The 288358-nt window shown below is 38.9% G+C and overlaps 1 protein-coding gene and 1 pseudogene across 2 annotated transcripts; one reads left to right on the top strand and one right to left on the bottom strand.

Annotated features, from left to right (window-relative positions):
- The first annotated feature begins 13086 nt into the window (after nucleotides 1-13086).
- On the top strand, nucleotides 13087-198941 carry MSRB3 (methionine sulfoxide reductase B3). Of its 2 annotated transcripts, XM_049883786.1 has the most exons (7): nucleotides 13087-13177; nucleotides 68340-68466; nucleotides 89106-89214; nucleotides 90843-90920; nucleotides 121647-121675; nucleotides 185745-185842; nucleotides 195846-198940. In XM_049883786.1, the coding sequence occupies exons 2-7, from the start codon at nucleotides 68391-68393 to the stop codon at nucleotides 196008-196010; spliced, it is 555 nt and encodes a 184-aa protein (XP_049739743.1). In that variant the 5' UTR covers nucleotides 13087-13177; nucleotides 68340-68390; the 3' UTR covers nucleotides 196011-198940. The 2 variants fall into 2 exon arrangements, with proteins under 2 accessions (XP_049739743.1, XP_049739742.1); XM_049883785.1 differs by lacking the exons at nucleotides 13087-13177; nucleotides 68340-68466 and having other exon boundaries at nucleotides 80942-89214; nucleotides 195846-198941.
- A 31105-nt stretch (nucleotides 198942-230046) lies between these two features.
- On the bottom strand, nucleotides 230047-230574 carry LOC126076455 (tumor necrosis factor receptor superfamily member 13C-like; annotated as a pseudogene).
- Between the last annotated feature and the right edge of the window lie 57784 nt (nucleotides 230575-288358).

A 288358-nucleotide genomic window follows, 5' to 3' on the forward strand; every position in this document is an offset into this window, starting at 1 on the left:
AGTGCCATAAAGTCAAAAAAAAAAAAGGTTGGGAAACACTTGTTCTAATTAGCTAGGAACAATGAGAGTATGAATAATATCATTATTCAAACAGGGAGTCATTTAGTTTAGGGAGCATCTCAGCAGAGAATGAGTGAGGGGTCAGATTAGACATTTCCTCTGACTGAATTAACTCCAATTCTATTTTAATATTAGATATCAACATGATATTAGTCTTTGACTTTTATTTGTTAATACTCCTTTATTTGTTAGTACTCTTCTTTTTGTCCGTTAATATGCCTCGATAAATTCCAGGTGGAATAAAGACTTGAGAAATAAAGCCATAAAATATAACTAAAAGAAAAATCAGAAAACTTATGTGATATATGGCTGAGCACAAAAAGAAACCACAAAATGAAAATGTTACATGTTTAGTTATATTGAAGTATGTAAGGAAATTCTGAGAACAAATTGAAAGACAAAGAAATGGAAAAATAATGGTAGCATATATTATTTGCAATAATCTAAAAATAAAAATTATTCTAACAAAAGGAGACTAGGACCCAATTTAAAAAAATAGTCAAATGACATCAGGAAATGATTCACAAAGAGCTGCAAATGGAAAACAAATATATGAAACATTCAGCCATAAAAATAAATGAAAATCAGCAATTGAGAAATTACTTTTACATATAAAGTTTGATAGATTTGGCTTGAGTTTGGGGAAAACAGACCACTTACATAATGCTGGTTTTTTGTGCAAAATGATGAGCATTTCTGCACCTCGATTTCATAACAAAAATTCAATGTTCATATCCTTTGATCTAACGTTTTAAGTTTTAGGAGTTTATTCTGAAGAAATTTTAAGAGGTGATATCAAGATACATGAACATGATGTTCATCACAGCTTTATGCTGTGATAAAAAGTAAAACCAACCCAAATCTATAAATACTTAAACTGTGAAAAAAAATTATAAGTAGCCTAAATCTATAAATATGAGAATATATAAATTATGGATTATCATATAATGGAATCCTTAACAATCATTAAAATGAACTCTTTGAGGATATGAACACACATTTCACCAAAGAAGATATTCAGGCAGCCAACAGATACATGAGAAAATGCTCTCGATCATTAGCCATTAGAGAAATGCAAATTAAAACTACGATGAGATTCCATCTTACACCAACGAGGCTGGCGTTAATCCAAAAAACACAAAATAATAAATGTTGGAGAGGCTGCGGAGAGATTGGAACTCTTATACACTGCTGGTGGGAATGTAAAATGGTACAACCACTTTGGAAATCTATCTGGCATTATCTTAAACAGTTAGAAATAGAACTACCATACAACCCAGAAATCCCACTCCTCGGAATATATCCTAGAGAAACAAGAGCCTTCACGCAAACAGATATATGCACACTCATGTTTATTGCAGCTCTGTTTACAATAGCAAAAAGCTGAAAGCAACCAAGGTGTCCATCAACGGATGAATGGGTAAATAAATTGTGGTATATTCACACAATGGAATACTACGCATCGATAAAGAACAGTGACAAATCTGTGAAACATTTCATAACATGGAGGAACCTGGAAGGCATTATGCTGAGTGAAATTAGTCAGAGGCAAAAGGACAAATATTGTATAAGACCACTATTACAAGATCTTGAGAAATAGTATAAACTGAGAAGAACACATACTTTTGTGGTTACAAGGGGGGCAGGGAGGGAGGGAGGGAGGGAGAGGGTTTTTTATTGATTAATCAGTAGATAAGAACTGCTTTAGGTGAAGGGAAGGACAACACTCAATACATGGAAGGTCAGCTCAATAGGACTGGACCAAAAGCAAAGAAGTTTCCGGGATAAAATGAATGCTTCAAAGGTCAGCGGAGCAAGGGCGGGGGTCTGGGGACCATGGTTTGAGGGGACTTCTAAGTCAATTGGCAAAATAATTCTATTATGAAAACATTCTGTATCCCACTTTGAAATGTGGCGTCTGGGGTCTTAAATGCTAACAAGCGGCCATCTAAGATGCATCAATTGGTCTCAACCCACCTGGATCAAAGGAGAATGAAGAACACCAAGGACACACGATAACTAAGAGCCCAAGAGACAGAAAGGGCCACGTGAACCAGAGACCTACATCATCCTGAGACCAGAAGAACTAGTTGGTGCCCGGCCACAATCGATGACTGCCCTGACAGGGAGCACGACAGAGAACCCCTGAGGCAGCAGGAGATCAATGGGATGCAGACCCCAAATTCTCATAAAAAGACCATACTTAATGGTCTGACTGAGACTAGAGGAATCCTGGCGGCCATGGTCCCCAGACCTTCTGTTGGCACAGGACAGGAACCATCCCCGAAGACAACTCATCAAACATGAAAGGGACCAGTCAGTGGGTGGGAGAGAGAGGCTGATGAAGAGTGAGCTAATTATATCAGGTGGACACTTGAGATTGTGTTGGCATCTCTTGTCTGGTGGGGGGATGGGAGGATAGAGAGAGAGGGAAGCTGGCAAAATTGTCACGAAAGGAGAGACTGGAAGGGCTGACTGAATAGGGCGAGAGCAAGTGGGAGTACGGAGTAAGATGTATGTAAACTTATATGTGACAGACTGATTGGATTTGTAAACGTTCACTTGAAGCTTAATAAAAGTTAATAAAAAATAAATGCTTTGTCAACTGTGAAGAGCCTTACAAATATATAGAGATGTTTATGACTCAAGGGGCAACTTTTCAGTCAAACCAAAAACAGATTTTTCTGCGAGAGAAACTGTGTTCCTGTGAAAGGCAACAAAGAGAAGTGCTTGCTCTCTTGTCTGTTCTCTTTGACTACTCACGATTAATGATTCCTTTCACACAGATGCCAAATAAAACGTTTCTGCTGATCAAAAAAAAAAAAATGAAGTCTTTGAGAAATATTTAAAGATGTGGAAAATATGTACTGTTAGATTGCTCATTATCTCAAACACACTGTATGTTTCATATTAGACTATTGGTTGGAAGAGGCACCATTATTTTTTCTCTGGCACTGAAAGAAAGAAAAACAAAACACCAAGATGAAGACCCTAATAGAAGACGGTGGCATAAAGCTAGGACAACCTAAGAGTCAAGGTAAATGAGAAATAGACCTGTCTCTGGAAAGCAACAGCAAAGAAATCAGCTGGTGTTCACTGGGTTGTAGTCTCAATTCCCAGTATCAGCCTGATCCAAAATGCTTCAAAGCAGAGAAGGAATTCAAAGCGGAGTTCGTAGTTCTCTCAGGAAGAAACAAATGTCAATTCCTTGCCAGAAATGGACCTTAATCAGGTAGACAGCATTTTTTTTTTTTTTTGTAACTTTGATGGTTATTTTAAGCCACCATTGATTCTAAAATATAGTTCTATATCGGAGTTATTAACTGGTGAAAAATCGTGTGTCTAGGATTGTTCAGGTGTCGTCAAGTCGGTTCTGATTCATAGCAACCCTGTGTACAACAGAGTGAAACACTGCCCAGTCCTGTGCCATCCTCAGAACAGTTGTTATGCTTGATCCTATTGTTGCAGCTACAGTGTTAATCCATCTCATTGGGGGTCTTCGTCTTTTTTGCTGACCCTCTACTTTACCAAGCATGATGTCCGCCTCCAGGGACTGATCCCTCCTTATAAGTGTCCTAAGTATGTGGGATGAAGTCTCACCATCCTCGCTTCCAAGGAACATTCCAGCTGTACTTTCAAGACAGGTCAGTTTGTTCTTCTGGCAGTCCATGGTATATTCGATATTCTTTGCCAACACCATAATTCAAAGGTGCCAATTCTTCAGTCTTCCTTATTCATTGTCCAGCTTGTGCATGCATATGAGGTGATTGAAAATACCATCCTTAAGTCAGATGCACCTTAGTCCTTAAAGAGACATGTTTGCTTTTTTAACAATTTAAAGAGGTCTTTTGCAGCGGATTTGCCCAAAGCAATACTTTCCTTGATTTCTTGGCTGCTGCTTCTATGGGCATTGATTGTGCATCCAAGTAAAATGAACTCCTTGACAACTTCAATCTTTTCTCCATTTATCGTAACGTTGCTTATTGAGGATTTTTGTTTTCTTTATATTGAGGTTCAGTCCATACTGAAGGCTGTAGTTTTTGATCTTCATCGGTGAGTGCTTCAAGTCCTCTGCACTTTCAATGAGCAAAGTTGTGTCACTTGCATATCAGAGGTTGTTAATGAGTCTTCCTCTAATCCTGATGCTGAGTTCTTCTTCGTGTAGTCCAGTTTCTTGTATTATTTGCTCAGCAGACAGATGGAATAAGTATGGTGAAAGGATACAACCCTGATGCATACCTTTCTTGACTTTAAACCATTCAGTGTTCTGTTGGAATGACTGCCTCTTGATCTATGTACAGGTTCTTCATTAGCACAATTAAGTGTTCTGGAATCCCCATTCTTTGCAATTTTATCCATAATTTGTTATGATCCATACAGTGAAATGCCTTTGGATAGTCAATAAAACACAGGTAAACATCTTTCTGATATTCTTTGCTTTCAGCCAGGATCCGTCTGACATCAGCAATGATATTCCTCATTCCACATCCTCTACTGAATCCGACTTGGATTTCTGCCAGTTCCCTGTAAATGTACTGCTGCAACCACTTTTGAATGATTTTTCAGCATGCTTTTACTTGTGTGTGATATTAATGACTTGTTCGATTATTTCCACATTTTGTTGGATCACCTTTCTTTGGAATGAGCACAAACATGGATCTCTTCCCGTCATTTGGACAGGCAGCCATCCTCCAAATTTCTTAGCATGGACGAGTGAGCACTTCCAGCACTGCATGTTTGTTGAAACATCTCAATTGGTATTCCATTAATTCCTAGATACTTGTTTTTTGCCAATGCCTTCGGTGCAGTTTGGACTTCTTCCTTCAGTACCATTGGTTCTTGATTATATGCTACCTCCGGAAATGGTTGAACGTCAAACAATTCTTTTGGTATAGTGATTCTGTATTCTTTAGATGTTTCCTGTGTCTTAGTATTTTCCCTGTAGAATCCTTCAGTATTCCAACTGAAGTTTGATTTTTTTTCTTCAGTTCTTTCAGCTTGAGAAATGCTGAGCATGTTCTTCCCTTTCGGTTTTCTATCTCCATGTCTTTGCACATGTCATTATAATATTTTACTTTGTCTTTTCCAGCTGCCTTTGAAGTCTTCTATTCAGCTCTATTACTTCATCATTTCTTCCTTTCACTTTAGCTACTTGACGTTCAAGAGCAAGTTTCAGAGTCTCTTCTGACATCCATTTTGGTCTTTTTTTTCTTTCCTGTCTTTTTAATTACCTCTTGCTTTCTTTCATGTATGATGTCCTTGATATCATTCCACAACTAGTCTGCTTTAAGACTAATTGAAATTAATTTCATGTGATGTATACTTTATAACAATGTTATAAATTTTTAATTTAAGATTTAAGTCTTAAATGCTCCCTGGGAGTGTGGGCTGTGGGCCTTTCATGACCTCTGGCTTCACTGTGGGCCGTTGTTAGGTACTGAAACCCCAACTCATTGCCGTCAAGTCGATTTCAACTCATAGCAACCCTACAGGACAGAATACAAGTGCTCCATAGGGTTTCCAAGGAGTGGCTGGTAGATTCAACCTGCCAACCTTTTGGTTAGCAGCTGATCTCTTAACCATGGCACCACCAGGGTACTAACGATCATCAGTTGTGAATATAGTTTACTCCTATGCCCAGAAGAAGAGGGGGGTTAAACTAGACCCTTTCTCCTTGCTGCCCTGACATTTCAGTCTCCACAAAATGAGACTCCAGGGTCTGGTGAAGGCAATTTCAGAATGGAATTACAAAGTAAGAGAGACAAAGGTTAAATTTTTCTCTATCTTGGATTTTCCCTTTCATCACCCAAGGAAAGTCCCCAAGAATCTTAAGCTTTCAGATTCATCTCCTTGTTTGACTCTTTCAACCATAATATTCCTCTGCTAAAAGGGGCCTCCTAATTTCAACCTTTCTTCCTCCATGCTCATACCGTACACTGTCCAGTCAAGTGAGGCAACAGGCTTGGACTGCATGGAATACATAGGGAAAAGCGTCACAGTCTGTTGCATGTATGCGTGTAGGTGGAAGATGGGTGAAGTGACTGTGGACTCTCCAGTTCATACTTCCTACTCAATATTTTCTCCAGTGGAAACTGAAGGCCAGTGGTTCCTTTCCTGATTATCCTGTACATTAGACATGCACACAAACACATATACATAAGGATTGTATACCAACCTGTGCCCTTTTCTCTTTTACCTAAAGTGATGATCTTCTACAGGGCAAGCATGTTCCTACCTTTTGCGGGGCCTTTTCTCCTACTGTTCCTCTTCTCCCAGATCTCTGTATGGCTTGCTTAATTCCTCGGTCTTTACCTAAAACACACTTCCTTAGTGAGTCCTACCTGACCACACTGTCTAAAATTGCAGTCTACCCCTCCAACAACATTTTTCGCCACCTTCCCTGCCTTATTTCTCTTTTTAGTAGTTATACCTGTCTAAACAGGTAGTCCCCAACTTATGATGTGGTTCCGTTCCAAAGACTCTGTCTTACGTCAGTTTTGATGTAAGTCAAATAACCTCATTTTTTTTTAGTTGTCATTATTTTTGCCTTTTATTATCAGTATCTTTATAAATCCAGCAGCATTTTGAATAGTAAATCATAAAACTGAATGTCTGTGAGTGAACATCTGAGAATAACATCAGCAAATTATGTGCTGCAACATATTACTAAAAATAAGATGTACAAGAAAAAAAAAAAAAACAGACTGTGGTAAGTGCTGTTTGCCATAACTTGAATAAGTCATAAGTTGGGGACTACCTGTATTTAACATCAAAACGGACTGATTTATATTATTTATTGTCCACCTGGAGCTCTGGTGGCGAAGTGGTTAAGAGTCTGGCTGCTAACCAAGGTCGGCAGTTTGAATCCACCAGCTGTTCCTTGGAAATCCCAAGGGGCAGTCCTACTCTGTTCTGTAAATTTGCTATGAGTCAGAATGGCAATGGGTTTGGTTTTGGGACTGTCCATCTAGCACATAGTAAGCATTCAGTAAATACTCATTTGAACACAAAGATTATTTTCCTTTGTTGAAAATATTTTAAAAGTTGCATCTTATATTTTGATTGCAATTCTAAAAGCAGTTTCCACAAAATAGTTTGAATTATTCAAATATATGTGTAGGTTTCTCATATGATAACTTTTAAAACATATTTAAAAACATAATTACTACTAGTATCCTTGAGTATAAATACAAAAAGTAATTTTGAAGAAACTATGTGTTGAAAGGATAACTAAATCTGAACAGACTTCCTTAAAAGGAGCTTATGAATACAAATGTAGGACTCTGAGCTATGAAGAGAAACTATGAATCATTTCAGACAGAGGAAATCATATCAGATAAAACTTAAAGGCAAAGAGTAAGTTTATGGTGATTGACAGTTGATAAGCAATGATAATAGTTAATAACATCAGTACTGTAATGATACTAAGGACTAATCATGTGCTAGCATGGGCTAAGTGCTAGGTACCATGTGTGGTAGTACATTTATTTTTCCCATTATACAGAAAGAATATCAAGGCTTAGTAAATCATGTCACTTGCCTATTGTGCCACAGCTTTAATCCAGAGGCCACGCTGGAATCCAGGTCTCTCTGATGCCAAAGCCCAAGTCCCTGACTCCTGAGTGGAGCTGCATCTTCCATGAGGGTTAGGCTCTAACAGCAGATTGCAGGGTGAAAGTTGCTGTTGTTGGGAGCCGACAAGTTGATTCAAAGCTAGGCGGAAGTAAAACTGATTGCAAATTCTATATGGAGGCACTGTTAAAGTCCTAAATTTTGGGGTGCTTGATGGTGAAGACTGCTAGCCCAGACTTACCATCAATAACTTACTGCTTTTGTTAATTTGTAGCCTTTATACAGACTTAATCTTGTAACTAAAGAAATGTTTTCTTTGAAACCAAACTAAGAATGTTGTCAGCTTGTTACCAAGGAGCCTTGATACAAAGTGTCTCTAACCTCTAAGTTTCCAGAAAGGAATATATTGCAAGCCACCCAGCAACCAAAAAAAAAAAAAAAAAAAGCCTGTGCAGTCACTAAATAGTAACTAATCAACAAAGACTCTTTAAACCAATCACGTTAAGAGCTCTGCTTCAAGGTGTCCCACTTTCCACCAACTTACCTCACCAAACACCAATCAGAATATTGTAACCTAAGTTCCTGGTGTAACCCTTTAACTATCCCCAAGTAATTGTTGCTCTCCTAGGCTCTGACTTTCACTTTGTGGGAGTAAGTGTATCCCCAGCTGGAGCTGCCTTTTTTCTCAATGAGTCTCTTGGTTTTATTTCAAATAGAGTTACGCTACGACAGACACCACTTGGGAGAGCAACATAGCCCCACACAGCCAGAGTTTCCTCTACTACTGGATCAGGTTGCAGCCATTCTGGGTAAATGACAGATGAAGGATCTGGCTTGCAGTTAGTGGCACTTTGTGTGAAAAATACACACCTTTAAACACTGGAAATGCACACAGTGGGGCTAGATGCTCTTAGTACAAGAAGCACTGAGGGAAGAGGAAAATCAAATCTCCCATCAGAATTTCCTGTAGCATTTACAATGTTAATTCTCTCTTTCTCATTCTGTGTATGCGTAGTTGAGTTTGCATATACTACTCTATATCATAAAACCTTGCCAAAAACCAAGCAGCTTTGTGGCCTAGAGTTGTTGAAAATTCCATGGCTCGGGTCAGGTGCATCTTAGTCCTCAAGGTGACATCTTTTTTTTTTTTTTTTAACACTTTAAAGAGGTCTAGATGACTTTTTTTTTTTTTTTTAGATGACTAGGAGCTGGAAAGGTGTCATGGCAGGAGAAATCCTTTTTCAGAATCTGAGAGGGGCTGTCTGGTTTCTCCCTTAGCCAGTCAGCATTGGTTTCATTTCCCTCATGTTGTTGAGACAGTTCATCCCAATCCTTTTCCCAACCCAGCACATTGAGGCATAAGGCATGCTTCCATCAGTAAAAAAACAGCATTCTCAGCAGGGGTGGGTTTGAGCGTGGTTTGAAAAACCTCTCTCTGGAGAGTCTGTTACATCTCCCTAAGAAATATTACCCTCATTCTCCTACTGATTCTTGGTTTAGAACAATGGCAACCGGTAAGTATTAGCCAAATTTAAATACTAACTTAGGGTGTCTTACCTTGGCTGGGGGCTTTTGAACAGTATCCAGTCCTAATTGTCCACTCTTTTATCTGTAGTTGGTATCCTCACAAGATGTTCATTGGGGTATGTGGAGTAAAGGCTGCCCCAAAGATTTGTGCATTGGCTAAGGGGATTTTATTATAGAGCTGAGAATAGTATCTCAGCGAGGCGATAGCTTGAATGCTTGTTATGTATACAGACTCCTTTTAAAACAGACTGCCCAACCATAGGCCGCCGAAAAGGTAGCAGCATAGGCTGTTTCTTTTGTATAGTTAGCCATGCCCTGTGTAATGCGACCCTTCCATCCTAGCCACAGCTAAAGAACTAGGAGAGAGTTCCTGGCCCAGAAGTATCCAATCTATAGGCTGCTCAGCGGCTTATGTGATCGACTTGTACAAGAACTTCCTCCCAGAGGGATGATGCTTATAGAATCAGACTCTCCTCCCTGGGACATTTGATTATGAGGTATGTGGAGTGAGCTGGCAGCTGGTAGTTGGAGCAGAAGTGGAAAGACAGGCAGGAGAGACAAAGGGAGTTGCTGAGGCATATTAATGGCAGAATATGAGAACAGACATCAGCAAACATGAGATTTTCAGGGACTAAGTACTAAAATTCTTGTCATTAGAGCTGTGGTTGTGCAACTAGAGTAATTGCTATGTTTTGCAGACATTCCATGAGGAGCTGCTGCAGTGATATGCTGGAGCTGGCTCTTACCAGCCCTGAAAGATGGTTGTGTGCATCTCTTCCCAACTCTGTCTTCAGAGACATCTGGTTGGTGGGAGTGTTGACGCCACATAAATTAGTAAGTCCTGCAAATCAGGGTTCCCCCCTCCAGATCTGGTTATTAAACATTTACCACACCACTGGCTTGGGGGAGGGATGTTGTTACAGATTGAATTGTGTGCCCCAGAAATATGTGGTTAATTCCTAACCTCTACGCCTGTGGTTATAATCCCATTTGGGAATGGGGTTGTCTTATGTTAATGAGGCAGGTTTAGTGTAGGGTGTATCTTGAGTCAATCTCTTTTGAGATACAAAAGAGATTAAACAAGCAAGCTAAGATGCAGAGATAGGGGAAGAGAGATGCCAAGCCACATGAAGATTGCCCAGGAGCAGAAGCTCAGAAAAGACAAGGACTTTTTTCCAGAGCTAACAGAAAGAGAAGGACTTCTCCTAGAGCCAATGTTCTGGACTTGGACTTCTAACGTTCTAAACTATGAGAAAATAAATTTCTGTTTGTTGAAGCCATCCACGTGTGGTATTTCTGTTATAGCAGCACTAGATAACTAAGACAGATGGTATACATGAAGCAGGGGCCAAAGCTACCACCTCTCGACCCTTTGCCTTAAAAACAAATAATTTTTAAGGCAATATATTAGCATGATTGTTATTAACACTGTAATAGAAAAGACATTAGAGAAAGCAGAGTGAAATACATGATTAAAAAAATGAGTGGTAAGACTATAAAACTTGCAGGAATGTGATCAGAGGGTGGTACCTTTCCTGTTCGGCACCTCCACAGGGACAGCCTCCACCCTCAGGCCCACAAGGGGTGACCTGACAAGCCGGTTAAGCCTCTGGTCTTATTTCCACATGTATCCTTTACCCCTAATACTTGAGGTAACCTGAGTGCACACCTGTTACATAAAACCACAAGAGCCCAGTGAATACAGTTGTTGAATGCCTTTTTTCTTTTTAATGTAGAGAAAATAGGGCAGATCAGTATAGCAAAAAGAGTACATATGGACTTTGGAATAAGTTTTGAATTCCAATACTACTTAACTCATGGTAGTTTAATATAACTTATCTATGCCTCAGTCTCCTTAGCTGTAAAATAGGGATAAAAATAATAAGCTCAGAGACATTTGTAAGGGTTAAATGAGATACAGTATGTTTACCACGCACTCAGTAACTTTAGTTCTTTTCTCCCCTCTTGAACACACATATTGAAGCTTTTAGAACAGCTGCTGGTATTACTGACAGTAAAGTCAGCCAAGTCAACCCAATGAATTAAATCTCCACTTACATTAACATGAATTAGTTTGTAATGACATTTCATCTTTATAATTTTAAGTTTTTGTACTTAAGTTCATTTGACTAAAATATTTCAAATATAACCATAATTACTACAATCCTTTGAAACCAGCTTTTCTCAGATGACTATGCTCGTTTTGTTTTTAACCACACATTTACACTATGGGCAAAGAATATGCTAGGTGTTGTGGGGGAAGTAAGAAACACAGATGCTTATATAATACAAAGTTAAAAAACGGAAAAGGGAGGGAATACTTAAAGAGTTTCTGGAGCATTCCCTCCCAACCACACAGCTTCTGAGTAACTAATTGAATATTAATGTTATATGTCTTTTAAATCCCTTATTTACTGTATCACTGTTCATTTATCCAGGTCCTCTGCCCTCAGCCCCATTATCACTGACAGAATATTAAGTGTGAAATCTGCTCATTTGTCAGGCATAATTCATGAGATGTGGTATTTTTAGTACCAGATGTTTTGAGGGGAGCCATTTACAAATGGACTGGGTTTTGGCTTTTGGGCTTTAATGCTACGCCAGAATTGAATTTGTTTTGAAATAAAGTTTCTGATTTTCAAATACAGTACTTTCAGACAAATAGTGTGATGTACAAATTACCATCAGTTTAGTTCATTTTAGAATAATCCACACTCTAAATCTGTTTGACATTCATCCCTTAAATATTTTACTTCAATAAATCATTTTTGTAGTATCTTAGAATGTTCAGAAGTAATTATATAACATCCTACATCTCCAGGGCCTGTTCCATTAATTTGAGTAAAAAAAGTAAATTATAGTAATTAGGACATAATTATGTTGTCTGAAAAACTAAGGGTCATTTGGACTCGATGACCCGAGGAGTTATCAGTGCCAAAGAAAAGTCAGGGAACTACTTGGCTTGGGCCTGTAATTAAACATCTGGGCCTGACATTTTTTGTCTTCAGAGAGAGCACCTTTTGACTAAACTTCAACTTTTGCACTTTAAACAAGCTACCATAAATATGAAGCTAGTGTAGGGGATGAATGGAGGTTGGAGGTGGAAAGACCCGTCTAAACATCTGCATTTAACTAGTGTGAACACCATACATGGTGTTCAAAAATAAGTTTGGAAAGAACCCCTTTGTAATTTTGGCTAAGATAAACAAATAAATAAATACACACACACACACGCATGTAACACCCTCCTCCCCTCCCCCGCACCTGGTGCAGACGGCCCACTAGACCTGGAATGCAGGGAGGTGGTACTATGTATTATAATGCCTGCTAGTTACCTATACAATGGCTCATGCGACTCTGTGTATGACCTGACAGTGCTGCTCCATCCTCACTCTCCCACATTACGGAAATATTAGCCAGAACTTTTTATCACTTCGCCACGAAAGCTCTCGAGAGATTAGAGGCAGCACAAGTCTCTTCCCACGGTCCCTGTCTGGCTGTCCGGTCCCCTCATGATGGGACCTACCCCTTCAGGGGTCTCAGGTGGGTCTGTGGGTGGGATGCTGGGCTCTGCTCTCGCGTCTCATCGTTGGAAAGGGTTGCCCCACGGCAGCGGGATTCCGTCTCTAGATCGCGCTCGGCGCGCGGTCAACAGCTTTAGCGTTGCTGTTCACGACGAGGAAGAGGACGAGGAGGGAGTTGGCGGCCGCCGAGGCCCGGGCAGTGGGCCGCGTCCGCGGCCGACGCGCTCCCCGGTCCTCCCTCGCTCGTCTCCTATGCTCATATTTGGACTCGGCTGCCCGTGCCCAGGAATTTCCCGTCATGCCTCCCGCCGCCCCGTCCGTCGCCCGGAGCCGGGGAGGGAGGAGGGAGGGAGGGAGGCTCGGACAGCGGCGGCGGCGGTGGCAGCGGCTGGGTCTCCCGGGTCTTTCCATGAGCCAGCAGCCGACCCTGCCGCGCCCCCTCTCGCTCTGCCTCTGCCTCTGCCTGTTCGCGGCGCTCGGAGCCGCGCAGTCGGGTAAGTTCGGGCTTCCTCCCCGCATCGCCTCACCGCTCCCACCCCTACACTGCCAAGTTGGGGGTGTGGGCGGGAGTGTGACCCCGACCCAGGGTCCCCTCCGAGCTCCGCCTGAGTCCCCCTGCCTCCTGGGGGGACACTCCCTTTCCCGAGCCGAGGAGCGGCGCACAGGGGTTGCACCCTGCACCGGGCGGTGAGGGGCCGAGGCGAAGGAGGTCAGGGCTGGCTTCGACCCCGCCGACGGGAGGCGTCTGGCCGCCTCGCTGACACCTTATCCGGTCTCCGGAACGAACCTGAGCCGGCGGGAGGCGCTCGCCCGGCTCGGGCCCCAGGGAGGGGCCTGGCGCGGCAGCCCACGGGAGGCAGGGGAGGGGGCGCCGCCCGGCTCGGGAGGGCGCGGGGCCCACGGCAGGGGGCCGCCCCGGAGCCGCCTGCTCCGCGCCAGCCAGCCTTGCTAGGGTTGCTGCTCAAGTAACGGGCCCGGGGCGTGGGAGTGCGCCGGCCAGGCCCGCACCTCTGGCGGCGCGTCCCGGAGGGGCGTGGGGCGCCGAGCGGCCAGGGGCCAGCGCCGCGCGCGACGGGGAGGGGCGCACTCAGGCTCGGCCGGCTCACCGGACCGCCCTCGCGTCTCCGGCGCCGCTGGCTCAGGCCCCCCCCCCCCGCCCCCCGCACGGTTGGCATTTAATAGGCCACAATCGAACAACCCCCAAGCTTGCCAGGTACTAATTTTGTGTTGGTTTTAAGCAGAAAAAGGCATTCAAGTCCGTTTTGAAAGAGTTTCACACGGGACTATTTCAAGTCAAACTGTTTGAAGGAAAGGTGCTATTCCTGCCCTTATTTAGTTTAGGACTCTTACGCGATTAAGTGGTAGTTCTGCAGTCACAACTGTATAATCTTTAAAGATTGTTTTTTCACAATCATGTGAGGAATTTTTTAAATATGGGATTATTATAAAAGTAATTACTTGAAAGTGCAAATGTAAGGTTTAAGATAAATGTGAAATTGCATGAACCTTTATGTTTTTTTTTTAATTTTTTTTTTTATGTTTGTGATGTATCTAGTCATCAGTTTTGGGTTCGTAATTTTATCAGAAAAGGAAGAACAGAAATTATAATTCCTCAGTTTTGAGATTATTTCTGAGATTTTAGTTTGCTTTTGTTTTGCCACTAATAAACTATCAAAATAAAATTTGGTTAACGAACCCGTAACCCGTTGCAGTCAAGTCGATTCCGACTTACAGAGTACAACTGCCCCATAGGGGTTTCCAGAGAGCCCTGGTGAATTCAAACTGCGGACCTTTGGGTTAGCAGCCATAGCTCTTAACCACTACACCTCCAGGGTTTCCTGGTTAACAATTAGGATTTATAAAACACTTGAAAACTGATCTATTAAATGTAGATTCTATTCAGCCCTCTCTCGTATATCTCTTCATATTTTCATTTGCTGCATTGGTGGCAAAGTAGATTTTAAAAGATAGTTTGTATGTAAAAAACTCTTCAGGATTCAGGTAATTCATAAAATCATCAATTCAGATTAATGGCAGTTTTCTTTTTAAACAATATTTAACTTTATTAAAGGTGTGGTTTATAAGTATTAATTTAAGCAGTGATATTTGTTTCACGTATGATTCTGAGTAATTTTGTTTTTGAAGAAGGCGTACATTTTTTTGGAACATTTTATCGTGCCTTGGGTGAAAGTTTCCGGAGCATATTTGTTTCCCGTTCAACAGTTTATACACATTTTGTTTTGTGACATTAGTTGCAATCCCCTCAACATGACAGCACTCTACCCACTTCCTCCCTGGGTTCCCCATTTCCATTCGCCCAGCTTTCCTTCTTGCCTTCTGAACTTTGTTTTTTGGCAAATGCTGCCCTTTTGGTCTTGTATGGTTGATTGTTCAGAGGAGCACATTCCTTATGGGTGTTACTGTTCCCTTTATAGGCCTGTCTATTGTTTGGCTGAAAGGTGATCTCCGGGAGTGGGTTTAGTTCCAGGTTTGAAGGGTGTCTAAGGGCCACAGTCTTGGGGGTTCCACCAATCTCTCTCAGACCAGTAAGTCTGGTCTTTTTTTTTTTTTTTTTTTTTTTTTGAATTTTAGTTTCATTTTACATCTTTCCCCACTTGGTCCAGAACTTAGCTATTGTGATCCCTCTCAGAGTGTTCGGTAGTGGTAGCCAGGCACCATCTAGTTCTTCTGGTCCCAGGCTAATGAAGGCTGTGGTTTGTGTGGTCCATTAGTCCTTTGGACTAATTGTTTCCTTGAGTCTTTAATTTTCTTCACTCTTCTTTGTTCTGGACGGGAAGAGACCAATAGTTGTATCTTAGGTGGGTGCTCGAAAGCTTGTAAGACCCCAGTTGCTGCTCATCAAAGTAGGATGTAGAACCTTATCTTTATGGACTAGTTATGCCAATCCAATTGACTTAATGTTCCCCGAGACTATGTCCCTAACCCCTCAAGCCCAGTGACTCAGTTCCTCGAGGTGTTTGGTTATGGCTAAGAAGTTTTCATAATTTTGCCCTATGTGCTCTACTGTATACATGGATATGTTTGCAGTAAGTACCAATACGTATGTATAAATATTCTCTGCCAAACCTACATATGCTTGTGGGTGTACTCTCACACACCATTCAAGACCTGTTCAGCTTACATATATACCTATGAATCCACTTGTAAATTATTGTTTGTTATTACAGGATTGTGTTCGTAATCATATTTACCATTGTTGCCTTTTACTCTCGTGTACTTCCCAGTGCCTTCCTTTGCCTTGGTCATGTTGTGCTGACATCCCGCTTATTATATATTGCCTAAGCATTCAGATGCTAACCAAAAAGTCAGCAGTTCAAATCCATCAGTTGCTCCTTGGAAACCCTATGGGATGGTTCTACTCTGTCCTTCTTATAGGGTTGCTATAGTTGGACTTGACTTGATGGCAGTGGATTTTTTTTTCCACCCAAATTAATATGTATCTACTATCTACTTAGTGACTTTCCCTCCCTCCCCCTCCCATCCCTGGTGACCATCAAAGAGTGCTTCTTTCTGTGTGTAAACCTTTTCTTGACTTTTTATGATAGTGGTCTTGTATAGTATTTGTCCTTTTGTGATTGACTTATTTCACTCAGTGTAATGTCCTCCAGGTTACTCCATGTTGTGAGGTGTTTCGTGGATTCATCGTTATTCTAATGTTGCATAGTATTCCATTGTGTGTATGTACCATAGTTTGTTTCCCATTCATCCATTATGGGAACTTAGGTTCCTTCCATCCTTTTGCTATTGTGAATAATTCTTCAATGAACATGGGTGTGTGTATATCTATCTGTGTCATGGCTCTTATTTCTCTGGGATATGCATCTAGTAGTTGGATTGCTGGATGATATAAAAAAAACCCGAGCCCGTTGCCGTCGAGTCGATTCCGACTCATAGCGACCCTATAGGACATAGTAGAACTGCCCTATCCAGTTTCCAAGGAACGCCTGGTGGATTCGAACTATTTCTACATTTTAAGGAAATGCCATACCATTTTCCATTGTTTTACAATCCCACCAGCAGTGTATGAGTGTTCCAATCTCCCCATGCCATCGCCAGCATTTGTTGTGTTCTGTTTTTTCTTTTTCTTTTTAATCATTACCATTATTGCTGGGGTGAGGTGATATCTCATTGTTGTTTTGATTTGCATCTTTGTAGTGGCTAATGATTGTGAGCCTCTCTTCACGTATTTGGTAGCTGCCTGAATGTCTTCTTTGGTGAAGAAGTATCTCTTCATGTCCTTTGCCCATTTTTTAATTGAATTGTCTTTTTTTGTTGCGGTGTTGAAGATTTTTTATAAATTTTAGAGATTAGTCCTTTGTCAAATATGTCATTGCCAAAATTTTCTTTCCAGGATTAAGTTCTCTTTTTACTTTTTTGGAGAAGTCTTTTGATGAGCATAAGTGTTTAACTTTTAGGAGGTCCCAGTTGTCTAGTTTATCTTCTGCTGTTTGTTCATTTTTAGTTATATTTGGCGTAATCTATTTATGCCATAAATTAGGGTTTCCTAGGTTTGCCCCTGTTTTTTATTCCATGATCTTTATAATTTCAGGTTTTGCATTTAGGCCTTTGATCCATCTTGGGTTAGTTTTTGTATTTGGTGTGAGGTATGGATCCCGTTTTTCATTTTTCTGCAAATGGATATTCAGTTTTGCCAGCACCATTTGTTAAACAGACTATCTCTTCCTCCTTTAATGGATTTCGGCCCTTTGTGAAAGATCTCTTGTCCATAGGTGGATGGATTTACTTCTGGATTCTCAACTCTGTTCCATTGGCCCATTTGTCATTGTACCAGTACTAGGCTGTTTGGACTACAGTGGCTGTATAGTAGGTTCTGAGATCGGCAAGTGTGAGGCCTCTTACTTTGTTCTTTTTCAGTAGCGCTTTGCTTATTCGGGATCTCTTTCCAGATAAAGTTGGTGATTGTTTTTTTTTATCTCTTTAAAGAATGTTGATGGAATCTGGATCAGAATTGCATTATATCTATAGATTTCTTTGGGTAGTACCGACATTTTCACGGTGTTAAATCTTATCAGTGAACATGGTATGTGCTTCCACTTATGTAGGTTTCTTGCAGCAGTGTTTTGTAGTTTTCTTTGTGTAAGACTTTTACATCCCTGGTCAGGTTTATTCCTAAGTATTTTATCTTTTGGGTGGCTGTTATATGTGGTATTGTTTTCCTAATTTACTTTTCAGTTCTTTTTGTTAGTGTAGAGGAATCTGACTGATTTTTTTGTGTTGATATTGTACCCTGCCACTTTACTGAATCCTTCTATTAGTTGCAGTAGCTTTCTTGTAGCATCTTTGGGATTTTCTATGTACGGGATCATATTATCTGCAAATAGGGATAGTTTTACTTGTTCCTTATCGATTTTATTTCCCTTTCTTACCTTATTGCTCTGGCTATGACTTCCAGTACAATATTGAATAAGAGTGGTTATAAAGGGCTTTCTTGTCTGGCTCCCATTCTCAAGGGGAATGCTTTCAGTCTCACTCCGTTGAAAATAATGTTGGCTTTTGGTTTTGTGTATACACTCTTAATTATGCTGAGAAATTTCCCTTCTATTCTTATTTGGCTGAGAGTTTTTTTTTTAAACCAGGAAGGGGTGTTAGAATTTACCAAATGCCTTTTCTGCGTCAGTTGATAAGATCATGTGGTTCTTTTCCTTAGTTTTATTTATGTGGTGGATTATGTTGACTGATTTTCTAATGTTGAACCATTCTTGCATACCTGGTATGAATCCTACTTGGTCATGGTATACTATTTTTTTGATATGGTGTTGGATTCTGTTGACTAGGATTTTTTTTTTTTTTTATATTGACTTTTATTGAGCTTCAAGTGAACGTTTACAAATCAAGTCAGTCTGCCACATATAAGTTAATATACATCTTACTCCTTACTCCCACTTGCTCTCCCCCTAATGAGTCAGCCCTTCCAGTCTCTGCTTCCGTGAAAACTTTGCCAGCCTCCAACTTTCTCTATCCTCCCATCCCCCCTCCAGACAGGAGATGCCAACACAGTCTCAAGTGTCCACCTGATATAATTAGCTCACTCTTCATCAGCGTCTCTCTCCCACCCACTGTCCAGTCCCTTTCATTTCTGATGAGTTGTCTTCGGGGATGGTTCCTGTCCTGTGCCAACAGAAGGTTTGGGGACCATGACCGCCGGGATTCTTCTAGTCACAGCCAGACCCTTAAGTATGGTCTTTTTATGAGAATTTGGGGTCTGCATCCCACTGATCTCCTGCTCCCTCAGGGGTTCTCTGTTGTGCTCCCTGTGAGGGCCTGTTGACTAGGATTTTGTTGCTTCTGTATTCATAAGGGATATTCATCTATAATTTTCTTTTTTTTAGTGGTGTCTTTGCCTGTCTTTGGTATCAGGGTTGTGCTTGCTTCCTAGAAGGAATTTGGGAGTATTCTGTTATTTTCCATGTTCTGGAATAGTTTGAGTAGAACTAGTGTCAGATCTTTTCTGAATATCTGGTAGAATTCTCTGGTGAAGCTATCTGGGCCAGGGTTTTTTTGTTGTTGTTGTTGAGATTTTCTTTCTTTCTTTTTTCTTTTAATGACCTCTTCAGTTTTTTCTTTTGTTATGGGTCTGTTTACATTTTCTACCTCAGTTTGAGTTAGTTTAGATAGCTAGTGTGTTTCTAGAAATTTGTCCATTTCCTCTAGGTTTTCAAATTTGTTGGAGTACATTTCTTCATAGTATTGTATTATTATCCTTTTTATTTCAGTTGGTTCTGTTGTACCATCACCCATCTCATTTCTTATTTGTGTTATTTGCATCTTCTCCTTCTTTTCCTTTGTCACTTTGGTCACTGGTTTGTCAATTTTATTAATCCGTTCAAAGAACCAGCTTCTCGTCTCGATTCTTTCTATTGTTTTTCAGTTTTCTGTATCATATATTTCTGCTCTAATCTTTATTATTTCCCTTCCTCTGATGACTGTGGGCTTTTTGCTGTTCTTTTTCTGTTTGCTAGAGTTATAGGGTTAAGGTACAGATTTTGACTCTTTCTTTTTTTTTTTGATGTGTGCATTTATTGAGCTCTGAGCACTGCTTTTGCAGCATCCGAAAGGTTTTGGTATGTTGTGTTTTCATTCTCCTTTGATTCTAGGAATTTTTTTTTTTTTTTTTTTTTTGCTTTTTCTTTCTTCTGTTACTCAGTGGTTTTTAAGCAGGGTGTCATTCAATGTCCATGTATTTAATTTTTTTTCCTTATTCTTCCTGTCATTGATTTCCAGTTTTATAGCACTGTGATACAAAAAGCTGTTTTGTATTATTTTGATGGTTTTGAATTTATTGAGGCTTGCTTTGTGCCCTAACATATGGTCTATTCTGGTGAATGATCCATGTGCGCTGGAAGAGAATATGTACTTTGTAGTTGTTAAGTGGAGTGTTCCGTGTGTCTCTGAGATTAAATTGGTTGATTGTGTTGTTTAGATCTTCTGTATCTTTGTTGACTTTCTAATTGTTCTGTCCTTTATCAAAAGTGATGTGTTAAAGTCTATAATTATTGTGGAGTTGTCTATTTTTCTTTTCAATTCTGTTAAAGTTTGTTTTATGTATTTAGTTAACTCTTTCATTGGGTGCGTAGATATTTATTATAGTTACGTACTCTTGTTGGATTGACCCTTTAATCATTATATAATGCCCTTCCTTGTCTTTTATGCTTTTTTTTTTTTCTTTAAAGTCTATTATCAGAGATTAATATTGCCGTACCTGCTCTTTTTTGGTTGCCATTTGCTTGATATATTTTTTTCTATCCTATGATTTTTAGCTTGTTTTTATACTTGCATTTAAGGTGTGTCTCTTTTAGGCAACATATTGATGGGTCATGTTTTCTTATTCATTCTGCCATTCTTTGTCTTTTGACTGTTGCATTTAATCCATTTATATTCAGTGTAAATACTGCTAGGTATGAATTAACTGCTGTCATTTTGTTGTGCTTTTTTTGTGGTGCTTATAATTTCTTTATTTTGTATACATTTCAGTGCTGAGTTCTTTTTGTTTATGGATTTTCTTTTCATTTCCTTTGTTGCTGTTGACTTTCTTCTTTTTTATTTTAGCGAGAAGGTTTATTAATTTTCTTTGTGGTTACCCTGAAATTTGCTTTTATCTTCCTGAGTTTAAAACAGTCTGCTCTATCTTGATATTGCTTTGACTTCCTCTCCATATGGAAGTTCTGTAACTACACCATTTATTCCCTCTTTTTGTTTTGAAGTTATTGTCATTTACAGATTGATGTCCTTGGTTCCTTATTTTCAGTCTTGTAGCTTTATTTTATTTTTCAAAATTTTTTATCTGGGTTGGTTTCTGGGTGATGTTGTCATGTGTCTTAATCTTTGATTGTTGTCTGATGTTGTTGGTTCTCTGTGCAAAGGACTCCTTTTAGTATTTCTCATAAGGTTGATCTGGTTTTGACAAATTCCCTTAACTTCTGTTTACCTGGAAATGTCCTGATTTCACCCTCATGTTTAAGGGAAAATTTTGCTGAGTATATAATTCTTGGTTCACAATTTTTTTTTTCTTTCAGGGTTTTAATATATGTCATCCCATTGCACTCTTGCCTGCAGAGTTTCTGCAGAGAAATGAGAGCTTAGTCATATTGGTTCCACTTTGTAGGTAACATTTTGTTTTTCCCAAGCTACTCTCAGGATTCTTTGTTTTTGGTTTTGGAAAGTTTGATTATAATATGTCTAGCTGATTTTCTTTTGAAGTCTATCCTATTTGGGATTTGTTGAGCTTCTTGGATGGATATCTTCTCTTTCATATTAGGGAAATTTTCTGCCAGCAAATCTTTGAAAAATTTCTCTGTGCTTTTTTTTTTTGTCTTGTCCTGTTCTAGAATTCCAATCACACATTAATTATTCCTTTTGATAGTGTCCCATATAACTCTTAGGCTTTCTTCATTTTTTCTGATTGTTCTTCTGACAGATTGGTATCAATGGATTTGTTCTCTGTTTCGCTGATTGTGTCTTCCATTGATTCAATTCCACTTCTTTGTCCTTCCATTACATTATCTATTTCTGAAATTTTAATGTTGATCTTCTGGATTACTAGTTGCTGTTTTTGTATGCTTTCTAATTGTCTGTGTATTTTGTCATTTTGTACTTGTTTCCCTGAATTCTTCTAGAGTTTTGTCTGTGTTTTCCTTGATCTCTTGGATGGCCCTATATATAAGTCTTTTGAATTCCTTAGCAAGTAGTTCCATTACCATTTCTTCCTCACAGAGGTTTCCTGGTTCTTTATTTTGGTCACTTGCTGGTGCCATCTTGTCCCGCTTCTTTAGGTGATTTGGTATTATCTGTTATTTCTGAGGCATTAAGGTATTATTATATTTATTTATTTATTGTATATTTGTTTGCTGCTTCCTCATTTTTTGTTAGGTTTGCTTTAATATGTCCGGGCAGGCGAGACATGCGTGCTACTCTGATTGCTAGTCTGGCTGCACTGCAGCACTTGCCACCTGTCTCCAGGTGGGAGGGGTAGTGGTTGGGTGTGTGAGCATGGGTTTCTGTGTGCTAGTCTTGCTGGGTGGTTAAGAGTGGGTTGGGCAGGCATTGACTGCTGTCTGTTGTTTGTCCAGTGGTGCAGGAGTAAGCGGTGGCACTCTCCAAGTAGGTGGGGCAGCAGGTGTGGTGGGTGTGGCTTGCTGGTGGGGGTGCAGTCGCCGCCTGCCACTGGATGGGGTGATGAGTGGTGGGTGGGTGCATGCGTGGTTGTCCTTCCACTGCCTTTCGTACGGTGAGGGGGGAGGGCATGGCAGGCAGGCCTGTGCTTGGTTGTTGCCCCTGATGGGTAGGTGGTGGGTTGGGCGAGTGGTGGGCAGGTGGGTGCATGGTTGCACCTCCTTTGCCTCTTGCTGGATGTGGGGAGGAGGGAGGGAGCGATGAGCGAGTGTGCACTCCTGCTGCCTCTTGGTGGGTGAGAAGAGGGGTAGGGAGCTCAGCTGGGTTGGTGGGCGGGAGAGGAGAGGTGAGTGGCTCTTGGTTGTGTTGGGGTGTCCTGCTACTGCTAGGCTGATTCTGTGGGTGGGAGGTGTGGGGCAAGTGCTGACACTGTGCCTGATTGGCCTGCCACCTCTAGGCAGGGTTGGTAGGTGGGAGGGGCAGGGTGAGTGGCCATTGCCACACCGGAGTGGCCTGCCATTCCTAGACAGGGTTGTCGGGTGGGGGGGGTGGGATGGTGGTCAGGGTAGGGGGGAGGGTGGTAGTAGGGGCTAGGTGGTGGGAAAAAGGGGAAGCTCATACCTTGGTCCCCAGCAATTAGGGCTGCAGTGATGCAGGGCTTGTGCCGCTACCTGTCAGGAGGGTGGGGGGAGAAGGAGCATGTTCCTCTGGTCACCAACTGAGAGTGCCTGGGCTCTTCCTGTTGGCTGCAGCCAGCAGTCAGGACCTTATTTCACTCTGGGTATGTCTACACAGTTCCTCTGTGTCCTGCTGGGAGTTCTGTGAAGTTGGTTTCTGTGCTCCTCACCCGGGATTTCTATTATCCTTGCCTCAAGATGGCCATGCTGTGCTGGGCCAGCTGGCAGGGCCCCACTGCTCTGTCCGTTTTCAGTCACTTCCTTCTTCCAGTTAGTGTTTGATCTAGTTCTTTATCCTTTCATTTGATGCCCAGGGTTCCAGGATTGTCTTCTGTATCTGTTTCACTTGGTTTTTTGGGTCTTTGCTGTAGAGAAATGGCGTGGTGTGTTTGACTAAGCCGCCATTTTGGTCAGTGTCCAAGACCTACTTTTTATGGGCTTATATATTTAGGAGTAACTTTAATAGCACTTCTTGGGAAATACAACAAGTTCTAACTTCAGATTTTACCAATGGAGTTCTAAAAAATACTGTGCTGAACCATAAAGAGTGGATTGTACTGCTAGGGAATATATATATAGGCCTTTTTTCCCCCCTCAGTGATGTTGACTTACCTAAGACTTGTGGTAAAGACCAAAATCCACTGTACTGTGGCCTCTTGCCAGTAATTTTGAATAGCAACTTTATATTTAGACCCTTTAAGCATTTATTCTTTTAATTTTAGTCCCAGCTGACACATCAGTCTAGTTTCTGGTGACTTTTTTTAGGGCCCTTATGTGAATGTCTGGAATATTTTTATATTAAATAAGTAGTTCTGTGCCATTTAGAATTTTGTCACACTGCCTAACCTGCCTGACTGCCAAGGTTGCAAGCATACAACATCATTTAGGTTTTGCATCAGCACAGGATTTTTATCTTTTTTCTTTTTGCTTTTAAAGGAGCTTTTTCCAATATCTTAACAAAAATTTTAACCCATTAGGTCAGAAATCCTTACTGTTTTGTTAAAATCAAATAACGAGAATATCCAAAGAATATTATGACAATAGGATTCATAGATTTTTTTCTGATACATTTGTCATTTATTAATTGAAAATAAATTTTTAACCATTAAAGAGTTATTTTAGGAAATAATGCTTTTGGCTCTATCCTAATTTCTTTATAGTCCTTTTGATTTTATCCTCACCTGTGTTGTGTGTTATAGTTAGGGAGTTGGTTGATGATTTTGGTTCAGATATATATCTTCCTTCTCTGTAAAATGACAGAACTGTGCATTGTTTCCGTGTCCTTTCTAACTCCAGGATTTCATAATATGGTTTTTATTTATATAATCCTGCCACACACTACATCCAGTTGTGACTCCTGATTGTCAACCTCTGACTTGCTGTGCATGTTAAACTGGTGTACTTGTAGTCAGAACTAGCATCAGTGTCCCAGGTATAAAGATCCTCACTTTTCACACATTCTGAAACATAAATTTTATGGCATCCTGCTTGCCTCTACTGCCTCCTTTGTTAGACACTGGAGCTAAGTCATGCTGCTCTTTTTTCTCAGTCCTTGATTATTTTCCAAGTTTTACAGGCTTTTCCAACAGTATTCTAATTCCCTGTGTGAGAATCAAATGTACAGAGTGATAGACTGTTTTCCTGTAGACTGAGATAACACAGGGAAAGAGAGAATAGCAAGCTCATGTGGAAGGGAATCAATTTTTGTTGAGCACCCACTATTTACCAGATATAGAGAGGGCAGGCATAGAAAAAAAAAATGCAGCATATATGAAGTGAAATAGTGGAAAGATAAAGTATAAAGATGGAAAATTAAGTTTGGCGTAGAACATAGAAGGCTTCTGATAGTAGGCTGGGGAATTTGGACCATGTTAGTAAGCTCTGAGAAGCCACTGAAGTTTTTTTGGTCCTTGAAATATTATAATCAGAGTTGAATTATAAGATATATTATCTAATAGTTTAGAGGATGAATTTAATTGGGAAAAAAAAAAAACGCATTGGGCCAATAAGAAAGTATTGTTTAAGAGTTTTTGTAAGGGAAAGAAACCTGAGCTAAGGTAGTGTCAGTGGGATTGGAGAGGTTTTGCTAATGTGGATTGGACAGAAATAAATAATTAATGGAATATGGGGAGAGAGGGGGGTGAGTTAAAGGTGACTGTAGGATGTCAAGTTTGGGAGATTGAGAGAATATGAACTCAGAGCAGGTGTTATGGATTGAATTGTGTCCTCCCAAAATGTCTATCACCTTGGCTAGGCCATGATTCCCAGTAATGTGTGGTTGTCTACTATTCTGTGATCTGATGTGATTATTCTATGTGTTGTAAATCCTAACCTCTATAATGTTAATGAGGCAGGATTAGAGGCAGCTGTGTTAATAAGGCAGGACTCAATTCCAGGATTAGGTTGTATTTTGAGCTAAACAATTTTGAGATATAAAAAAGAGAATCAAGCAGAAAGGAGAGGGAACTCATTCCACCAAGAAAGAAGTGTTGGGAGTGGAGTGTGTCCTTTGGACCTGGGGTCTCTGTGCTAGGAAGCTCCTAGACCAGCAGGAGATTGATGACAAGGACCTTCCCCCAGAGATGACAAAAAAAGAAAGCATTTCCTGGGAACGGGTACCCTGAATTCAGACTTCTAGCCTCCTAGACCATGAGAGAATAAATTTCTCTTTGTTAAAGCCATCCACTTATGGTATTTCTGTTATAGCAGCACTAGGTAACTGAGACATCAGGTTAGTGGGTAGAGGTAAAAAAAGTTTTGTCTTAGAGCTATGAGTTTAAGGTATTGATAGGACTTTCATGTGGAGATGTGTGATAGATTCAGAAATATGAGACTGAAACTGAGAACAGGGCTGGAGATAAAACATGTATGAATAAGTAAGGTAAAAATAAAGGCTTAAAGGAAGCTCAGGGGGAGAAGAGAGCATTTGTTGACTGGAGAAAGAGGAAAAGCAAAAGAAAAGCATCGTAATGAAGATAAAATTTGATCTGGCTTTGAAAGATGCCCAGTCAGTACATGGCATTCTGTCCATGAGCTTTCCTAGTTCAGGGGATTTTACCTTTACTAACATTTATGTGAGAAACATTGAACAAAGGACACTGCAGCCAGAGTGACCTTTCTAAACTGCAGAATTGTTGCCGCTACTTCCTTGCTTAACCTCCCTCAGTGGATTTTCATATTTCTTAAGATAAAGGACTAGCTCCTTAAATGTCTTGTAGAGAGCCTTAATCATCAAAACTTGTTTTCCTCTGTACTCTGGACTTCCTACAAGTTGTTCAGTTGGCCCTGAACACATTCTGTCTCAGTCTCCTCCCACGTCCTCCCTTCACCTTCCCCAAGAATGAATAGAATGTGAAGAAGATGTGATTTCCACCAGATAGGGTACTCTTTGGCCTTTTTTTTTTTTTTCCTTCCTCTTTATGGGCACATTTTATGCCATAGTTAGATTCTTATCCATAAAATAATTATTGACAGTTTCCTAATCTATAATAAATAGAATGATTTGTAATAAGTCATGTCCCTCCCTTTTTCTTACAGAATGCCTTGCTTCCCTTATTTCTTCAAGGGTCACCCACAAGGTTCCTATACTCTTGAGTCTACTGCCTTGGCCAACTGCATATGACTTCTGACACTGGGCCATGGTTAACAGCATTGTTACATGACATTTGTATGACTGGGTTTCCTAACTGCCCCTCATATAACTTTATGACGTACAAATTGTGATGATAAGGAAACTTCAGGACAATTTTTTGATATTTGGCTTCCTGAAGGAAAGCTGAGTGAATTTACTTCATGAGAGGGTTTATTTAATCCTATGTAGAGTTTTATAAACACGGAGATGAGTATGGGTGAAACAGAAAGAATGCTGGTATAGGAAGTATGTTCTTAGGGCCTAGCTTCAGGACCAACCAGTATGTCTTCATTCTAAGTTTCTAAATATAGTACATTGTTCATAATATTCATCTAAAGTGACACATTTATGTATAGCATACAGTGTTAAGAAGGAGCCTAGTGGAGCAGTGGTTATAGCACCCGGCTGCTAACCAAAAGGTTGATGGTTTGAACCCACCAGCTGCCCCACGGGAGAAAGATGTGGCAGTCTGCTTCAGTGAAGACTACCCAGAAAATCCCAAACCCACTGCCGAAGACTTTACAGCCTTGGAAACACTATGGGGCAGTTCTACCCTGTCCTATAGGGTTGCTATGAGTCGGAATCAACTCAACGGCAATGTACAGTATTAAGAGTAATTTCTCCCTCTTTCAATTAAAAAATTGGGAACTCTCCCATGTGCTAGTAGTTGTACTTTTGATAGCTGTTGGCTGAGAAAATACATAATAACCCAAAACCGCTATAAAACTTTGAAATGAGCTTTTTTTAAAAAAAAAAAAGTTTTCGTATGTTTGGAAAATACACAGATGTGGAAATTATGACTTATAGGGTCTGTAGGCAGCACTTGATTTCTTGCTTTATGGATATTCTCAGGGAGGTTCTTGCCTCAATTTTCAGCCGCTCAGTGTTGTCTCATATTAGATTGTGGGCAAGACTTTTATTTGAAGATTTGGACCTTAGCTGAAATTTTAGGGTGACAGGAAAACTCCTTCTTAACTTCCTCTTACAATAGCAAATGCCTGGCTTATGCCAGGCAATGATAATGCTGGTAAGATAAGGCAAGGGTTAAAAGTCAAATATGTATACTTTTTAAAAGAATATGAATACTTAAAAAAAAACTGCATTTTCAAGTATATGAGTATGATTTTTAGGGCTATAATGCTATTTCTAAGAAGGAATTTAGTAGATGATATACATACATATACATACCTACAACAGCCTCTGTTGTGGTCATCACATAATTATCTTCTATCGCTATAAATTATACAACAGATGTTTATGGTTCCTTGAGTCAATTATCTTATTTAAAGGCTTAAGTAAATAAACAGACAAATAAATAAATAAATCCATCCCTCAGTACATATGTTAAACCTAAGGCAATATTGAAAATAAGCCTGTGGTACGTGTTAGAGCCTATAAAAAATCAGCACAGCCCTTGCATGAATCAGAGAGCCCTAAATTTTACATTCTTTCTTTCATTTCTCTTTTTTTTTTTTTTTTTACTGTGTTTTGCTGCCAGAGAATCTGGGTTTGGTTGGGGTAGGGTGACAACTATAGTGCCTGTTATAAACCAGAAAACCAAACCAGTTGCCAATGAATTGATCAGTGCCTTTTATTATAGGTAGATGCCTATTTTTTTTTAGATTAGATATGCACTTATAGTACTTGTTTCTGACTTCTTGATGTGTGAATATGCTATCTAGTCAGATAGGCATGAGAGGAGGGGAGGAGGATGAATTGGGAGTGGAAGATGTTTACCTACATGCAAAGTCGGTTGAAAAATTGTAGACATGGTATATTTTCATCCTTGGGTATGTGTACATGTTGCCAGGGATGCAGTAAGATGAAAGATGATGGTTGTTATAAGTTGAATTGTGTTTCCCCAAAATGTGTGTCAACTTGGCTAGGACATGGTTCCCAGTATTGTGTGATTGTCCACCATTTTGTGGTCTGATGTGATTTTCCTATGTGTTGTAAATCCTACCTCTATGATGTTAATGAGGCAGGATTAAAGGCAGTTGTATTAATGAGGCAGAACTCAGACTACAAGATTAGGTTTTGTCTTACATCAGTCTCTTTTGAGATATAAAAGAGAAAAGCAAGCAGAGAGACAGGGCACCTTTTACCACCAAGAAAGTAGAGCCAGGAGTGTGCGTCCTTTGGACCCAGGGTCCCTGTGCTGAGAAGCTCCTACAGCAGGGGAAGATTGATGACAATGGCCTTCCCCCAGAGCTGACAGAAAGAGAAAGGCTTCCCCTGGAGCTGGCACACTGAATTTGGACTTCCAGCCTCTTAGACTATGTGAGAATACATTTCTCTTTGTTAAAGCCATCCACTTGTGGTGTTTCTGTTACAGCAGCACTAGATAATTAAGACAATGGTGAATTGGAAGACTGGGTTTTCCTAGTCCTGTTCTTGCTAAGTCATTTAAACTATGTGTGCCTCAGTTTTCATGTAAAATGAATGTATTGAACTGAATGATACCTGGTGTTGCTTTTGCTTTAAGATTCTGTAATGTATGTGTTGTCTAAACATCTCTAAGTAGCTTGCATAATTTTTAATGGAAATAATATGATTAATAAATTATGCAAAGTTAAAGTTGGCTATTTTGTGGAACTAAATATGCCATTTTGTGTCTAAGATCTTACGTTTGAACTATGTAGCCTAGTGTACCCAGAATTTGATCCATAAGCCAAGTTTTATAACCTTTTTAAGGATTTGGTATTTATTTAGAGGATAGATTAAAATGTATTAGAAGCATCATATTAAATGTTCCATCTGAAGTAATGGCATTAAAGCACTAGAAATTATGTCTGCTGTTCTAATTGTACAGCTATGAATTGCTTAATTATGCTTGGAATATATCTCAGATGGGAAAATTTCTCTTTTTAGCAGAGTACCCTACCAATAGAATTTACCTCTAGCCATCCTAGAAATATATTTAACTCTTAAAACTAGTTAACCATGGCCTTGTCATTAAAAAAAAAAAAAAAAGAACAACAACAAAAAACATTTGCCATTGAGCCTTGTAGTAATAACTCTAAGAATCAGCATCAAGCTGTTTCCTATTATGCAGCAGTCACATATAACCCCATTCTCCAATTTCTCCACCATTTTTGGTACTAGTCATTTCCCTGACAGCGCTCTCTCTTTCGGGTTCGATGATTCACAGGAACAATCACGGAGAACTCATGGAAACAACATAACTGCAATAACAACTTTAACAACAGACTCCAGTGCCCTCGAGTCGATTCCGACTCATAGCGACCCTATAGGACGGAGTAGAACTGCCCAATAGAGTTTCCAAGGAGCGCCTGGTGGATTCGAACTGCCAACCCTTTGGTTAGCAGCCGTAGCACTTAACGCTACGCCACCAGGGCGTATAACAGAGAAGGATATAAACAAAAATGAAGATATGCAAAGAATGAGGTTCAGGAGGGGGTCTCAGCGCTCACCTCAATGTCTAAAAGGGGACTTGCTAGCCCTTCCCGATAACCAGTGTTCATTCTTACCCATCAGGAAACTTTCAAACAGGAAACTCAGTGACCTCACTTGGTGGGCTTGGCTTTTGGTCACTCTTCTCAGTTCCTGGCCGAAGTTTGGTCTTTACACTCTGCTGCCATTATCTGGAGGTGCCCTGGTGGCACAGCAGTTAAAGTGCTCAGCTGTTAACCCAAAGATCAGAGGTTTGAACTCACAAGCTGCTCTGGCAGAAAGATGTGGCAGTCTCCATCTGTAAAAGATTATAGCCTTGGAAGCCCTATGGGCAGTCATCTCTTACAGGTTGGCTTTCAGTTGGAATCCACACCATGGCAAGGGGTTTGGTTTGATTTGGCCACTGGGTCTGCTCCTTGCCTCTGCTTTTTCTGGTACCATCGCAGCTGCTGGCCACTGTCACCCTTCACAGATTTACTGCATTTGGGAGGGCCGTGGGGGAGGGTCGTAGCACCTGTGTGTAAAGGATGGCTCCTCTCTGGGCTCTCAGCCAGGAAGCCCAATCTGAGGCTCCCTCTTCTAGGGTTTTTATAGGCTAGTCCTTGTTAATTACAAGTTAGCCTCCTTAGCCAATCCAAGTTAAGGTCAGACTGGGGGAGGAGTCCCAGCCAATCCCAGTAAAGGTAACTATAGGTCATTAAACCAGCCAATCCCTTGCAAGCTGCCTTTGCTGATAGTAAACAGATCATTCACTTGCAAGATTGCAGCGGGACCAATCATTTTGGGAGAATTACAAACTCAGGACCAGAAAGGCCATATAAAGAAACCCATTGCACTGCTGGCTTTTATGAAACCTCCTTCCTCCACCCCACCCCCGCCAAAAAAGCCCTGCTAATTTGACAGATAAAAAAAGAGTAATTTTTTTCCCTTAAAATTTATTAGTAAGTTTTTGTCTTTTTTTTTATTATAGAATATTTCACACAGAGAAAATAACGTATAACATCTATGTAAGGTATAAAGGTTGATTTAAAAAAGCTGGGTTGCCCCACCCAGCTTCATAAGTGGAATGTTGAATGTTACCTGTGTAACCCCTGCTAGTCACATTTCCTTCCCTCTGCTCAGAGGTACTCACTGTCCTACATTTTTGTTTATCACTCCCTTACTCTCTGTATAGTTTTACCACAGATAAATAACACTTTACCATATATAAATAGTTTTACCATAAAACCAAAACCCTTTGCTGTCGAGCAGATTCCAACTCATAGCAACCCTATAGGACAGGGTAGAACTGCTTCATGGGGTTTCCAAGGAGCAGCTGGTGGATTCGAACTGTCGACCTTTTGGTTAGCAGCTGTAGCTCTTAACCACTGTGCCACCAGGGCTCCAGTTTTACCATAGCGGCTCTAAATATTATATTGTTTAGTTTTGCATATTTTAGAACCTTATATAAATGGTATCAAATGCTTTGTATCTTATGTGACTTGCTTTTTTGTGTGTGTTATTCATATTGATGTGTGTAACTAATTAAAAAAATTAGCATTTCCTTTATTATTCATATATATTATTTTACTTTGTAATTATTTATTTATGTTCCTTGCACACTCATCCACACGATTCTTGTGCTTTTCTATTAAGCCAAATATTTTTATTTTCTCCCATTGCTTTTAAGCTTCATTACCCACATATCAGATAATAATGTTAAAAATAATTGTAGTGATGATAATAATAATAGTAAATGCATACCGATGTCACTATGTGCCAGGCACTATTGTGAGTTCTTTACATATATTAAGTCATTTAATGCTCAAGGCAGCTTTATCAAGGAGGTTTAATATTATCATGTTAATTCATGTATTCAGATTAGGGACAGAGACAAAGGGGCACTTAATTTGCATAACTATAATTTGAATCTAGGCATTCCAACTCCAGAGTCCATGGTCTTAATCATTGCACTCTTCTGATTCCTACATGGTCTTTTCATTATATTTTTTCCCATTTAGTTTTTTAAGGTATTAAAAAGTTTCTGTGACATTCAAATGAGAATGACCCTAGAGGGATGTTCAAATGGGTTCTCCTGTACAGCACCAGCTGCTCAAAATCCTGCCACAGTTTAATTTACTTTGTGATTAGATCATGACTTTTCTTATACATTTTATAATTACTCGGGATTTGTTTATTTTTCTAATCAGAAGGAAAAATTATGCTTTCTTCACTATCCTTCGAAAATCTTTCAGTTTTTTACTTTCGGTTTGTGGTTTGGAATTGATTCCATTGACTTCCTGTGCTAACTTGGACCAGTTTCTTCATATTTGGACAATGACATCCTCTTTAAAAAAATATTTTTGTGACCTTACATGAGTCACTTAATCTTCCTGAGCTTCAGATTTCCCAAATAACTTGCATTTGTTGAGTAATAATTATTTTGTTAATCAAACACATGTAACTGCTAGTCAGAACTTCCTTTCAGGGTGAAATAACCGGTGGAGATTATGAAGGAAAATAATTAAATAAAAGGAAGTTCTTGGTAGTGAAAGGATTGGAAACTATTGATTTTATCCAAACCTCTCAAATTACAGATGAGAAAACCTTGGCTTAGAGTAATAAAATCCCTTCATACAGTAACTTTCTTGTAGTGCTTTATTTTTTTTTTCTAAAGTAGCTATTTCATTCTCTTTTTCCCTTACATTCTGTGACTTTATGATGTCTTCAGGTTTCCCCAAACTCTTGGATATTCTACTAATATTTCTTATTTAAACATGCCGAAACTTCTCTCATCTTAAAAATAAACAAAAAAGCCTGCTTAACCGCACATCTCCTGTGACCAAATTATTTAAAAAGTTGTTTACATTCTTGCTGACTGTCTTCATCTGCCATCCTTCCAAAATATATATTAAGCCCCTCTTACATGCCCGGCACTAACTCTTTTAATCTTTGAGGATTAGAACAGAGAGACACAGGCCTGGTTTTGAGAGGCTTCCATTCGTAAATTGGAACCAGCTTGGCCTGTTGTAGAGAGAGAAGACCATTTTGTGGTAGGAGCAGGAGACAGAATGGTTGGAATTGAAGATAAGGAGGAGGGCTGGATCATGTGGGGCTTTTAGACCATTATGAACAGCTAAGGTATTATTCTATGTGGTAGAAAACCAAGGGGTTTTTTAGGCAGGCAGTGACAAGAGCTGATTTGCATTTTAAAATAATCATTCTGGCTGCTGGGGGAGAATGAATTGTAGAGGCCAAGTGTGGAAGTAGGTAAACCATTTAGAGCTATTTCAGCGGTTCAAGTAAGAGTTGACAAAGGTTTGGACAAGAGTAGTGGCGGCAGAACTGAGGCCTTGCTGATAGATTGGATATAGGGTATTAAAAAAAAAAGGAAGAGCTATGCACGCTATTCCAACTGAAACTGCTTTGATTGAAGCCACCCATGGTGTCCATATCATTAAACCCCGTGGACTTACTTTGGTCCTGTCTTCCTGGCATCATGAAGGACACTTGATACGCTGACCACTCTTCTAAAGATAGTCTTTTCTCTTGGTTTCAGATTCTTTTATTGTTAGATATGTAATCTTAGGCAAGTTAATTAAATTATTTGTGCCTCAGTTTCATCATTTGTAGAATAGGGATAATCTTATACCCACCACATAGTTGTAGTCATTAAATGAGATAATATACGTGAATTATTTAGCACACTGCCTTCCACAGAATTAATCCACAGTAAGTGTTAGTAGCTAGCAACAGCATCATAATTTTAGTCATCATTATCATTGCCATCCTGGGACAGCACTGTCCTTGACCTCTACTGTCTCTGGCTGCTGCTCCTTCTGGGTCTTCTTTGCCAGCTCTTTTTCCTCTAAATATTCACCTCCAAATGTTGAAGTTCCTCAGGGATCTGACATCTTTTCTCATTGCGCACATTTTCTTGGGGAATTTCATTTACTCCCTGGCTTCAGTTCCATCCGTATACATTTAACTTCCGCAGTTCTACCCATCAGCACAATTCTCTTTCCTGAGCCCCAGTACTATATATCCACTTGCTTCTATGTCATCTTCATTTGGATGGCTGTGTCCCAGGCACATTCAATGTGTCAAAAACTAAACTTCTCTTTTTTCCCAATCTTAAGCCTCCCTACTTGTTCCCTATCTTAGTAAATGGTACTACTGTTTGCTCAGTTGCTTGAGCCAGGAGTAGCGTCCTCCTAAATTTCTTTCTCTGCCTCGGGCCCTATATCAGTCTTTTGCCTAGATTTCTGCACTCATCTCCTAATTAGCTTCACTACTTCTGGTCTTATGACACCCCCATTCATTCTCTACATTTCAGTTGTTGATAGGTGCCATCGAGTTGGTTCCAACTCAGAGCAACCCTATAGAACTGTCCCATAGGGTTTCCAAGGAATGCTGGTGGATTTGAACTGCTGACCTTTTGGTTAGCAGCTGAGCTCTTAACCACCAGGGCTCCATTTTAGTAATCTTAAATTGGCAGGTCTTATGTTGTTCTCCTTCAGTTACTTCCCATTCCTTCTAGAATGAAGATTCAAATTCTTATAATGAATGGCTTCCAAGATTTGCTTCTGCACACTTCTTTAGCCTCATCATCTCCCCCCAGCTGCATTACTCTTCTTTCATAACCTTCAATGTGCTGCACTCTTATCTCAGGGCCACTGCTCATACTGTTTTCTCTGTCTGGAACACTCCTTTCCTTGTTCTTAATTTGGATAATGCAGTCTTATCCTTTAATTAAAATGTTACTCTATCCAGGAAATCTTCCTCATACTCCAAACCAGACTACTTCCCTCTGTTATGCAGGATTTTATTTCTTCTTTGCCCTGCTGTAATCCTTATTGCACTTTGTTTAATAATATCTTTCTTTCTCACCAGTATGTGACTTTCATGGCTGTAGGGACCATGGTATCTTATTTCTCACTTTGTCACCAGCATCTATTTGTTAAGTAGAGTAGGGAATGAATGCAGCCTGTGCTTGCCCAGATGGGGAATGAGAGCTCTTCTATTAGAGTTTGGCTTATTTTTGTCATAATCCTATAGTGTATAACTTTCAGGGTAGGGAGGAGGGAAGCAACATCAGAGTTGGTAGTGACTATAGCAAGGAGGGTTGAAGTTTCCTTTTTCTGATAAGAGCGACATCCAGAATTACCAGGGCAGTGTCCTCAATATTTCCAAGGTTTAACTGTCTTTTTCAAAAGTCAGCCATGGCGATGCTTCCCCAATCATTTATAAGCTAGGCATGAGCATTATCACGGGCCCCTGGCTAAGAGGTGGCTTTCAGTGTCAGAAGTGCTTGCCAGAGCTACCTGTTTGATCCAGATATATCCTGTGCTGGTCATTAAGCTCTCAATACTTTATGACCTACCTGCTCTCTGGCCTTTATTCCTCCTATGTAGAATCCTAGTGGGATTCTGTTGGATTCCCTTTCACTAACTTGCAGGAACAATGCTTCTATGTAAGATGAGTTGGGAGTTGGCCTTTTCTTCAATACATCCTCTCTGTATCTAGCAGAAGGTTTTTCAAAGTTGGTTTGTCTTCCTTTAGTGTCCAGTGCTGACATAGGTTTTCTTCTATTTTTATATTCTTTTTATCATTTTAAAGGGAAGTGGTGGGAATCTGGTTGAGGGAGAACATGAATGAGTACTCTTTTGAAAGATATTTGTATTGCCACATTACCATCTTGTATGTGTATGTGTGTGTGCACAGGTACACATATGTTCACTTTTCTGTCTCTCTGTACTTCTATTTTTTAAACCCTCTCTGCCATTTCTTTGTTTTGGAACTCTGATGAGTCATTATTTTTTAATAGGTATATTTAAGTCATTTATATTTTATGTCATGGATGTATTTGATGATATTCCTTGTCATCTTATTTTCTGCCCTTTTTTGATTTTTCCCCTTGGTTTTCAGTATTTTGCCATGTGATTTCCAAGTTTTATTTGCTTTTATCTTTCATAGGAATTTGAAAGGTTGACATCTCAGTTTGGGTTCTGTGACCTTAAAAACGTAATTAAAAACATCCTTGAGCCTGAACTAATCAAATTATTAGGTTAAAAACAAATGATATGACAGTGTTTGACTGTTGTCTGCAGGAGAAATTTAGGATTCTTTTACCTTTTTTCTGCTCTGGCTTTATTAACTAAAGTGGGGTCTGTAGATCCACATGATTATTATTGAATTATTATTATTATTTTGTATTATATACTCTTCCTTTAAAACTTTTTATTTTTGTAAAAATATAGATAAGGCAGCATTTGCCAGTTCAGCATTTTTTGTGTGTACAGTTCAGTGAGACCAATTACATCAGTCATATTGTACAGCCATCACCAGTATCTGCTGCCCAATTTTCCATCGCCATAAACAAGATTCAGTGCTTCCCAAACGTGATTTCCCTCTTTTCCCCTCCCTCTCACCCTGGCAACCACTCTTAAACTCTGATCCTTATACATTTGCCTATTTTAGATATTTCATATTAGTGAGATAACACAATGTTTATACTTTTGTGATTGATTTATTTCACTTGGCACGTTTTCAAGGTTAATCCATGTTATGGCTTGTATCAGGACTTCCTCTCTATTTACAGCAGAGTGATAGTCCGTTGTTTGTGTATACCACATGTGTTCTCCCTTTTAAGGATTATTTTTATCTTTTGCTTCTAATTATATAACAATAATCAGTGGTTACCACCACTCCTTTTATATTATGACTTCATTATTCTTAAGGATGTTTTGGTTCATATGTCGTTTGACTAAAGTCCACCCTCAAGTTGATTTTTTCTGGGGGGGGAAGGTGTGGTGAAGGATGTATGCATATGTGTTTCCTAAGCCCTCCCATTATCTGAGGGAATTAAAGCATATTGTATAATATGTTAACTCTATCTTGCAAAACAGCAGTTAGTTGATAAGAAGAATTGTAAAAAATATAATAATAATAATGGGGCTAAAAAATGCCTAAAGAATAATCTGAATGCAAATAATAGTATAATTATGGAATGTAAAAAGTTGCATGCATTCTGTATGGAAGAAGAACCTAGGAACAGTGGAATTTACTGATATTTGGATGGCAAATTAATATCAGTCACAACCTTACTGCTGTAATGTTGTAGATAATTCTCAGAGTCATGATACAGAAAAGTCTTAGAACAGTTTTATATTTAAATGATTGGTGTTGACAGTTTTTAGTTGAATGGAAACAATATCTTGTAACTCCTATTGGGCTGTTCAAATTGAAGTTGACCAGAAGTTCACTTTGTCAAATTCCTTTTTTATCAGTGCATTTTTCCTCATGCATGCATTAGATCACTGTATATGATTGATTGACTGAAATAGTTGATTGCAAAACTTGAAAATTTTCTTTTTGTTAAATATAATGATTTTTTTATCAGTCAATAAATGAAACATAATTGCTGAAATGGAAAAGTTACTGTTAGCCAAGTTGTCTGTTAGACAATCACGTCAAACGTACGTGTCCAAAACTGAGCTCATTAAACCCTCTCCCTTCCCAGCACAACACACACACACACACACACACACACTCTTTCTCTTTCAAACCTCCTCTTACTTTTCCTTCTTAGTAAGGGACGTTAAACTCACTGAGCACTCTGCTAGATACTTCCAAGAACATTATTTCATTTAATCTCTCTAAAACTAAACGAAGTAGGTGTTATCACCCACATCATGCAATTAAAGAAACTGAGGATCAGAGAGAATAACTAAGTTGCTCAAGGTTTATCAGCTGGTTAAGTAAGGGGGGCAGAATTTGAACTGAGGTCTACTCTCTCCTGCATACCGTACTGCCTAGATAGCAATACAGGACTCTAGTCCTATGGGAGCTAGAACATTATGCAAATAGATGGGGAAAACAAAGGAATTGCCATTTGAGTTCAGTTCTATTAAAACACTTACTGAGCTTTTTAAAAAAAATTTTACAGAGATGAAAAACCATTGACTACTCTCAAGGAGTTTATAGGAGAGGCAGACATATAAAAATAAAATTCTAACATGAAATAATAGGTATAATAACAGAGGTACCAACGTACAGAGGGAAGAATTGATTCATTTTCTAATGGAAGGTATAGGGAGAAGGAAGTGGGGAGCAGCTGTGAGGGAAAGTTTTCCAGAGGAGGTGACTCATAAACTGGATTTTGAAGATTAAAAAATAAGTTTACTCTTCATATAATATGGAGGGAAGAAAGGACTGGTAATATACTTCTGAAAATCAGCCAGTGAAAACCCTATGAATCACAATGGTCAGATCTGCAACTGATCATGATGATGGCTCAGGACCAAGGCAGTGTTTAGTTCCATTGTGTATGGGGCTGCCTTGAGTTGGGGCCGACCCAATGGCATCTAACAACAACATAATGTGGAGGATATAGGTGGTATGGTGAGGATAAAAAAGATGTGTGGGGAACTAGAAATAGTTGGCTGTCGTAAGAACATAATATTTATTTATTCAACAAATACTGGTGCAGCAGTTAAGCACTTGGCCGCTAACTGAAAGGTTGGCGGTTCAAACCCACCCAGTGCTGCATGGGAAAAAGACCTGGCAATCTGCTTCAGTGAAGATTACAGCCAAGAAAACCCTATGGGGCAGCTCTGCTCTGTCACACTGGGTTGCTGTGAGTTGGAATTAACTCATCAGCGCCCAGCAACAACAATAACACTAAAGCTTAGGTACTTTGTGATAACCTAGAAACAACGTAAAAGACAAGAGTTAAAGCAATGTTGAACCTTAATTTCTGCTGGAACAAAAATTCTCAAATCTCAGTAGTTGGAAACAATGCAAGTTTATTTCTTGCCTATACTGCGTGTTCGCTGTGGGCCATATGGGATCATTTCTCCATGTCTACTTACTCCAGGATCATGGTTATGTAGCAGCTACGATCTGATTATAGAACGTTGCTGGTTACTGTTGCAGAGGGAAAGAAAGTGCTCTGGCTTGAAAGTGACAGATATCATTTTTGTGTACAACTTATTGCCCAGAAGTAGTCACCTGGTCCCATCTAAACACAAGGTAGTCAGGAAGTGCAATCTTAACCATGTGCCTAGAAAAAAAAAAAAAGAAAGAAAATAGAGAACCAAAAATACTGAATAGCACTAATGTCCACCATACAAAGTAATGCCTACCTCAGGGTTGACATCAGAATTAAATGAGATCTCTTTCTCTCACATACACACACACACCCCACGTCACTTTGTACGGGGGTTCAGGAGATGACTGTTGTTAATAATATTATATTAAGCTGCGTATGTGCAAAATATGTAAATAACAAAGTGGGACTAAAGACGCCTTCTTTTTAGGCTGTAAGGCTACAGCATAATGTATACGAGAATGCATTTTTAATTATAACATACTGTACAAATGCAAGGAGGCCCTGGTGGCACAGTAGTTAAGCACCTGGCTGCTAATCGAAAGGTCGGCTATTAGAACCTTCCAGCCTCTCCGAGGGAGAAAGATGTGACAGCTTGCTTCTCTAAAGATTTGTAGCCTTGGAAACTCTATGGGGCAGTTCTGCTCTGTCCTGTAGGGTCACCATGAGTTGAAATTCGACTTGATGGCAATGGGTTTGGTTTGTTTTTCTGGTGCAAATGCAAGTTGATATTATTATCCAGTAGGTATTAGAAGATACAGCATTAGAGCTTGGTTCGAGATTGGGGCTAGATCTTTGTAGTTACCTATCAAGAAATGACAGTTAAAGTTGTAAGAATGGGTGAGATTGACAAGAAAGAGATCAAGAAAAATTAAGGGTGTGGAGGGAGTAGCTGTGGAGCATAATTACAGTTTGGAAATCAGAAAGAAATATCATGAGATAGAGAAGTGATATCCATAAAGAGAGGAAGAAAATGGTATTGTGTCGTAGAGAAGTCCAAAGAGTAATGTTTTCAGTGAGGAATATCAACCATATAAAAGGTCGCTAAGAGACATGGAACTTCAGTCTTGAGTTTCCAAAGCTCAGAGTAAAACTGGCCAAATGAAATCTCACTAGTCAGTGAATGAGTTTGAATTTGAACCCAAGTACTAGAAAAGCAAACTGTACTACATAAAAAACAACAAAAAGAAATAATAAAAAACATAAAAAATGCCAAAGGTACTTTTTAGGTAAAAAAATGATTTGTGTATGTGATTTTACATTCTTGTCACTGGCACTTTTTAAATATTAAGAACAACTTTATAGATGAAACACATATAATGTAGAACCTATTAACTACAAAATCAGTGTGCATTTTCGAAGAAAAAGACTTATACTGATGGCAGAAGAGAAAGTTTTAAGATATTAATGTGAGAATGAATAAATTTCTGTATTTGACTAGATCCTTTACTAAACAGGAGTTCTGAAAAAAAAAGATAGCATTTAATAGAGTTATAATTGGCATAAGAAGAAGATGGACTTCTGCTTATAACTCTAATTATACCATTGGTGTACTTTCTTAATGGACATGGTGTAACTCTTGCATTGTCAATATTAGATACAATTTTTTTAATGTCTTTTCTTTTTACATGAACAGTATAATAAAGATGTACTGTAGACGCTGCAACATATAGACAATAGGGATTCTGGTCTAATATTTCCTTCAACTGGTTGTTTGACTTTTGATACGTCTCTTTATCTCTGTTTTGCTGTTTGCAAAACGAGAAGCTTGGACCAATTCATTGTTTCTCCCACTTTTTTTTTTTTGTTTTGTTTTGCTGCTGAGAGATGCAGATGGATGACATTTCATGAGCAACATTCTCACGTAGTCATACCCAGTTTATGATTATAGGCTGTGGAACCGGAATGGATGAGCTAGGCTGCATATTATACTCAGTTTCTGGTGCTAGTTCTGACTCCACTGTTATCTCTCACACTTAAAAAAACAAGTGACTGAAGGTGATATTATCAAAGATACAATTCTAAATTCATCCTAATTATTTTTCTCTTTTAATTGTGGGGAAAATAGATAGCGCAGAACATTCACCAGTTCAACAGTTTCTACGTGTATAATTTGGTGTCATTGCTTGACTATGTTATGCAACCATTATTGCTGTCCTTTTCCGAATTATTCCACCATCATTAACATAAACTCCATGCACCCTAAGCAATAACTCCCTCTTCTGATTGCTTTTTTTAAACCTCATTCTCAAGCTTCAGCATTTAAAGGCAAATTTTGACAAATTGCATGTGAGCTATCTCATGACTAATGTTTTACAATGAGTGGGTGGTGACTTCACGTTCAAAAACTGTGTAACTAGATAATCTCCAAGATTTTTTCTAGTTCTAAACTTACTTAATGATGCAATTCTGCCACCTTAAAGCATTTCTAAAAAGATTAATTCTTTGGTTATTCTACAAGCAGGTTTTTATTGGTAGGCATTGCATGAATTAATAATACCATGTGCATGATATGGGTTCAATAAACATTGAGTGAATTTATCAGAGAAATAATTATCCTTTCATAGAAAAAAAAAACAACCCAGTGCCGTCGCAGAGATAGCAGTAATTCAGAATTTTTTTCCTCATCCTTGCAGTACATATGTTTTTGTAATTTTCTAAGAGCCTTACAGGGAAAACTGGGTTGTAGTATTCTGGTTGTTACTTTTAGAAATCTGTGGTAACTAGCCCCCTCACTTTGATAATAGCTCAAAACGTTACATTTGTCCACAGACTAGATGAAATAGGAAGCTTACTAATTACTTCTAGAAGTGGTAGGAGGTGTAAAGATTACTGATATTTTTTAGCAACCTGTTGTCGCCTAAATATGATGGGATAAATTGTAAATGCATTCCTCTGTTCATTTGTTCAGCAAATATTTATTAATACACTTACTGTGTGCCAAGCAAAGTGCCAGACCAAAGAACCAGACCAGGTTCTCAGAGTGTGGATTGTGGACCCCTTGATGTCTCCCAGGCCCTTTCAAGCGTTCCTGAGATCAATACTATTTTCATAATACTAAGACATTTGCCTTTTTCACTGTGTTGACATTTACATTAATGATGTGAAACCAATAATGGGTAAAACTGCTGATGTATTGGTATGAACAAAGGTAGTGGCAAAAAAATTTATTAGTAGTCATTCGGTTTTTCACCAATATATGCACAAAGGCAAAAAAAAAAAAAAAAAAGCTAGTTTCTCAGGAATGTCCTTGATGAAATTGTAAACTTTATATTAACTTTATTAAATCTTGACACTGGAGTGCATATCTTTTTTGTATTCTATGTGAAGAAATAATGAGTACGCTTTTGTAAAGTGCATCTGCCTATCAAAGTAAAACGGTTGTCTCCAGGGCCAGCGTTTGTGTTATTGTTTGGAACATCATTTTTACTTGAAAGAATCATCAACAGACAAACTATGCTTATTTAGATTTGGCAAACATTTTCTCAAAAATGAACCAACTTAAAGTGGTTGTTGTCAGTGATAAGATTAGGGCTTTCAAGTTAAAAAATAAAATTTTAGAAAACTTTTATCTGCCACTGTGAGCTTGACAGCTCTCAAGATTTGAAGACTTTTCTGATGAAATCAATGGTGATATTAACAAATATTATATTTTGATACTGTATGATGAAGTGTGCCAATAAATGGAAGAACTGCTTAACTCAGTGAAACAGTATTTTCCAAGTGAACAGTGCGTGATGTTACCAAATCATACATGGTTAAAAGACCCAGTCAGGATGCAAGGTGGACCAATGAGTTTCAATGTAACAAAGTATGAAAAGTTCATTGATTTGGCTCTGGATTACTGTTTGTTGAAGTTTTGGTGTAGTATCAAAGAAGAATATCTACAATTGTCTGCAAAGGTTGTTAATGCTCCGTTTTCCACCTGCTTATCTGCATGAGGCTACATTTTCTTCATATACATTCTTTAACCAAAATAGCATATCACAACAGATTGAATGTAGAAGCAGATATGAGAATCCAGCTGTCTTCTGTTAATCCAGATATTAAAGAAATTAAAAAAAATGTAAAACTCTTCCCGTTACATTTATGTTTTGGATAGCATAGTTATTTTTCACTAAAAATGTCATTTTCTTTTATCCTGTATTATTATTATTTTTAATTGATTACAACAAACAAACAAAAAAACCAAAGAACCAAACCCAATTCCGACTCATAGCAACCCTGTAGGACAGAGTAGAACTGCCTCATAAGGTTACCAAGGAGTGGCTGGTGGATTCAAACTGCCAACCTTTTGGTTAGCAGCCAAGTTCTTAACCACTGTGCCACCAAGGCTCCAGACATTTACATTAAACCAAAAAAAACCCAAACCCGTTGCCACTGAGTCGATTCCGACTTATAGCAACCCTATAGGACAGAGCACTGGGACTGGGTTAGGACAGAGTAGAATGGCCCCATAGGGTTTCCGAGGAGCAACTGGTGGATTCGAATTGCCGACCTTTTGGTTAGAAGCTGAAAGCTTAACCACTGTACCACCAGGGCTCCAACATTTGTCTTAGTAGTTCCCAAATGCTGACACATGATGTTTCTTCTACTCATAATAAAATGAGAGAAAAAAATAACAATGAAACTCCTTCCTCCCTCAAAAAACCAAAAAACTAAGTATATTCTACTTAAAAAAATGCTTGTTATCTTGAGATTGCTTTCCTAGATCTTGGTGTTAACATTTTCTGATATTATGGTGAGATTAAGAGTTTAGTTTTTCTTTTTGTTTTTTAAATGCCCTTACTGACAGAATTCAAATTTGTCAATCTTCAGCCCTCTGTTGTTCGCTGCTGTTTTGTGGGGGACATTTTACTAGCTTGTGAAAAACCACTGATGTAGACATTCCTTTGGCATTTATCGGAAAGGGATGTGACCTTTAGGTTTGACACTTTAAATCCACTAGTGCAATCAGCTCGTTTAGTCTGGACCTAATTATCAACTTTGTGAGTTCCCTGGATTCTGTGTTCATACCATGTCTCTTAGTCTGCTGTTCAAATGCAAGAAAAAAAAAAAAAAGTAAAAGACAGAAAAATAAACCCAAACCAAAAAACTAACAAAACTACTTTTAGTAAAAATTTTGAATATTAGAATTTGGGAGGAGGGGGCATGGAGAAGAAGTAGAAATTTTGTGACCAAAATACGGCATTTGAGTTATCTTTGGGTCTTATGTCAGGTTACATATTCAACTTTCTACCCCTTTTTAAACCCAACCCAGTGCCATCGCTACCTCTTCTTAGGGACTGCTAAAAAATGTACAAGCAACTGGTTTAAAATCAAATTATTAGTCTTAAGCACCGTTAGAAGTGGAGATGGCAGAGGCAGCCGAGTGGGAAATGATGATCCTGAACAATCAGTTCCCTAGCCATTCTTTCACTCAATACATTGATCACTATTATGTGCCAGGTATGGGATAAAAGATGAAAGAGGTACCATTCCTGTCCTTTTGTGGTTTATGATCTGGAAGAGGGAGATAGAGATGTAAGCAAATTAAATTAGTGCCCTGGAAATCGTTGATGCGTTAGCATGTTCGACACTACAATGGGAACCAGAAAAAAAGAGTTTAGGAAAGGCTTCATAAGGGCATGGATGCTTGGGCTGAGTTATGGAAGTAGAGGGCTTCAGGAGTGGTGGCACAAGGAGTAAGGATAAGGAATGAAGGCAAGCATGGAGGAGGCGGAAGTGGGAAATGGCTGGATCTATTTGGGGGAAATTACAGGTATGTTGGTATGGCAGGAGCCTGGGGTGTGGTGGGGTGTGAAAGCGTGGCAAGAGAAGAGGCGAAGAGTTAGGCAGCAGCTAGATGTAGAACTTGAGATGCTTTGTTTACGAATATGGACTTAATCCAGAGTGTTGTCACATGCCAGAATATGTTCTGTGGGATGGTGATAGGAAAGAAAGTGATTTTGTATGGGTAAAAACTTTGGAGAGGCACCAATTCTGATAAAGTTAAGCAGCTCTCTCAAATCCTTTCAATACTGGGTAGCATTTCCACAACTATGGCTGTTGAACCCATCTGAAGGGCTATCTAGTGTTTCTCAGAGCATGGTTTGGTTTGGGAAGCACTGCAATATGTGATATGGTATCATCAAAAAGGATTAAAGAGGAGGAGATCATAGACAATTGTATAATCTAATTCTATTCTCAACACATAGTCTGATACTGCTTATTAGGCATTGTTCAACCAGTACTTTTCTTTTTAATTTTTATTGTGCTTTAAGTGAAAGCTTATAGATCAAGTCAGTCTCTCATACAAAAATTTATACACACCTCGCTATATACTCCTAATTGCTCTCGCCCTAATGAGACAGCACACTCCTTCCCTCCACTCTCTTTTCATGTCCGTTCGGCCAGTTTCTGACCCCCTCTGCCCTCTCATCTCCCCTCCAGACAGGAGATGCCAACATAGTCTCATGTGTCTACCTGATCCAAGAAGCTCACTCTTCACCAGTATCATTTTCTATCCCATTGTCCAGTCCAATCCCTGTCTGAAGAGTTGGCTTTGGGAATGGTTCCTATCTTGGGCTAACAGAATGTCTGGGGGCCATGACCACTGAGGTCCTTCTAGTCTCAGTCAGACCATTAAGTCTGGTCTTTTAACAAAAACTTGGGGTCTGCATCCCACTGCTCTCCTGCTCCCTCAGGGGTTCTCTGTTGTGTTCCCTGTCAGGGCAGTCATCGATTGTAGCCAGGCACCATCTTGTTCTTCTGGTCTCAGGCTGATGTAGTCTCTGGTTTACGTGGTCCTTTTTGTCTCTTGGGCTCATAATTACTTTATGTCTTTGGTGCTCTTCATTCTACTTTGCTCCAGGTGGGTTGAGACAAATTGATGCATCTTAGATGGCCGCTTGCTAGTGTTTAAGGCCCCAGATGCCACTCTCCAAAGTGGGATGCGGAATGTTATCTTAATAGATTTTATTATGCCAGTTGACTTAGATGTCCCCTGAAACCATGGTCCCCAACCCCCCACGCATGCTACTCTGGCCTTCAAAGCACTTAGTTTATTTAGGAGACTTCTTTGCTTTTCGTTTAGTCCAGTTGTGCTGACGTCTCCTGTATTGTGTTCAACCACTATTTTTTTTTAACACCTAGTATTTTCAGTCATGTTCTGGGTATTCTGGGAGATTAGAAAAATGCATAAATCATGGTTTCTGACTTTCAAAAAAATGTCGATTATCCGTAAATGTTATTCATCTTTGCAATTATTTGAGAAAAAGACAATACAAAGTAAGGAAATTGAGAGTGACCTTGGAAAGCTATGAATTTCCTGGGTGGTCCTTGCTTAGTGCCAATTTCTACATGGTGTTTAGTGCTAATTCTTCTCACATAGGTTGTCACCACTCAGACACATGTGCTTATTTTTATGTCTTTTTTGGAAAAGGATTTTTTTTCTGACTAGGGCCTTCACCCAGGCTGCTCAGAGAGTGCAGTGGGAAGAAAGCTGCCAAGCTGAAACGTGAAAAATTTTGGAGGGGGCTAACTGTTGGTTTGTTTGGATCTCAAATGTAACATATGATCACCATATTAAAGCTCTGGTAGATGAAAGCTGAGTCAGTTCTAGGCATCTTCAGGATACATCCTAACGGTATGTCCGAGGAGTTTAGAGAAAACACTTGAAGGTGAAAGAGAAGGGGAAATCCTATCTGGTGGAACAGAAAGATCAACCCAGAAATCCGAGGATGTCTTAGATTTTTCACCTCCTTAGCTCCCTAATTTTTCTCTCCGTGTCAAGGGAGAGAATCTTCAAATAATCCTCTTAAATTAATTTTTCTTATTGTAAGCATATTACCTAGTAGGTAAATATAGAATTAGAGTATCTAAAGTGGGTTGGTGGCAGTCTTTTGAACAGAACAAGGGATACTGCGTGGTTTAAAGTCAGGAAAGGTGTGTGTCAGGGTTGTATCCTTTCACCGTATCTATTCAATCTGTATGCTGAGCAAATAATCTGAGAAGCTGAACTATATGAAGAAGAGCGGGGCATCAGGATTGGAGGAAAACTTGTTAACAACCTGCGATATGCAGATGACACAACCTTGCTTGCTGAAAGTGAAGAGGTCTTGAAGCACTTACTGATGGAGATCAAAAACCACAGCCTTCAGTATAGGTTGCACCTCAAGATAAAACAAAAAATCCTCGCAAATGGACCAATAAGCAACATCATGATAAACAGGGAAAAGACTGAAGTTGTTAAGGATTTCATTTTACTTGGAGCCACAATCAACACCCATGGAAGCAGCAGTCAAGAAATCAAAAGACGCATTGCATTGGGCAAATCTGCAAAAGACCTCTTTAAAGTGTTGAAAAGCAAAGATTTTACCTTGCAGACTAAGGTGCCTGGCTCAAGGCATGGTGTTTTCAATCGCCTCCTCTGTGAAAGCTGGATGATGAATAAGGAAGACTGAAGAAGAATTTACGCCTTTGAATTGTGGTATTGGAGAAAAATATTGAATATACCATGGACTGCCAGAAGAATGAACAAATCTGTCTTGGAAGAAGTACAACCAGAATGCTCCTTAGAAGCAAGGATGGTGTGACTAGATGTAAAGTGCTTATGATAGTGCCTATCACATGCCAAGTGCTTCATTAACTTATTATCTTTAGGATAATTCACTGTGGAAATCCATCAAAAAGTAGTAAGTTTTCTGGCCTAAATAGGATTCTGTCTTTGGAGAGTGGCCTGCTAACTCTAATAGAGTTAACGCTAATTAGAATTTTCTAATTCATATAATTTTAAAACACAGCAAATAGCACATTTAAATAACAATAGTTACCATTTGTTGGGTACATATTATGTGCCAGAAGTTGTTCCAAGTACTTTCTATCAGTTAACGTCTTCTTCTTTTTTTTTTTTTTTTAATATTTTATTGAGTTTTTGGTAAAAGTTTCCCCAGCAAGTTAGGTTCCCATTTGATAATTTCCACAGAAATTGTTCAGTGATATTAGTTATATTTATTACAGTGTGTCAATGTTCTCTTTAATTGTGTTCTATTTGTCCCACTTCTAGTACTCTAGTTTCCCTGCACCCTTATCTTCTCATCTTTGCTTGAGTAATTATTGACCTTTTGATCTCATACTGATGGTTTTTAAGTAGAGCACCGATCTTAGGGGCAATATCCTTTATTTTCTGTGCCACTCTGCCATTTTACTAAAAGGTGATCTCAGGGGATAGGCTCAATTCTAGGTTTAAAGAATGTCTCAGGGCAATAGTCTCAGGGAGTCCTCTGTTCTATACTGTTCCAGTTTGTCTAAATTTTTATTTTTTAAATAAGAATTTGAGTTCTGCTCTACATTTTTCTCCCATTCTTTCTGGGACTATCTATCGTGACTCCGGTCAGAACGGTCAGTGGTGGTAGCCAGGCACCATCTAGTTCTGGTCTCAGGGCAGATGAGGTTGTGGCTCAAGTAGACTTGTTTCTTCTCTGAGGTTTTGGTTACCTTCTTACTGTTTCACTCCTGGCAAGTAGAGACCTTTAGTTGTGCCTTAGATGGCTGCTCGCAAGCTTTTAAGACCCTAGATGCTACTCACTTCACTAGGATGCAGATCATGATTTTTGTGAACTATATTATGCCAGTTGACTGAATTGTCCCAGGAGACTATAGTCTTAAGCTTTCAAACCCAGACGACCTATCTTGGAAGGTATTTGGTTATGTCTGTGGAGTATCTGTATTTGTGTCTTCAGTGCATGGATGTGCCAGCATCAACATATATGTATTTATAGATACTTCTGGAGCCCCGGTGGTGCAGTGGTTAAAAGCTAACGCTACTAACTAAAAGGTTGGCGGTTCAAGCCCACCAGCTGCTCCTTGGAAATCCTATGGAGTGGCTCTACGCTGTCCTGTAGGGTCACTGTGAGTTGGAATCGACAGCAGTGGGTTATAGATACTTCTGTCTGTTCTCATCTATGTGCACTCCTGTACCACTCCTGTACCTACCCATATACCAATATGTCTATACTCATCCATAGGTGTTCAAACACTCGTTTTTACTTTAGTTGTGCTGTGCTCACTACACGCACGTTCGGTGCCACTTTTCCCATCGTCAACATGAATAGATAAATAACAGGTCTCTACGATCTAAAGCGTGCTTTCCCCTCCCCTGTCCTCTTTCTGATAACTACCAATAAACATTGGTCTCTCTTTATATATTTATTCTTGTCTTCTTATAAAAGAGGGACCATACAATATTTGTCCTTATATACTTGACTTATTTCACTTTAACAATATGTTCTCCAGGTCCATCCATATTATAATATGTTTCATGGACTCATCATTGTTCTTTGTGGTTACATAGTTTTCCATTCTATGTATGTACCATAATTGGCTTATCAGTTCATCCCTTGATGGGCACTTCAGTTGTTTCCATTTATTTACTATTGTGAATAAAGCAGCAATGAACATAGGTGTGCATATGTCTGTGTCATTATTTTTAGGTCTAGGGATATACCAGAGCCTTGGTGGTGCAGTGGTTAAGAGCTCGGCTGGCTAACTAAATTGCCAGCAGTTTAAATCCACCAGCCACTCCTTGGAAACCCTGTGGGGGCAGTTCTACTCTGTCCTATAGGGTTGCTGTGAGTCAGAATAGACTTGATGGCATTGGATATGGTATATACTTATAAGTAGGATCATAGGCTAGTTCTATTTCTAGTTTTTGAAAAAAATGCCATACTGTTTTCCATAGTGGTTGTACCATTTTACAGTCATACCAGCAATGGGTAAGGCTTCCAATCTTCCCACATCCTCATTAACATTTGTTATCTTTTTTTTTTTTTATCAGTGCCATTTTAGCTGGGGTAAGATGATATTTCATTATAGCTTTGATTTGCATCTCTCTAATGGCTAATGATTGTGAATATCTTTTTTTATGGTCGTTGGCTGCTTGGATGTCTTCTTTGGTGGAGGTTCTGTTCATGTCCTTTGCCCTTTTTTATGATTGGGTTGTTTGTCTTTTTGTTGTTGAATTGTTGCAGTTTTCTATAGGTTTTAGAGATTAGACCCTTATCAGGTGAGTCATTTCCAAAGATTTTTCCTCCAGTTTGTAGGTTGTCTGTTTACTCTTTTAGTAGTCTTTTGATGAGCGTAAATTTTTAATTTTTATGAGGTCCCATACATTTTGTCTTCTTCTATTTGTGCATTTGTTGTAATGTTTGTTATCCTATTTTTACAAAAGATTAGGTCCCATAGTTTTCTCCCAGGAATTTTATGGTTTTAGGTTTAAAATTTAGGTCTTTGGAGCATTTTGAGTTAGTTTTTGTTTATAGTATGAGATATAGGTCCAGTTTCATTTTTCTGCAGGTGAGTATCCAGTTTTGCCAGGACCATTTATTAAAAAGACTGTTTCTGTCCCACTGAATGAACTTTGACTCCTTGTCAAAAATCAGTTGTCCATAGATGGCTGGGTTTAATCCTGAGTTCTGAATTCTATTCCACAGGTCTGTATGTCTGTCATTGAACGAATACCAGGCTGTTTTGATTACAATGGCTGTATAGTATGTTTTGATATTGGGGAGTGTGATGCCTCCTGCTTTGCTCTTTTTCTTCAGTGTTGCTTTGGCTATTTGGGGTTTCTTTTCTTTCCAAAGGAAGTCATTAGTTTTTCCATTTTAATAAAGAATATTGCTGGGATTTTTATTGGGATTGCATTGTATCTGTACATCACTTTAGGTAGAATTAACATTTACACTATATTAAGTCTTCCAATCCATGAGTACGGAATGTCTTTCCATTTTTGTAGGTCTCTTTTAGTCTCTTATAGTAGTGTTTTATAATTTTCATTGTATAAGTCTTTTATGTTCCTGGTTATGTTAATTCCTAGGTGTTTTATTGATTCGGGGGCTATTATAAATGGTCTTGTTTTCTTGATTTCTTTTTTGGAGTAGTCTGTGTTAGTGTAGAGGAACCCAACTGATTTTTTTTTTTTTTAATAACTTTTATTGAGCTTTAAGTGAACGTTTACAAATCAAGTCAGCCTGTCACATATAAGCTTATATACACCTTACTCCATACTCCCACTTACTCTCCCCCTAATGAGTCAGCCCTTCCAGTCTCTCCTTTCATGACAATTTTGCCAGTTTCTAACCCTCTCTACCCTCCTATCTCCCCTCCAGACAGGAGATGCCAATACAGTCTCAAGTGTCCACCTGATACAAGTAGCTCACTCTTCATCAGCATCTCTCTCCAACCCATTGTCCAGTCCCTTCCATGTCTGATGAGTTGGCTTCGGGAATGGTTCCTGTCCTGGGCCAACAGAAGGTTTGGGGACCATGACCACCGGGATTCCTCTAGTCTCAGTCAGACCATTAAGTCTGGTCTTTTTATGAGAATTTGGGGTCTGTATCCCACTGTTCTCCTGCTCCCTCAGGGGTTCTCTGTTGTGCTCCCTGTCAGGGCGGTCGTCGGTTGTGGCCGGGCACCATCTAGTTCTTCTGGTCTCAGGATGATGTAAGTCTCTGGTTCATGTGGCCCTTTCTGTCTCTTGAGCTCCTAGTTATCGTGTGACCTTGGTGTTCTTCATTCTCCTTTGATCCAGGTGGGTTGAGACCAATTGATGCCTCATAGATGGCCGCTTGTTAGCATTTAAGACCCCAGACGCCATATTTCAAAGTGGGATGCAGAATGTTTTCATAATAGAATTATTTTGCCAATTGACTTAGAAGTCCCCTTAAGCCATAGTCCCCAAAACCCCGCCCTTGCTCTGCTGACCTTTGAAGCATTCATTTTATCCCGGAAACTTCTTTGCTTTTGGTGCAGTCCAGTTGAGCTGACCTTCCATGTATTGAGTGTTGTCCTTCCCTTCACCTAAAGTAGTTCTTATCTACTAACTAATCAGTAAATAACCCTCTCCCACCCTCCCTCCCTCCCCTCCTCGTAACCACAAAAGTATGTGTTCTTCTCAGTTTATACTATTTCTCAAGATCTTGTAATAGTGGTCTTATACAATATTTGTCCTTTTGCCTCTGACTAATTTCACTCAGCATAATGCCTTCCAGGTTCCTCCATGTTATGAAATGTTTCACAGATTCATCACTGTTCTTTATCGATGCGTAGTATTCCACTGTGTGAATATACCACAATTTATTTACCCATTCATCCATTGATGGACACCTTGGTTGCTTCCAGCTTTTTGCTATTGTAAACAGAGCTGCAATAAACATGGGTGTGCATATATCTGTTCGTGTGAAGGCTCTCATTTCTCTAGGGTATATTCCAAGGAGTGGGATTTCTGGGCTGTATGGTAGTTCTATTTCTAACTTTTTAAGAAAATGCCAGATAGATTTCCAAAGTGGTTGTACCATTTTACATTCCCACCAGCAGTGTATAAGCCAACTGATTTTTGTGTATTGATTTTGTACCCTGCACCATTGCTAAATTCTTCTGTTGGTTCCAGCAGTTTTCTTGTGGAATCATTAGGGTTTTCTGTGTATACGATGGAGCCCTGGTGGCACATTGCTTAAGAGCTATGGCTGCTAACCAGAAGGTCGGCAGTTCGAATACACCAGCTGCTCCTTGGGAGCCCTATGGGGCAGTTCTACTCTATCCTATGGAGTCACCATGAGTCAGAATCGACTAGACAGCAATGGGTTTGGTTGGTTTTTATGTATAGGATCATGTCATCTGCAAATAGAGGTAGTTTTACTTACTCTTTTCCGATTTGGATACCTTTTATTTCTCTTTCCTGTCTTATTGCTCTGGCTAGGACTTGCAGTACAATGTTGAATAAGAGTGGTGATAATGGGCGTCCTTGTCTCATTACCATTCTCAAAGGGAAGGCTCTCAGCTCTTCTCTGTTGAGTATAATGTTAGCTGATGTTTTTGCAAATACGCCCTTAATTATGTTGAGAAATTTCCCTTCTATTCTTATTTTTTTTTAATTTTTATTGTGCTTTAAGTGAAAGCTTACAAATCAAGTCAGTCTCTCATACAAAAACTTATATACACCTTGCTACATATTCCCAATTGCTCTCCCCCTAATGAGACAACCTGCTCCCTCCCTCCACTCTCTCTTTTCGTGTCCATTTTGCCAGCTTCTTTTTTTTAACCCCCTCTACCCTCTCATCTCCCCTCCAGGAAGGAGATGCCAACATAGTCTCAAGTGTCCACCTAATCTAAGAAGCTCACTCCTCAGCAGCATCCCTCTCCAACCCATTGTCCAGTCCAATCCATGTCTGAAGAGTTGCCTTTGGGAATGGTTCCTGTCCTGGGCCAACAGAAAGTCTGGGGGCCATGACCACTGGGGTCCTTCTAGTCTCAGTCAAACCACTAAATCTGGTCTTTTTACGAGAATTTGGGGTCTGCATCCCACTGCTCTCCTGCTACCTCAGGAGTTCTCTGTTGTGTACCCTGTCAGGGCAGTTATCGGTTGTAGCCGGGCACAATCTAGCTTTTCTGCTCTCAGGCTGATGTAGTCTCTGGTTCATGTGGCCCTTTCTGTCTCTTGGGCTAGTAATTACCTTGTGTCCTTGGTGTTCTTCATTTTCCTTTGCTCCAGGTGGGTTGAGACCAATTGATGCATCTTAGTGGCCACTTGCTAGCGCTTAAGACCCCAAACACCTCTCTCCAAGGTGGGATGCAGAATGTTTTCTTAATAGATTTTATTATGCCCAATTGACTTAGATGTCCCCTGAAACCATGGTCCCCAAACCCCCGCCCCTGCTACTCTGGCCTTCAAAGAATTCAGTTTATTCTGGTAACTTCTTTGCTTTTCGTTTAGTCCAGTTGTGCTGACCTCGCCTGTATTGTGTGTTGTCTTTCTCGTCACCTAAAGTAGTTCTTAACTATTATCTAATTAGTGAATACCCCTCTGCCGCCCTCCCCCCTCCTTGTAACCATCAAAGAATATTTTCTTCTCTGTTTAAACTATTTCTTGAGTTCTTATAATAGTGGTCTTATACAATATTTGTCCTTTTGCAACTGACGAATTTTACTCACCATAATGCCTTTCAGGTTCCTCCATGTTATGAAATGTTTCACAGATTCATCAGTGTTCTTTTTCGATGCGTAGTATTCCATTTTGTGAATATACCATAGTTTTTTTATCCATTCATCTGTTGATGGACACCTGGGTTGCTTCCATCTTTTTGCTCTTGTAAACAGTGCTTCAGTGAAGATGGGTGTGCATATATCTGTTCATGTAAAGGCTCTTGTTTCTCTAGGATATATTCCAAGGAATGGGATTGCTGGATCGTATGGTAATTCTATTTCTAGCTTTTTAAGGAAGTGCCGAATCGATTTCCAAAGTGGTTGTACCATTTTACATTCCCACCAGCAGTGTATAAGTGTTCCAGTCTCTCCACAGCCTCTCCAACATTTCTTGTTTTGTGTTTTTTGGATTAATGCCAGCCTTGTTGGAGTGAGATGGAATATCATTGTAGTTTTGATCTGCATTTCTCTAATGGCTAATGATCGTGAGCATTTCCTCATGTATCTGTTAGCTACCTGAATGTCTTCTTTAGTGAAGTGTCTGTTCATATCTTTTGCCCATTTTTTAATTGGGTTGTCTTTTTGCAGTATCATGTAGATTTTAGAGATCAGGCTTCTATTCTTATTTTGGTAAGAGTTTTTTTCAGGAAAGGGTGTTGAATTTTACAGAATGCCTTTTTTGCGTCAATTGATATGATCATATGGTTCTTTTCCTTTGTTTTATTTATGTGATGGATCCCATTGATTGATTTTCTAATGTTGAACCACCCTTGTAATCCTGGCATGAATCCATCTTGATCATGGTGCATGCTTTTTTAAATATGTTGCTGAAGTCTGTTGGCTAAAATTTTGTTGAAAATTTTTGCCTCTGTGTTCATAAGGGATATTGGTCTGTAATTTTTCTTTTTTTGTGATGCTTTGCCTGGTTTAGGTATCAGGATTATGCTGGTTTCATGGAAAGATTTCAGTAGTGTTCCTTTCTTTTCTGTGTTTTTGAAGAGATTGAGTAAGATTGGTGTCAGTTCTTCTCTGAATGTTTAGTAGAATTCTCCAGTGTAGGCATCTAGTCCTGGGCTTTTTTGTTGTTGTTTTTGTTGGCATCTTCCATCTTTTCTTTTGTAGTGAGTCTGTTTAAATTTTCTACCTTTGTTTGTGTTAGTTTGGGTAGGTAATGTGTTTCTAGGAATTTGTCCATTTCATCTGTGTTTTCAAATTTGTTGGAGTACAGTTTTTCTTAGTAATCTGTTATGATCTTCTTTATCTCTGTTGAACCAGTTGTAATGTCACCAATTTCATTTCTTTATTTGGTTATTTGCCTCTTCTGGTTTTTTTCTTTTGTTAATCTAGCCAGTGGTTTGTCTATTTTATTGATCCTTTTGAAGAACCAACTTCTGGTTTTGTTGATTCTTTCCATTGTTTTTATGTTTTCTGTTTTTTTTTTTCCTGCCCTGATCTTTATTATTTCATTTTTTTCTGGTAGCTTTTGGCTTCTTTTGCTCTTTTTCCGTTTGCTCAGGTTGTCAGTATAAGTTAATGATTTTGGATCTTTCAATTTTTTTTTTTAATGTAGGCATTTATTGCTATAAATTTCCCTCCGAGTACTGCTTTTGCTGTGTCCCAAAGGTTTTGATATGTTGTGTTTTCATTTTTGTTTGATTCGAGGAATTTTTTCATTTCACTTTTGATTTTTTCTATGACCAAATTGTTTTTTAGTAGTATATTATTTAGTTTCCATGTGTGTCTTTTTCCTCTCCTCATTTTTCCTGTTGTTGATTTCTAGCTTTATACCATTATGGCCAGAGAAGATGCTTTGTATGATTTCAGCATTTTTAAATTTATTGAGACTTGTTTTGTGTCCTAGCATATGGACTATTCTGGAAAATGATCCTTGTGTGCTAGAGAAGAATGTGTATTGTTCTGATGCTGGGTGGAGTGTTCTATATATGTCCATTAGGTCCGAATGGCTTATTGTTTTATTTAAGTTCTCAAGTGTCCTTAGTGATCTTTTTTTAAGATGGCCTGTCTGTTATTGAAAGTAGCATGTTGAAGTCCCTTGGCATTATTGTGGAGTTGTCTGTTTCTCCTTTCAAGTTAGTCAGTATTTGTTTTCATGTATTTTGGTGCATTGCTATTAGGTGTGTGTGTATTTATAATTGTTATGTCTTCTTCCTGGATTGACTATTATTATTATGCAATGTCCTTCTTTATCTCTTGTAATAAATTTTTTAAAAATTGTGCTTTAGGCGAAAGTTCATGGCTCAAGCTAATTTCTCATCCAAAAATTTATACACATATTGTTATGTGACCCTAGTTGCAATCCCTGTGATGTGACAGCACACTCCACCTTTTCACTCTGGGCTTCCTGTGTCCATTCAACCAGCTTCTGTGTCTTTCTGCCTTCTCATCCTGTCTCTGGACAGGAGCTGCCCATTTAGTCTCGTGTTTCTACTTGAACTGAGAAGCACACTCTTCGTGAATATTATTTTATGAGCTGGCCTCAGGAATGGTTTTAATTCTGAGTTAACAGAGAGTCTGGGGGTATGTCTTCTGGGGTTCCTCTAGTCTCAGTCAGACCATTAAGTCTGGTCTTTTTACGTGAATTTGTGTTCTGTATCACACTTTTATCCTGCTCTGTCAGGGACTCTCTGTTGTGTTCCCTGTCAAGGCAGTCGTTGGTGGTAGCCAGACACCATCTAATTCTTCTGGCCTCAAGCTGATGGAGTCCCTGGTTTATGTGAGCCTTTTGTCTCTTGGGCTAGTATTTGCCTTGTGTCTTGGGTGTTCTTCATTCTCCCTTGCTGCCAGTAGGTTGAGACCAATTGATGCATCTTAGATGGCCACTCACAAACTCTTTAAGACTTCAGACGTCACTCACCAAAGTGGGACGTAGAACATTTTCTTAAAAAGCTTTATTATACCAATTGACCTAATGTCCCCTGAAACCATGGTCCCCAGGCCTCTACCCCTGCTACTCCGTCCCTCGAAGTGTTCGGCTGTATTCAGGAAACTTCTTAGCTTTTGGTTTAGTACAGTTGTGCTGACTTCTCCTGTATTGTCTGTTGTCTTTCCCTTCACCTAAGATAATTCTTGCCTACTATCTAGTTAGTTAGTGAATTCCCTTCTCACTTCCTTGCTACCCATAACCATCAAAGAATGTTTTCTTCTGTGTTTAAATCTTATCTTGAGTTCTTATAATAGTGGTCTCATACAATATTTGTCTTTTTGCAACTGACTAATTTCACTCAGCATATTGCTTTCCAGATTCATCCATGTTGTGAGATGTTTCTTGGATTCATCTTTGTTCTTTATTGTTGCGTAGTATTCCATTCTGTGAATATACCATAATTTGTTTATCCATTTGTCTGTTGATTGGCACCTAGGTTGTTTCCATCTTTTTGCTATTGTGAACAGTGCTGCAGTGAACATGGGTGTGCACATATCTATTTGTGTGAGAGCTCTTATTTCTCTAGGATATATTCCGAGGAGTGGGATTGCTGGATTGTATGGTACTTCTATTTCTAGTTTTTTAAGGAAGTGCCAGATTGAATTCCAAAGTAGTTGTACCATTTTACATTCCCACCAGCAGTGTATAAGTGTTTCAGTCTCTTCACAACCTCTCCAACATTTATTATTTTCTGTTTTTTAGACTAATGCTAGCCCCTATAGTTTTCATTTGCATTTCTGTAATGGCTAACAATCTTGAGCATTTCCTCATGCATCTTTTAGCTGTTTGAATGTCTGCTTTGGTGAATTGCCTGTTCATATCTTTGCCCATTTTTTAATTGGGTTATTTGACTTTTCGTTGTTGAGGTTTTTGCACTGTCTTGTAGATTTTAGAGATTAGGCCCTTATCAGATATGTTGTAGTCAAAATTTTTTCCTAGTCTGTAGGTTGCCTTTTTAGTCTTTTGGTAAAGTCTTCTGACGAGTATAAGTGTTTCATGTTTAGGAGCTCCCAGTTTTCTAGTTTCTCTTCTGGTGTTAGTGTATTGTTAGTAATGCCTTGTATTCTGTTTATGCCATGTTAGGGCACCTAGCATTGTCCCTATTTTTTCTTCCATGCCTATATCATTTTAGATTTTATATTTAGGTCTTTGATCCATTTTTAGTTAGTTTTTGTATATGGTGTGAGGTATGCATCTTGTTTTGCTTTTTTGCAGGTGAATATCCAGTTATGCTAACACCATTTGTTAAAGAGACTGTCTTTTCCCCATTTAACAGGCTTTGGGTCTTTGTCAAATATCAGCTGCTCATAGGTGGATGAATTTTCATCTGGATTCTCAATTCTGTTCTGTTGGTCGATGTATCTGTTATACCAGTACCAGCCTGTTTTGACTACTGTGGCGGTATAATATGTTCTAGAATCAGGTAATGTGAGGCCTCCTACTTTGTTCTTCTTCTTCAGTAATGCATTACTTATCTGAGCCATCTTCCCTTTCCATATAAAGTTGGTGATTTTTTTCTCCATCTTATTAAAAATGTTCTTGGAATTTGGATAGTGATTGTATTGTATCTGTAGATCACTTTGGGTAGAATTGAAATTTTCACAACGTTGAGTCTTCCTATCCATAAGCAAGGCCTGTTTTTCCACTTTTGGTTTCTTACAATAGTGTCTTGTAGTTTTCTTTGTATAGGCCTTTTACGTCCCTGGTTAGATTTATCTGTAAGTATTTTATCTTCTTGGGGGCAATGGTAAATGGTATTGATTTGGTGATTTCCTCTTCAAAGTTCTTTTTGTTGGTGTAGAGGAATCCAACTAATGTTTGTATGTTTATCTTGTATCCTGATACTTTGCTGTAATCTGTTCATTTCAGTAGTTTTCTTGTGGATTCTTTGGGGCTTTCTGTGTATAAAATCGTATCATCTGCAGATAGGGATACTTTTACTTCTTCCTTACCGATTTGGATGCCCTTTATTTATTTTTCTTGCCTTACTGTTCTGGCTAGGACCTCCAGCACAATGTTGAATAAGAGTGGTGATAAAGCGCATGCTTGTCTGGTTCCCATTCTCAAGGGGAATGCTTTCAGACTCTCTCCATTTAGAATGATTTTGGGTGTTGGCTTTGTATAAATGCCCTTTATTATGTTGAGGAATTTCCCTTCTATTTATATTTTGCTGAGAGTTTTTTTTATCATGAATGGGTATTGGACTTTGTCAAATGCTTTTTCTCTATCAATTGATAAGATCATATGGTTCTTATCTTTTGTTTTATTTATGTGATGAATGACATTGACTGTTTTTCTAATGTTGAACCACCCTGCATATCTGTTATGAATCCCACTTGATCATGGCAAATTATTTTTTTTTGTATATTGTTGAATTCTATTGGCTAGAATTTTGTTGTTTGTGTCTATGTTCCTGAGGGATATGGGTCTATAATTTTCTTTTTTTGTGATGTCTTTACCTGGTTTCGGTATCAGGGTTATACTGGCTTCATAGAATGAGTTTGGGAGTATTCCATCCTTTTCTGTGCTCTGAAATACCTTCAATAGTAGTGGTGTTAACTCTTCTCTGAAAGTTTGGTAGAATTCTTCAGTGAAGCTGTCAGGGCTAGCCTTTGTTGTTGTTGTTGTTGTTGTTGGGAGTTTTTAATTACCTCTTCAATCTCTTCTTTTGTTACGGGTTTATTCAGTTGTTCTACCTCTGTTTGTGTTAGTTTAGGTAGGTAGTGTGTTTCTAGAAAATTGTTCATTTCCTCTAGGTTTTCAAATTCATTGGAGTACAGTTTTTCATAGTATTCTATTGTGATTCTTTTAATTTCAGCTGGGCCTGTTATAATATTGCCTGTCTCACGTGTTTCCTTTGCTTCGTCTCCTGTTTTTCTTGTCATTTTGGGCAGTGGTTTATTGATTTTGCTGATATTTTCAAAGAACCAGCTTTTGGTCTTAACTCTTTCAGTTGTTTTTCTATTCTCTATTTTGTTTATTTCTGCTCTAATTTGTATTATTTCCTTTTTTCTAGTGCCTGTGGGCTTCTTTTGCTGCTCCATTTCTATTTGTTAGAGTTGTAGTGTTAATGTTTTGATTTTGGCCCTTTCTTCTTTTTGTATGTGTGCATTTATTGCTATAAATTGAGCGCAGCTTAAAAAAAAAATTTTTTTTTTTTTTTTGCTGTGTCCCAAAGGGTCTGATAGGATGTGTTTTCATTCTTATTTGATACTGTGAGTTTCTTTATTCCGTCCTTGTTTTTTTCTATAACCCAGTAGTTTCTGAGCAAGGTGTTCAGTTTCCATGTATTTGATTTTTTTTTTCTGTTATTGATTTCTACTTTTATGGCTTTATGGTCAGAAATGATGCTTTGCGATATTTTGATATTTTGGATTCTGTTAAGGCTTGCTTTGTGGCCTAATTTGTGGTCTATTCTGGAGAATGTTCCATGTGTGTTGGAAAAGAAAGCATTCTTGGCTGCTGTTGGGTGGAGTGTTCTGTGTAAGTCTATGAGGTCGTGTTGGTTGATTGTGGCATTTAAATCTCCCATGTCTTTATTGAGCTTCTTTCTGGTGCCCTTCACCAAAAGTGGTGTGTTGAAGTCTCCTACTATTATTGTGGAGCTATCTATCTCACTTCTCAATGCTGTTAGAGTTTGTTTTATGTATCTTGGAGCCTTGCCGTTGGGTGCGTAAATATTTATTATGGTTATGTCCTCCTGGTATTCTTCCTTATCCTTTGTGGTGGATTTTGCTTTAAAGTCTATTTTGTCAGAGATTAATATTGCCACTCCTGCTCTTTTTTAATTGTTGTTTTCTTGATATATTTTTTTCCATCCTTTGTGTTTTAGTATGTTTGTCTTTGAGTTTAAGTTGCGTCTCTTGTAGGCAAATACAGACAGACCGTGTTTTTTTATCCATTCAGCCACTCTTTGTCTATTTATTGGTGTATTTAGTCCATTAACATTCAGTGTAATTATTGGTAGGTATGAGTTTAGTGCTGTCATTTTGATGTATTTTTTTTTTTGAGTGTGTGTTGTTGACAGTTTCTTTTTTTCCACTTAATTTTCTGTGCTGAGTTGTTTTTGTTTACGTATTTTCCTTTCATCCTTTCCATTATTGTTGATGTTGTTTTTGCTGAGTATGTTTTTCTTCTTCTATATTTGGATGTGCACAACTATTAGTTTCATTTGTGGTTACCTTAATATATACTTTTATTTTTCTAAGTTTAAACCAATCTTTTCTTTTTTGATATCACCTTGACTTCCTTTCCATGTGAAAGTTCTGTAACTACATTATTTAGTCCTTCTTTATTGTTTTAGTGTTGACATCTTTTAAATATTGATGTCTCTGTTTCACTATTTCCAATGTTTTAACTTTGATTTATTTTTGTGATTTCCCTATCTGGGCTAATGGTTGTTCTGTCCTGTGTTTTAGTCCTGGGTTGTTATTTGATGTTATTGATTTTCTAACTGGAGGATTCCTGTTAGTATTTCTTGTAATTTTCGTTTGGTTTTTACAAATTCCCTTAACTTCTTTTTGTCTGAAAATGCCCTAGTTTTGCCATTATATTTGAGAGGCAGTTTTGCTGGACATGTAATTCTTGGCTGGCAGTTTTTTTTCCTTCAAGGCCTTGTATATGTTGTTGCATTGCCTTCTTGCCTGTATGGTTTCTGCTGAGTACTCAGAGCTTAGTCTTATTGACTCTCCTTTATAGATAACTTTTCATTTATCCCTAGCTGCTCTTAAAATTCTGTATCTTTGGTTTTGGCAAGTTTGATTATAACGTCTTGGTGACTTTCTTTTGGGATCTACCCTATATGGGGTTTGATGAGCTTCTTGGATAGATATCTTCTCATCTTTGATAATATCAGGAAAATTTTCTGCCAACAAATCTTCAACAATTCTCTCTGTATTTTCTGTTATTCCCCCCCACAACCCCGTTCTGGTACTCCAATCACTCATAGGTTATTCCTCTTGATAGAGTCCCACATAATTCTTAGGGTTTCTTCTTTTTTTTTTTTAATTATTTTTTTCTGATTTTTCCTCAGATAGATTGACATCATGTGCTTTATCTTCAATCTCACTAATTCTGACTTCCATTGCCTCAATTTCTGCTCTTATGACTTTCTATTGAGTTGTCTAATTCTGAAATTTTATTGTTAATCTTCTGGATTTCTGTTTGCTGTCTGTGGATTCTTGGAGCCTGTTAAATTTATCATCATGCTGTTGCATAACCTACTGAAGTTCCTCTATTGTTTTGTCTGTGTGTTCCTTGGCTTGTTCTATGTTTTACCTCATCTCCTTCCTGATCTCTTGAAGAGCTCCATATATTGATCTTTTGAATTCTATCTCCAGGAACTCCAAGACCTTTTTTTCCTTGGGGCTGAAGCCATCATGGCACGCCTCTTTATGTGATTTTATATTGACCGTTGTCTCCAAGCCATCAGTAAGTTACTACATTTATTTTATGTTTGCTGATTTTGTCCTAGCTTCTTGTTTTGTTTTGACATGCCTAAGTAGGTGGGTCATGTGAGCTACTTTGATTATTGATATCTTTGAAGCTCTCATATCCTTTCATCAGGTGGTTAGAGCTGTTACTGGGTATGTGAGCCCAGGAGACTATTTACTTTTCTTGTGTGGATTCTGCTTAGGTGTCCAGGTTGTTGGTCACCAAGCATGTGGTGCAGGCTCTCACCTATAGTCCTAGACAGGCAGGGCTACGTAGGGGTGATTGGAGTCGGCACAGGTATCTGGCTGCAGTAGGGGATTATGTGCTGAGTAAGGTAGGGGGCTTATGGCTGCCCCTGAGCGCCTAAGTGGAAGGCACGTCCTTGTTCCCTAGAGCGTGAGGGTGGGTGGGTTTTGCAGCTGGATTCTGGGCATCCAATGCTGTTTGCTGTAAGGGCCTTTTGTGGGTGACTAGGTAGAGTGGGTGGAGCCACCAGTCCTCAGACCCTGATGTAGGTATGTAAGGACCCTGCTTAATGGGCAAGGTGGTATCAAATGTCATGAATCTGCCACTCCCACTTAGCTGTTGCAGTTGAAAATAGGCTCCAGGTATATACTCTATTGTACTGTGCTAATGAGGACCTATGCTGTTGAAATGGGCCCACACAGGTGTAGGCAGGGTGGAAGGCATTCAAAGTCCATGGACCCCTTATGCCCATGCCTAGGCAAAGGGGCTGTGCCTGCCCTGAGTTCCCACTTTAGGGGAGTTGGCAGATTATTTTTTCCTGTTTGTTAACTTGTTTCCTCTCCAAAGTTGGGAGAATGGCCCAGGGGGCACGGCAGTAACTGAAACCAGACTGGAATTGGAGCAGAGCAGGGAGGGGGCTGGTAAATGAGAGAGAGTTACTTCCCAGAGGGGGGAAAGATTTTTTTGATTCTGCACGGTAGGTTAGCCACTTGCACTGAACTTTTGCAGATGCACTCCTGCTTCTCCCTGGTTTTGTAGGCTTGAGCAGACTTTGTGCTGCTGGGTTTCTCCTGGTGTGGAAAATGTTTTCTGAGCACTATGACTTTGCTCAGCCCTCATGCTGGCTGATCCAGCCTGCAGGGTGCTGGCCAGTTCAGGTCTGGCAAATCCTTGCTGCTTCCAAACTGTCTCTCCTTCCCCCCACCCCACCCCGCCCCAGCTCAGTTTGACTTCTCAGCTTTGTCTTTGATGTTCAGGGCTCCTAGATTGTCATATGTAGTTGATTCACTTGTGTTTTTGGGTCTTTGTTGTAAGAGCAGAGATTTCAATGTTTACTTTGTGCTCATTTGTTGTAAACTTGATGTATCATTTGCAGAGTTTAATTATTGACTTTATTCCCTGAAAATATCATATACTTGGTCCTTATGATTGCCTGTGTTGTTGCATCTTTTTTGAGATCCCTCTCTCTTATTTATTTTTCCTGTGTGTAAACCAAAAAAAAAACATTAAAAAAAATTTTTTTTTTTTCCTGTGTGTTGGTACGAGTATTTCTTTAATGCCCTTCTCTTTCCATTTGAAGTATGCCCTTGAGTAATATTTGCAAAGGTAGTCTGGTAGTGGCAAATTGCCAGAGCTTCTATTTGTTTGGGAATATCTTAATTTCCTCCTCATATTCAAATGACACCTTTGCTGGGTAAAGAATTCTTGGTTGGCAATTGTTTTTGTTCAGTATTTTATATATGTTGCTCCATTGTCTTCTTGCCTGTAGAGCTTCTGGGGAGAAATCCACACTGATTCTATGAAAGACCCTTATTGTGTTTTTCTCTTGCTGCTTTCAAAATTCTTTTCCTATCTTTGGTTTTCAAGAATTTTGTTAGTATATGGCACAGAGTTGATCTTTTCGTGTCTCTTCTGATTGGGGTTTATGTAGCTCCCTGTATTTGCAGACTTGTTTCTTTGTTCACTTCTGGGAAATTCTCTCTGATTAGCTCTTAGAAAATTGTTTCTGTGCTTTTAGTTTGTGATGCTGCTCTGGGACTCCAGCAATTTCAGTGTTAAATTTCTTAATAGAATCTCTTATTTCCTTTTGGGTTTGTTTGCTTTTCTTTTGTTCTTTTTTTATTCTCTTGAGACTTGATAATTTGTTGTTTTGTCTTCTTGTTCATTTATTCTTTCTTCTGTGTGTTTGACTTTATTGTTGAATGTTTCTTTTGCTTTTTCTCATTCAGTTACTTTATTTTTCAGTTCCAGTAGTTCTCTTTGGTTATTTTATTTATTTATGTTTTCATTTTTCTTGTTGAGCCTCTCATTTTGGTCCTCCACTTGTTTCCTGATCTCTGCCAGTTTGTTTTCTGTGTGCTTTTTGCTTTCTTTAAACATATTTTGCAGTTTAGTCTGAAAATTATCAATTCTTTGTGTTAGTCTGGCCTCCATAGAAGAAATTACCGCTCCCTCATGTTTTGCTTTAGACTGGTCATTCTCTTGTGATTTTGTATGTTTTAGTGAATGTGGGCTATTTGTTATCTTTTTTATTTTTTACTTTAAGTTTCATATTCTGGTTTTTGTGGGAAAATTTTCTGATGGGGTGCCTGGTGGATCAGAGGGCCAGGCACCTGGCTACCAACTGAAGGGCTGGAACCCACACCCACCAGCCACTCCATGGAGGAAAGTTGTGGCAGCCTTCCTCTGCAAAGGCTTATAGCCCTGTGAATCCCACGAGGCAGCTCCATTTAGCCCCACAGGGTCTCTATGAGTCAGAATTGATTCAGCAGCATTAGGCGTGGTATCTTCTCATGAGAACCACTAGAGGGCACTTTATCCTTAGTTTTTTTTCAGTGCTGATTCAGGAGTTCTGGATGCTTGATCTCTGGGATTCAACACACATGCGCAGGAAGGGAGGGTTTTTGCTGGTTGCAGATGCTGATGTATGTGATGGTCCTCAACTCTCCTGTGGTGAAGGTGGAGGACTGTCTATGTCTTTCCCTCACAGGCACCCCTGCACACGTTCTCCCACGGTGTTCTGCTGTGGGCAGGGAGTCATCCATTTCCCTCTGTGTCTCCTGTCAGTCTAAAGTATTCTCCTCACCCTGTTGCCCTTGTAGTTCCTCCTGGTCCTAGCATCCATCTTGGGCCTCAACAAGATTCAGCAGCACTATCTTTGTCCCCTCTCAATTGTGCGGCTATGAACTCCCATGGCTGATTTGCACTGCCTTAAAAAATCATGCTACAGCTTCCTCAGATTAGCCCCCTTTCTTTGCTCCCTGTTTGGGGTGCTGCTCAACCCCATCCCAAAATGGCTGTATGAGTGCATGCTCCTGATGTTAGCAGGTAGTTTCTCCCAGCCTCTATACCATCCTTACTGCTCCTCTCCCCCACTTCTGGATTCACCCCAACTCTCCAAGACCTTCACTGCCATCTGGAGCTCTGAAATCTCAGTCTGTGCTTGCTTTTATTTGTTGTTCAGTGGGTTAGTTCCTGGGGGAGTAAATGGGAGCATTCGCTCACTTCATCATCTTGCTCTGCCCCTCTATCAGTTGACTTCTAATCATTATTTTAGAGTTGAGGAGGCTGAGGCACAGAGAGGGTAAGCAGCTGGCCCAAGGTCACACAACTAGTTAAGGGGAGAGCCAGATTCAACTCAGACAATCTGACTCCATAGCTCACACCTATCTATCATATTTTTCGTGTAAATACACTGTATTTTAGATCTACTTGTTAAAGTGATTTATTTCATTGACAGCAAACATGAGTTAGGTGGAAAGCACTAGCTAAAAATTAATTTTGCTAAAAGATTTCTACAAAAAACATTGCTTTTTCTGTTCTGGAGAGGAGTTGATCCTGGTGTCACGTCAGAGCCCCATTCACTGTGATTCTTTTGTCTGGTGGAAGTATAGGATTATGAATTTGACTTACCAAGGCATCCAGATGCAAGAAGACATTCTTTAGAGATGTTTTTCACTTTACACTACAGTTACATGTTTTCAGGGTAGTGTGTGAGTGATGTCACTTTGCATGTGTTTTGCAAAATTAGTTGCTTTGTCTATTAACCTTGCAAACATTAAAACAATTAGGGTTACAGCAAATCCTAACTTATGAAACACATGCTTTGTAGGATTTGAACATGGTGAACATTGCGACAAATCATGCTTTCGACACTCTTCAGTATAAAAAAGACTAGATTGCACTAAAATTAATCATCTTAATTGTCCCACATTATGGTGTAAATGTAGCACTTTCTGGGCTTGCTATTAAAAAAAAAAAAGTGGGCAAAACTAATTTGCCACTAGATGGAGCCCTGGTTATTTGGGTAGAAATAAATGCAAAACAGTCTGAACATTAAATCACAAAGTCATATCATGCTGAAGGGCCCCCAGTATTTGAGGCCCTCAGCTTTTAATTGTAGAATGCATCTTTGTTCTTTGCCTGACCTGCAGAGTGACATCACTGCCTTTCTTCCTGCGCGCTGGCTTTGACACAAGCCAGATGGCCATGGCGATTGGTAGGCGCGCAGGCCGCCTGGTATAGCAGTTGATGAAACAGAATAGGAAGACATTTTATGGTCAGCTGTGGGAGCACAATGAGGCTACAGCTTTGCTAAGCAATTACATTTCGTGTGCACACTTTATTCCTTTGCTAAGTAATTACATTTACTGTGCACACTTTTATAGGTCACAAGGAAGAAAATACATTTTTATTTGTAGTGTTGTGAGGTATAGACCCTTGATCTTTTATTAGTCAGTAGTCTGCTCCAAAGGAATGCTCTCTTTTCCCTGCTCTACAGTCATTTGTGAAAATGACATGTTTATTTATGTTTAATGGTTCTTTTCAGACTGTGCATTGTGATCCTTACCTTCCTTCTTCCTCCCTTTTGTTTCCAGTTAGTGACACAAAAAATGTTTTAGTTTTGTAGTGAGTTTAGTTTGGAGAAGTCAGAGTTCAGGCATGTTAATACAAGCAGATTTCTGTCAGATATACTCCAGAGTGATTTGGTAAAATATATTAATGTTTATTATGTGTTTGTTCTTCAAGGAGTCAGAAGAGACCAGGAACAGACTTTTATTTTTTTCATGGGGAGGGTAGGAAATTAACAAGACATTAATTTGGCATCCATTTTTGGACACTTAGTAAACCACTTATAATGCTGATTTTCAATAAAATATTAGATATTAATATTAATCTAGTATTTTCCATTTTCATTTGAAGTTTATCTTTACCAGTTGAAAGAGTGTATAAAACCCTTTTAAAAATTCTAAAATCTGAACTTTTCCTTAATGTTTAACACTCACATAATTTTGAGATTCTTCCACATCGTTCATTTTCAAAACATTTAAAAATACATTTACACTTCTTAATGCTAGGCCATGAGTATTATTCACAGGATTGATCTAGAAATTATAAATCATAAATTTGAATGAAAATTTATATTTGCTGTACTTTCTTCAAACTTAACACTGATTTTAAAATGAAATCTCCTAGTTGACCCTAGGTTATTTGGCTTTTTATTAAAAAAAAAAAATTCCAACAAAAGAAATATCTTAATCTTAAATATTTTACAATCTTCCCCAGGGAGAGAGATTTGCAGATAACTGCTGGAAGAAGCCAGCATGGTGTAAGGGAAGAACACGTCTTTGCAATCAGATATAACAGGGTTTCCTAATCCTTTTCCCACTGGTTGTTTGCTTTGTGCCCTTGGACCTTTGAGCCTTGGTTTCCTCACAAATATATGGGGGGATAAAACCTACCTCCTAGGTTTATTGTAAGAATAAACAACACAATGTGTATAATGGGCCCAAGACTGTGCCTGTCACATGGTAGGAGCTCAGTAAATGCTAACTCCTTTCAACTGTTTTAAACCTCGTCTCCTTTGTCAACCTCTTGCAAATTGTGTTCACAGATTATACTGCTATTATGTAATGTGTATTTTATTCATAAGATATAAATAAGCCTAGGTTGAAAGTAAGCTTACCATCTGAAAAGTGGGCATTTAAAACATATTAGCACTGTGTGTATGTGTGCAGTTCCAGATAAAACCATAGCTGTCAACTGTGCAATGAATGTGTTTAACATTGTGATGTTTTAATTTGTTTTTGTTTTCTTTTTTTCTCCTACTCAGCTCTTGCCCCTGTTCTTTGCCTCTCGTTTTGTTGGTGAAGATATCACAGTGATGTCCGCATTCAACCTGCTGCATTTGGTGACAAAGAGCCAGCCAGTAGCCCTACGAGCCTGTGGGCTTCCCTCAGGTTGCTGCTTGTTGTACCGTACATAGTGAGGGCACTGGTAGGAGTGGGTGTTTCTGCTGCAGGAAATGATACAACATAATGCTTTGCTAAATTTCGTTTTCTTTTACTTGGGCCCTAATTTGAAGGCGGAAATTGGTTATAAATCACCACTGTACCTTGAGTAACATTCATTTCCACAATCCGTACAACCCTGGGAAACATTGTCCAGTTTCCTTGCCTAGAATATAATTGTCAGTAATATTTCATGATATCTTTTTGTTTTTTAATACATATTACACATCTGAAAGTCATATGTTCATAACAGGCTGGAAATCTTGATAAGAAACTGCCTCATATCACATAATATTGGATATTTATCTTGTTAAAGAATAGTGAAAATGCTTTTCATTTCACATCTAGCCATTCTTCTAGGAAAAAAAAAAATTAAAATGAACAACCTTAGCATAATTGTTATTTTTTTGTAGCTAAAAATAAAACATGTTCAATTAATAATGCCCAAATAAACAGAACTAATATCACATGTCAGTTTTTCCTTAAATTAGAATGACCACACTTTTTAAAAATGTGATTTTAAGCCTTTAAACAAGTGAGATGTGAAAGCCCAAGATTTAATCATGTGCGCTTCGATCATAACTTTAATATTTTAATTTTATGAAAATCACATTGGTCAGATATTTCTGTGAACGTTATAATCAATATTATTTATATTTTCTATTAACGTACATGTCTCTGCTACCATATTACCAAAACCAAAAACCAAACCTGTTGCTGTCAAGTCGATTCTAACCCATAGCAAACCTAGAGGACAGAGTAGAACTGCCCCATAGGGTTTCCGAGGAGCAGCTGGAGGATTTGAACTGCTGACCTTTTGGTTAGCAACTGTATCACTTAACCATTGTGCCACCAGGGCTATTACCGCATTAGAGAGAATTTAATTCCAAATCATTAAACATTTGTTGAATATCAACTATGAGTGCCAGGCATTGTATTAAGCAGTGAGGATACAAAGATAGACAAGATAAAACTGCTTTCTTCAAGAAGTACAAGATGGAGATTAGAGCTGTGCAAGGACCCTTGCACCATATGGTGATAAGTCTAGACTACAGGTATTTATGCCTGGGCTTTGATGGGACACCAGGTGAGGACAGTCCTAGCTCTTTGCTTAGGGGATGACAGGATGACAGTTTGGAGGGGAGAGAAGGTCTCTGAACTTTAAGGAGGTTCCATAGAGAATGTCTTGCTCGAGCTGAATCCCAGACTATGAGCAGCATTTAGCCATGGGTCTAAGAAGTGGGAAAACATTCCTAACATATGGAGTAGTGTGGGCAAAACATGAAGGGCTGTAAGGGCCAAGTGTGTTCAGAGAAATGCAGATTATGAAATATGGCTAGCTTGGGTGGGTGAGGGTAAGAGAAGTGGTGAGGAAGGAAGTTAGCCAAATCATGAAATGCCTTTTATGATATTCAAAGGAATTTAAATCTTGGAAAGGGGATGAAGGAGGGTAGCATGAGTTGATTTGCATTTTATGAAGATTGTGTTAGTATGGTGGAGAAGCTAATTCCAGAATGTTTCTATGGAAGGGGTGGGATAGGAACCTGATTAGAAAGGGGAATAGGACATTTGTCTTGAACTTCTATTTGTATAGCATACACAGTATTTTTTATAGATTTTATGTCTATTTGTGGTAACTTGAGGGGCTAATGAAGTTTAATGCATGGGGTCGTTAGCCATTCTTCTCAACACCCCTCACTTCCCCCCACCACAAGCTATGCCCCTGCACTGACCTCATTGAACATACATTGGTGAAGTTTGAGGCTAGACGGTGGCTGTTGCAGTAGGTTTGGAAAGAAGGGGATGGATTAGAGAGAGATTCAGGCAGTAGAACTGACAAGGTTTATCTGTTAAATTGTATATGAGCTTGAAGGAGAACCGAAACCAATATAGTCCCTGTGCCATGTTGAACGGTTTCATAGCTATATACTACATGTAAACAACTGGAGTATGCAGGTTACTTAGTTTATACATAACCATGTTTTCCACTGGAAAAAACCCCACTGTGTGAAAACACCCAGAATAGTACTTGTAACATGGCTTACTATGGGTTGCATAGTTTTTGTAACACGCTACACACCAAGGAGGCTGAGGATTTACAGAAACAATTTATTAATTAACAGTTTATTCCTCGAGATATGACAGTCTTAGAATTAAAGGGCCTCATAATGAAATTGTTTTAATTTAAAAATAAATATCTTTAACATTGTGATTATCAAAATGATTAAAAGATAAATTTGACAACGCTTATAATTTAATAAGAAGTAACCCTTATAGTACAGTTCTTATGCACACAGATTCCAGACTGGCTGCGTATGAATTCTGGCTTTGTCACTTATTACACCCTGGTGGTAAAGTGGCTAAGAGCTCGGCTGCCAGCCAAAAGGTGGGCAGTTCAAATCCACCAGGCGCTCCTTGGAAACTCTATGGGGCAGTTTTACTCTGTCCTATAGGGTTGCTGTGAGTCGGAACCAGCTTCACGACACCTAATAACAACAACAAAGCTGTGCGCCCTGTCTTCCTTGTATGTAAAGTGGGGATAATAATAGTACTCACTGGAAAGGGTTGCTGTGAGAATTCAATAGATTAGGACATGAAAAGTACTTAGAACAGTGACTGGCATATAGTAAGCCACTGTATCTGTATATCTATTTTTTTTGTATTTTTCTAATACCGTGGACTTATTTTTTTAACGGTTCACCTGCTTGATTAGCAGCCTCAGGGAGAGCAGGACCGGGGTGTTGCAGCAAATTCCTGTCCGCTCTCCAAGGAGATAGATGACAATAGACTTTTTTTTTTTTTATTTAGATAAGTTTTCATCTTTCATTTAACTATTTTAACTTTAACAGGATCCATAAATGCACTTTATGTTTCAGAAATAACCATCTCAATCTGTTGTTTAGATCTCTTTATTATACTTACACATCCTGTTGAACTAGAATTCAAGTCCTAAAAATATACATCACATTTATTTTTACTACCCAGTACTGATGCAAGTCCAGAGAAACTCTTTCTTTCTTTTTAAAAATAATATTTTATTGTTTTTGGCTGAGAGTTTACATAACAAATTGTTCAGTGACATTGGTTACATTTTTTACGATGTATCAGCGTTCTCATTAATTCCGTTCTGGTTGTTCCATTTCCAGTGATCTAGTTTCCCTGCACCCTTACCTTCTTATCTTTGCTTTACGGTAATTGTTGACCATTGGTACTTTCTAGCTTTGTTACCTTGGGGATTGTAAACCTATTTTATTTTGATAAATGGATATTGGATAGAACCAAAAAAAAAAAAAAAACCTGTTGCTGTTGAGTCGATTTCGACTCATAGCAACCCTATAGAACAGAGTAGAACTGCCCCATAGTTTCCAAGGAGTGTCTGGTGGATTTGAACTGCCGACCTCTTGGTTAGCAGCCATAGTAGCACTTAAGCACTACGCCACCAGGGTTTCTGGATTGGATAGAACAATATTAAATAATTTCTTAACCATTCAAGCAGTGTTTACTTTTTAAAGTGTTGTGAAAGCCAGTCTTCCAGTGTCTACATGTTTTCAAACTTGAATATTAGCAAAATCTTTTTATCCATCTCTTGAACAAAATTTTACTCTTAAACATATAGGACTGTTGAAGAAATTGTTACCTTTAATAATAATGAAACTACATTTTGAAGAATAAAAATGAAATTCAAGTGGGAATTCTGCTCCCTATTACTTTGTGCAAGTAAGGAAGGAAAAGGCCAAAATTAGAGATTTAGGAAATTAGATAAAAGTTTGAGGTTTGCTTTAATTTACTGTTCCATGGTTAAAATTCATCACAACAAAAATTTCTGTAAATCAAAAAGATTTCTGCTCCCTAGCCACTATTCTAATTTCAAGTATTATTCAATACAGAATAATTCCAGAACCAAAAAAATAATTGGAATGGGCTCTTAAAGTTGATTATAACCGGAATGACCTGGATGAAGGCCATATCCCAGAAGAGTGATCTATCATTTTTTAGCTTTGACTTCCTTTGCTTCTTATTTTTTAATAAAATGAATTTTTAATTTAGAGCTTATTAAGTACATCAGAGTTATGGTTCACTTATATTTGTAATTAAAGCTATTTTTCCCTGTCTCTCAGAATATCTTCTTAACTTCCTGTAATAGTTTCTTGTGTATATTAAAAAGAGCACTGGATTAGGAGTCAAAACTAACCACACTTCTGTCATTAACTTGTGTGACCTTGAACAAGTCAGTAAACCTCTTAGACCTCAGTCTCTTCATCTTTAAAATTAGGAATTTAAATTAGATAATCTATTCAATTCTGAAATTCTGTAATCTTATAGACTTCCGTTTGTTTTTACTTTTGGCTGTTTGTTAATCAAATCTTAAAATTCAGTATTAATTAATGACTGGGAATTTGCAGAAAAATCTGCTAGGTTGTGGTGGAAGGACATAAATATTTTCCATGTTTGAACATTAGAATTCCTTCCCTCTAAAACAAGACTGAAGCATTATCTGAGGAGGGATTAGGAAGCATAATTTTATACATAGTTTTAATGGTAGATAAAAATTAGGTCTAATTATAGCTTAAACTAGATATCATGGTATCTTTCAGGCAAGTAAGGGTGTTTGTCTAAATAGTACTAATTATAGTGATAAATTATACTTTTCTCTAACATCTTACACATAATATATGGTTGTGACTCTTCTTTGACTTTAGTGGCGTATTTAAGTCTCCTGCGAACTGAAGAGCCACATGGCCGTTATGCAGTTTGTAAAGATATTGTATCATAGTATTCTGATGTAGAAATTCGAAATCCTTAAGAAAGATATTTAGCAAATGTTTGAAAGCACTTAGGATATCCTCTGTATAACTAGAACTCTGTGACAGGGCTTGTGGCTCCAGAGCTTTGCACAGTGCCTGGTACTTAATAAATATTTGTTAAACGAATGAATAAACATTTGGAAAGTTTACATGTAGGTGAAGTGATAGCTATGACAGAGAGTGCAAATTTATTTGAGAATTCTTTACGTGGGAAGATTAAAAGTTCACAGTTTGTCTTTTGAATATTGGTAAAGCCAATTTCTCTTTTCTCACTTTATTGTATTAATACAACAGTGACTGTCTTAGGTATAAATCACATTGCTGCTAAATAAATAGCAAAAAATGGTTACACAGATTCAGTGTATATATTCCAGAATTGCATTTACTTTTTCACTCAAGCAAATACAGTTTAGGTGATTATACTTACCATGAAGATTAAGAACTTTGGCTCTTTTGATCATTTCCTTAGAGCAAATTAATGTTATTTGTTATAGTTTAAATCCCTCGTTTGTAAAGAGGAATACTGCTGACATGCATTAAAGTAACACATACAATTTACTATTCAAGTCTGAGTCGGCGATAGTTCGTTAATAGTAACCGATGTTATATTTCCTTATAAAATTATGTGTATATATATATATAAAACTAAACCTGTTGCCTTCGTGTCGATTCCAACTCATAGTGACCCTATAGGACAGAGTAGAACCACCCCAAAGAGTTTCCAAGGAGTGCCTGGTGGATTCGAACTGCAGACCACTTGGTTAGTAGCAGTAGCACTTAATCACTATGCAACCAGGGTTTCCATATGTATGTGTGTGTATTTATGAAATCATTAGTGGAGTGTTCATCAATTGAATAGATTAACTTTCTATGTTAATTTTTTAAGCTTTTTTTTTTAAGTCTTGAAAAGGTGGACCTTCTGCATAATTAACTGATGAAAGCTATGACCTTCTTCCCCAGAAAATACATATGTGCACAATTTTTCACATAATTTCAAAGGATATTTTTTAGATCTTCTGAGAGTCTTCAGGGAGGGCTCTTTGACCCAGGTTCAGAGCCTCTGTTCTACAAGATACACATGAAACAAATATAAAAACTCCAATCAGAACATAGCACCTGTATTTCTGATTTTTGTATTGGTGTCACCAATGGGGCTTCTTCCCACTTGTTCAGATTAATACCTTCTGTCCTGCATTTTCTCCGTTCTTACGTGTTCATCTTTTGTAAACATTTTTGATTACATAAAAATGCTCCTGAAGAGATTTTTTTTTTAAAGATTTTGTTTTTAATAGATATAAAACTTCAACTCTTTATCATAATTCACGTAATAATTTGCAGTTGATCGAATGATATCCAGTTTTTCCAATAGATGGCACTAGTTTTATATTCTTTCACAGCATGAACAAGGCCTGAAATCGGCACAGAGGTGCATTGTGAAAACTTAAACAAAAGTATGTAAAGAATATCCAGTTAAGAACATATGGATTTACAAACCACAAGTTTTTCTGCTTATATTATGTTCAAACAATATTTGTAGAGTGCAAAACCTTTTTCCATTTTCAATAGGATTCCAACTCCCTTATGCTTGGAGATCTCATCGAAATTGTCTTTCATGTGTAGACTTTCTATAAACTAAAACAAGTTTTCATAAATTAACTTATCTTGTATCCAAATAGCTGATTTAACAGTAATTTATAGTTTTATATGCAGCTAAATTTTCTTCAGCAGACCACCCAAGATTTAAAGAAAATTTCACATTTTGTTTTGCTGTGTTTTGAATTTTTATAGAATCTTGAAAATGTTATTAGTTTAACATGTTGACTGTTAAGCACGAATCACTTTTTGCATGAATCAAAATATTTTAGGAACATGAGGAAAATTATATTTAAAATGTTGACTAATGAATACTTGGATACAGCTATATTTTTTTTTTCTAAAACAAAATGTTTTAGTAGTTCAGTGATATAATAGAGTTTTAGTTAATGTGGAAAAGTTGCTGTGCAGTATCTAATTACCAGATCAGTTTTAAAAATAATTTGTGAACAATGTGTATTAGTCAAAGCTAAATTGTTATAGAACAGTACATCTGTATGAATAAGATGTTGGGCATATGGTTTGTTAAATATGGATTTTTTGTTAAATATAGAATAAATTCTTTAAAATTTATTATTACATATCAATGATAATATATTATTATATATTAATAATAATAAAATACATAGCAGCATCTAGTAGCAACAAAACTAAAATGGGCATGAACAAAAAAACAAATTTTAGTTTTGATTGAGAAATTCACTGATTAACAATGACTGTGAAGAATATAAAATGTTATTATGAGTTCCAAAAACAAATTCTAATTCTATGTTATTAGATTATTTAAACCTTATGGACTTTGGGGGAATCATATATGTATAGTTATTAGGTGTTTATCTAAACATGCTCACAATGATATAATCTAACAGTAAAAGGATTTATTTAAAAAAGCAGCCTCTGGCTCTCAACAAACACATGTTTAATGGAAGAATGAGGTATGAATGATTAGTTCACAAAGACTCACTAATGTTGAAAAAAAAAAAATGTTGAGGGTAGATAAAAACAAAACCAAATTTGTTGCCATCAAGTCGATTCCGACTCATAGCAACCCTGTAGGACAGAGTAGAACTGCCCCATAGAGTTTCCACAGAGCGCCTGGTGGATTCAAACTGCCGACCTTGAGGCTAGATACTTGATGAATTTTTTGGTATCAGTCTTTTCTAGTTTACAGCTTCATCGTAAACATTTTACTTAGAATTGTATTTCTCTTGATTGCTTTTGCTAGATACATTTTAATTATACAATGCCTTAAAATAGATTTTCGCTAAGATGCCATGGCAAATGATCTCTAATTACTTTTTATGCCTTTGCATTTGAAATCAACCACTTATTTGGAATTTATAAATCCCATTTCATTTATTTAAGTTCTCTAGTTTTTTTCTGTTTAGATTTAGTGCATTTGCACTTATATTAGTCATTTTAAAATGCATGCTGTAAAAAATATACCTTGAAATGATGAAGCTATCAGTTATTTGGAAACCCTGGTGGTGTAGTGGTTAAGTGCTACAGCTGCTAACCGCCAGGCGCTCCTTGGAAACTCTATGGGGCGGTTCTACTCTGTCCTGTAGGGTCGCTATGAGTTGGAATCGACTGGACGGCACTGGGTTTGGTTTTGGGTTTTATCAGTTATTTAGGTGGTTCGTAAGAACTATACATTTACAGCATTTAAACGTACTCAGTAACACTGGATGTGTTTATCATGCTCAGCCACATGATTGCAAACACAGAATGGAATGCCAGTTTAAAACCATTTTTTTTTTTTTAAAGAAAATCTAGAATTCTATAAATACAGTTTTGTAAGGTTTTGTTGCAGAACTGGGTGTTGACTCACTGAATGACACAACTGTTCATATTCTGATTACTATTTTAATAGCCTCATGGAAAGTTTCAAGGCTTGCCATTATATTATTGATGTTGATGAGGAAATAGATTGGAAGCTTAATCTGTATTTGCTAGTTTGTTTCTATTACCATCTTGCTTTCTGATCCCAGGAATGTATGTTTTGTACCTCATATTCTCATTTTTGTCTTCTGTAAACTAAGAATGATATAACATTCTTTTTAAAACGTTTTTATTGTGCTTTAGGTGAAAGTTTGCAGAGCAAATTAGTTTCCCGTTCGATAGTTTGTAAATTAAGTGTTCCATGACATTGGTTGCAATCCCCACAATGGGTCAGCACTCCTCCTGTTTCTGCCCTGGGTTCCCTGTTTTCCTTTTGTCCAGTTTTCCTGCCCCTTCCTGCCTTCTGGTCTTTGGTTTTGGGAAAATGTCCTTTTTATCTCATGTAATTGATGGGTCTAAGGAGCATGTTCCTCTCGGGTGCTATTGTTTATATTATGAGCTTGTCTATAGTTTGTCTGAAAGGTGGTCTTTGGGAATGGCATCAGTTTCAGGTCAGAAGGGTGTCTTAGGGCCATAGTCTCGGGAGTGCCCCCAGTCTCTGTCAGACCAGTAAGTCTGGCCTTTTTTGTGATTTGATTTTTTGTTCTACTTTTTTCTCCTGCTCTGTCTGGAACCCTATGTCGTGACCCCAGTCAGAGTGGTCATGGTAGAACATTCTTGTCATATTTTTAACAATTAGCTATAAGCCTCAGATTTTACATTATCTGACATTTTAAAAAAAGCCTTGTTCCACGCAGCTTTAACCTCTTGCTGTAAGGGAGAATAAACAGGAAAAATAAAAGGAGACGGGCATCAAATAAGTCTGGGAAAGGTGATGGGTTTGATCAGCCAAAATCTGTTTCTATTCCTGGAAAATCCTTTCCTACAACATAAGCTCCTGAAATACAGAGATTTTTGTCTGTTTAGCTCATAGTTATACCCTAGCATGTAAGTATTTGTTGAATGAATTAATTGTGTGAATCGGTAACATCTTACGTACCAAAATAATGCCACATTATATATAATGTGAGCCTCTGTTTTCAAGAAATGTACATTTTGGTGAGAAAGATGGCTACTCTGGGTCCAAGTTTTGCTATCTGTAGGATGAAGGGAGCTGTATACTTGATTTTCTTATGATTTTATATAAACACTTCCTCCTTTGCCTTACTTATAGAGGGAGGGAGTAGAAGAAGCCAGAAGCATTGTGCTTCTTTCTACCTAGAAGGGCTTCTTGGAATAGAATTTCAAGAATGGGAAGTTTTCTGAAGGATATTGAAAGAATGTGTAGATGTAATTAGCAAGAGGTGAGTGTGATGGGGGATGTGAGACTAGAGGGTGGGAACCGTGGGCACAGAGGTTAGTGAATAGTTAAAGTAGAACAAAGCCTGGGCTAAGAAATAAATGTGATGAATGAACAAATGAAAGGAAGAAAGTTGCAGACAAGGGAAACTGGCTTTCATTAACTAGGTGGGTCCATAGACATGCCAAGTAACTTCCCCGGGGCCTTGGTTTCCTCACGAGGGGGTTGGACTAGAAGGTCATCATTTCCCAAATTATAATCTGTGAAAAATTTGTTGCTAGGTGCCATTGAATCTGTTCTGACTCATATCGACCCTGTGTATAACAGAACGAAACACTGACCAGTCCTGCGCCATCCTTACAATCGTCGTTATGCTTGAGCCCATTGTTGCAGCCACTCTGTCAGTCCATCTCACTGAGGGTCGCCCTTTTATTTGCTGACCCTCTACTTTACCAAGCGTGATGTCCTTCTCCAGGGACTGGTCCTTGATAACACGTCCAAAGTACGTGAGACGTAGTCTCGCCATCGTTGCTTCTAAGGATCATTCTGGTTGTACTACTTCCAAGACAGATTTGTTCCTTCTGACAGTCCATGGTATATTCTATGGTATGTCTTCTTCACTTTTAGCAAGCGAGGTTGTGTCATCTGCATATCACAGGTTGTTAATGAGTCTTCCTTCAATCCTGATGCTACATTCTTCTTTATATAGTCTGGCTTCTCGGATTATTTGCTCAGCAGAACACACTGAGTACGTATGGTGAAAGAATACAGCCCGGACACACACCCCTTCTGATTTTAAATCACTCAGTATCCCCTTGTTCTGTTCAAACAACTGCCTAGTCCTACTAATTACCCTATAAAAACAATTGCATAATCAAATTTGAGAAACTGCATACAACTACATTTCATAAATCCTAAGATGCACTGCTTTTACACTTTGTCACCTTAGTAATTAGGATGCATTGTTAAATCACTGTGGTAAGAAAGCATTGTATCATAGTTCAATTAGCAGCACATTTTCCCCCTTTCTAGTGGAGCATAAAATAATGACATTATGTAGTGCATATCAGCATAAGAAGATCACTGAGAAGGTCTGTATCAAGAAACCTATGTAACCTAGATTTTCCCCATTTGACTATGGGACCTTCCTAGAGGAACATCTGTTAACATTTTTTTAAAGCCAGTGTTCCACAGAATACTCTTTGCGTAATGCTGGACTAGGTAATTTCAAAGACTTAAATTTGGAGAGTTAATGGAATATTAGCCATAATAAAAGATTTGAACCTGGAACCCTAAAACCAAAACCAAACCCGTTACCATCTAATTGATTCTAATAGTGACTGAGAGGTAATAAAGGATTCAGAGTAGTGATAAAGGAGGGTTTTTTTTTTTTTGTTTACTCCATCATTCATTCATTCCCCCCCCATTCTGTCACTGATTTATCAAGCAAAATTACTGTTGCAGTTTTTAAAAAGTTTTAAGAAATGTAGCCAAAGGCATCATTTAGAAAACATCTTTTAAGAAGAAGGTTCAAATAGTAATAATTAAAATGGAGAGTTTAGTATTTAAATATACAACAAGTGTTTATTTAGTGCCTACTGTCACCCATGCACATTGTTAGGTGCTGGTGAATGCCAAGACGTACATTTTCCCTTAAGGAGATAGTGGATAATGCGTAGCCTTATACCTTTTCTTTCTTTTTTTTTTTTAGTTCTGGGTGATAAAGAAAAATACAACATTGTTGACAGTTTTGTTTTTTTTTTTCCCCCGAGTATCTCAGGTTTTTCTGGACTGCATACATTCAGGTATAGCTGTTCATTGAGTAGCAACTGAAGACTTGTTTTCTGTCCATTGGGCTTAAATCAACTTAGATTTGAAATTTGATTTGAGGAATAATGTAATGTTGGAAATATGCAAAGCTGAATTTTTAGACAATATAAATTTCATTTTTTTCTAATGAGATATATTTAATGTTACACTTAGATAAAATTCTGCATTATAATCTAAGGGATGGCTCCTTTCCTTCCTTTTTGTAGTGGCTACCTCTCATCTCCCTTGCAGCCTGAGCTCTCAAGGGGAAGAGGAAGGAAGGGAAAGAGAGCTATGAACTATTTTTTTCCAAATCTTTTTGATTGCATGTGAAATGTAGGATGGAAATGAGCCTGCCTGGTTTTAATTTTTTTTCTCTCTCTTTCTTTCTGTATGGGCTATGATGTTCTAGTGAAGCCCTATACTGGGGGAAAAAAAAAATTAAAAACAGGGAACTACAACTTGGTCAGAAGTTTCACATGCAATCAGATAGACTTGAAGTTAAGTGACTTTCTCTTCCAGTATGGTCACTGGATGACGGTAGTGCCTTTAAAAATTCTGTTTTTACGCATATGCTTTGCAAGCAAGAAAATGCTTTTTGGGTCAAGATGTGTTTTAAATTTTTCCCTAAGCTTTGTGGTCCACATTAACGTGAAAGTCATTGCTCTCAGTGTTTGCGTTACATTTTGAAGAGCTGATAAAATACTCATTAGCCCTTTTTGGTACTTAAAGAATGCTGATAAAAATTGTTACCGCATGTGAATTCAACAATTAAAAAACTATGACACTCAAGTAAAAGACAGAAATGTAAAATGTGGTATTTATCTTTTTAAGAGTTTTTCAGGTAAATTATCCATGAATGTTTCATCAGAATGAATGCAGTAATAAACTTCTCCATGGTCTCTTCTCTTCTCAAGGAAATTGTTTAACCTCACAAACTAGATCTTCTTATTAAGGCTAGAATTTTAAATCATATTAATAAACTTAAAAAAAAAAACTTTAGATGTGGGAAATACAATTATTTCCATTGACTTACAGTGAGAAAATGCCTGCACATTTTTCTCTTAATTTTAAGATTTCCTTATTTTTCAGCTCCCCAATTTCTCCTCTTCTAAATCTGAATCTACATTTTATCCTGGTTGTTTTTGTTTTCTAGGTTAACTGGTACTGCTTATATGAAAGACTATTTGCAATCCTTTTATACGCATTTGATCACAGTTCACCAGTTTGTTTAGATGGAGTTCTTTTCCCTATTTGGATCCTCTCTGGCTCTCTGACCCTGTAGATTATGTTTCTACAAATTGAGTTTTCCCTATCTCAATTATAACTGGACTTAATCAATCTAGATAGGCAAAATTTTATGTTAACGTCCTCATTGAAGCCCAGGTGGCACAGTGGTTAAGAGCTCGGCTGCTAACCAAAAGGTTGGCAATTCGGATCCACCAGCCACTCCTTGGAAACCCTACGGGGCAGTTCTGCTCTGTCCTGTAGGGTCGCTATGGGTCGAAATCAGCTCGAGGGCAACGAGTTTGGGTTTTGGAATGTCCTCATTGTTAACTCTCATTACATAAAACTTTGCACTAAGACTGCACATTCGTTTTGTTAACTCTTTGTCTTATCTCTCCAGCTAGAATGTGTGCTCTCCTAGGACAGGAGCCTTGACTCACTTATTTTTAACTTTATGGTGCTTAACACAATTCTGGATTCATTGTACATGTTTAATAAATATTTGCAGAAATTATGAGTTAATATTAGGCTCAACAGTTTATGTCTTCAAGGAATTTACAGTCTGTGAAAATAAAGCAGAAGCAACTAAAGACATTTGAGAATAATTGCAAAATACTGTATTAGCCCATGTAAGTCATACCTTACAGGGTGCATACTCTAATACTAAGGGTATACAGATTAAAGGAGTGATCACAAGAGGAGAGAGTTTTTGAGGTTATGTAGCCTTGGAAGGAAAACTTGCTCGAAAACATTTCAGTTTATGTATTCAAACCTTCAGTATGGAAACCAGAAGACCAATTTTATCAGTCAACTATACACCACTAAAACAAGTGATCTTGTTTGATTCAAGTTTAAAGTGTTATCTTGCCTTGGCATGCTTATAATATCATTGATGTTAATTAGAACTCTGTGCCTAGAACAGTAGATCTATAGAGTTGTCTTATGTGAATTAATAGAAAAACAGCATAAAGGCATGGAATATGATTATTACCACAAATAAAGATATAATTTTTCTCACATATAGAAAAGAAAATAATATTTACATTTAAAAAATTTCCTGCTTTCTGACCGGTTTATTTTCCTTGAGCTGTATCTAGGACTTGGAGGACAGATAAAATGAAACTGAGCCTAAATGTAAAAATGAAGAACGTTTAAAATTAAGTTGAGGTACAAATTTTATACTTCCTTTAGTTATAGATGTTCCCTGCCATGGCCTAAAAGACTACTCTGAAGGGAAGAATTATTGAAGTGTTTCAGAAGGTAAAAGCATTGTTTGGCTAAGAATTTTGCTCTCGGTTGGCTCATCCAAGGAGTCCTGGTGGCTTAGTGGTTAAGAGCTTGCCTGCTAACCAAAAGGTTGGCAGTTTGAATCCACCAGCCACTCCTTGGAAACCCTAGGGGGCAGTTCTACTCTGTCCTGTATGGTCACTATAAATTGGAATCGACTTGATGGCAATGGGTTTGGTCTAGGTTTTTTTTTTAGGCTTATCCAAAATTCATCACCAAAACACGTCTATTGAGTATCATCTTACACATGACTCCGTGTTGGGAATGATGATCTACAGTCTGAAAAGAATGACATTAAGTAGACAAAGCAAGTTAGCAGAGCCTGTACTCTGATTTTGTGTTTAAAGTTCAGCCAGGCAAATATTCTTTGAGAGTTATTTTGAGTATAGCACTTTGCTAGAAGGATATTTATCAAGATTTCTCTTGGCAGGAAAAAAGATGATGCCAGACAATGCCTTGTTAAGATAGGTAGTTGTAAATTTTCTTGTTTATAAGCATATTCTTTACATGTTTAGATTGCTGTTTACTTCATTCACATTCAAGTTTTAGCACTTGCACTGTTAGGAGCGGAAACCCTGGTGGCGCAGTGGTTAAGTGCTGTGGCTGCTAACCAAAGCGTTGGCAGTTTGAATCCGCCAGGCATTCCTTGGAAACTCTATGGGGCAGCTCTACTCTGTCCTGTAGGGTCGCTATGAGTCGGAATCTACTCGACGGCATTGGGTTTAGTTTTTGGTTATTGTCAGGAGCTTCTTAGTGTATTCGTCTCTTGCGTCGCCCATTTCCTCTCTGTTTGGAAAGCTCTTCCTCCAGGTATCAGCATGGCCAATTTATTCTCTTCTTTCAGGGTTTTGGTCAAATGTCACCTCAGTGAGGCCTACCTTGACTGTTTTATTTAAGATTAAACCTCAATCCTCTTTGCTGTGCTCCAGTTTTACTTTTTTTTTTTCCTACATAGTTATTACCTTCTAAGAGGCTATGTCATTTACTTGTTTATCAGTTTATCATTTTTATTGTGTTTTGTCTGTCTTCCCCTACTCCTGCTGGAATAGGAGCTCCATGAGGACGAGGATCTTTGTTTTGTTCACTCATATATCCTAAGTACCTAGAATAGTGCCAGCATGTAGTAAACCCATTGCCACCAAGTCGATTCCGACTCATAGTGACCCTACAGGACAGAGTAGAACTCCCACGTAGTGTTTCCAAGGAGCAGCTGGTGGATTCAAACTGCTGATCTTTTGGTTAGCAGCCATAACTCTTAACCACTGTACCACCAGGGCTCCAACATATAGTAAGCACTCAGTAAATAATTATTGAATGAAAGAATGAATATATTTTACTTAGCATAGTGCCTGGCACTCTGGAAACACTCAACATTTTGATGACTTAAATAAAGAATAAGAAAAAACTTTGGGTCATTGGTCCTCAAAGTTAAGTCCTACAGCCCTAGTTTCATGGAAACCAGAGGACTGAAGCAAAAATATCCTGACATTTTAGATTGATGTTAATCTCAGGAATGTTTTTTCTACATATGTCTACTTGGAGAGAAAACCAAAAGAATTGGGTCTGTTTCTACAAGCATGGAGCTTTTCTTTCCCCTGTGCTTTGCATTTTTTCCTTAAACCTTTGTTGAATTACTAGAAACTCCCATCCCCCCAAAGAGGTTCCTGGTATATATTTTCCATTCTGTTCTAAAAATGGGCTGGGTTTTGCTTTATAAATGCCTGCTTATTTAGAAATCCCTAATGCTACTGTGCCTGCAATAAAAAAAAAAATTGTTCACCTTTTGAATATGACCTGAAAATTGAAATTTATAGTGAAAATTAAAGTGTGCTGTTTTCAACTATAGCAGCAAGATTTCAAGATGAACTTTACTGCTTTAACCTCGTAAACTTGAAGCAAACCAACATATTCTTAGCCTCTCATTCATTTATTATCTAGGGAAAATATTTAATAGTTTCATTTTTTCTGACCTAAGAACCAAAATTAAAGTTATGGGATCTTTAGGTTTTGTTTTGATTTTTCACAGTGAAATATGAGATTTATGACTTAAAAGTACTCTAAGATTTAGGTAACAGATCTGATTTACTTCTTAACAGGAAGTTAAAAAGCCTTTCAACATTTTATAGACTTTGTGACAATCCCGTTTGAACCTTATCACTGACCCTATGCTGAAGGAATGAACACAGGGAAAAGAGACTGGCTGATAGACAAATGAATTTGCTATTCTGGATATACTGTGGTGATTATTAATTTTTCTTCCTTATTACCTTAAATTGTTAGTAGTAGTTATAAGCCGAAAGTTATAATTTAAGAAGAAAAGTTTTAGCACAGTTTTTCCACAGAGACTATAATGATCCTGGGCTTTGCAGTCAAAGAGCCCTGGGTTTGAAGTCGATAAAGCTATTTGCATTTATCCTTAGGTAAATTATGTTATAACCTACCTGACACTCAGTTTCTGAATCTTTAAAATGGGCATAATATATACCCGCTAGAATTATTGGGAGGATTAAATAAGAATATGTGAAAGTAACTTGAAATGTGCCTGGTATACAAGGCACTCAAATTCTAGTTTTCTTTTCTTCCTTCAGTTCCTATTTTAATCATTTAAAAAGATAATTTGTGAGGAAAATACTGCTCTGAAGGAACTATTATAGAAAAATAATTACCAATAAAATATTGTAGCACACTGAAATACTTGACCTGCTACCTTTTAAAATACAGTTTGACTTCAGAATTCACTATGATTAGAATTATAATGTGACATTGCGTTTTCAGACAGTGTTTGATAAGTGCTAATTGCTGTGATCTTTACAGCATGTCTATGAGGGTTACAGCCCAAACATAGTCAGAGAGGTTGACTTACCTAAGGTCACACAGCTAGGAAGCAGATAGACCCAGAAAGTGAAGCCTTGCTGTAAGTTTATTCCTATTTTTACTGCTTTAAAACAATGCTGGCCTTGGGGCAAAAACATGGAATGAACCTCAGTGTAAAAAGGAGCTTTGAACATATTTTAGTAAAAAAATACCCTTGGAATAGGCTAAAGATGGATCTGATCTTTACCGGTTTCACTCTTTAGGGAACGGTGTTACGATTAAATATCAAAGTGGCAATATTACTCCCTTAAATATACTATGTGTGGTGTGTGTATACACATACTCACATGTGCCTTCAATGTACAATATTAAACATTTAAATAAAGGAAAAAATCTTTCCCATGCATACTCCTAAGTCAATTTACAGGTCATTGAACAGATGTCATAATAATACTAATATTAAATTACCCTGTGTAATAAGAAAATTATAGTACCTTTTTAGATACTACAGGGAAACCATCCAATGAGTTACTCTAGAATATCAAAATTAAATGATTTCTTCAAAATTAACAATGGTACTCTAAGACTTCAGAAGAGTGATCTGATAGGAAGAAGGGAAACCAGAGACAAAAGTGAAGCTTTTTAATGTTTCTATATACCAATTTTTGTTTATGATGCTGGAAGAGCTAATTTAACAGTATAGCTTTCAATTGTCCAGGAAGTATATTATTACTAAACTAGGTGGCAAGAAATTCATTAAAATCCAACTAACTTCTCATTAAGTTGTTTAACATAAAATCACAATAATTGTTTCTGGTCTCCATGTACTCCCTTTTGCTTTTAGGTATACCTTGAAAGCCTAATTGTTATGAGAACATAGTGTGGCCAAAGAATAAAAATGTACAGAGTTTGACAACTTTAAATAAGCACTAAACTTTCTTAAAGAACAAACCTCACTTACAGTTAGGAAACAATATTTATATTTAAGGTTGAAAAGCCAGGATGTAGGAAAATTTTGCTAATTTGGAAGGTGACCTTTAAGTGCACCAAAACCAAATAATTTGTAGGCTATGACACAGGGCACATTCCTACAAAATTTGTGTGAATACTGCTGTAGTGGTTCTTGAAAGACAAACAAAGAAAGCTGGAATGAAATCTTTATCCCCCTCCCAAATAAGACGGAGGCTAACAAAGGAGTACAGCAGCACTCTTTGAAAAGCTCGCCATTAAAATGAGGTCTCTGTAGCATAGTTAATGAGATGGTTCATAGTGGAAAACAATCTGTTTTTAAGAATGTTTAGATCAAAAGTAATTTCTAATCTATGAAATAAAGCCTCTTCAATACCCTTCATTCACCAGTAAAGCTTTTATGTTTGTATTATTTACTTCAATCAGATGTTTTCAATTTTACCTTTTTTCCTTGCACAAATACTTGACATGGTTCACCAATACTGACCAACAGTTTTATTCTTTTTCTTCAAAAAAGAGAGATTTTGGGAGAGAGAATGAAAAAGAGAGAAACATCTTTGCCTAAACGATTTGCAAGCATCTGTGCTTTAAGCTACTTTTTATGAACACTATTTAGTAAATGACTCAAGGTAAAAAAGCAGAAAAGCATCCAATGTTAGGAAATTGCAATCCAATACCATGTAATTTAAACCTGCAGTTGCTTCTCTTGTACTAAATGACATACAGATGGGTAGCTTAGTTCTCTCAACTTTGGGAACACAATTGGTCTTTTTGTATGAATGAACATAATATTAACAAAAATATCTTGGACAGAATCATTTAAGTGTACAGATTTTAATGATCTATGCCATTGTAAAGAATAATTTTTACCAAGATATTATGCCGCCTTAAATTTGCAAGTAATGAATTTCATTGACAAAATTAACAAAGATAAAACAAATAAAATAAAAAGATAATTTCTAAGAAGTCTATAGTGAATTGAGTAAAAACGTACTTATTGCACTCAGCTCATTACATAAGAAACAGCAGTGTTGTATTTAAGCTGTTGAAAGGCTTGTTCTGACAGGGAATATTTCCATCTACTCCTTTGACAATATTAAAAATATAAGTCGTAGGTATTTGGATAAAGCCTAGTGTAATATGGGATACAGTGAGATGAGAGACCAGCACACCACTAGTGATGTGTCAGCTGTTCTTGTGGATTTTTCCAGGCCAAGTCTGGGCCGAGGTGCTTAGTAGAAAGTCAGTAGAGGCGCTGTTTGACAACCCGCAGGCCTACTCCAAGGTGTGCATGTCTGCTAGGCTTTGTATGCTCTTTTCCTGCTGCCTCCATATTTTCTCATAGAGAGCCAACCACTCTATCTTGGTGGCCCTGGAAGCTGATAACTTACTTTAATCTCACAATCAGGGTAACTGGTTATTTTTTTTTTTCTCCCTAGTTTAATTTTAGTGATCTCACATACTGTGACATTAGGTGCCTTGAGAGTAAAAAAAATAGAAAGCATTTCTTCTTCTCATACACCTTATTTATTTATATTTCAAAAGAAGTTGAGTTTAATATTCAGGAAACTAAGCAAGCTTTCTTTTAGTTTCTTCAAAACATGGTAAGAAATCTTTTCATTTAGGACCATCTGCAAGCCTCTTTCCCAGTGTGATGGATGGCAAAGAAAAGCAATTTCACTGCAGTGAATAATGGTTGTGCTTTCCCAGAATTATATTTCTTTTCAATCATTTGTACAGGTAAAATAAAATACTGTATATAAACAGGTGTTGTCTGAACATTTTACTGCAGTCTGCATAGGTTGAAATAAAAGCTGCCTTTGTTAGCAGAACCACGTTAAAATTATTTCACCATTCAAATATGCTTAATCAGTGAAGTCCTCCTAGATATATTTTGGAAAAAAAAATGTGTAGGTCTCTAAATAGAATCACATCCATTTTTTCTCTTCTCTTTGTCCCCCCTTCCCTATTTTTTCTCACCCTTTCTTTTGGAATTTCTTGAATCTGCATTATTGGAAATGTCTTCTCGTATAGTCTAAATGACTCAAGGTAAAAAAGCAGAAAAGCATCCAATGTTAGGAAATTGGAATCCAATACCATGTAATTTAAACCTGCAGTTGCTTCTCTTGTACTAAATGACATACAGATGGGTAGCTTAGTTCTCTCAACTTTGCTGTGTGGTTTACATGGTAAGATATAGTCTTTAAAGAGACATTTGTTTTTAAGAACTCTGTATAACCTAGTGTCTGACAGAATCATAGAGACTAGCAATTCCTAGTGGTGGGAAAATACATTTTTAGGGTGCAAAGAAAAATAAATAGGATGGTAGTTAAATCACCCAGAATGGAAACTGAATAATGAAGGTTTCAAGCTATGCTACCAAGTCACAAAATTATTGAATGGAAGTTATGGCTTAACATCATATGCTGATCATCATATATGTATATATATACACACACATGCATATATATATTTATGTATATATACATAAAAATATATACATGCACACGTATATATATGTGTATGTGTGTATAAATAATGCTTATAGATAGAGTTATGCTTATTGAATTCATTTGAAAAAAAGAATTTCAGGGCATTGGGAGACATGAAGGATGTACTATACTACAATTTTGTGAATGTTTCGTTGAGTTTTTATTATCATATGCTAGAAGCTTTGGCTGTAGCACATTGTCACGGCTCCAGTGGAATCAACTGGGTCATAAGAAAGATTCTTTTTAAACTTGGAGAAATAACTGCAGTTCAGGTAAGCTATTCTAGTGCCTTAGGGACTGGTCTGGTCATTGACAAGTGAATGCAGAAGCTGTTCGGTGGCGGTGAGCCAAAGCAATTATTCAGGATTCAAGCTAAAAATGCTCCTTCTCCCATATCCTCTCTCTTTTCAGGGTCATGTAGGGATAAAAAGAACTGTAAGGTGGTCTTTTCCCAGCAGGAACTGCGGAAGCGGCTAACACCCCTGCAGTACCATGTCACTCAGGAGAAAGGGACCGAAAGGTAAGGTGAGCTGTAAGAAAAAGTTATTAAACAAGAGCTAGTCTTCTTCACTGCCCGCCCCCATTTGGATCCTCTTCCTCGCCAATTAATTGAAAGACTTCTACATTTGCTGAAGTCTACAAATTAATATCTTTGAAAAGACTGAAAATGGCATTGTTTAGGCCAAGACTAAGTTTTATTTATCCTTTCCCTCATTTAGTGAACACTCTATCTTATGTAAAGTCACAGGGCTTTTGTTGAGGGCCTGTTTTTAGTTTACTACAAAATGTGTGGAAGTAATAGCGATTTAGGTACATTTTTTGGGAAGACATCACAGTAAGCAAAACCATGAGGGACATGGCACTGTGCCAGGATGCTGAAATTTTGAAGGTGGCCTTTGTAAGGATAGACGTTTTGGCTGCAAAAAGAAGGTAGCATAATTTAGTTCTTTTCTGCCCCACTCCAATTTCTTTTTGAAGCACATGTGGAGAAAGTATTTATTGGCTCATTTGTGGTTGGAATGTCAAAAATTTTCAATAACTGCCCTCACATGGCTTTAGTCCTTGGAAGTTCGCCCTAAGTCCTGAAAAAAGAGTTTGTTCACTTCCAAGACTGTTTTTAGTGAATAAAGTCTCTCTCAGCTGATTCCAGCTCAAAGGTAACTTGCCAAGGTCCAACCATTTTGTTGTCTAATTTATACCATGGAGCTTGGCACAAGGCCGTAACTTACCTCTGATCCAAATTTATTAATGATGTAACTTCTTGTTTTCATTCATGAACTGGAAGAGCCCTTTGCCACACACGGGGTCCTTGTTAATACGCAACGCTCTGTCCCTGCCGTAGTATATACTGTTTACTGAATGTAGCAAACGTTACGCCTCTGACCGAGCCCGCCCTCACCACACAACGAGCTAGTGGTGGGCTTCAGTCTCAGCTCAGGAGGACCTCTACTTGTCCTGTTGTGTACATGACCAGCAAAATGATTTAATGCACACAAACAACCAGAGATTAGGTCATTCTTAAAAATTCTGTTTATAGAAAAATTGGACCTCATAAAGAGGGTGAAAGGATAATAAAAACAAGCTGCAGAGCACATAGACTTTTTGTTGGGCTAGCACAGCTGATTTGTATTAGCTGAATGACCTCCTAGCCTTTAAGATTGTTAACTTAGAAAAATATTCTCTTAAAGCTGCAATATTCCTTTTCAAACCAAAAAATAAGACTTCTTCCACTTGAAGCCTTGGACCCCTCTGCATTTTCTGGTATACCCTCTTGGATACTGTAGAGTAGCAGAAATCTTATGTAATGATGTTATTTCGGCAAATCTAAACTAAACCCCAAAAAACAATCTAAACTAGAGGCATTTTTTTTAAATAGGGAAATTTTTTTCCTAAGCATTACATAACTAGATGGCTTGATTTTTTTTTATTTAACCTGCACTGGCTTGCAGTAGTTATGTGCACATTTTATTATATAGATTTGAAATATATAAGTTATGTTCTGATTTCCATATGTTTGGTCTGTTCTCATTTTAGGACAAAAAGCCCTTGAAAGATTTATTAGAGAAATATAGTTTAAGCAAATATGTTCTATAAGAAATAGCACTAATGTCATTTAATTTTTTTAATGTCCTATTTATTGTTTATCAGTGCCTTCGAAGGAGAATACACACATCACAAAGATCCTGGAATATATAAATGTGTTGTTTGTGGAACACCATTGTTCAAGTAAGTGTGTTAGAAATCTGTGGGGTGTGGCTATGTTACAAGATGGCGACAAACTAGTTATTACTTGTTCACATTAGAATCTTCTCATTACTAAATTTTTTAATTTCTGTTTCCCCCCCACAAAATAAGAGTAATTCTTGGCTTTCATGGTAAATGATCAGTTTAATAGATTGGTTTTGCACCGTTTGGATCTTTAAAGTACCCAGCATTACCTTGTTCATCTCAGTAGCCGTGGTGCTTAGCAGAGCTATGGAAGAGATTTTGGTGACCACAGAAATTGTTGGCATAGTTTATTTATTTATCTTTAAGTGAAGGACCTAAAATTATTTCCTGGGCCATAATGAAAGTTCTTCATGTTTAGTGTTGAGATTAATAATATCCATCAAATAGGTTATTATTACTTCTGCAATGAAGGGCAGTATCTTTAGCAAAAGTAATGTGGGAATCATAACAGATACTTAGACATGTGAAAGAAAATTATTTAATATGAAGTTAACAGTTTTTGCATTCATCAAAAATGTTTATTTTAAAGATCCTAATAGTTCACTGCAAAATGGGCAGCAAAATAGTTATTTCAGATAATGTATTCTGGAGATTATGGATCTTACTCAAGAAAGGAAAACCTTTACCCAAAATTTATTTATCTTAGGTGAGAAAATTCTAGAAGCCCCAGACTTTCATGGGGATCTTGATTTTGGGGACTAAAAAGACAGAAACCTTAATTGAGACTAAATGTCATTTATATAAAATAGAATTACAGAGTTTCTTAGGGGAAATGAATAAACAAGAATCTGATAACTTGTAGCTTGTAAAACACATTTAATATCTCTCCATAAATGTTTCCCTTTTAAAACACAAGCATTTATAGATTTTCCAGAAATAACAGGAAGCAGTAGTTACCTTGAAAAGAATTTTAAAGAATTTAAAAACCTTTCTTAAATTGCACAAACCTTATTGCACATTAGTGTTAGTTGAGAATCTGTTCTGAATTCTTACGTATTTATTCTTCATGTTAAAAACCGACCCTTCAAATTGTCACCCATTTCCTCTTAGAAAACACACATCCTTATATTTCAACACCTTTAGCTTGTGTCATAATAGTTGATATAACACTTAAGATAGTTGCTGAGCCATGTTAACCTTGTTAATATCCCAAACGGTAAAAATTGGCCACATCCCCTTTGCTTTTTGTTTAAGATTCTCCATCTCTTTACCTATTATGTGATTCAGTCAAGTAGTGGATCTAAGAGAAACTTACTGTTTTAAATAAGAAACAGAGCCACTGTAAATGAAAGGTTTAACCCATGTGAGATTTTGAGTCACACATCCTAAAAGCAAGACCCTTATCCAAACATACGTACTGGCGGGAAGTCAGATTTCACATTTGATGTGATATTGCCTCTATTTCTTTTAGTATTCTTGCAAGGAAAGTTTTTATTTTCTGAGTTTCTAAGGAACATGATTTAATATTTTTATCCTGCTTTTTCTTTTTTAAATTGTTTTCTTTTCTTTACTTGGTTTCTTGTCTGTTTTGGGGGGGAAAAAATCCCTACCCTAGCTGTCTTCACGCTGAAGAACTTGCACCCTGGGAGTCCACAGAGATTTTCTAGGGGCACGAAGCATGGATAGTTTTGAGGGAATCAGTTTTCTTATCCCTAATGTCTGTAAATACATTCTGAAACTGAGATGTCTGGGAAAGAGTCTGTGGTCTGCTGATGCTTCTTTCCCAATTCCTCTTTCATAATTGCTCTTCTCCTACTTTACAAAAGATGTCATACCTTTCACCCATTGCAAATCTTACTATGATTTATTGCCTTGGGGTAAAATCTTCAAGACATCAAACAAAACGATAGTTTGGAGAGGCATTGCTTCTGAAGCAGACACCCATAAAAGTAAGTCAAAAAAGCATTGGCAAAAAAATATTGAAATAGTATTTCATCTTGGCAAGGCTCTTGGCAGGGATCTTGTCTGTTTATCTACCTCTCCATCTACTATCTGTCTGTCTTTTCTACGTACCTAGGTGCGAAGAATGCCATGAGAACATGTACCAATATGCTTATTTGAATTAAAAATTCCTTTTCTTGGCATCAAATAAATCTGAATTGATTGATTTGACAGTGAGAACTGGCTTTGCAAATTAGGTTTTATGATGACTTCATTCATTAAATGATCTAAATATGTAGCTCCAAGGTTTTGACAAAAATATATTTTAAGCATGTATTAATATGCAGAACACCAGAATATTCATCTTGTGCAATTATTTAAATTTTTGATTAGAAATTTTAGCTGTTAATTTAAAATATATGAGAGAGTATGTTATCAGTCAACACCCAATCAGTATACAGAAACCACACAATAATTTGAACAAGAAAATTTAATGTAAGAATTATAACTATAATGGGATTTTGGTAATGAGGCATTGACTAGCAAGAAGTAAAGGGAAATTCTCAAGAATATAGGAATTTTTTTTTTTTTAATATGTAAGGAGCAATCACTACCCCTAGGGCTGAGCTAGCCCAAGAAAGAATCCCTCCTCTCTCTTCCCCCAGGGCTGAGATAATAGACCTTGTTGGAAAAAGCACAGCTGTAGCTCACTAAATGATAAAGAAGTCACTGTGGTGCCGAAATGATGGAACTTGTTGGAAATCTGACCTCTGAAACTTTGTAGAAATATGCCTGGAGTACTGGGGAGAACTGTTCACAGATAGATGTCTCACTGGAGGCACTCTACTACTACTACAAACCCACCAGAGGGGAGTCCCGGAGGAAGCTCCTGGCCATCAGGTGCTGCTGATCTCTGTGCATTACAGGATCCTGGCATTGGAGAAGCTGCTGCTCCAGGGCTACAGGAGCCTGGCACTGTAAGAGAAGCTCCTTGAACTGCAGGAGCTGGACACTGGAGAAACTACCCATTCTTCAGGAGCTGGGCACTGAAGATGCTGTCTGTACTGCAGGAGCTGAGCAGTGGAGAAGCTGTTCGTGCTGCAGGAGCTGGACACTGGAGATGCTACCTGCACTCCAGGAGCTCAACACTGGAGAAGTTGCCCATATTGCAGGAGCTGGGTACTGAAGTAGCTCTCTGTACTGCAGAAGCTGGATGTTGGAAAAGCAGTGTACTTGACAGATGCTGAATGCTGGAGAAACTGTGCTGCAAGGAGCCAGGCACTGGAGAAGCTACATATACTGCAGGACCCTAGCACTGGAGAAGCTACCCATGCTGCAGAAGCCTGGAAATAACGAAGCTACATATGCTGCAGGAACCTGTTGAGCAGCCATAGTGGAACCAGGCAGGAAAAAGCTTTTCCCTCTACAATCTCCATCCTCTACTGACAAAATTTAAAATCATGCCAGCTGACAAAGAAAAAAATATTTAAAGGGCTTAGCTCCATTTTAGCAGAACAGGCAAGGAAGGTAGGTTTGGAGGTGAGAGGTGACAAACTGGTAACTGGCACAGAATCAATTTTTTTTTTTTTTTTCAGGATTTTGAAGAAAGTTTGAAATCTACTCACTGGTCTGGTGAACTGATGTTATCATTATCGGAGGAAACCTGGAGAGTTGGTTTCATGCTTTGAGCACAAAGTGTGGGAAACAGTTGAGTGTGTGTGTGTGAAAGTGTGTAGAGTTTTAATGTGCTAGAGAGATGGGGGTGAAGGATAAAAATTAGACAGAATAGATGAAATAGAGGAATAGTATGAGAAATAAGAGTGGGAGGGAAACAGGTAACAGGAAAAAAAAATGAAGTATCAAATTTGAAAATGCCTAATCATTAGCAATATGAAAATATTTTTCCAACTACCGTTTTTATTATCTTATTCACATCCTGTGTGTGTGTTGCACTTAGGTGTACAATCCTCTTCATTTACTCAGCTGACACATATATAGCATATACTTCCTTACAAAAGAAAAAAGCCATTCAATTATTCTCATTTCATTTTCAAACTTATACTCTACCTGGAGACCTCTCATGCTAGAGATGCATGATAGAATTTTACAAAACCAATGCCGCCTTCATCACGAATACCTTTTTCACAAACGTAAATGGCAACTGTACACGTGGACCTCTCTGGATGGAACACACAGGAATCAAAGTGACTACATCTGTGGAACAAGATGATGGAGAAGCTTAGTATTATCAGTCAGAACAAGGCTGGGGGCCGACTGTGCAATAGACCATCAGTTGCTCATATGCAAGTTCAAGTTGAAGCTGAAAATTAAAACAAAACTATGAGAGCAAAAGTATGACGTTGAGTGTATCCCACCTGAATTTTGAGACTATCTCAAGAAGAGATTTGATGCATTGAACACTAATGAGCAAAGACCAGAGGAGTTGTGGAATGACATCAAGAACATCATACATGAAGAAAGCAAAAAATCATTAAAAAGACAGAAAAGAAGAAAAAGGCCAAAATGGATGTCAGGAGAGACTCTGAAAAACTTGGTCTTGAATGTAGAGTAGCTGAAGCAAAAGGAAGAAATGATGAAGTAAAAGAACTGAACAGAAGATTTCAAAGGACAGCTTGAGAAGGAAAAGTTACAATGAAATGCACAAAAACCTGGAGTTAGAAAACCAAAAGGGAGGAATGCACTCAGCATTTCTCAACCTAAAAGAATTGAAAAAATTTAAGCCTCGAGTTGCAATTTTGAAGGATTCTATGGACAAAATATTGAATGACACAGGAAGCTTCAAAAGATGATGGAAGGAATACAGAGTCACTGTACCAAAAAGAATTGGTCGATGTTTAACCATTTCAGGAGGTAGCATGTGATCAAGAACCACTAGTATTGAGGGAAGAAGTCCAGGCTGCACTGAAAGCATTGGCAAAAAACGAGGCTCCAGGAATTGACGGAATACCAATGGAGATGTTTCAACAAACAGATGCAACTCTAGAAATGCTCACTCATCTATTCTAAGAAATTTGGAAGAGAGCTACCTGGCAAACCAACGGGAAACGATCCATATTTGTGCCCGTTCTAAAAAAAGGTGATTCAACAAAATATGGAAGTTATCAAACAATATCATTAATATCACACGCAAGTAAAATTTTGCTGAAGATAATTTAAAACAGTTGCAGCAGTGCATCGACAGGGAACTGCCAGAAATTCAATCCAATTCAGAAGAGGATGTAGAATCAGAGATGTCATTGCTGATGTCAGACGAATCTTGGCTAAAAGCAGAGAATACCAAAAAAATGTTTACCTGTGTTTTATTGACTATGCAAAGACATTGGACTGTGTGGATCATAACAAATTATGGATAACATTGTGAAAAATGGGAATTCCAGAACACTTAATTGTGCTAATGTGGAACCTGTTCATAGACCAAGAGGGCAGTCATTTGAATAGAACAAGGGGATACTGTGTGGTTTAAAATCAGGAAAGGTGTGCGTCAGGGTTGTATCCTTTCACCATACTTATTTAATATGTATGCTGAGCAAATAGTCTGAGAAGCTGGGCTATATGAAGAAGAATGAGGCATCAGGATTGGAGGAAGACTCATTAACAACCTGTGATAATGTGGATGACACAGCCTTGCTTGCTGAAAGCGAAGAGGACTTGAAACACTTACTGATAAAGATCAAAGAGTACAGCCTTCAGTAAGGATTACACCTCAACATAAAGAAAACAAAAGTCCTCACAACTGGACCAATGAGCAACATCATGATAAACAGAGAAGAGATTGAAGTTGTGAAGGATTTCATTTCGCTGGACCCACAGTCAACACCCATGGACGTGATAGTCAAGAAATCAAATGATGTATTGCATTGGGCAAATTTGCTGCAAAAGATCTCCTCAAAGTGTTAAAAAGCAAAGATATCACTTTGAGGTCTAAGGTGTGCCTGATGCAAGCCATGGTATTTTCAGTTGCTTCATATTCATAGGAAAGCTGAACATTTAACAAGGAAGACTGAAGAAGAATTGATGCCTTTTGATTTTGGTATTGGCAAAGGGTATTGAATATACCATGGATTGCCAGAAGAACAAACAAATCTGTCTTGGAAGGCGTACAGCCAGAATATTCACTCCTTAGACGTGAGGATGGCGAGACTTCGTCTCGTGTACTTTGGACATATTATTAGGAAGGACCAGTCCTGGAAAAGGACATCACGCTTAGTAAAGTAGAGGGTCAGTGAAAAAGAAGGCCCTCAACAGGATGGATTGACACAGCAGATGCAACAGTGGGCTCAAACATAGCAAGGATTGTGAGGGTGGTGTAGGACCAGGCAGTGTTTCATTCTGTTCTACATAACGTCACTAAGAGTCGGAACCGACCTGACGGCAGCTAACAACAACACTCTGCCCTAAATACATTCCCTTTCTGAACAATACACTGCTTTCTTACTGCTTACCAAGTACAAGAACCTTATTCACAGGCTTCTTGTAAACCGAATGTGTAATTTATTCCATGGTTCATTTTTTCTTCACGTCCACGAATTTTACCAAGTTAGCTTATTTCTAATATAGTACTACCGACTTCCAGTTAGTAAATTAACTGACAGAGGCAAGAATGTTCTCTCCTCAGGTTATTTGAACTGCTAAAATTTCATAAAATGAATTTATTGTTCATCAGATAAACTAGAGAAGGCATTGGTAAAATAGTTCCCAGAGTATTTTTGACCACTTATATTTTGTTTTTGCCTAATGCTTTGCCAGGTGTTGTGGAACAAATAAAATAAATTTATGAAATCATTTTTCCTCAAGGTACATACGGTTTTGTTGGAACAGTAATAAAAATCAAAATAAGCAATTAGAAAATATGGCAAAACAATGTAAGTACATATTGAATGCTCTTGTTTGAAATGCTTTCATGTGTACTAGGAACAAATGAATGCATCACAGTAGGGAATGGTTTCATGGAGAAGAGACCGTAATTTACCAGGCAGAGAGATATATTCAAAATTTTTTTAGATAGAGGATGCCATATGAGAAGAGGAGTTAGAGATAAAATCAAAGATGTGGTGAAACCCGTGTGAAATTGTTCACTGCAGATTAGTAAATAAAAACACAAGTAAGCCTGTGCGTGCCTTGCTTACTGGCTAACCTGCCCCTGGATGGAATAGTGAATTTTTCAAGGAAATAGGTAGGAGTCTGTTTCAGTAGGAGTAGGGAGGTAGGTTATGTTTGAAGTAATGGAAAATATGGCTGGAGGGTTAAAGGGGACCAATTAAGTAAGTCCTTGGATACCAGAAAAGACGTTTAAATTCCTACTTGAAATCCTTTAAGCCCTGGATTTTTTTTCTTCCAGGAAGTGCTATCTGATCCTTTCAAGGTGAGCTTTGGTATCCCTCATCTCTGCTCTCCTAGCACCTTGGATGTACTTCCATCATTGTACTTACTACTTTGTTTTGTGATTATCTGTTTATACATCTGTCTGCCCACTAGCAAGTGAACTCCACAATGGCAAGGCAATGTATTAGTCATATTTATATCTCTAACCCCTGGCATGTAATAATAACTAAATAATTGTTGATTGGGTGTATATCTGAACTTTGTCTGATAGATGTGGGGAAATTTTGAATAAGGTAGTAACATGATGACAAGTACGCCATATCAGTGTACAAGGTAAATTGCTGGGGCCGAAAAGAGAAGGAAATAGGATATAAGAGCCTCAATACCAACTTTTTTCTTTGTTGGCTGGTAAACCTCAACATTATCCATGTTTAGTCAGTTCCTGATGATTTTGTTTGAGACTTTCAATAACTACATAGGCTATTTTATATTTTGTGTACATTTACTCATCAGTCCTTGCACTGATTTAATAGCTCATTTTATATATATAGCCCCACTAATGGTTATGATAATGTAATAAAACAATAAGTGACACTTATATAGCACTTAATTGTGTTCTAGGCTTGGGTCTTAGTGCTTTATATATATTAACTTACTCAGTCTTCATAACAGCACATTTTATAGATGTGAAAACTGAGACAAGGTAAGTAATTTGTGAAGACCACACAGCAGTACACAAATAGATTCAGAATAGTAATAACCAAACATTTATAAAAGAAGAAATTTAAGGAATTATAGTGAAATTAAAACTCTTAAAATCACTTATACTATCTATATGTTTCTCTGATTAGCTTTTAAATATTTAAATATGTTTTAATATTTTGCTCCAGCATCAGTGAAACAAATGGAACACAGACACCGCCCCCCCCCGCCACACAAATTCCTCGAAAAATCTATCTTTGTCACACTACTTATGTTGAAAGTTGAAGACCATTCCAGTCTAGGAAGGGCTGGGAACCAAAGTAAATAGATCCATGTGGCAGGGCATCAAGAAGAACTCAAGTTTCAAGCTAGTTGTTATCCTCAGGGAAGTCCCATGGAATCCTGACAGGAAGATGGAGCCAATGTTAGGAAGCTATCAGCCTTCAACATCTGGGAGGTGGGGCAGCAGCTGGATTTATGGGTGGGATTCTAGTTATTGAAACTGGAAGATTATTTTATTTTCACATATTGATTCCCCATTACATTTTCTCAAGTAGCTATCTTCCAAATTTTCATAACTTAAAAAAAATTATCTTCCTACAACATTAAGGCCAACTGACTTGAGCTACCCTAAATGTCTTTCCCTCTACTTTGAAATCTCTGTGTCTTTGTCTCTATCAAACAATCACAGCAGGCACTGGCTAAAAACAACTGGTAGAAACATTGGAATAGCAGCTTAGATGCGTTACCTCAGGTTCATCTGTAAAATGGGGAAAATAAAGCCAAAGAGTTATAAGAACTAAATATGGAAAAATGCCTAGCATATGGCAAATACTCAAAAAATATTAAATGCAAGGGGCTTGACCAAGTTTTGGGAGCATATCATACTGTCGCAAAAACCCAAGGAACTCCTTATGACATGAGAAAGTGTAGCCTTTATTATAGAGAATCTATTGGTAACAGTAGACATTAGTGTGATGACTCACTTCTCCAGCTGTGTTGCTACATTTAAACAAAAGTCTACTACAAAACTGTTCACACATGCGGCATTTCACATGAGCCTCCTGTGCAATTTTATTCTAGGCTACTAGAAAATTTAAGCAATTTTGCAGCTTTAAGAATGTAAGCCCTTTCACTGAAGAAATTCCAGTCAAATGCCGCACACAATTTACTTAGCTCTGCTACTCCACGTATCCCTATTCCATTTACTACTAACAGAGACTTTCAACGTAAACTCCCCCCAGCTCGTGACACAACTTTGTATGTATGTGTGTGTGTAGGGGGGTAAATGTGTGTAGGGGAGTGGATAGAGTTTTTCATTTTTTCTCTCTACTCAAATCCCATCTCATCAGCCCTTTTCAATGCTGTCCATATAACGTTTACTTATAAGCCATTTTGTTCAGTATGGGATTCTACCAGGGTGAGTATCATGAACTTAGCTTTAAGTCTTCTTTTTAAGGAACTCTAGCTGGAAATTGCTCATAATTCCACCAAGTGTTTGTTAACCTTTAACAAAATGCATTAAACTTGAATTTTAAAAGATTTAAATTGCCCTTCACCTCATTCTAAATCCTTTAACAAAGTAAGCCTTCACGTACAATGAAATTGCTCTGAAATGAACTAGATTTTAGGGTAGGGCTTAAACTTTTGTTACATTTGAATAAGTCATATATCATTTTGAAGAGAATATAAAATTGACTTCCCTCATCCCATTGACCCTTCCTGGCTTGTCCCCACATTAAATGATTTATAGGAAAAGTATTTGTAACAGAGGGAGTACTTTTCTATCTTTATCTGAAAGCTCAAGGTAAGACCACAGCTGGATTGAAAGAAAAGTACTTTCTGGAGCTCTGGCAAAGATAGGGAGCAAAAGGCACTGGTAATATCTGATTCATTAAACAATGAGGGGGGAAAGAAAAGGAAAGAACAACTCCGTTTTGAGAAACCAGAGAACTATAGCAAAGCATAATTCAAAATTTAACAATACACAAAGATAATTATAACTATTTTTTTCAGTTAAAAGTTATACAGAGAGAAGAAAATTGAAGCAATACCTAGACATAAGATTCCTAGATAATTGAAAGTGTGTGTATGTGTATGAGTGTGTTTGTATATGTGTGGTTTGGGGGGAGAAAAATAAGGAAAGACCAATCTTGCCTTGTATTATCTAAATCACAATCTCAGTTCTTTAGTTCATTTTGTAAACGGAGACAGAAATAGAATATTAGATTTTCTTAGTGAATTAGAATGGATAGTTAGAATAAACTAAGAAACATAGTAGGTAAAAGTTTTAACTATAATCCATGTACATTTGTCTTGTCTGAGTAAACATGAATCAGAAAATTAATGAATATTTATTATTGCAGTTCACATACTTTGAAATTATTTAAAGGCATTTTATAAAAATTAATGTACAAGTTTTACCAAATACTCTTGAGATAATCCACAAAGCTGCTCTTCATGTGAATTAACAATTCTTATTCTTTTTTTTTGGAGGAAACCCCGGTGGCATAGTGGTTAAGAGCTATGGCTGCTAGCCAAAAGGTCGGCAGTTTGAATCCACCAGCCTCTCCTTGGAGACCCTATGGGGCAGTTCTACTCTGTCCTGTAGGGTTGTTATGGGTCGGAATTGACTAGACAGCAACGGGTTTGGTTTGGATTTTGGGTATTCTTTTTTTTTTGAAAAATGGTCACAGGTTCAATGGGAATTGAATACATTTTCATTCTGATACATATCTTCAATGTGTCTTATACATGGATAGGCAACCTATCACACAACATTATCAAAGAAATGTGCAGAAGCCATTGGAAGTGCTAAGTAGAAACACAGTATAAAATTCCAGCGCTGACTTGCTGCATAGCTATAAGTTACTTAAACATTCTGTTTCATTTTTCTCATCTGTAAAATTGTGAGAATAACATCAACTCTTTCCAACTCATAGCACTACTTTATCAAATTAAATACATAAGCATGCTATAAAAGATACATGGCCAGCTCCGACTTTTATAGGAAAAAAAAAAAAAAGGCCGAAGCACGCCTATGCTGTTATAAAGCATTTGAAGCATAGAAAATAATGCAAGCTTATCAGCTTCTTTAACAAATGTAAAACACCTCTAAACCCAAGACCTGACAAAGACGTTGCAACAAGAGAAAAACTATAGACTAATCTTGTTTATGAAAATAGATGTAGGGATCTTAAATACAATATTAGTAAAAGGAATATAGCAATATATTGATAAGTAACACACTATGACAAGGTAAGGTTTATTGCAGGAATGTAAGGATAGTTCAATACTGGGACATAATGGGAAATATTTGATCATTTAAATTTATATCAAGAAGAAATTTTATAAAAATATAAAATGTTTTCCTTATTTAAAAAACAAAAAAACCTCTTAATGAAATAGGAATAAATCAAACCTGTTGCTGTTGAGTTGACTCGGACTCATAGCGACCCTGTAGGACAGAGTAGAACTGTTTCATTGTGTTTCCAAGAAGTGGCTGGTGGATTCGAACTGCTGACCTTTTGATTAGCAGCCAAGTATTTAACCACTGCACCACCAAAAAACAAAACAAACAAACTCAGTGCCGTTGAGTCAATTTCGACTCATAGTGACCCTATAGGACAGAGTGGAACTGCCCTGTAGAGTTTCCAAGGAGTGCCTGGTGGATTTGAACTGCTGACCCTTTGATTAGCAGCCGTAGCACTTAACCATTATGCCACCAGGGTTTCCATACTGCACCACCAGGACTCCTGAAATAGGAATAGAAGGATATTAAATAACATGTTTCATCAAATATAAGAATCCATTGATTGAAGGATTTATTATTACTGCATATAACATTAAGAAAGAAAAAAACTGCCGAACAAATTGTGAAGTGCTATTGATTTTAAGACACATCCATGTTTCAGAGATGCTAACATGATGGCACAACAGTTAAGTGCTCGGCTGCTAACCAAAAGGTCAGCGGTTTGAACCCACCAGCCACTCTGCAGGAGAAAGACGTGATAGTCTGCTTCCACAAAGACTTACAGCCTTGGAAACTGGGGGGCAGTTCTGCTCTGTCCTATAGGGTCACTGTGAGTTACAGTCGACTCCTCAGCAATGGGTTTTAACATGTTATACAAGTACTCAATGGAATCAATTAAATATTGTAAATGGTATTGGGACAACCAGTTGAACATTTGTGAAAACTAGATCCCATCCCCAACACCTTACCCCCACTATCTTGCAGTCCAATAAAGTCCAGATTAAATAAATATTTAAAATATTAACAATAATACCATATAAGTCCTAGGTGAAAATATGAATGTATTTTAAGTACAACATGGGGGTGAGGTAGGCCTTTCTAAATATGATTCCTAAAGCAGAAATCAGAAGAAAAATAAAATATTAGATCATTGTTGTTAGGTGCTGTTGAGTCAATTTTGACTCATAGGGACCCTATAGGACAGAGTAGAACTGCCCCAAAGAGTTTCCAAGGAGTGGCTGGTGGATTTGAACTGTTGACCTTTTGGTTAGTGCTGAGCTACCAACCACTAAGCAACCAAGGCTCCATATTAGATTGTACTACGTAAATATTTTACATTTCTATAGACCAAAAAACACTGTAAACAAACTTAGAGACAAACAAACAAACTGGGAGAAATATATGCAACCCATGTGACAGACAAAAGATTAATATCCAAATAACTGAGAAATAAAAATGGACAGAAGTTATAAACAGGTACTTCTCCAAATAAGAAATACAAATAATCCATAAGCACAGAAAAAATATCCCACTCCATCAGTGTAAAAAAAAAATGAAGAAGAACCCAAACCAAACCAAACCCACTGCCATCGAGTCGATTCCGACTCACAGCAACACTATAGGACAGAGTAGAACTGCCCCATAGAGTTTCCAAGGATCACCTGGCGGATTTGAACTGCTGACCTGTTGGTTAGCAGCCATAGCACTTAACCACTACACCACCAGGGTTTTCACGAAGAAGAAGGAGTAATTTTTCACCTACCAAAGATTTCAAATATCATAGAGCCCAGTGATGGTCAGGGTATGGGAAAAGTAGCACTTTCTAATACTGCTGGGTTGAGTATGAATTGATAGTACCTTTCTGGACAACAGTTTAGTAAGATATGTCAAAAACCTTAGGATCTATGTGCCATTGGTTAGCAATTACACTTCTGGGAATTTATGCTAAAATCATGTTTGTACATAAAAATACAGCTACATGAATGTTCTTCATTGCTCTTTTTCTGATAGCAAAAAAATAATTGAAATGTCCAAAATAGGGGTCTAGCTAAATGAACTTGTTGTTGTTGTTAGGTGCTGTTGAGTCGGTTCTGACTCAAAGCGACCCTATGCACAACAGAACGAAACACTGCCCGGTCCTTGTTGCAGCCACTGTGTCAGTCCATCTTGTTGAGGGTCTTCCTCTTTTCCGCTGACCCTGTAGTCTGCCAAGCATGATGTCCTTCTCCAGGGACTGATCCCTCCTGACGTGTCCAAAGTATGTAAGACGCAGTCTTGCCATCCTTGCCTCTAAGGAGCATTCTGGCTGCACTTCCTCCAAGACAGACTTGTTCGTTCTTTTGGCAGTCCATGGTATATTCAATATTCTTTGCCAACACCAAATAATACCGCAAAAGAATAATGATCTGGAAAGATATTTATAATAAATTTAAAAGTTTATAGAACAGTATTAACGTATGAGCCCATGTTTGTAAAATATGCGTATCTATAAATATAGGCATAGAAGACAGAAAGTGTAACAGTGGCTAGGTGGTGACAGACCTCTTCATCTCAGTTCATGATGGGGAGGAAGGAGAATTACCATCAGTATCAGCCCAAAGGTGATTCCTACAAGGTTGAAGTCAGACATACCTCCTTTCTCCAACCATCATACCAATTCTGACACCAGCCATCCCTCCCGTGGCACTCTCTACTTCTCTGCTGGGTTTGATAATTCTTTGCAGTGGCCACACAGAACTCATTGGCCCTTCTCACAGTTAAGGGGCTTAGTACAGTTCAGGATCAGGAAGCATGTAGGCAAAGTCTCTCCTTCAGTGCAGGACAGCTCTGTCAGCTCCTCTCAGACATGCTGGACTCGTTCAGCTCCTTGAGGCCAAGCTCCTCTTGGCCCCCTGAGGACAGGCTTCTCTCGGCCCCCTCAGGATAGGCTTCCTCTCTTGGCTTTTGGCCCTCAGCCTGGCCTCTGTCCTGCTTGGCCAAGTGTTGCAAAGCTCTTTTAGCTCTGCTAAGTGCTAAGAGGCACCCCACTCCACCAGTATGCTTCCTGCTCAACGGTGCTCAGCTCTCTCACTCTGTGGGTCAGTGAGCCTAGCTTCACCAACGAGTGCCCGGAGGCACCCCACTCCACCAGCAAGCCTTCTGACTGATAGCACTCAGCGCCGTCACTCCATGGGTTGGCACACCCACTGTAGCTGCCTTGCTCAGTGGGCCAGGAAGCCCACCTCAGCCTTCTCACTTCAGTCTCCTGGTTCTGCTGCTGCCATTTCTCTGCAGCCCTTGCCACTGCTTCACATTGTCTAGTGCCTTCTCCAGTGTTATAGCTCTGTCTCCTAGGTGTAGGAGATTCTCAGCACAGGGACCCTGGATCCAAAGGACATGCTTTACTCCCAGCTTTCCATATTGATTGTGGTCAAGTCCCCTCTTTCTGCTTCTGGTATTAGCTACCTGTAAGCCTTGTAGGATGGCAAAGCTGACCAATCCCCTCATTAGGGTACCATACACCTTATTTGCATAGTCTCACCCCTGCAGGGGTTCCATGTACCTTATTTACATTAGCAAGATGTCCAATCCCCTTGGTGGGCCAGAAGCACCTTATTTGCATAGTCCCACCCAGTCATTGTAGGGGGCATAGGACTATGCATGGCTAAAAGAGCCATATTAAATAATCCACTGCACTACAGAAGCTTATGCACCAAATGTTAACAGTAGTTATGGCTGAATGGTGGAATAGTAGATACTTTTTTTTTGGCTTATTTGTACCTTTTAATTTTTCTACAATGAACATATTTTTTGGGGGTAATGAGAAAAGCATTTAATATTAGTAGTACCTTTACTCAGTGTGGAAACCCTGGTGGTGTAGTGGTTAAGTGCTACGGCTGCTAACCAAAGGGTCGGTAGTTCGAATCCACCAGGCGCTCCTTGGAAACTCTATGGGGCAGTTCTGCTCTGTGCTATGTATGGTCGCTATGAGTCGGAATCGACTCAGTGGCACTCGGTTTGGTTTTTTTTGTTTGTTAGTTTTACCCAATGTATTAAAAACACTGAAAATTTTATTTAAAAAACTTTAAAAAATCTCTTTACTCCAAAATTTATCTTTTCCTAGTGATAATTTCAAAGAATGAAATGGAATGGAATTTCAAATTTATTTTTGAGGGCCAAAATCCATCCTATCCATTCTGATAATCTATTTACATCCCAAGTAGATATTTTACCTACTACCTTCTCTTCTAACTTGTTCCTTCTTTCTTTTACTTGTAAATGGTAATTTTGATGATAAAGCAAGGAATACAGCCACTGGGAGCTCAGACTTTGCTCAGACCTACTTATGTGCTTTCTCTTGACCTCCATTTCAAACACCATTTCAAATTATTCCCCTCTTCATGACTCATGACTATTTTCTGTCTTCCAACAGTCCTTACATGGTGGTATTCCCAGAAACCTGGAGGTAGTTGATGTAGGAGGGGCACCCAAGATCAGAAGATGTGTATTTATTTCCAAACAGAGACTTATTTCAATAACTTATCATCAGTGTATGGTTTAGGGATATTTTAAAACAACCATTGATGAGGGCTTACCAAGAGACATCGTGCTAAACACTTAAAAGAAACTTATGTCCTTTATTCTTCATAACTTCAGTAGAAAATCAGAGTTCGCAAAGGGTATATAATTTACTCAAGGTAACACTGGCAGTTAGAGATGGAGCTAGGACACAAATTTAGGTCTGTCTGGCCATTGAGTCAATTCTGACTCATAAGGCATAAAAAGCCCATTGCCATCAAGCCGATTCCAATTCATAGGGACCCTATATGACAGAGTAGAACTGCCCCATAGCGTTCCCTAGGCTATAATCTTTACAGAAGCGAACTGTCACATTTTTCTCCTCCTGAGCTGCTGCTGGGTTCGAACTGCCGACCTTTTGGTTAGCGGACGAGCTCTTTAGCACTGCGCCACCAGGGCTCCTTGCCCAAAGAGGCGCCCCCATGTATTATGCTATAAGGCCTCCCTGTACTCTGGTAATTATTCTTTTTGCTGACTAATTCGCCATCTGGTAGCTATCACACTCTAGTGTTAATTGGTGCTAATTTTCTGATGTTGGCCAAGTGACTAGGATTTTAAAGTGGAGAAAGCTATGATCAAGGTGTAATACATGCGAGGTTAAAGTCACAACTTTTCCCACTTAAACTGTGTGTGACTTTGAATAAATCACTTAATCCCTATGAGGCTTAATTTCCTCATTTGTAAATGAGGATAATGCCCTTGTCATAAGAACTTTGGAAAGGAGTAAGTAAATAATGTTGCAATGTTTTGTAAGTGGGAAAAAAGTATTCTAAATGTGAGGTGTTGATATTAAAACACTGTAAGGATTGGCCTAATATAGCAGCTTTCAGAACTAAAGTCCATCAGAGGAAGGGGAGGCATGCTGCTTATTCGGAACAGAGACCAGAAGGTCAGTTAGGTAAATAATGCTTTAAAATTCTGGGAAGTTTTGTCTGTTTGCCGAGTGGTTCATATTCTGGTGGTTATTTTTAGATTGGTATTGATGATAACTGGTTGTAATTTGCTGCAGGGGGTGGAGCGGGGAAGAAAGTGATTTTGGTTGTCTAGCATAAGGGGAAATCTAGACAAACCCAAGAGACAATAGATAATTAATAATCCCATTTTTTGGGGGGGGGGGGTGGGGAATGTCTCACAAAAAGGTCACTGGGTGGTGCAAATGCTTTATGCTCAACTTCTAAAATTGCCAAACCCAGTGACTTGGTTGTTATCCTCCCGAGTATCTGCAGCATTTGACAGCCTCGCTTATCCCTTCCATGATAGCAATACTTCGGCCTTTGTACTTGTCTATTTGAGTATTTCCCAATGTTTGTTTATAAGGAACATTAGTCTCCCAATATGTTCCTCAATTAAGAAAAGATTCTGTGGTCGAAAATTTTTGGAAATGGCACAGTTTATATTCTACTCTTGGTGCTCTAAATTACACATTAGTGTGTTGTGGGTTCTTTGAGCTTTATGGTAAAGCAACCATTTTGACTTATTTTAATTCAGTGTTTCCTGAGAAGCAAGCCTGTGTTTTACTAGTCTGTGGAATTCTTCCCCCCATACCGCCCCCATGGAACACATATTAACACATCATTGAACTAGTATTCTGTAGAATTAGTATTCTGTAGAATTAGTATTCTGATGAAACAAATATTGACTAGAATACACTTCAGGGAATATTGTTGCACCTGAAGTTTCAGGTTAAAATCTTGAATCTGTAAAGTTTCAAACGTTGAATTCGTCATCTTTCTTCCCAAACCAGGTTTGAAACATCAAATTAAACTTTAGTAACGCCTTTTTTTTTTGTTACCAATCTTACATTAAGAGAGTTGGTAAATCTTTTGAGCTCTCAGTGCTTGTTGCTTGTAGCATTTGTTGTCTCCCTTATATGACTACTGACAACACCATAATGCAGATCTTCCTTAAGCCACATCTAGGCTCCTGGTTACCAAGCCTAAGAATCATTTGGGGGATTTGAAAAAACAAAACAAAAATACATTCTGAGCTCTACTGCAATCTTACTGAATCAGAATTTTGTGAGAAGAGCCTTGGAATTTCTGGCTCTAGCAGGCAGCTAGATTTGCAAGATGTTAAAATGTACTTTGAAGGCTCCCTGACTTTTCTCCCCACCCCTCCTCCCCCAGCCAAGTATTTCCAATTTTCTCTGTCATCCCTTCAAATGATATGGTTTGAGTCTCCTCACCATCAGTTCCTCTTCTTCCATTCTGTCTATAAACCTTTTAAAGTGACGGCCTCATACGAACCACAAAGTGCTCTAGATATAGGCTGGCCAACTTGTGAGACATTAAAACCAAAAAAACCTGTTGCCGTCCAGTCTTTTCCTACTCATGGTGACCCCCTGTGTTACAGAGTAGAGCTGCCTCTTAGGGTTTTCTTGCCTCTATTCTTCAGAAGCAGATTGCTAGGGCTTTCTTCGTGGTGCCACTGGGTGGTAAAATATTTGAAACTGGAATTATCCCAGAAGGTACGCTCATCATAATGGTAACGCTAACCTCTTACAACTGGAGGAGATAGCAGACTTGAGGGAAATTATTTATTTATTTATTTTTCGACAAACTAAAGAAGGAGGTAAAGAGGGATGTATTTAAGGGGTTAGAAATGAGGGAAGGAGATTTAAAACACAAATAGAAGAATAAGCTTTAGAAAAGAAGATTAATTTTTCTCTTTTTGGTGGATAGTTAAAAATATTTTTAGATTAATAATTGTTCATCTACCTGATAAGTTTTTTATATTCAGTTTTTTTGATTAACTAGATTCTTTGCTAAGTGCCAAGTGTATTTGCCATAGGGTGGTTCAATACTTGGCAACTATTATTAGTGTTGCTATATTTACGCAGTTTGAACATTTTACTGCTTCATGCCACACCATTAAGTAGACAAGGGAAAGGAAAGTTGATTAAAGTCAAATTAGATAACTACATTTGTTTTGTCATTCCTGTATTTCATTTATTATCATGAATTAGCTGGGTGTAGTCCATGATTCCTTCTGTTATTTATATTTTGTCTTTATTACCTGGCTTTATAGTTGGAATAAACCACACTTTTCTTAACTCATGTCTTGATTTGTTTGTCAGTGGTCATTCTAGTGGTAGTTTTTCTGCACTTAAGGAAAGTTGGTTTTGTGCCGCTGGAGATTTGCACATTCTACTTCCATGTACTTAAGTATACAGTGTTAATGGCAGTTGCATGACTCATGTTCTACACAAGCATAAATTAACTCCTGGATCTCTGTGGTGTGCCCTCTTTGAGATTTCTCTGGAAGACACCCCTAGAAGCCAGAATTTACTCAAACTGCAAAGGTCCATTCAACTTAAGAACCCAAGCAGTACTGACTGACCAAATTACACCTGTATCCCTCGTTATGATTGAGGCTCAGACTACCCCTTTTCTACTAACTGAGGTTCAAACTGTTGATCTCAAACTATAAAGGTCTTTATGGGATGAATTATGGCTACTTTAAACAAAACCTCTCCCTTAAATAGAGTGCTTCACACATAGTGAGCACTCCATAAATGCTCTTAACTGTGACTTAATGAGGGTTTAGATCTTCTAGTGAACTTATTTTCATGGTTTCCAGATTGGAGGAAAGGCTTCTTCATATTTAATCTTCGGTTTTATTTTTGCCTGGGGATTTAAAGGACTATAAGTTTATTGACTGCATAAGAGTCATTGTTTTAGGGATTAATCTTTTTAAGGCATTTGCCAGTCGCTGCTTTGGTCTCAGTAATTCATGAGATCTAAGGTTTTATAATTTATGAGGCTGGAAACGATTAGCTGTGAAATAAAGCAATAGTTTTAATGAGATCACCAAGAAAGTGGTAAATTTATCATGATGTGCCTTGAAATTTGGTCTTTTCTGACCGATTTTCAGTTACTTAGTGCTTATTTCAATGCTTCTTACAAAGATAGCCTTGTAACAGTGATGTATAAAAACTTTTGAATGTGGAAGTTTATACAATGTGAGGTGAAATTTTTTTCTTCCCTACTGGGTAAAAAGTTACTGTGGAAATTATTAATATAAGCACATTAGAAATGTAAATATGAATATAATTGTTGCTATAACTCATAGCAACCCTAAGTACAACAGAATGAAACACTGCCTTGTCCTGCACCATCCTCAGAACCTTTGCTGTGTTTGAACCCATTGTTGTAGCCACTGTGTCAATCTCATTGAAGGTCTCACTCTTTTTTGCTGACCCTCTACTATACCAAGCATGATGTCCTTCTCTAAGGATTGGTCCCTCCTGCTAACATGTTCAAAGTAATTAAGATGAAGTCTCGCCGTCTTCCCCTCTAAGAAGCATTCTGGCTGTATTTCATCCGAGACAGATTTATGTGTTCTTTTGGCAGCCCGTGGTATATTCAGTATTCTTTGCCAACACCGTAATTCAAAGGCATCAATTCTTTTTTGGTCTTCCTTATTCATTGTCCAGCTTTTGCATGCATATGAAGTGATTGAAAATACCATGGCTTGGGTCAGGTGCACCTTAGTCCTCAAGGTGACGCTTTTTAAAGAGGTCTTTTGCAGCAAATACATCGTTTGATTTCTTGACTGCTGCTTCCATGGGAGTTGATCGTCAATCCAAGTAAAATGAAATCCTTGATAATGTCATTATTTTCACCGTTTATCATGATGTTGCCTATTGGTCCAGTCTTGAGGATTTTTGTTTTCTTTATGTTGAAAACAGGGCCCCTGGCCTTGTTCTGACTGTTGATGTTGAGCTTCTCCATCCTCTCTTTCCACAGATTTAGTCAATCTGATTCCTGTGTTTTCCATGTGGCGAGGTCTATGTGTATAGTATCATATTTTTGCACAATAAAACACAATTTTTTTACACATATAACGCGCACCTTCTGCATTTGTTTGCCAGCTTCACTCCCCATGATGTATTTTTGTAAGTTACTATGGAATTTTTTTTACAACATGTTAAAAAAAAATTGGCATAGCAACACTTATGAAAATACCTTGTGGGAGGAGGGTGCGGTTGGCAAAAAAACATAGAAGGCACACATTATTTGCATAAAAATCTGGTATGTTATTGAAAAAAAAGTGTTTCCAATAAATAAGGCATTGGTCTTGCAAAATTCTATAATGCAGTCTCCTGCATCGTTTCTGTCATCAAGGCCATATTTTCCAAATTCTGATCCTTTGTCATTGTTTCCAATGTTTGTATTCCAGTCACCAGTAATTATCACTTGATCTGAGCATGTCTGATAAATTTCAGACTGCAGAAGTTGGTAAAAATCTTCAATTTCTTCATCTTTAGCATTAGTGGTTGGTGTGTAAATTTGAATAGTAGTCATATTAACTGGTTTTCCTTGTTGTTATTGTCGTGTGCTCAAGCATACCAATTGTGGGGATGGTGTAGGACCAGGTAGTGGGTTAGTTCTATTGTAAACAGGGTCGCTGTGAGTCAGAACTGACTTGATGATACATAACAACAACAATGCTTTGATATCTATAAGCATTCCATTTCACTTCTGACAACTTCCAATTTTCCTTAATTCATACTTTGTACATTCCATGTTCTGATTATTAATTGATATTTACAGCTGTTTATTCTCGTTTTGGATCAAGCCACATCAGCGATGAAGGTCCCAGAAGCTTGACTCTATCTGCTTCATTACAGTCTACTCTACTTTGAAGAGGCATCTCTTCCCCAATCATATTTTGAGTGCTTTCCAACCTGAGGGACTCAGCTTCTGGCATTATTATCAGACAGTGTTCCGCTGCTATTCATAAGGTTTTTACTGGCTAACTTTTTCAGATGTAGATCATTAGGTCCTTCCCAGTCTGTCTTAGCCTGAAAGCTCAGCTGAAACCTGTCCACCACGGGTGACTGTCTTAGTCATCTAGTGTTGCTATAGCAGAAATACTGCAAGTGGATGGCTTTAACAAAGAGAATTTATTTTCTTATAGCCTAGTAGGCCATAAGTCCAAATTCAGGGTGCAGCTCCAGAGGAAGGATTTTTCTGTCTATAAGCTCTGGAGGAAGGTCCTTATCATCAGTCTTCCCCTGGACTAGGAGCTTCTCAGCTTAGGGACCCCAGGTCCAAAGAATGCGCTCTTCTCCTGGCACTACTTTCTCGGTGGCGTGAGGTCTCCTGTCTCTCTGCTCATTTCTCTCTTATATCTCAAAAGAGATTGGTTCAAAACACAACCTAATCTTATAGATTGAGTCTTGTCTCATTAACGTAACCGCCTCTAAAAAATCCTGCCTAATTAACACTATAGAGGTAGGATTTGTAACACACAGGAAAATGACATAACATCACAAAATGATGGACTATCACACAATACTGGGAATCATGGCCTAGATAAGTTGATGCATGTTTTCAGGGGACACAATTCAGTCCATGACAGTGACCCTATTAGCAGTTGAAATACTGGTGGCATATCTTCCAGGATCACAGCAACATGCAAGCTGCCACAGTACAACGAACTGACAGTATGACAAAATAATTAGAAAAATGGATTGCTTTTTTATTTTCAATAGGAGAGCCTTTCTTTTCATTAGAAGAATGCCATCTGGTCCGTGGTTCTCAGGATTTCCTGGAGAGCTTAAATACATAGATTTCAAACTCTTTAATCTGTGCCTTCTGAAAAGCTGACGTATTTGTATAACCATATATCTTCTAACCCAAAAACCCATTGCCGTCAAGTCAATTCTGACTCATAGCGACCCTATAGGACAGAGTAGAACTGCCTCATAGAGTTTCCGAGGAGCGCCTGGTGGATTCGAACTGCCGACCCTTTCGTTAGCTGCCGTAGCACTTAACCACTACGCCACCAGTGTTTCCGTATCTTCTCGAATCATTGATTTAAGCCTAGGAATCCAGTGATTTAGTCCTATTTTTTGTCCCCAAATTTTATGCCATCTTTTTTCAAGGCATTGATATACTTTACTGTTACAAAGTAGAATTTTCATATCCTGGTGATTAAAAAAACACACACACAATAAAATTGTATTAGCTTGAGCTCATGTGTGGCACCATACAGCTTGAAGCTTTCTTATTGATCCTATCAGTTCATAAGAATGAAACAGGAATTAGCAACAAATAGAAATGGCAAATGACTCAGAAGGAAAAAGCCTATTCTTTCTTCATTTCCTCGCATATATTAAATAAAGGTGCTACGCTATTCATTATCCACCCAATTACATGAGCAAAAAACCTAGGAGTCATCCTTGATTATTCTCTTCCCTTCACTCCCCATATCTGACGACCAGGATGTTTTACTCTGTGTGTTGCTAAAATGTATCCTGAATCTGCCCTCTCACCATATCTACTACCACTACTCTAGCCTGAACCACCCTCATCTCTCACCTGAACTACTGCAATAGTCTCTCTGCTTTGGCTTTTTTTTTTAAATGCACTTTATTTTTTTAGAACAGTTTTAAACCCCATTGCTATCGAGTTGATTCTGACTCATATTGACCCTATAGAACAGAGTAGAACTGCCACATGGGATTTTCAAGACTCTAAGAACTGTCATGTCTTTCTCCCGTGGAGCAGCTGGTGGGTTTGAACTGTCAACCTTTCAGTTAGCAGCCGGGTGTGTGACCACTGTGCCACCAGAGAATTCTTATATACCCCCTTACTTAGTTTCTGTTGTTATTAACATCTTACACTAGTAAGGTGTATTTGTTACCATTAACTCCCCAATAAAACTAAAATCCATACTGTATTGATTTACCTGTTTTTATCTCGTGTCATTTTTCTGCTCCATGGCCCCATCCATGACATGCCTTGCACTTAGTTGTCATGTTTCCTTAGGCTTCTATTGACTATGACAGTTTCTCAGACTTTCCCTTTTTTGGTGACCTTGACGGTTTTGAAGTCAGATATTTTATGCGATACCCCTCTGTTGGAATTTGTCTGATGTTTTTCTCATGACTAGACTGGGCTTATGGGTTTTACCATTGTGGTAAAGTGCCATTTTCATCATGTCATATCAAGAGTACCTACTGTCAACATGACTTGTCACTCTTGATACTGACCTTGATCGCATGGCTGAGGTAGTGTTTGTCAGGTTTCTCCACTGTAAAGATACTCTTTTTTTCCCCAATACTCTTTTGGAAGGAAGCCATTATGCGCAGCCCACACTTGAAGAGTGGAGGTTAATGCTCCCCCTCCTTGAGGTTGTAGTATTTAAATGCATTATTTGGACTTCTTCTATAAGGGAGATTTATCTCTTTTCCCTCATTTATTTATTTAGTTAATAATTTACTTATCAGTATGGACTTATAAATATTTATTTTATACTTTGGGTTATAATACAATACTCATTTTATTGCTCAAATTGTTTCAGCTTTGGTCATTGGTAGCTCTTTCAGTTGGTTCTTATGTCCCTTTGACATACTGCCATCATTTTTTTTTTTTAATAGCACTTCCTTACTTTTTGGCACTATGAGATGCTCCAGGCTTATTTTGAATATTTTCTATCTCAGTCCTGGAATCATCCCTTTCTCTAAGAAGTGTTGGTTCCTTTTATTAGAAAAAGGGATTAGAAACCAAGATCTGGATACTAGGTATGTTCTCTGCTTTGGCTTTTGTCCCACTGTAGTTTATTCTCCACATAGCAGGGTGAAGATTTAAATAATTTAAATCAGACTACAGTTTATTCTTCTGAAAAACCACTGATGATTTATCATTGTATCTTTAAAAATCGCAACTCCTTAATGTTTTTTTTTCTGTTCTTAGAGCTTTATATATTAACTCTTTTTTATTGTGCTTTAAGCGAAAGTTTACAAATCAAGTCAGTCTTCCATACAAAACCTTATACACACCTTGCTATGTCCTCCTAGCTGCTCTCGCCTTAATAAGACAGCACACTCCTCCTCTCCACCTTGTATTCGCCATGTGCATTCATCCAGCTCTTGCCCCCCTCTGCCTTCTCATTTTTTTAAATTGTGATTTGGCCCTTGCCTAGTTCTCTGACTTTATGGCTTGCCATTATCCCTCTCATACGTTCCTTTCTAGACACATTGGCTTTTTTCTTCGCTTTCCTTTTCCCTTTTCCTTTCTCTCCCTCCCTCCCTCTCTCCCTTCTTTGTTCTTTCTCTCTTTCTTTCTCTGTTTTGCTCTCTCTGTGTCTTTCTCTTCTCCTCTCTCCTCCTTCTTCTCTTCTGTATGCCAAGTTTGGGCTTTTGCATTTACCCTTTCCTTTGGAATCTCTACCCCAGATCTTTGCATGTGAGCTCCTTCTCTTTCTTCAGGTGTCAGCTCAAATGTCATGTCCTCAGAAAATATGTCCTTGACCTCTTTATTTAAAATAAATAAGTTCCACCCCAGAAACTCTCTATTTCATTATCTGTCTAAATATTATCCAGGACAGATGCTTATCTCTATCTGAAATAGTCCAATTTATGCCATCGTTTACTATCTGATTTTCCCTACCCAAGCGTGAGCTCCGTAAGAGCAGGAACCTTGTCTGTATTAGTCTCTGCTCTATCCCCAAAGCCTAGAACAATGCCTCGTAGTAGGTAGTCAGTACACCCATTGAATGAATAAATGGAAAAAAGAATCAGTGATTTTCTCACCCATTTTGCCCTTGAAAGTTTACCTTAGGCTGGGTTTTAATTTCTTCAACTAGAAATGCTATTTTTTTTTTTTAGCTGCAATAATAAATGAATATTTTCATGAAAATTAGTTTCTGTATTAAATTTAATTTTTGAGTTGAATATTAATTTTTGAATTGAATAAGCCTAAAATTATCAAGTAAAATTCATTCCCATAATACTTTTCCTGCACTTCAACCATTTGGTTCTCAAAATAGCCATATGAAGTAGTTAGTATACTTGTTTCACAAATAAAAAACACAACTGACTTTTTCAGGCATATATGACTTTTTGGGGGCTTTCTAGAAACAGAAAGGTGCGTGGGTGGCACAAACAGTTTGCGCCTGACTAACCTTAAGTTTGGCAGTTCAAACCTACCCAGTGGCATCGTGAAAGAAAGGCCTGGTGATCTGCTTCCGTAAAGATTAAAGCCAAGAAAACCCCATGGAGTAAGTAGTTCTATTCTGTAACACATGGGATTGTCCCGAGTCAAAACTGACTCGGATGCAATGGTTTTTTTTTGTTTGTTTGTTTGGTAGACTCAGGGAATAGACCCAAAACCAGAAACTGGATCTTTTCTCCGTGGTCTCTTTACTTTTAATTTATTTTTTTCTTCTTAATTTTGTGTTGCTTCTGTTTACATACAGTGATATGCTTTGAATAAAAACATTCTCTAGACAATCAAGCTATTCTAACACTAAAAATTTTAATGATTTTTTATGTAATCCTGTCTAAATAATATACTTCCCTGTCTTACAAAGCAGCATAATTTACTAATTTCATGACTTATAGCTGTCATTAAGAATATTAGTTATTAAACCATGTTTTAAAATAGGGGTGTACTTAGGCCCAAATGAGCTACATAGGACTTCTTTTTGTTCCTCTAAAAATTCCTATAGAATTCTGTGCAGTATAGAGGATGATCCTTCTTCATCTTCTTATTTCTCATTGATATCCTCAGAGGCTATCAAAGTGTCGAGAATCATTGTTTCTACCCTAGTTGACTTGAGGTTGCTCTCGTTTGAGTTTCTTTTGTCATCTTCCTAGTAATTAAACTTTTAGAAGTTGCCAATAACTATGTCTAGCACCAACCTACTAGTCAGCACTTCTGTTTTTCTATTTCTGATTATAACCCAGGGTAAAAATGAAAATTTCCAGGAAAATGAGAAAATAATATTATGCCAGAAATTCGTTTAGGGCAGTAAATGCTTACTATCTCCTGTTGTTGTTAGGTGCTGTCAAGTCAGTTCTGACTCACAGCGACCATATGTACAATAGAATGGAACACTGCCCGGTCCTACGTCATCCTCATAATCATTGTTGTGCTTGAGCCCATTGTTGCAGCCACTGTGTCAGTCCATCTCCTTGAGGGTCTTCCTCTTTTCCCTGACCCTCTACTTTACCAAGCATGATGTCCATCTCCAGGGACTGGTACATCCTGATAACATGTCCAAAGTATGTGAGATGTAATCTCGCCATTCTCGCTTCAAGACAGACTTGTTCATTCTTTTGGCAGTCCATAGTATATTCAATATTCTTTGCCAACACCATAATTCAAAGGCATCAGTTCTCCTTCATTCTTCCTTATTCACTGTCCAGCTTTTGAACACATATGAGGGTGATTAAAAACACCATGGCTTGGGTCAGGTGCACCTTAGTCTTCAAGGTGACATCTTTGCTTATTATCTCTTAAGTCTACTTGCCAAATAGCACATGGCAAATGTGTACATAACACCAAACTTGAAGTACCAGGAAAAATCATTGGAAACATTCTTCCAAAGTGATATGAACAAAGTCCGTTGGTCAGAATCTTATGGCATGTCTATTGGTGGTCTCTCTAGTGTTTCTCAGAAACAGCTGCTGAATGACCAAAATGCACATTAAGCACTTTGGCAGAACATGGCTAAGAATAATGATGGGTAATAGTGATTTTCTTGGCCTTCGCTCATGATTATAGTATCCTTACATGACAACTTCCAATGAAGGAAGAAGGGAAGAGTAGAAAAAGGGCTTTCTTCCTAAATCACCTGTCTCCTTTTTATGGAGAAAAACCCTTTCTAAGAAGTATGCCCAGCAGACTTCCCCTTATCTCTCACTGCTCAGAGCTGGGTCATGAGCTTATCCTTGAGCCAGTCAGTGTCAAGGGACAGTAGGATTGCCATGATTGTCTTACCCCAGTCATGATTCATCTGTGAGTGGGCTTATTTTTAACATCCTTCAAAAATTGGAATTTGTTAACAAGGCAAATGGAGGACTGGCTATTAGGTAGGTAACCAACAGTGTTTGCCATAATTATTGAACTCTTCATATGATTAAATACCTATATGAGCAAATGTAGAAGGACAACTCTGTTGAGTGCAAAGGAGTGACTGGTGCAATGAGAAAGACAATAAAATAAAATAATTTTGGACTTCAGAACACATAGAACTTTCATGGACACTGGACTTTTTCCTTTAAGGAAAGCAATGAGTTTTATAAATTTTCCCAGGAGCATACAACTTTAACCAATGACTAAAACTGCCTTCTTTTGAAAATCTGCAACTTTATTATCAAAAGAGTGTACGTATCACATATTTTAATTGCTTCCTGCTTTGCCATGACGCCAGAAGATCTATATAGTGCCCTGCTACCATTACTGAACATTTTAATCAAAGATTTTGTGGAAAAACCCTGGACAAAATGGGGAAAATGCAGAACAAAACTTCAAATTCTCATAGGACCTGGATGCTCTGGGGCCATGGAAGCTGGATGAACCCCCAAAATTATTGCCCTAAGATAATTTTTAAACCTTAATCTGAGAATATTCCCCTAAAGTCTTCTTAAAACCAAACAATAGTTTAGCTTAACTATTAAAGAATGTCTGCCTTGAACACTGTGCTTTTTTAAGATCTATATATGGAACCAAATTGACAACAACAACTGGAAAGATTAGGTAAGAACATTCACGGGCCATGAGTTTATGTTAATGGGGGAGGAACAGCTCAGAAGAGGAGTGTGAGAATGGTTGCACAACTCAAAGAATGTAATCAATGTCACTGAAATTCACATGTAGAAACTTGAATTGGTGTATGTTTTTGCTTTGTATATTCTCAGCAACAACAACAAAAATAATTAAAAACAGCATTACTGATACTTGAATTCTCCTAATATCTATCTTTTCTGTTTTTTTGAATCTATAACAACTTCATTTTCAGGTTTAAAAACTTGGAGGTTTTAGTTTAAACCTTTTTTTTTTTTTTTTTTTAATGTGGCAATATTGCTACCATAAATAAGATACAGGCTCAACTGCTGTGACAAGACTTAGAAAATAATAATGGCTTACACAAGGTAACAGCTTGGGATTGATATGGCAGCTCCACAGGCTCCTTCTACTTTATTGTTCCACCATCTTTCATATTGGCTTCTCTCCTCTAATCCAAGATGGATACTTCAGCTCCTGGAATCAATCCACAGTCTAGCCAGTGGGAAGATGACAGGGGTAGGGTGTAATTCTTTTTAAAGGAATTACCCAGATGTTACACACATCACATTTGCTCCCATACTTTAGGTGACTAACTAGATATTGGGATGCAGAAGGAATCTAGAATAATGCCATGATTTACATCTTAGATGGTTGTGTGTATGCCATTAACTAAGATAAGGAATATGGCAATATATTTACATTTGAGGGACCAGCACCATGACAGCTGACAACAAGAACCCTCTCGGTAAACTTGATTGTAAAGTAGGAATAAACGGGGATAACAAAAACAAGGCACAGATTTGAAGGAGGCTTTTTAGTTAATTCTGGAATACTTATATGCTGAAAGGAAGAGGAACCCATGGAAAGTCAGATGTTGAAGATACAGGAGAGGGAATGAATAATTAATACAGACTGGTTTCAGGGGGGATGGGAGCAAGCATTTTAGGACACAGGTGAAGGAAACCTTAGACAGAAGGAAGAGCACTTCTGGTTTTTATATAGGGAAGAAGGAAACAGGGATGTGTATGGATGCAGAAGTTTCCCTCCGCAGACATTTGTTGATAGAAACACCAGGCGTTATTTAGCTGCTCTAGCTGGTGAGGTTGATAAGACATAGTTTCAGTTTTGTTGGGAAGATATATAATGAAACCAGCAGGCTAAGTGTGGTTAAGTGTCATTTAGAGTTATGCTCAAGGGCTGTGGAAACACAGAGGAGGCTTAGAGAACAGAGAGGACAAAAGTGAAAATGTGTTTGTACCTGGAATAGGAGGCAAGAATATCTAAGAGAAAGCTTGAGAATAAGGACCGTGTTTGGGGCCAGTGCTTGGGAAAAAATGTAGACCTGGTTTACAGCGTTGGTTATTGATAACCATGGTTGCAATAATAAATTTTTTATACAGTTGTTGACTTTGATTAAACATCAGGTGAAACTTTATTTGGGAATACTTGAGAAAATGAATTTTTATGACCAAGGAAGCTTCTTGTTACCCGTTCCCTCCCCCCGCTTTGATGATTTCTCTTGAAGCTTATTTAGGTAAAAAAAAGCCGTTACAACCAAAGGTGCTTTGGTACCTTGGCATAATTTCAAAGAAATCTCCTTTCCCACTTAGTTAACTACGTTTCCCCTGGAAAAAAAAAAAAAAAAAAAAAAACTTCTCTGTCGATGTAACATCCTTTAACAGGACTCCTGCTGGTCAGTTCTTGTATCTTGCTGTGGCAGCTGTGAACATATATACTATTGATTGTTAATGTGTGATATAAATCCGACTGGAGCATGCCCACTAATTGGTTTGAGAGTTAGATATAGACAATGCTGTCTTGTAGTAGCTTGTGTGGATGGGCCTAGTCATAGGGTTAATTCTGCTTGACAGCACATCAGCAGCATCTTGAGAGTAATTACCCAACAGAAGTTTTCCCACAGCCAAACTGAGAGCTTCAAAGGCTTCTGAATTTACCACCAGTATTAACCTGTATCTGAAACATAGTGTTCCCACAAGGGCTCAGATTTTTTTCTCCTTATTAAATGTATGGGGTTACTAGGTTCATTTACTCCATGCTAAGAGCTTACTGAAAAATTGCTTGGTGTTGATAAATTGAAAATCTTTAATAAGTAAAGAGGATAATTATAAATTTGTTTTTTTCTCATTGCTTTATTATATTACTGAGACAAGTTAATATGAAGATATCAGGTGCTTTTGTGCATAGTTTGTCCTTTTGCAGAAACAAGTTCATGTATTTTCTATACTGTGCTATTTGTATGGGTATGTGCATATTTATGGGTAATGCATAATGCATAAAATGCTTAAAATAAATACATGTTTACATTTTAGAAAGCTATTTTACTTGTTGATCAATGTACCGAAACCTATAACTATTTCATCTTTTTGTTTTTTCCTCCATAAAATAACTGTTGTTCCTTTATAAACAGTTTTTATATTGTAAAAAATTTCTTTCTCTTTGCAGGTCAGAAACCAAATTTGACTCTGGTTCAGGTATGTTTACATTAATAATGTTATTCTGAGTATATTTTATTTACATTATTCCCTGAGGAGTAATTCATCAGATCAAGAACCAGTTTGATTTTAAACAGACTGGGCAGTCCCTTTTCAAAACATGAGCCCTACCTCAGAGCAGGGCTATTGGCTGCTTTGAATCATAACTGGAGATGTGCACTTTGGGCTTCTTGATAGTTCTGCAAGAGGCATTAAATGCTCTGTATCTGCAGAGTTTCATTTTAAAAGCAGAATAGAATATTCTCATTGCTCAGAATAGAATATTATTTTCTGAGTGGACAAAGCATCCTGAACAATTTGAATATTCTCTGCAAGTGATTAGTCATATGGGTGACAGATGCCTTTAATCCAGCAAACCATAGTTTCAGCCAGAAGAAATAGAAATTTATCTATTATTTATTAGTTTTAATTTTTTTTTTTGTTAGAGGGAAATGGAGTATTAAGGTCACCATAAGCCCTATGTTTTATCTATCAAGACAAAATTTACTTTCTCACAAACAGTGGAATATCAATCTCATTAGATGTTTTCTTCTCATTAAGCATGAATATTATAGCCATATAATCCCTAGGTTTGACTGTGTCTTTATGTCATTTGCCGAGATTTATGTGGTTCGGAATTTCTGATGGTGTTTTCAATTAAAGCAGAAAAAAAAAAAAAAGCCTCGCATCAGGTACAGAGGAATTATGCTCTTTGGTGAACTAATAGATAAGTAGACATTAATTTTTTAATTCTAGGATAAAATAATTTTCAGAAAAATGTTGGTTCAATTTATAAGTAACATATTTACTCTGATCTTAGTTCTATTGTATTTTTAAATTTAAAAAGGCTGTTGCTATGGTCACAAAAGAGCCAAGTGATACTGTTTTTTGATAGTGGTGTTAAAAAGCTAACATGCTTTCTTTCTTCATAAGCTTCATCTTTTGTTGTATAGCTTTATGGATTTCTACAACTTGGTGAAACTCTTTAAGTATGAAGTCTGTACATTTGAGTTAACAATTTCTCCTAAATTTGAGAGCCATGATTCCAGAAATCTTTCCACTCCATGTGTTCTTGAACTTCCTAATCACATGTGCCAGTGAAAGTATATCAGGCAAACATTTCTCATTAACGATATAGACTTTATGAAAACTAAAGGCATAGTAGGTAGCATGGTATCAACTTTTTGACTCTTGTTGATTCGCAGTTGACTCAAAATAGGGTGAAAAAAAATTTTTTTAATAATTAAAATCTTTAAGTATAATAAAAAATAAATGAATGCTATATACCTCTTAAGACTGATTTAGAATTAGTTTTTGCATAAAAATTGCATGTCTTTTTATTATTGCCAGCCAGCCATCAAATATTTATTAAGGGTTTACTTTATTATGATCTGATGTGTATTTAAATCCCTGAACATCAAGTCAGAAACCGGTCTTTGGGTGCGGGACCTGGAATACAGCTTTTAAAAATAGAAAAGTCTACTAGGTTCATTTTGAAAGTAGCACTGGGTTTGGAGTTTTTTTTTTTTTTGGGTCTGGGTACTAGGTTCATTTTGAAAGTAGAATCTGGAAGTAGTGTACAAAACTGAAATATTAGGCAGCTAGTGTTAAAGTCAGATAATTCATGTTAAATTTTCAAATCCAAATTAAAGTGTGCTGCTAAATTCCTGTACTGAAGGTTAATATTTATATATAACATCTGTATAGGCACACAACTTTCACTCTTGTGACCAAAGATTTTGTTCATGACTCTTATTTTTTTCCTGTTCTGATTTTTTAAAATGCCTATCATGGACAACATCTGCATGTCTTTGAAAACTGTAAAGTTCTGTACTCTGAAAAGTCTTATGGAGAATGCTGATTAAAAGTTTATTTCTTCTTTTAATTTTGAATTTAAATATATTGTGGAAAGAATTCAGATGGTTTCAAATTAAGAAACGGAATTTTTTTTTGGTAAAAACTCCTTTAGCTTCCTATTGAATGAGGGAATCATGACAAAGGATGCTAGAAATGTATTTTTCGGTATTCTGTATCATGCAATGATACAGGTAGCATCTTGGAACAATTAAGTGTATGACTTTAATAGGTTCAGATTTTTTATTGTTCTCCAAATACAGAGAGTAAACTAGCTTTGTTTAATGTATGCAGGTACAACAGGGTTCCTTACAGGGTTCCTGATTTTTAAATGAAGGAAGATACCAATCTTACTAAGAAAAATAAAGCCTTAAAAATAAACACTGTGGTCGATAACTAACCATAAAGGAAAGGATTTCAAATTATATGTGTGTGTGTGTTATGTATATGTTTAATTTTTCAAGGAAAGTACTCAACTTATGCAGAGCTTACTGCACAACGTTTTACAGCTTGTGTAAATGAGTTTCAGGCTGTGGAGTGAGATTGAGGAGAAAGGAAGGGAAGTGTGCATTGAGGGCACATGGTAAAAATTTTCGGTTGTTGAATGAGTATCAAAATTGTCAACCTAGAAAGTAATTTAAGTTTTTTCTTATCAGAATTGTATCAGTTTTCTCTCTAAAAACAAATCCACAAACAACCTCCTTGTGTTTTTAAAAAAATTTCTTTTTGAAAAAGAAGTTTAAAAACCTTTTATAAGAAAAAATTTCAGGCATATACAGAAAAGTAGAGGTTATCAGTATAAAAAAAAAATTATTTTTTAATCATCTGGATTGCACTGTTAATAGTTTGTTATATTTGTTTCATCTTTTTTTTTTTTTTTTGCTTGAAGTATTTAAAGGTAAAATACATATATTTAATTTAAAATCCAAAAATTATAGATTGTCTGGACTTACTGAAAGGGGGTCGATAAATTTTTTGAGGTTTTCATCTATTTTAGGAATTTGGGTTATATATATTTATTTTTTATACAATTTTTGGAAAAGATTGTGGCATAACCATATCCACATCCGTCAAAGAGACTTTGAAAGTTCTATTTGTGGTGAATTGTGCAGTTAATTTTTTTTTTTATCTAGAAGGCAGAGGTGTTGAATTAATTCTGTTCTGAGAACCTCAGGAATGTTCTATCTTCAGAATTCATTTGGTTAAAACTTTAGTTTCTCCATACACTGAATTATATACTGATTAAAAACCTTTTCCATTGGTCTATAACTCAATCACCTAAAGTTTTTGGCTTTGCCAGTTGAGAACAGAGCCTAGCTTCTTTCTGAAGGAGTTTGAGGATTCCATTTTAATATTGTTTCCTAGCTGATGTACTAATGTTACTTGCCTAGAATCGTGTGGAGTTGGCAATTTTACTAATAAAGTAAAACAGACTTCCTTTTATGTTCAGAAGTAGCAAGAAGCTGTGCTCTTCTCCCCACCTCCCAAGAAGGGAAGTTAGTTGATGCTGGAGGAAGCAGAGCATTGAGTTTAATGTAGTGATTAAACATGAAAGCCATATATCAAATCTCAGGAGAAACATGCTTTTGAAAGAGGCAGGGAACTGTGGAGCATACTGCATGATAGGCTGTGTAAACAGAGCCCTGGAGGTCAGTGTGTGGATGCAAACCAATTAAATAAAGAACTTACTGGCTTTGCTTTTTATCATCGGGATGGGAAGGATCGCAAGTTAACATGTGCAGGGTTGAAGTGTAAACTTTGATTGAATAAACTAGGCACCTTTGGAAACTTCATTAACTCTTTCAATCCACTCCTGAGATTTTTTTTTTTTAAAACCAAGGCCCCTAGAAGTTTAAAAAAAAAATCCAAAATATATGCTCTCTTGTCCATTCTGTACATACCTATCAGCAAAGGTACTAGGGTTGAGAAGAATGGAAGAGAAAGCAGAGGAGGAGCTTTAAAAAAAAACCACAGTCGTCAAATTTAAAGAACGCGCACATATTTTTCAAAACAACTCATTTGGAAAAGCAGAGTTCTTGCAGAATAACTGAAAAAAAGGTGTTCTTCTCCTGAATTTCTAGGTATAAGGCAAAGATAGAGTTGGAATTTTAATACTCACTAACACAACATCAACGTACTGTTATTTCTGTTCTATTAAAATAGAAAAGCTTTCTGACCAAGAACAACCTGAATCCTGTAAATTAATAACTGTACATTAAGGACTATACATAGTCTAATTCTGTGGTCCTAACTTTCTCAGGCAATATCTGGGTGAGAAAATGAAATACCAAGTCAAATGGTATAGTTTCATGGTCCATAAACATTCAAAACAAAGTTTTTTTTTTTTTTTTTTAATCCCTATAGAGTCATGTTAGCTGAGAAAGTAAATAAGCTTATGTTTAGTGCTTGTTTCTGGGCTGCATGGAATAGCTATACTAAGGGAATGGGCTCACAGAACACAGCAACTCAAAGGTATACGATTTCATGAAAGCAAATTATGGAGGATTAAGAAACCTAATGAGCATGGTTTAGTGTGGAGAGTGGAGGAGGGAGCTTACTATTAAATAAAGCCCAAGAGTGTAGAAGGTTAGGAGATCCTAAAAGACACGATAATAAAAGGCATAACAGAATATAGTTATTCTGAAGCGGGGAGACGGGGGATAAAAAACAAAAATCGCCTCTAAGAAACAAAAAGCAGCTAGTGCCACTTTTAAGATCTGTAGTTAAAAAGAAATCTATACCAGGGTAAGGAAATCAAAGAATATAATCAGGTAAAGCTTGAGGCAAAAACATAAGGGCAGTGAAAAATAGAATGAACAGTAATGGTGGTCATTCAGTGAAGGGAAATGAGGAATTTGAATATAGTAGAACCAGAGTTTTGAAAGCATATTAATAAATGAGACAGTTTGCCTAACATAGTGGGCCCTTCTCAGGAAATTTTAATAAGGAAAATATTTTCAGACCTTACATATGTGAGAATATGTTGACAATTCTTTTTAGCTGTTATGGTTCAGTTTCATTATTTTAAATTTCTTATTTTGAAAGATCTCATAACAATGAAGAGCAAGGAAACAAAATGTAATTGGGCATCATTTTGTTCTAGAAATACGAAAAATATTGACTATCCGTTTATTCTTTCAGCATATATTTATTGGGAATACTTTATGCCAGACGCTGGGTTTATAGCTGTGAGCAGAGTGGATACAATTCTTTCTCTCAGAGAATCTTCCAACTCGTTTGTCCATTGCATGGATTTCTCTGCAATTTTAGTTGAGGAGGCCTAAGAAGGTTGAATTTAGATTTAGCCGGTGAGTTAAGTAACTCTTGATATTTAAAAATAAACTAATATATTTTAAGTTTTGATAAATTCACCCTTCTTTATTCAAACCATGTCATTTTGTTTTCCACTTTGACTTTTAAGAGAACAACCTAATAATGCTAATAATTAGTGTATAGTTCTCCTATAGCTTTCAGTAAGGAGTGACATTTCACATTTGATTATCATTAAAAGAGATTAACATAGAAGAGAACAATAACAAGTATTTGTGAATGCTGCTCCCTTTCTCTCTCTCTCTTTTTTTTTTCCCCCCAGCAGAATCCTATCCAAAGTTGACCTGGAAAATCAGGCAACTTTCTTGAAAACAACCTTACTGGATTGTGTAGAAGCAAATAGAAGGGACATAGCTCTTCATCTCCCTATAAACTAACTTAAATACCCAGAAGCAGAAAGACACAGTAGCTAAGCACAGAGGTGTCGAGTCAGACAGATCTCAGTGAAGTCTTTCCTTAATTCTAATAATTTTCAATTAGCTCTCTTGGATTTCATGTACACCATTATGTCACCTCCTTAAATTTTTTTTTTAATTTAGAATTAAATTTTTTAAAGCTATGAATTTCTTTTATTGTATACCTTTAGCTGAATCTAGTAGTTATTCTATTATATTTTAAATAGTTGCAGTTTTTAATTTTCTTTGGACACAGTAATTATCTAGGGGCTTGTTTTTGAATTTCCAAATTTTCTGTTTTCTAGTTAGTAATTTGTTGGTAATTTGCAGTTTCATTACTTGGTGGTCAAAGAATGAGGCCTATATTATATTTACTTTTTAGTAAGTCTGTTATCCAGTACAAGTCAGAATCCACTCAATGGCAGCAGGTTTGCTTCGGGCTGTTATTCAGTGGGGGCAGTGGTAGTTCAGCGGTAGAATTCTCGCTTTCCATGTGGGAGACCTGGGTTCAACTCCCAGCCAAAGCACCTCATGTGCAACGATTTGCTCTGTTGTGCGTGGGGTTGCCATGAGTCAGAGGCCAACTCGACGGCAGCTAACAACAATTACTTAGTACTTATTAAAGCTTTATTTATTTTTCTTAATTTTTGTAACTCTCATTTGGGTGATTTGAAAAGTATATTCTCTGCAGAATAAGGGGTTGGATGCACACTTACTAGGTCAACTTGATTCTACTGGTTTCTATTTTATCTGACAAGAACTTAAGAGAGGAGAGAGAGTCTATCATTTAATGCTTTTTACCTGAATGCTGCTGCTTTAGATATTTTCCATTTCTGTGTTGTGAACTCCACATACTACATGTATTCTAGTGCTAGCCACCTTGTTGGATCCATGCATTGCACTTGCCTCCTCGTAAACAGCATTATTCCAAAGCAGCGCTTGTGGAAACGAAAGCTGCTTTAAATAGGAAACTTATTGTTGCTGTTAGGTGCTGTTGAGTTGGTTCTGACTGTTAGCAACCATATGTACAACAGAACGAAACACTGCCCAGTCTGGCGCCATCCTCACAAATCATTGTTGCGCTTGAACTCATTGTTGCAGCCACTGTGTCGGTCCCCCTTTTGAGGGGTCTTCCTCTTTTTCGCTGGCCCTCTACCTTACCAAGCATGACGTCCTTCTCCAGGGACTGATCCCTCCTGATAACATATCCAAAGTATGTGAGACATAGTCTCACCATACTTGCTTCTAAGGAGCATTCAGATTGTACCTCTTCCAAGACAGATTTGTTCTTTCTTTTGGCAGTCCATGGTATATTCAATATTCTTCACCAACACCACGTTTCAAAGTTGTTACTTCTTCAGTCTTCCTAATTCATTGTCCAGCTTTCCCATGCATATGAGGCGATTGAAAATACCATGGCTTGGGTCAGGCACATCTCAGTCTTCAAGATGACCTCTTTGCTTTTGAACACTTAAAAGAGGCCTTTTGCAGCATATTTGCCCAATGCAATGTATCTTTTGATTTCTCGACTGCTGTTTCCGTGGGCGTTGATTGTGCATCAAAACCAAACCAAACCCAGTGCTGTCGAGTCGATTCCGATTTCTTAACGACCCTATAGGACAAAGTAGAACCGCCCCATAGAGTTTCCAAGGAGCACCTGGCGGATTCAAACTGCCAACCTTTTGATTAGCAGCCGTAGCACTTAACCACTACGCCACCAAGGTTTCTGTGTAAAATGAAATCCTTGACAACATCAGTCTTTTCTCTGTTTATCATGATGTTGCTTACTGGTCCAGTTGTGAGGATTTTTATTTTCTTTATGTTGAGGTATAATCCATACTGAAGGCTGTGCTCGTTGATCTTTGTCAGTAAGTGTTTGAAGTTCTCTTCACTTTCAATGAGCAAGGTTGTGTCATCTGCATAATTCAGGTTGTTAATGAGCCTTCCACTAATCCTGATGCCCCATTCTTCTTCATATAGTCCAGCTACTAGGATTGTTTGTTCAGCATACGAATTGAATAAGTATGGTGAAAGGTTACAACCCTGATGCACACCTTTCCTGACTTTAAACCACGCATTATCCCCTTGCTCTGTTCGAAGGTCTGCCTCTTGGTCTATGTATAGGTTCCTCCTGAGCACAATTAAGTGTTCTGGAATTCCCATGCTTCACAATGTTACCCATAATTTGTTGTGATCCTCAGAGTCGAATGCCTTTGTTTAGTCAATAAAAACACAGGCAAACATCTTTCTGGTATTCCCCGCTTTCAGCCAGGATCCATCTGACATCAGCAATGATATCCCTGGTTCCACATCCTCTTCTGAAGCTGGCTTGAATTTCTCAGGCTGCATGTTGAGTGTGTGCCACAGAGCATTCTCTGAGTGAGTCAGGTGGACCCCAAAGGCAAGGCCAAAACCTTGATATTTGAGTGGCCTGATTACAGAAAGACATAGCCAAGATGGTAGCCCCGGTGGCATAGTGGTTAAGTGCTGCAGCTGCTAACCAAAAGGTCAGCAGTTTGGATCCACCAGGCACTCCTTGGAAACTCTATGGGGCAGGGGAGTTCTACTCTGTCCTATAGGGTCACTATGAGTCAGAATCGACTCGATGGCAATGGGTTTTTTTATACTTTGAGGAGGCAGCTCTTCCCCGGTCATGTTTTGAGTGCCTTCCAACCTGAGGGGCTCATCTTCAACACTGTATCAGACAGTGTCCCACTGCTATTCATAAGGCTTTTACTGGCTAGTTCTTTTCAAAAGTAGACTGCCAGACCATTCTTCCTTGTTTCTCTTAGTCTGGAAGCTCTGCTGAAACCTGTCTACCATAGTGACCCTGCTGGCATTTGAACACTGGTGGCATAGCTTCCAGCATCACAGCAACATGCGAGCTTCCACAATATGACAAACTGACAAAAGTGTGGGGGAAAATAGGAAACTTATGTTATTCCAAATTCATATGTGAAGCAAGGAGTTGTTTTACCACTTGTAAATACCAGTGCTCTTCCCCAATCCATATAGATTGATGAGGAAAGAGGCTCTGAGCCTTTGTATGACACAAACCTTTGTTTTCTCCACTTAGGATACTTTCCACTACTCTGTCTGCTTGGTGAGATTGTACTATCTTTTAAGGCTTAGCGTAAGCATTGCTTTCTCCATTAAATATCTTCTTCCTTGATGCCTTCCCAGCAGCCAGTCATCCCCTCCTCTGTGCAAACACTAGACCTTGTACAAACATTTATTATAGCACTTATCATCTGCTACAATTATCTCTTCTTTTTCTCCAAGTTTCTGAGTTTCTTGAAGGTAAGAACCATGTCTTGTTCACCCTTATAGCCTTGGTGTCTGATGTGAAATAAGTACTCAGTAAATAAAAATTTCATGAGGCTGGGGATCTTCGTTCTATTCTCCAGAGGTGTTAGAAATGCTAAACTAATATCTATAGATTCATTCTTCGCTTTTATAGTGTAGAGCTGTTGTTGGAAAGTGACTACTCAGCCAGAGATTACAGTTTCCACCCATTTGCATCTATATGGGGACATCTGACTAATTCTCCTAGTGGAATGTGTGTCATTTCTGAGCTGAGGGTGTTAAGTATCAAATAATCTTTCCCCACATCTGTCTTCTTCTTCTGAGGTAACTTCAGGGGTACATGTTGAAGATGATGGCATTACAATATGGAAGGATCATGGCATCACAATTTTGCTGTTACTTGTTATAGCAGCTAACATTACTTACCCTGACTGGTACACTGATATAGGCCAGTATCTAGACTACTCCCTGGAAGAGTTGGCACTCAGTAGAAATTAGTCGGTAAGTGATTGAATAAATGACTAGGGATGAAATTATCTAACCTGAAGATGACCCTTTAAACTAAGGATCATACAAATAGAGAATAATCACTGGGTCCATCAGTTAGCTACTGTCACAATAGTGCAGTGCGTCCATCACTGTCATGACTTCAGTCACCATAGATTAGTTTTGCCTGTTCTTGAACTTCATATAAATAGAGTCATATCATATATACTGTTTTGTGTGTGATAGCTTTTACTCTATGTAATTTTTTTTATATTTATCCATGTTATTTGAAAGCACCAATAGTTGGTGCTGAGGTTATTATAGGTTGGAGTATATAAAAAAAAGGTATATATTTAGGTATAAATCTGGCTACCATTGATGTAGTTGTGTTTATTGAGCAGTCTTTGTTCCTGACATTCTCAGGCCCAGAATACTGTTGTTAATGCATTGAACCAGCATATAGACATTTTTACTTGGACTCTGCATGATCATTTAGTCAATATGTATGTACATATGGCACACTTGTCTTTATTTATGTGATGGAGGATATATGAATATGAAAGATCCTGATTTCATGGAGTTTACAATCTAACTGAAGAGCTATATACACACAAAGATATCTATAGGCGCAGGAAACAAATGGTTCAAGTCATTCAGTCCTAGGGGAATTTACGAGAAGGGGAATTTACTTTAGGCTTTTTTTTTTTATGGTGATTAATTAGGGTAGTTTCTTGGTAGAGATAGGACTTGGATCTTCAAGGGTGGAATTCGGATTGACATAAGAGGGAGACTATTTTAAATAGAGAGCCACTTATGGTCAGGCACAGAGGCACAGATAGAAAGTATATTTCAGGAACACTAAGTAAGCCAGCTTGCCAGAAATGGAGGATTTTTGCTGGGAAGTAATAGTATAGTTGGAAGCCTATTAGAAAGCACAGGCTAAAGAATTTGGACTTAACTCTGAAATAATAATAATGTTATTAAACAAAAACAAAACAAATCTGTTGCCGTTGAGTCAATTCTGACTCAGAGTAGAATTCCCCATAGCGTTTCCAAGGAACGCCTGCTGGATTCGAACTGCTGACCTTTTGGTTAGCAGCTGAACTTGTAACCACTACACCACAGGGTTTCCAATAATGGAACTAAAAACCACAACCAAACCCAGTGAGCTGATTCCGACTCATAGCGACCTTATAGGACAGAGTAGAACTGCCCCATAGAGTTTCCAAGAAGCGCCTGGTGGATTTGAACTGCCGACCTTTTGGTTAGCAGCCGTAGCTCTTAACCACTATACCACCAGGGTTTCTATAATGGTACTAGTAATTTCTAAATTGACTTTATGCTTACTAAAAAAAAAAACAAACTGGAAAACCCGTTGCATCAAGTTGATTCCAACTCATGGCGACCATATGGGACAGAGTAGAACTGTCCCATAGGGTTTCCTAGGAGCAGCTGGTAGATTCGAACTGCTGCCCTTTGGGTTAACAGCAATACCTTTTAGCCACTGAGCCACAGGGCTCCTCCAGACACATAGTGCTCTATAATAACTAGCTCATTTAGTCTGTATGGACAATACATTATTATTCCCATTTAAAAAACAAGAAAACTTTCACGGAAAGGTTGGATATTTTGCCCAAGGTCGTGGAGCTAGTAAGTGACAGAATAGGGTTTGGACCTAAGTAAGGAGCCCTAACTGGCTGCACAGGAGAAAGATGTGGCAGTCTGTTTCTGTAAAGATTTCAGCCTTGGAAACCCTATGAGACAGTTCTACTCTGTCTTATAGGGTCCCTATGAGTCAGAATCGACTTGACAGCAATGAGTTTTTGGTTTTGGTGGGGAGCTCTGGTGGTACAATGGTTAAGCACTCAACGCTTAACAGAAAGGTCAAAGTTCGAACCCACCAGCTGCTCTGTGGGGGAAAAGATGCAGAGATCTGCTTCTGTAAAGATTTACAACCTTGGAGACCCTATGGGGCAGTTCTACTCTGTCTCATAGGATCTCTGAGTTGAAATGAACTCCATGGCAATGGGTAAGGAGCCCTGGTGGCACACTGGTTGTGTGTTTGTTGCTAACCAAAAGGTTGGTGGTTCAAACCCACCAGTGGCTCCGCATGAAAAAGACAGGTGATGTGGTTCCATAAAGATTATAGCCAAAAGAACCCTATGAGGAAGTTCTACTCTGCCACATGAGTTCGCTATGAGTTGGCATCGGCTTGATGGCACCCAGCAACAACTTGATTCCAGAGCCCATAGTCTTAACTGTTGTGCAATATAAACACCTAGAAGTTTTCTGCATATGAGTCGATTGTTGTTGTTGTTAGGTGCCATTGAATCGGCTCCGACTCATAGTGACCCTGTGCACAACAGAACGAAACACTGCCCAGTCCTGCGACATCCTTACAATTGTTGTTATACTTGAGCACATTGTTGCAGCCACTGTGTCAATCCACCTTGTTGAGGGTCTTCCTCTTTTCTGCTGACCCTGTACTTTGCCAAGCATGATATCCTTCTCCAGAGACTGATCCCTCCTGACAACATGTCTGAAGTATGTAAGACACAGTCTCACCATCCTTGCTTCTATGGAGCATTCTGGTTGTACTTCTTCCAAGACAGACTTATTCGTTCTTCTGGCAGTCCATGGTATATTCAATATTCTTTGCCAACACCACAGTTCAAAGGCATCAATTCTTCTTCGGTCTTCCTTATTCATTGTCCAGCTTTCACATGCATATGATGTGATTGAAAATACCATGCCTTGGGTCAGGCGCACCTTAGTCTTCAAGTTGACATCTTTGCTCTTCAACACTTCAAAGAGGTCCTTTGCAGCAGATTTATCCAATGCAATACGTCTTTTGCTTTCTTGACTGCTGCTTCCGTGGCTGCTGATTGTGGATCCAAGTAAAATGAAATCCTTGACAACTTCAGTCTTTTCTCCGTTTATCATGATGTTGCTCATTGGTCCAGTTGTGAGGATTTTTGTTTTCTTTATGTTGAGGTACAATCCATACTGAAGGCTGTGGCCTTTGATCTTCATTAGTAAGTGCTTCAAGTCCTCTTCACTTTCAGCAAGCAAGGTTGTGTCATTTGCATAACCCAGGTTGTTAATGAGTCTTCCTCCAATCCTGATGCCCTGTTCTTCTTCGTATAGTCCAGCTTCTCGTATTATTTGCTCAGCATACAGATTAAATAGGTATGGTGAAAGAATACAACCCTGATGCACACCTTTCCTGACTTTAAACCAATCAATATCCCCTTGTTCTGTCCAAACACCTGCCTCTTGATCTATGTAAATTTTCCTCACGAGTACAATTCCCATTCTTCCCAACATTATCCATAATTTGTTATGATCCACACAGTTGAATGCCTTTGCATAGTCAATAAAACACAGGTAAACATCCTTCTGGTATTCTCTGCTTTCAGCCAGGATCCATCTGACATCAGCAATGATATCCCTGGTTCCACGTCCTCTTCTGAAACCGGCCTGAATTTCTGACAGTTCCCTGTCGATATACTGCTGCAGCCGTTTTTGAATGATCTTCAGCAAAATTTTGCTTGCGTGTGATATTAATGATATTGTTTTATAATTTCCACATTCATTTGGATCACCTGTCTTGGGAATAGGCATAAATATGGATCTCTTCCAATCAGTTGGCCAGGAAGCTGTCTTCCATATTTCTTGGCATAGACAAGTGAGCACCTCCAGCGCTGCATCCATTTGTTGAAACATCTCAATTGATATTCCACCAATTCCTGGAGCCTTATTTTTCGCCAGTGCCTTCAGAGCAACTTGGACTTTCTCCTTCAGTACCATCAGTTCCTGATCATGTGCTACCTCTTGAAATGGTTGAACATCAACTAATTCTTTTTAGTATAATGACTCTGTGTATTCCTTCCATCTTCTTTTGATACTTCCTGAGTCATTCACTATTTTCCCCGTAGAATCCTTCACTATTGCAGTTCGAGGCTTGAATTTTTTCTTCTGTTCTTTCAGCTTGAGAAACACCAAGCATGTTCTTCCCTTTTGGTTTTCCATTTCTTGCTCTTTGCACATGTCATTCTAATACTTTGTCTTCTTGAGAGGCCCTTTGAAATCTTCAGTTCTTTTACTTCAATTCTTCCTTTTGCTTTAGCTGCTCAACATTCGAGAGCAAGTTTCAGAGTCTCCTCCGACATCCATCTTGGTCTTTTCTTTCTTTCCTGTCTTTTCAGTGACCTCTTGCTTTCTCCATGGATGATGTCCTTGGTGTCATTCCACAACTCATCTGGTGTGCAGTCACTAGTGTTCAATGCGTCAAATCTATTCTTGAGATGGTTTCTAAATTCAGGTAGGATATACTCAAGGTCATATTTTGGCTCTCGTGGACTTGCTCTGAGTTTCTTCAGTTTCAGCTTGAACTTGCATTTGAGCAATTGATGGTCTGTTCCACAGTCGGCCCTTGGCCTTGTTCTGACTGATGATATTGAGCTTTCCGTCGTCTCTTTCCACAGATGTAGTCAGTTTGATTTCTGTGTGTTCCATCTGGCGAGGTCCATGTGTATAGTCGCCGTTTATGTTGGTGAAAGAAGGTATTTGCAATGAAGAAGTTGTTGGTCTTGCAAAATTCTATCATTCGTTAGAAGATTTTTATCACTACTGCAGTCTGAAATTGATTGAACATGCAGTCAAGATGCATTGATAATTACTGGTGATTTTAACGCGAAAGTTGGAAACGAAGAAGGATCAATAGTTGGAAAATATGGCCTTGGTGATAGAAACAATGCTGGAGATGGAATGATGATATGAGTGGATACGATGTAAGTAATATCTTAGGACTCTTTACACATACATGAAACATGAAATAATTACCTACAAAGCCACACATGGCTGTAGACATTTTTTCCCCCAGAAAACGAATTTACTTAGGTTCAGTGCTCTGTTGAGAAACGGATTTTGAAGTTGATGTACAGATTTTAATATCTAAGTGCAGGTTATCTCCTCAGCATTAAGTCACTCACTGAGAAAGATATTTGTACAGGATCGTTGTAAATAATTGAGGAAGAATAATTCGCTCAGTGGAATTGATAGTTGTTTTGGACGAGCACCTTATTTTTAATGCAGTCCAAGATAATTAAAATTCAGCTTATATAGTTCACTATATTTCAGTAAGCCCCTGGTGGCACGGTGGTTAAAGTGTTTGACTGTTAACCAAAAGCCCAGCAGTTCAAAATCACCAGTGGCTCCACAGGAGAAAGATGTGACAGCCTGCTTCCATACAGACTTATAGCCTTGAAAACCCTACGGGATAGTTCTATTCTGTCCTATACAAGTTGCTTTAAGTTGGAATCAACTGAATGCCAGTGGGTTTGGTTTGGTAGGTTTTATATTTCAATTGGAAATAGCTTCAGTAGGAAGTGAAAGTAGTTACCTTATATTGGTAAGCAGAATAAATTGGTAGTCATGGTCACTTCTTTGGGGAACAGTACATGCATTATTTTGCCATTTATGTTAATTCACATCTTGCTCATTCCTGGGTAGGAATAAGATACATTCAACTGCCCTGTAGAAAAAGGTTTGCTGTAGCACATTACTCAGTTTCAGGCTTAACATTTATAAGATTTTTGTGCTCCAGTATAAAAATATTTTATTTACTAAGGAACAGATGTAATTACCAAGTGTCATGCATTGAATTGTGTCCCCCAGAAACGTGTGTCAGTTTGGCTAAGCCATGATTCCCAGTGTTGTGTAATTGTCCTCCGTTTTGCAATCTGATGTAATTGTCCTCCATTTTGTGGTATTGTGTAGTTATCTTCCATTTTATGTGCTGTAAATCCTAAACCTCTATATGTTAATGAGGCAGGATTAGCGTGGGGTGTATCTTGAGTCACACCCACACTAAAATGTATGACTCAAGTCAAAGCCTTCAAGTCATGCCCTTATTCAATTCATTGCTTTACTTAAGTCACACCCTTGCTTGAGTCACATCATTTATCTTACAAGAGATCAAATGAGAGACAAGTGAGTAGAGAGAGAAGGACCTGTCTACTACCAAGAAGGAAGAGCTGAGAGCAGAGTGCATCATTTAGATGCAGAGTCCCTACAGTGAGAAACTCCTAGACCCAGGGAAAGATTGATGCCAAAACACATGGAAATCTCCAAGGAATGCCAGGCTCACAGATGTTGAAAGGAAACAAAGACCTTCCCCCAGAGCCAACAGAGAGAGAAGCCTTCCCCTAGAGCTGGTGTCCTGAATTCAGACTTCAAGCCTTCTAATGTGTGAGACAATAAATTTCTGTTTGTTAAAGCCATCCACTTGTGGTATTGCTGTTATAGCAGCTCTAGATAACTATGACACCAAGTCATCAATTATTTGCTTATTATGATATCAAAATATTCTATTAAAATTAAAGTGACGGCAATGAATTTTTACTTCTTTTTATGTCTCAATAATTTTTTTGATTCTGTCTGTGCTATACAAAAGAACATTTTACAAGTGATTCTTTTAATTTTTCATTAATTTCTCTGGTTGGGAATCAAACATGGACAAATTTAAAGTAAATTCTTGCTTTATGGTCACTAGTCTTTTAGTAATTCCAACTTATAGGATTACTATGAGTCAGAATTACTAAAAGCCTAGTGACCATAAAGCAAAAATTTAAATTTGTCCGTGTTCAATTCCTATCCAGGAAAATTAATGAAAAATTAAAAGAATTGCTCATAAAATGTCTTTTGTATAGCATACAGTCTTTTAGTAAGTTTTCAGTATATATGCTTTGGAAATTCAAATACTGTTCCTTCATTAAGAACTTAAGTGGCCACATGGCCTATACGGTATTCAAATGTTGCAAATTAAAAACCATTTATTCTAGTTGTACCTTTTGTTTTTTGTTGAAATTAAAGGCATATTTAATCGATATATGTTAGACATATTTAGTTGACACTGTAGTTTTAACTATAGCATATGAAATTTTTGAACAAGTGAATGAATGATAAATTGATTGGACTTTGTAGATAAGTGTATTCTGACATTTCCAAAACAGCATACAACATTTGCCACTTACAAAAATCATTTTTTCTTAAAAAAATGTGTCTGTAAGTTACCTTGCATCCAAATCACTCATATTATGGATGAATGGCCATATACAGAAGTTGAGAGTTATAAAGGACAAGAAAATTCAATGACAATGAAAACACTTTGTGGCAGAGTTTAGCAACAAGAAAACAATGCAAGATTCAAGTTTTATAGCCTGCCAATAGATTCTTTACCAAAAATAAGCCTCAGGATTCATAGCTAATCAGAAATAGAGTTTAGGATATTCCCCTAGTATCTTAGACTTAAATTGATTTCTGTGTTACAATGTTTTATTAAAATTATTTCAGTTTTCTTCCCTGTGTTGTTGTATACTAATAGTGAAATATGCTTTTACTACATCAGTGAACATGACATTATAATTCATTCAAATGTAATATTTTGCTGCATATTGTGAAATATTTTGCTGGGATATATGTTTTAGAGTTACCTTTATAGGAATTCATTGAAATTTATGTATTTTGTGGCCTGTTTTATATCAATTTTTACCTCCATATTTGCTTTTTCTAATTGTTATTAGGGAATTTATTTAATTAGCTTTTCACTGTGGCAATATTCACTGAAATACTGTCCAGATATGTGCTTTTATTGATTTTTTTATTAGTAAATTTGTTGTATTTTTTTTAAACAGTGTACTAATGTGTGCATGTTTAGATACATGATTTTTTTTCCAGGGTTGTAGGATATCTAGAACTTAGGCTTGCCTTTAGTTTCCATTATATATTTTACGTATATAAAATAATTAAAAATGTTTTTTCTAAAAGCCAGTTTTAAAATCATGTTAAGTTCATTCCTGACAGAATATAGTTATCTTTTTTCAAAATTATTTTTTATAAAATTAGAATCATTTTATGCAACCCAAAAGTAGTATAAACTGGCAAATATAATCATGTCTGATATGGAAGCAGTTTGATAATAAAGGGCTACACAGTATGATGTTTTTTTTAAATGATCCAAATTATTATGAATGAATGAATAAAAAAGGAAGTTTTAATGTGGAATGCCATTTTGTCACTTTGAAAGTTTGATTTAACAGTGTTTGATTCCACAAATGTTTGTTAATCACACGCTCTGGTCAAGCATTGTGCATTGCCTTGAGCAAGCTAGTTATAAATTATTTTAGAATAATATATCATCTAGCAGGAATAGCTCTCAGCATAAAAATACACTAGTGGTAGGGTATTCTTACCTATCGAGATAAGCATGAAAGAAGGTTGCCTCTCCCTACTGGCCAACTGTTTATTTTGTAGTTGACAAGGCCAAGGGAGGATTTTGATTATTTTATGCTTGTGTGCTCACACATACCAACGGGAAAAGCAATCGCAGATTCCTGTGTCAGTTTAATTATACAGTTCATTTAACTGTTGTTTCAGCAGTTATTGTCCACACTATTTTAGCATTCATAAACTTCTTAGTGGCATGGGTGACCATAAAGTATTTAATGGTAAGTGAATATTTTTACCTAAAATAGGAAATTATATAAATGAGTAAAGATGCTTTGTTAGTAGAATTATTTTAAATTCAAAGATATGCAGCATGGTAGAGCCAGCTTTATTATTTAATAGACATGACTATAGATTTGGGGCAAATGTTTAGAGACACAGCTGATTAATATTCTCATGTATGATTGGTTTTAATCTCTATTTTGTAACCAATTTTTAAGAAAATAGTCTTTTACGGTTTTCCAACAGAAATTTGTCTTTTAGAAATCCAAAGCATATTATGCCTTACCAACTATTTTTTTAATTGTCTTTTAGAAATTTCCAGTTTGAAAGTAATTCAGTGATATCTGTCTTGTAACCAGTTTATAAGAAAACAGTCTTTTATATTCTTTTAAAGTACTTCAGATTTGTCTGTTAGAAATCCAAAGCACATCACGTCTTTCTTATTTTAAAGAATTATAAGATGATCTGTGGGAGATTACTCATATGTTACTTTTTGCTCCTAGATTTAATTTTTTTCAAAAAGATATTTTTCTAATTCACATGAATGTCACCATGTAAGACATGGGTTTATGTATCAAAAGAATGAAAGCTTCTATATTTATCTGTTATCTACACTTGTCACTAAGAATCAATAGGGTAGTTTTACATAGGATGAATAGAAGCAGGAAAGCTATGATTTAGAAAATGTTTTAATCTGTTTCAAATGACTTAGCAGGGCAGTCTGGTAAAAATGACATGATTAATGACTGAGAAGATTAAAGTGTTTTTACATTCTGTTTTTAATGACTGCTATCTTACGCTCAGGAAACCTTGGTGGGTGGTGGTTAAGTGCTACGGTTGCTAACCAAAAGGCGGCAGTTTGAATCCACCAGGCGCTCCTTGGAAACTCTGTGGGGCAGTTCTACTCTGTCATATAGGGTCACTATGAGTCGGAATTGACGACGGCAATGAGTTTTTTGGGGGGTTTGGTATCCTAAGCCCTGTTGGCGCAGTGTTTAAGAGCTTGGCTGCTAACCAAAAGATTTGCAGTTCGAATCCACTAACTGCTCCTTGAGAACCCAATGGGACAGTTCTACTCTGTCCTATAGGATCACTATGAGTCGCAATCAACTTGATGGCAGTGAGTTTGGTTTTTTTTTTTTTAAATCTTCAGTTTCTACCCTAAAATTTATAACTAGCAAAATATTACAGGAAAAATATATATCATTCATAATCCACTTGAAGTTGTGTACCTTATGCTTTTTAGCCAAAACAGCATAAAGTAAAAAAAAAAAATTAAAATACAGCTTTTGTGCCATTCTTAGGTATGTTCATTAAAATGTGAACTAATATTTATTAGGTTTAGCATTAAAAAGCTAAAATTGTTTTCAATTAAATAGGGTAACACTTTAGTAGGTATGTAATTTTTTTTTAATTTGTCTTATAATTAGGCAGATCTTCATCACTTGGAAATATGCCATTTTTGAAAGTTTAACTATAAATGTTTTCTGTGTACATAAATAGGATAAATAGGTGGCAGCAAGTATAACTATTAAAGCTGGAGTTTTGCCCATTGATTCTAGTTGCTCTGTCTTTTTTTATCCAGAGATAATGATGTGTATTCCATCTTTCTCATATTTGCCTAGAGGAAGTCTTTTTAATCCCTCATTTTTCTCCTTCACTGAGGTTATGTGTAAATACTACTACGTAAAACGGCAAATGGAAGAAAGTCTGCCTTGTCTAAAGATACCATTCATCTTAAACAAACACATCAGCCTGTCATTGAAAGGATAGTGATACTGGTTTTGTTTGGCGGGAGAAGTAGGAGGATGGATAAGACCAAAGCAAAAATATGTTGCAAATTATATGGAATATTAAAGCTCGGGGCCCCAGCGGTACAGTGGTTAAGTGTTTGGCTGCTAACCAAAAGGTCAGCAGTTCGAATCCACCAGCCGCTCCTTGGAAACCCTATGGGACAGTTCTACTCCGTCCTGTGTAGTCACTATGAGTCAGAATCGACTGAACTGCAATGGGTTTTTTATTAAAACTCCTTTAAAAATTGGATTGTATCTGCTTAGGGAATATAACCCTACCTCTACCCCAATTTTATTGCAGCATTTCTTTATTTCCGTTACTACAGGCATAACATTTTTATGAAAACTTGCTTTGTTTTGTGACACACATCTGAAGCTAATCTTTAATCAGATGTGGTGCAATTTTATGAAAGTCATGCATATGAATTTATAATTCCAATATGGGAAAATATTTTAAATATTTATCTCAAATATTTCTAGTTTAAAAAGCCTGCAAAATTAAATAAAATAACTTTTATTTTTAACTTCATTGAAAAATAACTTTCTTGAACTTACTGTACAGTGACCTCTTCAGGATCAGAGGCTCTGTTTAATTGTTCTGTTATATTTATCCTTACCACTAAGCACAAGTAGGTTACAAGTAGGGACTGAATGAATGTTTGTTAACTCATTGCCAAATGATTTATTCTTTTAGTTCATGTTCTTGAAGTAGAATTGACCTTCTTGATGGAATTCCTTCTCTAAATATAAAATAATCTATTGAGTCCTGTTAATGATGTTAATTTTGAATTCTCTTTTGTCTAATATTGCCCAATCCACTTTTTTGTTTGTTTGGACAGCTTTGTCCTTAAATTTTTTTTTTTTTTTTTTTGTCCTTAGGTTCATTTAAAACATTTTACAAAATCATTTGTTTTTAATAATCTATTTTATTAACTGACATGTAACTAGATTTTTGTTTTTTATGTTTTGCTTTTTTAACCTAATCTGAGACTCTGTCCTTTAATAGAGGAGCTTAACTTGCTTATATTTATTGTGAAAACTAATATATTTGGCATTGTTTCTCCCAAATTGTTTTGTGTTTATTGTGCTTTCTTGTGGTCCTTTTCTTTTTTCCCTTTAGTTTGATTGATTTAATTTTGCCCGTTTTTTAAACTTCTAGTTGTAAGCTAAACATCCTATTTCTGTTTATGTAATGGTTACCATTTAATTTTAGCAAACATATATGAATTTGTATTTTTCTATTAATGTTGGAATTAATTAATATGTATAACTTTCTTCCCCTTCTCCTGACATAAGAACTACGGTACTCTTCACATTGTCTCTGGCCCCATGCCCTTAGCTAAACTCCAATATGGGATTTTTTAATGCTTTGCATTATGCCTCTACTTTCTTAAAAATTATTTCTTAAGAATTCCATTAAGCATTACAGCATATTTTTACTTATTTAGATTTAACCATTTAATAAAAAAAATATGACCTGTTTATTTACTCATCAGTGTTTCTTGTATCCTGTGCTTTTCTCTTTTATGGATATATTTTTCGTTTTGCCAAAGTACGGACCTTTTTGGGCATTCTTTAGGGATGGTTTTATATTTATGTTGTTGTTGTGTGCCATTGGGTTGATTCTGACTCATAGCAACCCTGTAGGACAGAGTAGAACTGTCCCATAGGGTTTCCAAGGAACGGCTGGTGGATTCAAGTTGCTGATCTTTTGGTTAGCAGCCTGAGCTCTTAACCATTTCTCCCATTTCTCTATAATTTATTCATACTTCTTTTGAATTTATTTTAAAAAGATTCAAGGTAGAAGGCATACCAATGTGTATTTGTACTTCAAGGGCAGGCACTGGTGAAGAGAACTTACACTGTTCTGGGATCTTTGAACGTGCTTCCATTATGGGTGAACTTTTTTTTTTTTTTTCCTTTTAAATGCTAAGCATTTTTGCTTTAATTTCTAAGTATGATTTGAACTTAGTTTATAACTCATTTACTAGAAATTTTCTCCTGGGGAAAATGGAATCTGTTCGATATCATACAGTTAAAAATATGCATTTCAAAAAATACTTAATAAACATCTTTCCTATGCAATAAATATCCAGTATGGAGGAGGAGCGAATTGAGTAGACTACCTGGTTCAATGTATTATGATGTGCATTTTTCACATTATAGCTTTAATTTGGCCCTGATCATTAGTGAATTTTACCTTAAAAATATTTTAAGCCAAATATATGAAAAGTAAATTTTAGAGATGTGTCATTATCATCTTTGATCAAATTGGAGTACAGGTTGCACCAGTTTATCCAGTATTGAGTAGTTAAATTAACAATATGTCAGAGCAGTTCAAGGGATAACAATTTCATTTGTTTTTCTAATTCACAAAGATGTAGCAAAGGCCTTTCATGTCAGTTTTGTAGTAAGTAAAGAAATGGAATTATTTGTTATACAGATATATCTACCTTTAATGTAGGCTATATTTCCTGATATTTCTCAATCTTATCTCATTATTTCAAATTTTGAGTTTATTTATGTAAGGCTGTTACAGAGCTAATGGATGATAGGATTATAGTACAACAAAAGTAAAAAAAATTTTTATTTTTTTTTTTTTTAGCAGTGTCTTATTTTAAAAGCATTCAGAGAGTAAGTTTGGCACATAAATTTTGAGAATGGTGGACAATCAACAGAGAAAGTAAGGGAAACTATTCAGCAACATAAATAAATAAAAATAAAATCATTGAAAATAAGGAGTAAAGGATCTGTACATTTTTAAGGCTTGATTTTTTGCTGCAAAATAGCCTTTCTGAAAGACTACCGTTTATACTCTCACCAGCTGTGTATAGTGTGTTTTTTTTTTTTCTGGGCACACTGACCAACTGTGGGTATTACTGTACTTTTATTTTCTTTGCTAATCTAATAGGTGAAAAGCAGAAACTCGTTTTAATTTGCATTTTAATGACTAGGGAGGTTAGACTTTTTTTCTTATGTATATTGGCCATTTATAATTCTTCTTTTGTGAGTTGCTTATTGATTTTTTTTTTTTTTTTATGCAGAGGCAATATGATGTAAGGATTAAGAGCAGGGTTTTGAGTCGGGCAAACCTGTGCTTGGATCCTGACTGTATCTTTTAAGCACTGTGTAATTTGAAACAAGTAATGCAATCTCTGTGAGCCTCAATTTCCTCACTTCTAAAATGAGAATATTTATAATTATAGTACCTACTTCTGTGTGTTGATTAAATTAAAAAAATGCATAGTTAAAGCACTTAACAAAGTGCATGGTACACATTAGCTGCTGATAAAAAATAATGATAAAGCTCGAAACATTTCTCCCAGTTGGTTGCTTGATGTCTCACTTTAAGATTTTTTTTTTCTTTTTGCTACAGAAATTAAAAAAAAAAAAATGGTAGTAATACAGGTCAGTATTTTATGGTGCTTACTTTGGGGTTATGCTAAGAAAATTGTTCTTACCCACCAAGGTTATGTAAATATGATAGAAGCATTTTTCAATGGGACTGAGTTGTAAATAGAATCATTAATATTAGTGATTCAGACTAAGGAAGCAGAAGAATAATTCTATGATTTTTCCCCCCTTTGGAAAATATTAGCATTTACCTCCATTTAAAAAATCAGAAACATTAGTTCACATATCTAACAACAGTTTCTTTTTTTAAAAAAAAAAAAGATCTTGACAACACATTCCACTGGATTATCTACATGTTCAGGAAGGACCTAGGGAGCCCTGGTGGCACAGTGGTTAAAGCACTCACTCAGCTGCTAACAGAAAGGTCGACAGTTCAAACCCACCACCTGCTCACTGGGGAAAGATGTGGCAGTCTGCTTCTGTAAAGATTTACAGCCTTGGAAACCCTATGGGGCAGTTCTCCTCTGTCCTGTAGGGTCTCCATGAGTCAGAATCAACTTGATGACAATGTTTTTTTTTTTAGCTTAGGAAGGACCTCTGCTTTCCTATACAGCATCTTTGTGTGCACTGGAAAATGGTGTACCCCTTGGACCAACTGATTGAATTAGTAAAAAAGGCCCCTCTCCCCCTCAGTCAAATGATTTCTCTAGGTCAAGGCAACTACGTAGGTTTGGAGGTGATGGGAACATGAGCCAGAGTTTAGATCCCACTTGTCTCTTCCAACATGTTCCTTTTGTACTGTCCAGATTGCACAGACTTATGAGGTGGGACCATGTTTTAGTGTTATCACAAAATGGCTTTTGAAACACTTTGAAAAATTAAGGATTAATTTATATAAATCTATCTAATTCAACTGAGTTGAGCAGCCTTTTACACAGCACTTTATGAAAGGTTTTTTATTTGAATGTTGTAAGCAAAAACTAAGAGAGCGCTGGCACCAATCATACAGCCCCCTATTCTTTTACCCTGGGTACTAACTAATTCATGTGTTCTTAAGGGCTGGCTTTTTCCTCCTAGTACATAATGATGTTAATGGCACATCTGGGGCTATGTCTTTTTCAATGGTTTTCTTGTTATGGGAAAATTGATCAATTTTGAGTTGAGTCTCTAGCAAATGTGCCCTGCAGCAGCTTCATCTTCTGGCTGGGCTTAACCATTCTGTGGTGTTGCTCTCTTGCCCCTATATTCCTCTATAGCCCATTAGCCGTGAATCTTACTAGCCTCACAACCATCTTTCTATGTTCCTTAGAGTCCTCATTTCATTATAAATACATTCTTTTTTATCCTCAGATTTCTTCACAAAATGTTTTCTTCATTTCCTTGCTTTAATTGAGGCTTGTCTGTCCCAAGGTCCCTCCTAAGACTGCGATTTTTCCCCACACCTAGAGTTAGTGTTGGCAGTAATTCTTCATTGTCTCTTGTGGCCCCTCAGTTTTCCTTTTTTCATACAAGAATTCCTCCTTTTTTGAGGCTTGCCATCTTACTCAGCCACTAATTGCCTTTCATCATTGCTGTGATTTATCAGCTCCCTGGTAGTGCCCCTCATTTACTGAGGATTTTAGCCTTTCTTTGCAATTCTTGCCATCCTCATGGGTGATCTCAGTGACAACGTGCACAGCCCAACCAACAATCAAGTTTCCTCAGCCTACGTGTTCTGGTCCCTTCCTTTTCTTCCCATCTACTATGCCCCTCATTGTGTTACTTTCTTCCCTATCCATCCTAGATTCTATGGTGATCATTTTGCCAGTACCCTCTAGGTCTTGGATTTATTTTTCTTATGTTAAATTCCCCAGAAAATCCCCAACCATCTGCTTGCAGTTGTAGCTCTTTCAGCCAGGCTGCATAGTCCTAGTAGAGGAAAGAGTATAATTATAGTATATACTGTTGCTATGAGAGATTTATGGTCTTCAATTTCAAATCACCTCTCAGCACTGTTTTGCAGTCCTATATCTTTATCACTCTTCTCAAATCCCCTTTTATGCCACCCTTTTCTTTCTCAGCATTACCCTTGCCTCCTATTTCATAGAGAAATTTGAGGCTACCAGGTTTGAGCTCTTGCAGCTTTTCTTTCCCTCCTGTCACTACAAACATGTATACCCACACTTTGTTCCTTCTTAGCTGCTTGGGGAAAGACGTGTTCTTTCTTCTATTCCAAAGTAATCCTATGATCTCTGCTTCTAAGGACTTTATGTGATCAGTTTTATTATAATTCCTGAATTTTGAAACTCTTTGATTCTGCTTACTTCTTTCCCAAAGCCTGAGAATGAGCTCAAGTCTTCCTGTCTTAAAAAAAACAAAAACAAACACTCTATCACTCTTCTTTCCATTTAAACCAAGGTTTTCAGGACACTACGCTGTTTCTACTTTCTCCTATTAAATAAATAAGTAAGTAAATAAATAAATAAATAAAAGCCCTTTGCTGTCTGGTCAGTCGCAAGTCATGTCCAAGTCATGGAAACCCCATGTGTTACAGAGTAGAACTGCTTTATATGGTTTTTTTTTTTTTTTTGCTGTAATCTTCATGGAAGTAGTTCACCTGGCCTTTCTTCTGCAGAACAGGCGGGTGACTTTGAACTGCCAACCTTTAGGTTAGCAGCCAGTTGTCTCCTATTCATAGGAACACCCTAACATAAAAAAGAGAGAAGAATTGAAGAATTACTAAAGGCCAGTAACCATTTGCAAGAGTTCAGTTTCACCGTTTATCATAGGAATGCAAATTATATCAACTATAAAAATATTTACCAAAAAAATTAGAGCTTCAAGAGTATAGGGAAATATTTCTCTCAAATATCATAGTGGCCATATAAATTGGTACAATCTTTCTGAAAAGTAATTTGGTAATAAATTAACACAGTAATTCCACTGGAGATTAATGTGACAGAATGTTCATGAAGCATTATTTACCATGGGGTGGGGGGTGGGGAATGGGGAACTATCCTAAATGTCCAGTAATAGAGGCAGGTTACCATACTCTATATTGAAAAAATCCAAAAGGAAATACACCAAAATGTTAACGGTAGTTACTTCAGAGTGGTGGGATTATAGGTGATTCTATTTTCTTCTTTATATTTTTCTGTACTTTTCTAGTTTAGTTTGCTTAATTTACAGGGGCACGTATTGCATTAATAAGCAGAAAAAGTAACATTGTGAGCCCTGGTGGCACAGCGGTTAAGAGCTTGGCTGCTAACCAAAATGGTCGGCAGTTTGAATCCACCAGCCACTCCTTGGAAACCCTATGGGGCAGTTCTCCTCTGCTCATAGGGTTGCTGTGGGTTGAAATTGACTTGATGGCAATGGTTTTTTTTTTGAGGGGGGGAGTTATATATATATATATATAGTTAGGTGCTGTCAAGTCAATTTCTGATGTACAACAGAATGAAACACTGCTGGTCTTGCGCCATCCTCAAAATTGCTGCTATGTGTTTGAGCTCATTGTTGCAACCACTGTGTCTATCCATCTCGTTGAGGGTCTTTCTCTTTTTTGCTGACCCTCTACTTTACCAAGTATGATGTCCTTCTCCAGGGACTAGTCTGCTCTAATAACATGTCCAAAGTACATGAGATGAAATCTCACCATCCTTGTTTCTAAGGAACATTCCGGCTGTACTTCTTCCAAGACAGATTTGTTCATTCCGTGGTATATATTCATTATTCTTCAACAACACCGTAATTCAAAGGCATCAATTCTTTGTTCTTTCTTATTCATTGTCCAGCTTTCACATGCATATGAGGTGATTGAAAATACCATGGCTTGAGTCATGAGCACCTTAGTCTTCAAGGTGACATCTTTGCTTTTTAACACTTTTAACACTGTGTGTGTGTGTGTGTGTGTGTGTATGGAGCTTTGGTAGTGCAATAGTTAAGCGCTTGGCTGCTAACCGAAAGGTTGGCAGTTTGAACCCACCAACAGCACCGCAGGAAAAAATTGCTAGCAATCTGCTTCTGTAAAGATTATAGCCTAGGAAACCCTATGGTGCAGTTCTAGCCTGTCGTATAGAATTGCTATGAGTTGGAATTGACTTGATGACACACAACAACAACAACATATATCTGCCTCAGTTCTGCTCGATCATTACACACACCTAACTCGCACCTGTAGCCAAAGAATACAGTGAAGTAGGAACTTTTGGAAAAAGATTATTTTTTTGTCATAAGCTTTCTGTATGTTCCAGTTGTTCCTTTGTTTACTGTCATGAAACATTGAAGTACATTATACAAAGGAGAAGGAATACAGTTTGCATAGTTTTCCCATCAACTGTTTGAATGTTGATAGGGATGTATTGACCTATGAAGAATCTTAGAGGAGGGAAGAGAGGAACTCACCAATGAAAAATGTGTGGAAGTATTAAAGGAGAAGAAAGAGAACCATTTGGAAACAAAGGGTTCAAATCATCTGAAGCTAAGAGAGTAGGCACACATCAACACTGGGCGGATTGTCTCATGATAATTTCATTGAATATTAAGATTAACAGCCAAAGCATAGTTCTAGTTGAAAGTAAGGATGAGTTGTCTCATCTCCCAGAATGTGAGAAAACGTGATTAGTGACAGTAGTGGTTTCTTCTTCAGAGTGTAGCGTCAGCTGTTGCTAATAGAGATGTTCAGGGTATATTCTGCTAGCTGGAAACTTTTAGTTTGTGACTTCACAAATGCAGACTAAAACTTATTAGGTGCATCCTCTTATTCCATCTTTTCCTTGTAATTCATATTAATACAAGTGATCCTGTCATATGAAACACTGGTCAGTATATGATACACAGAAATCCTAAAAGAGGTAGATAGGTTGTTTTTTAAAGGTATGTTTGTAGATTGGATTGTTAAAATGGTGTGGTAGTGGCGCCTGACCTTCTCTGACTTCACAAGGAGGAACACAAATCAAGATTAACAGCCCAAGGCTGATTCCTTTGAGGCTGGAGGTCAGGCATGCCTCCTCTCCGCACCATTTTTACCGATTCTCAAGTCAACTGTCCCTCCCACGGCATTCTCTACTTCCCTGCTGGTTCAATAATTCATTGCAACAGCCACACAGAACTCACAGATCATACTCAAAATTATGGGGTTTATTAGTAAAGTAACAGGTTACAGTTCAGGTTGAGGATGCTCGGGATACAGTTTTTCCATCAGGACAGCCTCTTCCCAGCTGTGCATGCAGGCATGCCTTTCTGTTGTTCAGGCAAGTGTTACAAAGAGCTTTTAGCTCTGCCAATAAGTGCCCAAAGGCAACCCACTCTGCCAGTAAGCCTCAGCCCAAAGTCGCTAAGCTCTAGCTATGTGGGTTGGCAAACCTAGCTCCACCAAGTGCCTGGAGGCACTCTACTCCTCCAACAAGCCTCCTGCCCGAAGGCACTCAGCTTTCTTGCTCTGCAGGCTGGGTGGCCCACCGTACTGACTCCTGCTGGTCTCTCCTGCCACTGTTTCTCTGCCACCACTTCTTGCCCTGGTTCCAGGAACTTCTCAGTGCAGGGATCCTGGGTCCAAAGGACACGCTCTGCTCTTGGCTCATCTGCCTTGGTGGTGGTGAGATTCTCTCCTTCCTGCCTCTGGAATAGCTCTTTTTAAGCCTAGTGGGATGGTAACACTGACCAATCCCCTTTGCGGGCCACAGTTACCTTATTTGCACAGTCTCACCCAAACACTTGGGTGGGAATTACAAGATCATGGTGAGAAAGGCCATACAAAAAAGAGCCATCACACCACAGTTGGTTTTTTGAACTTGGAATGGGTTTTACTATAGAGATTGCATATTCGAAAATTAAAGGTCAAGTCCAGTTCACAAAAATGTATTTAACTTGCGATGTACTTAAAAGTACCTAACAGTTTAGTTGAAAACTTTTTAAAAATTTTAGCTTGGGATGCCAAGAACAAACTTTCCTCCTCTATTTTGTGGTAAGTGGGGGAAAAAAAGAAAGGGTTTTCCCATCTTTAAGCTTTTATGGGAGTTTGGATCAGGTTTAAAAAGATGATTAGGTACAAGGTTTTCCCTTGCTAGTCAATAACAACAGAGGAATGGACATAAGTGTTGTTGGAGTTGTGAAGATTGGGGAAACATTGAGCCAGGGTGTTGGAAGTGTTATCATCATGATTGTTGAAGTTACATAGGACCATGAAAAGTTGGATTAGAAAGAGAAAATTTGAGCCAGATGCTAAAAGAAAATGGGAGAGTATCCCAGGAATCCACAGATGGGAAGAGGATAATTGAAGACTTCAAAAGTAGAGTTTCTTGAGCGATGAAGCTCTAAAGAGCCTGCCTGATTTTCCAGCCACAGTAGTCCTGTTACTTGCACCTGGAGATATTTACTCTCACTTTAACTCCAACCCTGACTCTGGTTACCAGGTCCGATTTCATTTAGAGCAGTGTTTCTGAACCCTTGCTGCATGAGTCACTTGAGGAACTTAAAAAATATATATCAGTGCTTGGGCCCTTCCTAAACCAATTAACTCAAAATCTCTGCAGGTGGGACCCAGGCATCAGCATTGTTTTAAAAAGCTCCCCAGGTAACTTTAATGTGTGTATAGAGTTGAGAATTTCTGGTTAAGAGTCAGAAGTAATTATCCAAGGGTAGAAACAGTAGGCGTCTGTTTTGTTCACCATTATCCCTTTACATCAAGCATAGTGCTTGCTTGTTAATAGGAACCTCAGTGAATATTTGCTTGAATGAAAGTGAATCAATGAATGAGGAATGAATGGATTTAATTAGCTCTAATCCTACATATTATAGTTCAACATTAGGTCACATTTGCAGCTAGTCTCTTTCTGACCTTATGTCTCAATTCAGACAACTTGTCTTTTGTCTGATTCCTAAGAAACATTTTTTAGAACCTCAATTCCTGACTTCTCCCTTGGTACCTGTTTCTCTGTCCTTGATGTCAGGAACCTGTCAAGAACTGTGATCTTCTCAAGTCATACTCACTTTCCAAAGACCCAGAATGTTGCCCCTGAATCTCGGCCAAATGGCTGAGGCCCTGTCCTTTTTGCTGATGTTTTGAATTCTTCCCCCAGGTTCTCCATCCAAGTCTCCATTTCTTCATTTTAAACTCTCTTGCTGATCTATTACTCTGGAACTAATTGTAAATGTCGCTTGGAGTTGCTATGAGTTGAAATCCACTCAGTGGCACCTAACAACACCACCAAATGAACAGTTATTTTATTCAGTCAATCTGGTTAATTATATTATTTTATTCTTCCCTATTTTTTGTTTTGAGAGCTGTACATTAACTACTCACACAATAATTGAGGATTATCCAGTTTCTTTGTATTTCCTATTTCTAAGAGGTTTTACTTATTATAATTGTTTTATAGTGCATACAAGTTAGTGAGTGTTATTTCTTTGTGAATTACTCCTTTTTATTAAAAAATCCCTTTTTTAATGTTCTTGGAATTGAATTTTTCTTTGCCTGATAGTAATATATATTATCACCCTTACTTTGTGTTGCACTTACCTGGTATATTTTTGCTTTATTCTTTTTATTTAAGCTTCTTTTGTCATTTTAATTTAGGCGTGCCTCTTGTGAGCATAATATAGATGAATTTTACGTTTTAATTTTTACTTAATATGAGGATTTCTGTTTTTAAATGAAAGAATTTAAACCTTTCACTTTCATTATAATAAAGAATATACCTTTTTGAGTACCTCCATCTTATTTTATGGTTTCTGTGTGCTATTTATGTGTTGTATATGCAGTCATGCATTGCTTAACGTCCAAGATAAGTTCTGTGAAACGGGATGTTATGTGATTTGGATGTTGTACACCATATTATATACTGTATAGAGTTCCTCGTGAGGTGTGGCTTGTGGAAACAATCTTTGGTTCAGGCAGAGAGCTCACCCTGCACATCGAATGTATGTCACAGAGCATTCTCTGAGTGAGTCAGTTGGACCCCAAAGGCAAGGCCGAAATCTTCATATTTGGGCGACCTTACTACGGAAGGACGTAGCCAAGACGGAAAACCTGGTGACGTAGTGGTTAAGAGCTACAGCTGCTAACCAAAATGTCAGCAGTCTGAATCTACCAGGCGCTCCTTGGAAACTCTATAGGGCAGTTCTTGTCTGTCCTACAGGGTCACCATGGGTCGAAATTGACTTGACAGCAATGGGTTTGGTTTTGTTTGGTTATAGATGATTGTGAATTTGGTCAAATACCACCACCAGCACTGGGTACAGAGTTCAGAGAAGGGCCCTACCCTGAAGGCCAGCACCCAGCAGGATTCAGAGGCAGCCCAGGAGGCCAGGACACTGCCCCAGAGGTGGATTATCCAATAGACAAGGTAAGCATGGTACTTACCTTGCTTACCAGATCACCTGTAGTAACAATTTCACAGGGGTTTCACCACATCGTTGATGAGGAGTAAATGGATTTAATTAGCTCTAGTTCAACATTTTCAACATTAGGTCACATTTGTGGTCATCTTTGACGTGGTGAAACCCATGTGAAATTGTTCACTACAGATTAATAAGTAAGCACAAGTAAGCTTGTGCTTACCTTGATTACTGGGTTATCCGCCCCTGTCAGGGATTGTAAATTTGAAAAGAGGCTTTGATTCTGTAGGAAGGTGCTATGGGATGCTAGCCCTACCTACGAGATGCAGAATCTTTGAAGTGGTGAGAAAATGTTGAACTGCTCACTACAGATGATGTGGTAATCAAGGCAGACACCGTATTTACCTTGCCTGTTGGACAATTCGTCCCTGGCTGGCAATCAGCATGTTCTTCACACTGCCTTGGAGGCCAGCACCAGCAGGCTCCAGAGGCACCCCAGGAGGCCGGCACTCAGCAGGTTCCTGACACAGCACAGGCCTGGGTTACCAAGCTTTGAAAGCAGTTCATGCTCAGGGGCGGGAGCCATGCAGAGGTTAAAGCGGAAGCCCTTTCTTGAGTCCTGTTCTTATAGGTCCTGCTTCTACCCTCTGGGTTAAGAATGATGGGGTGAGTTTTTTTTCCTTTTCCCGTGTTACATGTTTGCAAACACGAATTTAAAGAGTTCTAATAAAGAATCAAATTAAATACATATATATATATTTACACACACACAACCACAGACGTATATGCAGTCAGACATTGCCTGAACAGCTGGTATGTGGCGCGTGACTGTATGTGTGTATTTAACTGCTCATAAAAGAAATGTAGACACACACAGATATACATGCATACATTAGAAAATGCAGAAAACTCAAAGATAGTAAAAATGTCCCATAATTTTATTACTAAATCTTATTGTTGACTTGCATATGGGTGTTTTTACTTCCATGTCTTCTTTCATTTTTTTTTTACTTTTTTCAAGAACATTTTTATTGAGATATAATTCACATATCATACAATTCACTCAAAGTGTATACTTCAGTGGTTTTTAGTATATTCAGAGTTGTGCAGCCATTACTACAATCAATATGAAACATTTTCGTCACTCCGAAATACCAATTAGCAGTCATTCCACACATTCCATACTAGGCAACCACTATTCTGCTTTGTCTCTATAGATTCATCTATTATGGACATTTCATATAAATAGCATCATGTAATATATTGTCTTTGGTGACTGACTGACTTAACAGCATCACCTGTATAAGGTTCATCCTTGCAGCATGTATCCATACTTCATTTCTTCATATTGTCAAATAATATTCCATCGTACATATGCAACATTTTGTTTAACCACTCATCAGTTAATGAACACTGGGGTTGTTCCCACTTCTTATGAATAATGCTGCTATGAACATTTGTGTACAGGTACTTGCATAGATGTATATTTTCATTTGTCTTGGGAGAGAAATTCCTAGAAGGGGAATTGCTGGTACGTATTTTTTTATGGTAAGTCTAACACTTCGAGAAACAGCTAAACTCTTTCCCAGAGTAGCTGTACTTTTTACATCCCCACTAGCAGTGTATGAGAATTGCAGTTTCTCCATATCCTGATCAACACTTGATATTATATGTACTTTTGATTGAAGCCATCATAGTGGACACAATGCCTAGGGGACACTGAGCTTCTAGCTAAGAGTGATGGAAAAATTTGGGAGCAGTGAATGGTGATGGGTGAACAACATGACACACATATCCAGTGTCACTAAACTGTACATGTGATAATTGTTGACATAATAAAAACTTTTTTGTTGCTTATGTATTTACCACAATTAAAAAATAATAATAATAAAAAAGCCATCATAGTGGGTGTGAAGTGGCTGCTCATTGTGGGTTTTTTTCTCTAAGTTTTATCTGTTTTGTTGTTATTGAAAATACACACAGCAAAATATACACCAATAGTTTCTGTATGTACAATTTAGTGACATTGATTACATTCTTTGAGTTGTGCAACCATTCTCACCCTTTTTTTCTGAGTTGTTCTTCCCTCATTAACATAAATTCACTGCCCCCAAGGTTCCTTTGTAATGTTCTGAGTTGCCATTGTCAATTGATCCCATATACCATATTTTATGCAAAAAACGCGTGCCCTCTGTGTCCATCCATTGGCCGTGCCCCCTCCCCACGAGGCTCCCTCACAGGCACACCACACCATTTTTTTTTACAGCAACATGTAGAAAAAGATTAACATGGAAGTGCCTTTGAGGGCATCCCACGGGGCAAGGGTGCAGCTGGCAAACAAATGCAGAAAGCGCATGTCATTCTTGAGAAAACACAATAGATAGTTCTTAAAAGAGCATAATTAAAAACTTCTGTTCATCAGAAGACTTTACAAAAAAAGTGAAAAGACAAGCTACCAACTGGGAGAATATCTTCGGAGACCGTATATCCTACAAGAATCTAATACGCAAAATATATATAAAACTTCAACAATTTAACAACAAAAAGAGAACCCAATCATAAAATGGACAAAGGACTTGCATAGACATTTCACTGAAGAGGACATTCAGTTGGCCACCAAAATCATGAAAAGATGCTCAGCATCATCAGCCATCAGAGAGATGCAAACCAAAACCACAATGAGATACCATTTCACTCCCACTAGGATGGCTAGTATTAAAAAAAAAAAAAAAAAGTTAGGATATGGGGAAATTTATACCCTTATCCATTGCTGGTGGGAGTGCAAAATGGTGCAGCCATTGAAAACAGTGTGGCAGTTCCTCAAAATACTAAAAATAGAACTACCATATGACCCAGCAATTCTACTCCTAGATATGTACCCAAAAGACTTGCAAGCAGAGACTCAAAAAGAGACTTGTATGCCAGTGTTCATTGCAGCACTATTGCCAAAACATGGAATTAATCTAAATGCCCACCAGCAGATGAATGGATAAACAAAATATGGTACATGCATACAATGAAATACTACTCAGCCAGAAGGAGAAATAAAGTCTTGATACATGCTATAATTGTGTAGTGCCTGAGGTTTTAAAAGCTTGTAAGCAGCCATCCAGGGCACAACGGTTGGTCTCCAGTCACCTGGAGCAACAAAGGAAGGAGAGTCAGGGATAGGAGGAGGCTATAGAATGTGTGGCTGATTGCCTCCATGAACTATTGCCTCCTTTGCCATGAGACCAGAACTGGATGGTGCCTGGCTACCATTAGTGAACATTTTGATCAAAGATTACACAGCCGAATCCTGATCAAAAGGGGGAAAATGTTGAACAGAATTTCAAATTATTACAGACTGTAAACTTTCTGGAGCCATGGAGGGTGGATGAACCCTAGAAACTGTTGCCCTAAGATAATCTTTAAGCCTTAAACCAAAAATATCTCCTGATGTAATCTTAGAAGAATAGTTTACATTAAAGCAAAACAGAAGTATTTAAAAAAAAATGAAAAGTCCCCCTTCCCAAAGATATTCACTGCTGAAAGTTTTGTGTATATCTTTCTATATTTTTTCTATGCATTTACTTATCACACTATATATTATATATGAATGTGTATGTATATATGTGTGTATATATATCTTTCTTTTACATAAGTAGAATAATATACATATTGCTCTATGACTTGCTTTTTTGGGCCTAGCAATATATCTTGGAAATGTAGAGATCTTTTCATAACAAAGCATGTAGAGAGGCCCTTATTTTTAACAGCTATGTATTATTCCATAGAACAGATGCATCAGAATTGATGGATATTTAGGTAGTTTTCAGGGTTTTTGTTGTTTGTTTCCCTTCTTTCTTTTTTTTTCCTTGCCCCTGGGCAGGTGTGCCCATTTAGTCTCATTTTGTTTTATGGGCCTGTCTAATCTTTGGCTGAAGAGCGAACCTCAGGAGTGACTTCATTACTGAGCTATAAGGGTGTCCAGGGTTTCTCCAGTCTCTGTTAGACTGGTAAGTCTGGTCTTTTTGTGTGTGTGTGTGTGTGTGAATTTGAACTTTGTTGTACGTTTATCTCCAGCTCTGTCCAGGACCCTCTGTTGTGACCCCTGTCAGGGCAGTCAGTGGTGGTAGCTGGGCATCATCTAGTTGTGCTGGACTCAGTCTGGTGGAGGCTGTGGTAGTTGTGGTCCATTAGTCCTTCCCTTGTGTCTTTGGTTTTTTTCTTTCTCCCTTACTCCAGACTGAGTGGTATCAGTGGTGTATCTTAAATGGGCACTCACAAGCTTTCAAGACCCCAGACACTACTCACCAAAGTAGAATGTAGAACATTTTCTTTATAAACTATATTATGCTAATAGAGCTAGATGCTCTCTGAGACAAGTCCCCAGAGCCCTCTGCCCAGTAATTGGGTCCCTCAGGGAGTTTGGATGTGTCTATAGAGTTTCCGGAAAACCTGGTGGCATAGTGATTAAGTGCTATGGCTGCTAACCAAAAGGTTGGCAGTTCGAATCCACCAGGTGCTCCTTGGAAGCTTTCCAGGACAGTTCTGCTCTGTCCTATAGGATCGCCATGAGTTGGAATCAACTCAATGGCAGTGGGTTTCGGTTTGATAGAGCTTCCATGACATTGCCTTGGACAAGTTGTGCTGGCTTCCCCAGTATTGTGTACCATCTTACCCTTCACCAAAGTTAACAGTTACCTATTGTCTATTTAGTGTTTTTCCCTTCCACCTCTCCCCTGCCTCATAACCATCAAAGACTGTTTCTTTTTGTGTGTAAACCTTTTCATGAGTTTTTATAGTAGTGGTCTCATACAATAGTTGTCCTTTTGCGACTGATTTATTTCACTCAGCGTTAACACCCTCCAGATTCATCCATGTTGTGAGATGCTTCGCAGATTCATCATTGTTTTTTATCGTTATGTAGTATTCTATTGTGTGTATTTACCACAGTTTGTTTATCCATTTGTCTGTTGATGGGCACCTAGGTTGTTTCCATCTTTTTGCTATTGTGAACAATGCTACAGTGAACATGGGTGTGCATATGTCTATTCTTGTGATGGCTCTTATTTTTCTAGAATATATTCCTAGGAGTGGGATTGCTGGATCATGTGGTATTTCTATTTCTAGCTTTTTAAGGAAGTGCCACATTGTTTTCCAAAATGGTTGTACCGTTTTGCATTCTCATCAGCTGTGCGTGAGAGTTCGAGTTTCCGTTCAGCCTCTCCAGCATTTGTTATTTTCTGTTTCCTTGATTCGTGCCAGTAGTGTTGGGGTGAGATGGTATCTCATTGTGGTTTTGTTTCACATTTCTCTAATAGCTAGTGATTGCAAGCATCTCTTCATGTATCTGCTAGTCATTCAAATAATTTCTTTGGTGAAGTGCCTGTTCATATCCTTTGCCATTTTTAAATTGAATTATTTGCTTTTTGTTGTGTGTTGAGGTGTTGGATTTTCCTGTAGACTTTAGAGATTACACCTTTGTCTGATTTGTCATAGCTGAAAATTTTTTCCCAGTCTCTACATTCTCTTTTTACTCTTTTGGTGAAGTCTTTTGATGAGCATATGTGTTTAATTTTTAGAAGATTCCAGTTATCTAGCTTATTATGTTCTGGTGTTTGTGTGTGGTTAGTTATGGTTTGTATCCTGTTAATGCCATGTATCATGGCCTCCAGCATTGGCCCTATTTTTTCTTCTATGACCTTTACAGTTTTTGGTTTTATATTTATTTAGGTCTGTGATCCATTTGGAAACCCTGGTAGCGTAGTGGTTAAGTGCTATGGCTGCTAACCAAAGAGTCGGCAGTTCGAATCTGCCAGGCGCTCCTTGGAAACTCTATGGGGCAGTTCTACTCTGTCCTGTAGGGTCACTATGAGTCGGAATTGACTCGACGGCACTGGGTTTGGTTTTTGGTTTTATGATCCATTTTGAATTAGTCTTTATGTATGGTGTGAGGATGGGTCCTGTTTCATTTTTTTGTGGTTAAACATCCACTTTTGCCAGCACCATTTATTCAAAAAACTGTCTTTTCCCCATTTGATGGACTTTGGTACTTTGTCGGAGATCAGGTGACCATAGGTGGATAGATTTACTTCTGGGTTCTCGATTCTGTTCTGTTGATCAATGTGTCTGTCATTGTATCAGTACCAGGCTGTTTTGACTACCGTAGCTGTATAGTAGATACTGAGGCCAGGTAGTGCAAGTCCGCGTACTCTATTTGTCTTTTTCAGTAGTGCTTTATGTATCCAGGGCCTCTGTCCTCTCCACATAAAGTTAATGATTAGTTTTCTATCTCTTTAAAGAATGCTGTTGATATTTGGATTGGAATTGCGTTGTATTTGTAAATTGCTTTGGATAGAATTGACATTTTCACAATGTTGAGTCTACCTATCCACGAGTATGGTATGTTTTTCCATTTATGTAGGTCTCTTTTGATTTCTTGCAGTAGTGTTTTGTAGTTTTCTTTGTATAGGTCTTTTACATCCCTGGTTAGATTCATTCCTAAGTATTTTATTTTCTTAGTGGCTATTATAAATGATACCGTTTTACTGATTTTCTTTTCATAGTTCTGTATTGGTGTATAGGAATCCAACTGATTTTTGTGTGTTTATTTTGTATTGTGCTACTCTGCTGAATCTTTCTATTAGTTCCAGTAGTTTTCTTGTGAAGCGTTTTGGGTTTTCTGTGTATAGTATCATATTGTCTGCAAATCAGGACAGTTTTACTTCTTCTTCAACCAATTTGGAAGCCCTTTATTTCTTTTTCTTGCCTTATTACTCTAGCTAGGACTTCCAGCAGAATGTTAAATAGGAGTGGTGATAAAGGGCATTCTTGTTGTTTTTTGTTATGACAAACAAGTTGTGTTCAGAACATCTTGTACCCATATTTTTGGTCCCATTTCCCAGGATTTTTATACTGGGGAGATTCTTATTAGTGAAATTGCTGTTTTAAATAATTTTGTTGTTGTTAGTTTCTGTCGAGTCAATTCCAACCGTGGCGACCCCATGTGTGTAGAGTAGAACTGCTCCATAGGTTTTCAAGGTGTTGACCTTTTAGAAGTAGACCACCACGCCTGTCTTCCAAGGCACTTCTGGGTGGGTTGGAACTGCTAATCTTTCAGCTAATAGTCAAACTTGACCATTTGCACCACAAAAATAAAAAACCAAATCCGTTGCTGTCAAGCCTGTTCCAACTCACGGTGACCCTAGATGACAGAATAAAACTGCCCCATAGAGTTTACAAGGAGTGGCTGGTGGATTCACACTGCCGACCTTTTGGTTAGCAGCTGAGCTCTTAACCACTGCACCACATACATTAAAAATTTGTAAAGATAGTGCAAATTTCTCTCCAAAAAGTATATGCTAGTTTACTTTCCTACTGTGTATGAAATTTCCTTTGAGGTTTTTGGGAAACATTTTGATAAAACATGAAGGTTTTCTTTTCCAAGATTGAGTGTTACCAGTTTTTCAAACCTTTTGCCTATCTGATGGGCAAAAAAATGGTATCTTTTTATTTCAATTTTGTATTATGTAAATTCTTCCCTTTTCCTATCTTTGATGGATTGATGAAGTTTTCTTTGACCATTTTGCATTCCCATCAGTAATGGATGAGGGTTCCAATTTCATCACATTCCTAACCAACGCCTGCTTGAGTTTTAATACATCTTAGTATTGTCGTATTGATAAACTCACAAATATGGTCCACTTAATCCCTGTTCAGACAAGACAGCTATTGCAGACACAGTGCGCCTTTTTCTAACAAAATGAAAAACATCATATCTAGTTATTTGAACTCGAGGGCACTGGGTAGTTATTTGGAAGTTCTGCCTACATTCTATCTCTATTCTACTCGTATGTAAAACTTTTAACAAACATATTTGAAGCTTTATTTTCCTACTGAAATCAAGAATTTAAAAGTAACCTTATCTGTTCCATCCTCAGTAAAATAAAACTTTTATATATAAATATATGTATATATGTACACAGATGCTTGAGTGTGTGTGTTTGTACACACACACACACATACAGTACATTTCTTCTTTTCCAACTTTTGGAAATTTGGGTTTCAGAGTATTAACAATCTTTTTTCTTATAAAATGCCTCATCCATTTATAAAATCCTATCTAACGTGTTACCTTATACCTCAAAACCATATTATCAGCAGTTATGTGGGTTTAGCTTTAAAATAACTTTTACTGGTTTCATTTATCACAGCTATTTCTTGGTACTGTATTTTTATGCAAATAACAGGTACCTTCTACTTTGTTTGCCAACCAGGCCCTACCCCCACGAGTTATTTTCGTAAGTGTACTATGCTAATTTTTTTTCACAGCAACATGTAAAACAAATTGGCATAGTGGCACTTATTAAAATACCTCCTGAGGAGAGAGCATGGTTGGCAAACAAATGTAGAAGGCAGGTAAAATACGGGAAGTCTTTTCCTACCTTCAGCTTTATATTCTGATTCAATTTTTAAGGAATAGAATGTTCAGAATCAGGACAGGGTGGTATACTTTCTGAGTGTTTTCATGTCTTTTTATGAACACTTTTGATTAAAAAAAAAAAAAACTTTTTTTTTTTTTTTTTAGTTATTGCGAAATTGCTTTCCAGAAAGTTTGGGCTGATTTACCTTCCATCTGTATTTTCCATTTCTCCATGTCCTCTTTCTTCAATACTGAGTATTTTCATTCTTTTTAATAGCTGTTAGCCTTATATGTGAAACCTTGTATCTCTTATTGAAACCTCGTATCTCATTAATGTTTTAATGTGTGTTTAATTATTAGTGAGTTTAAATTTTTTAATATCGTTATTGAACTATATGACTATGGTAATAAAACCTATTGCCGTGGAGTCGATTTGGACGCATAGTGAACCTATAAGACAGAGTAGAACTGCCCCGGAGGGTTTCCAAGGATGTAATCTTTACTGAAGCCAACTGCCACATCTTTCTTCTGCAGAGCAGCTGGTGAGTTCGAACTGCTGACCTAAAAATGAAAGAAGAGCTGCATGTGTCCAGTGACCAATTCAGTCCCCACACTAGCAGAAAGTTAGTGTAGAACCCAGTGCAAAGACCACAAATGAACTCCAGAAATATTACTCCACCTTTTGGAGATGACAGTTGAATTGTCTTTTTATTTTATTTATTTTATTTTAAAAAATGTAAGTACTGAAATATGTAACTGCTGATTTGAAGAATTTAAAAGGCTTGTGGATAACAGTGAAGTGGACTACACATACTTCTTCCAGCTGCTGCTGTTCACAACACTTTTGACAGTTAAAATACATCACACATTCTCTTGTCCTTTTAGTATAAACATTTACTGTTTTAAGTGGACTATAGACTCAAACCAAAATAGAAGGATGCAGACTGATATTTCAGAGGTGAAGCTAAGCACTAGACTAAATTAAATAAAAGTAATTTGCAATCTAACTCATAGTTACATATTGTATATTATAGTGTGTTTGTCCCTGGGAAAGATTAAACAGAGGGCTTTCATTGCTTGCTGTATTTTTACAACCTGTTACCAGAAGGGAATTTCATATAGAACAGGCAAAATTCTGAATTAGAATTAATTTAGAAAAAAATGGCAGAAGTTTAAGATAAAGGAAACTTCCTTGGTGTTTATTTTCTCCTGGGCTTAAGCATTGTCTAAAAGTCAAGAAAACAATGCTGTATCTAGTTTTTTTGTTGGTTTCCCAGGAAAAAAATTTGGCCTTACTTTGTCTTTACATCAGCATCTGGTTCAAGCCTTTACCTTCAACTGTTAAAGTTTCTTTCAAATTGTGTTGTATTTGAAGTCTAAGAACCTTCAGAATGACCCACTTTTGAATCCTGGGCCTACTTCTGGGCTGGCTTGATCAATTTTTTTAATATGGATATGAAATTTTACTCAAAGTCTCAATAGTTAAAAATGTGGTAGTTTATAGAATAACACAATGTATAGCAAAGTCTGGTGTCCTTGAAGTTAGTTTTACTCTGAAAGGAAAAATGACAAATGAAAACAGATTCAAGTTTGTTCAGTTTCCTGTTTTGGTAAAAATTTTCCTGCACAACACGTAAATTCATTAAACTCCTTTCCTGGTGACAATGCTTCATTAAGTTACCTTAGTAAGTATTCAGGAGATTTTTATCTCATGAGTCATAAAGTTCTTTTATTCCCCAAAGAATTTCCTGTGTCTGACTGGAATTTCATGTCTTTGTAGTTTTAGCGGGCTCCTTGAAGCAGTTACTTTCTAAATGGCTTTGTTCTCGAGGTCTGCATATAATACCTGGGGAGCCAGGTCATAGATTGACTCCTGTTTTTCAGGAAAACGGGAAAAATTAATCTCCATCCCTGCCTTAGTCCTAGTAATTTTACTCAGAAATTTTCTTAAACTTTTTAACCTCTTCCTCTCATGACAGAGATGTTTTCACTTGCTGCCTATGCAGTTCCCAGCATTAATCTTTTTGTGCCTGCTTTGGCCTGTTTTTGTCTATTTCTGTGAATATACCCCAGTGACTTGATGTTGGTGTGTTGCTTGCCTGTCCCATCAGGTTTTCATCACTCATTTGGTTTTCACTTGGTATAAAGGAAAAGGAGATAGAGTTACAAATATATTGGACCATTTAGCAATTGATGAGAAATGCCTTTGGATACCCTTTTCCTTCTTCTTTTTTTTTTTTTTAGTTGTTTTTGGAGAAGGTGAAAGTCAGGTTATAGTGGAAACCCAGAACCCTTCTGTGTTCCCGTTTGAAAGGTGCAGTGAAGTGAAGATGATACTTTTTGACATGTGAGTTTCAAGAAATTTTTAGTGATTATTATTGATACACACTTCGCTTATGTGAAAAGCGTCATCTGCATGTTTGCGTCTTTGTGTGTTTAAAAAGGTAATACCTAACTGCGTTCTGTTAATAAACGGCAACTGAGCGTGCACAGAAGAGAAGACGTCTAAGTCTTGGTAATGCTATTCGGTGAGATTCATCTAGCATGGAACAAACAAACAAAGAAATGAGGATAACAGTACAATGGCACCAACAAATTATTCAGAAGTTGATTACTTGAAAATCTTTTACAAGACTTCAGTATGTTTAGTGTCTTTAAGGACAAATCTAAAATTTTACCCAAAGGCTAAGGAATTATGTAATATTTATATAATGGCTACCTTCTCTTTTTTCAGCACAGGGATCTTTAAAATTTTAAATCATTGAGAGAATGGGTTCTATTTATCTATCACCAACGAATATATTTACTAGGTTAATGTTTTCCTTGGTTGATTAGTATATTATTTATTTTGAGAATAAAGAAAAATCAATGCAATAATTACTTAATACAGAAAATACAAGTCCTTGGAATGCAGCACACATTATCATTGCATAATCTATATCCATAGGCTGTTTATAACAAGCTGAAATGTTAGACCCATGAGAAAAGAATCAGATTCTGGCACAGGACAGATGAATGGATTCCAAAATAAGAATAAATAAATAAATAAATAAATAAATAAATAAATAAATAAATAAATAAATAAATAAATAAATAAAAGCTTCATGGTTCCACTGCAAAGTAAGAGTTGAAATGGGGGTTTATGAGCCAAATTTTAAAAGTTAATTCCCTTCTTTATTTGTATACTCCTCTAGCTCCTTAGATCCTGACTTAAATGAATTGACTCACCTTCTCAGCGGGTGAAGATAGACACAAAGATGCCTGGCACTGCAGTCTTCTTCCCACTCTTTTCCTCTGATGTGGCCCTCTTCAAATAGTTGTTTTACCTAACCAGCAGTTAGAGGCACATCTGTACCAGTCATTGATACCATAGTTCAAGCATGTTAGCTTAACTGCTGTGAGCATTTTGCTGGTGATGCTAGGACCATTAGTTTGATTCCCAATGTAAGCCAGTATTTTCACACAGTGAAAAAGGCCTTTCTCCAAGCATATATTGCTCCCCTGATTCTTTCTTACATAAATTTGAGAAAAAGTGGCTTGTGAATGTAAGAGTGACTCATTAAAAATGTATTCTCAAACAGTATAAACTGAGAAGAACACAAACTTTTGTGGTTACATGGGGGGGAGGGAGGGAGGGTGGGAGAGGGTTATTTACTGATTAGTTAGTAGATAAGAACTACTTTAGGTGAAGGGAAGGACAATACTCAATACATGGAAGGTCAGCTCAACTGGCCTGGACGAAAAGCAAAGAAGTTTCCGGGATAAACTGAATGCTTCAAAGGTCAATGGAGCAAGGGCGGGGGTTTGGGGACCATGGTTTAAGGGGACTTCTAAGTCAATTGGCAAAATAATTCTATTATGAAAACATTCTGCACCCCACTTTGAAGTGTGGTGTCTGGGGTCTTAAATGCTAACACGCGGCCATCTAAGATGCATCAATTGGTCTCAACCCACCTGGATCAAAGGAGAATGAAGAATACCAAGGTTACACGATAACTAGGAGCCCAAGAGACAGAAAGGGCCACATGAACCAGAGACTTACATCATCCTGAGACCAGAAGAACTAGATGGTGCCCGGCCACAATCGATGACTGCCCTGACAGGGAGCACAACAGAGAACCCCTGAGGGAGCAGGAGATCAGTGGGATGCAGACCCCAAATTCTCATAAAAAGACCAGACTTAATGGTCTGACTGAGACTAGAAGAACCCCGGCGGTCATGGTCCCCAAACCTTCTGTTGGCCCAGGACAGGAACCATTCCCGAAGCCAACTCATCAGACATGGAAGGGACTGGACAATGGGTTGGAGAGCGATGCTGATGAAGAGTGAGCTACTTGTATCAGGTGGACACTTGAGACTGTATTGGCATCTCCTGTCTGGAGAGGAGATGGGAGGGTAGAGAGTGTTAGAAACTGGCAAAACCATCACAAAAGGAGAGACTGGAAGGAGGGAGCGGGCTGACTCATTAGGGGGAGAGTAAGTGGGAGTATGGAGTAAGGTGTATATAAGCTTATATGTGACAGACTGATTTGATTTGTAAACTTTCACTTAAAGCACAATAAAAATTATTTTTAAAAAAAGTATCCTCAGGATCATTTCTATTTTTAACAACTTGGTATTCAAAAGATCTATTATTTATCTTCATTTTTAGTTCATAATAGTTATTTTCAAAAGTCCTACTTAAGAATTCTTTTCTTCAAACCATCACAAACCTGTTGCGGTTGAGTGTATTCCAAGTCATAACTACCCAACAGGACCGAGCAGAGCTACTCCATAGGGTTTCCAAGGCTGTAATCCAGATAAACTTTGGGATTTGCACATTGGGATTAGATCATTGTGATCCATGGGATTTTCATCGGCTGATTTTTTTGAAGTAGACGGCCAGGCCTTCCTAGTCCATCATAGTCTGGAAGCTCCACTGAATCCTATTCAGCATCATAGCAACATTCAAGACTTCACTCACAGACAAGTGGTGGCTGCTCTTGAGGTACATTGGCTGAGAGTCATACCTAGGTCTCTGACATGGGAAGTGAGAATTCTACCACTGAACCACCACTGCCCCCACATCCCCAACCCTCACACAGATGAGGGATCAAGTTTTAAGTATCTTGCCGGAAGTTTCATGGCTAATAGTAGTAGAGCCGGGAGATGATTCGTCGGAGAGAGCTTTGTGTCTGGGAGACCAATTGAATACTATCTAGATAGAAAATAGTGAGGCTACAAATATTGATGGTGGCTATGAAATGGAGAAGAGATGGAAATTAGATATAAGCTCCATAGTAATTAATGATTAAGTAAATATGGTGATACAACAGATGAGTTTTGAATATTGGTAACTGAAAGAATGGAGATGTTATCACCAGAGATGGGAAAATATATGTGAGTGAAATCTCTGATTTGCAACTTGGATCCAGTTATTATTTTTTATTTTTAATGAGAGGCAAAGAATGCTCGGCCACACTGTACCTTTCTGTTTAAAAATTTTTGTTGTTGCTTCTCAATCTTTTGACCAAAATCAAATCTACATTTAAAATGTTCTTATGTATTTCAAGACTACTTGGAATTTCCTCTTCAGCTTTGTCTTTGCCAGATGACATAATTCTTGCTACTAGTTTATTTACCATTTATATAAAACAAAAGTCAAACCCACTGTCATTGAGTCAATTCAGACTCAGCGACCGTAGAAGACAAAGTAGAACTGCCCCACAGGGTTTCCAAGGCTGTAATCTTTATGGAAGTAGACTTCGTATTTTTTTCCCATGGAGCAGCTGGTGGGTTTGAACTGTCAACCCTTCAGTTAGCAGCCAAGTGTTTAACCAGTGTACCACTAGGACTCTTTGTAGATAGGTCATGTTTTTTCAGCCCTTTTATTATATTTGTAATTGTCTTCTGAACCTTTTCCATTTTCTCCACATTATTTCTCTGGATATTAAATTCAAGTTTGGTCATAATAGTTCATCATAGTTATAGCCTGAGCAATACTGATTTTGGGTATAAGATGGTACATCAATGTTCTTAAAATGTATGCACCTATTTATTAAAACCAGTAGAGTGTCACGCTATACTGATGACCCAGGCTCCTGTTATTATGTTTCCTACAAAGCACTTCAAAAGATTTTGATAACATTTTGTGAAGGTTTCTAAGAAAATTGTGATAGATTTTCAGGCAACATCCCTCCTCCTTTGAGTGCTAAAGGGCTTGACACTCATTTCTGATAAGAAAGGAATTTTTGGAGATGTCAGTAAAAGAAAAGGCAGAGTTAAGTAACCCAAGGTCTATGAGCCCCTGAAGTTTTGGTGTATATATTTGGGTTAGTTTTTTTCTGGGGAAACGGTCTAGATATTTCATCCATTTCTTAATAATCCCCAGTAGCCACAGAAAGTAGATTTTTAAAAAAATTCAAGTTACAAAAGAAGAAACTGAGGCTCAGTGACATTGAATTACTTGCTAGAGAGTTCACAGCAAATGGCAGACCTGGAATTTGAACCTAGTTGTGTGTGTTTCATTTTTTAAATTAAACTCCAAATTTCATGCTCTGTCCAGTTAGTACATTCTACTTGAAAAAGTTGAATAGTCAAAAACTGTTATCCTAGGAAAATTCTTTATAATGAAGCCAGGTAGGATTAAGAAGTTTCAAAACACTGCCCATGTAATACTCAGGCATGGGCTTCAGATAGGAGTTCTTACCTTGGGTTCTTTGGAGAGATTTTAGAGAGTCCATAAATTTGAATGGAAAAAAATCCGTATTTATTTTCACTAACAGTAGTTTCTTTCAATTATGGACATTGATATCAGTGCACAGTAGTGTCTGTGGCTTTGTTGCCAATAGAAATCACAGATATTTTTATGTCATATTACAATTGTCACAGATATCTCAAAATAACATTTATAATCATGACAACTTCAAAATTACGGTAGTTATTATATCCACCATTATATCTTGTTATGTAATATTGGAATAAAGAAGCACATTTATTACTAGGGCACAAATTTGTTTTCTTCAGTATTTTGATAGCTTTATTTAAAGGCCGTTGTTTTTCTTTGTAGGCCCTTGTATTTTCTATACATGGGATTTATGCATTTAAAACCTTTTCATGACCCATGGTACCTACAGCAACCACATACTTTTTCCATCTCTGGGGTTTATTGGGAAGCTACACTCCCACAGACAGTACATCCTGTATGCAGGCAGAGACCTGTATTTAACAGTCTGAAATGGAAAAAATGGGTGTGTGCCACAAATTACTGTTTTTACAGGGCATTGTATGAGGTGGTGCTGAATCAATGTTTTTGGTAGGAAAAATATGGATTTTGATAAAAATTATTTGGAATACATATGTCCCTCTGGACGCTGGTGGTAAAATTTGGGGGACACATATGTCTCTGGACTCTGATGGTAGGATTGATGGGGTGAGGCAAGAAAAAAAAACATAGTACTTACCAAAAATTCAAACACATTCAAAGATTCAATATGCATTCCATTAATGAAAACACATGGTATCAACAAAAAATTCAAAGCAGAAAATAATTGGGTCTTGCAAAGGTTAAAAACATTATCTTGAGGGTTCTGTAGGCTTTACTAGGCTTCCTAATGGCCATGGAACAAAAAAGGTGAAACCCCCCTGCCTTGCATGTTATGTTATTATTTCATCATTTCCAGAGGTTCTTCATTAGTATGTGGAGCATGAGACACGTGGCTCAAGATTTTATACATACATCATTTATTGGAAAGTAAATTTACAAAAATCATTACTCATCTGGTTCAATGTCAACTTTCTAGCATTCAGGAAATGTTTGTAGCTTCTTATTGTTTTGTTTCTTTTCATCATTAGTCATAGTCTGTCATAGACTGACTCAACTTGACAGCTCTCTGGGTTGTCGCAGAGATGGTTTGGTGTAATGTTTAGGAGCAAGAGCTTTGGAGACAATCTTGGATTCACGTGCCAACTCCACCACTTAATAGTGCATAGTAAAGTGGCCTTTGATACATATTAAAGATACATAGTGATCTCTAAACCTCAGCCTCTTTACCTGTAAAATAGCAATAAATAGGGTTGATGTGAGATTTATATAGATAATTAATACAAAGCACTTAGCCCGACATCTAGCAAATAACAACACCAATAGCAATAACATTTTTTGGAGATGGTGTTGAATATGGCTTGCTATCCTTATACTCTCCATTCCAGTCTTTCTACCATTCTGAGCTAAATAAGGACAGGAATCTTGGCAGGGACCACTTGCATAAAGCTTTTACTCTTGTGGACTGAGGAGCCAAAGACCAGTGTCACAGAGCATGGCGGTGAGATTTTGAATGTGGCAGTACATGAGAAAAGCTTGACTTAAAGAGAATCATGGATTCCGGGAGTAAAGCGTAAAGTAGCCACTCATCTAAGAAGAAGCTAAACGTCTGAACTGAGTCTCCCTGTCCCTGAGAGGAATCCTGGAGATAGGGAAACTTTCTCTTATTCCCTGAGCAAGATCTTGCAGCTCCTGTATATCTGGACTTTCACCAAGACTGCCACCTTTCAGATTACTTTAGTAGCCGGTCCTGAGCCCAAGTGAGTCAACAAAGAAACATAACACATCTTAGGAATTTCAGCAGCCAGAGAAAGGATCTGTCAAAACAAATAGAGGATGATGAAATAGAAACTTCTAGAGGATTCAGATAACAACTAAACCAAAAAATAAAAGACAAGCGTGACAATACTGTTTGCTTGATCCAGTTATGCCTCATTGCTTTGTTCATGGCAGAGTGACTCCCTTCCCAGGTGATTAATAATTGATCTAAGCCAATCATAAAATTGTATTCCCTTTGTCAGTAATTGATTTAGATTTGACAGATTCCCCGTTCCTGCTCAATTGGATCTGAAGGAAAATCTGCTAGGAGGTTTTTGGTAAACCATTTTCCTCATTAATAAAGAGATACACTCCAGCTGAAATGCCCTCCTTTCACTGGATGTTGTCACATTTGCCTGTGGTGTCTGGAAATTGCTGCAGCCATTGTGTGGCCATGAGGGGAAACATCACTGATATTGTGAGGAGGGCAGAAAGGAAAATACATAATCCCTTAAGAGGTAGTTGTGCCACTGACTGACCGACAGTGGAACCACCTTAATATTTTTGTTTGGTGAGATAATAATTCCCTTATTGTTTAAACTACCTTTATTTGTATAATCTGTTTCTTGCAACTGAAATATCCTATCTGATACAATTAAGGGAATTCATGTCCAGCTCCCAGAAAGCTTTTTGGAGATTAAAAATATCACGATTTCCTGACTAAACAATTCAGTAAATGAATTAAAGGAAGCCACTGATGAGGCTAAAATTTGCTGACCCTAAGATCAATTGGAAGAAATATCTCAAAGCACAGAACAAAAATGCAGAGTCATAAATCATAAGGAGAAATTAAGAGACTTGGAAGATAAATCTAGGAGACTTAACATGCAAATAATAGATATTCCTGAAAAAAGAAAAAGGAACAGATAAGAGGCAACAAACAACAGAAAACATTTTTCCCCTTGAACTACGGAAAGACTTAAACCTATAGATTGAACAGATTAACAAAGTCCACGTAGGATTCATGAGAAAGTGTAGGCACCTAATAACCTGGCTTGATGACACTCCTGAACTTTAAACTTCAAAGTTATCTCTTCAAGACAGAAAGAAAATTTTATATGCTTTTGAACTTGCAATGGAAGAGTCAGGTTAGCGTTAGACTTCTCATTTGTAACCCTAGAAGCTGGAAGATGGGAGCATAACATCTGTAAATGGGGAAAGGGAGACAGAGAAGAAAATAAGAGCATTCTAAAAGCTTTATCCTATGTGGGTGGTAGGAAGGGGAAGCAGGAAAGAGAAGGTATAGCATCTTGATATGGGAGACAGTGGGCCTTTGTGGAGGAAATTGTATCTTATTTTCATATAATAGTAGATAATTCTGTGTTTTCAAGCATAGAGAAATGGAAAGTGACTTAATTGAATGAAGAACAGTAGAACATCTGATTTAATAAGGGGGAAAATAGAATAAACTGGAATTTACAAACAGCAGAAACAAGGGGAAATACACAACGTAAATAATAAACACAAAGTATGAAAAAAAATTTTTTTTTAAGATGGAAGGAAGATAGGTATGTCAATTGTTACATCAAATATGAATGGACTGAATTCTTCCTTTAGAAGACAGATTGTCAGAGATTGAATTAAAATCTAGCTATTTGCTGTTTATAAGAAACAAACTGAAAGTATAAAGAAAGTTTGATAAATAACACAGTAGGGCAAAGGATGTAAAAATGCAATCTCAGAAAAGCAAATTCAGATAGCCAACAAACATCAAGAGCCATTTACCTTCCTGGTAGTCAATACAATGCAAACTTTACTTAAATGAGTTAGTGGCAATAATTTGCTGGAAATTTTTAAAAGATGCACCATCTATTGTTGGTGGGGGTATGGAGGAAAAAGCATGCAACTATATTTTTTTTTTTTTGGAAAGCCATCTAGAAACATCTATTAAACTCAAAAATACATCTACCCTCTGGCCTAGCAATCCTATTGCAGGAATCTATCCCATAGGAAGGAAAATCCCATCGGATATAAGAGCATATGTTCAAGGAAGCTATTGCAGTATGTTTCATAGAGAAAAAAAAAAAAAACAGTTGGAAGCAAAATCATTCCTGTCAGTTGAGGAATAAGTTGTACAGTCTTTGGGTGGTACAAATGTTTAATGTGCTCAGCTGCTAACCAAAAGGTTGGAGGTTCAAGCCCACCCAGAGACAACTTGGAAGAAAGGCCAGGTGACCCACTTCCCAAAAAATCAGCCATTTGAATCCCTATGAAGCAGACTTCTACTCTGACACACAAATTGGAATCAACTTAACAGCAGTTGGTTTGCTAGAACATTTACATTTATGTGTATGTAGAGACTTAAGATTTTGTATGGCTGTAAGTACATGGACAGAATATGTGGTAGAACCCTTATTAGGTTGTTAACATAGGTTTCTTATGGGTTGGGAAAATGGGCCAAGAAAAAATGGAAGAAAAATGTTGCACTTAGAGTATATCTGATATATTCACATGTGTGCATTTGTATATAGAAAGAAATGCATATGTGACATTTTAAAAAAGCAACAGGAGCTAAGCAGCAAGGCATTTAAAAAATAGTAACATTAAGACATCTCAGAGGTCAGAAATCAAGGGCAATCAGGAACTGAGCAAAAAAGTAGAGATTAGTTGAGAGGTAAGAATTATTTTTGTGGGAGAGACATTACAAATAAAAATGCATAAAAATAAGAACTGTTAAAGATCAAAGAGCTATTATACTGTCTCTTGGCTTACACTTTAAGTCAGAGTCGATAATTTAAAAAAGTCTTTTATATGGCACCAGACGTTGGTAAATTTCCCTTAAGGGAGTTTTCCAATGTGGGAAATGTAAATTAGATTAATTGTTACCTAGGCTTTAGTACCATGATTTTGGCCACCATTTAATAATTACGTGGGAGACATTTTTTGTTGTTTTTTACACTGAAGGGAGGCCAAATATCTAAAGACTATATACTGCTGCAGTAATGTTATAGTGCTTTATGTTTATGGATGCTGACCAAGGCTTCCAAAATTTTATGTTATCCAAACTATAAAAGATCAGAGAAATTGCGTAAGTGCCCATGACCTGTTTCCAAGAGATCTTTTCCTACTGTAGTAATCCATGACTTATTATATAGTCTGGTCTAGTGACATAAGGAACAATAAATACTTGAGAGGTGATCTTTATCAAAAATATCTAAAGTCTATACAGTGATTTATTATGATATTATTTTCACAATTTTTAGTACTTTCTTCAGCCCTGATTTGCTTCACTTGTTCAGCAAATATTTATTTAGTGCCTACTCAGTACTGAGTGGCCATGTCTTGCACCTGTTAATTAATTATGTTTTTGTGGGGTTGTACAACTGACAGAGTGATTTGTCAACCTGTAGGTTGGAATATACTATGGCTGTACTTGGACCTTTACAGAATTTCACCTATTTTTTTCACGGAGGTTCAATGACAAAATATGTATGCAATAAAAACAAAACACAAACAAAAACAGCCCAAAACAAAAACCCATCGTCATCAGGTCAGTTCCAACTTATGGTGACCCCATCTGTTATAGAGTAGAACTGCTCCATGGGGTTTTCTTGGTTATGATCTTTAGAGAAGCAGATCACCAGTTCTTTCTTCCATGCCATCACTTGGTAGGTTTGAACTGCCAACCTTTAGGTTCATAGTCAAGCACAAACTGTACTACCCAGGGACCTTATGTGTTCAATACCACATTACTTTAGCCAGATTTATCCATCTAAAGTTCAACTCTTTTCAAGTGATGATGTCTTATTTTTAATGCATTAAGCTTGTCAGGGGTCAGAACAAAACTACTGAAACATTTTTAATCCTAGGTTTCCAGGATAACAAGAATGCATACAGAAAGTGTATTCAACCAAAATTTGTTGAATCAGGAGGAAAATAATTATCCCTGCTCTTATGGAGCTTACATTCTAGTTGGGGGAATGCAAATGATAGAAAAAAAACATAATAAATAAGTACATTATAAAAAAAAATTTTTTTTTTATAATGTACTTATTTATTATGTTTTTTATATTATAAAACCATAAGAATATGAAAAAGTAGAGCAAAGTAATATGATTGGGTGTTGGTGAAAGATTTCCCTAAAAGATTCTTAAAGGAAAGCATAGTTATCAGAGTATGCTTTTTTGATGTTGGTTGCTTCATGACTTCTTGATATAATTTATTAAAAATTCGTAATATATTAAAGAATGTACAGTGTTTGATAAATTACTCCAACTTTGCCATGTGTCTGTTTTGTCATGTAAACAACTCTAAAAAGTTATTTTGTTCTAAAATATATGTTTTAAATAGTTTTTGGAGCAATCCGTTTGAAAATGTTTTTTCAAGACGAGTTTTCAAAAATTTGAATTGTAGTAGATGAACTAAAATTTTACATATGATAAAAAGGTGATATAAACCAGTGAGGAATTATAGACGATCTATGAAAACAAGGAAATATTTTATTTCGGAATGTAGAACTTAAAAGTATGTAATAAAATGGAGATCCAGAAGTTCAGAGAAATTTCTCAAGAAAATGGAGAAAAACATGAGGAGAAAATTTAGATAAGTGAAAGAATTTTGCGAGTTTCCTGCCTCTTAGAAGAAACAGTCTTATATTTTCCTCAGGCACATGTATTTAGGAGAGGGATTATCCTGCAGTTTTTGATTAGTACCAACCAAACAATGTAAGTAATAGTTTGTCTGACATTCCCAAAGGATGCTCTGTAGTGAATAGACCTAATTCAAGCTGCAGTTCAATGGATTATTATTTCACTTTTAGTCTGGATTGCTTGTCGCTGAGAATAGAATCTACGTTTCTTTGAATTTTCCATCCTATTATTCCTCCTGGTGCTCTTAAGGTCAGTTAAGCACAGTAAATAATCTTCACTTAGCAAGCAGCCCAAATCACCATCTTCCTGTTCGATGTAGCTAATAAATTCTAAGCAAACTCCAAACTCCTTGTGGAGCTTCCTAATGGATGCCTCACCAGACTGAAGAGCTTTTGGAAGCAAAATAAAATAATCATCTAAAGTTGAATGTTTTAAGATCAAGGTTATGAGGTCAATACTAAATTTAAAATCAGTTTGAGAGACATTTTTTAATGGCACTTAGAAATTATGGCTAAAGGTCAGGCTGTTACATGTGATGTTGCTCAGATCCTTTGATGCTGAAGGTCTACAACTGACTTATATGTAAGATACATTTTTTAAAACATTAAGTGTGATTTAAAGTAGCAAGACACAGTGTTCAGGCCACCGAAAATAAAGTCCCCTTCCCAGTTTTTTAGTTGAAATAATTTGAGTTCAGTAATTTTATTGAATCTGAAAAAAAAAAATTAATAACACCTCTACAGAGGAAAATAGGGAAGCTGGCCCCTGTCAATTCCTGCTTAGGAGTTTCTGAGATATTTTGAGATTGCGAGAAAACTGTGGATAAAATCCATACAAATTAGAGATCTGTATGTTTGGATTCATTTAAAAATGCTGTGCAGGGCTCAAAGGAATTAGTAAAGGCTGCTGCAGTACAGCTACATTATTAATCTCCAAAGAGAATAGATACCAGATGTTCACACTGCCCAAAGGACACCTCAGTGTTCTTGACAGTCTTTAGTCATATTGTCCCTAAATAGATTCAAATGCCTAAAACGATTATGGGTGATAAGGCTATGTGGTTTCTACATCTGAAATTACTAATAATCACTTTGAAGAAATGCACTATTTTTGATAGGTAGGAAAAGTAACTGTATTACATTAAATTTGATATTTGGAAAACTTGCCTAAAGTAAAATAGTAGAAATTCTTCGCCTATTTTCTTTTCTTTCACTGGCCCAATGATAGTTATATCCAAACTAAGTGATTATCTTTTAATTAAGTCTGATTTTGTTGTTAAGTAATTGAAATATATTATGACATTTTCTTCAAGAAATAGTTCCATGTGCTATGTGTTGACAGTATAGTAGTAAACAAAGCAAATCATGGCTTTGTGGAGCTTAGTGAAAAACAGATATTAATTAAAAAAAAATTTACCTATATAAATATGTAACTACAGACCATTCTATGAAGAGAAAGTACTAGGTATTGTGAACATGTTTGACAGGGGAACCTGACTTAGAGTTAAAGCTTTGAATTCATTTATTGCACTATATTTATTGAGCACCTACTTTGTGTCAAAAAGGAAAAACAGATTACAATGGTTAATTTAAAGCATTATGCTCATGATTCTCATTTTGGTACACCAGAAGATGCTAGGAACAACTTAAAAGTATAAATAAATAAAAGATTAAGAAAACTAAAAACGAAAAAGATACTAGGGATGGAAAGTCTTTCAGACTTTCTGCCAGTGTAACTTCTGTTCAGTATTCTAAGGAGCATTTAAGTAATGCTTAACATTTTTTAGCATGTCTAAATATTTTCATAGTACTCATTTTATTGAAAAAAATTTATTGGAGAAGTTGATATTGTAACTTTTAAAATCCTTTAGAAAATAAAGAAAAGTGGGATGGGGGAGGACTACATCCAGAATCCAACTATCTCATGCAAATAATGTTATGTATGGCCCCCGGATACACTTTTAACTCAGTACTGAAGTCACTCCTGAGGTTCACCCTTCAGCCAAAGACTAGACAGGCCCATAAAACAGTAATACAAGTAGCTCAACCATGCATATGAGACTAAATGGGCATACCAGCCCAGGGGCAGGGACTAGAAGGCAAGAGAGGAAGGAAAGGAAGGCCGGAGGGATGGAAATAGGGAACCCAAGGTCAAGAAGGGGAGAGTGTTGACACGTCTCAGGGTTGGCAAGCAATGCCACAAATCAATGTATGTATTAATTGTTTAATGAGAAACTAATTTGCTCTGTAAACTTTCATCTAAAAGCACACACACAAAAACTAACCAAACAAACAGAACAAATATCATTATGTTCTCCCTCTAGTTTTTTACCTCCCTTCTCTGTCAACTTAGGGGCAGTGGGTTTGGTTTTTTTATTTTCTCTGCTAGGCTTTGTTCACTCTACCAACTTCACATATTCTTTTCAACCCAACACAGTTTGACTGTGAAACACCAAAGAAGAGCATTAAAATAGCTCTTCCTAAAGTCCCCCAAATCTCCTACTTGTTGAATTCAGCAGTCTCCTCTCAGGTCTTATTTGACTTGTCCTTTCTGTAGATTATGGCACTCCTGTCCACCCTTCAGCCTTCAACAATCTCCTCTCTGTGGTTGATTCTGTCCTGGTTCCCTACACTTCTACTCGTTTATTTTCCTTCATTAGCTCTTACTCCTCTGCTCACCTTTTAAGTACCTGTCCAGTTTTTTCTCCTGTTATATTCTCCTCCTACATAGCCTCATTCATGACTTTAAGTAATCTTTTATACGCTGGTAAGTTTCACTTCTCTAGTTTTTGTACAGGCCTCACTTCTGAACCCATGTATCCCTCTGCCTCCTAGTTAGAACTACACAAAACTGATTTTATTATTTTCCTCCCAAACCCATTCATTTTCCTATTCTCTATTCCATTTGATGGCGACATGATCCAGCTAATCACACATGCTGGGATCCTAGTAATCATTCCATCCAGTTTTTCTCCACTCCCCACTATGTAGCACAGTCACCCAAAAGTGAGTTCCGCTCTCTTAGCATCTCTGTAATCTGTCCTCTGCTGTCCAATATCATTGCAAATGTCTTTACTTAGAAATTCATCAATTCTGTTTCAGAATATAGTCTTTTATTTGATATACCTATTTTTATCCTTTCTTTTATTCCTCACTCTCCAGCCTGCTTCCAGAACCATCTTTCTAAAACACAAATCTGATCATGTTACTTAGTCTGCTTAAAAGTCTTCAGGTGGCCCCCCCTAATCATCACACCATCCAAAATGTTCCTGGCAGCAATGCCACTGCCACTGAAAACTACTGGATTACTTGATGACAAAATGAAAAACCAAGGTAACCGAAATAAAATTAATTCTTGAATAGTAAAATACATTTAAATTTTATTAGAATTTCTTATATTCATTAATTTTTAGAGTCTATATAGATCTATGTTAATTTTTTTATATATTCAAAACTCTTTTTTAAAAAAATAAGTATTTTAAGTATCATGTTTTATTTCATGTACTGCTTAATAAAGCTGAATGAAGCGTGTGAGAATGTTTTTCAGAGCCAATGATGTTCCTTTTGTTATAATTACTGTTAAACCATTTTTTCTGACTGGAATAGTTTGCTTCTTCAGACTGTTGCTTGTTTGCAGTACTGAAAATCATGTCATCAGCATATAGTGTGTTACTTGTGTTTATATTTGCAATAGCCAACCATCAGTTGTTGTCAAGTTGATTCCAACTCATGGTGATCCCATGTGTGTCTGAGTAGAACTATGATCAATAAGGCTAATGACTGATTTTTCCAGAAGTAAATTGCCAGGCCTTTCTTCTGAGGTATCCCTAAGTGGACTTGAACTTCCAGCCTTTTGGTTAGCAGTTAAGCGTGTTACTACTTGTACCACCAAGGAACTCTTATCTGTAATAGCAGAAGAGCATAAATACAATAAATCCTCAAGTCATATCAAACAATTCAAATATAAATTTGAAAAGAAGTCTAAGATATTTCTCTCCAAGGAACCAATCAATGAGAAGACTATTCTGACCTGCGTTCATTTTAACCCAGATGGCATTGTAGATGTCTTAAGAGCAAGTGTTAATCTCATACAGTTAGCCCATAATTGCTTTTAGCCACAAAGTCACTATCTGATGCCAGTTAAAGCTGCTATATCGATCTTGATGTTTTTATCGGTAAGTTAAAAAATAATGTATTTGTGGTCAGTAGAAAAATTGATGCCTATATTTGTTGCTTCTTCATATAAAGTATTAGATCAAGAGGTTAAAATCTGCAGCTTAAAAAGAAGTCTCAGCTTCTGGTTCAAGATGATAGACTGAGCGTATACATTTATTTCTCCTTTCTCCAAAAGGACCCCTTTGAGATAAGAGTAAGAAAAATAAAAAGGAGGAAGAAAAAGAGAAGGAGAAAAAAAATATATATATAAACAGAAACAGAGTTGGAGTGGGGAAGAGATCTTGAGCAGACAAATTTCAACCAATTTTTCCAAGAAAAAAAAATTGGGTAGAAATGTATTTGAGTTAATGGGTATGACTGATTAAAGGAAGCTATAGCCCAAAATATGTACAGCCCCAAATATGTTGCAGAGATGTCTAGCAGAATGACAGAGAAACTCAGAGCTGGCAAGAGCAGAGTTGGGGGGCTGACAACAAAGTGTTTTATTGAAAGTCTAAAAAACGGCTAGGCCAGTCTAACATCTTCTTCACCTTCATATTTAGAAAGATTATTAATTATCTACTGGGGGAGGGGGGACAAACACTGGAAGATTGCTCTCAATATATTAAACAGCCTGTCTGGGAGAGAATTAGGGCTGCTCTTGAGGCGTTCATGCTGCAGAGTAAACTCTTCCCCACTCAGGTATTCAGGGAACCCCAGGACAAACAAACACTTGTCAGCTAGAAATCCACGACAATGTTCACAGAGCTCCCAGCTAGCTTTCTATTCAGAGGGAAGACCTGAAAAGGAAACAAATCTGTACTATAACCTGATAGCAAAGAAAGCCCACATCAGCTGTGTAGGATAGCTGAGCCAGGACTCCCATTCTTAAATAGGAACAAACAAACCAAGGATTACCACAAACACACAAAGAAAACCAAGAGCATGAAAGACAGAAACCAAGAGAAAGAGAACAATTGACCCCAGAGAAAGCAGAAATATTTTAGGGAATAACAGGTAAGCTAAGATAAAAAACAACCCTCTAATTAATATCCTCAGAGGCATTGAAAAAGATACATCATTTATAAGATAAGAAGTGATATGGTAAATAAAAAGAACATCCAGACACCAAGAATGTGAAAAATAAGTTACAAAAAGACCTACAGTATAATGCTGTTTATGTAAATTTTTAAACACTCAAAACAATCTATTTATGGATATAGACATATGTAGAAAATGAATCAAAACTGAGAATGGTACATAAACAAATATCTTTGGAGTACCAGGAGGTACAAGAAGGGATAAGGATAGGAGGCAGGTCTCACTGTGATTGTAATATTTTATTTTGTTAGAGAAAGAGAGATCTGAAGCAAATACGGAAAAAATGTTAATATCGGTTAAATCTGGTAGTTGATATCTGTTAAATCATGGATGCCTATTATTCTGAGTAATTTTGCATATGCTTGGAATATTTATAACTAAAAATTCAAAAGTTAAAAAATTAAATTACAGAAAAACTTTGCATAATTATATAATAAAGTCATAGTCCAAATCAAAAGTAAAAGAAAATGTGGTATGCCATTTAACAAATGATTATGACAATTGGGCCTTTGAATAAGGAAAAATAATCCTAGCACTCCTTAGCTCTCATGTTGCAGTAAGCAGCATGCATATGGCCATAATGGTACAGGCACTTTGTTAGTTTTCAGTTCTTAGAATCAGTCTACAGAAAGGCACAGAAGACCTAATTATGGTTAAACATTGGGATGGGGGAAGCGTAGGCGTAGTGATGATCAGGATGCTAAGGCTGTCTTACAAAGTGGGTAGCAAATGATATCTTAAACTATGGGATATTCATGCATTCATTTTTTCATTCATCAGATGGATTTTTGGAATGCCTTTTATGTAACAGGCACTATTTTAGGTGGTTGACAATGCAGTGGTGAACCATGGGTCAGTGAGGTTAACAGATTCCAGCTAGAGAGAAACTAAAAGCTACAAATATTGAAATATGGTCCTAGAATTATAGAGCTGTGAGAGTGGGCACACCCACACAACAGCATGAACCTGCCTCTCCAGCTTTTCTCACCCAAACCATGCTCAAATATATATCATCATTATTAAACCATCACCTAAGCCCCACTGGGATTTATTGTGCTCAAACTTACTTTGCACTTGAGACATGATATTTGTAATTGCATTTCAATATAGGAAGTTCTCAGTCGTGGGTAGTTTTTGCCATGTTCTATTGATAGATCATGTAGCTAATTTACTGAACTTTCTAATTTTTATTTGGCGATGGGAGGAGGAAATAAGGGAGGTAGAAGCTATATAGCAATCTTTAATCAACAGATAGGAGAATAAGGGCCACCTTATCTAGACATGATACAGGTGGAACTGGTTTCAACTTGATTATAATATGTTGCTGATTTTAACAATTTATTTCAGAGATTTTTGGAAGGAGGAAGGAAGAGATTGGGATAGAGAGCCGAGAAAGTCTTTCTCAGGAGGCAGTTGGAGTGAACCGCTTAAAGTTTGTCAATGGAACATTGCTGGTGGAGAGCTCTGCCACTATTCAGTTATGGGCTTACGCAGCAGACTGGGGCAGCTTTATTAAACTACATTATGGAGAAAGGGGGAATGATCCTTTTTACTGAAATCTAAAAAACTGCATTCTAATATAGGTGAGGGCAAGCACCCAGGAGCTACTATTAATAATCTGGGTCACTTGTCCTCATGTTAGAGACATAGATGAACGTAATCTGATTTGTATCATGTTATAACAAAGTATTATGTCTGAAGATTCATTTGGCCTGAATTGCTAAAAAAGTTGAAGCATAACTGCTCTATTCCAACTTGTCTCCTTTAGTCGTAGTGCCTATATTTCTTATTTGCTGTTTAGGGATGAGAAATTTTTTGAGGTGAGAACTTACTTATTGAATATAAGCAGTTCTTGTTAATTATAGGCTAATATCTAAAACATACAGTTTATATTCTTTGAAATGAAATGATAATAGGCTGAAATCCAACCTCATCAAATAGAAACAAAGGGATGTATTGGGGGTGGGATAAGCCAACTCTGTTTATACAGGTTTTCATGTGACTTTTCTTCTAAAAAGTGCATGGAATGCATCCAAAACAAATAATGTTTTGTTAGATGAGAAGACCAAAAGGAAAATCCTAGAAAAAGGAGGATGGATGATCTTTCTTTAATGTCAAAACTGACATAAACACATTCCCTCCCCCCCACTCTTTTGCTCAAGATAATTTTCTCAACAAGACGCAGATTGCTTCAGTCTTTGCCTATCACCCTTTGAAGCACTTTCCTTATTATTAGGAGTGGGGGCAGGGTTTCCTTTGAGGATTTTTACAGCAGTGAAGAGTTCCTCCTTTAAATACTTTCACATGATGAGGGAATTCCACTTTCAAAGTGCTGTCATCACTGTGGCTTCTCTGCCATAAGACGATTTATTCTTGCGTGAAGGCCCTTCTTGGTTTGATTGTCTTTAAGGACTTACCTTTCTGATGGATCTTTTTCTATAGAGCTTCGCTTTTCCTGAGACCTAGCAAACGAACTCAGCCTTCTCCTCTGTTACCATTACTGGCCACAGTTCTTTTTTGAAATATGTTTTATCGCTCGGGGCTATAGTCTTCAACATGGGTTCTCTTGTTGATCTCCACTAATCTACGATTGGGGTGACATATTGAATATTCCATTTTAAAGACTGAATTTCTTCTACAATGCAAATGGAATTTTAGGATAGTTTTGAAATGTCTTTTTTCTTTTATACATCACTTTCAATGTCTAAATATGTCAAAACAAACAACAAATAAACTACTCATGTTTCAACAATTTTCCGGAACACATTGAAATCATTTGAGAACAACCTTAACTTTATTTCACTCCATCTCACCCTACTCTACCTTTGAGTATAGTCTTCTATAAATATTTAATTCATGGAGACAAAAATATGCTTTAACAGCTTGAATGTATTGTTTAAGCTGTATGGTTTAACAGCTTATTCCAAAGCAGCCCCCCACCCCCCCAAAAAAATCATTAATAGGCAATGATTCATAATTAGTAGGAGAGGTACATATGAATAAGAAACCTCAAATATAATTGACAGTTTCTCTCAATTCTATTGCCTAGGGGTGAGTTTCTGAGTCTTTGTAGTAGCTTTAGATAAATGAATAAAAAAATTACATGTGTCCCAACCAGAGTACATCATTTACATCATTACTCTTGGGCTTTCTTTTTGGAAAGTTTGGTCATTAGAAGGTGAGGGAATCTGTTTGTTTAAGGTTCTATTATTATTTGCTTCCACCTAGAGGTCCCTTAAGTGCAACAGTACAACTATCCAGATATAGCAGTAAGCATATTTCTTAAAACCTGCATCCTTCTTCCTGCTGGGAAATTCCAGTGAATGACCTCTCAGCCTTTTATTGAGGAATAAAGTGGAAAATAAGAAGGGAGTCCTAGACTGAAGTCAAAATATCCAGATACTAGTTTTGGCTCTGCCACTTCCCATCTGTGTGACCTTGGCAAATAACTTATTCCTCTGCTCTTCCCTTTTGCCTCCCCCGAATCCCTGTAAAGTGAGGTGATTTAGATTATCGTCATGTTTCTACCTTCCTAAATAAATAATAAGGCTACTTCCCCACTTAAAATTATAGTGATTGAGCCAAGTTTGATACTGCAGTGAAAAGCTATCATTGATATTTCTTTATCTAGCCTGTAAGAAAAGAGCCTGATTATGTATTCTCTCTCTCCTGTGGGACTCTGTGATGTGCCATAATTATCTATTCCGCTTGCTTGTTTAAGGCTAATCTGAAATCAGTTTAGTAAACATTTGTGCTGTGCCTTTGTGCTGAATACCACATCCAAAAAAAAAAACCTTTTAAACCCATTGCCATCAAGTCAATTCCAACTCATAGCGGCCCTATAGGACAGAGTAGAACTGCCCCATATGGTTTCTAAGGAGCAGCTGGTGGATTCAAACTCCTGACCTTTTGCTTAGCAGCCATGGCTCTTAACCAACCACTATGCCACCAGGGCTTCCAGATACCACACAGGCAGCCTCTGCCTTCATCACCTTGTCAGGGAGGAAAGCATGAAAACAAATAAATCACAAATCCAGTATGATAAGTAGAACAAGTATATAAGGCGCAGAGGTAGCATACCAAAATCAAAGCAAAAAAACCAAACCCGCTGCCATCAAGTCAATTCCAACTCATAGTCACCTGTATATATATTTCCTCATACTGCTTTTTAATTCTAAAAATAGAAGGAATTTACTGCTTTTTAATTCTAAAAATAGAAAAATAGAAGGAAGAAAGATAGCTTCGTGATAAAAAAAAAAAAAAACTCTTAAATCTTTTTACGTGTTTACTATTGAATCAAATGTGCCCCCCTATTATATTAATTGCCTTACACCACAATCAAATGAGTTATGCCCTGAGAGGTTAAAAAAGAAAATGCAGAATGCTTTTTTTCTTTTCCTAGATAAATGACTTTATTTTTCAATCTCCTCAAAGTCATCATTAAACTTCTCTTCACTAGTAATTGGTACTTCAGTCCTTGAACAAAGAACACTTAAATGTGTCAAGTAATCATTATAAAACAAATATTATATCCTAGAATGTATTAAAATTCTTTTTAGAATTTGGAAAGTAGGGATAAATGGATTGTCTTAAGAATATTGGTGAGTCTCAGCATAGTTTTTGTGAAATGTTATCTTAGAGTCTAGAAGCTTATGGCTTTCCTGGTAATTTGTGGCAATCTTGAGCTCAACTCAAGGAAACTCCTGGTGTTAAATATGGCACTAACTATGAAAGCCATACTGTTGCATAGTGGGGGGCAGGGAGTTTGGGAGAGTTTCTTATAGAAACTTGGCCTGAGCTGATTTGTTCTGTTTGAAACTAGAAGTCATATTATTGAAGTTTGCATACTGTTTTCTTTCAATAGGTGTATTAACACAAAGCACTGTGTTTTTAAAGGGCTTCCTCTTTTCTGCAGGAATAAATTTGTCTTCTGAAAAGGAAGAAAAAAAATGTACCAGCAATTCGGCAACATCACACTTCTTTCATCATTTTGGGGGTACAGGCTTCAGTTCGGTGACTCTATATACATTTTCTGGAAACATGTAAAAACATGTCCATACGTACTGACCATAAATCCTAATTGTGTACTCATAAACATTTATACAACCTTATGGTCCAGTTACCACTGAGTTTCTTAAAACAGTGCATATATTTTAAAAAATCATTAGAATTAATGAAAATTGGAACAAGATGCTATTTGAGGGAAGGGGCTACGTAGAGGTGCCTGAGGAACGCTGCTCTTTGAGTTTCTTCTAGGAAATGAGCAAGCCCCTTGCCCGTAAAATAGAAGCTATGCCTTCTCGATACCGTCTATTCAGGGAAATTAGATTAAGATAGAGACAACAGGATATTGATTTTTTATAATTTAACACAGTGATTAACCATCCAAACTACGTAGTGAAAAAACAAGCTTCCTAAAGAGGTAAGGAACTGTTGGAAATTAACAGCCAGACCAATTAGATTGCATTTTGGCAGACATCATACTGCAAGACTTAAAGTGCTTTAGGGCTGCTTCGTGACACTGGAGACAAGAGAAAAAGTGGTGAGAGAAAACTTTTTAAGTTTGGAGATGCTCTAGAAAACCATTATATGGTCTAATAATGCCTCATGAAACATAAAACCCCAATATGACTATAATCTGAATCTGAGGAAAAGGTTATTCTTAAAAATAATTGCACTTTTGCAAACTATATTATCCTTCAGGTTTGACCTTTTTTTTCAGGTTGAAAAAATTAAGCATGAGTCGTATATTAAGTATTTCCATTCTTTCTTAGTATTTCTTTAAAATTGCGCTCTAACCTAAGGCTATGTAACTCTCCTCTCTGTTTTGGTTCTTTTGCCTCTCCACCCCAGGTTGGCCTTCGTTCCATGATGTGATCAGCCCTGATGCAATCACCTTCACAGATGACTTTTCTTATGGGATGCACCGGGTGGAAACAAGCTGCTCTCAGGTCAGTTAACCCCACCTGAAAACCCAATACTCTGTCCACCCTGCATTGCAAACACTTTTAAAACTTTTAAGACTCCTGATTTTTCTAAGTACAGCAACTCAGGCCAAGTGACTGATCACAAGAGGGACAAGAAGCACATGAAATCTATATAAAGTCCTAATGATATTTCAGTCTTCAGGTATTTAGCAAGTCCAGTTAAATGTTAGTCACTGGCTTCAATACTATTAAACAAAATCATTGGTAGGGAAGAGTGAGGAGTGGGCTATTCCTACAGATATATAAAGCTTTCATATGTGGGCTTATATAACCTGATAACCCCCTTCTCCCTACAGTTCTGAGCATCTAACAGCAGTGATCCAAACACCATCAACAAAACCCCAGAAATGACTTCTCTTGGGTGGATGTGAAGGGAGAGGTTGAAGAGAGGCTGTAGGAGGGGCAGCTCAGCGGTAGGCTGTACGAGGGCAGAGTGGGAATATGCAATAAGTAAGGTAATTCCTTCTCTGCCTCTATTGTATAGAGCTATCCTTGTTTCCGAGCATGTTCTAATTAATTCAGCCCACTCTGCTCTAAACAAATTAGTGCTGGCTATAAGAAGAAAGTAAGCATGGGTTGAGAAGGAGGCAAAAGCACCAGGTTTATTCTGTCATTGTCCATTAGGAGACTTGAGCTAGTGTGTATTTTATACTTAAACCCCAAAACATAGTCAGAACCTTTTTGTACACAGAATAAGAGCAACTGCACACATTAAAGCAGGTAGTCCTGCTCTGCTCACCTGTTTTAAATAGGTGAAATGTGAAGTCTGAGTATGGTAGTATTGAAATTCATTGATATTACAGGATTTTGTTGAGGGATGTCTGTTCACTTTTCAAAGATAAAAGGCACACAATCAGGAAGGAAGCTATAATAGCTAAGTCACTGCCACATTGGCCTCCCTTAGCATTCTACCACCTGCCTTATCCATTTTTATTTAACTCCATTCACCAGGCACAAGATTTTTAGGTAGTAGGTTTGGCCTCCCTTAGCATTCTACCACCTGCCTTATCCATTTTTATTTAACTCCATTCACCAGGCACAAGATTTTTAGGTAGTAGGTTTGGCCTCCCTTAGCATTCTACCACCTGCCTTATCCATTTTTATTTAACTCCATTCACCAGGCACAAGATTTTTAGGTAGTAGGTAGCATATTTACTATCAAGTAGCAAGAGGGGTGGGTGGAGATTGGTTTGAACTTAACCGTCAGCCCTAATGAATCTTTTTTTTTTTTAATAAGACTAGCAAATTTACTGTCTTTTAAGTATGAAGGCTATTCTCTCCCTTTAAAAGCAGACTTTATATTTTATCTAAGCTACATTTTTCAGATCATTCTTCTTTCTCAGAAATGAGCCTCTGAGTGTGATGGTGGACTTTCTGATGCCCCCTAGAGATTCTAATTTGGCCTGGTGTGAGGCCTCAGCATAAGCATTTAAAAAGCACCCTTGGCTATTGTTGTTGTTAGGTGCCTTCGAGTCGGTTTCAACTCATAGCGACCCTAAGAACAATGAAAGAAACAATGTCTGGTTCTGCACCATCCTCACAGTCTGTGCTGCGTTTGAGCTCATTGTTTCAGCCACTGTGTCAGCCCTCTCCTTTACCAGGCATGATGTCCTTCTCCAGGGACTGGTCCCTCCTGATAATATGTCCAAAGTATATGAGACGAAGTCTTGCCATCCTCCCTTAATTATAAGGAGCATTCTGGCTGTACTTCTTCGAAGACAGATTTGTTTCTTCTTCTGGCAGTCCATGGTATATTCACTATTCTTTGCTAATACCATAATTCAGAGGCATCGATTCTTTTTTGGTCTTCCTTATTCATTGTCCAGCTTTGGCATACATACGAGGCAACTGAAAATACCATGGCTTGGGCCAGTGAACCTTAGTCCTCAAGGTGACATATTTGCTTTTCAATATTTTAAAGAAGTCTTTTGCAGCAGATTTGTCCAATGCAGTAGGTCGTTTGATTTCTTGACTGCTGCTTCCATGGATGTTGATTATGGATCCAAGTAAAATGAAATCCTTGACAGCATCAATCTTTTCTTTGTTTATCATGATGGTTTTTATTGGTCCAGTTGTGAGGATTTTTGTTTTCTTTATGTTGAGGTGTAATCCGTACTGAAGGCTGTGGTCTTTGATCTTCATCAGTAAGGGCTTCAAGTCCTCTTCATTTTCAGCAAGTAAGGTTGTGTGATCTGCGTAATACAGATTGTTAATGAGTCTTCCTCTGATCTTGATGCCTCATTCTTCTTCATGTAGTCCAGCTTCTTAGATTATTTGCTCAGCATACAGACTGAATAAGTGTGATGAAAGGATATGACCCTGATGCACACCTTTCCTGACTTTAAACCACACAATACTCCCTTGTTCTGTTCAAATGACCGCCTCTTGATCCATGTACAGACTCCTCATGAGCACAATTAAGCGTCCCGGAATTCCCATTCTCCGAAATGTTATCCATAGTTTGTTATGATCCACACAATCGAATGCCTTAGCATAGCCAGTAAAACACAGGTAAACATCTTTCTGCTATTCTCTGCTTTCATCCAGGATCCATCTGACATCAGCAATGATATCTCTGGTTCCACGTCCTCTTCTGAATCTGGGTTGAATTTCTGGCAGTTTCCTGTTGATATACTGCTGCAGCTGCTTTTGAATGATCTTCAGCAAAATTTGGCTTGCATGTGATATTAATGATGTTGTTCGATAATTTTCACATTTGGTTGGATCACCCTTCTTGGGAATAGGCATAAATATAGATCTCTTCCAGTCAGTTGGGCAGGTAGCTGTCTTCCAGATTTCTTGGCATAGATAAGTGAGCACTTCCAGCGTTAAATCCGTTTGTTGAAACATCTCAAATGGTATTCCATCAATTCCTGGAACCTTGTTTTTCACCAATGCCTTCAGTTCAGCTTAGACTTCTTCCTTCAGTACCATTGGTTCCTGATCATATGCTACCTCCTGAAACGGTTGAATGTCAACCAATTCTTTTTGGTAGAGTTACTCTGTGTATTCCTTCCGTCTTCTTTTCATGCTTCCTGTGTTGTTTAATATTTTCCCTGTAGAATTCTTCAGTATTGCAACTCGAGGCTTGAATTTTTCTTTCAGCTTGATAAATGCTGAGCATGTTCTTCCCTTTTGGTTTTCTATCTCCAGGTCTTTGTACATGTCATTATAATACTTTACTTTGTCTCCTCGAGCTGCCCTTTGAAGTCTTCTATTCAGCTCTTTTACTTCGTCATTTTTCCTTTAGCTACTTGGCATTCAAAAGCAAGTTTCAGAGTCTCTTCTGACATCCATTTAGGTCTTTTCTTTCTCTCCTGTCTTTTTAATGACCTATTGCTTCTTCATGTATGATGTGTTTGATGTCATTCCACAACTCGTCTGGTCTTTGATCATTAGTGTTCAACACGTCGAATCTATTCTTGAGATGGTATCTAAATTCAGGTGGGATATACTCAAGGTCCTACTTTGGCACTCGTGGACTTGTTCTAATTTTCTTCAGCTTCAACTTGAACTTGCGTATGAGTAATTGATGGTCTGATCTGCAGTTGGCACCTGGCCTTGTTCTGACTGATGGTATTGAGCTTTTCCATTGTCTCTTTCCACAGATGTAGTTGATATGATTCCTGTGTATTTCATCTGGCAAGGTTTCCATGTGTATAGTCACCGTTTATGTTGGTGAAAACAGGTATTTGCAATGAGGAAGTAGTTGGTCTCGCAAAATTCAATCATGCTATCTCTGGTATTGTTTGTATCACCAAGGCCATATTTTCCAACTACCAATCCTTCTTTGTTTCCAACTTTTGCAGTCCAATCACCAGTAATTATCAGTGCATCCCGATTGCATGTTTGATCACTTTCTGGCTACTTCTCGGATTGGTAAAAATCTTCAATTTCTTCATCTTTGGCCTTAGTGGTTGGTATGTAAATTTGAATAGTAATCGTATTAACTGGTTTTCCTTGTAGGCGTATGGATAGCATCCTATCGCTGACAGCGTCGTACTCCAGGATAAATCTTGAACTGTTCTTTTTGGCGATGAATACAACGCCATTTGTCTTCAAGCTGTCATTCCTGGCATAGCAGACCATGTAATTGTCAGATTCAAAATGACCAATACTAGTCCATTTCAGCTCACTAATGCCTAGGGTATCAATTTTTATGTGTTCCATTTCATTTTTGACAATATCGAATTTTCATAAATTCATACTTTGTACATTCCATGTTCTATTAGTGGATGTTTGCAGCTGTTTCTTTTCATTTTGAGTTGTGCCACATCAGCAAATGAAGGTCCCTCCATCCATGTCATTAAGGTCAACTCTACTTTGATGATGCAGCTCTTCCCCAGCAGTCTTTCTGAGTACCTTCCAACCTGGGGGGCTTATCTTTAGGCACTGTATCAGACAGTGTCCCACTGCTATTCATAAGGTTTTCACTGGCTGATTCTTTTCAGAAGTAGACTGTTGGTTCCTTCTTCTTAGTCTGTCTTAGTCTGTAAGCTCAGCTGAAACCTGTCTGCCAGGGGTGACCCTGCTGGCATTTGAATACTGATGGCATAGTTTCCAGCATCACAGCAACATGCAAGACCCTATAGTATGACAGACTGACAGATGTGTGGGTCTTGGTCTATTGGCCCTTAATTCTTGCCTTTATAGTTAGGATTCTTTTTTTTTTTTTTAATTTGTTTTTGTTTTTTTAAGTTATGGTATTGAACAGAACGTGTTGTGAATTAGGCCTCATATGTAGGTAGTAATTGTAAACACATAGGGAGCCAATAACTTGCCACCTCTTTACAGTACATTGTAGGTTTTCTGTGTAACTTCTAAGGTAATAATGTTTTAGTAAAATTTGATTGAGAAAGTTAAGGTTGATTCAGTCCTATCTCCACTCTTCAGAGGAATATTGCCATCAGATCCTTCTAAAAGAATTGTTGTATAAGAAACCTAACATACTGCCTGATCTTTAAGGTTGTTGTGTGCAGTTGAGTCATTGTTGACTCATAGTGACCCCATGTGACAGAGTAGAACAGCCCCATAGGGTTTTCTAGGCTTTAGTCGTTACAGGAGTAGATCACTAGACCTTTCTCCCACAGAGCTGCTTGGTGGGTCCCAACTGCCAACCTTTTGGTTAGAAGCCACTGGGCCACCAGGGCTCCTTGATCTTCTTCACTGCCTTCATTATGATTGCTGCTTGCTGAGGAAACAATTTACCCTGTTGTATTCTTATTTTTGTTGCAATCATATTTGTTTTCTTTTTGTATTACACCTACTGAATTGAGGAATTACGTTTATCTGTTCTATAGAGGATCTTTACCTTAAATTCTTTACCAAAGTGGGCACATGTATCTTCTTCCCTTGGCTACAGCAATTTGCTAACAATTTTCAGTTATAAAGAATTTTCCTTAATTTTTTTTAATCTACACTTTTCAGCTAGTGATGACATACATTGTGTTTATTCCAGTTTCACTGACTACTGTGAATAATTGTTTGACAGCTTCTCCTTAAACCTCCAACCCCAGCTTGTTAAGCAATGCTTTGTCAGGAGTTTAAATTCAGTGCAAAGAGGTAAAACTTACTTGGTTTTAGCCTCAGATCAGTAAAGTAAGTCCCTCCTGGAAATGTTTGGGGAATTCTTCCTTCTTCAGATCAAAATCCTACATCTGGAGCAAATGGGAGACCAATAAATCACTTAACTTTTTGTAATAATCTTTAAGGAAACCATCAGATCCTTGAGTTTACCCAAGCTGGAGTCTGTTTATGACTGTTGCTATGACTGCTTGAATCTATGGTAGAGTCCATTAAGTTTGTTTTAGAACATTATTAATTTGTTCTAAGTCAGCTAAATCAATAGAAAGGTAAGTTATCTACCAATATAAAGTATTTTCAAAAGTTAAGCAGTTTTTGGTAAAACCCCAAACCTTATTAATCTTTCGCAGATGACAACTCATATATTGCTGATGATTAAAGATACCCATGTGTTACAACAGGGTGTCGAGACTCACAGCCCATCTCTCTTTGTCTTGATCTCTTAGTAAAATCATAATGCTAAACTGGTGACTTCACGATCATTTCCTTGGCAAAAGATTAATATCACAAGCACAGAGGAAAAGAGCACCTTCTTACACACAAGTGTCTTCAATAACAGTGGGAGCAAACAGACTACTACTGGCAAAGTAAATTGCTTTTCTTCTTAAAACTGTTTTCTCCATCGCATCCTGAACCATGTGCCCAAGTGTAAAAACCCTGCCTTGAAAGTGCTTCATCTCGTAGATCAAACACTTAAGAGAATATGACAATAATAAAAGCCCAAAACATTCTAGAAATAGCTGGGAGAAAACCCTCTAGGATGGTTGGAAATACATCAGTACAGAAATATGTAATGTGTTGAATGCACTATTTGTGTCTCTTATGCACACAATTGAGAATTGCAGTCAGATTTTAAGGAATTATGTTAAATATAATGCTCAATCACCGCCCCCCCCCCCGGTGAGGGGGCAGTGGAGGCTCTTTTCCCCTGGTTCTGTACAGGTTCTTTAGTTGCCAGCTTTTCTGAGTAGGAGCCTTAGGTGATAAAGGAAATTTTTACATTTTCTTTTGGACAATTTTTTCATAGTTCTTCAGGATGAGGGCTAGACTATTCAGCTATAGGTGGTGTTTTACCAGTAAAACAAATTAAAAAAAAAAAAAAACATTTGAAAACAACTTTTAAAATGTGCACCTAAGATTCTCACCTGAAATAAATCATTAACAGCAGGTTTCAGAGATTTCTGCATCGGGCAACCAGTTTGTTTTGGTTACAACCAGGTGTGCGGAGAGATCCCAACACATTGCCAGTTGGCTGGGGCCGGGGAGGCTGAGCTCGCAGGCGGCCACAGAAACAATGCATCACTGACAACTTCCACTCATCATCCCAGCTTGGCCAGGGGTAGACACTGGAAAGAATGGGCTCCATGTGCTTGCCCCTCCAGGGAGGAGCCTTCAGGGCTTATGCGTTTTTAGAAGAGCCTGGGTAATGGTCTTTTACGGGAAACTGGCCATACCTGGGAGGAAGCACAAATGTCGCTGTGTGGTTAAGTCTTTCCTCAGACAGATGGTCTTGCAGCTTTATAGGCAATGGGGTGGGCACGTATGTGGTGGCACAGATACAAATGAACACCTTCTATGTCTTGACAATGGAAACCCTGGTGGCGTAGTGATTAAGTGCTATGGCTGCTAACCAAGAGATCGGCTATTCAAATCTGCCAGGCGCTCCTTGGAAACTCTATGGGGCAGTTCTACCCTGTCCTATAGGGTCTCAATGAGTCAGAATCGACTTGACGGCAGTGGGTTTTTGGTATGTTTTGAAATGTTGATCTGTCCTCCGTAATCCAAGTCTGGTGTGAATCTTCCAAAACACCTTGTGGCAGGCACAGTGAAGCCATCACTACCCTTTTAGGGGCTCACCTTTTCTGAGGATTTCCCTCGCCCATTGCCAGCCCGTATATTTGTTTGGAAATCGTTTTTGCTACCTCTGCCTAACTGTTATTCCTCTTCTTCACCTTTCCCTTTTGCCTGGATTAGGGGCCACATGTATAATTGTTTTCCTTTATGTTGAATCAAAAAGCTAATTACAAATTAGCAAATGAAACTGTAGACCAAAAACCAATTCAGGTCAACAGATTAAATTGCCATAATTTGGATTTAAAAAAAAAAAATTTGGGAAGTGAAGACCATAAAAATTATTCTTAAATGGCTTCAAGTATATCTTTCTTATGCTTTATTTTTGGAGAATTGTAAATAGAACTGTTTTCTAAGTATGCTCAAGGGATGATTAATAAAGGCAATATCATTTATTTTGCCCAGATAGCCGTATTCTCTCATTAAAAAAGAAAAAAAAAAAAAAACCTATCTGAGGCTTTTATGTGAAAACTTCACCTCTCAGATGCCAAGTGATCAAAGTGCCGGAGCTGCATGTGAGATCAGTAATTGCACACACATACTGGTCACCGGGACCACTAGTTCCTGTTGGCCTGCACACTGACTGTTTTGGCAGGCAAAATGGGTGTTTTCCTGTGTCCATTGGGTAAGCAGATGTATTTTTACTGGTGCATCTTAGCTGCTGATGCCTGAAAAATTGGCCTCAATTGTTTATAGAAAGGAAAAGCAATCTGAGCTGTCAGCCTCGATATTACCTAAACCTGCATAGAATGTGGTAAAATAATGCAAGATTTGTTTTTTAGGCCTGTTTCATATTTTCCAGGCAATAGATCAAATCAGTTCAGGGTTCATTTTTAGTTCTTTAATAAGCTGACACAGTATGTTGGCAGTAAAGTAAGAATGCACTTTTAACATGGAAGTGCCATATAGTCAAAGTTGCTATTTGTGCTATTTCTTAATAACTAGGGAACCCTCGAGAATCGTTTCACACTTCCAGTGGGGAAACTGAGATTCCAGTTCTTTGTAATGAGCACCCTTCCTCTCTTTCCTCTCATCATCTCCATTTGGTATCTTAACCCCATCATCAACAGTCAATCCCTACTTTCCTTCCCGCAATTTGTTTTATGTATCAAACCATTGGGAAGAATTAATAAATCATCTGTATGTCTCATGTTCTTACCTAAATCTTGACTCTTCCTTCTGCCTGGAATGCTGTCATCCATATATTCACTCCCTCATTTCCTTCAGGTCCTTATTCCAAAGTCATCCTAGTGAGGCCTCCCCTGGCCACCCTATCTAAAATGTCAACACCCGACCCTGATACTTCATATCACTTTCCTCTCTTTTTTATCCTGACATTTACTTCTACCCAGCATACTTTTCAGTTCACTTGTTTTCTTGTGTATTTCCTGTCTCTCCCACTAGACTGTAAACTCTATGAGGCCAGAGATCGTTGCCTGAATCTCCAGGACAGTACCTGATATGCAGCAGGCAGTACATAAATGTTCGTTAAACAAATGAATGGAAGCATTTACCCCCAGGCTTTCGTTTCTTTGTTCATTACGAATGATGTGTTTTCACGTCCAGTTTGAATGTGGTCTACCAAGGTCTCCATTTCCTTCAGCCCTGTCCATGGTGAGAGGGTGGGAGAGTGGTGAGTGTGACCTATGCTGTCATCTCCTGTAGCCATAGGTAGCATTGGAGCAGTTAGCACAGGGTTTTATTCAGTGAGCCGGCCCTATTGGAGAAAATTTCTGTGGGCTGGATTTCTCTTAAACACCATTGTAACCATCCCTCCTCCTGCTTTGTCTGATATTCTGGGCCTTTTGTCCTCCTCAGCTTTATGGGTAGTCAATAGTATGGCTTTTAGCTAAACAGTTTATTCCCTCTCCACATGTGACAGTTCATTTGGCTAAAGAAGCCAGCATGGCACTCCACCTGTTGGAAGACAGTAAAAATGATTGTGTGGTCTAGAGAGCTTTCTATTTGCTACACTTGCAGCCCTGGTGACCGTGACATAACTATTGAGCCTTCCCTTTGCATTGCTGGGTTCCAAGAACATCCAATGCTTGCCTGATGTTAAGTTTTACTGCCCATGAAAGCAAACATAACCTCCGTCATGGTCAGTTAAACAGTATCTTTTACAGTGGACTTCTGCATATCTGAAACCCACCCATCCAAAGCCAGAAGTAATGCCAGCAGGGAGAGATTTTATTCTGCCATGTTTCTTACAAGGGGAGATCAAGGGTCAACTCAATTCATGAAATTACTGCAGTCATTTTTCAGCTGGCTGAGAGACTTCACAGATCAAAAAATACAGTGGCTCCTAAATGATTTCTGATATGCACAATTCCAGTGTTTCTTATTCTCAGCATGTGGTGCAAAGCCTGCCAGAAACCATCCTTGTAGCTATTGACAGGTGGATTAGAAATCCTCCATGATGGTTTCCATTATTTCTCTACAGGCCGGTCATTCATTTATACTGCTTAACACGAGTTCTCTCAAAGCCTGCTTTGTACACACTTTGCCCTTACATTTTGCTCTTCTCTTTCAGTGCGGAGCTCACCTTGGGCACATTTTTGACGACGGACCTCGTCCAACCGGCAAAAGATACTGCATCAACTCAGCTTCCTTGTCTTTCCTGCCTGCAGAGCGCAGCGGTGCGGAAGGAAGCAGTGGAGTCTGCAGCCCAGCCCAGGCGGACAAATCTGAGCTGTAGGATGGAGAGTAACAAAGTGTTCTTAAGGCACAGCTTACTAAAAACAAATCAAAATGGTCTATCTTAATAGATATATTTTTTCAAAAAAAAATGTAAAGGCAGTTTTGTGCTATTGGTATTTTTTCTTCTTTTGCTTAAACAGAGGCCTGACCGCCAATGTATTTTGCTATTGACTACCAGTAGATCCTGACCTGTTTATAGCTTTAGTGAGTGGAGACAGCTTTGTGAAACTTCTTCACAAGCCATTTAAGTACCATTTGGCATTATTCAAGCCACATAGCTGATTTTGAGTCTTTTTTTTTTCTTTAAGAGGCAGAGGGTGCTTGGTCTTCAAACGTGAATATAGATATCTCCTACGCAACATAGAGACTAGAGCTTGGAAGTGCTTAGAGATCTGCGAGACACATGGCCGTAAGGCATTTGTATAGATCTACCTAAGATAAGGATGGAGTGATGTCTTATGAGACTTCTCAGCTTTGTGGAAAGTTTGAGCTAAGGTCGTTTATTCTCACTAAAAGGGTGTGAAGGTCTAAAGTTTTTCCTTGTGTTAAATTGTTGCCAGATCTGAGGGGCACACCGAATGTTGTGGCAGAGAAGTAAACATTACCTCACAGTTAGGACTTTATTTTATTTTATTTTCCATTGAAAACATTGGAATGTAAGACAACTGCAAAATGTTGAGCCCCATTTTGTCCAGAATTCACAAACACCTACCCTTGCCTTTTTATAAGTGCTTTCCTCCGCACCTAATGCCAGCTGCAGCTGGAATGGCATTTTGGTAAATTCCACTGTGTAAAATATTAGGGACAAGACGCCTTGTCAAGGAAGCAGAAAAAAGACAAAGCAGAAAACACCAAGGAGGAAGTCCTGCATACTCAGATATCCACGGGTAGGCAGAAAATCTGACAAGATATTTTGAGTAACAAACAGAGCCCAAAGGGCTTGTACCTTATGCACAAAGTTTCAGGTGCCCCCTGGAAAGATGTGGGGAATTAAAATAGAAATTGCCGGGAGCTCAAGTCTCGCCCTTGACACTAATCTGCCCTACGACAAGGGACAAGCCATTTACCCTCTCTGTGCCTATTTCTCCCTGTATAAAATGGGACTCACAATATTTGTAGAATGTATTGACACTCTCAGGGCAAAATTATGATGTTGTTGCTATACAATTAAGATCAGTAGTGTAAAATTAAACTGATCTGGTTCTAATTGCCTCAGAGGCTGAAGCACAGGCATTTGAAATGGAAAGAAGCAGAGAGGAGGTTACTTAGCAGATTGGTATGGAAACAGTTGGGCCAAAAGCCAGAAAGTTCTCTTTGTAGCAATATGGCGGGTTTTACTCTGAGACGCTGTGCTCAGTTACTTGATAACATTTAGTCCGGTAGAATGGATGTCGTTGTGTACAATCAGGTTCTCATGGATATGAGAGATGATGACATAAACTGATATTGCTGTAGCCAGGTGTGAAGATACAGTTTGCGAATGATACATATTGTGTCTGTAGCCTTGATTGCTAATTCTGAAGTACAGTTTTTTAAAAAATATTATTTTTTGTAAACCTTTGAAGGCTTATGAAAAGCCGACATCCTTTTTTGTGAGCACCAAGACAAAAGTAAGAGAATTACTTGTGAATTTTAAAGAAAAAATAAGAAATTAAAATGAAAAGTTGTGACAAATCAAAATGACAGTGTGATCATGTCCACATTCTTCCATGTTTCTGTAAGCACCTTCTGATGAGCCCCTGGCATTCTGGTGGCTCTTCATTGTCACTTTTGCTACAACTGTATAATTCCAGGTAAGTCTCCCTTAGCTCCCAGGATGTTTCACTAGGGAATTTGCAGGTTTCACTCCCCTCTAGAAATCAGATGTAAAATCTGAGACCAGACAGAGCCCATTGAGGCCTCAGCATCCATACCGTCCTAGATACTGTTCCTGACTTGCCTAGGGGTATGAAGGGAGCCCCAACATTTCCCAGAAACCCAAGGATCCTCACATGGTGGCAGCTAAAGAAGTGGGTCTCCCAGGGTATTCCTGTCACAGGATGCAGCCATTCCTTCAGGGCTACACACAGAACTTCTCACACTGCTCTAGCTACACATGGTGGCTTCCCCAGGGTCTGCTGGACAAGAGCCATGTGTTAGGGTGGACAGGGAAGATAAATCAGGGCCTTCTTCCCGCTCTGCACAGATTCTGGATTGTCATTGTTCCTTCATTTTTAATGGGGGGCTTAGCATTCCCCTCAAAAAACTGCTTTTCTAATCCTTAGCCTTTGTTTCAAGGAAAGCCAGAGTTTCTTCTACTATACTTTCCAGCATCGGCTTTAGGAAAAATGCAGCATCCATTGGGGAAAAAAGTGGGGTATATGCATGTGGTTTAATTCCAGATTGCTTTTGGGTTTAAGTGGTATCAAATTTCACTGTATTTCTGTCTTATGTTAAAGAAATATATTACTAAAACGTCAGTGAGCAATAATGTCAGCTGTCGAGCCCTAGATTTATTTTTGCAGGATATAGAGTGCAATGAACTGAATCAATATGGTGAGGTGTATGTGATCTGTGGGAGTTACGCCGTTTAACATAAGGCAAGATGGATTCCTTAATGTACCAATAGAAGATGCAGGATTGTGTAAAATCTGCGTACATACAGTCATGCAGAAGAAAGAAAGCTGCTGTATATATTGTCTTAGAGAACATTTCTGTGTGTTTAAACTTTTCACATCTTAGATGCATTTAAATTTTAAATACAAATGACATAACAACTTGAAAGCCTCTCCATATTAATTATCTATAAAATGCATTGCTTTAAATAAGAAAAACAATGAAAGGGATTGTCATTTGTTTTGGAAGTCAAATATTATTTTTGCCTTAGATACCTTTGTAATAATTTTTCTCCAAACAGTTCAAAACTTTTGAAAAATGACATGAAATTTTCATTAAGAAAACCCTTTTCCTATGTTGATTGTATACAGAAATTATGCAATAAAGTTTCTTTATAAAAATGTTTTTCTTCTCTGATTGCTAAGATGCCTCTCATTTTTAGCACAGATACATGGATTGCCCAATGGAGTTTGTCGCAGACTGCCCTGTTGACCTCCTTACCCAGCAGACGTGTGTAGTTTGTGTAGAAGGCCTTTTATCTGATGTGGCCTTTGGAAGTAGGGTGAGTCCAACTCTCATACCACAAAGGCCTCCAGGGATCCGAAAGATTGGAAGAAAGGGAACCATTTGCAGAATTACTCAACCTTTACCTCAGCCAACTCTTCAGCAGCATGTGTATGTTTTTGTGTTTAAAGTAGGACTTTGGGGAATTCCATCATGATAACTGTATGGATAAAAATGCTAATGCCTGGGCCTATATCAAAGAATTTGAAAGGAAATACATGTTATTGTCAAGGATTGGTCTCTTAAGACACATGTTAGGAGTTCCTCATTGCTCCTAGATGAATTTATTTTAAAAGTCATCTCTATAGAAGAGTTTCAATATAGTATTAATTGCTATTCAGGTTTTAATATTAATTTTTGAGTTTATTTATTTGGGCAAGGAAAACTAGAATGATGGGGACTTTTCTTTTTCAGCCAATTTTTAAGTTGCATTCCTGGTATCCTAAAATTCACAGGTCAGCAGTTCCATGTGGTGTACCCTAGAACAGTGGGTCTCAAAGTGTGGTCCCCAGACTGCAGCATTAGCATCACCAGGGAACTTAGAAATGCAAGCGTTCAGGCCACATCCCAGACTTACTGAATCAGAAATTCTGGAGGTGGGGACTAGGAATTTGTGTTTTAACAAGACTTCCATGTGATTCTGATGAATGTTCAAGTTTCAGAATTACTACCTTGCAACTTTTAGTTAGATAACTTCAATTAGTATTAATTTTAAAAGTATATCTAACTGTTGTTGAAAAAATGACTTGTCATCACTGATTTTCTTTCTGTAGGAGTGGGTCAAATGGCTTTCCCAAAGCGTCATGGCTTTCAGCTATTCTTGTCCTTTGCTGCATTTATCTCATTCTGGAGGCCAAGTCTTTCCTCATCAGCTAGCACTACCTTGACTGCTATTTGCAGTTCTGGTTGAACCTGGGCTGCCCAGTGGTGCTTATCAATACTTCTCTAAAACTATGGGATGACCACGGCAGGACTCATCTCAGTAACTCAAAGAACTAGGGAACAGATCTCAGTGCAGAAATTTGCATATGACTTTTTCCATTTCATTGCGCCTGTACCTTTCATCGTCACCTTTATGTTTTAACTTTTCAAGAGATTTTTGCAAAGGTGCCATGCACCTGAACCTTTACTTCTTTTTTGTCTCTGTAAACTAGAAAAGTGCTATCGATACCCAAATCTTAACAATGAAATGACTTCTAGAGGATGCTGGCACATGAAAAAGGTTGAATTAAAAATATTTCTTGGGACAGACTTACAAATACCCCTTACTGACTTCTAACTAGAGTTTATCGTGTACCACACAGCTGATCAAAATTTCACCATTTTTGTGTGGTCCTGAAAAAGTACCCCATACCATGGAATAATATTCTGGCAAGAGGGAATGACCTAAAGATGACTGTAGGCTCTAAGCCACCATAATGTAGCTCTGACCCCCAACACCTGAAAGGCTGTCATGTGAGTAAGAGGCTTGTTATGGAACTATCATAGGATGAGGCCAGAGTAGCCCAAGATTTCAGAACCAAGTTAGATCCTCAGGCCCACAACAGATGTTCCAACTTCTAGGTTCGTTACAGAGCCACGCTACCTTTTCAGATTATGGATGCGAGAGACCCTCATTCTTAAGGTTTTTAGTTTTTCTCTCTGCAGTGTCCACACCACCACAATCACTACTCCCAACAAACACATACTTGACCATATTATCTGGGCTAAGGAACCTGACATTTTCAGGAATAAGCAGCAAGACAAGTCAATTAGTAATTATTAAATGCTCAGCTCAACACAGTACTGATGGGATAAAAGTATAGAAGGACACTTTGAAAAAATGTAAATAACTAGAAAGCAAAATAAGAAAAGTTGTATGTATTAGAAAGGAGTCCCCAGGTGGTACAGATGCTAAATGTGCTTAGTTCCTAACCGAAAGCCTGGGGGTTCAAGTTCACCCAGGGGCCTCGGAAGAAAGGCCTAGCGCTGTCCTTCTGAAAAATCAGCCATTGAAAACCCTATGGGGTACAGTTCTGTCTGACACACGTGGGGTTACCTTCGGTTGAAGTTGACTGGATGGCAGCTGGTACTGTTATGTATTAGGTAGCCCAGGAAAGAGTATTAAGTGTTAAGGTTTGGTTGCCTAAGACTATTCCCAAGACCTTCAGTCTCACCATGGGACTTTTCGTCTTAATAACATGTGTATTAAGTAACCTCTGGTGGCAAAGTGGTTAAAAGCTGTGTCTGCCAACCAAAATGTTGGCAGTTCGAATCTACCAGCAGTTCCTTGAAAACCCCATTGAGCAGTTCTACTCTGTCCTATAGGGTTGCTATGAGTTGGAATCAACTTGACAGCAATGGTTTTTTGTTTTTTATAAATCAGGCGCTTGATCTAGCCATTACATCTAATATGAAGCAAGTATTCTTATTCCCATTGTACAGATGATGGAGGTAAAGTTCACAACAGCTAACACAAGTTTTATAGCTTCTACACGGCCAAGCTCAAAAGGAAATCCAAGTTTGTATGACTTCAAAGGCTGTGCTCTCTACTCCACACTAAACTGCCTCCAATGTAGGACACTAGCTATTTGGATAGTGTTCAGTTGCAGAAAAGTTTTACACTGGAGGAAAATGTGCTTATATCCTTTCCTGTTTATGTAAAAATAATTGCAATTTGTCCTTCTAAAATATATTCTGCCGTGTGACCTCTTTATTTCGGAGAGGGCTAATTAAGCATTGCACACCTTGAGTTATTACACTTTGGTGGTGGAGAGTTTCACTTTTTTTCCTGCCTTAGGGGCTAACTTTAGAGCTAATGATTTCTAAATACCATGGAAAAAAATATTAAGCCATATTCTGGATTTATATGGAGAGAAGAAAGCATAGAGGTAACTCCAAGGATGTATTTAATCAAAATAATCAGTTCCTGGCATAGCTGATCCAGTTCATCTTTCCTCATCTAGAAAGATGTAATGCCCAAGGCTGGGGGTGGGTGTCCTTACCTCTGTCACTAAGTGAGTCAGGTTCTGCAATTGGAGAGTGAAGGAGAGAGATGGATGACTGATTTATGAGGGCTCTGACTACACCCAGGGCAGGTCTGCAGGGCATATGATGGACCTTTCCCAGGAGTGGATGGAATAAAGAAGTTTGTTTCTATTTGATTACAATTCATGACAGATTGATAACTGCAAAGCAGGGCATTGCAGTTCCAACCAATTCAGTCATGACCGAAGAAGAGAAACCAGAACAGACCTGAATTTTTCCAATGTGGGTGATCTGGAATGATAATCAGAACAGGAAAAATTATGGGTTGAAGCTCTGGAACAGGAGACTCGAAGAGGTAATAATGAGCCATTTCGGGAGTCTGATGCGTGAGACTGGATTATTGGCAGGACTGTGGGGAGCAACACACATTCAAAGAAGCACAGTTGGCCACCATCTTTGAGTGGGGCACCGCTATTTCCAACTCTGCTCAAAATCTGATGGGCAAGAGATTTTGTTGCTATGCAACGTGTACGCTGCCCTTGTTTTCTAAGAGGGAAATTAGATTTCTAGCAGGGCCTCGACTCGGTAATTTTTCCCATTCTGGTTATCCTTCCACTTCACTCAAATTTTAAAAACTTGGGTCTCTTCTGGTTTCACTTCCTCAGCTTCGCCTCCTGAGTGGTGAAGAACTGGTCGAAGCCCTGCTGCAAAGGCATTCAAAGTTGGAGTTTTGCCCCCAGCCCCCTTAACACTGCTGCTTGTAAGGCTAGTCAGGCATCTGGTGTTTGTTAAATGGCTGTGTTGCATCATCCATATGATTGCTGGGGAACATCTCCTAGCATTCGAGCAATTGGAGAGAAGACTGTGGGGCACAAAATGGCCTCATCCGGTTTACATCTTCATTACTGCGCTTCTCACATACCTGCATACATCTGGAAAAAATCTCCAGGTAAACCTCTTGGGCTCTTTCTCTAAAGAGTAACTGTAATTATTAGGGCTATACCCAAATTCAGCTTAGAATAGGTATGTGGCTGAACTTCAGCCAAAACCCTGTGCCTGTCTAAAAAAGATTTTCTTTTTTTTACATCCAGTTACATAGGAGGGGCTTTTTTCCACAGATGGCCAGAGGGGTTCTTGGTTCTCTACACCCAAGGCTCGTATTTATGCCCTTAGAGAAAAGGCAAGGAGACACTGGGGAAGAAATTTGAGATCTTCTCGAATTTCCCACTAGTTTTTTCCCTAAATACCAAATTCCAGAATTCTAACATACGCTGTGAGTCATGTCAAAATTTTACAAATGCCATATCTTTTTTTCCCACAAGGTACTATCATAAATTTTACCCTACCAATAACAGCATTGAAAGAAAAAAAAGACAAAAACAAAAAACCTGTAAACAAAACCAGTTGTTTCTACTATTTCCTGCTTATCCACTTTGTAAAGGATCCATTCAGTCTACTCACATTTATTGAACACTGCTAGGGAGCCAGGCACTCTGCTAGGTATGGGAAACTCACATGAGTAAGCTGAGGCATGTGGCTAGTTGGAAAAACAGACATGCAATTAATTACATGTTGCCTGGGGCAAAGCAGAGGTGTGGACAAAATGTGAGAACTCAATTGGGAGAAGAATGAACTGTACTCTAGGAAAGGGATGCAGCAGGAAGCATGGCATTTAGGGATTTTGAAGGCTTTGATTAGAGAAGAAACTTAGACTGGATCTTGAAGAACATGTGGCATTTCACACAGAAGAGGAAAAAACAAGGTGGTCCAGAGAAACAAGAGAGAATGAAACCGTTAGTGAGAGACTGTGTTGGCTGTGACTATGTTTTCAAATATACTTTCCAGTTATTTTGATAAATAGTGGTTTTCCAAGATGGTCTCATGATGTTTTTTCATTTGTCTCTTCTTCCCTTTTAAAAAATTCATCCTCAGTAAAAATTAATATATGAAAAAAATGTATGTGTGTCTATGTATATATGTGTATTTGTTGTTAGGTGCTGTCGAGTCAGTTCCAACTCATAATGACCAAAAGTACAAAAAAGAATGAAACACTGTCCAGCCTGTGCCATCCTCACGGTCATTGTTTTGCTTGAGCCCGTTGTTGCAGCCACTGTCAGTCCATCTCGTGGAGGGTCTTACTCTTTTTCACTGATCCTTTACTTTTTTTTTTTTTACTTTACCAAGCATGAAGTCCTTCTCCAGGGACTGATCCCTCCTCATAACATGTCTAAAGTATGTGAGGCATAGTCTCGCCATTCTTGCTTCTAAGGAGCATTCTGGCTGTACCTATTCCAAGACAGATTTGTTCTTTTGGCAGTCCATGGTATATTCAATATTCTTCCCCAACACCATAATTCAAAGGCGTCAATTATTCTTTGATCTTCCTTATTCATTTTCCAGCTTTCACATGCATATGATGCAATTGAAAATACCATGGCTTGGGTCAGGTGCACCTTAGTCTTCAAGGTGACACCTTTGCTTTTCAAGACTTTAAAGAGATCTTTTGTGGCATATTTGCCCAATGCAATGTATCTTTTGACTTCTTGGCTGCTGCGTCCGTGGGTGTCAATTGTGGATCCAAGTAAAAGGAAATTCTTGACAACTTCAATCTTTTTGCCATTTATCATGGTGTTGCTTATTGGTCCAGTTGTGAGGATTTTTGTTTTGTTTATGTTGAGGTATAATCCATACTGAAGACTGTAGTCTTTGATTTTCATCAGTAAATGCTTCAAGTGCTCTTCAGAAAGCAAGATTGTGCCATCTGCATATCACAGGTTGTTAATGAGTCTTCCTCCAATCCTGATGCCTCATTCTTCTTCATGCAGTCCAGCTCCTCCAATTATTTGTTCAGCATACAGATTGAATAAGTATGGTGAATGGGTACAACCCTGACACACACCTTTCCTGACTTTAAACCTTGCAGTATCCCCTTGTTCTGTTTCAAAGACTGCTTCTTGATCTATGTACAGATTCCTTATGAGCACAATTAAGTGTTCTGGAATTCCCACGCTTCACAAATGTCATCCATAATTTGTTATGACCCACACAGTCAAATGCCTTAGCATAGTCAATAAAACACAGGTAAACATCTTTCTGGTATTCTCTGCTTTCAGCCAGGATCCATCTGACATCAGCAATAATATCCCTAGTTCTAGCTCCTCTTCTGAATCCGACTTGAATTTCTGGCAGTTCCCTGTCAATGTACTGCTACAGCCGCTTTTGAAGGACCTTCAGTAAAATTTTACTTGTCTGTGATATTAATGATATTGTTCAATAATTTCTGCATTCAGTTGGATCACCTTTCTTTGGAATAGGCATAAACAAGGATCTCTTCCAGTAGGTTGGCCACTTAGCTATCTTCTGAATTTCTTGGCATAGGGGAGTGAGCACTTCCAGGGCTGCATTCTTTTGTTGAAACATCTCGGTATTCCATCAATTCCTGGAGCCTTGTTTTTTGCTAATGCCTTCAGTGTAGCTTGGACCCTTTTCTTTCAGTATCATCAGTTCCTAGTCATATACTACCTCCTGAAATAGTTGAACATTGACCAATTCTTTTTTGGTACAGTGACTCTGTGTATTCTTTCCATCTTCTTTTGATGCTTCCTGCATCATTTAATATTTTCCCCATTGCATCTTTCAATATTGCAACTTAAGGCTTGAATTTTTTCTTCAGTTCTTTCAGCTTGAGAAATGCTGAGGTGTTCTTCCCTCTTGTTTTTCTAACTCCAGGTCTTTGCACATATCATAATACTTCACTTTGTCTTCTCGAATCACCATTTGAAATCTTCTGTTCAGCTCTTTTACTTCATCATTTCTTCCATTTGCTTTTGCTAGTCGATGTTCAAGAGCAAGTTTCAAAGTCTCTTCTGACATCCATTTTGATCTTTTCTTTCTTTCCTGTCTTTTTAATGACCTCTTTCTTCAAATATGATGTCCATGATGTCATTCCACAACTTTTCTGGTCTTCAGTCATTAGTGTTCAATGCGTCAAGTCTGTTCTTGAGGTGGTATCTAAATTCAGATGGGTTACGTTCAGGGTCGTACTTTGGCTGTCATGGACTTGTTTAATTTTCTTCAGTTTCAACTTGAACTTATATGTAAGCAATTGATACTGTGTTCGAATTTGGCCCCTGGCCTTGTTCTGACTGATGATATTGATCTTTTTCATCGTCTTTCCACACATGTAGTAGATTTGATTCCTGGGTATTCCATCCAGCGAAGTCCACATGTATAGTCGCCATTTATGTTGGTGAAAACAAGTATTTGCAAAGAAGAAGCTGTTTGTCCTGCAAAATTCTATCATGTGATCTTCAGCATCATTTCTATCACCAAGGCCATATTTTCCAACTACAGATCCTTCTTTGTTTTCAACTTTCAAATTCCAATCACCAGTAATTATCAATGCACCCTGATTGCATGTTCAATCAATTTCAGACTACAGAAATTGGTAAAAATCTCCAATTTCTTCATCTTTGGCCTTGGTGGTTGGTGCATAAATCTGAATAACAGTCATATTAACTGGTCTTCCTTGTAGGTGTAAGGATATTACCTTATCACTGACAGCCTTGTATTTCAGCATAGTTCTTGAAATGTTCTTTTTGATAATAAATGTAATGCCATTCCTCTTCAAGTTGTCCTTGCTGGCAGAGTAGACCATGTGATGGTCTGATTCAAAATGGCCAATACCAGTCCATTTCAGCTCACTAATGCCTAGGATATCGATGTTTATGCATTCCATTTCATTTTTTACAATTTCCAATTTTCCTAGATTCATACTTCCTACATTCCATGTTCTGATTATGAATGGGTGTTTGCAGCTGTTCTTCTTGTTTTGAATCATGCCACATCAGCAAATGAAGGTCCCAGAAGCTTTACTCCATTCAAGTCATTAAAGTCGACTCTACTTTGAGGAGGCAGCTCTTCCTCAGCCGTCTTTTGAGTGCCTTCCAACCTGAGGGGCTCATCCTCTGGCACTATATTGGACAATGTTCTGCTGCTATTCGTAAGGATTTCACTGGCTAATGCTTTTCAGAAGTAGACTGCCAGGTCCTTCTTCCTAGTGTGTCTTAGTTTGGAAGCTCACCTGAAACCTGTCTGCCATGGGTGACCCCGCTGCTATTTGAATACCATTGGCATAGTTTCCAGCATCACAGCAAAACACAAGCCCCCACAGCACGACAAAATGACAGACTCATGGGGGATGTATATACCTACATTTATCTCAGAGCCCTGGTGGTGCAGTGGTTAAGAGCTCAGGTTGCTAACCAAAAGGTTGGCAGTTCAAATTCCCCAGCTGCTCCTTGGAAACCTATGGGGTAGTTCTACCCTGTCCTGTAGGGTTGTTATGAGTTGGTATTGACTTGACAGCAATTTTTTTTGTTGTTTTTATATTTATACTTCTATCTGTCCCTGGGTGATGCAAATGGTTAATGTGCTTGGCTGCCAGCCTAAATGTTGTTGATTTGAATCCACCCAGAGGCACCTCAGAGGAAAGGTGTGGTGATCTACTTCTGAAACATCAGCTATTGAAAGCCCTTTGGAACACAGTTCTACTTTGACACACATGCCATGAATCAGTGTTGACTCAATGACAACTGTTTTATTGGTTTTTGTTTTTTTTAAATATCTATGTCCAAGAAGCCCTGTGGTGCAACAGTTAAGCACTTGGCTGCTAACTGAAAGACTGGAAGTTCAAACATACCCAGCTGCTCCATGGAAGGAAGACCTGGCAATCTGCTCCCATAAAAATCACAGCCTAAAAAAACCCTATGGGGCAGTTCTACTCTGTCACATGGAGTCACAATGAGTAGAAAATTGACTTGATACCACCTAACAATAGCAACAACTATCTATCTGTCTGTCTGTCTATCTATCGAGAGAATCAAAAGGAGGAGGAGGAGAACCTTAGAGAAGGGTTTCAATAGCCATTTCTGCCTTCTCTGTGTCCCACACATCTAAGGAGAAAGCAACCTCTGGAAGGCTTTTCAAATCTGCTAACATCTCTCAGTTCTGCTCTGTCTGCTCAAGGGCAGCCCTTCCCAGCTCATCTGGACTACTGCAACAGTTGCCAAACTGGCTGTCTGCCTACAGACTCTTTTGAAAGTAAAAAGCTGGTCATCTGGCTGTATCCACTCTCACCAGATTTGGAGCTCCTTTTGAGGACAGACACTTTGAAGAAATCATCAGAATTGTTCCAGTGCCCAGAACAAACAGGTAGTTAGAATCAGCTGTAAGCAAAACAGATGGTGAAATTCATTTTCAGTCCTCTTCTACCTTATTTTCTGTGGCCTTGCCCCATTTTTCTAGCACCCCACCTAGATTTGTCCTCTGGGCAATGCCCCTTGTTCTCAAGCCTCAGTTCTTCCCCTTCATGATCCTTGCAAGAGCTTAATCTGATAGATAACAACTACTGCCCACTGCTAGCATTCATTAGAGGTTGTTATTGTTAGTTGCTTTCAAGTTGATTCCAATTCAGAGCAACCCCATGTGACACAGTAGAAATGTCCCATAGGGTTTCCTAGGCTTTTATCATTAGGGGAGCAGATTACTAGGTCTTTCTTCCACGGACCTGCCAGGTTGGTTCTAACCACCAACCTTTCAGTTAGCTGCTGAGCACTTAACCATTGCAGCAGGGCTCTTTCCCATTAGAGACTAGACCCAGCGTTAAAATGTATTATCTCATTTAACCTTCTGGGTGTCCCTTCCAGGTAAGACAGGAGTCACCAACTGAAGGCTAATGTGTGTTTTCTTTGCCCACACCTTTTTATTTAAAAACATGTTTTAGCCAATATTTCAAAATCAAGAGATCTCACATAAAACTCTAAATTTCCAGATCCTTTTGAATAGAGGGAAAATCTGGCAATCCTGGCTGGGTGACTGTCAGGTAGAGCTGAGGAGCAGCTGTGCACTTGAGGTGAGAGATGACATTTCCAGGTTGCCACAAGCCTCATCACTTCCTAAGGGCTCCCATTTTCTCCACACATGTGATGTTTTATCTTTTCTTATAGTAGATGAATAGTTTTTCGGTCTCTGTCTCTATTAAAATATAGTGAGTAAACTGAGGCTCAGACAATTAAGTAACTTCACCATGATTATATATCTAGAAAGCGTCAATGCAAGATCAGGGCCATTTGACTCCGAAGCTCATGCTCTTAACTGGTGGACTCCAAAATTTTTTGATCCTTCACCCCTTAAAAACCTTCAGCATGCACACCGATCATGTAAACTTATCTTTTAATTGTGTATGTCTTCTATTATAGTAAGGAGACCTGGTGGTGCAGTGGTTAAAATCTCATCTGCTAACCAAAATGTCGGTGTTTCGAACCCACCAGCTGCACTGCACAAGAAAGGTATCACAGTCTGGTTCCATAAAGATTTACAGCCTTGGAAAACCTGTGAGACAGTTCTACTCTGTCCTATAGGGTCTATAAGAGTGGGAGTCAACTCAACAGCAAGGCGTTTTACTGCTATACTGGTATAAAAAACACATTCTAAAATATACACACAAATGAAAAAATTTTTAATTTTTATTGTGCTTTAAGTTTATAAATCAAGTCAGTCTCTCATACAAAACCTTACGTACACCTTGCTATATACTCCTAGTTGCTCTCCCCCTAATGAGACAACACATTCCTTCTCTCCACCCTATGTTTCCATATCCATTCAGTCAGCTTCTGTCCCCCTTGGCCTTCACATCTCCCCTCCAGATAGCAGCTGTACACATAGTCTCATGTGTCTACTTGATCCAAGAAGCCCACTCCTTGCCAGTATCATTTTCTGTCTTATAGTCCAGTCCAATCCGTCTGAATAGTTGACTTCAGGAATGGTTCCTGTCTTGGGCTAACAGAAGGTCTGGGGACCATGACCTCTGAGGTCCCTCTAGTCTCAGTTAGACCATTAAGTCTGACCATTTTACAAGATTTTGGGGTCTGCATCCCATTGCTGTCCTGGTTCCTCAGGGAGTCTCTGTTGTGTTCCCTGTCATGGCAGTCATTGATTGTAGCCAGGCACCATCTAGTTCTTCTGATCTCAGGCTGATGTAGTCTCTGGTTTATGTGGCACATTCTGACTCTTGGGCTCATACTTACCTTGTGTCTTTGGTGTTCTTCATTCTCCTTTGCTCCAGGTGGGTTGAGACCAATTGATGCATCTCAGATGGCTGCTTGCTAGCGTTTAAGACCCCAGACACCACTCTCCAAAATGGGATGCAGAATGTTTTCTTAATAGTTTTTATTATGCCAATTGACCTAGATGTCCCCTGAAACCGTGGTCCTCAAACCCCTGCCCTTGCTACTCTGGCCTTTGAAGTGTTCGGTTTATTCAGGAAACTTCTTTGTTTTTTGGTTTAGTCCAATTGTGCTGACCTCTTCTGTATTGTATGTTGTCCTTTCCTTCACCTAAATTAGTTCTTGTCTGCTATCTAATTAGTGAATCCTCCTCTCCCTCCCTCCCTGCCTCTCCCCTCTCGTAACCATCAAAGAATGGTTTAAATTATTTTTTGAGTTCTTGTAGTTTTTTTTTTTTTTTGTAGTAGTGGTCTCATACAATATTTGTCTTTTGCAACTGACTAATTTCACTCAGCATAATGTCTTCCAGATTCCTCCATGTTATGAAATGTTTCACAGATTTATCATTGTTCTTTTTCAATGCATAGTAGTCCATTGTGTGAATATACCATAATTTATTTATCCATTCATCTGTCGATGGGCACCTTGGTTTCTTCCACTTTTTGCTATTATAAACAGTGCTGCAATGAACACGGATGTGAATATATCTGTTCGTGTGATGGCTCTTACTTCTCTAGGATATATTCCAAGGAGTGGGATTGCCGAATGAAAAAATTTTTTAAATGAGTTAACAATTTTTAAACACAAACTTAAAAATAATCTTAATGTTATTTATTAATGATACCAAAAATATTTTTGCCTTCACTAAAATATTAAGATTCTAACTAATATTTTTAGAATTATTGGAATGCATCATGATTTAGAAAAATCTGGATTCAACGGTTTGTGGAACTGTCTGGATCTAAGCTCAATTTATTGTGATAGTTGGTGAAGTGGTTGACATAACTGAGAACTACATTCCACAGTGATGCCCAACATGGAAAAGCGTACCACGTGCTGTACTCGTGAATCGCGGTACTCATTTTTCAATCCCAACCACCCAGCGTACAAAGGTGCCTGTGGAATCTTGGCTAGTGAATCTTCATATTCCCAGAAGTCAAGAAGGTATTCTTGAAAATTATTCAGGAGTTTTTTTTTTTTTTTTTTCTTTAAACGTATAACAAATTTCAAAATCCATTGGACAGGATTGAAAACAGATTTTAAAATTTCAGTCCTAAATTTCTAAGCATTCAACTTTAGAAGATTCTTTAATGTATGATGCATACTTCTTTTTCAGCAATAAAATCACACAAAAATGGAAACGATTCCAAATATCTACTTTGATAATGCTTCACCCAGAACCTGAATTTCTTGAAAGTAGCAGTTATTCATTATTGAGGTGTCAGTTTTACCTGAAAGGAATATGGATGTAGTGTGTTTTTTGAAGGTAATTTTTAGATAGCATACTACGAACAGATGCTTACTGTCATAGAAAATGTTGGAAAATTTGGAACTTAAAAAAAAATCTCATTTTAAGATTGATAATTGTTCCATGAAATAGTGGGCAAGTATAAAATATTTTCTCCAAAGCATTATAAAGATTTGACCGTATTTCCATGTCTTATTTTTATTAAATTAACCACACCAGTGACATACTATAGCACTCCTGACTTCACCCTCTTAGCTGAGAGGGTTTGTGTTTGAAGAAATAACACAGGGAACACCTCCTCTTGTACAACACTCTTTCTGTAATCTTTTTACAGAGTCCACTTTTCCCCCTAACACTCCAATCAAAGCAACCATTGCATTGGTGCTCACACAGAGTTTTGCTGTAAAACACAGTGCTTATTAAACAGTTATTTCCATCTTTCCTTTATTGGCTCACAGAAAGAGTAGTTCTTCATTGTTGAAACAAATCTAGCAAATACTGTAAGCTGAGACGTGATAGAAACATGTACCTTAATGTGACTGCAAAGCAAGCCTCCACACTATATGATTTGTTCTAATCTTCACATCTTTCTTTACATTTTCAGCATGTTTTCTCAGCATCTACTAACAGCATTTACTTTCAATAAATGCATTTTCGTTTGCTTCCATCTTGTTTTTCACATATTATTTTAGCTACTTTCACCAGAGGAGGAAGAACAATTGGTATGTGGTCTTTTGTAGTTTACCAAATATGAATCATTAGGTTTACTGAAAGTTAATAAAGTAGTGAAATAAGTATTATGTGACACTAAACATCACTGAAAAAATTGTAAATGTTTGTCTTCATATCCTGGGCACTTGGTATCAAAATGTTGGGCTCACTATGATGGTTTCATAATATTATCAGCTGCTAGTAGTTTTAACAACAGAACAAAACAAACCTGTTGTCATAGCGTTGATTCCAACTCATGGTGACTCCATGTACTATAGAGTAGGACTATTCCATAGGGTTTTCTTGGCTGTAATCTTTAAGGAAAGGAGCTCTGGTGGTGCAGTGGTTAAAGCACTCAGCTGCTAACCAAAAGGTCTGTGGTTTGAACCCACCAGCTGCTCCACTGGGAGAAAGATGTGGCAGTCTGCTTCTGTAAAGATTGCTGTTGTTGTTAGGTGCCATCGAGTCGGTTCCCACTCATAGCAACCCTAGGTACAACAGAATGAAATACTGCCTGGTCGTGAACCATGCCCACAATCGTTATGCTTAAGCCCATTGTCGTAACCACTATGTCAATCCATTTCGTTGAGGGTCTTCCTCTTTTTTTGTTGACACTGTACTTTACCAAGCATGATGTCCTTCTCCAGGGACGGATCTCTCCTGACAACATGTTCAAAGTGTGTAAGATATAGTCTCGCCATCCTTGCTTCTAAGGAGCATTCTGGTTGTACTTTTTCCAAGACAGTTTTGTTTGTTCTTTTGGCAGTCCATTCAATATTCTTTGCCAACACTGCAATTCAAAGGCGTCAGTTCTTCTTCTCTCTTCCTTGTTTATTGTCCAGCTTTCACATGCATATGATGCAATTGAAAATACCCAAGCCTTGGGTCAGGTGCACCTTAGTCTTCAAGGTGACATCTTTGCTTTTCAACACTTTAAAGAGGTCTTTTGCAGCAAAGATTACAGCCTAAGGGAACCCTGTGGGGCAGTTCTAGTCTGTCCTGTAGGGTCGCTATGAATTGGAATTGACTGGATGGCAAAGGGTTTTGGGTTTTGGTAATCTTTATGGAAACAGATCTCCAGGCCTTTCTTATGCAGCACAGCTGGGTGGGTTCGAACTGCCAACTTTTAGGTTAGTTGTCGAGCACAAACCATTTGCACCACCCAGCGATTTTTCTAATAGCTCAAGGCTCAATATATAGAGCAAGTTCATTGTTAATGGCTTGTTGTTTTGTGCCTGGAGTCGATTCTGACTCATTGCAACCCTATAGAAACCCTATACGACAGAGTAGTAGTACTGTCTCATAGGATTTTCTAGGCTGTCATCTTTACGAGAGCAGATTGCCAGGTCTTTTCTCCAGTGGAGCTGCTGGCGTGTTGGAACCATCAATCTTTTGGTTAGCAGCTGAGCACTTACCCATTGTACCACCAGAGCACCTTCTGTCATTACTGTGAAGGCTCATTTTCTTAACTACAGATTATCCACAAATCCTCTTCAGCCTTTAGTCAAAGCTTGAGTTTAAGATCTTCCACTCTTCCCCTTCCCCTTGAAACTGTGTGTGACACGTAACCATCGAATCTGTGGACCAGTGAGGGCAGCAGGGTCGATTTCTACATCAGATGCAAGCAGTCCTTACTTTGCATGGTAGTGTGAGATCATAAAAATTATCCTGCAAGCTGAAATCATGCACAGCAATCATAGCAGTGAATGGAGAAAATTACAATTGTTCTGTGACTTTTTTTTTTTTTTGGTCGAAACACTAAAACTCTCTTACTGTTGATTATAAATGTACAGGGAAATGAAAAAAGAATTGTAAAATTAATACTTACTTAGTATGCTATAATTTTTTTTTTTTTATTGAACTTTAGATGAAGGTTTACAGAACAAACTAGTTTCTCATCAAACGATTAGTACATACATTGTTGTATGACATTGGTTAATGACCCCTCGACATGTCAACACTCTCCCTTCTCAACACTGGGTTCCCTATTACCAGGTTTCCTGTTCCTTCCTACCTTCCAGTCCCTGCCCCAGGGCTGGTGCATCCCTTTGTTGTTATTGTTGTTAGGTGCCGGGGAGTCGGTTCCAACTCATAGCGATCCTATGCACACCGGAACGAAAACACTGCCTGGTCCTGAGCCATCCTTACAATCGTTGTTATGCTTGAGCCCATTGTTGCAGCCACTGTGTCAATCCACCTTGTTGAGGGTCTTCCCCTTTTCCGCTGACCCTGTACTCTGCCAAGCATGATGTCCTTCTCCAGGGACTGATCCCTCCTGACAACATGTCCAAAGTATGGAAGACGCAGTCTCGCCATCCTTGCTTCTGTGGAGCATTCTGGTTGTACTTATTCCAAGACAGATTTTTTCGTTCTTCTGGCAGTCCGTGGTATATTCAATATTCTTCGCCAACACCACAGTTCAAAGGCATCAATTCTTCCTCGGTCTTCCTTGTTCATTGTCCAGCTTTCACACGCATAAGATGCAATTGAAAATACCAATGCTTGAGTCAGGCACACCTTAGTCTTCAAGTTGACATCTTTGCTCTTCAACACTTTAAAGAGGTCCTTTGCAGCAGATTTACCTAATGCAATGCGTCTTTTGCTTTCTTGACTGCTGCTTCCATGGCTGTTGATTGTGGATCCAAGTAAAATGAAATCCTTGACAACTTCAGTCTTTTCTCCGTTTATCATGATGTCGCTCGTTGGTCCAGTTGTGATGATTTTTGTTTTCTTTATGTTGAGGTGTAATCCACACTGAAGTTTGTGGTCTGTGATCTTCATTAGTAAGTGCTTCAAGTCCTCTTCACTTTCAGCAGGTAAGGTTGTGTCATCTGCATAACGCAGGTTGTTAATGAGTCTTCCACCAATCCTGATGCCGCGTTCTTCTTCATATAGTCCAGCTTCTCGGATTATTTGTTCAGCACACAGATTGAATAGGTATGGTGAAAGAATACATCCCTGGTGCACACCTTTCCTGACTTTAAACCAATCAGTATCTCCTTGTTCTGTCCGGACAACTGCCTCTTGATCTATGTAAAGGTTCCTCATGAGCACAATTAGGTGCTCTGAAATTCCCATTCTTCCCAACATTATCCATAAGTTGTTATGATCGACACAGTTAAATGCCTTTGCATAGTCAATAAAACACAGGTAAACATTCTCTGGTATTCTCTGCTTTCAGCCAAGATCTATCTGACATCAGCAATAATATCTCTGCTTCCACGTCCTCTTCTGAAACTGGCCTGATTTTCTGGCAGCTCCCTGTCAATATACTGCTGCAGCTGCTTTTGAATGATCTTCAGCAAAAATTTTGCTTGCGTGTGATATTAATGACATTGTTCTATAATTTCCACATTCGGTTGGATCACCTTTCTTGGGAATAGGCATAAATATGGATCTTTTCCAGTCAGCTGGCCAGGAAGCTGTCTTCCATATTTCTTGGGATAGACGAGTGAGCACCTCTAGCGCTGAATCCATTTGTTGAAACACCTCAATTGATATTCCATCAATTCTTGGAGCCTTGTTTTTCTCCAGTGCCTTCAGAGCAGCTTGGACTTCTTCCTTCAGTACCATTGGTTCCTGATCATATACTACCTCTTGAAATGGTTGAACATCGACTCATTCTTCTTGGTATAATGACTCTGTGTATTCCTTCCATCTTCTTTTGATGCTTCCTGTGTTGTTTAATATTTTCCCCATAGAATCCCTCACTATTGCGACTCGAGCCTTGAATTTTTTCTTCAGTTCTTTCAGCTTGAGAAACGCTGAGCGTGTTCTTCCCTTTTGGTTTTCCATCTCCAGCTCTTTGCACATGTCATTATAATACCTTACTTTGTCTTCTTGAGCTGCCCTTTGAAATCTTCTGTTCAGTTCTTTTACTTCATCAATGCTTCCTTTTGCTTCAGCTGCTCGATGTTTGAGAGCAAGTTTCAGAGTCTCCTCCAACATCCATCTTGGTCTTTTCTTCCTTTTCTGCCTTTTCAATGACCTCTTGCTTTCTTCATGGGTGATGTCCTTGATGTCATTCCACAACTCATCTGGTCTTTGGTCACCAGTGTTCAATGCATCAAATCTGTTCTTGAGATGGTCTCTAAATTTAGATGGGATGTACTCAAGGTCATATTTTGGCTCTCATGGACTTGCTCTGATTTTCTTCAGTTTCAGCTTGAACTTGCATGTGAGCAACTGATGGTCTGTTCCACAGTCGGCCCCTGGCCCTGTTCTGACTGATGATATTCAGCTTTACCATCACCTCTTTCCACAGATGTAGTCAATTTGATTTCTGTGTGTTCTATCTGTGTGGATCTATGTGTATAGTCGCTGTTTATGTTGGTGAAAGAAGGTATTTGCAATGAAGAAGTCGTTGGTCTTGCAAAATTCTGTCATTCGATCTCCAGCATTGTTTCTATCACCAAGGCCATATTTTCCAACTACTGACCCTTTTCTTTGTTTCCAACTTTCACATGCCAATCACCAGTAATTATCAATGCATCCCGATTGCATGTTCTATCAATTTCAGACTGCACCAGCTGATAAAAATCTTCTATTTCCTCATCTTTGGCCTTAGTGGTTGGCATGTATATTTGAATAATAGTTGTATTAACTGGTCTTCAGGCATATGGATATTTTCCTATCACTGACAGCAATGTACTTCAGGACAGATCTTGAAATGTTCTTTTTGATGATGAATGCAACACCATTCCTCTTTGAGTTGTCATTCCCAGCATAGGAGACTATATGATTGTCTGATTCAAAATGGCCAATACCCATCCATTTCAGTTCACTAATGCCTAGGATATCGATGTTTATGCATTCCATTTCCTTTTTGACAATTTCTAATTTTCCTAGATTCATACTTCATACATTCCAGGTTCCAATTATTAATGGATGTTTGCAGCTGTTTCTTCTCATTTTGAGTCATGCCACATCAGGAAATGAAGGTCCCGAAAGCTTTACTCCATCCACGTCATTAAGGTCGACTCTACTTTGAGGAGGCAGCTCTTCCCCAGTCATCTTTTGAGTGCCTTCCAACCTGGGGGCTCATCTTCCAGCACTATATCAGACAATGTTCTGCTGCTATTCATAAGGTTTTCATTGGCTAATGCTTTTCAGAAGTAGACTGCCAGGTCCTTCTTCCTAGTCTGCCTTAGTCTGGAAGCTCAGCTGAAACCTGTCCTCCATGGGTGACCCTGCTGGTATCTGAATACCGGTGGCATAGCTTCCAGCATCACAGCAACACACCAGCCCCCACAGTACGACAAACTGACAGACACGTGGGAGTGCATCCCTTTAGTCTTGTTTTGTTCCATGGGTCTGTTCAATCTTTGCCTGAAGGGTGAACCTCAGGAGTGACCTAACTGCTGAGCTGAAACAGTGTCCAAGGGCCATACTCTCAGGGTTTCTTCGGTCTCTGTCAGGCCAGCAAGTCTGGTCTTTCTTTTTGAGTTAGAATTTTGTTCCATGTTTTTCTCCAGCTCTGTCCAGGACTCTCTGTTATGATCCCTGTCAGAGCAGTCAGTGGTGGTAGCCAGGCGCCACCTAGTTGTACTGGACTCAGTCTGGTGGAGGCCATGGTAGATGACCTCTATTAGTCCTTTGGACTAATCTTTCCCTTGTGTCTTTGGTTTTCTTCATTCTTTCTTGCTTCCAAAGGGGTGAGAACAGTGAAGTATCGTAGGTGGCCGCTCACAGGCTTTTAAGCCCACAGATGCTACTCAACAAAGTAGAATGTAGAACACTGTCTTTATAACCTATGTTTTGCCAGTTGATCTAAATGTTCCCTGAGACCATGGTCCCCACAGCCCTCAGGCCAGCAATTCGGTTCCTCAGGGAGTTTGGATGTGTCTGTGGAGCTACCACGACCTGGCCTTGTACAGGTTGTGCTGGCTTCCCCAGTATTGTGTACTGTCTTACCCTTTACCAACGGTACCAATTATCTATTGTTTTTCCATCCCCACTATCCCTCCATAACTATCAAAGATTGTTTCTTTTTGTATGTAAACCTTTTTACAGGTTTTTACAGTAGTGGTCTCATATAATATTTGTCCTTTTCTGATTGACTTATTTCACTCAGCATAATGCCCTTCAGATTCATCCATGTTATGAGATGCTTCACAGATTCATAGTTGTTCTTTACGGTTGTGTGATACTCCATTGTGTGTATGTACCACAGTTTGATTATCCGTTCATCTGTTGATGGGCATCTAGGTTGTTTCCATCTTTTTGCTGTTGTGAACATTTGCTGCAATGAACATGGCTGTACATATATCTATTCATGTGATGGCTCTTATTTCTCTAGGATATATTCCTAGGTGTGGGATTGCTGGATCATATGGTATTTCTGTTTATAACTTTCTAAGGAAGTGCTATATTGTTTTCCAAAATAGTTGTATCATTTTGCATCCCCACCAGCAGTGCATAAGAGTTCTGATCTCCCCACAGCCTCTCCGACATTTGTTATTTTCCATTTTATTAATTCATGCCAGTAATACCGGAGTGAGATGATATCTCACTGTGGTTTTGATTTGGATTTATCTGATAGCTAGAGATCTTAAGCATTTCCTCATGTGTCTGTTGGCCACTTGAAAGTCTTCTTTGGTGAAGTGTCTGTTCATTTCCTTTGCCCATTTTTTAGTTGGATTTTGTGTCTTTTTGTTGTAGAGGTGTTGGATTATTTTGTAGATTTTAGAGATTAGACCTTTGTCAGATTTGTAATAGCCAAAATTTTTTCCCCAGTCTCTAGGTCCTCTTTTTCTCTTTTGGCGAGCATAAGCTCTTAATTTTTAGACGATCCCAGTTATCTAGCTGATCCTCTGGAGCTTGTGTGTTGTTGGTTGTGGTTTGCATCCTGTTAATGCCATGTATTAGGGCCTCTAGCATTGATCCTATTTTTTCTTCTACGAACTTCATAATTTTTGCCTTTATATTTAGATTTTTGTTCTGTTTTGAGTTAGTTTTTGTATATGGTGTGAGGTATGGGTCCTGTTTCATTTTTTTTGCAGGTGGACATCCAGTTTCACCAGCACCATTTGTTCAAAAGACTATCTTTTCCCCATTTGATGGACTTGGGGCCCTTGTCAAAGATCAGGTTACCACAGGCAGACGGATTTACATCTGGGTTCTCAATTCTGTTCCTTTGGTAAATGTATCTGTCTTTATCCCAGTACCAGGCTGTTCTGACTACCATAGCTGTATGGTAGGTTCTGAGGTCAGGTAGTGCGAGTCCTCCTACTTTATTCTTCTTCTTCAACAGTGCTTTACTTATTAGGGGCTTCTTCTCTTTCCATATGAAGTCACTGATAAGTTTTTCCATCTCTTTAAAGAATGTTGTTGGTATTTGGATCTTGATTGCATTGTATTTGTAAATCGCTTTGGGTACAATTGTTATTTTCCAAATGTTGAGTCTACCTATCCATGAGCATGGTGTGTTTTTCCATTTATGTATATTCCTTTTGGTTTCCTGCAGTTGTGTTTTGTAGTTTTCTTTGTATAGGTCTTTTATATCCCTGGTTAGATTTATTCCCAAGTATTTTATTTTTTTAGGGGCTATTATAAATTTTTTTTTATTATAAATGGTATTATTTTCCTTTTCCTTGTTCTGTTTATTGATGTATAAGAATCCAACTGATTTTTGTATGTTTCTCTTGTATCCTAGTACTTTGCTGAGTCTTTCTATTAGTTCCAGTTGTTTTCTTGTGAAGAAACTTTTGGGTTTCCTAAGTATAGTATCATATCATCCAACAAATAGAGACAGTTTAACTTCTTCATTACCAATTTAGATGACCTTTATTTCTGTTTCTTGCCTTATTGCTCTAGCTAAGACTTCCAACACAATGTTAAATAGGAGTGGTGATAAGGGGCATCCTTGTCTTGTTCCTGTTCTCAAGGGGAATGTTTTCATCCTCTCTCTGTTAAGAATGATCTTGGCCATTGATTTTGCATAGATGCCCTCTATTATTTGAGAAATTTTCCTTCTATACCTATGTTATTGAGAGTTTTTATCAGGAATGGGTGTTGGACTTTGTCAACTGCCTTTTCTGCATTGGTTGAGATGATCATGTGATTCTTTTCTTTCCTTTTATTTATGTGGTGGATTATGTTGATTCATTTTCTAGTGTTGAATATCCTTGCATACCTGATATGAATCCTACTTGGTAATGGTGCATTACTTTTTGATATGATACTGAATTCTATTGGCTAGAATTTTGTTGAGAATTTTTGCATCTATATTCATGAGAGATATTGGTCTGTAATTTTCTTTTTTTTTGTGGAGTCTTTGCCTGGTTTTAGTATCAGGGTTATGCTGGCTTCATAGAATGAATTCAGAAGTAGTGCTTCCTTTTCTATGTTCTGAAATAGTTTGAGTAGTACTGGTGTAAGCTCTTTTCTGAATGTTTGATAGAATTCTCCAGTGAAGCCATCTGGGCCAGGGTCTTTTTTGGTTGGGATTTTTTAAATTATCTTTTCAATCTCTCCTCTTGTTATGGGTCTGTTCAGATTTTCAATGTCATTTTGTGTTAGTTTGGGTAGGTAGTTTGTCTCTAGAAATTTGTCCATTTCCTCTAGGTTTTTTGATTTGTTGAAGTATAGTTTTTCATAAAACTGTTGTGATCCTTTTTATTTCAGGTGGGTCTGTTGTAATGTCCACCATTTCATTTCTTATTTGGGTTATTTGCATTCTCTCCTGTTTTTCTTTTGTCAATTTGGCTAGTGGTTTGTTGGTTTTGTTGATCCTTTCAAAGAACCAACTTCTGGTTTTGTTGATTCTTTCTATTGTTTTTCTGTTCTCTGTTTCATTTATTTCTGCTCTGATCTTTACTATTTCCTTTCTTCTGGTGGCTGTGGGCTTCTTTTGCTGTTCTCTTTCTATTTGTTCAAGTTGTGTAACTAATGTTTTGACTTTGTCCCTTTCTTCTTTTTTGATGTGTGCATCTAGTGCTATAAATTGACCTCTGAGGACTGCCTTTGCTGTGTCCCAAAGGATGTATTTTCATTCTTGTTTGATTCTAGGAATTTGTTGATTCCATCTCTGATTTCTTCTATTACCCAGTGGTTTTTAAGCAAGGTGTTATTCCATTTCCATGCAATAGGTTTTTTTTTTTTCATTACTCTTCCTGTCGTTAATGTCTACTTTGATGCCATTGTGGTCAGAGAAAATATCTTGTATTATTTCAACATTTTATATTTTTTTGAGGGTTACTCTGTGACCTAAGATGTGGTCTATTCTGGAGAACCTTCCACGTGTGTTGGAAAAGAATGTGTACTTTGCAGCTGTTGGGTGAAGTGTTCTATACATGTCTATGAGGTCAAGTTGGCTGATTGTGCTCTTCAGATCTTCTGTATCTTTGCTGAGTTTCTTTCTAGATGTTCTGTTCTTTACTGAGAGTGGTGTGTTGAAGTCTCCTACTATTATTGTGAAACTGTCAATTTCTGTTTTCAGTGCTGTTAAAGTTTGTTTTATGTATTTTGGAGCCCTGCCATTGGGTGGGTAGATGTTTATTATGGTTAAGTCTTCATGATGGATCATTCTTTTAAGTATTATATAGTGCCTTTCTTTGTTGTTTATGGTGGGTTTTGTTTTAAAGTCTATTTTATCTGAGATTAGTATTACCACTCCTGATCTTTTTTGGTAGTTATTTGCTTAATATATTTTTTCCATCCTTTGATTTTTAATAAATTTACATCTTTGTTTCTAAGGCATGTCTCTTGTAGACAGCATATTGATGGATCTTGTTTTTTATCCATTCTGTCACTCTCTGTCTCTTTATGGGTACATTTAGGCTATTTACATTCAGTGTAATTATTGATAGGTGTGAGTTTATTACTGTCATTTTGTAGTGTTTTTTTTGTGGTGCTGACGTTTTCTTTGTTCCTCTTACTTTCCTGTGCTAAGTTCTTTTTGTTTGTGGATTACTTTTTCATTTCTTTTGTTTTTGTAGATTTTGTTTCTATTGAGATTTTATGTTTTTCTTTCCTTTGATGAGTAGGCTTGTTAACTTTCTTTGTGGTTACCTTGAAATTTACCCTTATTTTCCTAGGTGTGAACCAGTCTATTAGTACTTGGTATTGCCTCGCCTTCCTCTCCATTAGAAAGTTCTATACCTATACCGTTTATTCCCTCTTTTATTGTTCTGATGTTGTTGTCATTTACAGATTAACCTCTCTGGTTCCTGTTGCAGTTCTTTTGGTTTTGGATAGTCCTTGAAAGTTCATATCCTACGTTGATATCTTGCTGGTACAATCTTGCGTCCTAGATTCAGGCTGTGGTCTGATGTTGTTTGTTCTCAGGCTGAAGGTCTCTCTTTAATAATTCTTGTAAGTTTGGTTTGGTTTTTACATATTCTCTTAATATCTGTTTATATGAAAATGTCCTAATTCACCATCATATTTGAACAAAATTTTTGCAGGATACGTTATTCTTGGTAGGCAATTTTTTTTCTTTCAAGGTTTTATATATGTCATCCCGTTCCCTTCTTACCTGCATGGTTTCTGCCAAATAATAAGAGTTTAGTCTTATTTTTTCTACCCTGTATGTGACTTTTTGTTTTTTTTGAGCTGCTCTCAGGATTTTTTCTTTGTCTTTGGTTTTGGGGAATGTGATTATGATATGGCTTGGTGTTTTTCTTTTGGGGTCTACCCTATATTGGGTTCATTGAGCTTTTCATCATTCATGATAGTAGGGAAGCTTTCTGTCAGAAATTCTTTGGGGATGTTCTCTGTGTTTTCTGTCCTTGTTCTGGAACTCCAATCACTAGCAAATTTTTGCTTTTGATTGTATCCCTCATAATTTTCTCAGGGTTTCTTCATTTTTCTTCATTCTTTTTTCTGATTTTTCCTCAAACAGAGTTGTATCCAACTGTTTGTCTTCAATTTTGCTGACCCTATCTTTCATCATTTCAAACCTTCTCCTCAGCCCTTCTATGACACTGTCCATTTCTGAAATCTTGTTGTTTATCTTTTGAATTTCTAATTGTTGTTTTTGTATGATTTCTAGTTGTGAATTTATTTTGGCATTTTGCTCCTGTATTATTTCCCTGAATTATTCCATTTTTTTGTTCTGTATTTTTCATGAATTTGTCTGCCTTTTCCATAAATTTGCCTATTTTTTCATCATTTTTGTCTGCTTTGTGCTTCAACTCTTGGATTGCTCTGAATATTAGAGATTTGAATTCCCTATCAGATAGTTCCAGTGCCTTTTTTTCGACTGGAAAGTCATTTGGTGTTTTATTTTGGACGCCTGCTGGAACCATCCTGTCCTTTTTTTTTTTTTTTTTTTTAATATGTTTTGGTAATTGTCTGCTGTCTTCGGGACATTCAGCAGTTATTTTCTTCATTTCTTGATTGTTTTGTTTGATTGATTTGTTTGTTTTATTCTGCTTTTTTGTTTTATTTGGTTATGTCTGAGCAGGCAGGCTGTGCGTTCTTTGTTGTTTGCTCATCTGCAGTCATGATACTTTTCACCTTCTTGTCCAATGGGCAGGGCCAGTCACTCAGCTATGGTGCACAGGGCAGGTCCAGCTGAAGAGGAGGGGCTGGGATGGATTGTTCATGGCATGTACTAAGGCTGACAGGGCAGGCCAGGAATCAGTGCTGAGCAGATTCCAATATGGCGTGCCTGTGCTGCTCGGGGGTGTGATGTTCAGTGCATGGTGCAGGTAGGCAGGAAAAAGGAGAGGAGAGAGAAACAGGAGCCAAAAACAAACAAAGGGGAAAAAAAGAGTACTAAGGGAGCTTGCTATTGGAGTGGAGAGATGAAAAACAAGGAAATGGAGAAAAGCAAAAAGGAAAAAAAAGGGGGAGGGGAGAAAATAAATAGATAAAAATTTGGAAAAGAAAGAAAAGCCCCCAGGGGTCCCACCACTGTGGCCACGAAGACTGGGGAAGTCTCCTGGATTGGGTAGTACAGGAGACAGGAAACAATGGTAAGTATAGAGAGATGAGAACTGAGAAATGATGAAAGACAGAAAGGGAAAAAGAGAATGAAAGAAGAAAAAAAAAACAAAATGAAGAAATGCTCCCAGGGACCCCACCTATGCAGCTGCGTAGATTGAGGGAATGGCTCTTCAGCCGTGCAGTACAGCCCAGGTAGAAGGGGCTCACAGGCCACAAAATGAAAAAGAAAACAAACAAACAAAACAAAACAAGCAAAAAAGAAAAAAGGCCCAGGGATTCCACCAGTGTCATGGGCCAGGGGAGTGGTTCCCAGTTGAGCAAGGCTTCACAGCCTTTCAAGAAGAAATAAAGATGGCACACAGAGCCTGGTGTTTGGAAGAAAGGAGGGGAGGTGGTGGGAGGCACGGAAGAAACCAAAAGAAATGGAAAGAACAAACACCAGCTCAGGGGGCTGGCCAGTGTGGGCAGGGTGAATCCAAGAGGCCTGAGGTCAAAGCAGTTGCCTCCCTGCCAAGAGACTGTGGCTGGTGGGAAACAGAGGAGGCCAAAGGGGGAGGGAAAGAAGGGTAGGGATTAGAAAAGCATATATCACTTGTTAATGGGTGCTCTGTCTCCTGCTGGGAACTTTGTGAAGCTGCTTTCCTGTACTCCCTGCTTGTGGATCTCTGATGTGAGTGGGGAAGATCCAAGTGGCACAAACACTGCACTCCCCAGCCTGCCAAGCCACCGCAGCCAGCCAGGAAGCTTGGAGGTAGAGCAGCATGGAGAAGATGGGGTGTGAGAAAGTGTGTATCTCTGGTTACTGGGTGCTTTGTCTCCTGCTGGGAGCTCTATGAAGCTGCTTTCCCATGCTCCCTGTCCGCAGATCCCTGACAGGAGTGCTAGATGGCAGATCCTTGCTGCGTTAGCTGATAGGGGCCCTCCACAAGTATCTCTTCTTGCTCTGTCCTGTCAGTTTCTTATTCCATTCAGTGTTTGGCTGAGTTCTTCATCTCTTCATTTGACACTTTGGGTTCCAGGAATGACACTTGCCTGTGTTTTACTTAGTTTTTCTGGTCTTTGCTGTGTAGGGATGGCGTGGTGCTTCTGTCTCTGGCACTGTGTTGGCTGGAAGAGTATTCTATAATTTAAAACAATCACAAAGATTGAGGACTAAAGCATTTTATTTCTCTGTAAAAAACGTATCAGAGTGGTTTGAATAGTACTTTCCTTCTTCTTATTGTCTAACGTGATACAGCGAGAGCATCTTTTCCATGCCTTGGTGAATTGTCATATTCCTTTCTAAGTTTGGATCAACTTCCAACATTTCATCGTTTGCTCTTTCAGTGCCATGAAATATCTCCAGGAGTTACATTAATGTGAAGTTTCATGTCTCTAAGTCTAGAGTCTGTCTAGTTCAGTTGCTCTAGAAAGTACCTCCTCTCTCTTACATTGGTCAGGGTGGGAAATCGCTTGACTATAGCAGATGAGAAAGAGGAATTCAGGAGTCTAACTTTTCCTTATACAAGTATCTACATATCATCTTTTAAAGGTAATAGTTAACGCACCATAGAGTTTCCAAGGAGCGTCTGGCAGATTCGAACTGCCAACCTCTTGGTTAGCAGCTGTAGCACTTAACCACTACGCCACCAGGGTTTCCAAATAGTTAATACAAATAGTATATAATAAACATGTATGTTTTGGAGCATAACGTCAAAAGGAGCACCCAACTTAAGAATTTACACAATACTAATATTTAAATTTTTTTTGTGTGTGTTCTATTGCTTCTCCCTTCCAGCACTAAGAAATAATTCCAAGTCTGAATTTTGTGTTTGTTTTTATCTTATTTTTTAAAATAATATTTTATTGTGTTTTTGGTGAAGGTTTACACAGCAGTTTAGGTTCCCATTCAACAATTTCTACACAGATTGTTCAGTGACGTTGCTTACATTCTTTACAATGCATGAACATTTTCATTCTGGTTCCATTTTCATCTTATTTTATTAAAAAAAAAAGTATCCTATGCAACTACTGAAAACAATACATTGTTCAGCTTTCTTAATGTCGTGTTTTATAAAAATGGGATCAGGCTGTATGTTGTCCTCTGCAACTTGCTATTTTTCCCTGAATATTTGTCTGCCTCATACATTTTCTTGTTTGTGATAATATTTTATTCACTTTTCTACTGTGCATTATTCCTTTCTGTGAATATACTGCAGTTTTCTTTTGTGCTTTAGATGAGGGTTTGTAGGCTAAACTAGTTTCTTATTAAATAATTAATACACATACATATTGTTTTGTGACATTTGTTGCCAACCCCATGACATGTCAACACTCTCCCCTTTTTGAACTTGGGTTCCCCATTACCAGCTTTTCTGTACCTTTCTGCCTTCTTGTCCTTGCCCCCGGGCTAGTGTGCCCATTTAGTCTGGTTTTGTTTTACGGGCTTGTCTAATCTTTGGCTGAAGGGTGAACATCAAGAATGGCTTCAGTATTGAATTAAAAGGGTGCCTGGGGGCCGTACTTTCGGGGTTTATCCTGTCTCTGTCAGACCAGAAAGTCTGCTCTTTTTTGTGAGTTAGAATTTTGTTTTACATTTTTCTCCAGCTCTGTCCAGGACCTCTATTGTGATCCCTGTCAGAGCAGTTGGTAGTGCTAGCCGGGTAGGATGTAGAACATCTTCTCTATAAAATATATTATGCCAATTGAGCTGGATGTCCCCGAAGACCATGGTCCCCAGCCTTTAGTTCAGTAATTTGGTACCTCAGAGATTGTGAATGTGCCTATGAAGCTTCCATGACCTTGCCTTGGTCAAGTTATGCTGACTTCCCCAGTGTAGTGTACTGTCTTACCCTTCACCAGATTTACCACTTATCTATTGTCTATTTAATGTTTCTCCCTCCCTACTCCTACCCTCCCTCGTAACAACCATCAAAGATTGTTTCTTTCTGAATATGCCACAATTTTTAAATCTATTTAAATCCGTGAACATTTGGATAGTTTCCAGATTTTTGTTATGGCATACAATGTTGTATACACATTCGTTTAGTATCTCCTGGCATACGTGTGTGTATTCTTTTCTACTGCTGCTTAACAAATTATCACAAACATTGTGGACTAAAACACTGCAAATTTATTATTTACAGTTCTGTAGGTCAGAAGTCCAACATAGGTTTCACTGGGCTAAAATCAAGGAAAAAAAAAAAAAAACAATCTGTTGCCTTCGAATCAATTCCAAATCTTAGCAACCCTATAGGACAGAGTAGAACCACACCATAGGGTTTCCAAGGAGTGGCTAGTGGATTCAAACTGTCAACCTTTTGGTTAACAGCCAAAAAAAAAAGGTGTTGGAAAATGGGAATAATCCATTTTCTTGCCTTTGCAGCTCCTAGAAACCTCTCTTTGGTCCTTGCACATAGCCCTCTCATTTCAAAACCAGCAATGCAGCCTCAAATCCTTCTCACACTGCCATGTCTTTGGCCAAAGCCTGAGGGAAAGGCTCTCAGCTTTTAAGGACTCATGTGATTACATTGAGCTACCCAGATAATCCAGGATAATCTCTCCACCTTTAGATTAGCAGATAATCACATCTGCAAAGTCTGTTTTGCCATAGAAGGTAATATATCCAGAGGTTCTGCAGATTAAAATGGGGACATCTTTGGGAGACTTGCCACAATGTGTAAGAGTTTCTCTAGGGCATAGCCTTAGAAATAAAATTACTGAGTCTCAGTGTATATGCAATTTTAATTTTACAAGAAAATGACAAATAGTTTTCCAAATGGTTTTGCCGTTTTATTCTTCCACCAGCAATATTTAGGACTTCCTGTATCTTTGTCAATACTTTGTATTATTGGACTTCTTAGTTTTCTGCCAGTCTAGTAGTTGTAAACCATCATAAATTCAATTTGAAGTTTCCTCATTGCTAATGCCATGGTATTTTCAATCATATCACATGCATGTGAAAGCTGGATAATGAATAAGGAAGACCGAAGAATTGACACCTTTGAATTGTGGTGTTGGCAAAGAATAAACAAATCTGTCTTTGAAGAAGCACAACCAGAATGCTCCTTAGAAGCAAGGATGGTGAGACTGCATCTTACATGCTTTGGACATGTTGTCAGGTGGAATTGGTCCCCGGAGAAGGACATCATATTTGGTAAAGTGGAAAAGAGGAAGACCCTCAACGAGATGGATTGACATAGTGGCTGCAACAACGGGCTCAAGCATAACAATGATTGTGAGCATGGCACAGGAGCGGGCAGTGTTTCATTCTGTTGCACATAGGGTCACTTGAGTCAGAACTGACTCGACGGCACCTAACAACAACAACAATAATGACTCAGAGCATCTTTTCCTATATGATGGGCCACATGTGTTTCCTCTGCTGTGAAAAATGCTTGTCCACATCGTTTGGTTGTTTGTCTATTGACTATCTTTAAAAATTGTATTTGTAGGCATTCTTCATGCATTTTAGATATTACTATATTTTCTCTTACCTGTGTGCAATATTTCTCCCAGTTTGTTGCTTGTCTTTTTACTTTGTGGTGATTTATAGTTTGTCTCTAGTGAACAGTAATTTTTAGTTTTAATGTATTTAAATTTATCTTTTCTTCCATAGTTACCTTTTTTTCACTTTTTCTTATTTTATTGCACTGGCAAGATGGTGTCTTTTTTTTTTTTTTTAATATTGTATTGAGTTTTTGGTGAAAGTTTACACAGCAAGTTAGGTTCCCATTTGACAATTTCCTCACAAACTGTTCAGTGACGTGAGTTCCATTTATCACAATGTATCGACATTCCCTTTGTGTTCTGTTTATTCTCGTTCCAGTACTCTAGTTTCCCTGTCCCCTCCTCTTTTCTTCTTTGCTTTTGAGTAATTGTTGACCTTTTGGTCATGCTATTTCTCATCCCTAAATCCCAAAGCAGACTAAACCCCAAAGCAAACTAATTGCTCATTGGCTACCATTTACATCAGTTTAAAAACAAGACAGCTCCGAGAGCAAGTCTTGAAGAAGTACACCTAGTTACAAACAGGAGTCCCTGAGTGGTGCAGATGGTTAAGCCCTTGACTATTAACCGAAAGGTTGGCAGTTTTAACCCACCCAGAGACACTTCAGAAGAAAAAAAAACCCCATTGCTGTGGAGTTGATTCTGACTCATAGCGACCCTATAAGACAGAGTAGAACTTGCCCATAGGGTTACCAAGGAGCGACTGGTGGATTTGAACTGCTGACCTTTGGGTTAGCAGCCGTAATTCTTAACCTCTGCGCCACCAAGGTTTCCACTTCTGAAGAAAGGCCTGGCAATCTGCTTCCCAAAGGTCACAGCCTTGAAAACCCTATGGAGCACAGGTCTACTGTGCAACATATGGGGTTGCCACGCATCTGAGTCAGCAAGCAGTTTGGTTTTTTGGTTTTAGTTGCAAACTAAGCACTCTCCTGCGTTTCCCTTTATCTAGATTCATTCTGGCGAAATGGTGGCTTTCCCACTCTAAAGGAAAACCCTCCTATGTGGTGCCCCGATTATTCAAAAGCACAGGAGATCAGATACACCCTTTCAGGGCTGTCAAAGATGGTATGGCCTGAAGCCAAAGTGAGCATGCAGGGGCCGAACAGTCCATGCTGGTTCTGAACTCTGGTCAGTAACGTCTGTGGTTCTGCAAGGTTCAGCAGGGGATCAGCCTGGCTCCCAGGAAAAGGGCAGGTGGGTGCTGGGATGAAGAGCCAAGTTCAACTTCCAAGCCCCTGGCTGGCAGCCCACAGGAAAGGCAGGGCCATCTCCTGCCCCCTCCATCACCGCAGCTGCTCCCAGCAGTCTGTCTTTGTGGTCACTAGCTCAGTGGAGCCCAGCTCTGTGGCTGGCACAGGGACACTGTGGCCAGGAGGGGATGGCTGCTGGGTCTTCAGGTGGAGACCAGATGGGAATTGTGGCATCATTGGGTCCAGGGCAGAGGATAATGGCATTGTCCAGGGGCTCGTTCTGGTCTCCTCCCGGGGCCTCCAGGAGCACCGCCCCGTGCCTCGGCCACCTCCAGCTCAACAGGCCTACCAGGCCCAGGGCCAGAGCCAGGGCCAGCCCAAGCCCCAGCAGCACCAGGGCACCAAAGAGCAGCCCTGGCAGTGGTAGAGCTCCCTGGGGGGTGGTGCCAAAGCCCACAACTCCTGCAGCTGCAGCGCCTTCCCAGGTGCAGGGCTGGACTGGGGTGTCCAGAAGAGCCTGTAGGCCTCGCGGATGTGGACAGCTTTGGAAGCGCTCTGCCCGGCCGCTCGGGGTGAGCTCTGGGCCATCCCTGTCCCCTGAGCTCCTTGCTCTCGCCTCATGGTGCTGTGTTCTGGAGTCTATGTTTTACTGTTTCTTGCGCTTCTTTTTCTTTTAGGATCATTTTTGACAGAAGGAGGTGGAAAGTGCATTCATTGCACTGCCACCCTCAAAATCCTGCTTTAACTGACAAACTCCTCAAAACTGATTGCTCACATAGCTTGAAAGAATTATTGCAGCTTTCAAGTAGGTCATATTCCTAAAGAACAGCCTCTTCAACTTCAGGATTCTTTCTAGTGAGAAGTAGATAAAACCGGTTGCTGCCAAGTCAACTCCAACTCATGATGACCCCATGTGTGTCAGAATAGAATTGTGCTCCATAAGGTATTCAATGGCTGATTTTTCAGAAGTAGATCACCAGCCGTTTCTTCTGAGGTTCCTCTGGGTGGACTTGAACTTCCAACCTTTCAGTTAGCAGCTGAGTGCATTAACTGTTTGTCCCACCCAGGGATTCCTTACCAGATGCTGTGGAGCCAGTTCAAATAAAAGGGGATATTTTGGCTTAGATGAGATCTTAGACATTCAGGCTGGTGATCGACACTGGACATCTTTAACTGTCCCATGGAGATGGAGCCTTCAGAAGGGAAGCCAGAATAAACATCTGTCCTTCATGGCAATTATGCTAGAACTGCTGTCTTCTCAGCCTTCGCTTCCACGGGTTGTCATCTCCCCAAACAGACCTGTGAGTAAACACTTCGCACTTGCCTTGAATGGATTTTGATGTCTTCTGTAAATTCCTATCCCTCCCCCAGGATTTTATGGTGTTTGATCCTTGACTCATTCTTGTATTTGGTTTTGCATATTGGAGAAGCATGTCAATGCTTCTCCCATACACAAAGGATTAGACCCTTAGTGTTGTTTTATTTTGATATTTCTAAGTGTAGTAACTTTCACAAATCATTTAAGAAATCTGTTGGGGTCTTGAAAGAAAAAAAATCTTAATTTCCTTTAGATATGAAATCCAACCATTAAAAAATTAAACTTTAAACAATGTACCTGGTTTTAACTCCTTGGATCACGAGCCTAAGAAGTGAGAAACTATCTAAGCGTTATTGTATTTCTCCAAGTATGGGAAACTTGGGCTCCCCTCTAACAAAAGTATTTTCATGGATGTGAATTGATTTGAGTCCAGAAATTTCCAAGGGAAAACTGCCAGTTTTGTGTGAGGTAGGCTAGGAAGAGTTTTATAGTGAAATATTTCAAACTGGTGGTGAAAAAAACCCCACCTAATTCAAAACAACAAAAATGTCAGCCGTAAAGATGTACAACATTTTTCAGGAAGACTTGTCCATCCTGAACGAATGTTTTCATACCAAATAACAATCCATTTATAATTGCTGTTATTGAAGAAACATCCCAAGGTTGCCGGATGGAAATATGTTAAATATGTTCTGAAACCCAATCTAAGAGAATTTCAACATTCAAGCTTATTCATAGGAAGGCGTTCAAAGGCAATGCAATTTTCATAAAATATGTCCATCTAGGTAGTCATGAATGCTGAATATTGTCAGGGTTTCTGAGGAATTCTCAGTCTCACAGAAAATCCTTCCAACTGGACTTTTAACCACCAAGAAGAAATAATGATAACAACTCAAAACTTAAAATAAACAGTTCTGGAAAAATACTATAACTCCCATCTGAACAGGCAGCAGTGGGGACTTGTAATAAGACACCAAAAACTAGTTGCTGTTAAGTTGATTCTGACCTCTGGTGACCCCATATATGTTAGAGCAGTACTGTGCTCCATGGGGTTTTCAATGGCTGAAGTTTTAGAAATAGATCACTAGGCCTTTCTTATGAGGCACCTCTGGATGGACACGAACCTTCTACCTTTTGGTTGGCAGCTAAGTGTATTAGCTGTTTGTACCACTGTTGAGTGTTGAAGATGAACATAAATACTTGTCCTGGGACTAATTGCTAGAGTATGGAAGAAAGCATGATGTATCAGGGGAAGGATCAACAACAACAATAAAAAAAAAAAACATTGCCATGGAATCGACTCAGAATGACCTTGTAGGCTAGAGTAAAACTGCCCCATAGGGTTTCCAAGGAGCAGCTGGTAGATTTGAACTGTTGATCTTCTAGTTAGCAGCCAAGCTTTTAACCACTGAGCCACCAGGGCTCCGTGTAAATAGCAGAGATGTGCAAATGGCTCACTAGTGATCCAATCCTTGCATGTCTGATGATTATTGACATGACCTAATGCTAGCTCTTGGTGTCTCCCTCCCGAGGATGTAAGAAGAAAACGGATAGGCCAGGAGAAAATCATGCCTATGGGCACAGCTCTGTCTGCACAGGTTTTCTAGCTTGGAGATCCCTGAAAGAGCGAGTAGAAGAACAGAATTGGATCTGGGGTCTAATGGTTTCATACAACAGTTGCCTTTTTACATTTTGCTTCCAAACAAAGTCTCCTATAACAGAGCAGGGACTATATCCCAACATAACATTTTTGCCAAGTAGAATCTGTCGAAAAATGACACAGTGTTGAGGAGAATGGGGTTTTCTGCCTTTTTCTCGTGCATCTGAGTCTTTTTTATTTTTTCTGGCTTTTCCTCATGCATCTGAGTCTTTTTATTCTGATATGTTAATCCTTCAAGTCATTTAATCTGCCTCATGCAATATAAACAACATTTACAGCAAGTCTTGCACTCTATCCATCATGTGCAAACGGGCTGCTTTTCCCATTGCCACATGAAAGTGAGAGATTCAAATGGGGCCATTCAGACTTTCCTGCTCAGAGACAATTAGACAGTGTCAGCTTCGCGCTTTGGCGTCACCAGTTCTCCGGGAAGCTAGAATCTGATGGGGGAAGTATGGCTAGTTTGTTTCAACATTTCCCACGGAGAAACAAGAAGCAGATTTGGGGTCATGCCTGAGCCCAATGGAGGCTACAGGAATGGCAAAACTAACGGCATTGTACAGTAAGAGAGAAATTGTATCTGAAAAAAGGGGAGATGGGGAGATTTGGAACCAAAAAATGCACTCGCCATTGGTAAAGTAGACAGTTGTTGTTAGTTGCCATACTTGGTTTGAAATTGCCCTTTAAATGCCTTCATTTATTCAACGAACATATCTTTAGTACTTTCTTTGTGCAAAATCATTTCCACTCTGCCATGTTCTCTAAGTGCGTGTGTATGTTTTAGTTATAATTTCACTTTGGACCAGCAGCTTGCACTGATGTCATCAAAAAGGACTTTCAAAAAAGTTGCCAAAAAAGACTTTCAATTTTAGAAAAGGGGAGAGGGACCCACCAAATACACCCACTGGCAGACAGTGCACCAGAGGATGTGGGAAGGTTTATAGTGAGGGCATTGGGTGTCATCAAAGCGGAGAACTGGAAGAAAAGTTGGTTATAATTCTTCACCAAAACTCAACATCACAAGAAGCTAAAGTGTAAGGCCCTTTTCCCAGTCAGTATCTTAAAATAGATTCTGGACCTTTCCTATCCTGCTGGTGGGAATGTAAATTGATCCAACCACTTTGGAAAACTGTTTGGCAGTATCTGCTAGAGCCGAACACGTACGTACCCTACACCAAAATATTGCATTCAGAGGCACATGTTTAGCAGACGTGTTCACCAAAAGATATATGCTACAGTGTTCTTAGCAGCAAGAGTGGAATGAGTAAATAATGGAGGCATAGTCACACTGTGTAATGGAATATTACACAGTATTTATTACATTAGTTTTCTACCAGCCGTAACAAAACACCGCAAACTGGGTTGGCTAATAAGAAAGGAAATGTATTTTCTCACTGTTCTGGAGGCTACCAGTCCGAATTCAGGTTGTCTTCTCTAGGCAAAAATCCCTTTCTAATCTCTTCCAGCACCTGTTAGCCCCAGGCGTTCCTTAGATTGTTGCCACAGCATGTCCCTGTGGATGCATGACTATCCTTCCTCTGTGTTCTTCTCTTTTGTAAGAACAGCTCTCAGATTAGATTAGGACCCACCCTACTCAGGTATGACCTCCTGTTAATTTAAGTAGTAACATCTTCAAAGACCCTGTTTCCAAGCAAGGGCTTATTCATAGGTGCTAGAGGTTAGGACGTGAACATATCTTTGGGAAACACAATTCAATCCATAACAAGCCCTGAGATGAATCGCATGAATATAATGTTCAGAGAAAGAAGCTAAAAATGTGAAAGAGTACATATCCAGTTCATATACTACATATACTATTTTTTTTATACTATATGCATATTACATTCACATAAAATTCAAAAATTGGTCAAGTAATCTTTGAGCTAGAAGTCAGACCAGAAGTTTCCTTTGGCAAGGGAGTAGCTTGGTGGTTGGTGACTAGAGGGGAGAGGCCACCAGGGGAGCTTTTGTGGGTGATAATAATGTTCTATTTCTTGATTGGATGCTGGTTGCATGGGTGTACTCACTTGGCGAAAAATATTTTGAGCTGGATCCTTATAAATTGTTAACTTATCTATACGTATGTTTAAAAAAACCAAACCCACTCCCATCGAGTCGATTCCAACACATAGCAACCTTATAGGACAGAGTAGAACTGCCCCATAGGGTTTCCAAGGAGTGCCTGGTGGATTCGAACTGTTGACCTTTTTGGCTAGCAGCCGTAGCTCTTAACCACACACCTCAGTAAATAGTTTACTTTAAAAAATAGAAGCTCCTTCTCCCTCCCAGCTATTTTTTTAGTCTAGAGGAATTAGTTTTCTCCAATTACCAAATGCAATTCAGAAATGAGCAGTTTCTTACTTGGCTCCATGAGTTCCAAACCACTCGCCATGACCTCTACCCCAGATGTTGTGCTACACATTCATAAATGTTCCAATAAATGTGCTTGTGCGGGTATACACACAGACACATACACGCACACACACACACACACACTTTCTCTCTCTTCCAAATGTGTGTTTGGCTTTATGTAATATTTATTTCTGCTACATAAGGCACTCTGCTTGGTGCTTAATATGCATTAACTCATTTAAACCTAGGCATCATCCTATCAGGGAGTCATTATTGTCTCCACTTTATAGATGAGAAAACTGAGGCCCAGAGAGATTAATAAACTTGTCCAAGACCACAGAGCTAACCAAATCCCATTGGCTTCAGAGCCCTTGATCGTCCCTCTCTCCGAAAACTCCCTCTCCTTAAGCAAGAAGGTACCAACTTGAGAACTATATAATGCTAAGGCAACAACTATATAGTCCCTCTTCCTCAGTTTATATATGAGAAAGCAGAGAGAAAATGACTGGCCCAAGGTTCCACCTTGGGTGGCCATCATATTTATTCACTGTAAAGAATAAAAAGGAAAGGAAAAATACACAAGTAAGAACAAAGTTTAAAGAACTACGAAAGAATAGGCACAGCATGGCTCTTTTGTATTGTTAATTACAATTTTACAACCTAACCTAAATTTGTTTTGCTTTGAGGATGGACTGCAACCAGTGCCTTGCTTAAGCTCAGGCAAGATGGCCCTGCTGCAGGTTCTAGAAGTCACATACATCAAAACCAACTGTGTGCCTCTGTTTCTTGAATATGGTGCCGTGTGCTCCCACGGCACAACCTATCACCCGGGACTAATTCAGAGCTTGTGATTTTCAACGTGCAGGACACAGGGAAATGATGCTTCGTGTTTCTTGCCCTTTCTTGAGAGCAAAGGTGGCCATCGAAACGCAGTGAAGGTCTGCGAGTTGTTCACTGCTGAGACTGAAGGTAGCACTGCGTCTAAGTGTGGGAAAGGCGGCGGGCAGTAGATGCGCCCTGGTGAGAGAAAACGGTTTTGCTAACTTGTCTAATCCTTCCTTCTCTACCTGAGCACAATAGATTTTGCGTTAAAAAAAAATCACTTTCCTAGTTCAGAGGGTCCATTTACATGCTTCATTTGGGTTCCGAGTGGCGGTTGCAGAGGTGGTCGTGAATCCTTGGGTGTTCACATCAGTTGCACATGATAACTGAGGACGACTGTGTATAGTAAAGGACCCGTGTTGTTCGTTGCTGTAGAGTAAGCTCCTACTCACGGCAACCCCACGTGCAACAGAACCAGACTTTGCCAGCTCCGGGCCATTTACATGATTCTTGGTCTGTTTGAGTCAACTGTTGCAAATGAAGGTCCAGGAGGCTTTCTCCTATTCACCTCACTAAGGTTGACTCTACACTGAGGAAAGAGCCCTAGTGGCAACATGGTTAAGCACTTGGCTGCTAATCAAAACGCTGGTAGTTTGAATCCACCAGCCACTCGGAGGGAGAAAAGGTCTGGCGAGCTGCTCCCTTAAAGATTACAGCCTGGGCAACTCTACTCTGTCATATAGGGTCACTATGAGTCCAAACTGACTAGAGAGCACCTAGTAACTGGGCAACTCTTCCCCAGTCCTATTCTGAGTGCCTTCCAGTGGGGGAGGAGGGGCTCATCTTCCAGCACTACATCAGGCCGTGTTAGGCTGTGATCCACAGGGATTTCATTGGCTAAATTTTAGAAGCAGATCATCAGGCCTTTTTTCCTGGCCTGCCTTGGTCTGGAAGCTCCATGAAACCTGTCCACCAAGGACCATACTGGTATTTGGAACGCAGGAGGCATAGCTTCTAGCACCATAGCAACACACGGCCGCCACAGTATGACAAACTTACAGATGGATGGCGGGAACAACTCATACTGCTGTTACGTTTTTATATAGGTCTGGACTTCAAATGCATGAAAAAAAATATCAATTCTTTACATTGGCAATTAATGGACATTGGATCTGCTAAGCTGGAAATCATGTTTGGTAAAGTAAAGAGTCAGCGAAAAGGAGGAAGACACTCAGTGAGATGGACTGACACAGTGGCTGCAACAATGGGCTCAGGCATAACAATGATTTGTGGGCATGGCGCAGGACCCGGCAGTGTTTCATTCTGTTGTACGTAGGGTCGCTGTGAGTTGGAAGCGACTCTAAGGCACTAACAACAACCAGTTGGAAACGGTTTTATTCTTAGGAGTGTTGAATAAGATATAATTCAATTTTTCAAAAAGTTAAATAAAAATTCAGCTTTATTTAAATAAACATGATTAAAACATCCATATTTACTATAGTTTGTATTGTATTTTTTTAATTTTAAGAGTTAATTTTAGAATTTTTAGGTGGAAAATAACTTCTTTGAATATATAAATGAAAAATAATTTTAATTATTTTATTTTTTACATTTATCTTAATTTATATTTTGAGGAAAATATGTGCAAATTTTGTATACATTGAGCATGATTTCATTTTATATTTTAACCCTTCATATTGTTACTCTCAACTGAACACGAATGCTGCTTAAATGAAGGCAAGACCCATACATTTTATGGAATAAATACATAATAAACTATGAACTATATATATTTTCATTTTATAGTTCATCTAAATATCATTAATCCATCAACATAATACCCAGACATGAGCAATAATAATTAAATTTAGGCTTTTGGTATTTTGCTGACTTTCAGCCATTAAAAAAAACCCATATAGCTGGACACTTTTCTTTTTAATCTTGTTATAAAGGAATATTTGTTAAAGTTTGAGGATAGAACATATTTGATTTAAGAATCTGTGAACTTGACTTTAAAATATTTATACATAAGTTTTAAACCCACTGCCGGCAAGTCGATTTTGACTCATAGCAACCCTACAGGACAGAGTAGAATTGCCACACAGGGTTTACAGGTTATAAATCTTTACCAAAGTAGACTACCACATCTTCCTCCCATGGAGTGGCTGGTGGGTTCAAACCACTGATCTTTTGGTCAGCAGCCAAGTAACCACTGCACCACCAGGGCTCGTAAGGTGTAAGGACCTCCATTTGTACTCTTGCTTCTGGCCCTGCCAAAGCTAGGGGCAGGTCTGACCGTAACGTTTTTTACTTGCAGAGCTTTGGGGCTTACTCAGATGTTTTATCTCTTGTGGCTGCGAAGTTGATTGGTTATCTGGAGGCATTGAAACAGCCTTGCCTAGTAAGTTAGTACTCATCTCTTGCTCTCTAAATCACAGGTCTCATATTTGTAAGAGACCCACTTTCGTAGTAATAGGGAAAACTTTGCTTTCATCACATCTTTCCTCTCTTAAATCAGCAATGTGAAAAAGTGGATTAAAATAAGGTGCTTTGAGATTTTATTAATCTATTTGAAGCCCTGGTGGTGCAACAGTTAAGTGCTCAGCTGCTAACCGAACCTACCCAGTGGCTCCGAAAGAGAAGGACCTGGCAATCTGTCCCCGTAAAAATTACAACCAAGAAAATCTTCTGGGGCAATTCTACTTTGTCACGTGGGGTCGCCATGAGTCAGAATTGACTCGATGGCACCCAACAACAACAAATCCGAAGCCCTCTGTTTTCTTCTACCTCCTCTTCTCCTTATCCTCCTTGCCTCCTAAACAAATAGTAATCTCCTCCTTCTTCCCTGTCCCTCCTACTCCTTTTTCTTCTTTTTCATTGTCTCTTCCTCCTCCTTCTTCTTTTCAGTGAAGAGGCTTCTTTTCCTGTTACCACGTCATTCACTCCTCTAACTCTCTCTTCCTCATTTATTAAGGCCTGTTTTATGGAAATCTGAGGTGTCGAACATTTTTTTAAGTCTGATTTTCTGTCAGAATTCTTTAAATAGATCAACCCCCTTTTATTCTCTAACATTTTAAAACTCATTTCCACAAAAGAGAACTGGAGGGACCTAAAGTACAGTTGTCTAGTGGCTTCCTCACGATCAACAAAGAATGGTATTCCAGACAACAGCTTTTATTTTAGGTCTAATAGTGTTGGAAGTTCTCACTTTCATATAAATATCTTTGGGATAAAGAAAGGATCTGGAAGTACTATTACTGCCATTTCTACTAGATAGTATAGTTAGGTAAGAGTCCTATCTCAGTATTCTGTCCTTCATTGAGTTTCTACCTACTTGGCTTGTTCAGCAAGTGGAGAGGAAGTGGGTTTCCCACATCGTGCTAAGACAAGCTACCCCTCATCTGTTGTCCTTCTGACTTCACATCTCCACAAATTACTCTGTGTTGGGTGAGATGGTTGCCAAGATAGGCAGTGTAGACCATAATTAAAACCAAGAGTTTTTTCACTCTATAAATTTGACAGTTTATTTCTTGAAAGCATTCCATTTCCCTTTAATTTGGCTCTAGGAAAATTAACCACAAGTGACATGTTTTTCACTATTGTTTCCTCATTGTGGTCATCCTGTGTTGGGCTATTATTATGGTTCACAACAGTTTCAGACCCAGGTTTAGGTGTTGCTGGTGGTGATGGTGGTGGGTATCAGAAAGCCTATTTAAGTAAATTAATAAAATTTATTTCACAAGAAGTGAACTGTCTTGAAATTTGCCAGGACCAAACTACCAGCATCTCAGCCATATTTATTTATAATTCAAGGGAACAATCTAGAACCTCAAAGGCCCTTGGTACTTTTCCGACTACTTAACTCTGCCGTGAGTAAGAAGTAAGCTAAGATGGATTCCACAGGGAAGGATTTAAAGTGCTCATAAGCCCTGGTGGCAAAGTGAATAAGAGCTCAGGCTTCTAACCAGGCAGTTTGAATCAACCAGTTGCTCCTTGGAAACCCTACGGGGCAGTTCTACTCTGTCCTATAGGGTCACTATGAGCCTGAATTGACTCGATGGCACTCAACAACAACATAAATAAGTACGGAGTTAAGCAAGTACAGAGTTGCAAAGTTGTTCCTGAGGTAGTGTTTATATCTTTGTGGCACTTATCACAAACATATGCTTAGCAATGTACATCTTTGTCTCTCCCATTAGTTTGCAAACCCCTCTTGCTCATTGTTGTATCATGGAACCATGATCCTTTGAAGACATTTATTGAATGAAAGGTATGGGGCTCCTAGTTTTGCCAGCACAATTGCTCAGTAATCTGACTATGACTTATTTTTCTTTGGGAAATGATCACATTTTGTTGTCTTGGGAGATGCGGTGAAGATTTCGTCACATACTTATTGAACAGAACCCGAAAGCCCAAAGGCTGTGTGTGATTTCTGATTATGCACAGTATATCTTGTAACTTTTAAGGACCTTGGCTTCCAGCAAGTCTGGGGGCTGCCCCCTCTCCTCCTTTGAAATAATAAAAAGAGCAATAATGATAGCCACAATGAAAGTTAATGAATCCTGTACTACATGCCAGACACATGCCATAATGCATCATATGCATTAACTCCTTTATTCCTTCCAACAACATCATGAGATCCCTGTACTTCTTATCTCCTTTTTACAGATTAGGAAATGAAGGTGCGGAGGGAGTAAGTAGCTTGTTCAAGGTGGCTTAGCCGGGAGTGGTAAGGCAGAGAATAAGTACCCGCCCGTCTGCCTCCAGAGCCTGCATTCTTAAAGTCTTTTCACTCTCCTGGGGCAAATACATTAGATCATCTATTATGAGCAATTGAGGAGATGAAGAACTATTCCAAGGCAGATTTTTTTGCCTTTTGAGTCCTTAATCAGTCTTTCAAACCTTCCAGCTGGCATGGCTCTCTGCTCATAAAAAGATGTTTCATTTACCGAAACGTGCCTCAAGGAGCCTTCCGAGTGCAGCCAGCATATAGAGGGGAACAAGGAGTTAAGTGCTGACAGTCAGCCCTTCCTGTGCGTGTCCAGCCAGCAGCAGTTCATCACAAGTCCGCCGCTTTGATCATGGCAGCTCTCCTTTCACGCAGGGGGAGCAGGGAGGGTTTGACATGGGGAAGTAGTAAAGACTATAGAGAAAAGGGTCTTGTTTGCTTCCTGGGTGGATTGCCTCCTTCTTGGCACCCCTCCAGGAAGCGAGTCTTTTCCTGCCTTAAAATGTCAGGGAAATAAATCTCTTTCCTGTAGGACAGACCTGCAAGAGGCCTCCGGGCAGCCGTGTGGGATCTATCAGGCCTAGTCGACTTGGCCGTCATGGTGGCCAGTGTGTGGCCTGGGGGGTTGCAGACCCTGGATGGGTGGAGGCTCAACAGGGGCCAGGGAAGAGAAGGGTGGTGCCAGTGAGGCCTTTGACTCCAGGGACTGACAGCCAGGTTGGGGTCGGGGCACACACAGAGAAATAGGTGGCCTAAGACTCTGGGGAAGGAAGCCATAAAGAAGGAGCAGTTTTGAGTTCCGGGTCTTGAAGGGGAGTGGTGATTTGGGCAACTGTGTCCACTATGGCAATCACAACCTGATGCAGGATTGGGATATTTTCTGACTGACATTAACTAACAGATCTGAGCAGGATATTACCCTAGCGGTCATTATTTGACCTATTTTACTTTGCGTAGAAGTCCCTGAGAGGCAGTTAGTTAAGCACTTGACTACTAACTGAAAGATTGGAGGCTAAAATCCACCCAAAGGCACCTCGAAAGAAAGACCTGGTGATCTGTTCCCGAAATGTCAGTCTTGAAAGCTCTTTGGAGCACAGCTGTACTCTGCACACACAGGGTCGCCATAAGTCGGAATTGACTAGACAACTGTTTTTTTGTTTTGTTTTGTTTTTTAACGTTGCGTTATCAGCCAAGGAGGAACAATCAGCCGGTCAACAGTATTTATTTAATACCAAGAGGGTACCAAAAAGCCCACATTTACATAATCAGAGAGACATAAGAGTAGCAGTTGCAGTTCTTTCCCAGAAGAGTCAGAGGAAATTTGTCATGAAAAGCCAAGTTGTAATCTATCAGAGTTTTTACTTCTCATGTAGGCAATGGTGGCCTAGAAACTATGTTATCAGGGTGTTGTATGTACCAAGTATCCCACCAGCTCAGAGGTAACACGTTCAGTTGTTTGCTAAGGGAGTCGAGTGTGCCCCGTCAAGGTGGAGGAGCTCTCTGGATCCCAGAGGTGGGCTGGCTCACCACGTAGTCCAGCCCTAAGGCCTGGGCAGTGGTGGTTCAGTGGTAGAATTCTCACCTTCCATACAGGAAACTTGGGTTCAATTCCCAGCCAATGCACCTCGTGTGTAGCCTCCACCTGTCTGTCACTGGAGGCTTGTGTGTTGCTATGATGCTGAACAGGTTTCAGTGGAACTTCTAGGCTAAGATGGACTAGGACGATCTGGCAATCTGCTTCTGAAAATGAGCCAGTGGATCACAACGGTCCTGATCCGCAACCAGACATGAGGATAGCGTAGGACTGGGCAATATTTTGTTTAGTTGTATATGGGGTTGCCATAAGTTGGGGAGTTGACACAACAGCAGCTAACAACAAGAAAAGGCTGGAAACAAAGGGAGCTGGTTTCCTTCCTTATGCGTCCTTTCCTTCTCTTAGGGTATCCTTGCTCTTTCCAGTCCAGCTTTCTGTACAGTGTGCAAAGCCTCCTGGGTGCCAGCTTCGAAGGGGAGGGGGAACCACTTTACCTACAGCTCCTCTTGCTGAGAAATCCTGCTTCTTGACTTTTCAGCGTCTTTATGTGGAAATGTGTTACTTACAATGCCTAAAATATTTGGGGTGGAAGGGGTGGAAGCAGGGAAAGTAATAATATTGGTGACACATCATAAATCCACAGAGACAGGGATGCTGAAAGTGGCAGAATTAAGGACTTTGGAAAGCATACGAGGTCAGCTGAGAAGAGGGCACTATTGTGAAACACTCAAGGACTGTTTTCTTAATCCTGGTGTGCAGTATGTACAGAAAGCATTCAGGACTTCTACCATTAGAGCACTGATTTCACATGAGTTTAGTATTTCATGTTAATCGTTTTGACATTTCCAGACATAGTCTAATATTGGTCCCCATTCTACAACAGCCTATTTCCCTCTTCTCTACATGAAAGGCAAAGCTGTTGAGTGTTCCATCCCTGTTGGGTCTGGATTTTTACCAACTGTTTGTTTTAAGTGAAGTATGATTCCTGGGTATGGAGGAGAACTACAATTTTTCTTTCTAGCTATTCCTTTTATGAGACTGGGGCCACGGAATTAGAAATTTGAGGGAGACAAGGTAGATTGTGAAGGGAGGAAGTATTTTAAGAATCAGAATGAGGAAAATGATTCGGTTCATAAGGGTAGGATTTGAGGTTTTCTTCTCTTCCTCAGAGCATAGAATGACTCCTATACTTTAGATTTGAGTATGCAAAATTTTGATTATATTTTTTATTATTCTCCTATCTTGTATTTCATCTAGAACAATGATTCACATTCTTTATATATTATGTTTCACTAACAACGATAAAAATAAGGTCCCACCATAATTTTTGAAAGGCCCACTTTTCCCAAGAACATTTATATTTTGCTATGATATTAATTATTTTGGAAAAGGTTTAAAGGCATAAAACTGTGCTAAGATTTTCATAAGCTTTGTTCTGAATTGTCAACTGTTAGGAAAACCCTGTGTTTCATGAGATTTTACGTTTGATAAAATTCAACATCTTTCCTGATAAGCGAACTTCGGATAGAAAGGCTCTTTTTTTTAAACTTCATAAAGAGTAGCTACCATAAAACTACAATAAACACTATGTTTACTGGGGAAATCTTAAACCAGATTCTTAAATGAAGAAATAATACATGCCAGCTATCACTACTACATTGTTGTGAAGGTCCTAGCCATTGCAATAAGACAAGAAAAAGAAAAACATAAAGACAGGAAATAAACAGACAACACTATCTATCTAGAAAATCTGAGAAGCTTAAGTGAAAAACCATAACTAACAAAATAGATCAGCAAGATAATCAGATATTAAAATATCTGGGATATGGTGATACCCAATTAAAAAATGTTAAGGAAAGAAAGACCTGATTCACAACAGCAATAAAAAAGTAAAAAGCACATAGGAACAAATCTAACAATAACTGTGTAAGACGAAGATGAAGACAATCGTAATACTTTACTGAAGAACGTGGTACAAAGCCTGATAAATTGAGAATTATATCCTGTTCTTCAGCAGGAAGACTCAACTTTAAAAAGATGTCAATTCTTCCCAAATCAACCTGTAAATTCTGTGGAATTCCTGTCAAAACAGGGAGCAGTTCTGGGGGTAGTGGGAAACTGTTTTGCATATAAAATAGCTCAAGACAAATGGAGTCCTTACGCCCTCAAAGCTTTGGAGGTAGTGGCAGAACTGCCCTTTTAAAGGAGCATGTTCCAGCTCTAGTTCCACCAGTAATGCCAATGCGTGTCTTAGGTACTCAATGCAGCAAACTCTGCAGCCTGCTGGTCTGCCAGTGAAGCTACAAGGCAGGAGTACAACTCCATCAGTCCAAGAGCCAAAGTCTCCTCTGCTGATTAAACCAAACTACACTGGGGCAAGTAGGATGAGAGCTGACCTTCAGTTCTGGTGTTCATCACAAGAGCGGGAAGAACCCCAGGGAGCAGGTGAAAAGTGTTCTCTTGATAACAAGGCAGGCTTTTTGGGAAAAAAATTTTAAATGTATGATGATGTATGTGGAGCCCTGGTGGCGCAGTGGTTAAGAGCTCAGCTGCTAACCAAAAGGTCAGAGGTTCAAATCCACCAGCTGCTCCTGGAAACCCTTATGGGACAGTTCTACTCTGTCCTATAGGGTCGCTATGAGTTGGAAATGACTTGACAGCAGTGAGTTTGGTTTGGTTTTGGTTATACAGGTATATACATATATGCATATACATATATATATATACATGCCTGACAATTTGGTGATGTTTGATATCACTTTGAGTGATCAGGAGAGAAAGGTCAGACAATATCTGTAGTCTAGAAAAAGCTCCTGTAGATTTGGGAGAAAAATCTGCCAAAATACGAACAAAGGTTTAAGAAGCAATGTAGACAGGAAGTAAGGAAACAAAATCAGTTCCAAGAAAAAATTCAAACTGGCTCATCAGGAGAAATAGATTCAGGGTATTCAGGGCTGAGAGTAGTCTGGAAAACCGCAGTGACATGTGATGTCATAAGGATAGTGACAGCAAATTAGATATGTAATCAGCGTGTCTCTTGCTGAGCTGCCTCTCTAGTGTACGCCTTGAAGTCCTGTCACTCAGGGGGCACCCCGAGGTCATGTTATTTTGGGGTTGAAGCATCAGGACACAAATGTATGACTCTTCCCTCTTAGTATCTCTGTCATTCTTCCACGTTTCCCTGGCAACCAAATCCAGGCTCTTGGGCTCATTTAGGCTCAGACTTTAGGCCCTCTCCTTCTGAGAATTGTTAAAGGATACAGCACTCCCTCGCCCTGCCATTAGGGCACAGTAGTTTCTGGAATCTGATAGGGATGTTTGCATGTGTCCATACTACCCTCCTGCTGACCACCAGAATAGAAATTTGAAAAAGCAGAACCATTCCTTCAATATGCTTCTTTCAGAAACTACATTCACGTCTGGGTTTGCCATTCAGTTTTGCACGAAGAACTTTATGAAGTGGAAATGGCTGAACTCATTTGGCAGGGCTCTCCATTGCAGACGGCCAGTTCCCAAATTCCCGAGGTGTGAGGGCTGGGTCCTCCCAGCACGTTCTTTTCAATAAACATTCCCACACTTGGCCTTTTACTCTAGCCGCCCGGTCCCTGCCCTCCCAGCGCCTGGGGCTTTCCACCTTGGCTCTGGCTCCTCCAAACCCGGGCTTGGCCTTCCAATTCCAGGTTGACCTTGGCTGAGTGCCCCACGTGGCCATTCTTGTAACAAGAGAAAATTTCAGGCACAGATTTCTGCACTTGGCCTGTCCTCACAACTTTTTAGTACTCAAGGCACATGCAACCCCCAGCTGACACTTAGCAAAAGCAAGAGCACTTGTTTAACAGAAGTCTGTGTTTACGGAATTGGCTTTGGCCTTTGGCAGCCTGGCTGCTGAGTCCACAGTGAGAAGAGCCTGAGCTGGGCCAGGTCTCATGTCTATCCAGCCTGAGTTTGTTCAGCACCTGTGGGCTGGCATTCTCAGTACACACTCCCATCTCCTGCCCTAGAGGGCAAAACCCTGGACATTTTCCAAAAACCTTTTAAGCCTCATTTTCCTCATTTGTCAGATGGACACAATGATAGTACCTACTGCCTAGGATAGCTGCAAAGATTCAGTGAGATACCTATTTATCTCAATGTTTGGCTACCTGAAAATTATTGATTATTAATTGACTCAGCCAAATAAGGTAACAGTGATAAGGAAACTGAGAGCAAATTAAACAGCCAAGTGGGGATATCTGGGTCTTTGTTTTTTTCCTTAGTTTTTACCTTATAACAACAAAAAAAAAGCTCCTATAATTCAGGAGATAGAGAGTTTTGCCTTACTGTCTGAAAAAAGCAGTGCGGGGTAGAGGGGCTTGGAAAAAACTCAAGTCCTTAGCATCAGACAGACTTGTGATTGAAGAGAACTTTACAAATTTCTAGCTGTTTGACCCTAAAATCTTTGAGTTTCCTTTCTTCTTGGTAAAATAAGGACCCCAAACCAAACCCGTTGCTATCCAGTCAAATCTGACTCATGGTGACCTCATGTGTTTCAGAATAGAACTGCACTCCATAGAGTTTTCAAAGACTGTACTCTTATGCAGAAGCAGATTGCCAAGCCTTTCTTCCATGGCATTGCTGAGTGGGTTCAAACCAGTTATTAGGTTAATAACCAAGTACAAACTGTTCGCACCACGCAGGGACCTTTAAAATAGAGACCACCAAGAAAAACAAATCAAATGAAACCAATGGCAGTCGAATTGATTCCGATACATGATGACCCCATAAAAGTTGGGAGGATTAAATGAGATAATGTCTGAAAGTCCTTTTCTTGACTGACGGTACCAGCACCCTGTTTGGCCCTCCTCAAGATCCCCTATACCTTGACTTTTCATGAGCTCATGAAAAATGGAAGTCTGTTCATTCACTTTCTATCTCCAGTCAAACCTACTTGGCTATCTGGTTTTTCTTCCTTAGCCAATCAATCCTTTGCTCCCCATGCCTAGGTGTGACACATTATAAGTTAAAGGGTCTAGGCCAATTTCACTGAGAATCTGGAAACTTCGATATGCTTCTTTAAAATCTTTCTTGAATAATTTCACTTGCCTTTGATTCTTTGGTCACTGTCTTAGTTTCCTAGTGTTGCCGTAACAAAAAACCCCACAAGTGGATGGCTTTAAAGAACAGGAATTTATTATCTCACAGTTTGGGAGGCTAGGAGTCTGAATTCAGCTCTCTGTCAGCTCTTGGGAAAAATCATTGTCTCTTTCAGCTTCGGTAGTCCTGGGTGCTTCTTGGCATTTCCTGGCTTATTGAAGGATCCTCACATGATGTCTTCCCCCGTGTGTAACTCTATCTATTCTCCTCTTTTTGCAAGACACTGCACTGAAGGGATTAAGCTTAAGGCCCAGCCTACCAGGAATGGCCTCTTTAACATAAAAAAAGAAAAACCCTATTTCTAAACAGGGTCACATTCACAGCTACAAGGGTTAGGACTTCAGTGTATCTTTTTGGGGAGACACAATTCAATCCATAACAGCCTCCCTTATCGCAAGTGTCAGAGATGGCAAATATATGATGTACATGCTGCCATCACACCCTTCTGAGCACACCGCGGACATCACTAATTGATCACAGCACGTTGTTCCATGAGCAGGATCAGGATCTCAGAACCACTTACAGCACACTGAGCTGCCCATGAGGAAAAAAATTCCTTTGCTATCAATCTATGCCATTGTACTTGCTGCCTCTCTGGGGCTTGTGAACACATGTCAGTATGGTTCTCGTAGTCATCTGTGCTTCTCCTGTCTACTCCATTAGACTGAATTAAAAAAAAAAAAAGTTGCCATCAAGCCAATTCTGACTCATGGCGACCCCATTTGTGTCAGAGTAGAACTGTGCTCCATAGGGTTTTCAATGGCTGATTTTTAGGGAATAGATGGCTAAGCGTTTCTTCCAAGGCACCTCTGAGTGGACTAGAACCACTAACCTTTAGGTTAGCAGCCAAGCATGTTTACATGTGTCATTTTTCAAAGTTCCTGCCCTGATTATCAGTATGTTGTTGTTTTGTGCCATCAGGCCTGTTCCAACACATAGCGATCCTATATGACCTAGTAGAACTGCCTCATTAGTTTTCCCAGGCTGTAACCTTTACAGCCAGGATGCTCCTTAGAAGCGAGGATGACGAGACTTCGTCTTACATACTTTGGACATGTTTATCAGGAGGGACCAGTCTCTGGAGAAGCACATCATGCCTGGTAAAGTAGACCATCAGTGAAAGAGAGGAAGAGAACTTCAATGAGATGGATTGACACAGTGGCTGAAAAATGGGCTCAAAACATAGCAATGATTGTGAGGATGGCACAGGACCAGACATTGTTTCGTTCTGTTGGACAGAGGGTCACTATGAATTGGAACCGACTCAACGGCACCTGACAACAATCTTTACGTGAGCAGATTGCCAGGTCTTGTCTTCCTGAGTTCCAACTGCTGACCTTTTGATAAATAACTGAGCACTTAACCATTGTTCCACTGGGATTCCTTGATCATTAGTATAACACTGTCTAAAAAGACAAACACATAGCTAATAGCCCTTATTTTGCAGCTTTAACCAAGATCTGTCATTGTAAGTTATGTAATAAAATAAAATAATAGCTTTTTTCCTTTTTCTATTAAATTATCATCATTTCTCATGACATCAAACAAACATTCTTTTAAAATTCTATTAAATTATAATTATTTCCATGACAATATATAAGTATTCTTTAAAAACACGATCTTTAGGCTGTGCAAATAGTACCTCAGATCGATATACAAACATACCTTTGTTTAACAAGGTGCCGGACCTCTAGACTGCTACCAGTATCTTGCTATTATAAATAACACTGCGATGAATTTCTTTGCACCGATGTGTGTACGTGCATCTCCAATTATTTTCTTAGGGTGGATTTCTAGAAATTGGAATCATTATATCAAATGGTAGGAACAGCCTTAAGACCCTTGATAGTTATTACAATATTGTTTTCTGGAATGTTGAGACAATTTACACCTCTGTCTGTACTATAAGCGAATAATATGAACCATCACTAATCCTTGTGGATCTCATCTTTGTGTCAGACACTATTCTAAGAAATTTACATGCATTAAGTCATTTAATCCTCAACACAACCCTTGAGGTAGGTGACATATCGGCATCCTTATTTTATATCTGAGGAAACTAAAGCACAGAGCCAGAAACTATCTCGCCCAAGGTCACACAAATGGTATGTGGACTTCACCCCATTCGTCAACTCAACCAACTGACCAACCAGTTGTTGTCGAGTTGATTTGGACTCCTGGCGACTGTGTGTTTCAGAATAGAACTGCACTTCCTAGGGTTTTAATGGCTGTGACCTTTCAGAAGCAGATCTGAGGTGACTCTGGTGGGTTCAAATTGCCAGCCTTCCAGTTAGTAGCCCAGTGCTTAATGTTTGTACCATCCAGAAACTCCTATTCACCAATGCACTGCCCTCAAAATACTTTACTTCAGCTTCAGCAACCATGACTACCAATGGATTTTTCTACTTAAGCAGGGTTTAAAGAAATTCCATTTCCATTGGCATGACTTGAATGCAGTCGTATTTAGAGGCAGAAGGATAGCCCAGGTGACATTGCCTGGTCTAAAGTCTTACAAAAAACTCAGAGTACTTGATGCAGCGTAACTGAAAGATTTATCACCTTACATACACAAGGGGACAAAAATGTCATTATTAACAACAGCAACAACAGTATTTCTCTGAAACACCCTTACTTCTTTTCCAAGAAAAACCATCATTGGTCTGAAGTGGCTGCTAGTTCCATGACAGCCCAGTAATTGGTACTCAGGAGCACAGGTGAGCAAAAAGTCGTTAATTCTAAACTCTGCTCTGAGAAGCAGCCCTAATTACTTCTGCCCCTAATAAAAGCGGAATTAATTCAAAGCAGGCCAAAATGTGTCAACTTGGATTATAACATTAATTTTAGGTTATTGTAAACACTAGATCCAGTTCTAGCTCTTGCTCCTTAAATTAAAAATGATAATAATAATAATGCTGATTTAATCATGATCAGCTGTTCAGGGGGGACCATATTAGAACTTGTTTCTCCCTCCTGCTGGAGTCTAAAGTTTAAAATCTCAAAGAGGCTCCTGACTAGCAAAAGAATGTGTTTCTTTCTTTCTTTGTGTCTAAGGCAAGTGGTTGGTCTCTTGAAGGGTCTTACTTTTATTCCTGTGATTTCTCAAAATTACGGAGTGACTGGGGAGGGTAGAGTTGTCAGATTTAGCAAATTAAATTGCAGGACTCTCATTTAAACTTGAATTTCAGATAAACAATAGTATTTTTAGTATAAGTATATCCCATGTAATATTTGGGACATACTTACACTAAAATACTATTTGTTGTTTATCTGGAATTCAAACATAACTTCTTGCTGTTTTTCTGTCCAGTCAATTCTGATTACTAGTGATGCTATAGGACAAATTAGAACTGTCCCATAGGGTTTCCAAGGAACAGCTGGTGGATTCGAACTGCCGATATTTGGTAAGCAGCCTGAGGTCTTAACCACTTTGCCACCAGGGCTCCTCAAACAAAACAAGGAGTTCTCTATTTTATTAGCACTCCAGAGGGAGATGGAAGAAGAAGGATAAGGAGGCCCAGGGCAGAGAGCGGAGGACAGGGATTTTTGGCTGTTGTCCTTTTTAAGTTGGGGATGGGGGTTAGGAACAATGTGTGTGATTACTACTATTCAATGCAGTGATCCCTCAGGGTTCTGGAATTATCTGCTTCCTGAAGAGCATGCTGCTGCCGTCCTGATGCCCAAGGAGCTTTTCTCAGGGTTGTAAATGTGCTCTTAGCCCGCTTCCTAGAAATCACATAACTTCAGCTAAACATTAAAGTTCAGATGATCTCAGTTATTGAGTACCTTTTTGATGTTGACGATCCCTTTATAGAGGAAACAGAAAGGCTTTCAGGTAATTTCTGAAAAGACAGTGAAAATTGCAGCCACTTTGGCTGAGAGTGTGTGTGTGTGCGTGTGTGTGGGTGGGTGGATGGGTGACTGAGGAGGCTTGGTGAGGGGAGGAAGGTCAACGGAGAAGGAGTAATTTGAGACCCTCTAGCACCTTGCTCTGAAGACCATAGGCCTCTAAGCCCTCCGCATCCCCTCTGCCTCATCTCTCTGCCTGTCTTCACCCACCTTCTGTAGAGATGAAGCCACTTTCAGAGTTTCTGAGCCCCACAAGGCTGACGTCCAGACACCAGACCTCGACAAGTTCATCAAAGCGGAGCAACTCAGGAGATTCCATCTAGACTTTCCTGGGACCCCCCCCCCCCGCCACCTCATCTCCTGTGCTGAGGGCCTTTCTTTGATCTTCCCTGGGTCAGTGCACAGAGGAGGACAGAAGATGCTGCAGTGGTCAGCTCAGTGACTTGGCACGGGGCTTTCCCACCCAGGAGTGGATGAAGGGGGCTTAGAAGTGGACCTTAGTGCTACCTCTCCCTGCATGGGGGGAAATCGTGAGTTTTCCTCATGGTAACAGACTCAACGACAAATCTTAAAAATAACACACAGATTTTTGAACCAACGCTGTTTATTTTTACCAGTACAAATATCAATTGTCAAGTTGACTCTGATTCATGGTGAGACCACGTGAGTCAGAAAGAACTGTGCTCCACAGAGTTTTCAATGGCTGATTTTCCAGAAGTAGACTACCAACGCCTTGTGTGGACTCAAATCTCTAAACTTTCGCTTAGCAGCTGAGCGCATTAACCATCTGCGTCACCCAGGGACTCCATCTATTTTTACAGAGGAGGTAAATGACTTGCACCCATTTTCTTAGTGCATTAGTGGTTGAGGGAAGAAAGCAATCCAGCCCTGTATGATCATCAGTAAGGGGACATTTCCCTTTTTATGATGTTTATTTTCTAATTAGTTATTTACTTAAAAATTGAAATGCTTTTGTAATTGGGAAGAATAAATAGGCTAATCTCAGGAAAATTTTAAAACGCAGGAAGGTGTAATGATGAAAAAAGTAACCCTAATCCCATGCCCTAGAGATAATCACTCTTAACATTTTCCTGTATTTCTTCCAGTCTTTTCTTTATGTGGATGTATTTACATATTTGGGATTGTACTAAACATATGGCTTTTTCTCCTGTCTTTTATCAATATATTCTGAGCATTTTTCCATGCTGTTAAACCTTTTTCCATAGCACTGACTGAATAATACCCCGTTGTTTGGACACACCAAGACTTGCTTGATCGTGTCCCTATTGAAGAACATTTAGGTGGCTTCCAGTTTTCCTCTCCTACATATAATGTCCTGTTGATCATCTTTTATACTGATCTTTGTGGGCATCTCTGAATATTCACTTAGGACAGATTCCTAGAAGTATAATTGCAGCTCTGCCAGACTCTTTTATGAGGGGCATTTCTCCTTCTAGTCTTTGTTTTCCCAAAACTCTATGGGTCAGTCCTTTTCTTCATGTGCTTAAGCTGCTGATTATTAAATCAGCAGAATAGAAAGCATGATAGTTCACAGAAGTTTGGGTTTTCTTTATTTTCAGTAATATGTGCTGTTGCAAACGTGCTTTCATTTCTAGTTCTCTTGGGATCTTGAGTACAGAGACTCATTACCATGACTTGCAGTGTTGCCTTGTCAGATTTGTTCCTACGTTCCAGTTTGGGCAACAGAAACATATTTTTTGCCCCTGTCCTCTCCCAATGTTGGCCAAGGCAGTAAGAAGCACCTCAGGTAAGACTGGAACCTGTAATCTGTAGGTTAGCAGTCCAGCTCATTAGCCATTTGTAAAACTCAAAGAGGGGTGTTCTCTCTCTCCTTTCATGATTGATCTAACTCAGAAGTGAGACTGCAGACTCTCAACTCAGAAGCTACTGGTGGTGGATCAAGTGGGAACGCCAATGGAGCCAAGGCTTGTCGAGAGGGGTAAGGAGAATTCTGCTGAACTGAGCCCCCTGCTCAGCCCTCGTTTTCTGCTCTCCTTTCTCCTCAAGATTCCTAGAAATGAACCACCTGCTCCTCTTTGAACTTCCCCCACTTGGTGCTTTAGACGTCCCCACTATGAGATGAGGGGAAACAATACACAGCCTTGTAATTTCTCTCCACTCTCATTTCCATGAGCAGACAAATATCATTGTTGAGGTTATATAAGAGTTGGTATCTCTAACAGAAACAGGAAACAGACCAGGCATAAAAAGTCTTCCTCCAGAGCCCTCATTTCCTCCTCTTTTTAACTTAGACCACCCTGTAAGGAAGGAGAAAAGCTACCTGAGGTATACTAGTGGGGCTCTGGAGACTTAAAGGCCTGAAGATGCATAGCTGGGGAAAACCCAGGGCCATTCATCTTCTGGCTGAGGAAAGAAGCGGAGGCCTGAGTCCAGCTCATAGGTACGGGAGGTTCTACTCTGGGGGTGAAAGAGGGAGGCAGGAGGGATCTGGGCTAGTGTTAAGGGTTACCTTTTCTGGCCTGTTTTTTTCTGTCCCCTTCCCTCCTTTTTTTTCTTCCCCCCTTTACTGTTTTTTTTTTTTTTTTACTGTTAGTCCTGCCACCTGATGGATACAGGCTGAGGGGCAGGGCTTCCAGGCAGCTACATAGAAAGCAGCAGAGAAAGAAGGCAAGGCAAGAGGGCATGGACATTTCAGACATTAGCAACCTAGGAGGAGAGGAAGTTCCTTCTAGAACTCAGCTGGGGAGATGAAGGGATACTCGATCCTGATTGCTGTTAGCATTTAAGGGATAGATGGAAGACACTTCCTGCCTGCCTGCCTTGGTGGGTATAAACATCAGTTGTGGCCTAAAAAATGTATCCATGGCTGGCTTGGGTTAGAACTAGGAAGATGATGGTGATGACGAAAATAAGTGATGGCTGTTACCTTTTGTTGAGTTTTCTATGTGCGGGGCAATGTGCCAGCACTGTAAATTAAAGTCTTTATACATAGTCCTCACCACAGCTCTGTGAAATGAACATTATTATTATTTTTTCTTTCTGTTTCTGAACTCTTTTATTTCATTGGTTTACAGTCATATGCCACATAATTTCTGTTTGGGCAATGTTTGACCGCATATACATTCATGGTTCTGTAATTTTTTTTTTTTTTTAAGTCTTAATGCATATTGGTCTGGCAACTTAAGGATTGAAAGAGATAATACATAGTGACACACCAAGGGCCATTTAATTCATAGTAACAATATTGGTAGCAGCAAAAATCACAATATACAATGTTATAAGACTGTTAAAATCTGTTGTATAACGTGTAGAGAAGTACCTGGTTAAAGAAGTTACATGCGTGAGAGTTGAGGTCTGTTTTCAGTGCAGCATATTAAATTCAGCAATTAATAAGTTTTTAAAAAATTATTTTTATTTTCAAAATGTGGAGCAAACTAAAATATATGGCTTTTCTAATAAACTATAGAAAATTTGGAGCCCTGGATAGTGCAAATGATCAACCCACTGGCTGCAAACCAAAAGGCTGAAGGTTCGAGTCCACCTAGAGGCACCTCAGGAGAAAGGTCTGGTGACCTACTTCCAAAAAAATCAGCCATCAAAAACCCTATGGAGCACAGTTCTACTCTGATACACATGGGGTTGCTATGAGTTGATGTCAATTTAATGGCGAATGGTTTACTGGATATAGAAAATTTAATAGCAGTTTGTTTCTACTTGGATTTGATAAAATATCTTTATCCTGCTTTCTCTGCCAATTCATTCCACTTAGCTCAAACCTTAACATACAAAGGTAGATACATATGTATTTAACATCAATAGAATCATATTTCCTTCCATGCATTTCTTGTAAATATTATTACCCATTTGAAACGTCCTGATAATGTAATTTCCTTTCAGTTTACTCCTCTGCCTTTTATTTTTTGTGTTGGATAGGAAAATACCAAACTCTTTTCTTATGGCTTGCTTTTAGTTTCCATTTTTGAGCCATTTTCTATTCTTTTCTTTCTTTTTTTTTTTTTTTTGTGCTTTTTTTTAGGTGAAAGTTTACAGCACAAATCAGTTTCTTATTCAAAAATTTATACACAAATTGTTTTGTGAAATTGGTTGCAATCCCTGCAATGTGTCAGCACTCTCCCCCTTTCTATCCCAGGTTCCTGGTATCCATTCTTCCAGTTTTCCTGTCCCTTTGTACCTTCTCATCTTTGACTTTGGGCAGGTGTTGCCCATTTGGTATCCTATACTTGATGGGCTGAAAGATGGACTTTGGGATTGGCTTCAGTTCTGAGTTAGCAGGGTGTCCATGGGGCATAGTTTCAGGGGCTTATTCAGATTCTGGAGGTGAACATTATTGTCTTTTACCTTGCGGGTGAGAAAATTAAGACTCAGAAGCTCAAAAAAGCTTGCCTAAGGCCATTGGTTAGTAAGTGCAAGGGTAGATTCCAATGCTAGAGGGCCTGCCTCTGAGACCCTGAACAGTGTCCCACCATTGTTATTGTTGTCAGGTGCTGTTGAGTCAGTTCTGACTTATAGTGACTCTATGTGCAACAGAACAAAACACTGCCCAGTCCTGTGCCATCTTCACAATTGTTGTCGTGCTTGAGCCCATTGTTGCATCCACTTGTTGAGGGTCTTCCTCTCTTTCGATGACTCTCTACTTTACCAAGCATGATGTCCTTCTCCAAGTACTGGTCCCTCCTAATAACATGTTCAAAGTACTTGAGATGAAGTGTCACTATCCTCATTTCTAAGGAGCATTCTGGCTGTACTTCTTCCAAGACAGATTTGTTTGTTCTTCTGGCAGTCCGTGGTATATTCAATATTCTTCACCAACACCATAATTCAAAGGCATCAGTTCTTCTTCAGCCTTCCTTATTCATTGTCCAGCTTTCGCATGCACATGAGGCAGTTGAAAATACCATAGCTTGCGTCAGGCGCACCTAGGTCCTCAAGGTGACATCTTTGATTGTTTTGTTTTGTTTTTGTCAAAAAGCAAAGATATCCCCATTGCATTACCAGCAGCTTGTTTGAAAGCATGAGCTAAAAGCCAGGCCCGCAGGGACAAACAAAGATGAGAAAGGCACCAGCATTAGTTTAAAAATCTTGCAATCCAGTGGTGTTTCTGGAAGACCTCCTCATTTCTATTTCTTCCCTGCATTGAGTCCATCCCATTTGACAACAAAGTCCCTACTTAGTGTTTGACAGCCTTATCGTTTGTTCTTCTCAGGTAGGTCCCTTCTCTAGGGAGGCACTGAGTCCCTGGGCTCCTGGGCTCCTGGACTTTCCAGAGGGCAAGGTGGAATGAAAGGCAAGAACAGAGAACTGTGGTATGGCCTCACAGTGTGGTCTCCGTCTGGTTTTCTATTGCCTTTGTTGTTGCTGTTAGTGGCCATCCAGTGGTCTCTGACTCATGGCAACCTTATGTATAACAGAACCCTATGTTTCCTGGTCCTGTGCCATCTTCACCATCGCTGGTATGTTTGAGTCCATTGGCACGGCTATTGGAAGTTTCTTTTGTTTGTGGCCTTAGAGCCTTGAATTCATGGATATCCAAGTTTCTGCAGAAAGTTAGGCTCCCTCTGGACACCACAGCAAGTTTTGCCCTCCTGCTTCCTGCTAGCCTGAGGTCAGAACTGAGATCTCTCTGCAGTTTGACCTTTGATTTTCATTCTTTGAATCTCATCCCAAAGAATTTCATGATCACATTTTTCACTGTCAAACAGTATCTTCCTGACACAGTGTGTCCTTATATGGAGGTATGTCCCTTTACCTCTTCTCCCTGTTCAGGCTTCCCATAGGGATCATTTGCAGACAGGACAACACAGTTCTACCTAGTCTCGTCTCAAGTGTTATTCTGGCCACCTCTTGGTGTCTCCCAGGAGGGTAGGCTCACTGCTCTCTTGTTTGCTTTATGCGGCATTTCCAATTGCCTTTTTATTTTTATCCTTTATACTTTTGAATTGCTTGTTTTTTGTTTTTTTGTCTGTCCACCTATTCACGTTAGCATCTCTGCTCTGATTTTATCTTCTGTTGGGGCCAGGCTATCCAGGTTTTATTTTACTTTTTTCTATTTTGACTTCAGATAGCTTTTTATTGTTCAAGTCAGTGTGAACCTTGGTTGCTGTGGCTTTAACTTCCAAACTTGGTTTAATGTAGCTGGGGTCCTTTCCCAATGGCTCTCACAGCCACTGGATGGGAAGACATTAAGATAAGGCATGCTCCAGAAAAAAAAAAAAAAATGCTGGGGGGAGCCCAGGACAGAGATGACATTTTCATTGGTTATAAATGAGTTCAACTTTCCAATTCAGAGCTGGGGAAGATGTGTCTTAGAAGACCTAGAGAGGAAGGGAGACTTCTCAGGGGCAGCATGGATTCTGCCCAGATACGAGGGAAGGTCTCTGGGAATTTCCTGGGAGCTGTGCTGTGCCTGAGAGGTTTCCAAGAGACATTATCTCAGTACATTCTGTTTTAATGAAGACCATTTAAGGAGACAGCATCTGGGGAGCATGTGCAGCCTAAAGATTAGCCATAGGTAAAAAGAATTCTTTCTGCTTGTGGTAAATCTGCAGTTACTCAGCTAACATGGATTTATTGCCACTAAATTTCCTCAGCTTTTTTTCATGGTAAGAGGCTCAAGTTGAGTAATAACAGTCCAACCTCTGTAAGGATTGACATGAGTAGGACTGGTGTGCTCTGGCGGGCAAGTCCCACAGAGCACTTTTTATTCATACTCTGAGTATCCCAGGTATGGTGTGGCCACTCATTACTATCTACATTTGTCCAGCGACAAGTTTACTTCGGGCATGGAAAGTGCCAATATACTGTCAGTGGCAACCAGACCTCTCACTGTACTCTTTACTGTCGACTCTTCGGTTAGCAGAAGAGCTCTTAACCACTGTGCCACCAGGGCGCAGACTTTACAGACTCACTCAAATGAAGACATGGTTACTGTCAAATTTCTCCTTAAATGTTGGAACAAATGTTTAACTCTAAATACAAGAACTTGATCACTAACTCTGCTACTTATCTGCTTTTCTTTCTACTTGGAGGAGTATATTATTACTCCCCCCGCCCACAGAGTCTGTCTAGAGTGACTGTTGCCGGTTTCTAGTCATGATGTTGGGTAAGCCTAGCTAGTTACCCAAAGAAAGGTGGTAATCATCTTCTCCGTCTGATTTAGCACTTTGTATCCCATTCAGCTTTGGAGGAAACCTCTCTTTTGCCAGGAAGAATCCTGGATTGGAAGGTCAGAGGCTCATATTTGAGTCTTGGTTTTCTTACCAAGAAGATGTATATCCTGGCCAAGTTTCTTACTTCATCTGAGCTTTTTGTTTTTCCTCATTATAAAATGAAGAGCTTGGACCCAATGAGCCCTCTATAAGATTATTTTTCCATTTTAAGGCCAATGACGCTTCTCTGAATATTGTCTGTAAAGATAATACTTGGCTTGGTGCATAAAGTTCCTTGTCCTTTGGAGGCACATAAGGCGTTTCCAGCAGTGGTAAGACTTTAGCACATGTATTGTCTCTTCTTGATGATGCTTCATCAAATTGACAACCAGCTACTACCAGACAGTGGAACCTCTTAAACTCTTGAACCACGCAGTGTATGTCTAGAGTTTTGTTTTTGAAGTGAACAAAAATTATCATACAAACTAACACGTATTGTGCATATACTGTATAAGCTACGTACTCTTCTAAGCCTTTAGATATAAAATTGCGTTTGATTTTATCTTTAAAAATATCCTATGAGGTAAGTCCTATTATTATTAACTCCCCCCCCACTTTACAGATGAGCAAACCAAGACATAAAGCTGATAAATAGCTTGCCCGAGGTCACATAAACCATGGTGGATCTGCGATTCCAGGTGACATGAACCGTGGTGGGTCTGCGATTCCCAGTGACGTGAACCGTGGTGGGTCTGCGATTCCCGGTGACGTGAACCGTGGTGGGTCTGCGATTCCCGGTGACGTGAACCGTGGTGGGTCTGCGATTCCCGGTGACGTGAACCGTGGTGGGTCTGCGATTCCGGTCACGTGAACCGTGGTGGGTCTGAGATTCCCGGCCACGTGAACCGTGGTGGGTCTGAGATTCCCGGCCACGTGAACCGTGGTGGGTCTGAGATTCCCGGTGACGTGAACCGTGGTGGGTCTGAGATTCCCGGTCACGTGAACCGTGGTGGATCTGAGATTCCAGGTCACGTGAACCGTGGTGGGTCTGAGATTCCAATGCAGGCAGTCTACTGCCTGAGCCTGTGCCTTTAACCTACAAGTTAAATCTGTACGCATGCCAATTTTTTCCCCACAGTCTCAATTATTTTAAGGTCTCTTCTGAAGATGTTTTCAAGGTCTTTTCTGAAGATGTTTTCAAGTACAATAAATTTCCCAAATGATAAAAAAAAAAAAAAATTTTTTTTTTTTTTAATGATAGAGGCTAGAAACACATACATGTCATGAAGATATGATTTGACTCAAGTTATATGCAAATCAATATATAAAAGCCCAGAATGAATAAATTTGACACTAAGTTTCCTGGAAAGACCCATTAAAAAACAACAAAAAAAAGTTTCCATCGAGTTGACTCCAACATACATGGCGTCTCCATGTACATCAAAGTGCTCCATAGGGCTTTCGATGAGCAGACTTTTCAGTTGTAGATCACCAGGCCTTTCTTCTAAGGCATCTCTGGGTGGACTAGAACCCACAACCTTCTGGTTAGCAGCCATGTGCATTAACCATTTTCGCTCTCCAGGGACTCTAGAAAGCACCATAGAAAGAGACTATTGCCACTTTGAGAGAATATTGATTTGGAAACCCAACTCAGGTTGTATTCTCGGATAGAAAGCTTTGGCCTTTGCCCTGAACCCCTGCCATAGCATCCTGCTTCAGGCCTTAAAAAACATGCTGAGCTCTGCTTGTCTTCGTGATGAGAAATATTGCCTGGCTACCCATTTTTTTTTTACCCAGAGAGGCCAACTAGTGGCTGTCCTTCAGCAATGACATGAGAATATGGCTCCAGCTGGGGTCTCTCCTCCTCCTGTACTCAACTCACCCTGGTTTAAGTAAAACCAAACAAACAACCCTCTCAAAGGGTTTTTCTCGGGCTCAGGGACACCCCGTTTTAAGAAGGGAGCATAGCACTTAGCAGTCTGCCCAGCACGTCCTAAGCACTCAATAAATATTTGTGACCTCATGGCAAAATAGATCAATCCAGCAGGGATTTTTTTTTTTTTTCCAAAAAAGATTCACTGCAGGGTTCCTTTAAATGGCCAGCTCCCCTGGTGCATTTAAAACGCAGTTTGATTTATAGGAATTCGATGTACATGGTTCTGCAGGGCCACATCAATCGCGTGAAGTGAGACGCATGTGCTGCTGGGTTCCCACTGACTGAGCTGTTGGCAGCGCGCCTCCACCAGCTTGGAACGCGCACAAACCCCGGTCTGCTCTCCCTCGCTTTTATCACAAAGGAGCTCATTTTGTGAATGAACAGCCACTGCCAGCAGCCCCGTGGTATTCCCAGTGACCTTTGCCCGGGGATTGGATTCCCGCCCAGCAGGGAGACAAGGCCTTAGGAAAAGGTTAGTTCATTGATGGCCAGGGCCTGCTGGGCAGAGGTCTGGGGAAGGAAAGGCTTCAGAGAACTTTTCCTTTTTTCATGAATCACCTCGGAGAAGCCACCCTTCCCGCCTGCCTGCGTAGCTTTCTCTCCTCTTTGTAAGAGCATATGGGATTCTATTCAGCGGGGAAGTTTTATTGCTTCTGCTGCTCGTGTGCCTGCAATTTTTTATTTAAAAAAAAAAATTTTTGGAGCTGTGAGTAATAATCATTCCAGTTTTGTCTCTCTGTTTTCCAGCGCCAATTCTAGGGTCCTTGTGAGCTTCCGCCCTTCCTCTTTCTCCCCCTCCCCCTTTTCCTCCTCCTCCTCCTCACCAAGGCTGAAAGTTTGATGTTTTTTAGGTATCAAAGGAAGGTCTCCAGGAACCCTGCAACTAAAGACTTTAATGAGGACCATGCCCAAGAAATCCTGGCTGCCAGAGAGATGATGATGATTTATGTCGCTCACTCACTCCCTAACAGCAAGAGGACTATTTGTAAAAATAAAAACGCTTCTCATATGGAATTAAACAAGAGCATAGCTGCTTCCTTCCAGACCCCGGGAGCTTAACAAAGAGCATCCACACTCGTCTCCAGCAGCACATGGCTCAGGGCCCAGATTAGTCTTCCTGTCACATAAAGCTAAATCCTTTTAGCACAGGCAGCGGCACACACTCTCCATGTTGGTGGACCTCAAAAGGCACATTACCAAGGAAAGCACAAATGTGCCTACAACACAAAGGGGTATACGATTAACCTCAGGACTAGGCTAAAAAAAAAGGCTAAGCTAGCTGCTAAAGGGCTCTGCTCATCAAGAGCAGGGCAGAGCTGCTGAGCTGCTGCTGTGGGGACAGGCCAAGATGGCAGGCAAGGCATATAGAGGCCCTGGGGTCGCAGTGGTTAAGTGCCGGGCTGCTAAGGTTGGCAGTTTGAACCCCCTAGCCACTCTGCAGGACAAAGATGTGGCAGTCAGCTTCCGAGAAGAATTCAGCTTTGGAAACCCTATGGAGCAGTTCTACTCTGTCCTATAGGGTTACTATGAGTAGGAATCGACTCGATGGCCCGCAAAAACATTTGTTCCTGAGAAGTTCCTGGGTGGTACCAACGATTAAACTGCTCAACTGCTAACTCAAAGGTTGGAGATTCAAATCCACCCACAGGCACCTTGGAAGAAAGGCCTGGCAATGTACTTCTGAAAAATCAGCCACTGAAAGTCCTATGGAACATAGTTCTACTCTGACACACATTGCTTTGCCATGAGTAGAAATCAAGTCTAAGGCAGTTGGTTGGTTTTTTATTTGTTCCTGGCATCAGATAATTCAGTGACTGATGGATGCCATTTGGGTTCTGGCCAGCTCAGTGGAGAGAGCTCTGGAAGGAAGATATAAACCCTAATTCCTTCATTTATAAAATGAGGTTACAGCATATTGTTGTTGTGAGCCATAATGAGATCATGCACAATGGCTGATAAATGCTAACTTTCCTCCTTCTCCACCGTCTCCTCCTCCACTGCCTCTTCCTCTCCCATCTCCTCTTTTTTCTACAACACTATGGCTGCAATGAAACTGTGCCACTCAGTTCTCCTGCTACGGGGAGAATAACTGACTGCTGGTCCCAGCTGCTGTGCTCTGAACCCTCTGCGATGTTTGTGCCATGCTTACCCTGAGGCCATACTTTTCGGGACCTTCTCTGAGCCTTTGGTGGAGTGTGGCAGGGATGCTAATGCAGGCCCACTCTTGGGAGAGGTGGAACTCCTCTGACAGCAACCTTAGCTCATCGAGTCCCCATCAGCCTGGCTGAACCTTTTTTGCAACTGCACTGCTCCAGGAAACTATTGCTATGTGACCTTCTTTCCTTCCCCTTCTCCCTCATGGGGGTCAGACCTGCATCACAGCCTGAAGGCTTTTCCTGTCTTTTCTGCCCACCCCTGCCCTTTATCTTCCACAGACGTTTCCCCCAATAAATCTCTTGTGCATCAAAATTCCTGTCTAGGAGTATGCTTTTCAGAGGAGGTGAACTAACACACATACTAATTTGGCTTTCTCTCATTCCTGTTCTAACAACTTCTTTAGACAATTTCTCTGATATGTGGATATTTGTTTCCTCCTTTGCTTAGTCATTTGACACTGGATGAAAACATTGAGTTAATATATTCCATGAGTGCTTGATGCTGGGGACACAGAGATGCTTAATCCCATTGATGGACTGACGTGCTAGTGTGCACAGATAGACATGTATATAAATTATCACAATGATATGGTTCATGTTCAAATAAAGGTATGTGTAAGAAATATGATGCAAGAATCCAAAGGAGGAAATGCTTTAGTCGGCTGGGGCGGGGAATAGGTGATGGGAAAGGCTTCACTAAAGAAGGATATTTGAACTCAGAAAAAAGACACACACTCCCTCCACGTATGCTCCCTGTCTTCGGTGTGGCCCAAGGAATAAACAAACGGGAAGAACAGAAGCCCGTAAGGGACATAACATCACATCCTTTGATGTGCTTTCCCCTCTTCTTTCACCTCCTCCTATAATGGTTATAAAGTAGCAGTAACTGTCTTGTAAAACCAAACCAAACCCCATGCCATCGGGTTGTTTCCAGTTCACGGCGGGGCTTACAACAGTGGGCACTTGATTATGCGAGATGAGGAAGACTTGGCCAAAGAACGCAGGTACCAGGAGCCTCAAAGGCAAAAATGGGAAAGATACACTTTTGCCCCCTGCAGTAGCACAGACGCTATTGAAGAGCAAGGCAAGTTATTCTGCAAGACTGAAAAGGGCGATAGGCCATCTGATAAGGTTTCCGGTAGGTCTGTCTCCCTGCAACCCAAAAGGAAGAAAAATGAGGCGAGAAGAGGGACGTGCTTAGGGACTAGAACCTAAACAGCCACTCAAATGGAGCCTTCATTTTGCCCCACTCCTCCCGCCCCAAGAAGCCCAGAATGGGAATTTGTGAGAAAGCGCTGGGTGATACCTCAGGCTCACATCTTGACGTTGCTGGAAAAGAAGGCTCCGTTGCCTTGGGTCAGAACCAAGAAACTTGAGCAATTTTAACTTGGAGGGTGTGATGTGATGATTCAGTCACTTTCCTAGGGGCAAATCAAGTCATTCTGTGACAGATACTACATTATAGCAAGTCCTGTCTGAGGGGAGTTAACCAATGCCTGGGGCAGGGGCTGCAATATCCTAGTGCCCAAACCATCTCCTTAAAGTAAAACATTTCATGAAATTGCCTTATTCACTTTGGTGTTTTTTGACATACTGAGGGGGTAGTTTCCTGCTAAAGCTTTTTTTTTTTTCTTTCATTTTTATGTAAACGATAGAAATGTGTGGGGTTATTAAGGATAAATCTCCCTGCACAAACATACACACGTCTTTCCTGTGCTCTTTTTAATGCCCTCTTGTAGTCCCTGGGTGCTGCAAATGGCTAACGCACTTGGCTGCTAACAGAAAGATTAGAGCTTCAAGTGCATTCAGAGGCACCTTGGAAGAAAGGCCTGGCAATCTACTTCTGTAGATTTTCAGTCAGTCATTGAAAACCCTATGGATCCCAGTTCCACTGTGACACACATGGGGTTGCTATGAGTTGGAATAGTTCCCCAGTGTACCTAACATGACCTTCAGCATATTTCAATCAACTTAACTTGTGAAGCCACCTTCCCCCAAATGCCCAATGTGTATAGGAGTAGAACCTTAGCAAACAACAAAAGACAAGAGAGAATTAGTGTCTAAATTATACATCGAATATCCCTGCCTCCTACCCTGAGGGAAGCAGTTTGGAGAGAATCTGTACCTCTGTGGAAAGCAGCAAGGATAGAGGGAGAAGCCCCGGAGTGACAATGGTAGAAGCCAAAGCTGAGGAAAGGGGACTTGGGTGACAGCGGCTGTTACAGGAAGAACTAGTCATCTCTGAGGGAAATTCGTTCATTAATTGAGCACCTACTAAGTGCTAAGAGGGAATAAATGAGTCCTGAGGCCCAGGGCATTGAGAGCCAAAAGTTTAGGTGCTAATTGTTACCCTTGGATTTGATTGACTGCCCCTGCCCACCGGCACTAGCCAAGGGTTGCTCTGTTCTTTTTCTTCTCTCCCTGTTCCTAACCATCTCATTTTCTCTTACCTTCAGGGATATCCTTAGGAAGTAAAAACCCTAACTTGTGCTTCCCATCATTTTTCTAGAACAGCAGAAGTGGGCACATCATTTGGGTACCGTGCTAGCCTTTTAAACTTACCATCTTCCCCCAGCCACCTCTTCTTCTATCCCCTCCCTTCTACAAACACAAACGGACAAAACCAAATGAGCTCCTTAACACAGCCCTATTCTCCACAACGATAGGCTCAAACACATCAAAGATCATGAAGATGGTATAGGACTGGGCAACATTTCATTCTGTTATACATAAGGTAGCCATGAGTTGGAGCAGACTTGACGGCAGCGAACAAGATTTTCCTTCACTTTTAGGGTAAATGCTTCAGTCTCTTTTGATTCTTCCTTCTTCCTCTCCATCAAGTCAATTGTCTACCTTGTTGTTTTACATTACCTCAACGGCAACAGCTTTGGTTTTTTTTTTTTTTTTATATAGAAGGTGTATGAAAACCCTGGTGGCTAGTGGTTAAGTGCTACGGCTGCTAACCAAAGGGTCGGCAGTTTGAATCCACCAGGCGCTCCTTGGAAATTCTATGGGACAGTTCTATTCTGTCCTATAGGGTCGCTATGAGTGGAAATTGGCTCGACAGCACTGCGTTCGGTTCAGTTTTTTTTTTATACAAGGTGTATGGGGTCGCTGTGAGTTGGAATTGAGTCGATGGCAATGAGTTTGGCTTTGATATACAAGGTGTAGGAGCCCTGGTGATGCAGTGGTTAAACATCTAGCTGCTAACCAAAATGTCGTCAGTTTGAATCCACCGGCTGCTCCTTGGAAACCCTATGCGGCAGTTCTACTCTGTCCTATAGGGTTGCTGTGAGTTGGAATTGACTCTACAGCTAGGGGTTTGGTTTTTATATAAGGTGTAAGGAATCCTGGCGGCACAGTGGTTAAAGCCCTCAGCTGTTAATCAAAAGGTCAGTAGTTTGAACCCACCAGCCGCACTGCAGGGGGAAGATGTGGCTATCTGCTTCTGTAAAGATTTACACCTTTGGAAACCCTATGGGGCAGTTCTACTCTGTCCCATAGGGCCGCTAAGAGTCAGAATCGACTTGATGGTAACAGGGTTTTGTTTTTTTTTTTAAATACAAAATGTATGGAAGATTCTTTCTTTTCCTCTCCTGCTGCCACCATCATTCCTCAATTGTATGACAGTCTCCTAACTGATCTTGACTCCCTTCAAGTTGAAGCTTTGTTCTTTAGACTTTCCCTCATTATCTCCATCTGTGGAAATCTTGAAAGGGCAGCCCAAAGGCCACCATCTCCTCAAGGAAATCTCCATGATATGCTCAAAGGGATGATATATCTTCTTCTGAAATCCCACAAACAAAGCTCATCTTAACTGTGTAAATGAAGGTGCCTCCAGGTTTATATTATGTCGTTTGCACTCCATATTGATCTACCCAACATCTTACTTGATCTCTCTACTTGGATAAAAAACCAATAATTAAAAAAAAAAAAACCAAAGCCATTGCTGTTGATTCGATTCCGACTCACAGTGACCCTATAGGACAGAGTAGAACTACCCCATAGGGTTTCCAAGGAGCGCCTGGTGGATTTGAACTGCTGACCTTTTTTTTGGTTAGCAGCTGTAGCACTTAACCATTATGCCACCAGTGTTTCAATAGACACCTCAAATTAACATGTCCAAAAGAGAATTCTTGATTTTTTTCCCTCAAACTCTGTTAATCCACCGGTCTTGCCCATTTTAGTAAATGGTACCACCATTTTCTTAAAAAACCTTGGAGTTATCTTTGGTTCTTCTCTCTCTTTCCTGTTCCCATTCAATCCATTAAATATCTTTACTCCAGCGTACTTCCTGATTTTACCAACTTCTCATCACCCTTGCTACGATCCTAGTGTAAACTAACATTTTGTCAGATTATTGCAATAGTTTCTTAAAAGAATCTCCTTGATAAAGTGATTTTTAGAAAATGTAAATTAAATCATGTCATTTACCAATAGCTTCTCATCACACTTTGAATAAGATTCTTTACGGAGTTCTAGAGGTCCCGTGTTCTGGCCCCTGCTGTGTCCCTGATATCATCTCCTGCTTTCCTCCTTGCTTATCTTGTTCCTTCTGTCCAGTGCATGAATATAACATAAATGCTCCTGCCCCAGGATCTTCGCTTTTGTTCCTCTTCGCTGGGACACTGTCCCAGATCTTTGCATGGCAAGCCCCTTCTCTTCATTCAGATTTCAACTCAAATGCTATCTTTTCAAAGAACCCATCCCTGATCATCCATTTGAAAACAGTACCCTTCTTCACCTCATCTTATCTTGCTTTATATTCTTCACAACACTTAATACTGGATGAAATTCCCAACTAATTGTTTTATTATCTATTGTCTCCTCTCACCTTGAACATGAACTCCATAAAAGCAGAAACTTTGTTCAGTCAACAGATTTTTACCATAATGACCCTTGGAAAATTACGCCATCTGTGGTAGCCAGCCTCCAAAATAGCCAGCAATGATTCTTTCCTCCTAGTATTCATGGCCTTGTGCAGTCCCCTCCCACACTAATAGGGCTGACTTATGTAACAAATAGGCTATTTGGGGAATGATGGAGAGTAAACTTCTGAGACTAGGTTACATCTGCTTAGTATAAATAAAAGAAATTGTGACCTCTGCCTTGTTCTCTTGGGTCCCTCATTCAGGGGGAAAGCCAGCTGCCATGTTGTGAGGATACTTAAGCAGTCCTATGGAGAAGCCCATGTGGTGAAGAACTGAGACCTCCTGCCAACAACCAGAACTAACATGAGAGTGAGGAGTGAGTTATGCCCTACCCCTAGTCAACCCTTCCGATGACTGAAGTCACAGCTGACACCTTGATGGACGCTTCATGAGAGAACCTAAGCCAAAATCACCCAGCTAAAATACTTCCAAATTTCTGAGCCACAAAACTGTGTGAGATAATAAATTTTTATTATTTAAGCCACTACATTTAAAAAAAAATTTTTTTTACTGTACTTTAGATGAAGATTTATAGAACAAACTAGTTTCTCAGTAAACAGTTGGTACACTTATTATTTTATGACATTGGTTAACAACCCCATGACATGTCAACGCTTTCCTTTCTCAACCTTGGGTTCCCTATTACCAGCTTTCCTGTCCCCTCCTGCCTTCTAGTCCTTGCCCCTGGGTTGGTGTGTGTCCCTTTAGTCTCATTTTGAACCCCAGGAGTGACTTCATTACTGAGCTGAAAGGGTGTCTGGGGGCCATACTCTCAGGGTTTCTCCAATCTCTGTCAGGCCAGCAAGTCTGGTCTTTCTTTTTGAGTTAGAATTTTGTTCTACATTTTCCTCCAGCTCTGTCTGGGACCCACTATTGTGATCCCTGTCAGAGCAGTCTGTGGTAGTAGCTGGGCACCATCTAGTTAGTTGTACTGGACTCGGTCTGGTGGAGGCTATGGTAGATGTGGTCCATTAATCCTCTGGACTAACCTTTCACTTGTATCTTTAGTTTTCTCCATTCTTCTCTGCTCCCAAAGGGGTGTGACCAATGGAGCATCCTAGACAGCCGCTCACAAAGCCACTACACTTTGAAAAAATTTTTTAATGCAGCAATAAATAACACACCACAACTCCTCCTCCTTCTTCTTTTTGTTATAATGCCTTATTTATTTATTTATTTTTACCCCCAAAACTAATATGCCGTGAGAAGTGATTTTCAACTCCACAATTTCAGGTGAAGAAAAACTCACCAACTTACTCATTCCGAAAGTTCCTAATCAGGGAATATCATACGGACAAATTTGAATTACGTACCAAGTTTGAACGTGTCCAGACATCTTGATTTTCATATTTAAGTCAAGCAAAACGGAGGGAGAGGCGATTTCATCTACAACTCTTCAGTCTGTGGTGGGCATGTCTTATTTTCATGTGTTTTGAAGCGCTCTTGTGTTTAGGCCTTTTAAAATTTTTTCTCTAAAAATGCTTTTCTGTGTAAAACTATTTTTAAGTACAGTTTGAGTGCAAGAAAATATCATGAGCCTCTCAAACTTGGAAAAATTGGCAATGAAAATGATGTGAAAAGAATATACCATAGGATGAATTCCTCACACCACCAACTACAATGTAATTCCTATGTTCCATTGTGTTTATTTCATTTCAAAGTTTATTATTAATAAATATTTTTCACTGTTCAATTGATATATTTTTATATCTGTGAAAATTATTTGGGTTTCAGGTTAAAATGGAACACATCATAATTTCTCCTTTAATATTAATGGGAATATTTTTGCATTTAATGGTTTATCATTTAGTGGCATGGTTTTTGGAACAAATAATTATCCCTTTAGTGAGGGATAGATGCTTGTTTTATAGAAGGTTCTCTACAAATAGTTGAATGGATGAACAAAAAGTCCTCTGGCCCTTAGACCTTAACTGGGCCTGGAGTCCAAATTTCATAAGCCAATACACTTTTTCTATACTATAGTTGGAGCCTTGGTGGTGCGGTGATTAAAAGTTGGCTGGTAACTGAAAGGTCGGCAGTTCAAATCCACCAGCTGCTTCTTGGAAACTCTATGGGGCAGTTTTACTCTGTCCTATCGGCTGCTATGAATAGGAATTGAGTTGACGGCAATAGCTTTGGTTTTCCATTTATGCTATATTCCATTCTGCCTTGCATCATAATAATTTGCATACAAGTCTCATCTTCCCATTTTTGACTGCAACTTCCTTAGACTCAGGTCTCTTTTATTTTTCCTATAATTAAACTGAACATATTGATTTCTCAGTGTACCCCTTCGGCAAATTGAGTGTACAACCACCCATCACATATATTTATTCAGCAAACATTGACTCAGTAGCCCACCCCCTCCTTCTCCCAGTTGTCAGGTACTTTGCTGGGTACTGGGCATCCAAAGACTACAGTCCCTGATATCAAGCTGCACAAAATGTGATAAGAGAGAAAGAGGAAAAACAAAGATTCAAATACAGGGGAAAGAAAGAGTCCAGAGCCTTAAAGGAAGACTAAAGGGAGCATGGTGGTTGGAGCAGTTTGACCATCTCTGGGAAAGAAGAACCAGAAGAAGCTTCCGGTGAAAGGGATGCTTCGGTTAGATCCTGAAGGACAAGTGTTAGTAATCAACAAATGCTGGTTGACACTGCTTCCGAGGCACTGTTGCCTTGGGCTCTGGAATTGTTCTTGAGATTGGGTTCCCCCTCTCCCCACCCGCGGCCCCCCCTCAATGAAACATAGAGATTAATGAGAGAAAAGAATGAAGACTTGAGCACTTACCCCAAAGCTGGGGAGAATTCATTCCTCATGGGTCCTAGATTAATTCAAAGAATATGAATACAGAGGGTTATCAATAGTACTTCCTTGTTGAGTTTTTTCCTTTTAATTTTAAACTTTGCTGCAGCAACATTCTCTGAAGGCTGTCAAAGGTATAGGAGGCTGTCAGTTGGTTATTATGACTGAAATGGAAGGGCTGGAAGCATTTTCAGAGGTATCCAAGTGCATAAGGTACAACTATTAGGTAATGAGTTGGAATTTCAACAGTCCTGAACACGCACATCTTAATGAGCACATTCCCCTAGGGAGGATGTCAGCCACTTATTCCAATGATGTTGCCATTACTGAAAACATTCTGAGAATGCATGTCTTTATGGAAATTGTCTTCAAACCTACAGTACACGCTTTTGAATTGCCTTGATGATGGCAAATCTTAGTCCTTTGAGTCTGAATTTTTACTTATGTGTAACAGGTAATTTTCCAGGCCATGCCAGCCTGGGGGAACAGTCAAATGATAAGACAGTGGTGTAAGCCCATTACTCCACAGTTCAGCCCCACCAGCTGGTTTGCTAGAATTCTGGACCATCTCATTCTGCCTCTAGGTGTATGATGTGTGAGGAGTGGGGAGCAACGTTGAGGTGGTAGAGGGAAAGAGTAGAGATGAAGTTTTTATAAATAGGCTTCTTTTTGTCTATTTATGTATTTTTTTTTCCATAGCTCTTCAGTTATCTGGCAGTTTATTTGAGTCCATTCAGCAGTAGTCCAGTTTCTCCCACTGAATCTAGAAGATACATCCTGGAGACACTCCATATGGTAGCTTGTCTCCAAAGATGGGCACCATCAACTCCTTCCCTCCATCTATGCTCTTTCCACTCCCCCATTAAGAAACAGAGTTTGTCCTCCATCTGTTAACATCTGGGCTGGCTTGTTATTGTTTCAACCAGTAGAATACACTAAAAGTGACATCATACCAATTCTGTACATAGCCTTTAAGAGGACTGGCAACTTCTATTTCCTGCATTTTGGATTACTAGTTACTGGGATTCTGCTCTTAGGAGCCCAGCCACCAGGCTGTAAAAAGCTCAAGCCATGTGGAGAAGCCACAGTAGGCGCTCCAGTTGACAGCCTCCAGCTGAGCTTTTATCTAACAGCCACATCAGTTGTAGCTATGCAAGTGAGTCATCTGAAATGTCCGGTGCATTGAGCCTTCAGACAACTCTCTACCATGAGAAACCCCCAAGTGGGAAACACCCAGCTGAGGCTTATAGGCCACAAAACCATGAGAACTAATATATTGGTGTTTTATACCACTAAGTTTTGAGGCAGTTTGTTATACAGCAATAGAGAATGAGAACCAGAACACCTCATGTCCATATAATACCAGCCCTGTGCCAACATTGGTGACTCACTGATGTTGCTGCCATTGCCATTCCTCTAAGCAGTCTGCTAGTACTCAGTCCCTCTGGTAGGCAACCTCTACTAGGCACTGAAGCTGAGCCCCTGCAACAGCCCACCTACCTCAACTACCAGCCAGGAATGACAATTTTTCTATTCTTTCTTTATTCTTGGTCTACAGCTAAGCTGCAGAGGAAAATCATTTGTTCTTAGCACTAGGTGAGACAAACTTTTGCCAGAACCTTGGCAATTTGGGTGGTGATTTTCTTACTTCAGACCCTGGGCCCAAGAGGGAGAGTGAGTCAGTTCAAGTTCTCTTCCTTTTCATCCTTCTGAAGCATCTTTTCCACTAGCACCATCTTCTTTTCTTCTAGCCAGCCATTTATCCCAGAATTTGGGCAGATGATTCAGCTTAACTTTTGAAAACTAGCACAGTGCTGCACACACATTAAATGCTTAAAAAATAATCCCTACTTGATCGTTTCATTTATTCATTCACCAAACATTCAGATGCCTGTCTTACGCCAAGTATTGTACTAGGTGTTAGGGAGACAATCCGTTTAAATTTAAAAAACTTTAAGAAAAACTAAACAACAACAACAACAAAAAAATAAATGCATGTGGAGGATGGGGGAGTGGGGGAGGAGGGTAGAGGATGAAAGCTTCTGCAAGGAATGAAAACACCAAAAAGCCCTAAGGAGCTAAGTCTCAGAACAGAGATGGATTATGAAGTTACGGATATTTTTTTGAGTCAAAAAAGAGGAATCATTTATATAGTAATGAGATGGGTCTTCTTTTGAGGTTCATATATTAGCCTTGAAGGCATTTAAAAAAAAAAAACTGGGCGTGTCTGGAAATAGTGTAGCCTTCTAAGATGATTTTGACAACTCTCACTGGGATATGAACTGTGCTCGACGGGCTGTTAAAAAAAGAAAAGATCAATCACATTAGTATCTACCTCAATGGTGAGAAACTGGAGGGCTGAGATCAGGTAAGAGTGTGCTACATCATTCTGCACAGCTCTCAAAGAGATCAGAAATGTCTAAAGGACTGCTTCTTTTCCATCATTAGACTCCAAGGAGGTGGGTATAAGAGAGACAAATGAAATTCCTCCCCTTGGTTTTACCACTCCTGAGTTAGAGTGGAAGTGCCTATTATCCAGAGTTTTGCTTCTCCACTTTCCCACCATCAAGCCACCACCATCTCACACCTGGATCATGGCAATAGCCTCCCAGCTGGTCTCCTTGCTTCTGCTCCCGTGGGCTTATTTGCCATCCAGCAGCCAGGGAGATGTCTTTAAAATGAACATCAAATCATCTGGCTTCTCTGCTCAAAACACTCAGTTGGTTCTCTCAGGATGAAAGCCAAGGTCTTTACAATGGCCCATAATGTCCTCCAAGTTCTGTCCTCTGGACCCCAAACCCTTCTCTGAGCTCATCTCCTAGCACTCTGCCTGTAATATCTATCACCTTAGGCACGTTGCTTTCCTTACTAGCCTTGAACAATCCTTTATACTTGTTGTTTCCTCTGCCTGGTACCCTCCTTCCCCAACTAACCATATGACTCACTCACTCTCTTACCTCCTTAGTCTCCGCTCAAATGTCATCTTATCTGTGAGGTCTTTTCTTTCTTTCTTTTTTTTTTTTTTTGTGCGATTTTTGTTCTATTTTATTTTATTTTAATTTTTTTTAAATAAATTTTATTGTGCTTTAAGTGAAAGTTTACAAATCAAGTCAGTCTGTCACATATAAGCTTATATACACCTTACTCCATACTCCCACTTACTCTCCCCCTAAGGAGTCAGCCCTGCTCCCTCCTTCCAGTATCTCCTTTCGTGACGATTTTGCCAGTTTCTAACCCTCTCTACCCTCCTATCTCCCCTCCAGACAGGAGATGCTAACACAGTCTCAAGTGTCCACCTGATACAAGTAGCTCACTCTTCATCAGCATCGCTCTCCAACCCATTGTCCAGTCCCTTCCATGTCTGATGAGTTGGCCTTGGGAATGGTTCCTGTCCTGGGCCAACAGAAGGTTTGGGGACCATGACCGCCGGGGTTCTTCTAGTCTCAGTCAGACCATTAAGTCTGGTCTTTTTATGAGAATTTGGGGTCTGCATCCCACTGATCTCCTGCTCCCTCAGGGGTTCTCTGTTGTGCTCCCTGTCAGGGCAGTCATCGATTGTGGCCGGGTACCATCTAGTTCTTCTGGTCTCAGGATGATGTAAGTCTCTGGTTCCTGTGGCCCTTTCTGTCTCTTGGGCTCATAGTTATCTTGTGACTTTAGTGTTCTTCATTCTCCTTTGCTCCAGGTGGGTTGAGACCAATTGATGCATCTCAGGTGGCCACTTGTTAGCATTTAAGACCCCAGACGCCACATTTCAAAGTGGGATGCAGAATGTTTTCATAATAGAATTATTTTGCCAATTGACTTAGAAGTCCCCTTAAGCCATAGTCCCCAAACCCCCGCCCTTGCTCTGCTCACCTTCAAAGCATTCAGTTTATCCCAGAAACTTCTTTGCTTTTGGTCCAGTCCAGTTGAGCTGACCTTCCGTATATTGAGTATTGTCCTTCCCTTCACCTAAAGTAGTTCTTATCTACTAACTAATCAGTAAATAACCCTCTCCCACCCTCCCTGTCTCCCCTTCTCATAACCACAAAAGTATGTGTTCTTCTCAGTTTATACTATTTCTCAAGATCTTATAATAGTGGTCTTATACAATATTTGTCCTTTTGCCTCTGACTAATTTCGCTCAGCATAATGCCTTCCAGGTTCCTCCATATTATGAAATGTTTCACAGATTCGTCACTGTTCTTTATTGTTGTGTAGTATTCCATTGTGTAAATGTACCATAATTTATTTAACCATTCATCCGGTGATGGACACCTTGGTTGCTTCCAGCTTTTTGCTATTGTAAACAGAACTGCAATAAACATGGGTGTGCATATATCTGTTTGTGTAAAGGCTCTTATTTCTCTAGGGTATATTCCGAGGAGTGGGATTTCTGGGTTGTATGGTAGTTCTATTTCTAACTTTTTAAGAAAATGCCAGATAGATTTCCAAAGTGGTTGTACCATTTTACATTCCCACCAGCAGTGTATAAGAGTTCCAATCTCTCCATAGCCTCTCCAACATTTATTATTTTGTGTTTTTTGGATTAATGCCAGCCTTGTCGGAGTGAGATGGAATCTCATCGTAGTTTTAATTTGCATTTCTCTAATGGCTAATGATTGAGAGCATTTTCTCATGTATCTGTTACCTGCCTGAATACCTTCTTTAGTGAAGTGCGTGTTCATATCCTTTGCCCACTTCTTGATTGGGTTGTTTGTCTTTTTGTGGTTGAGTTTTAACAGAATCACGTAGATTTTAGAGATCAGGCGCTGGTAGGAGATGTCATAGCTGAAAATTCTTTCCCAATCTGTAGGTGGTCTTTTTACTCTTTTGGTGAAGTCTTTAGATGAGCATAGGTGTTTGATTTTTAGGAGCTCCCAGTTATCTGGTTTCTCTTCGTCATTTTTGGTGATGTTTCGTATTCTGTTTATGCCTTGTATTAGGGCTCCTAACGTTGTCCCTATTTTTTCTTCCGTGATGTTTATCGTTTTAGTCTTTGATCCACTTGGAGTTAGTTTTTGTGCATGGTGTGAGGTATGGGTCCCGTTTCATTTTTTTGCAAATGGATATCCAATTATGCCAGCACCATTTGTTAAAAAGACTATATTTTCCCCAATTAACTGACACTGGGCCTTTGTCAAATATCAGCTGCTCATATGTGGATGGATTTATATCTCGTTCTCAATTCTGTTCCATTGGTCTATACGCCTGTTGTTGTATGTGAGGTCTTTTTTAACAATAGCAACTGTGATGGTTAAGATTGTGTGTCAACTTGGCAGGTCCATGACTCTCAGTGTTTTGGCAGTTGTATAATGTGATCACTTCCCTGTTGAAATTTGATATGTGATCACCCCCATAATGGAATCTGCTGAATGGTACCAGCAGGGGTGGGGCCTGTGGCAGCTCACAGCCCTCTCAACCTTCATCTCTCCACCTTCTGCTGCCTACTTCTTTTCTGCTTGCCTTGCAAAAGTTGTTGGCTTGTTCTAGATCCAGCAGCTGTCTCTTGTCTGACCTCTGGTTCTTGGGACTTGAGCTAGCAGCTACCCTGTCCATCTTGGGATTCATAGATCTTCACGACCTGGAAGCAAGAGTTCTGCTCTTCAACCTGCCCATCTTAGGTTTTGCCAGAAAAAACCTTGTGTTCTTGCCTGCTGAACTTGGGGATTCCTCAACCTTCACAGCCTGTGAGTGGGAGCCCTACTCTCCAGCTTGCTCATCTTGGGTTCACGAGCTTCTGTAGCTTCATCCTGTTCCAAGCACTTGGGACATTCCAACCCCTGCAATCGCATGAGCTGTTTCCTTGATGTAAGTCTCTATATATTTATAATGCTTTACAGGTTTTACTTCTCTAGAGAACCCAGCTTAAGACAGCAACCCTTGTCCCTTGTTAGCACCATTTATCCCCCTCACCTTGCTCTACTCTTCTCCATAGCACTCCAAAGCATATACTTACTTGATTTTTTTTTGTTCACTCCTTATCTCCCTCAACTAGAATATTAGCTCCAAATGACAGACATTTTTGTTTTTCTCACTATTGCATCTGCAGCACTTTCAACAGTGCCTGGCATAAAGTAGGCCTTCAAGTATTTATTAAATGAATAAATTAGTTACTCAGTAGAGGGAAAAGGAGCTGGTGGTGCAGTGGCACGGTGGTTAAGCGCTCAGCTGCTAACCGAAAGGTCAACAATTCAAACCTACCAGCTGCTCTGCAGAAGAAAGATGTGGCAGTCTGCTTCCATAAAGATTACAGCCTTGGAAACCCTGTGGGGCAGTTATACTCTATCCTATAGGGTTGCTATAAGTAGGAATTGACTCAACAGCAACGGGTTTGGTTTAATGGCAGAGAAGAGGGAATTCATAACCATGGGGGTGGTGGCAGATCCTGAATGGTCAACTGAGTTATAATATTTTTTGGAAGTCTCATGTTTCATCCCCAAAATATAAGAAACTTTTGTATTTTATTCCTTAACAAATTCTGTTAGCTAGAAAAATTATCTTGAAGTAAAACTGTTGTTCCAAAATATACATGATGTTTATCCTTCCTTCTTTCATTCATTTGTTCATGAAAGAAACACTTATTGAGCACCTATGAAGTGTCAAGCACTCTGCAGGGCACTGGGGACATGATGCTGCCAGCAATGTCCCTGTCTTTCTGGGACACACTGTCTCTTCTGTTGCTCTGAAATCCTCCTGACACCATATGCCTTCAAGAACCATGTGTCCTGCAGTTAGAGAAGCTCAGAACTTGATGAAGCAATAGTGACATTATTCCCCCAAAACTGATTATAATGTTTTTATTAATAGCCACCATTTATTGGAGGTTTGCTATGTGTTCTAGTTTTCTATTGTTGCATAACAAACCACCTCAGAATTTTGCAGTGTGAACCAACGCAATTGTGTGGGTCATAATTTTGAGCAGGGCACTGCAGGGACAACTCTGTAGCTCTTATCTATGCTCCACATTGACTGGGGCCTTAGCTGGTGTGGCTTGCGTAGAGCCATGTGCCTGGGTCTTGGTTCTGGGGATTGTCTGGGTTCCTTGGTTCTTTTCCTTTTATATTTCTTCAGTTACATTTTTCGAACTGAGGTGAACATTCTTCACTCACAATGACTGGTGCTTGGGCTGGAATATCCACAACAGCTAGGACTGGCCAAGCATCTTCTTCTTTCTATGCAGTCTCTTCATGTGGCTAACTTGGGCTTCCTCACAGCATGGTGGTCTCAGGATAGTTGGACTTCTTACATGACAGCTGAGTTTCCCAAGAATGAACATTCCAACATACTGGACAGAAGGTTTCTTATGAGCTAACCTTGGAAGTCTCAGAATGTCAATTCCAACACATTCTGTTGCTCAGGCAAGTCACTAAGACCAGTCTATATTCAAAGAGAGAGGAATTAGACTCCACCTTTCAGTGGAATTTTTATTTTATTTTTTCAGTGGAATAGATAGCAAAGAACTTGTGACTGTCTTTAATCTACCACAATATGTGTAGGCAGAGTGATAAGTGCTTTACTTCCAGTGCCTTTTTCAAACTTATGACCATCCTAGACACAGTTATTATTTCCATTTTACAGATGAAGAAAATAAAGCTTTGAGGGACAGTAACTTCACTTTGAGCCCAGAGCTAGTAATAAATTAAAACTCAGTTTTGAATTTCTCCCTGCTTCAGGGCAGACAGGGAGAAGTGGAGGTAGGAGGAAAGTTCCTATAGTAACTCCTTGGAACTGCTCATAAGGAAAGGCCTCGTCAAAGCACTGGCTACATAATAAGTCCATCTTTGAGCTTGGACCAGTGAAATGGTTTTGGGCTCTGGAGAGGAATGTCAACAGCTGTAAAATAAAGCAGCTATGCCTCAGGGTGTATGTGAACCACAGCTGGTAACCCCAGACTGGGATATTGATTTCTTCAGAGTAAATGAAAGAGAACGTATATGCCAATTTTTTTTTTTTTTTTAACCTAAGAAAAATAGTGGTGAGTTGCTGGAACAGCCCTACAAATTCCACATTCATGAAGCTGTTCAAATCAGCAGAACTCGTGTTTGGAATGGAAAGACCAGGCCAAGGAAAAGGAAAGCGGAATTTCTCTTTGGAGTTTTGAAGTCCCTTCTTAGCTCATGGCTGTGAGCTGCTTGAAAACCTTGAAGGGAATTTCCACACTTAACGTACTTCCCAGGGCTCCCTGCTGCCTGGCTCCAGAGCACATTCTGTGGTGTAGAAGTGTGTTCCCATTCCACAGCATTAGCATAGTTGCTGTCAGTGGGGCTGGATCCTGGCAATATAAGGCGTGTCATCCCAAAAGGTTTACCAGGGGTCTATTTCCTGACTGAATGCTTGGTTGATGGTATCTTGTCTGATTCACATCCTATTGGAAATGGTGTGAAACAGGGCTCTGGAGTAGACCTGGTTTTAGTCATTCTGGTTTATGCAGCCATGTTTGACAGGCAACAAGGGGCTGGGCTGCTGGTTTTAAATAAGAAATCTTAATTTTAGGGGAAGTTTTTTTCATTCAATAGGCTGAGGAACTTACCAATTGCTTGTGCTACACACACATAAAATCCTTTTAAAAAAATCCCTGCTTACTTGTCTCATTTATTTATTCACCAAACATTGATTTAGATGTCTCCTCTATGGCAGGTAAAGCCCTGGTGGCACAGTGGTTAAGAGCTCAGCTACTAACCAAAAAAAGGTTGTCAGTTCAAAGCCACCAGGTGCTCCTTGGAAGCCCTATGGGACAGTTCTACTCTGCCCTGTAGGGCTTCTATAACTTGGAATTTACTCAACGGCAACGGGGTTTTTTTTTTTTTCTATGACAGGTACTGTCCTAGGTGTTAGGGAGACAATTATGAGCAAAATAGACCCAGTTCTTGCCCTCATGAAGATTACAGACTTGTGGGAAAGGTAGAAATCAAACAAGCACAAAGCTATATAAGTAAGTGCAGTGAATGAACCATACAGGGTGCTGTGAGTAGTATAATGGGGGGCTTGACTTAGATGAAAGGACTTGAGGAAGGGTCAAGGAAGAGATATTGAAACCGTGGCCTTGAAGGATAAGTAGGAAACAACCAGGCAAAGAATTGAGGGAACAGTGTTTCAGACAGGGGAAACAGGAGGGGTAGGGAGAAGGTGGCTCAGATGCAATGAGAGAGAAAGGGAGAGCCTGGATCATGCAGGACCTAAGGCCAAGACAAGGATTTTGTGTTTTGAATTCTCCCTCCAATCATTTTTTTCTAAACCACATTCTACCATAGCTTGAGTGGAAGCAAGAACCTATCAGTCTTTGAGTGAATTAGACCCTAAAATAGCCAATTCTGAGTCAGACTTGTTGCTGCCAAGGGTGCTGGTATTCTCTACTGAAGGTGTGAGGGTGACAATATTAAGGCAGTTGCTAGAGAGATATGATTCATAGGTGAATTTGTTGTCCTTTTTATTGTCTTCACTGACATTGTTTATGTATGTTTCCATTCAATCAAAATTACTGAGGATACCTATATGCAAAGGGCATTGAAAGATTTAGAGGTCTGAGGCCCATCCCTTCTCTCCAGGAGCTTATGTCTCAGTAACAGGCTCTGTGAATCACCCCACAAAGCTACACACAGAGAAATGGACAGCGTCTTAAAGATGACCTTGTCCAGGTTCACAGGCGCATTCTCCAGGGTCAGACAGTTCTATACTAATTGTCTTTTAATTTTATGGTTTTCATTTTGATTATAATCTAAAATGTATTTTACTGGTTATAAAGGAAAAAAAAAATCCTCTCCTTTGCACTAATCATTTACAATTGAAAGACATTTCATGGAGTAAGACTTTAGTTCCTTAAGTTAATGTTTGTCAAACTGGGGTCCGTGGACCACTGAGGACCCACAGGGATATTTTCAGAAGGATTTTTTTTTTCCTCTTAAAAGTTGTCCTTTTGTCACTCAAGTTTGAGAAACTAATCCATTCTAACACTTCACACACATAATGAGACCTAAAAAGAAGAAAATTCCTGCAATATTTATGATGCTTTATATCAATTAGGGATTATAGTTTTCAAGGTACTTTTGCATTCTTTATCTCATTACTTTCTTGGAAATATCCATTACCCACACAAGGCAGACAGCATTATCATCCTCTTTGCAGAGCTGAAGAAATTAGGTTTGTAGATGTTTAGTAACTTGCCCAAATTTAAACAATGTTGTTGTTGTTGTTCTTAGATGCTGCTGAGTCAATTCTGACCTGTGGTGACCCCACGTGACGGAGTAGGACTGTCCCATAGAGTTTTCCAGACTGTCACCTTTACAGGAGCAGATCGCCAGGTCTTTCTCCCACAGAGCTGCTGGGTGGGTTCCAACCGCCAACTTTTTGGTCAGCGGCTGAGTGCTTAATCATTGTGCCACCAAGTTCAACCAACAAGTAAACACAAATTGTGCAGTTGGAATGAAAATATTCTGATTCCCATTCCAGTGCTCATCCCATTGTCACAGCCTTCTAGAATTTATGGCAAAGTATGTAACTCATTAAAAGAGACAGCCTCTAGGTTTAGCCCTGATAAAAGAAAAAATAACAACAGAAAACAAATTTAAAAATAAATTTAAACCAGCTGCAAGAGGCTTCTGAGACTCTTTTCCTAACCACAGAGTTCTGTTCAGGCGGCTGAGTGACAGATAGAAGAGGCAGTGAGTTTATGTTAATGAGGAAGGAACAACTCAGAAAAGGAGAGTGAGAATGGTTGAATAACTTGAAAATGTAATCAATGTCACTAAATTGTACATGTAGAAATTGTTGAATGGTATATGCTTTGCTGTGTGTATTCTCAACAACAACAACAAAACAAAGTTTAGGAAAAAAGAAAGAAAGAAAACTTACCCTACAGTTCTTGTAATAGAGAAAGGAAAGTAACCAGGGATTTAGATGTGTGTGTGTTGTGTTTTGTTTTACCATTTAGGAAAAAATTCCTCATTTGGCCATAGTCATTCCATGATAGCTTAAGGATTTCCTCTGCTTAGATGTAGGGGTTTTAAAACGTCTTTAAATTCTTTGCTCCCATAAGAAGGGTGTGGGGGTGTGGGGTGGGAGCAGAGTGTCTACTTATCCTCCTCTCGAATCCAGTTGATCTAACTGATGGGTTGGCCAATCCAGAAAAGTGGAAGTGACTCTATGTAACTTCTGAGGCTAAGTCATAAAAGGTGATATATCCTCAACCTGGTGCTGTAGGATGCTCCCTCTTGGAATCCAGTCACCATGCTCTGAGGAAGCCCAAGTCCCATGAAGTGGTCATGTGTAGACATTCAGCTGACACCCCTAGCGGAGGTCCCAGTCAACTGTCAGTATTCATCCCAATCATGTGAATGTGAAAGGCTTTGAGATGACCCCAGCCCTAGCCACCATGGAACTACAACCACATGGGAGACCTTGATTGAGAAACACTGAGTCCAGAGCCTTAAGAGACAATAATAAAACAATTTTTGTGTTTTTAAGCCATTACATTTTGGGGTAATTTTCTAAGTTTGGTGGTAGCTAAGGCACTAGCTGATCATCTCACCTGGGTAGCCTCATCAGTGTTTCTCTTGAGAGGCATCATGCTCAATACTGCGCTGGGACCTTCCAGGATGAAGGAGGACTCTCTGAGACCAGAAGCTGTGCACAATTATGGTTTGACAGCCCCTGTCATTTCTGTTCCTCTGACTCATTCATGCTTTTTTTCACCAGAAAATACTAGGCTTTTGACCTCAGCTCAGTGCTTCTTCTGCAAACAGGAAATCAACTCAGAATAGGGTGAAATTATCATGCTCCTTAGAGTTGCTCTGGATGAGGTATCTCACTTTGCTAGTGCTAAAATCACATCCCTTCCAGACCTAGAAAACGGTACACCAGCTTTCCTGAATGGGTAAAAGAGCCTAAGGCAGCCAGAAGGAAAGCACTGGGCAGTGAGCATCTTCAGGGAGAAGATGTCTTCATCTCTGGCCCTAGCCTCCGACTCAGTGCTTACCCAGATGCATTTGGGTTTTCTGAACGAATGAATGGACTCAAAGTAGCAATAGATGCACCTGATCTTGACCAAACTTATTTGTGACTATAAGTTCACTATGAGTCAGAATCGACTTGATGGAAATGGGCTTTTTGTTTGTTTGGCTTCGTCAATGTCTATACTCTTTTATGGAAGAAAAATCCCTTCCTCCTGTAAAAAGGTGGGGAGTATGGTAACATTTGGAGCTGAGATAAATCAAGGAGTTAGCAGAAATTTTTTTTAATTGCTTTTTTAGACGAAATAATTAACAGAGAAAGAGATATAATTTGGCTGAGTATTTTCTAGCCTGTAGTCAATAACCCCCACGTGTCTGTCAGTTTGTCATACTATGGGGACTTGCTTGTTGCTGTGATGCTGGAAGCTATGCCACCAAGGTCACCCATTGTGGACAAGTTTCAGCTGAGCATCCAGACTAAAACAGACTAGGAAGAAGGACAGCAGCCTGCTTCTGAAAAGATTTAGCCAGTGAAAAGATTATGAATAGCAACAGAACATTGTTTGATACAGTGCCAGAAGATAAAAGTTGGAAGGCACTCAAAAGACAACTGGGGAAGAGCTGCCTCCTCAAAGAAGAGAAGACTTTAACGACATGGATGGTGTCAAGCTTTCGGGACCTTCATTTACTGATGTGGCATGACTCAAAATAAGAAGAAACTGCTGCAAACATCCATTAATAATCGGAATGTGGAACATATGAAGTATGAATCTAGGAAAATTGGAAGTCATCAAAAATGAAATAGAAAGCATAAGCATTGTTATCCTACGTATTAGTAAGCTGAAATAGGCTGGTGTTGGCCATTTTGAATTGGGCAATCATATGGTCTACTATGTTGGGAACGACAACTTGAAGAAGAATGGCATTGCATGCATCGTCAAAAAGAACATTTCAAGATCTGTCCTGAAGTACAATGCTGTCAGTGATAGAATAATATCCATAGGATTACAAGGAAGACCAGTTAATATTATTCTAATTTACCCACCAATCTCTAAGACCAAAGATGAAGAAATTGAAGATTTTTACCAACTTCTGCAGTCTGAAATTGATCAAACCTGCAATCAGAATGCATTGGTAATTACTGGAGATTGGAATGCAAAAGTTGGAAACAAAGAAGAAGGATCAGTAGTTGGAAAATATGGCCTTGTTGATAGAAAGGATGCCAGAGATCGAACGATAGAATTTTGTAAGACCAATGACTTCTTCATTGCAAATACCTTTTTTCAACAACATAAACGGTGACTATACACATGGACCTTGCCAGATAGAATATACAGGAATCAAATCGACTACATTTGTGGGAAGAGACAATGGAAAAGCTCAATATCATCGGTCAGAACAAGGCCCGGGACTGACTGCGAAACAGACTACCAATTGCTCATATGCAAGTTAAGTTGAAACTGGAGAAAATTAGAACAAATCCATGACAGTCAAAGTACGACCTTGAGTATATCCCGCCTGAATTTAGAGACCATTCCAAGAACAGATTTGACTGGTTGAAATCTAATGACTGAAGACCAGGCTATTTGTGGAATAACATCAAGGACATTGTACAAGAAGAAAGCAAGAGGTCATTAAAAAGACAGGAAAGGAAGAAAAGACCATAATGGATGTCAGAAGAGACTCTGAAACTTGCTTTTGAGCTTTGAGTAGCTAAGAGAAAGGAAGAAACGATGAAGTAAGAGTCAAACAGAAGATTTCAAAGGGTGGCTTCAGAAGACAAAGTAAAGTATTATAAGGACATGTGCAAAGACCTGGAGAAGTGAAGAACATGCTCAGCATTTCTCAGGCTGAAAGAACTGAAGGAAAAAATTCAAGCTTCGAGTTGCAATATTGAAGGATTCTACAGGGAAAAATTAAACAACTCAGGAAGCATCAAAAGAAGATGGAAGGAATACGCAGAGTCACTATACCAAAAAGAATTGGTCAACATCAGTCATTTCAGGAGGTTTACCATATAAGCAGGAATCGACGGTACTGAAGGAAGAAGCCCAAGTTGCACCGAAGGCATTGAGTGAAAAACAAGACTCCAGGAATTGATAGAATACCAACTGAGGTGTTTCAACAAATGAATGCAGCATTGGAAGTACTCACTCGTCTATGCCAAGAAACTTGGAAGATAACTACCTGGCCAACTAATTGGAAGAGGTGTATATTTATGCCTATTCCCAAGAAAGGTGATCCCACCAAATGCGGAAATTATCGAACAATATCATCAATATCACTTGCAAGCGAAATTTTGCTGAAGATCATTCAATATGCAGCAGTATATCGACAGGAAACTGCCAGAAATTCTAGCTGGGTTCAGAAGAGGACACGGATCCAGGGATATCATTGCCAGTATCAGATGGGTCCTGGCTAAAAGCAGAGAATACTAGAAAGATGTTTACCTGTGTTTTATTGACTGTGCAAAGGCATTCAACTGCGTGGATTACAACAAATTATGGATAACACTGCAAAGAACGGAAATTCCAGAAAATTGTGCTATGAGGAACCTGTACATAGCTCAAGAGGCAGTCATTCGAACAGAACAAGGGGATGCTGTGTGGTTTAAAGTCAGGAAAGGTGTGCATCAGGGTTCTATCCTTTCAAGATACCTATTCTATCTGTATGCTGAGCAAATAATCCGAGAAACTGGACTATATGAAGAGGAACAGGGGCTTAGGATTGGAGGAAGACTCATTAATAACCTGCATTATGCAGATGACACAACTTTTCTTGCCGAAAGTGAAAAGGACTTGAAGCACTTACTGATGAAGGTCAAAGACCACAGCCTTCAGCATGGATTATACCTCAACATAAAGAAAACAAAAATCCTCACAACTGGACCAATAAGCAACATCATGATAAACAGAGAAAAGATCGAAGTTGTCAAAGATTTCATTTCGCTTGGATCCACAATCAACAACCATGGAAGCAGCAGTCAAGAAATCAAAACACCCATCGCATTGGGCAAATTGGCTGCAAAAGACCTCTTTAAAGTGTTAAAAAGCAAAGATCTCACCTTGAAGACGAAGGTGTGCCTGACCCAAGCCATGGTGTCTTCAATCACCTCCTACGCATGTGAAAGCTGGATAATGAATAAAGAAGGCCAAAGAAGAATTGATGCCTTTGAATTGTGTGGGAGAAGAATATTGAATGTACCATGGACTGACAAAAGAAGGAACAAATCTGTCTTGGAAGAAGTCTAACCAGAAAGCTCCTTAGAAGCAAGGATGGCAAGACTACATCTCACATACTTTGGACATGTTGTTAGGAGGGACCAGTCCCTGGAGAAAGACATCATGCTTGGTAAAGTAGAGGGTCAGCAAAAAAGAGCAAGAGTCTCAAAAGATGGATTGACACAGTGGCTGCAACAATGGGCTTAAGCATAACAATGATTGTGAGGATGGCGCAGGACCAGTCAGTGTTTCAATGTGTTGTACATAGGGTCACTATGAGTCGAAACAGACTTGACGGCACCTAACAACAGCAACGATAGTCGATAAAATGCAGTCTCACTTGAATGTAAGAGTCAGAAAAATAGATGGAAATAGTAGAAGAAAAGCAATTGAAAGTTGCAGAACAGACTTAGAGATGTGTGTGGTTCTATGATACAAAGAAGATCTCTCTCATAGAAAGCAGGGATGACTCCTGCATGATATAACTGGAGCTGCAGGAAAAATCCCACAGTCCCCAGCCCCCAACTTCCTCAAATGGCCACGGATGACTTGTTCAGGCTATTTTCAAGAGGCCTCTTTTCCACTGCCTGTGCCCTAGCTGGGAGCCCTGGTGGTGCAGTGATTAAGAGCTATGGGTACTAACCAAAAGGTCAGCAGTTTGAATTCACCAGCCACTCCTTGGAAACTGTATGGGGCAGTTCTATTCTATCCTATAGGTTGCTATGAGTCAGGTTCAACTCAATGGCAATGAGTTTGTTTGGTTTTTGTTTTGTCCCCCAGCTGGGTGGCTTGATCTTTCCTTCAGAGATTGGAATGCTCAGACCTGCCACAGATGTCACTAGAGTCCCATGGCCATTCTTGCCTTCAGTTTCCCATAAAGGACAAGCATTATTCAGACATCCCACCCTGCCTGCATGTTAAAGAGATGGGAACTAATTCTTAAGGAAGCTTAGAAGAATCTCAGAAATAATTTTTTTCTAATCATTTTGGATCCATTTGCCCTTCACCCAGTTGAGAAAACCTTGCAGAAAAGCAATTTCCTAATATGGTGCTTTGGATATACAATGTAAACATTTGTGTTCATGGGACAAATAGGCTTGAGATATCATTAAACTCTCTAGAGACACATTTTTCTTTCTATTTTATTCTCTGTGATGTGATATGGCATTAGACAGTGTTGGGGATAAGGGGAGTCTTGTACACTTTTGCATTTTTGCATTGATTCCCTCATGTTATTTCAACTGTACATTATTTTCCCAGAAAAATCACCATAAACCATTTGGAATAGGCATGCTTTTAGTGGGTGCTAAAGATTTTTCTTTCTAACTTTGCCATCAGAAATAGAGGCTCTGAGAGTTTCACTATCCCATGGTGAATTGGTGGTAGAACTAAGAATCGCACCCCTTACTCCTACTTCCCCATTACCCTATCCCCACCAAACAACCACTCTTTCTTTTTGGCCTGGTTCAAACCTACACTTCAAAATGGAAAGGTATGGAAAAGCCTGACACTAAGTAGATTTGTCCCACCCCTTCATTAAGTATTCTTCTGCCTGATGAAATGCAGTCTCCTTAAAGCCAAAAATTTATCGTGTTTCCAGAGGTCACCAAACTCTACTTGCACCAGGCCTCAGAGGGAGTTCTGAAGGAAGAGCCCTTCCACTGGGCTCTTTCTTTCCTGGGCAAGGACCACTCACCAGCAGCCTTCAGGGCCAATCCTGCAGAGCAGTCATCCCAACAGTTTCTAAGATCCCTACCAGTTGCCATTGATTTGATTCTGATTCATGATGACCTCATGTGCACAGAGTAGAACTATACTCCATTAGGTTTTCAAGGCTGTGGCCTTTCAGAAGCAGATTGCCAGCCCTTTCTTCTGAGGCACCTCTGGGTGGATTAGAACTGCTAACCTTTCAGTTAGTAGTTGAGCGCTAACTGTTTGTGCCACCCAGGACTCTGTAAGATCCCTAACCCCCCTAAAAACTCTCTCTGTCCATGGTCTCTTTGGCCTTACATATATTTCTAAGCCTCTTCTGTGATTTTTGATTGCTTTTCTTCTATGACTTCCATCTATATTTCTTCCTAACCCTTGGTGGAGAACTGTCAGGAAATGTTCCCCCCTGCCTACACTGTTCCATCTCTATGTGCAGTCTCTCATGATAGAACCCTAGACGCTTCTTAGTTGTACTTTGTCACAAAGTGAATGTCATCAGTTAGCTAGAAACTTAACTAAATGACTCAGGCTGTAATTCCTGGAGGTAGTGCCTGACATAGATCAAGGCAGATCTACTAAATAGCTTTTAAGGAAAAGGATGGCCTTTTGGCACAAGCATAATTTCAGCACCTTCCCAAATGTGTTTTCAGGGGAAACCCAAAAAAGAGGCATAGTAGAGTATGTATTGATATTAATTTGAATAGCTATTATGTATTGACTGCTTATTTATATTAATCATTTAATGTGTATTACTTCTTTTAATACTCTTAGTTTTACTCCACAATAACCCTATGAGGGAGGCAGTATAATTGCACCATTATACAAGGTTAAGGACATTTCCAAGGTCACAGATTTGGGCAGTTGGATGCACAAAAGACATTGAACATCCAAACATATTAAGACTTGTTGACTGAACAGTGCAGAGCAAATGAGAAGATTATGAAGCCAAGAGGGCTTGGATAGCAAAAGAGTTTGAGGGTAGGACCAAACAGGAAAGATGGAGGGAATAGCAGCGGGGGCTGGATGAGGCAGTTGGGAGTATGTGGAGAGCATATACACTCCAACTTGCCCCTACCCCAACCACCACCATCCTGAGTCATCTCTGGAGATTGGTGGTAACTTTGAAGTGGGCCAGAATGATCAGCCATAGTGCCATCTGGGTATACATGGATGGTCT

The sequence above is a fragment of the Elephas maximus genome, chromosome 4 (genome assembly GCF_024166365.1).
Source record: "Elephas maximus indicus isolate mEleMax1 chromosome 4, mEleMax1 primary haplotype, whole genome shotgun sequence".
Lineage (NCBI taxonomy): Eukaryota > Metazoa > Chordata > Mammalia > Proboscidea > Elephantidae > Elephas > Elephas maximus.

Bases quoted from the DNA above. Each gene is read 5' to 3' on its own strand.
- MSRB3 (XM_049883785.1), top strand. From the start codon at position 89,015: ATGCAGAAGCTGTTCGGTGGCGGTGAGCCAAAGCAATTATTCAGGATT. The intron at 89,215-90,842 runs GTAAGGTGAGCT...ATTGTTTATCAG, and splicing joins CAGGAGAAAGGGACCGAAAG to TGCCTTCGAAGGAGAATACA. The intron at 121,676-185,744 runs GTATGTTTACAT...TCTCCACCCCAG, and splicing joins CAAATTTGACTCTGGTTCAG to GTTGGCCTTCGTTCCATGAT.